The 288,358-nt window shown below is 44.1% G+C and overlaps 1 protein-coding gene across 12 annotated transcripts; it reads right to left on the reverse strand.

Annotated features, from left to right (window-relative positions):
* Window positions 1–88,384: 88,384 nt before the first annotated feature.
* Window positions 88,385–228,894, reverse strand: MARK3 (microtubule affinity regulating kinase 3). Of its 12 annotated transcripts, none has more exons than XM_073610498.1 (19): window positions 228,380–228,894; window positions 186,852–187,043; window positions 179,934–179,987; window positions 157,510–157,558; window positions 156,458–156,523; window positions 148,247–148,317; window positions 142,412–142,468; window positions 141,386–141,622; window positions 132,322–132,441; window positions 127,698–127,797; window positions 124,260–124,372; window positions 119,450–119,603; window positions 117,533–117,750; window positions 116,195–116,298; window positions 114,448–114,609; window positions 109,414–109,671; window positions 96,912–96,938; window positions 95,681–95,725; window positions 88,385–89,856 (listed from the first exon to the last, which is right to left on the reverse strand). In XM_073610498.1, exons 1-19 carry the CDS (start codon window positions 228,428–228,430, stop codon window positions 89,511–89,513), a joined length of 2,424 nt encoding a protein of 807 aa, XP_073466599.1. In that variant the 5' UTR covers window positions 228,431–228,894; the 3' UTR covers window positions 88,385–89,510. The 12 variants fall into 12 exon arrangements, with proteins under 12 accessions (XP_073466599.1, XP_073466598.1, XP_073466601.1 ...); XM_073610497.1 differs by having other exon boundaries at window positions 117,521–117,750; XM_073610500.1 differs by lacking the exon at window positions 96,912–96,938.
* Between the last annotated feature and the right edge of the window lie 59,464 nt (window positions 228,895–288,358).

Raw genomic sequence — 288,358 nt, forward strand, 5'->3', positions numbered from 1 at the left:
TCACAATTGCACTAATACGGCTACAATCAAATCAAGCTTCTAGTTACAGAGGGAAGCATGCTCCCTTGCCGGGCACGGTGGCGTGTGTCTGTAATCCCAGCTACTTGGGAGGCTGAGGCTGTTGGATTGCTTGAGTCCAGGAGTTCTGGTCTACCCTGTGCTATGTCGATCGGGTGTCCACGCTAAGTTCGGTATCAATATGGTGGCCCTAGGGGAGCCTGGGGCCACCAGGTTGCCCTAAGGAGGGGTGAACCGGTCCAGGTCGGAAACGGAGCAGGTCAAAACCCCCGTGCTGATCAGTAGTGGGATCGCGCCTGTGAATAGCCAGTGTAGAGCAGCCTGGACAATATAGTGAAACACAGTCTCCCTTTTATAAAAAACAGTCATCAATTTCATTGTTACGTGTTTTTTTTTTTTTTTTTTTTTTTTTACTTTACAGTCTAGTTATCCAAATACATTGTATCAATACTCTGATTAGTGTAAAGGGATCCAAATTCATTTTTCAATTGTATCACTGTATATAGTCATATCCACAGAATACATACAGCATTGTGATCTATGCTTTATTAGTGATAAATTACATTTTATAATTAATTTCCTGATATTACACTACCCTTGTTGTATTACTGTATTTATGTACACTCGTTCAGATTTACCTACATCTGTGAGAGATTTTTTTTTTTTTTTTTTTGTACAAAACTGTATATGGTTTTTGTAATCACTCCCAATGCATCTTAGACACTAAATATTATAATTAGCAAAAAGAAAATTGCATACTAGAGGTGGGTGAATAAAAAGATTCTTGGTTATAGGTTGACATCACAAAAATATTTTTATTCATTTAGAAACAAAATAAATTGTGTAGGCAGCACTGACCCCTGCTGGTGAAAGACAAATAAAGCATTTCCAGCTGACTGCAATTTTGCTTGATTACCACTGGAGGTCGCCCAGCTCAGATTAAGTATTCAAGAGGGTTGAATTTTTCTGCATGTAAGCGAGAAGATAGAAGCTGGGAGCAGCAACAATAGAAGGTTCTGTGACAGTACAGCAGGATGATGGATGGATAGAACACCATAGATATACAGGCGGTCATAACAGAGCTCAGTGACTGTGACATGGTCACTATGTCATGTGTGGCAGATAGCTCTAGAAATGTGTATTGGTATCCCTGCACTAAAGGCGGCCAACCTTTCTTTACAGATGCTGTGCAGGTCCTTGTGTAATGTAGTTTGCAAGCCTGTTGCTGGCAGTGCATGCTGATACTAATAGTTCTGCACCTGGAGACTTGTAGGAACCTTGTTGGTGCCGATAACTACAATGCTATATATATATATATATATATATATATATATATATATATATATATATATATATATATATATATATATATATATATATATATATATATATATCACTAACTCACTGTGGAGCTGCTGGTTTAAGCGGGTCTGTTACCTTTACTCTGCTTCCCTCTGTTTCACCGGCACCGGGTCTAGGGTTCAGTTGAGTTTACTTCTGGACGACACACGCACCAACACTGGAGTACGTTTTCAATGCTTTATTAAACAAACGACTTAGGAAGTAGCAGGAAAGAGGTAGAAAGGAAACTTGCAGAAGAAACTCAAATATTCTCTAAAAGGGTTCTCTTGGCAAAAGGTCTTGGTATAATTCAAATACTATATGGAATGCGCTCCCCTCGTGGGACACACTCCTTGCTCGTCTGGATAGGCCTCTCTCACCGGTCTAGCAGCCAGTACGCAGCACGAATCAAAGTCTCTGCCACAGACTTGTTTGGAAATAAAATCCGTACGATCCTCTGCCACAGGATATATAGATTTACTATAGTGAAAGTCAGTCACAGTGCCTGAACCTTTAAGCCGAGCCGGCAACACTATGCTGTATAGTTACTTTTGGATACGTCCTCCAACCGAGTCACCAGGCCCCTCTATAGACCAGCATGCGGCGTGATCTCTCCAAGACGGGTCCTCCCCTGGGATCTCCTCGGCCGCCCAGCTTCGTCACACAGGACCGACAGCTCAGGACCATTCCTCGGCTGCGGTGGTAGGCCCCAGACAAGCCTCTGGACCCACCCCTGCGCCGCAGTAACGTGGGCCTCCAGGACGGAAGACCACGAGGTAGCTCCTTAACGCATACCTGTCGGCCAGGAAGGCCAGCAGGTGGCTGTAAAACGAACCCCAAAAAATGGCGTCTGTCCCATAAATACCCTCGCCCAGAATGCAACTCGGAGGACCACCTCCACCGAGTTGTCTCCGGGACAGAGGAGCATCCATACGCTTCAACACGTTGCCTTTCCAACACTAACCAGTGGTAACAGCGACACCCACCGGTCAGCACGGAAACACACACGTCAGCCAAGCTGGAACAGAGGCAAACTTTTAACCTTCCTAACACACAATTTACTAAATTTACCTAAAATGCGGTAGATTGCAAATCTACCAGCGCTACATATTATATATATATTTTTTAAAAATAAATATTCTTTATTGCATTTACATTAAAACAAAACAGGTGACATGTGGCACTGACATAGTAGACAGAAATGTTGTAATTGTGCACCTAAATGAAAATTCTGGACCGAAACCAAAACTTCAGGATGCACTTGACCAAAAACCAAACCGAAATGGACAGTATATATATATATATATATATATAAATAAAAAGAAAAATATATAATTTGTATTCTATTCCAACCTTTTGTTAATATCATGAATATGAATTTATTTTCAGCCATTATCGGCACCTTTTTTTGTTTTTAGCCGATAATTTTCAGGGGGCCATTATTGGCACCTTTTTATCTATTGGCAAAACGCTGATCACCCTATTTTCAGCCAACGATTTTTAACAGCTGATATAATCTGTGTGTCCCTAAAATATACAGTACTGGTGATGGGGCACTACTCCTCCCAACGACACTGGTGATGGGGCACTACTCCTCCCACCGACACTGGTGATGGGGCACTACTCCTCCCAACGACACTGGCGATGGGGCACTACTCCTCCCACCGACACTGGCGATGGGGCACTACTCCCCCAACCGACACTGGCGATGGGGCACTACTTCTTCCACCGACACTGGCGATGGGGCACTACTCCTCCCACCGACACTGGTGATGGGGCACTACTCCTCCCACAGACAGCAGCGATGGAGCAGTATTCCTCCCACCAACACTACAACATTTTCTACTCCCACTGGCCACAGTCTGGCCCTATAAAGTCTAAAGGACAGTTACTGGCCCATTGTTTTGAAAGTTTGGAGACCTCCAGTATACATAAAAAGAAGAGAAAAGGAGGGGGCAGAGGAGGGAGTGGGAGGAAAAGGAACAGAAGATTCTACCACAAATTCAACCATTGTTGTGGGCCAGAAATAGTGTGCAACACAGAGTGACTTAGCAATGCATGGGCAAAGAGAAATGTTACATTAACAGTATTATCTAATCACATTGGTAAGCCCCTGGCTTCCACCCAGGCTTCCCATAACTTAATTGTTCATTTTTGTAAAGCAGTTCCTACAGTAGCAGACAGTGCATTAAGGGAGCACGGGCACTGCCCCCTCTCTTGTGGCAGCCCTCTATCATCAATAGATTCATGCATTACATGAATCTATCTATGGCCACCGCTGCCACCCCCTATTCGGGCGCAGGACGCCTAAATTACAGCGGGGGGGGGGGGTGTTTTTGAAGCACCTGATTAGAGCCATAGGCTCTAACAGGCGCCAAAAAAGGTGACCTGCGAGCGCCAGTCACTCAGCTGTGTTAGAAAAGTGAATGACTATTCGCTTTCCTAACACTAAACCGCCTCTCCGCCAATCAGGAACTCGGGTCTGTTACCTGTCACCCGACTGGCTGAAACGACAAGGCATCGCTTTTGGATGCCTATCAGGAGAGGACGGGAGATGAGGACGGACAGCAGGAGACGCATGAAGGACCCCGCTAGTCGCCGTCACCCACTGCCCCACCAAGAAAGGGTAAATGCCAGACAGACCGCGAGCAGGCGGGGGTCACACTGGGGGCATTCAAGGGCACACTGGCAGCATTGGATAGCACAGTCGCAGCGCTTGATGGCACAGTGGCACTGTTTGATGGGCACAGTGGCAGCGTGTGATGGCACAGTGGCAACGTTTGAGGGCACAGGGGCTGCAATTGATGGCACAGTGGCTGCATTTAATGGCACAGTGGCAGCGTTTGATGGGCACAGTGGCTGCAATTGATAGCACAGTAGCAGCGTTTGTGTTTTTGTGAAAAAAAAAAATCATCAAACAAAAAAAGTAAACAAAAACAAAGCAAAAAAACAAAAATGCTCCAACGTCAATAAAGGCAGACCGCCTACTGCAGGCTCTGCCATTTGACAGTTCTTAATAAAGCAAAGGGGCGGAGCCACCTGGCAATGTCAGGTGCACATTGCTGGATTGAGAATGGGCTCAGGTAAGCATTTAGAGCAGGGGTCCCAAAGTACCAGTCCGAGGGCGGTAAATGGCCTGTGAACCAGTTACAAGTAGCCTGCAGGCAGGGCCGATCCTGGGCGCAGCGGCTGGGAGCTTTCTCTCACTGTCTCCTGTGTCCTCTCCCCCACATGCTGCTGCAGCCCAGTGCTCACAGCAAAGGAAACACAGACACAGCACAGGAGAGCAGAGAGGGAGGGAGGATCTGCCCACCCAGGCACTAATGATCGACCAGAGCTGTGCTCCCTCGGAGGCTGTGCCCGGCCTCCCGGATCCAGTGTCCTTCTGCCACCCAAGGGCGGGAGATCGTGGCGTTCTCGGTATGCCCTGCCACTAGGCCTGTGTTGAAGCCAGACCTGACTGGTGGAGAGGCCTCGGGAGACAGAAGATCAGGTCACCAGGTAACTGCCAGGAGGAGAGGTAAGTGAGCCATCACACCGAGGCTGAGCAAAGTCCTTGAAATTTGTGAAGTGGGGGGTATTTGTGGAGTGTGAGGGGGGAGTTATTTGTAGAGTGTAGGGGGTAATGCTGGGGGTTAATAATGCGTCCGCTGACACCAGTGCTGGGGGGTTAATACGTCCGCTGACACCAGAGCTGGTGGTTAATAATGCATCCACTGACATCAGTGCTGGGATTTAATAATGCATCCACTGACATCAGTGCTGGGATTTAATAATGCATCCAGTGACATCAGTGCTGGGGCTTAATAATGCGTCCGCTGACACCAGTGCTGAGGCTTAATGTGTCCGCTGACACAGTGCTGAGGTTTAATAATGCATCTGCTGACACCAGTGCTGGGGCTTAATGCGTCCGCTGACACCAGTGCTGGGTTTTAACAATGCATCCACTGACACCAGTGCTGGGGGTTAATGCGTCTGCTGACACTAGTGCTGGGGGTTAATAGTGCGTCTGCTGACACTAGTGCTGGGGGTTAATAGTGCGTCTGCTGACACTAGTGCTGGGGGTTAATAGTGCGTCTGCTGACACTAGTGCTGGGGGTTAATAGTGCGTCTGCCGACACCAGTGCTGTTTTTGAAGTTTGAAAGTTTGCATGTGGCCCCATGGGATATGAAAACTTGTCTTGTGGGCCTCACGTAATTTGAGTTTGAGACCCCCTATTTAGGGGAAGGATGTGGAGGGAGCTGCATGAGTTCTTATGGGTAGTTGGATTATTCTCACCTTTTTTTTTTATGGCTCCTTTAACAATCATTTCCTGTAATGTCTGGGGACTTCTGTCTTTACAACCACTTTAAGTATGTAAATACCAAGGATCGCTTCACTTTGGAATCAAGTCCCCAGACATTACAGGAAATGATTGTTAAAGGAGCCATAAAAAAAAAAAAAAAAAAAAAAAAAAAAAGTGAGAATAATCCAACTACCCATAAGAACTCATCTAGACCCAGGGAAGACCTGAAAAGTTTGCAAAACTATCCTTCACTCTCCCACCCTGCACTACCAAAAGAAACAGAAACATGGCATGCTTGGATACCTTCTTATCATTACTAAGAAGATTCAAGTGAGGAAAAAAAACGTATGCCATGCCGGATCTAGGGGGGTGCTGGGTCTACTTTTTGATGGCCATAAACACTACAAGACATTCATATTGAGGACTATGGAGTGGGGTGCAATGTAGACACCTTTGGTGTAGGCTTATCAGCAAGTGCTCCATAGCTAGTAAAGGTTTTTGCCAGTCAGATCAGGAGGCTGTCAACTGAGGTCTAGAAGCACCTTTAGCTAAATCACCTAGCAGGATGTGGGAAGATTAGCCAGACATTTTTGGTTTCTCCAGTGGAGAATGGGTTTCCAGGTCCAAGGCAAGATACTGAGTACCTAACTTGAGTTCAGTAAAGAACTTCTCTGAAAATTATGAAAATGTTGACAAGAATGTCCAGGTGGAGATGAGAAAAGTTGAAATGGACTTTCCTACTCGTATTTGTCTATACCAGATTACTGACAACTTCCCTCTGTGTAAAGAAAAAAAAAAATTGTGAATCTGTGCAGTGTGTATGTACAGTCCATGATTTGGTTAGAGCGTGCTCTTCTCTCAGTAGTAAGTACTAATTTGCCAGGAACGACATTGGCATTGAAAAACAGACTATAGGTGACCCAATCTAAGTGATCCAATGTGGAATCATTTTGATTTACCATCTGCTAAGATTCATTTCACTAGCTAGACGATATTTTTTTTCAGTAATAAAAATCACTGCGGGACACACAAGGCTGATGGCGTCAGTGAGGAGAAGTGGGCGGTAACGCGTTTCAGAGCATGCGCGTCTCCTTCGTCAGACCTCATCTTTTTTTACCAGATCTCAATCCAATAGAGCGCCTTGGGATGTTGTGAACAGGATATTCGCATCAAGGATGTGCAGCCAATAAATCTGCAGCAACCATGTGATGTTATGATGTCAATATGGATCAAAATCTCGGAGGAATGTTTCCAACACCTTGTTGAATCTATGCCATGAAGAATTAAGGCAGTTCTGAGGGCAAAAGGAGGTCCAACCCATTACTAGCAAGGTGTACCTAATAAAGTGGTAGGTGAGTGTATATATCGGAAGGCAGTATATACAGGAGAGCAGTATGAATGGTATGCAGGTAGGCAGCATGTGTAGGGAGAGGAGCAGTGGCGGCTGGTGTGCAAAATTTTTTAGGGGGGCGCAAATGAACTGAAAATATCTGAAAAATACTGAAACAAAAACATCAATTGCAGCCTCACTGCCATCAAATGCAGCCACTGTGCTCATCATATGCAGCCACTGTGCTCATCATATGCAGCCACTGTGCCCATCATATGCAGCCAACTGTGCCCAGCAAATGCAGCCAACTGTGCCCAGCAAATACAGCCACTCTGCCCATCATATGCAGCCAACTGTGCCCATCATATGCAGCAAACTGTGCCAATCATATGCAGCCACTGTGCCCATCATATACAGCCAACCATACCAAGCAAATGCAGCCAACTGTGCCCATCATATGCAGCCTCTGTGCCCAGCAAATGCAGCCAACTGTGCCCATCATATGCAGCCAATAGTGCCCATTATATGCAGCCACTGTGCTCATCATATGCAGCCACTGTGCCCATAATATGCAGCCATTGTCCCTAGCAAATGCAGCCACTGTGCCCATCATATGCAGCCAACTGTGCTCATCATATGCAGCCAACTATGCCCATCATATGCAGCCAACTATGCCCATCATATGCAGCCAACTTTGCCCATAATATGCAGCCAACTGTACCCATAATATGCAGCCAACCGTCCCCATCATATGCAGCCACTGTGCCGAGCAAATGCAGCCAACTGTGCCCATCATATGCAGCCACTGTGCCCATCACATACAGCCAACTGTGCCCATCATATGCAGCCAATCGTGCCTATCATATGCAGCCTCTGTGCCCATCATATGCAGCCTCTGTGCCCAGCAAATCCAGCCAACTGTGCCCATCATATGCAGCCAATTGTGCCCATCATATGCAGCCTCTGTGCCCAGCAAATGCAGCCAACTGTGCCCAGCAAATGCAACCAACTGTGCCCATCATATGCAGCCACTGTGCCGCTCACCCGCCCGCTGTATGCCCGGCACTTACCGCATCATGGTGGCGGGTCAGGCAGCAGGTGATGGCGGCGAGCTGTGGGACGGGTAGCACGGGTCAGGTGTTTCTTCTTACTGTTCTGCTAGGCGGCCAATGGGATCGCCTCTGCCTTCAGCCAATCGGTGACCGGTATTAGATCCACGCCTCCTGATTGGCGTAGAGACGGTTCAGCGTTAGACTAGAGAATATCACTCGCTTTTCTAACACACCTGGGTGGACACGCTCGCGGTTCACCTTCTTTGAAGCCTATTAGAGCCTATTCAGGGGCCAGATGCCTGAGTAGAAAATGGCTACAGCAGCCATGGATAGATTCATGCAATGCATGAATCTATCTATTTTACATCGAGGGGGTGGCTGGAGAGAGGAGGCGGCACCTGTGCGCCCTTAATGGACGCACCTCCACTGGAGAGGAGTGCAGATGGTATTCACAATCAGATTGTATTATGTGGCCAGCTCTAGGTTTTACTCAGCAAGGATGTTAGTTGAGGGGGAGGCAGGCTGGGGGGATGTCTGCTAGTACAGGGGGTGTGATGTGGTCACGGAGGGATATCAATCGGCTCATGGGGGAAAACTAAGGAGTGATGCATGTTGGAGAGGGATGGGGGTGTGAGTAGGCTGTTGGGGGTTGTCTGTTGGCAGAGGTGAGTCAGTTGGGGAAGAATGTCTATCAGCGGAGGTTTTATGTGGGATGGGATGTGAGGAAGGTGGGGGATGGAAAGTGGTCATGGAATGTTGTCTGTCACCTAGGGAGGGGGGGTGAAAAAATAACTAGGAGTGATGCCAGTCAGTGGTCAAACAGTGATATGTGCTAGAATAGTGTGGCGGTGGGAAGTGGCAGGGAAGTGACAGGCTGGGTGGTGGTGGGTGTGAATTGGGGTATCTGTATCAGCTTTTGGAGTGGAGGGTGGAGTAGGGAAATGGCTGGGGAGAGATGTTTGTCATCTGGGGGGTTATGAGTAATTCAATGGCCCCTGATTTCCAGCACTGCAGCAGCAACAGAGGCAGCAACTGAAACCAGCTGTAGCAGCACACAGCACCAGTGCCTACCACCCTCCTGCAGGCTCATCTCATCTCACCCACACACTCCCCCACCCTCACCCTCTGGCAGTACAGATACCTTGCCTTTGGGTTCTGCAGCCAGCAGTGGAGTTCGGGGTGTGGGTTGGCATTAAACACGCTATGACAAACTCAGATGCAGAGTGGGAGGGGTAGCACAGGTAAAGCCTTTCTTCTGTCCTTCCTCTAATTTCTCTGAGCTGGAGACTGCTGGAAGAAGATTCTGGTCCTGGTGGTGTACATATTTAGCAACAAGGACATATTTAGGCAGCTGTCATGGGACTGTAATGGGCTGGACTGTCACAGCAAATCTGAGACAGTTTCCATGTATGCTGTATGCAGGGCTTTTTTTCTGAAACAATAGGTGCTGAAACTCAACCACGACCCCCCAAAAGCCCTCCCCCCACACACACCCTCCAAATCACATCAAATAGTGGGTGTGGTCATATTTCACAAACAGTAGGAGGGTCTTAAAGGGGCATTAATATCAGGATTGCATTACATACAGAGTGCAGAGTTCAGGGGGCTTACACACAGAGTGCAGAGCTGTCACTTGTAAACACAGAAACCAGACTTCTGTGTTTACAAGTGATTGTGGTGAGCAGGCACCAAAGGGTCTGAGCCAGAGGTGGCCCCCTGAAAAAAAGCCCTGGCTGTATGTACTCCAGCAATGGTTACATGTCATTCTTCAGGGTAGGTTTCCCAATAGTAACAACAGTGGACCGTGCTTGGATAATGTGTCGAAATGGACACTTTAGGCAGTATTGGAAGCCTGTGTGAAAGAGGGACAGGGCAGGTGTGCTGTTATGCTATATGAGGGTAACAGCACATAGAGAATTATTTTGTTTATATGTTGTCATAGTAATGACAAATCCCACACTTGTGCATAACAAGCAACCAACATTATTCTCATCTAGGTGGGAAACAAAGATGTGAAGTGGCCATAAGCATTAAAAAACTGTATTTATAAAAAATAATATAAAAACTCATATGTGAATGTAACAACTACTCTGTACTTTGGTGACTTGGTTGATTGCACCGGTAACAAAGCACGCACAGTTAGCAATATTGACACTAGATGGCAGTATTAATCTCCGAACATCACTTATCTTTCAGCTTCTGGTTACAGAGGAAAGCATGTTCCCTCGCCGGGCACGGTGGCGTGTGTCTGTAATCCCAGTTACTTGGGAGGCTGAGGCTGTTGGATTGCTTGAGTCCAGGAGTTCTGGTCTACCCTGTGCTATGTCGATTGGGTGTCCACACTAAGTTCAGTATCAATATGGTGGTTCTAGGGGAGCCTGGAGCCACCAGGTTGTCCTGAGGAGGGGTGAACCGGTCCAGGTCGGAAACGGAGCAGGTCAAAACCCCCGTGCTGATCAGTAGTGGGATTGCGCCTGTGAATAGCCAGTGTAGAGCAGCCTGGACAATACAGTGAGACACAGTCTCACTTTTATAGAAAATCTGCTGCCACCCTTATTCATATGTCAGGCCCCTTTCAGGGCACCAGGCACATGAATCACAGCGGCCAGAGTTTTTCTTTTTGAGCACCTGATTAGAGCCATAGGCTCTAATAGGCTTCAAATTTGCATGGGCTACGGTCGCAGAGGATGCGTCCAGAGCCCACCCAGATGTGTTGCAACAGCGAATTCATTTTTTGCATTTGCAAAACTAATCCTCCTCCCGGCCAATAGGGAAACAGGTATGAAACCAGTTTCCTGATTGACCAAAACATCAGGCGATCCTATTGAATGCCTAGCGCCGGGAGGAGCAGGGAGGAGATGCGTCTCGGAGAGGACTCCAGGAGAGGACAGCACTGGAAGATGGCCACAGAAGCTCCGACTGCTGCTCTCACCGCCCGCATCCATGGTAAGGACAGCAGGTGGTGGAGTGGGGGTGTTAGTGCCGCGCTGCAGGGGGGCATGTAGCTTGCTGTTGTGCAAGTGCCACTCCACCAGCGGCCTGGGGGGGGGGTTCCGCCCCCTCCAACAAAAAAAACACCAGCCACCACTGGAAGGGTTGAAAAATGTTGCCTGGTCTGAAGAGTCTCGATTTTGGCTGTGACATTAGATGGTAGGGTCAGAATTTGGCAAAAAAAAAAGGCCTGAAAGCATGGATCCACCCTGCCTTTTATCAACGGTTCATGCTGGTGGTGGTGGTGTAATGGTATATTTTCTTGGCACACTTTGGGCCCCTTAGTACCAATTGAGTATTGTTTGCCCATCTTCTGATTTGATCTTCCAGCAGGATAATGCACCATGTTACAAAGCTCAAATCATCTCACCACTGGTTTCTTGAACATGACAATGAGGTCACTGTACTCCAATAACCTCCACAGTCACCAGATCATAATCCGGAGAGGAGGTAAGGGCGCTCTGGTGGTGGTGGATAGCTGGTCAGGGGGATAATAATGGTGAGGTGGCATTTCTGGCAGCACTTTAGTTTGAGGAGAAGCAACTCTGAAGATATAAAACGGAAGAAAGGCGCCTCTAAGTGTGGTATGCAAAAGTTAAAAAAGTGCACAAGGGGTTAAAAGCACTTACAAGATTGTGGTGTGTTAAAAGCATAGTAAAATAAGGAGTCCTCATCTGTGGTTTAAGTCCATTGTCGGCACAGTGGTGGAGAGCAGTGTTGAGCCGTCCTTCGTCAGACATCATCTTTTTTTTACCAGATCTCAATCCAATAGAGCACCTTTGGGATGTGGTGAACAGGATATTCGCATCATGGATGTGCAGCCAACAAATCTGCAGCAACCATGTGATGTTATGATGTCAATATGGATCAAAATCTCAGAGGAATGTTTCCAACACCTTGTTAAATCTATGCCATGAAGAATTAAGGCAGTTCTGAGGGCAAAGGGAGGTCCAATCCAGTACTAGCAAGGTGTACCTAATAAAGTGGCAGGTGAGTGTATATCGGAAGGCAGTATATGCAGGAGAGCAGTATGAATGGTATGCAGGTAGGCAGCATGTGCAGGGAGAGGAGCAGTGGTGGCTGTAGCTCAAAATTTTTGGGGGGGCGCAAACGAACTGAAAAATTCTGAAAAATACTGAAACAAAAACATCAATTGCAGCCTCACTGCCATCAAATGCAGCCACTGTGCCCATCATATGCAGCCAACTGTGCCCAGCAAATGCAGCCAACTGTGCCCAGCAAATGCAGCCACTCTGCCCATCATATGCAGCCAACTGTGCCCATCATATGCAGCCAACTGTGCCCATGATATGCAGCCACTGTCCCCATCATATGCAGCCAACTGTGCCCATCATATGAAGCCAACTGTGCCCATGATATGCAGCCACTGTGCCCATCATATGCAGCCAACTGTACCAAGCAAATGCAGTTAACTGTGCCCATCTTATGCAGCCTCTGTGCCCAGCAAATGCAGCCAACTGTGCCCATCATATGCAGCCAACTGTGCCCAGCAAATGCAGCCAACAGTGCCCATCATATGCAGCCAACTGTGCCCATCATATGCAGCCACTGTGCCCAGCAAATGCAGCCAACTGTACCCAGCAAATGCAGCCACTGTGCCCATCATATGCAGCCAACTATGGCCATCATATGCAGCCAATTGTGCCCATAATATGCAGCCAACTGTCCCCATAATATGCAGCCAACTGTCCCCATCATATGCAACCACTGTGCCCATCATATGCAGCCACTGTGCTAATCAAATGCAGCCAACTGTGCCCATCATATGCAACCACTGTGCCCATCACATGCAGCCAATTGTGCCCATCATATGCAGCCTCTGTGCCCAGCAAATGCAGCCAACTGTGCCCATCATATGCAGCCAACTGTGCCCATCATATGCAGCCTCTGTGACCAGAAAATGCAGCCAACTGTGCCCAGCAAATGCAGCCACTGTGCCGCTCGCCCGCCCACCCGCTGTCTTCCCGGCACTTACCCCATCATTTCCTTTTATACCCCATCATTGTGGCGGGTCAGGCAGAAGGTGACAGCGGCGAGCTGTGGGACAGGTAGCACGGGTCAGGTGTCTCTTTTTCCTGTTCTGCTAGGCGGCCAATGGGATCGCCTCTGCCTTCAGCTAACCAGGTGACCGGTATTAGATCCACTCCTCCTGATTGGTGGAGAGACTATTCATTCGCTTTTCTAACACACCTGGGTGGACGCGCTCGCAGTTCACCTTCTTTGAAGCCTATTGCAGCCTATTCAGGGGCCAGATGCCTGAATAGGAAATGGCTACAGTGGCCATGGATAGATTCATGCAATGCAGAGGGGGTGGCTGGAGAGAGGAGGCGGCGCCTGTGCGCCCTTAATGGATGCACCTCCACTGGAGAGGAGTGCAGATGGTATTCACAATCAGATTGTATTGTGTGGCCAGCTCTAGGTTTTACTCAGCAAGGGTGTTAGTTGAGGGGGAGGCAGGCTAGGGGGTATGTCTGTTAGTACAGGGGGTGTGATGTGGTCACGGAGGGATATCAATCGGCTCATGGGGGAAAACTAAGGAGTGATGCATGTTGGAGAGGGATGGGGGTGTGAGTAGGCTGTTGGGGGTTGTCTGTTGGCAGAGGTGAGTCAGTTGGGGAAGAATGTCTATCAGCGGAGGTTTTATGTGGGATGGGATGGGATGTGGGGAAGGTGGGGGATGGAAAGTGGTAATGGAATGTTGTCTGTCACCTAGGGAGGGGGGGTTAAAATATAACTAGGAGTGATGCCAGTCAGTGGTCAAACAGTGATATGTGCTAGAATAGTGTGGCGGTGGGAAGTGGCAGGGAAGTGACAGGCTGGGTGGTGGTGGGTGTGAATTGGGGTATCTGTATCAGCTTTTGGAGTGGAGGGTGGAGTAGGGAAATGGCTGGGGAGAGATGTTTGTCATCTGGGGGGTTATGAGTAATTCAATGGCCCCTGATTTCCAGCACTGCAGCGGCCACAGAGGCAGCAACTGAAACCAGCTGTAGCAGCACACAGCACCAGTGCCTACCACCCTCCTGCAGGCTCATCTCATCTCACCCACACACTCCCCCACCCTCACCCTCTGGCAGTACAGATATCTTGCCTTTGGGTTCTGCAGCCAGCAGTGGAGTTTGGGGTTTGGGGTGCATTGAACACGCTATGACAAACTCAGATGCAGAGTGGGTGGGGAGTCACTCAGGAGGGGTAGCACAGGTAAAGCCTTTCTTCTGTCCTTCCTCTAATTTCTCTGAGCTGGAGATTCTGGTCCTGGTGGTGTACATATTTAGCAGCAAGGACATATTTAGGCAGCTGTCATGGGACTGTAATGGTTTCCATGTATGCTGTATGTACTCCAGCAATGGTTACATGCCATTCTTTAGGGTAGGTTTCCCAATAGTAACAACAATATACCATGCTTGGATAATGTGTCGAAATGGCCACTTTTAGGCAGTATTGGAAGCCTGTGTGAAAGAGGGACAGGGCAGGTGTGCTGTTATTCTATATGAGGGTAACAGCACATAGGGGATTATTTTGTTTATATGTTGTCATAGTAATGACAAATTCCACACTTGTGCATAACAAGCAACCAACATCATTCTCATCTAGGTGGGAAACAAAGATGTAAAGTGGGCATAAGCATTAAAAAACTGTATTTTTTAAAAATAATATAAAATCTCATATGTGAATGTAACAACTAGTCTGTACTTTGGTGACTTGGTTGATTGCACTGGTAACAAAGCACGCACAGTTAGCAATATTGACACTAGATGGCAGTATTAATCTCCAAACATCACTTATCTTTCAGCTTCTAGTTACAGAGGGAAGCATGTTCCCTCACTGGGCACAGTGGCGTGTGTCTGTAATCCCAGCTACTTGGGAGGCTGAGGCTGTTGGATTGCTTGAGTCCAGGAGTTCTGGTCTACCCTGTGCTATGTCGATCGGGTGTCCACGCTAAGTTCGGTATCAATATGGTGGCCCTAGGGGAGCCTGGGGCCACCAGGTTGCCCTAAGGAGGGGTGAACCGGTCCAGGTCGGAAACGGAGCAGGTCAAAACCCCCATGCTGATCAGTAGTGGGATCGCGCCTGTGAATAGCCAGTGTAGAGCAGCCTGGACAATACAGTGAAACACAGTCTCCCTTTTATAAAAAACAGTCATCAATTTCATTGTTACGTGTTTTTTTTTTTTTTTTTTTTTTTTTTACTTTACAGTCTAGTTATCCAAATACATTGTATCAATACTCTGATTAGTGTAAAGGGATCCAAATTCATTTTTCAATTGTATCACTGTATATAGTCATATCCACAGAATACATACAGCATTGTGATCTATGCTTTATTAGTGATAAATTACATTTTATAATTAATTTCCTGATATTACACTACCCTTGTTGTATTACTGTATTTATGTACACTCGTTCAGATTTACCTACATCTGTGAGAGATTTTTTTTTTTTTTTTTTTTTTTTTTTTTTGTACAAAACTGTATATGGTTTTTGTAATCACTCCCAATGCATCTTAGACACTAAATATTATAATTAGCAAAAAGAAAATTGCATACTAGAGGTGGGTGAATAAAAAGATTCTTGGTTATAGGTTGACATCACAAAAATATTTTTATTCATTTAGAAACAAAATAAATTGTGTAGGCAGCACTGACCCCTGCTGGTGAAAGACAAATAAAGCATTTCCAGCTGACTGCAATTTTGCTTGATTACCACTGGAGGTCGCCCAGCTCAGATTAAGTATTCAAGAGGGTTGAATTTTTCTGCATGTAAGCGAGAAGATAGAAGCTGGGAGCAGCAACAATAGAAGGTTCTGTGACAGTACAGCAGGATGATGGATGGATAGAACACCATAGATATACAGGCGGTCATAACAGAGCTCAGTGACTGTGACATGGTCACTATGTCATGTGTGGCAGATAGCTCTAGAAATGTGTATTGGTATCCCTGCACTAAAGGCGGCCAACCTTTCTTTACAGATGCTGTGCAGGTCCATGTGTAATGTAGTTTGCAAGCCTGTTGCTGGCAGTGCATGCTGATACTAATAGTTCTGCACCTGGAGACTTGTAGGAACCTTGTTGGTGCCGATAACTACAATGCTATATATATATATATATATATATATATATATATATATATATATATATATATATATATATATAGCACTAACTCACTGTGGAGCTGCTGGTTTAAGCGGGTCTGTTACCTTTACTCTGCTTCCCTCTGTTTCACCGGCACCGGGTCTAGGGTTCAGTTGAGTTTACTTCTGGACGACACACGCACCAACACTGGAGTACGTTTTCAATGCTTTATTAAACAAACGACTTAGGAAGTAGCAGGAAAGAGGTAGAAAGGAAACTTGCAGAAGAAACTCAAATATTCTCTAAAAGGGTTCTCTTGGCAAAAGGTCTTGGTATAATTCAAATACTATATGGAATGCGCTCCCCTCGTGGGACACACTCCTTGCTCGTCTGGATAGGCCTCTCTCACCGGTCTAGCAGCCAGTACGCAGCACGAATCAAAGTCTCTGCCACAGACTTGTTTGGAAATAAAATCCGTACGATCCTCTGCCACAGGATATATAGATTTACTATAGTGAAAGTCAGTCACAGTGCCTGAACCTTTAAGCCGAGCCGGCAACACTATGCTGTATAGTTACTTTTGGATACGTCCTCCAACCGAGTCACCAGGCCCCTCTATAGACCAGCATGCGGCGTGATCTCTCCAAGACGGGTCCTCCCCTGGGATCTCCTCGGCCGCCCAGCTTCGTCACACAGGACCGACAGCTCAGGACCATTCCTCGGCTGCGGTGGTAGGCCCCAGACAAGCCTCTGGACCCACCCCTGCGCCGCAGTAACGTGGGCCTCCAGGACGGAAGACCACGAGGTAGCTCCTTAACGCATACCTGTCGGCCAGGAAGGCCAGCAGGTGGCTGTAAAACGAACCCCAAAAAATGGCGTCTGTCCCATAAATACCCTCGCCTAGAATGCAACTCGGAGGACCACCTCCACCGAGTTGTCTCCGGGACAGAGGAGCATCCATACGCTTCAACACGTTGCCTTTCCAACACTAACCAGTGGTAACAGCGACACCCACCGGTCAGCACGGAAACACACACGTCAGCCAAGCTGGAACAGAGGCAAACTTTTAACCTTCCTAACACACAATTTACTAAATTTACCTAAAATGCGGTAGATTGCAAATCTACCAGCGCTACATATTATATATATTTTTTTTAAAAATAAATATTCTTTATTGCATTTACATTAAAACAAAACAGGTGACATGTGGCACTGACATAGTAGACAGAAATGTTGTAATTGTGCACCTAAATGAAAATTCTGGACCGAAACCAAAACTTCAGGATGCACTTGACCAAAAACCAAACCGAAATGGACAGTATATATATATATATATATAAATAAAAAGAAAAATATATAATTTGTATTCTATTCCAACCTTTTGTTAATATCATGAATATGAATTTATTTTCAGCCATTATCGGCACCTTTTTTTGTTTTTAGCCGATAATTTTCAGGGGGCCATTATTGGCACCTTTTTATCTATTGGCAAAACGCTGATCACCCTATTTTCAGCCAACGATTTTTAACAGCTGATATAATCTGTGTGTCCCTAAAATATACAGTACTGGTGATGGGGCACTACTCCTCCCAACGACACTGGCGATGGGGCACTACTCCTCCCACCGACACTGGTGATGGGGCACTACTCCTCCCAACGACACTGGCGATGGGGCACTACTCCTCCCAACGACACTGGCGATGGGGCACTACTCCTCCCAACGACACTGGCGATGGGGCACTACTCCTCCCACCGACACTGGCGATGGGGCACTACTCCTCCCACCGACATGGTGATGGGGCACTACTCCTCCCACCGACACTGGTGATGGGGCACTACTCCTCCCACCGACACTGGTGATGGGGCACTACTCCTCCCAACGACACTGGCGATGGGGCACTACTCCTCCAACCGACACTGGCGATGGGGCACTACTTCTTCCACCGACACTGGCGATGGGGCACTACTCCTCCCACCGACACTGGTGATGGGGCACTACTCCTCCCACAGACAGCAGCAATGGAGCAGTATTCCTCCCACCAACACTACAACATTTTCTACTCCCACTGGCCACAGTCTGGCCCTATAAAGTCTAAAGGACAGTTACTGGCCCATTGTTTTGAAAGTTTGGAGACCTCCAGTATACATAAAAAGAAGAGAAAAGGAGGGGGCAGAGGAGGGAGTGGGAGGAAAAGGAACAGAAGATTCTACCACAAATTCAACCATTGTTGTGGGCCAGAAATAGTGTGCAACACAGAGTGACTTAGCAATGCATGGGCAAAGAGAAATGTTACATTAACAGTATTATCTAATCACATTGGTAAGCCCCTGGCTTCCACCCAGGCTTCCCATAACTTAATTGTTCATTTTTGTAAAGCAGTTCCTACAGTAGCAGACAGTGCATTAAGGGAGCACGGGCACTGCCCCCTCTCTTGTGGCAGCCCTCTATCATCAATAGATTCATGCATTACATGAATCTATCTATGGCCACCGCTGCCACCCCCTATTCGGGCGCAGGACGCCTAAATTACAGCGGGGGGGGGGGGTGTTTTTGAAGCACCTGATTAGAGCCATAGGCTCTAACAGGCGCCAAAAAAGGTGACCTGCGAGCGCCAGTCACTCAGCTGTGTTAGAAAAGTGAATGACTATTCGCTTTCCTAACACTAAACCGCCTCTCCGCCAATCAGGAACTCGGGTCTGTTACCTGTCACCCGACTGGCTGAAACGACAAGGCATCGCTTTTGGATGCCTATCAGGAGAGGACGGGAGATGAGGACGGACAGCAGGAGACGCATGAAGGACCCCGCTAGTCGCCGTCACCCACTGCCCCACCAAGACAGGGTAAATGCCAGACAGACCGCGAGCAGGCAGGGGTCACACTGGGGGCATTCAAGGGCACACTGGCAGCATTGGATAGCACAGTCGCAGCGCTTGATGGCACAGTGGCACTGTTTGATGGGCACAGTGGCAGCGTGTGATGGCACAGTGGCAACGTTTGAGGGCACAGGGGCTGCAATTGATGGCACAGTGGCGTTTGAGGGCACAGTGGCTGCATTTAATGGCACAGTGGCAGCGTTTGATGGGCACAGTGGCTGCAATTGATAGCACAGTAGCAGCGTTTGTGTTTTTGTGAAAAAAAAAAATCATCAAACAAAAAAAGTAAACAAAAACAAAGCAAAAAAACAAAAATGCTCCAACGTCAATAAAGGCAGACCGCCTACTGCAGGCTCTGCCATTTGACAGTTCTTAATAAAGCAAAGGGGCGGAGCCACCTGGCAATGTCAGGTGCACATTGCTGGATTGAGAATGGGCTCAGGTAAGCATTTAGAGCAGGGGTCCCAAAGTACCAGTCCGAGGGCGGTAAATGGCCTGTGAACCAGTTACAAGTAGCCTGCAGGCAGGGCCGATCCTGGGCGCAGCGGCTGGGAGCTTTCTCTCACTGTCTCCTGTGTCCTCTCCCCCACATGCTGCTGCAGCCCAGTGCTCACAGCAAAGGAAACACAGACACAGCACAGGAGAGCAGAGAGGGAGGGAGGATCTGCCCACCCAGGCACTAATGATCGACCAGAGCTGTGCTCCCTCGGAGGCTGTGCCCGGCCTCCCGGATCCAGTGTCCTTCTGCCACCCAAGGGCGGGAGATCGTGGCGTTCTCGGTATGCCCTGCCACTAGGCCTGTGTTGAAGCCAGACCTGACTGGTGGAGAGGCCTCGGGAGACAGAAGATCAGGTCACCAGGTAACTGCCAGGAGGAGAGGTAAGTGAGCCATCACACCGAGGCTGAGCAAAGTCCTTGAAATTTGTGAAGTGGGGGGTATTTGTGGAGTGTGAGGGGGGAGTTATTTGTAGAGTGTAGGGGGTAATGCTGGGGGTTAATAATGCGTCCGCTGACACCAGTGCTGGGGGGTTAATACGTCCGCTGACACCAGAGCTGGTGGTTAATAATGCATCCACTGTCATCAGTGCTGGGATTTAATAATGCATCCACTGACATCAGTGCTGGGATTTAATAATGTGTCCGCTGACACTAGTGCTGGGGCTTAATAATGCGTCCGCTGACACCAGTGCTGAGGCTTAATGTGTCCGCTGACACAGTGCTGAGGTTTAATAATGCATCTGCTGACACCAGTGCTGGGGCTTAATGCGTCCGCTGACACCAGTGCTGGGTTTTAACAATGCATCCACTGACACCAGTGCTGGGGGTTAATGCGTCTGCTGACACTAGTGCTGGGGGTTAATAGTGCGTCTGCTGACACTAGTGCTGGGGGTTAATAGTGCGTCTGCCGACACCAGTGCTGTTTTTGAAGTTTGAAAGTTTGCATGTGGCCCCATGGGATATGAAAACTTGTCTTGTGGGCCTCACGTAATTTGAGTTTGAGACCCCCTATTTAGGGGAAGGATGTGGAGGGAGCTGCATGAGTTCTTATGGGTAGTTGGATTATTCTCACCTTTTTTTTTATGGCTCCTTTAACAATCATTTCCTGTAATGTCTGGGGACTTCTGTCTTTACAACCACTTTAAGTATGTAAATACCAAGGATCGCTTCACTTTGGAATCAAGTCCCCAGACATTACAGGAAATGATTGTTAAAGGAGCCATAAAAAAAAAAAAAAAAAGTGAGAATAATCCAACTACCCATAAGAACTCATCTAGACCCAGGGAAGACCTGAAAAGTTTGCAAAACTATCCTTCACTCTCCCACCCTGCACTACCAAAAGAAACAGAAACATGGCATGCTTGGATACCTTCTTATCATTACTAAGAAGATTCAAGTGAGGAAAAAAAACGTATGCCATGCCGGATCTAGGGGGGTGCTGGGTCTACTTTTTGATGGCCATAAACACTACAAGACATTCATATTGAGGACTATGGAGTGGGGTGCAATGTAGACACCTTTGGTGTAGGCTTATCAGCAAGTGCTCCATAGCTAGTAAAGGTTTTTGCCAGTCAGATCAGGAGGCTGTCAACTGAGGTCTAGAAGCACCTTTAGCTAAATCACCTAGCAGGATGTGGGAAGATTAGCCAGACATTTTTGGTTTCTCCAGTGGAGAATGGGTTTCCAGGTCCAAGGCAAGATACTGAGTACCTAACTTGAGTTCAGTAAAGAACTTCTCTGAAATTTATGAAAATGTTGACAAGAATGTCCAGGTGGAGATGAGAAAAGTTGAAATGGACTTTCCTACTCGTATTTGTATATACCAGATTACTGACAACTTCCCTCTGTGTAAAGAAAAAAAAAAATTGTGAATCTGTGCAGTGTGTATGTACAGTCCATGATTTGGTTAGAGCGTGCTCTTCTCTCAGTAGTAAGTACTAATTTGCCAGGAACGACATTGGCATTGAAAAACAGACTATAGGTGACCCAATCTAAGTGATCCAATGTGGAATCATTTTGATTTACCATCTGCTAAGATTCATTTCACTAGCTAGACGATATTTTTTTTCAGTAATAAAAATCACTGCGGGACACACAAGGCTGATGGCGTCAGTGAGGAGAAGTGGGCGGTAACGCGTTTCAGAGCATGCGCGTCTCCTTCGTCAGACCTCATCTTTTTTTACCAGATCTCAATCCAATAGAGCGCCTTGGGATGTTGTGAACAGGATATTCGCATCAAGGATGTGCAGCCAATAAATCTGCAGCAACCATGTGATGTTATGATGTCAATATGGATCAAAATCTCGGAGGAATGTTTCCAACAAGGTGTACCTAATAAAGTGGTAGGTGAGTGTATATCGGAAGGCAGTATATACAGGAGAGCAGTATGAATGGTATGCAGGTAGGCAGCATGTGTAGGGAGAGGAGCAGTGGCGGCTGGTGTGCAAAATTTTTTAGGGGGGCGCAAATGAACTGAAAATATCTGAAAAATACTGAAACAAAAACATCAATTGCAGCCTCACTGCCATCAAATGCAGCCACTGTGCTCATCATATGCAGCCACTGTGCTCATCATATGCAGCCACTGTGCCCATCATATGCAGCCAACTGTGCCCAGCAAATGCAGCCAACTGTGCCCAGCAAATACAGCCACTCTGCCCATCATATGCAGCCAACTGTGCCCATCATATGCAGCAAACTGTGCCAATCATATGCAGCCACTGTGCCCATCATATACAGCCAACCATACCAAGCAAATGCAGCCAACTGTGCCCATCATATGCAGCCTCTGTGCCCAGCAAATGCAGCCAACTGTGCCCATCATATGCAGCCAACTGTGCCCAGCAAATGCAGCCAATAGTGCCCATTATATGCAGCCACTGTGCTCATCATATGCAGCCACTGTGCCCATAATATGCAGCCATTGTCCCTAGCAAATGCAGCCACTGTGCCCATCATATGCAGCCAACTGTGCCCATCATATGCAGCCAACTATGCCCATCATATGCAGCCAACTATGCCCATCATATGCAGCCAACTTTGCCCATAATATGCAGCCAACTGTACCCATAATATGCAGCCAACCGTCCCCATCATATGCAGCCACTGTGCCGAGCAAATGCAGCCAACTGTGCCCATCATATGCAGCCACTGTGCCCATCACATACAGCCAACTGTGCCCATCATATGCAGCCAATCGTGCCTATCATATGCAGCCTCTGTGCCCATCATATGCAGCCTCTGTGCCCAGCAAATCCAGCCAACTGTGCCCATCATATGCAGCCAATTGTGCCCATCATATGCAGCCTCTGTGCCCAGCAAATGCAGCCAACTGTGCCCAGCAAATGCAACCAACTGTGCCCATCATATGCAGCCACTGTGCCGCTCACCCGCCCGCTGTATGCCCGGCACTTACCGCATCATGGTGGCGGGTCAGGCAGCAGGTGATGGCGGCGAGCTGTGGGACGGGTAGCACGGGTCAGGTGTTTCTTCTTACTGTTCTGCTAGGCGGCCAAAGGGATCGCCTCTGCCTTCAGCCAATCGGTGACCGGTATTAGATCCATGCCTCCTGATTGGCGTAGAGACGGTTCAGCGTTAGACTAGAGAATATCACTCGCTTTTCTAACACACCTGGGTGGACACGCTCGCGGTTCACCTTCTTTGAAGCCTATTAGAGCCTATTCAGGGGCCAGATGCCTGAGTAGAAAATGGCTACAGCAGCCATGGATAGATTCATGCAATGCATGAATCTATCTATTTTACATCGAGGGGGTGGCTGGAGAGAGGAGGCGGCACCTGTGCGCCCTTAATGGACGCACCTCCACTGGAGAGGAGTGCAGATGGTATTCACAATCAGATTGTATTATGTGGCCAGCTCTAGGTTTTACTCAGCAAGGATGTTAGTTGAGGGGGAGGCAGGCTGGGGGGATGTCTGCTAGTACAGGGGGTGTGATGTGGTCACGGAGGGATATCAATCGGCTCATGGGGGAAAACTAAGGAGTGATGCATGTTGGAGAGGGATGGGGGTGTGAGTAGGCTGTTGGGGGTTGTCTGTTGGCAGAGGTGAGTCAGTTGGGGAAGAATGTCTATCAGCGGAGGTTTTATGTGGGATGGGATGTGGGGAAGGTGGGGGATGGAAAGTGGTAATGGAATGTTGTCTGTCACCTAGGGAGGGGGGGTTAAAAAATAACTAGGAGTGATGCCAGTCAGTGGTCAAACAGTGATATGTGCTAGAATAGTGTGGCGGTGGGAAGTGGCAGGGAAGTGACAGGCTGGGTGGTGGTGGGTGTGAATTGGGGTATCTGTATCAGCTTTTGGAGTGGAGGGTGGAGTAGGGAAATGGCTGGGGAGAGATGTTTGTCATCTGGGGGGTTATGAGTAATTCAATGGCCCCTGATTTCCAGCACTGCAGCGGCAACAGAGGCAGCAACTGAAACCAGCTGTAGCAGCACACAGCACCAGTGCCTACCACCCTCCTGCAGGCTCATCTCATCTCACCCACACACTCCCCCACCCTCACCCTCTGGCAGTACAGATACCTTGCCTTTGGGTTCTGCAGCCAGCAGTGGAGTTCGGGGTGTGGGTTGGCATTAAACACGCTATGACAAACTCAGATGCAGAGTGGGAGGGGTAGCACAGGTAAAGCCTTTCTTCTGTCCTTCCTCTAATTTCTCTGAGCTGGAGACTGCTGGAAGAAGATTCTGGTCCTGGTGGTGTACATATTTAGCAGCAAGGATATATTTAGGCAGCTGTCATGGGACTGTAATGGGCTGGACTGTCACAGCAAATCTGAGACAGTTTCCATGTATGCTGTATGCAGGGCTTTTTTTCTGAAACAATAGGTGCTGAAACTCAACCACGACCCCCCAAAAGCCCTCCCCCCACACACACCCTCCAAATCACATCAAATAGTGGGTGTGGTCATATTTCACAAACAGTAGGAGGGTCTTAAAGGGGCATTAATATCAGGATTGCATTACATACAGAGTGCAGAGTTCAGGGGGCTTACACACAGAGTGCAGAGCTGTCACTTGTAAACACAGAAACCAGACTTCTGTGTTTACAAGTGATTGTGGTGAGCAGGCACCAAAGGGTCTGAGCCAGAGGTGGCCCCCTGAAAAAAAGCCCTGGCTGTATGTACTCCAGCAATGGTTACATGTCATTCTTCAGGGTAGATTTCCCAATAGTAACAACAGTGGACCGTGCTTGGATAATGTGTCGAAATGGACACTTTAGGCAGTATTGGAAGCCTGTGTGAAAGAGGGACAGGGCAGGTGTGCTGTTATGCTATATGAGGGTAACAGCACATAGAGAATTATTTTGTTTATATGTTGTCATAGTAATGACAAATCCCACACTTGTGCATAACAAGCAACCAACATTATTCTCATCTAGGTGGGAAACAAAGATGTAAAGTGGCCATAAGCATTAAAAAACTGTATTTATAAAAAATAATATAAAAACTCATATGTGAATGTAACAACTACTCTGTACTTTGGTGACTTGGTTGATTGCACCGGTAACAAAGCACGCACAGTTAGCAATATTGACACTAGATGGCAGTATTAATCTCCGAACATCACTTATCTTTCAGCTTCTGGTTACAGAGGAAAGCATGTTCCCTCGCCGGGCACGGTGGCGTGTGTCTGTAATCCCAGCTACTTGGGAGGCTGAGGCTGTTGGATTGCTTGAGTCCAGGAGTTCTGGTCTACCCTGTGCTATGTCGATTGGGTGTCCACACTAAGTTCAGTATCAATATGGTGGTTCTAGGGGAGCCTGGAGCCACCAGGTTGTCCCAAGGAGGGGTGAACCGGTCCAGGTCGGAAATGGAGCAGGTCAAAACCCCCGTGCTGATCAGTAGTGGGATTGTGCCTGTGAATAGCCAGTGTAGAGCAGCCTGGACAATACAGTGAGACACAGTCTCACTTTTATAGAAAATCTGCTGCCACCCTTATTCATATGTCAGGCCCCTTTCAGGGCACCAGGCACATGAATTACAGCGGCCAGAGTTTTTCTTTTTGAGCACCTGATTAGAGCCATAGGCTCTAATAGGCTTCAAATTTGCATGGGCTACGGTCGCAGAGGATGCGTCCAGAGCCCACCCAGATGTGTTGCAACAGCAAATTCATTTTTTGCATTTGCAAAACTAATCCTCCTCCCGGCCAATAGGGAAACAGGTATGAAACCAGTTTCCTGATTGACCAAAACATCAGGCGATCCTATTGAATGCCTAGCGCCGGGAGGAGCAGGGAGGAGATGCACCTCGGAGAGGACTCCAGGAGAGGACAGCACTGGAAGATGGCCACAGAAGCTCCGACTGCTGCTCTCACCGCCCGCATCCATGGTAAGGACAGCAGGTGGTGGAGTGGGGGTGTTAGTGCCGCGCTGCAGGGGGGCATGTAGCTTGCTGTTGTGCAAGTGCCACTCCACCAGCGGCCTGGGGGGGGGTTCCGCCCCCTCCAACAAAAAAAACACCAGCCACCACTGGAAGGGTTGAAAAATGTTGCCTGGTCTGAAGAGTCTCGATTTTGGCTGTGACATTAGATGGTAGGGTCAGAATTTGGCAAAAAAAAAAGGCCTGAAAGCATGGATCCACCCTGCCTTTTATCAACGGTTCATGCTGGTGGTGGTGGTGTAATGGTATATTTTCTTGGCACACTTTGGGCCCCTTAGTACCAATTGAGTATTGTTTGCCCATCTTCTGATTTGATCTTCCAGCAGGATAATGCACCATGTTACAAAGCTCAAATCATCTCACCACTGGTTTCTTGAACATGACAATGAGGTCACTGTACTCCAATAACCTCCACAGTCACCAGATCATAATCCGGAGAGGAGGTAAGGGCGCTCTGGTGGTGGTGGATAGCTGGTCAGGGGGATAATAATGGTGAGGTGGCATTTCTGGCAGCACTTTAGTTTGAGGAGAAGCAACTCTGAAGATATAAAACGGAAGAAAGGCGCCTCTAAGTGTGGTATGCAAAAGTTAAAAAAGTGCACAAGGGGTTAAAAGCACTTACAAGATTGTGGTGTGTTAAAAGCATAGTAAAATAAGGAGTCCTCATCTGTGGTTTAAGTCCATTGTCGGCACAGTGGTGGAGAGCAGTGTTGAGCCGTCCTTCGTCAGACATCATCTTTTTTTTACCAGATCTCAATCCAATAGAGCACCTTTGGGATGTGGTGAACAGGATATTCGCATCATGGATGTGCAGCCAACAAATCTGCAGCAACCATGTGATGTTATGATGTCAATATGGATCAAAATCTCAGAGGAATGTTTCCAACACCTTGTTAAATCTATGCCATGAAGAATTAAGGCAGTTCTGAGGGCAAAGGGAGGTCCAATCCAGTACTAGCAAGGTGTACCTAATAAAGTGGCAGGTGAGTGTATATCGGAAGGCAGTATATGCAGGAGAGCAGTATGAATGGTATGCAGGTAGGCAGCATGTGCAGGGAGAGGAGCAGTGGTGGCTGTAGCTCAAAATTTTTGGGGGGGCGCAAACGAACTGAAAAATTCTGAAAAATACTGAAACAAAAACATCAATTGCAGCCTCACTGCCATCAAATGCAGCCACTGTGCCCATCATATGCAGCCAACTGTGCCCAGCAAATGCAGCCAACTGTGCCCAGCAAATGCAGCCACTCTGCCCATCATATGCAGCCAACTGTGCCCATCATATGCAGCCAACTGTGCCCATGATATGCAGCCACTGTGCCCATCATATGCAGCCAACTGTGCCCATCATATGAAGCCAACTGTGCCCATGATATGCAGCCACTGTGCCCATCATATGCAGCCAACTGTACCAAGCAAATGCAGTTAACTGTGCCCATCTTATGCAGCCTCTGTGCCCAGCAAATGCAGCCAACTGTGCCCATCATATGCAGCCAACTGTGCCCAGCAAATGCAGCCAACAGTGCCCATCATATGCAGCCAACTGTGCCCATCATATGCAGCCACTGTGCCCAGCAAATGCAGCCAACTGTACCCAGCAAATGCAGCCACTGTGCCCATCATATGCAGCCAACTATGGCCATCATATGCAGCCAATTGTGCCCATAATATGCAGCCAACTGTCCCCATAATATGCAGCCAACTGTCCCCATCATATGCAACCACTGTGCCCATCATATGCAGCCACTGTGCTAATCAAATGCAGCCAACTGTGCCCATCATATGCAACCACTGTGCCCATCACATGCAGCCAATTGTGCCCATCATATGCAGCCTCTGTGCCCAGCAAATGCAGCCAACTGTGCCCATCATATGCAGCCAACTGTGCCCATCATATGCAGCCTCTGTGACCAGAAAATGCAGCCAACTGTGCCCAGCAAATGCAGCCACTGTGCCGCTCGCCCGCCCACCCGCTGTCTTCCCGGCACTTACCCCATCATTTCCTTTTATACCCCATCATTGTGGCGGGTCAGGCAGAAGGTGACAGCGGCGAGCTGTGGGACAGGTAGCACGGGTCAGGTGTCTCTTTTTCCTGTTCTGCTAGGCGGCCAATGGGATCGCCTCTGCCTTCAGCTAACCAGGTGACCGGTATTAGATCCACTCCTCCTGATTGGTGGAGAGACTATTCATTCGCTTTTCTAACACACCTGGGTGGACGCGCTCGCAGTTCACCTTCTTTGAAGCCTATTGCAGCCTATTCAGGGGCCAGATGCCTGAATAGGAAATGGCTACAGTGGCCATGGATAGATTCATGCAATGCAGAGGGGGTGGCTGGAGAGAGGAGGCGGCGCCTGTGCGCCCTTAATGGATGCACCTCCACTGGAGAGGAGTGCAGATGGTATTCACAATCAGATTGTATTGTGTGGCCAGCTCTAGGTTTTACTCAGCAAGGGTGTTAGTTGAGGGGGAGGCAGGCTAGGGGGTATGTCTGTTAGTACAGGGGGTGTGATGTGGTCACGGAGGGATATCAATCGGCTCATGGGGGAAAACTAAGGAGTGATGCATGTTGGAGAGGGATGGGGGTGTGAGTAGGCTGTTGGGGGTTGTCTGTTGGCAGAGGTGAGTCAGTTGGGGAAGAATGTCTATCAGCGGAGGTTTTATGTGGGATGGGATGGGATGTGGGGAAGGTGGGGGATGGAAAGTGGTAATGGAATCTTGTCTCTCGCCTAGGGAGGGGGGGGTTAAAATATAACTAGGAGTGATGCCAGTCAGTGGTCAAACAGTGATATGTGCTAGAATAGTGTGGCGGTGGGAAGTGGCAGGGAAGTGACAGGCTGGGTGGTGGTGGGTGTGAATTGGGGTATCTGTATCAGCTTTTGGAGTGGAGGGTGGAGTAGGGAAATGGCTGGGGAGAGATGTTTGTCATCTGGGGGGTTATGAGTAATTCAATGGCCCCTGATTTCCAGCACTGCAGCGGCCACAGAGGCAGCAACTGAAACCAGCTGTAGCAGCACACAGCACCAGTGCCTACCACCCTCCTGCAGGCTCATCTCATCTCACCCACACACTCCCCCACCCTCACCCTCTGGCAGTACAGATATCTTGCCTTTGGGTTCTGCAGCCAGCAGTGGAGTTTGGGGTTTGGGGTGCATTGAACACGCTATGACAAACTCAGATGCAGAGTGGGTGGGGAGTCACTCAGGAGGGGTAGCACAGGTAAAGCCTTTCTTCTGTCCTTCCTCTAATTTCTCTGAGCTGGAGATTCTGGTCCTGGTGGTGTACATATTTAGCAGCAAGGACATATTTAGGCAGCTGTCATGGGACTGTAATGGTTTCCATGTATGCTGTATGTACTCCAGCAATGGTTACATGCCATTCTTTAGGGTAGGTTTCCCAATAGTAACAACAATATACCATGCTTGGATAATGTGTCGAAATGGCCACTTTTAGGCAGTATTGGAAGCCTGTGTGAAAGAGGGACAGGGCAGGTGTGCTGTTATTCTATATGAGGGTAACAGCACATAGGGGATTATTTTGTTTATATGTTGTCATAGTAATGACAAATTCCACACTTGTGCATAACAAGCAACCAACATCATTCTCATCTAGGTGGGAAACAAAGATGTAAAGTGGGCATAAGCATTAAAAAACTGTATTTTTTAAAAATAATATAAAATCTCATATGTGAATGTAACAACTAGTCTGTACTTTGGTGACTTGGTTGATTGCACTGGTAACAAAGCACGCACAGTTAGCAATATTGACACTAGATGGCAGTATTAATCTCCAAACATCACTTATCTTTCAGCTTCTAGTTACAGAGGGAAGCATGTTCCCTCACTGGGCACAGTGGCGTGTGTCTGTAATCCCAGCTACTTGGGAGGCTGAGGCTGTTGGATTGCTTGAGTCCAGGAGTTCTGGTCTACCCTGTGCTATGTCGATCGGGTGTCCACGCTAAGTTCGGTATCAATATGGTGGCCCTAGGGGAGCCTGGGGCCACCAGGTTGCCCTAAGGAGGGGTGAACCGGTCCAGGTCGGAAACGGAGCAGGTCAAAACCCCCGTGCTGATCAGTAGTGGGATTGCGCCTGTGAATAGCCAGTGTAGAGCAGCCTGGACAATACAGTGAAACACAGTCTCCCTTTTATAAAAAACAGTCATCAATTTCATTGTTACGTGTTTTTTTTTTTTTTTTTTTACTTTACAGTCTAGTTATCCAAATACATTGTATCAATACTCTGATTAGTGTAAAGGGATCCAAATTCATTTTTCAATTGTATCGCTGTATATAGTCATATCCACAGAATACATACAGCATTGTGATCTATGCTTTATTAGTGATAAATTACATTTTATAATTAATTTCCTGATATTACACTACCCTTGTTGTATTACTGTATTTATGTACACTCGTTCAGATTTACCTACATCTGTGAGAGATTTTTTTTTTTTTTTTTTTTTTGTACAAAACTGTATATGGTTTTTGTAATCACTCCCAATGCATCTTAGACACTAAATATTATAATTAGCAAAAAGAAAATTGCATACTAGAGGTGGGTGAATAAAAAGATTCTTGGTTATAGGTTGACATCACAAAAATATTTTTATTCATTTAGAAACAAAATAAATTGTGTAGGCAGCACTGACCCCTGCTGGTGAAAGACAAATAAAGCATTTCCAGCTGACTGCAATTTTGCTTGATTACCACTGGAGGTCGCCCAGCTCAGATTAAGTATTCAAGAGGGTTGAATTTTTCTGCATGTAAGCGAGAAGATAGAAGCTGGGAGCAGCAACAATAGAAGGTTCTGTGACAGTACAGCAGGATGATGGATGGATAGAACACCATAGATATACAGGCGGTCATAACAGAGCTCAGTGACTGTGACATGGTCACTATGTCATGTGTGGCAGATAGCTCTAGAAATGTGTATTGGTATCCCTGCACTAAAGGCGGCCAACCTTTCTTTACAGATGCTGTGCAGGTCCTTGTGTAATGTAGTTTGCAAGCCTGTTGCTGGCAGTGCATGCTGATACTAATAGTTCTGCACCTGGAGACTTGTAGGAACCTTGTTGGTGCCGATAACTACAATGCTATATATATATATATATAGCACTAACTCACTGTGGAGCTGCTGGTTTAAGCGGGTCTGTTACCTTTACTCTGCTTCCCTCTGTTTCACCGGCACCGGGTCTAGGGTTCCGTTGAGTTTACTTCTGGACGACACACGCACCAACACTGGAGTACGTTTTCAATGCTTTATTAAACAAATGACTTAGGAAGTAGCAGGAAAGAGGTAGAAAGGAAACTTGCAGAAGAAACTCAAATATTCTCTAAAAGGGTTCTCTTGGCAAAAGGTCTTGGTATAATTCAAATACTATATGGAATGCGCTCCCCTCGTGGGACACACTCCTTGCTCGTCTGGATAGGCCTCTCTCACCGGTCTAGCAGCCAGTACGCAGCACGAATCAAAGTCTCTGCCACAGACTTGTTTGGAAATAAAATCCGTACGATCCTCTGCCACAGGATATATAGATTTACTATAGTGAAAGTCAGTCACAGTGCCTGAACCTTTAAGCCGAGCCGGCAACACTATGCTGTATAGTTACTTTTGGATACGTCCTCCAACCGAGTCACCAGGCCCCTCTATAGACCAGCATGCGGCGTGATCTCTCCAAGACGGGTCCTCCCCTGGGATCTCCTCGGCCGCCCAGCTTCGTCACACAGGACCGACAGCTCAGGACCATTCCTCGGCTGCGGTGGTAGGCCCCAGACAAGCCTCTGGACCCACCCCTGCGCCGCAGTAACGTGGGCCTCCAGGACGGAAGACCACGAGGTAGCTCCTTAACGCATACCTGTCGGCCAGGAAGGCCAGCAGGTGGCTGTAAAACGAACCCCAAAAAATGGCGTCTGTCCCATAAATACCCTCGCCCAGAATGCAACTCGGAGGACCACCTCCACCGAGTTGTCTCCGGGACAGAGGAGCATCCATACGCTTCAACACGTTGCCTTTCCAACACTAACCAGTGGTAACAGCGACACCCACCGGTCAGCATGGAAACACACACGTCAGCCAAGCTGGAACAGAGGCAAACTTTTAACCTTCCTAACACACAATTTACTAAATTTACCAAAAATGCGGTAGATTGCAAATCTACCAGCGCTACATATTATATATATATTTTTTAAAAATAAATATTCTTTATTGCATTTACATTAAAACAAAACAGGTGACATGTGGCACTGACATAGTAGACAGAAATGTTGTAATTGTGCACCTAAATGAAAATTCTGGACCGAAACCAAAACTTCAGGATGCACTTGACCGAAAACCAAACCGAAATGGACAGTATATATATATATATATAAATAAAAAGAAAAATATATCATTTGTATTCTATTCCAACCTTTTGTTAATATCATGAATATGAATTTATTTTCAGCCATTATCGGCACCTTTTTTTGTTTTTTAGCCGATAATTTTCAGGGGGCCATTATTGGCACCTTTTTATCTATTGGCAAAACGCTGATCACCCTATTTTCAGCCAACGATTTTTAACAGCTGATATAATCTGTGTGTCCCTAAAATATACAGTACTGGTGATGGGGCACTACTCCTCCCAACGACACTGGCGATGGGGCACTACTCCTCCAACCGACACTGGTGATGGGGCACTACTCCTCCCAACGACACTGGCGATGGGGCACTACTCCTCCCACCGACACTGGTGATGGGGCACTACTCCTCCCAACGACACTGGCGATGGGGCACTACTCCTCCCAACGACACTGGCGATGGGGCACTACTCCTCCCAACGACACTGGCGATGGGGCACTACTCCTCCCACCGACATGGTGATGGGGCACTACTCCTCCCACCAACACTGGTGATGGGGCACTACTCCTCCCACCGACATGGTGATGGGGCACTACTCCTCCCACCAACACTGGTGATGGGGCACTACTCCTCCCACCAACACTGGCGATGGGGCACTACTCCTCCCACCGACACTGGTGATGGGGCACTACTCCTCCCAACGACACTGGCGATGGGGCACTACTCCTCCAACCGACACTGGCGATGGGGCACTACTTCTTCCACCGACACTGGCGATGGGGCACTACTCCTCCCACCGACACTGGTGATGGGGCACTACTCCTCCCACAGACAGCAGCGATGGAGCAGTATTCCTCCCACCAACACTACAACATTTTCTACTCCCACTGGCCACAGTCTGGCCCTATAAAGTCTAAAGGACAGTTACTGGCCCATTGTTTTGAAAGTTTGGAGACCTCCAGTATACATAAAAAGAAGAGAAAAGGAGGGGGCAGAGGAGGGAGTGGGAGGAAAAGGAACAGAAGATTCTACCACAAATTCAACCATTGTTGTGGGCCAGAAATAGTGTGCAACACAGAGTGACTTAGCAATGCATGGGCAAAGAGAAATGTTACATTAACAGTATTATCTAATCACATTGGTAAGCCCCTGGCTTCCACCCAGGCTTCCCATAACTTAATTGTTCATTTTTGTAAAGCAGTTCCTACAGTAGCAGACAGTGCATTAAGGGAGCACGGGCACTGCCCCCTCTCTTGTGGCAGCCCTCTATCATCAATAGATTCATGCATTACATGAATCTATCTATGGCCACCGCTGCCACCCCCTATTCGGGCGCAGGACGCCTAAATTACAGCGGGGGGGGGGGGGTGTTTTTGAAGCACCTGATTAGAGCCATAGGCTCTAACAGGCGCCAAAAAAGGTGACCTGCGAGCGCCAGTCACTCAGCTGTGTTAGAAAAGTGAATGACTATTCGCTTTCCTAACACTAAACCGCCTCTCCGCCAATCAGGAACTCGGGTCTGTTACCTGTCACCCGACTGGCTGAAACGACAAGGCATCGCTTTTGGATGCCTATCAGGAGAGGACGGGAGATGAGGACGGACAGCAGGAGACGCATGAAGGACCCCGCTAGTCGCCGTCACCCACTGCCCCACCAAGACAGGGTAAATGCCAGACAGACCGCGAGCAGGCGGGGGTCACACTGGGGGCATTCAAGGGCACACTGGCAGCATTGGATAGCACAGTCGCAGCGCTTGATGGCACAGTGGCACTGTTTGATGGGCACAGTGGCAGCGTGTGATGGCACAGTGGCAACGTTTGAGGGCACAGGGGCTGCAATTGATGGCACAGTGGCGTTTGAGGGCACAGTGGCTGCATTTAATGGCACAGTGGCAGCGTTTGATGGGCACAGTGGCTGCAATTGATAGCACAGTAGCAGCGTTTGTGTTTTTGTGAAAAAAAAAAATCATCAAACAAAAAAAGTAAACAAAAACAAAGCAAAAAAACAAAAATGCTCCAACGTCAATAAAGGCAGACCGCCTACTGCAGGCTCTGCCATTTGACAGTTCTTAATAAAGCAAAGGGGCGGAGCCACCTGGCAATGTCAGGTGCACATTGCTGGATTGAGAATGGGCTCAGGTAAGCATTTAGAGCAGGGGTCCCAAAGTACCAGTCCGAGGGCGGTAAATGGCCTGTGAACCAGTTACAAGTAGCCTGCAGGCAGGGCCGATCCTGGGCGCAGCGGCTGGGAGCTTTCTCTCACTGTCTCCTGTGTCCTCTCCCCCACATGCTGCTGCAGCCCAGTGCTCACAGCAAAGGAAACACAGACACAGCACAGGAGAGCAGAGAGGGAGGGAGGATCTGCCCACCCAGGCACTAATGATCGACCAGAGCTGTGCTCCCTCGGAGGCTGTGCCCGGCCTCCCGGATCCAGTGTCCTTCTGCCACCCAAGGGCGGGAGATCGTGGCGTTCTCGGTATGCCCTGCCACTAGGCCTGTGTTGAAGCCAGACCTGACTGGTGGAGAGGCCTCGGGAGACAGAAGATCAGGTCACCAGGTAACTGCCAGGAGGAGAGGTAAGTGAGCCATCACACCGAGGCTGAGCAAAGTCCTTGAAATTTGTGAAGTGGGGGGTATTTGTGGAGTGTGAGGGGGGAGTTATTTGTAGAGTGTAGGGGGTAATGCTGGGGGTTAATAATGCGTCCGCTGACACCAGTGCTGGGGGGTTAATACGTCCGCTGACACCAGAGCTGGTGGTTAATAATGCATCCACTGTCATCAGTGCTGGGATTTAATAATGCATCCACTGACATCAGTGCTGGGATTTAATAATGTGTCCGCTGACACTAGTGCTGGGGCTTAATAATGCGTCCGCTGACACCAGTGCTGAGGCTTAATGTGTCCGCTGACACAGTGCTGAGGTTTAATAATGCATCTGCTGACACCAGTGCTGGGGCTTAATGCGTCCGCTGACACCAGTGCTGGGTTTTAACAATGCATCCACTGACACCAGTGCTGGGGGTTAATGCGTCTGCTGACACTAGTGCTGGGGGTTAATAGTGCGTCTGCTGACACTAGTGCTGGGGGTTAATAGTGCGTCTGCCGACACCAGTGCTGTTTTTGAAGTTTGAAAGTTTGCATGTGGCCCCATGGGATATGAAAACTTGTCTTGTGGGCCTCACGTAATTTGAGTTTGAGACCCCCTATTTAGGGGAAGGATGTGGAGGGAGCTGCATGAGTTCTTATGGGTAGTTGGATTATTCTCACCTTTTTTTTTTATGGCTCCTTTAACAATCATTTCCTGTAATGTCTGGGGACTTCTGTCTTTACAACCACTTTAAGTATGTAAATACCAAGGATCGCTTCACTTTGGAATCAAGTCCCCAGACATTACAGGAAATGATTATTAAAGGAGCCATAAAAAAAAAAAAAAAAAAGTGAGAATAATCCAACTACCCATAAGAACTCATCTAGACCCAGGGAAGACCTGAAAAGTTTGCAAAACTATCCTTCACTCTCCCACCCTGCACTACCAAAAGAAACAGAAACATGGCATGCTTGGATACCTTCTTATCATTACTAAGAAGATTCAAGTGAGGAAAAAAAAACGTATGCCATGCCGGATCTAGGGGGGTGCTGGGTCTACTTTTTGATGGCCATAAACACTACAAGACATTCATATTGAGGACTATGGAGTGGGGTGCAATGTAGACACCTTTGGTGTAGGCTTATCAGCAAGTGCTCCATAGCTAGTAAAGGTTTTTGCCAGTCAGATCAGGAGGCTGTCAACTGAGGTCTAGAAGCACCTTTAGCTAAATCACCTAGCAGGATGTGGGAAGATTAGCCAGACATTTTTGGTTTCTCCAGTGGAGAATGGGTTTCCAGGTCCAAGGCAAGATACTGAGTACCTAACTTGAGTTCAGTAAAGAACTTCTCTGAAAATTATGAAAATGTTGACAAGAATGTCCAGGTGGAGATGAGAAAAGTTGAAATGGACTTTCCTACTCGTATTTGTATATACCAGATTACTGACAACTTCCCTCTGTGTAAAGAAAAAAAAAAATTGTGAATCTGTGCAGTGTGTATGTACAGTCCATGATTTGGTTAGAGCGTGCTCTTCTCTCAGTAGTAAGTACTAATTTGCCAGGAACGACATTGGCATTGAAAAACAGACTATAGGTGACCCAATCTAAGTGATCCAATGTGGAATCATTTTGATTTACCATCTGCTAAGATTCATTTCACTAGCTAGACGATATTCTTTTTCAGTAATAAAAATCACTGCGGGACACACAAGGCTGATGGCGTCAGTGAGGAGAAGTGGGCGGTAACGCGTTTCAGAGCATGTGCGTCTCCTTCGTCAGACCTCATCTTTTTTTACCAGATCTCAATCCAATAGAGCGCCTTGGGATGTTGTGAACAGGATATTCGCATCAAGGATGTGCAGCCAATAAATCTGCAGCAACCATGTGATGTTATGATGTCAATATGGATCAAAATCTCAGAGGAATGTTTCCAACACCTTGTTGAATCTATGCCATGAAGAATTAAGGCAGTTCTGAGGGCAAAAGGAGGTCCAACCCATTACTAGCAAGGTGTACCTAATAAAGTGGTAGGTGAGTGTATATCGGAAGGCAGTATATACAGGAGAGCAGTATGAATGGTATGCAGGTAGGCAGCATGTGTAGGGAGAGGAGCAGTGGCGGCTGGTGTGCAAAATTTTTTAGGGGGGCGCAAATGAACTGAAAATATCTGAAAAATACTGAAACAAAAACATCAATTGCAGCCTCACTGCCATCAAATGCAGCCACTGTGCTCATCATATGCAGCCACTGTGCTCATCATATGCAGCCACTGTGCCCATCATATGCAGCCAACTGTGCCCAGCAAATGCAGCCAACTGTGCCCAGCAAATACAGCCACTCTGCCCATCATATGCAGCCAACTGTGCCCATCATATGCAGCAAACTGTGCCAATCATATGCAGCCACTGTGCCCATCATATACAGCCAACCATACCAAGCAAATGCAGCCAACTGTGCCCATCATATGCAGCCTCTGTGCCCAGCAAATGCAGCCAACTGTGCCCATCATATGCAGCCAACTGTGCCCAGCAAATGCAGCCAATAGTGCCCATTATATGCAGCCACTGTGCTCATCATATGCAGCCACTGTGCCCATAATATGCAGCCATTGTCCCTAGCAAATGCAGCCACTGTGCCCATCATATGCAGCCAACTGTGCCCATCATATGCAGCCAACTATGCCCATCATATGCAGCCAACTATGCCCATCATATGCAGCCAACTTTGCCCATAATATGCAGCCAACTGTACCCATAATATGCAGCCAACCGTCCCCATCATATGCAGCCACTGTGCCGAGCAAATGCAGCCAACTGTGCCCATCATATGCAGCCACTGTGCCCATCACATACAGCCAACTGTGCCCATCATATGCAGCCAATCGTGCCTATCATATGCAGCCTCTGTGCCCATCATATGCAGCCTCTGTGCCCAGCAAATCCAGCCAACTGTGCCCATCATATGCAGCCAATTGTGCCCATCATATGCAGCCTCTGTGCCCAGCAAATGCAGCCAACTGTGCCCAGCAAATGCAACCAACTGTGCCCATCATATGCAGCCACTGTGCCGCTCACCCGCCCGCTGTATGCCCGGCACTTACCGCATCATGGTGGCGGGTCAGGCAGCAGGTGATGGCGGCGAGCTGTGGGACGGGTAGCACGGGTCAGGTGTTTCTTCTTACTGTTCTGCTAGGCGGCCAAAGGGATCGCCTCTGCCTTCAGCCAATCGGTGACCGGTATTAGATCCACGCCTCCTGATTGGCGTAGAGACGGTTCAGCGTTAGACTAGAGAATATCACTCGCTTTTCTAACACACCTGGGTGGACATGCTCGCGGTTCACCTTCTTTGAAGCCTATTAGAGCCTATTCAGGGGCCAGATGCCTGAGTAGAAAATGGCTACAGCAGCCATGGATAGATTCATGCAATGCATGAATCTATCTATTTTACATCGAGGGGGTGGCTGGAGAGAGGAGGCGGCACCTGTGCGCCCTTAATGGACGCACCTCCACTGGAGAGGAGTGCAGATGGTATTCACAATCAGATTGTATTATGTGGCCAGCTCTAGGTTTTACTCAGCAAGGATGTTAGTTGAGGGGGACGCAGGCTGGGGGGATGTCTGCTAGTACAGGGGGTGTGATGTGGTCACGGAGGGATATCAATCGGCTCATGGGGGAAAACTAAGGAGTGATGCATGTTGGAGAGGGATGGGGGTGTGAGTAGGCTGTTGGGGGTTGTCTGTTGGCAGAGGTGAGTCAGTTGGGGAAGAATGTCTATCAGCGGAGGTTTTATGTGGGATGGGATGTGAGGAAGGTGGGGGATGGAAAGTGGTCATGGAATGTTGTCTGTCACCTAGGGAGGGGGGGTTAAAAAATAACTAGGAGTGATGCCTGTCAGTGGTCAAACAGTGATATGTGCTAGAATAGTGTGGCGGTGGGAAGTGGCAGGGAAGTGACAGGCTGGGTGGTGGTGGGTGTGAATTGGGGTATCTGTATCAGCTTTTGGAGTGGAGGGTGGAGTAGGGAAATGGCTGGGGAGAGATGTTTGTCATCTGGGGGGTTATGAGTAATTCAATGGCCCCTGATTTCCAGCACTGCAGCGGCAACAGAGGCAGCAACTGAAACCAGCTGTAGCAGCACACAGCACCAGTGCCTACCACCCTCCTGCAGGCTCATCTCATCTCACCCACACACTCCCCCACCCTCACCCTCTGGCAGTACAGATACCTTGCCTTTGGGTTCTGCAGCCAGCAGTGGAGTTCGGGGTGTGGGTTGGCATTAAACACGCTATGACAAACTCAGATGCAGAGTGGGTGGGGAGTCACTCAGGAGGGGTAGCACAGGTAAAGCCTTTCTTCTGTCCTTCCTCTAATTTCTCTGAGCTGGAGACTGCTGGAAGAAGATTCTGGTCCTGGTGGTGTACATATTTAGCAGCAAGGACATATTTAGGCAGCTGTCATGGGACTGTAATGGGCTGGACTGTCACAGCAAATCTGGGACAGTTTCCATGTATGCTGTATGCAGGGCTTTTTTTCTGAAACAATAGGTGCTGAAACTCAACCACGACCCCCCAAAAGCCCTCCCCCCACACACACCCTCCAAATCACATCAAATAGTGGGTGTGGTCATATTTCACAAACAGTAGGAGGGTCTTAAAGGGGCATTAATATCAGGATTGCATTACATACAGAGTGCAGAGTTCAGGGGGCTTACACACAGAGTGCAGAGCTGTCACTTGTAAACACAGAAACCAGACTTCTGTGTTTACAAGTGATTGTGGTGAGCAGGCACCAAAGGGTCTGAGCCAGAGGTGGCCCCCTGAAAAAAAGCCCTGGCTGTATGTACTCCAGCAATGGTTACATGTCATTCTTCAGGGTAGGTTTCCCAATAGTAACAACAGTGGACCGTGCTTGGATAATGTGTCGAAATGGACACTTTAGGCAGTATTGGAAGCCTGTGTGAAAGAGGGACAGGGCAGGTGTGCTGTTATGCTATATGAGGGTAACAGCACATAGAGAATTATTTTGTTTATATGTTGTCATAGTAATGACAAATCCCACACTTGTGCATAACAAGCAACCAACATTATTCTCATCTAGGTGGGAAACAAAGATGTGAAGTGGGCATAAGCATTAAAAAACTGTATTTATAAAAAATAATATAAAAACTCATATGTGAATGTAACAACTACTCTGTACTTTGGTGACTTGGTTGATTGCACCGGTAACAAAGCACGCACAGTTAGCAATATTGACACTAGATGGCAGTATTAATCTCCGAACATCACTTATCTTTCAGCTTCTGGTTACAGAGGAAAGCATGTTCCCTCGCCGGGCACGGTGGTGTGTGTCTGTAATCCCTGCTACTTGGGAGGCTGAGGCTGTTGGATTGTTTGAGTCCAGGAGTTCTGGTCTACCCTGTGCTATGTCGATTGGGTGTCCACACTAAGTTCAGTATCAATATGGTGGTTCTAGGGGAGCCTGGAGCCACCAGGTTGTCCTAAGGAGGGGTGAACCGGTCCAGGTCGGAAACGGAGCAGGTCAAAACCCCCGTGCTGATCAGTAGTGGGATTGCGCCTGTGAATAGCCAGTGTAGAGCAGCCTGGACAATACAGTGAGACACAGTCTCACTTTTATAGAAAATCTGCTGCCACCCTTATTCATATGTCAGGCCCCTTTCAGGGCACCAGGCACATGAATCACAGCGGCCAGAGTTTTTCTTTTTGAGCACCTGATTAGAGCCATAGGCTCTAATAGGCTTCAAATTTGCATGGGCTACGGTCGCAGAGGATGCGTCCAGAGCCCACCCAGATGTGTTGCAACAGCGAATTCATTTTTTGCATTTGCAAAACTAATCCTCCTCCCGGCCAATAGGGAAACAGGTATGAAACCAGTTTCCTGATTGACCAAAACATCAGGCGATCCTATTGAATGCCTAGCGCCGGGAGGAGCAGGGAGGAGATGCACCTCGGAGAGGACTCCAGGAGAGGACAGCACTGGAAGATGGCCACAGAAGCTCCGACTGCTGCTCTCACCGCCCGCATCCATGGTAAGGACAGCAGGTGGTGGAGTGGGGGTGTTAGTGCCGCGCTGCAGGGGGGCATGTAGCTTGCTGTTGTGCAAGTGCCACTCCACCAGCGGCCTGGGGGGGGGTTCCGCCCCCTCCAACAAAAAAAACACCAGCCACCACTGGAAGGGTTGAAAAATGTTGCCTGGTCTGAAGAGTCTCGATTTTGGCTGTGACATTAGATGGTAGGGTCAGAATTTGGCAAAAAAAAAAGGCCTGAAAGCATGGATCTACCCTGCCTTTTATCAACGGTTCATGCTGGTGGTGGTGGTGTAATGGTATATTTTCTTGGCACACTTTGGGCCCCTTAGTACCAATTGAGTATTGTTTGCCCATCTTCTGATTTGATCTTCCAGCAGGATAATGCACCATGTTACAAAGCTCAAATCATCTCACCACTGGTTTCTTGAACATGACAATGAGGTCACTGTACTCCAATAACCTCCACAGTCACCAGATCATAATCCGGAGAGGAGGTAAGGGCGCTCTGGTGGTGGTGGATAGCTGGTCAGGGGGATAATAATGGTGAGGTGGCATTTCTGGTAGCACTTTAGTTTGAGGAGAAGCAACTCTGAAGATATAAAACGGAAGAAAGGCGCCTCTAAGTGTGGTATGCAAAAGTTAAAAAAGTGCACAAGGGGTTAAAAGCACTTACAAGATTGTGGTGTGTTAAAAGCATAGTAAAATAAGGAGTCCTCATCTGTGGTTTAAGTCCATTGTCGGCACAGTGGTGGAGAGCAGTGTTGAGCCGTCCTTCGTCAGACATCATCTTTTTTTTACCAGATCTCAATCCAATAGAGCACCTTTGGGATGTGGTGAACAGGATATTCGCATCATGGATGTGCAGCCAACAAATCTGCAGCAACCATGTGATGTTATGATGTCAATATGGATCAAAATCTCAGAGGAATGTTTCCAACACCTTGTTAAATCTATGCCATGAAGAATTAAGGCAGTTCTGAGGGCAAAGGGAGGTCCAATCCAGTACTAGCAAGGTGTACCTAATAAAGTGGCAGGTGAGTGTATATCGGAAGGCAGTATATACAGGAGAGCAGTATGAATGGTATGCAGGTAGGCAGCATGTGCAGGGAGAGGAGCAGTGGTGGCTGTAGCTCAAAATTTTTGGGGGGGCGCAAACGAACTGAAAAATTCTAAAAAATACTGAAACAAAAACATCAATTGCAGCCTCACTGCCATCAAATGCAGCCACTGTGCCCATCATATGCAGCCAACTGTGCCCAGCAAATGCAGCCAACTGTGCCCAGCAAATGCAGCCACTCTGCCCATCATATGCAGCCAACTGTGCCCATCATATGCAGCCAACTGTGCCCATGATATGCAGCCACTGTGCCCATCATATGCAGCCAACTGTGCCCATCATATGAAGCCAACTGTGCCCATGATATGCAGCCACTGTGCCCATCATATGCAGCCAACTGTACCAAGCAAATGCAGTTAACTGTGCCCATCTTATGCAGCCTCTGTGCCCAGCAAATGCAGCCAACTGTGCCCATCATATGCAGCCAACTGTGCCCAGCAAATGCAGCCAACAGTGCCCATCATATGCAGCCAACTGTGCCCATCATATGCAGCCACTGTGCCCAGCAAATGCAGCCAACTGTACCCAGCAAATGCAGCCACTGTGCCCATCATATGCAGCCAACTATGGCCATCATATGCAGCCAATTGTGCCCATAATATGCAGCCAACTGTCCCCATAATATGCAGCCAACTGTCCCCATCATATGCAACCACTGTGCCCATCATATGCAGCCACTGTGCTAATCAAATGCAGCCAACTGTGCCCATCATATGCAACCACTGTGCCCATCACATGCAGCCAATTGTGCCCATCATATGCAGCCTCTGTGCCCAGCAAATGCAGCCAACTGTGCCCATCATATGCAGCCAACTGTGCCCATCATATGCAGCCTCTGTGACCAGAAAATGCAGCCAACTGTGCCCAGCAAATGCAGCCACTGTGCCGCTCGCCCACCCACCCGCTGTCTTCCCGGCACTTACCCCATCATTTCCTTTTATACCCCATCATTGTGGCGGGTCAGGCAGAAGGTGACAGCGGCGAGCTGTGGGACAGGTAGCACGGGTCAGGTGTCTCTTTTTCCTGTTCTGCTAGGCGGCCAATGGGATCGCCTCTGCCTTCAGCTAACCAGGTGACCGGTATTAGATCCACTCCTCCTGATTGGTGGAGAGACTATTCATTCGCTTTTCTAACACACCTGGGTGGACGCGCTCGCAGTTCACCTTCTTTGAAGCCTATTGCAGCCTATTCAGGGGCCAGATGCCTGAATAGGAAATGGCTACAGTGGCCATGGATAGATTCATGCAATGCAGAGGGGGTGGCTGGAGAGAGGAGGCGGCGCCTGTGCGCCCTTAATGGATGCACCTCCACTGGAGAGGAGTGCAGATGGTATTCACAATCAGATTGTATTGTGTGGCCAGCTCTAGGTTTTACTCAGCAAGGGTGTTAGTTGAGGGGGAGGCAGGCTAGGGGGTATGTCTGTTAGTACAGGGGGTGTGATGTGGTCACGGAGGGATATCAATCGGCTCATGGGGGAAAACTAAGGAGTGATGCATGTTGGAGAGGGATGGGGGTGTGAGTAGGCTGTTGGGGGTTGTCTGTTGGCAGAGGTGAGTCAGTTGGGGAAGAATGTCTATCAGCGGAGGTTTTATGTGGGATGGGATGGGATGTGGGGAAGGTGGGGGATGGAAAGTGGTAATGGAATCTTGTCTCTCGCCTAGGGAGGGGGGGGTTAAAATATAACTAGGAGTGATGCCAGTCAGTGGTCAAACAGTGATATGTGCTAGAATAGTGTGGCGGTGGGAAGTGGCAGGGAAGTGACAGGCTGGGTGGTGGTGGGTGTGAATTGGGGTATCTGTATCAGCTTTTGGAGTGGAGGGTGGAGTAGGGAAATGGCTGGGGAGAGATGTTTGTCATCTGGGGGGTTATGAGTAATTCAATGGCCCCTGATTTCCAGCACTGCAGCGGCCACAGAGGCAGCAACTGAAACCAGCTGTAGCAGCTCACAGCACCAGTGCCTACCACCCTCCTGCAGGCTCATCTCATCTCACCCACACACTCCCCCACCCTCACCCTCTGGCAGTACAGATATCTTGCCTTTGGGTTCTGCAGCCAGCAGTGGAGTTTGGGGTTTGGGGTGCATTGAACACGCTATGACAAACTCAGATGCAGAGTGGGTGGGGAGTCACTCAGGAGGGGTAGCACAGGTAAAGCCTTTCTTCTGTCCTTCCTCTAATTTCTCTGAGCTGGAGACTGCTGGAAGAAGATTCTGGTCCTGGTGGTGTACATATTTAGCAGCAAGGACATATTTAGGCAGCTGTCATGGGACTGTAATGGTTTCCATGTATGCTGTATGTACTCCAGCAATGGTTACATGCCATTCTTTAGGGTAGGTTTCCCAATAGTAACAACAATATACCATGCTTGGATAATGTGTCGAAATGGCCACTTTTAGGCAGTATTGGAAGCCTGTGTGAAAGAGGGACAGGGCAGGTGTGCTGTTATTCTATATGAGGGTAACAGCACATAGGGGATTATTTTGTTTATATGTTGTCATAGTAATGACAAATTCCACACTTGTGCATAACAAGCAACCAACATCATTCTCATCTAGGTGGGAAACAAAGATGTAAAGTGGGCATAAGCATTAAAAAACTGTATTTTTTAAAAATAATATAAAATCTCATATGTGAATGTAACAACTAGTCTGTACTTTGGTGACTTGGTTGATTGCACCGGTAACAAAGCACGCACAGTTAGCAATATTGACACTAGATGGCAGTATTAATCTCCGAACATCACTTATCTTTCAGCTTCTAGTTACAGAGGGAAGCATGTTCCCTCGCCGGGCACGGTGGCGTGTGTCTGTAATCCCAGCTACTTGGGAGGCTGAGGCTGTTGGATTGCTTGAGTCCAGGAGTTCTGGTCTACCCTGTGCTATGTCGATCGGGTGTCCACGCTAAGTTCGGTATCAATATGGTGGCCCTAGGGGAGCCTGGGGCCACCAGGTTGCCCTAAGGAGGGGTGAACCGGTCCAGGTCGGAAACGGAGCAGGTCAAAACCCCCGTGCTGATCAGTAGTGGGATCGCGCCTGTGAATAGCCAGTGTAGAGCAGCCTGGACAATACAGTGAAACACAGTCTCCCTTTTATAAAAAACAGTCATCAATTTCATTGTTACGTGTTTTTTTTTTTTTTTTTTACTTTACAGTCTAGTTATCCAAATACATTGTATCAATACTCTGATTAGTGTAAAGGGATCCAAATTCATTTTTCAATTGTATCGCTGTATATAGTCATATCCACAGAATACATACAGCATTGTGATCTATGCTTTATTAGTGATAAATTACATTTTAAAATTAATTTCCTGATATTACACTACCCTTGTTGTATTACTGTATTTATGTACACTCGTTCAGATTTACCTACATCTGTGAGAGATTTTTTTTTTTTTTTGTACAAAACTGTATATGGTTTTTGTAATCACTCCCAATGCATCTTAGACACTAAATATTATAATTAGCAAAAAGAAAATTGCATACTAGAGGTGGGTGAATAAAAAGATTCTTGGTTATAGGTTGACATCACAAAAATATTTTTATTCATTTAGAAACAAAATAAATTGTGTAGGCAGCACTGACCCCTGCTGGTGAAAGACAAATAAAGCATTTCCAGCTGACTGCAATTTTGCTTGATTACCACTGGAGGTCGCCCAGCTCAGATTAAGTATTCAAGAGGGTTGAATTTTTCTGCATGTAAGCGAGAAGATAGAAGCTGGGAGCAGCAACAATAGAAGGTTCTGTGACAGTACAGCAGGATGATGGATGGATAGAACACCATAGATATACAGGCGGTCATAACAGAGCTCAGTGACTGTGACATGGTCACTATGTCATGTGTGGCAGATAGCTCTAGAAATGTGTATTGGTATCCCTGCACTAAAGGCGGCCAACCTTTCTTTACAGATGCTGTGCAGGTCCTTGTGTAATGTAGTTTGCAAGCCTGTTGCTGGCAGTGCATGCTGATACTAATAGTTCTGCACCTGGAGACTTGTAGGAACCTTGTTGGTGCCGATAACTACAATGCTATATATATATATATATAGCACTAACTCACTGTGGAGCTGCTGGTTTAAGCGGGTCTGTTACCTTTACTCAACTTCCCTCTGTTTCACCGGCACCGGGTCTAGGGTTCCGTTGAGTTTACTTCTGGACGACACACGCACCAACACTGGAGTACGTTTTCAATGCTTTATTAAACAAATGACTTAGGAAGTAGCAGGAAAGAGGTAGAAAGGAAACTTGCAGAAGAAACTCAAATATTCTCTAAAAGGGTTCTCTTGGCAAAAGGTCTTGGTATAATTCAAATACTATATGGAATGCGCTCCCCTCGTGGGACACACTCCTTGCTCGTCTGGATAGGCCTCTCTCACCGGTCTAGCAGCCAGTACGCAGCACGAATCAAAGTCTCTGCCACAGACTTGTTTGGAAATAAAATCCGTACGATCCTCTGCCACAGGATATATAGATTTACTATAGTGAAAGTCAGTCACAGTGCCTGAACCTTTAAGCCGAGCCGGCAACACTATGCTGTATAGTTACTTTTGGATACGTCCTCCAACCGAGTCACCAGGCCCCTCTATAGACCAGCATGCGGCGTGATCTCTCCAAGACGGGTCCTCCCCTGGGATCTCCTCGGCCGCCCAGCTTCGTCACACAGGACCGACAGCTCAGGACCATTCCTCGGCTGCGGTGGTAGGCCCCAGACAAGCCTCTGGACCCACCCCTGCGCCGCAGTAACGTGGGCCTCCAGGACGGAAGACCACGAGGTAGCTCCTTAACGCATACCTGTCGGCCAGGAAGGCCAGCAGGTGGCTGTAAAACGAACCCCAAAAAATGGCGTCTGTCCCATAAATACCCTCGCCCAGAATGCAACTCGGAGGACCACCTCCACCGAGTTGTCTCCGGGACAGAGGAGCATCCATACGCTTCAACACGTTGCCTTTCCAACACTAACCAGTGGTAACAGCGACACCCACCGGTCAGCATGGAAACACACACGTCAGCCAAGCTGGAACAGAGGCAAACTTTTAACCTTCCTAACACACAATTTACTAAATTTACCTAAAATGCGGTAGATTGCAAATCTACCAGCGCTACATATTATATATATATTTTTTAAAAATAAATATTCTTTATTGCATTTACATTAAAACAAAACAGGTGACATGTGGCACTGACATAGTAGACAGAAATGTTGTAATTGTGCACCTAAATGAAAATTCTGGACCGAAACCAAAACTTCAGGATGCACTTGACCGAAAACCAAACCGAAATGGACAGTATATATATATATATATAAATAAAAAGAAAAATATATCATTTGTATTCTATTCCAACCTTTTGTTAATATCATGAATATGAATTTATTTTCAGCCATTATCGGCACCTTTTTTTGTTTTTTAGCCGATAATTTTCAGGGGGCCATTATTGGCACCTTTTTATCTATTGGCAAAACGCTGATCACCCTATTTTCAGCCAACGATTTTTAACAGCTGATATAATCTGTGTGTCCCTAAAATATACAGTACTGGTGATGGGGCACTACTCCTCCCAACGACACTGGCGATGGGGCACTACTCCTCCAACCGACACTGGTGATGGGGCACTACTCCTCCCAACGACACTGGCGATGGGGCACTACTCCTCCCACCGACACTGGTGATGGGGCACTACTCCTCCCAACGACACTGGCGATGGGGCACTACTCCTCCCAACGACACTGGCGATGGGGCACTACTCCTCCCAACGACACTGGCGATGGGGCACTACTCCTCCCACCGACATGGTGATGGGGCACTACTCCTCCCACCAACACTGGTGATGGGGCACTACTCCTCCCACCGACATGGTGATGGGGCACTACTCCTCCCACCAACACTGGCGATGGGGCACTACTCCTCCCACCGACACTGGTGATGGGGCACTACTCCTCCCAACGACACTGGCGATGGGGCACTACTCCTCCAACCGACACTGGCGATGGGGCACTACTTCTTCCACCGACACTGGCGATGGGGCACTACTCCTCCCACCGACACTGGTGATGGGGCACTACTCCTCCCACAGACAGCAGCGATGGAGCAGTATTCCTCCCACCAACACTACAACATTTTCTACTCCCACTGGCCACAGTCTGGCCCTATAAAGTCTAAAGGACAGTTACTGGCCCATTGTTTTGAAAGTTTGGAGACCTCCAGTATACATAAAAAGAAGAGAAAAGGAGGAGGCAGAGGAGGGAGTGGGAGGAAAAGGAACAGAAGATTCTACCACAAATTCAACCATTGTTGTGGGCCAGAAATAGTGTGCAACACAGAGTGACTTAGCAATGCATGGGCAAAGAGAAATGTTACATTAACAGTATTATCTAATCACATTGGTAAGCCCCTGGCTTCCACCCAGGCTTCCCATAACTTAATTGTTCATTTTTGTAAAGCAGTTCCTACAGTAGCAGACAGTGCATTAAGGGAGCACGGGCACTGCCCCCTCTCTTGTGGCAGCCCTCTATCATCAATAGATTCATGCATTACATGAATCTATCTATGGCCACCGCTGCCACCCCCTATTCGGGCGCAGGACGCCTAAATTACAGCGGGGGGGGGGGGGTGTTTTTGAAGCACCTGATTAGAGCCATAGGCTCTAACAGGCGCCAAAAAAGGTGACCTGCGAGCGCCAGTCACTCAGCTGTGTTAGAAAAGTGAATGACTATTCGCTTTCCTAACACTAAACCGCCTCTCCGCCAATCAGGAACTCGGGTCTGTTACCTGTCACCCGACTGGCTGAAACGACAAGGCATCGCTTTTGGATGCCTATCAGGAGAGGACGGGAGATGAGGACGGACAGCAGGAGACGCATGAAGGACCCCGCTAGTCGCCGTCACCCACTGCCCCACCAAGACAGGGTAAATGCCAGACAGACCGCGAGCAGGCGGGGGTCACACTGGGGGCATTCAAGGGCACACTGGCAGCATTGGATAGCACAGTCGCAGCGCTTGATGGCACAGTGGCACTGTTTGATGGGCACAGTGGCAGCGTGTGATGGCACAGTGGCAACGTTTGAGGGCACAGGGGCTGCAATTGATGGCACAGTGGCGTTTGAGGGCACAGTGGCTGCATTTAATGGCACAGTGGCAGCGTTTGATGGGCACAGTGGCTGCAATTGATAGCACAGTAGCAGCGTTTGTGTTTTTGTGAAAAAAAAAAATCATCAAACAAAAAAAGTAAACAAAAACAAAGCAAAAAAACAAAAATGCTCCAACGTCAATAAAGGCAGACCGCCTACTGCAGGCTCTGCCATTTGACAGTTCTTAATAAAGCAAAGGGGCGGAGCCACCTGGCAATGTCAGGTGCACATTGCTGGATTGAGAATGGGCTCAGGTAAGCATTTAGAGCAGGGGTCCCAAAGTACCAGTCCGAGGGCGGTAAATGGCCTGTGAACCAGTTACAAGTAGCCTGCAGGCAGGGCCGATCCTGGGCGCAGCGGCTGGGAGCTTTCTCTCACTGTCTCCTGTGTCCTCTCCCCCACATGCTGCTGCAGCCCAGTGCTCACAGCAAAGGAAACACAGACACAGCACAGGAGAGCAGAGAGGGAGGGAGGATCTGCCCACCCAGGCACTAATGATCGACCAGAGCTGTGCTCCCTCGGAGGCTGTGCCCGGCCTCCCGGATCCAGTGTCCTTCTGCCACCCAAGGGCGGGAGATCGTGGCGTTCTCGGTATGCCCTGCCACTAGGCCTGTGTTGAAGCCAGACCTGACTGGTGGAGAGGCCTCGGGAGACAGAAGATCAGGTCACCAGGTAACTGCCAGGAGGAGAGGTAAGTGAGCCATCACACCGAGGCTGAGCAAAGTCCTTGAAATTTGTGAAGTGGGGGGTATTTGTGGAGTGTGAGGGGGGAGTTATTTGTAGAGTGTAGGGGGTAATGCTGGGGGTTAATAATGCGTCCGCTGACACCAGTGCTGGGGGGTTAATACGTCCGCTGACACCAGAGCTGGTGGTTAATAATGCATCCACTGACATCAGTGCTGGGATTTAATAATGCATCCACTGACATCAGTGCTGGGATTTAATAATGTGTCCGCTGACACTAGTGCTGGGGCTTAATAATGCGTCCGCTGACACCAGTGCTGAGGCTTAATGTGTCCGCTGACACAGTGCTGAGGTTTAATAATGCATCTGCTGACACCAGTGCTGGGGCTTAATGCGTCCGCTGACACCAGTGCTGGGTTTTAACAATGCATCCACTGACACCAGTGCTGGGGGTTAATGCGTCTGCTGACACTAGTGCTGGGGGTTAATAGTGCGTCTGCTGACACTAGTGCTGGGGGTTAATAGTGCGTCTGCTGACACTAGTGCTGGGGGTTAATAGTGCGTCTGCCGACACCAGTGCTGTTTTTGAAGTTTGAAAGTTTGCATGTGGCCCCATGGGATATGAAAACTTGTCTTGTGGGCCTCACGTAATTTGAGTTTGAGACCCCCTATTTAGGGGAAGGATGTGGAGGGAGCTGCATGAGTTCTTATGGGTAGTTGGATTATTCTCACCTTTTTTTTTTATGGCTCCTTTAACAATCATTTCCTGTAATGTCTGGGGACTTCTGTCTTTACAACCACTTTAAGTATGTAAATACCAAGGATCGCTTCACTTTGGAATCAAGTCCCCAGACATTACAGGAAATGATTATTAAAGGAGCCATAAAAAAAAAAAAAAAAAAGTGAGAATAATCCAACTACCCATAAGAACTCATCTAGACCCAGGGAAGACCTGAAAAGTTTGCAAAACTATCCTTCACTCTCCCACCCTGCACTACCAAAAGAAACAGAAACATGGCATGCTTGGATACCTTCTTATCATTACTAAGAAGATTCAAGTGAGGAAAAAAAACGTATGCCATGCCGGATCTAGGGGGGTGCTGGGTCTACTTTTTGATGGCCATAAACACTACAAGACATTCATATTGAGGACTATGGAGTGGGGTGCAATGTAGACACCTTTGGTGTAGGCTTATCAGCAAGTGCTCCATAGCTAGTAAAGGTTTTTGCCAGTCAGATCAGGAGGCTGTCAACTGAGGTCTAGAAGCACCTTTAGCTAAATCACCTAGCAGGATGTGGGAAGATTAGCCAGACATTTTTGGTTTCTCCAGTGGAGAATGGGTTTCCAGGTCCAAGGCAAGATACTGAGTACCTAACTTGAGTTAAGTAAAGAACTTCTCTGAAAATTATGAAAATGTTGACAAGAATGTCCAGGTGGAGATGAGAAAAGTTGAAATGGACTTTCCTACTCGTATTTGTCTATACCAGATTACTGACAACTTCCCTCTGTGTAAAGAAAAAAAAAAATTGTGAATCTGTGCAGTGTGTATGTACAGTCCATGATTTGGTTAGAGCGTGCTCTTCTCTCAGTAGTAAGTACTAATTTGCCAGGAACGACATTGGCATTGAAAAACAGACTATAGGTGACCCAATCTAAGTGATCCAATGTGGAATCATTTTGATTTACCATCTGCTAAGATTCATTTCACTAGCTAGACGATATTTTTTTTCAGTAATAAAAATCACTGCGGGACACACAAGGCTGATGGCGTCAGTGAGGAGAAGTGGGCGGTAACGCGTTTCAGAGCATGCGCGTCTCCTTCGTCAGACCTCATCTTTTTTTACCAGATCTCAATCCAATAGAGCGCCTTGGGATGTTGTGAACAGGATATTCGCATCAAGGATGTGCAGCCAATAAATCTGCAGCAACCATGTGATGTTATGATGTCAATATGGATCAAAATCTCGGAGGAATGTTTCCAACACCTTGTTGAATCTATGCCATGAAGAATTAAGGCAGTTCTGAGGGCAAAAGGAGGTCCAACCCATTACTAGCAAGGTGTACCTAATAAAGTGGTAGGTGAGTGTATATCGGAAGGCAGTATATACAGGAGAGCAGTATGAATGGTATGCAGGTAGGCAGCATGTGTAGGGAGAGGAGCAGTGGCGGCTGGTGTGCAAAATTTTTTAGGGGGGCGCAAATGAACTGAAAATATCTGAAAAATACTGAAACAAAAACATCAATTGCAGCCTCACTGCCATCAAATGCAGCCACTGTGCTCATCATATGCAGCCACTGTGCTCATCATATGCAGCCACTGTGCCCATCATATGCAGCCAACTGTGCCCAGCAAATGCAGCCAACTGTGCCCAGCAAATACAGCCACTCTGCCCATCATATGCAGCCAACTGTGCCCATCATATGCAGCAAACTGTGCCAATCATATTCAGCCACTGTGCCCATCATATACAGCCAACCATACCAAGCAAATGCAGCCAACTGTGCCCATCATATGCAGCCTCTGTGCCAAGCAAATGCAGCCAACTGTGCCCATCATATGCAGCCAACTGTGCCCAGCAAATGCAGCCAATAGTGCCCATTATATGCAGCCACTGTGCTCATCATATGCAGCCACTGTGCCCATAATATGCAGCCATTGTCCCTAGCAAATGCAGCCACTGTGCCCATCATATGCAGCCAACTGTGCCCATCATATGCAGCCAACTATGCCCATCATATGCAGCCAACTATGCCCATCATATGCAGCCAACTTTGCCCATAATATGCAGCCAACTGTACCCATAATATGCAGCCAACCGTCCCCATCATATGCAGCCACTGTGCCGAGCAAATGCAGCCAACTGTGCCCATCATATGCAGCCACTGTGCCCATCACATACAGCCAACTGTGCCCATCATATGCAGCCAATCATGCCTATCATATGCAGCCTCTGTGCCCATCATATGCAGCCTCTGTGCCCAGCAAATCCAGCCAACTGTGCCCATCATATGCAGCCAATTGTGCCCATCATATGCAGCCTCTGTGCCCAGCAAATGCAGCCAACTGTGCCCAGCAAATGCAACCAACTGTGCCCATCATATGCAGCCACTGTGCCGCTCACCCGCCCGCTGTATGCCCGGCACTTACCGCATCATGGTGGCGGGTCAGGCAGCAGGTGATGGCGGCGAGCTGTGGGACGGGTAGCACGGGTCAGGTGTTTCTTCTTACTGTTCTGCTAGGCGGCCAAAGGGATCGCCTCTGCCTTCAGCCAATCGGTGACCGGTATTAGATCCACGCCTCCTGATTGGCGTAGAGACGGTTCAGCGTTAGACTAGAGAATATCACTCGCTTTTCTAACACACCTGGGTGGACACGCTCGCGGTTCACCTTCTTTGAAGCCTATTAGAGCCTATTCAGGGGCCAGATGCCTGAGTAGAAAATGGCTACAGCAGCCATGGATAGATTCATGCAATGCATGAATCTATCTATTTTACATCGAGGGGGTGGCTGGAGAGAGGAGGCGGCACCTGTGCGCCCTTAATGGACGCACCTCCACTGGAGAGGAGTGCAGATGGTATTCACAATCAGATTGTATTATGTGGCCAGCTCTAGGTTTTACTCAGCAAGGATGTTAGTTGAGGGGGAGGCAGGCTGGGGGGATGTCTGCTAGTACAGGGGGTGTGATGTGGTCACGGAGGGATATCAATCGGCTCATGGGGGAAAACTAAGGAGTGATGCATGTTGGAGAGGGATGGGGGTGTGAGTAGGCTGTTGGGGGTTGTCTGTTGGCAGAGGTGAGTCAGTTGGGGAAGAATGTCTATCAGCGGAGGTTTTATATGGGATGGGATGTGGGGAAGGTGGGGGATGGAAAGTGGTAATGGAATGTTGTCTGTCACCTAGGGAGGGGGGGTTAAAAAATAACTAGGAGTGATGCCAGTCAGTGGTCAAACAGTGATATGTGCTAGAATAGTGTGGCGGTGGGAAGTGGCAGGGAAGTGACAGGCTGGGTGGTGGTGGGTGTGAATTGGGGTATCTGTATCAGCTTTTGGAGTGGAGGGTGGAGTAGGGAAATGGCTGGGGAGAGATGTTTGTCATCTGGGGGGTTATGAGTAATTCAATGGCCCCTGATTTCCAGCACTGCAGCGGCCACAGAGGCAGCAACTGAAACCAGCTGTAGCAGCTCACAGCACCAGTGCCTACCACCCTCCTGCAGGCTCATCTCATCTCACCCACACACTCCCCCACCCTCACCCTCTGGCAGTACAGATATCTTGCCTTTGGGTTCTGCAGCCAGCAGTGGAGTTTGGGGTTTGGGGTGCATTGAACACGCTATGACAAACTCAGATGCAGAGTGGGTGGGGAGTCACTCAGGAGGGGTAGCACAGGTAAAGCCTTTCTTCTGTCCTTCCTCTAATTTCTCTGAGCTGGAGACTGCTGGAAGAAGATTCTGGTCCTGGTGGTGTACATATTTAGCAGCAAGGACATATTTAGGCAGCTGTCATGGGACTGTAATGGTTTCCATGTATGCTGTATGTACTCCAGCAATGGTTACATGCCATTCTTTAGGGTAGGTTTCCCAATAGTAACAACAATATACCATGCTTGGATAATGTGTCGAAATGGCCACTTTTAGGCAGTATTGGAAGCCTGTGTGAAAGAGGGACAGGGCAGGTGTGCTGTTATTCTATATGAGGGTAACAGCACATAGGGGATTATTTTGTTTATATGTTGTCATAGTAATGACAAATTCCACACTTGTGCATAACAAGCAACCAACATCATTCTCATCTAGGTGGGAAACAAAGATGTAAAGTGGGCATAAGCATTAAAAAACTGTATTTTTTAAAAATAATATAAAATCTCATATGTGAATGTAACAACTAGTCTGTACTTTGGTGACTTGGTTGATTGCACCGGTAACAAAGCACGCACAGTTAGCAATATTGACACTAGATGGCAGTATTAATCTCCGAACATCACTTATCTTTCAGCTTCTAGTTACAGAGGGAAGCATATTCCCTCGCCGGGCACGGTGGCGTGTGTCTGTAATCCCAGCTACTTGGGAGGCTGAGGCTGTTGGATTGCTTGAGTCCAGGAGTTCTGGTCTACCCTGTGCTATGTCGATCGGGTGTCCACGCTAAGTTCGGTATCAATATGGTGGCCCTAGGGGAGCCTGGGGCCACCAGGTTGCCCTAAGGAGGGGTGAACCGGTCCAGGTCGGAAACGGAGCAGGTCAAAACCCCCGTGCTGATCAGTAGTGGGATCGCGCCTGTGAATAGCCAGTGTAGAGCAGCCTGGACAATACAGTGAAACACAGTCTCCCTTTTATAAAAAACAGTCATCAATTTCATTGTTACGTGTTTTTTTTTTTTTTTTTTACTTTACAGTCTAGTTATCCAAATACATTGTATCAATACTCTGATTAGTGTAAAGGGATCCAAATTCATTTTTCAATTGTATCGCTGTATATAGTCATATCCACAGAATACATACAGCATTGTGATCTATGCTTTATTAGTGATAAATTACATTTTATAATTAATTTCCTGATATTACACTACCCTTGTTGTATTACTGTATTTATGTACACTCGTTCAGATTTACCTACATCTGTGAGAGATTTTTTTTTTTTTTTTTTTTTTGTACAAAACTGTATATGGTTTTTGTAATCACTCCCAATGCATCTTAGACACTAAATATTATAATTAGCAAAAAGAAAATTGCATACTAGAGGTGGGTGAATAAAAAGATTCTTGGTTATAGGTTGACATCACAAAAATATTTTTATTCATTTAGAAACAAAATAAATTGTGTAGGCAGCACTGACCCCTGCTGGTGAAAGACAAATAAAGCATTTCCAGCTGACTGCAATTTTGCTTGATTACCACTGGAGGTCGCCCAGCTCAGATTAAGTATTCAAGAGGGTTGAATTTTTCTGCATGTAAGCGAGAAGATAGAAGCTGGGAGCAGCAACAATAGAAGGTTCTGTGACAGTACAGCAGGATGATGGATGGATAGAACACCATAGATATACAGGCGGTCATAACAGAGCTCAGTGACTGTGACATGGTCACTATGTCATGTGTGGCAGATAGCTCTAGAAATGTGTATTGGTATCCCTGCACTAAAGGCGGCCAACCTTTCTTTACAGATGCTGTGCAGGTCCTTGTGTAATGTAGTTTGCAAGCCTGTTGCTGGCAGTGCATGCTGATACTAATAGTTCTGCACCTGGAGACTTGTAGGAACCTTGTTGGTGCCGATAACTACAATGCTATATATATATATATATAGCACTAACTCACTGTGGAGCTGCTGGTTTAAGCGGGTCTGTTACCTTTACTCAACTTCCCTCTGTTTCACCGGCACCGGGTCTAGGGTTCCGTTGAGTTTACTTCTGGACGACACACGCACCAACACTGGAGTACGTTTTCAATGCTTTATTAAACAAATGACTTAGGAAGTAGCAGGAAAGAGGTAGAAAGGAAACTTGCAGAAGAAACTCAAATATTCTCTAAAAGGGTTCTCTTGGCAAAAGGTCTTGGTATAATTCAAATACTATATGGAATGCGCTCCCCTCGTGGGACACACTCCTTGCTCGTCTGGATAGGCCTCTCTCACCGGTCTAGCAGCCAGTACGCAGCACGAATCAAAGTCTCTGCCACAGACTTGTTTGGAAATAAAATCCGTACGATCCTCTGCCACAGGATATATAGATTTACTATAGTGAAAGTCAGTCACAGTGCCTGAACCTTTAAGCCGAGCCGGCAACACTATGCTGTATAGTTACTTTTGGATACGTCCTCCAACCGAGTCACCAGGCCCCTCTATAGACCAGCATGCGGCGTGATCTCTCCAAGACGGGTCCTCCCCTGGGATCTCCTCGGCCGCCCAGCTTCGTCACACAGGACCGACAGCTCAGGACCATTCCTCGGCTGCGGTGGTAGGCCCCAGACAAGCCTCTGGACCCACCCCTGCGCCGCAGTAACGTGGGCCTCCAGGACGGAAGACCACGAGGTAGCTCCTTAACGCATACCTGTCGGCCAGGAAGGCCAGCAGGTGGCTGTAAAACGAACCCCAAAAAATGGCGTCTGTCCCATAAATACCCTCGCCCAGAATGCAACTCGGAGGACCACCTCCACCGAGTTGTCTCCGGGACAGAGGAGCATCCATACGCTTCAACACGTTGCCTTTCCAACACTAACCAGTGGTAACAGCGACACCCACCGGTCAGCATGGAAACACACACGTCAGCCAAGCTGGAACAGAGGCAAACTTTTAACATTCCTAACACACAATTTACTAAATTTACCTAAAATGCGGTAGATTGCAAATCTACCAGCGCTACATATTATATATATATTTTTTAAAAATAAATATTCTTTATTGCATTTACATTAAAACAAAACAGGTGACATGTGGCACTGACATAGTAGACAGAAATGTTGTAATTGTGCACCTAAATGAAAATTCTGGACCGAAACCAAAACTTCAGGATGCACTTGACCGAAAACCAAACCGAAATGGACAGTATATATATATATATATATATATAAATAAAAAGAAAAATATATCATTTGTATTCTATTCCAACCTTTTGTTAATATCATGAATATGAATTTATTTTCAGCCATTATCGGCACCTTTTTTTGTTTTTTAGCCGATAATTTTCAGGGGGCCATTATTGGCACCTTTTTATCTATTGGCAAAACGCTGATCACCCTATTTTCAGCCAACGATTTTTAACAGCTGATATAATCTGTGTGTCCCTAAAATATACAGTACTGGTGATGGGGCACTACTCCTCCCAACGACACTGGCGATGGGGCACTACTCCTCCAACCGACACTGGTGATGGGGCACTACTCCTCCCACCGACACTGGCGATGGGGCACTACTCCTCCCAACGACACTGGCGATGGGGCACTACTCCTCCCACCGACACTGGCGATGGGGCACTACTCCTCCCACCGACATGGTGATGGGGCACTACTCCTCCCACCGACACTGGTGATGGGGCACTACTCCTCCCACCGACACTGGTGATGGGGCACTACTCCTCCCAACGACACTGGCGATGGGGCACTACTCCTCCAACCGACACTGGCGATGGGGCACTACTTCTTCCACCGACACTGGCGATGGGGCACTACTCCTCCCACCGACACTGGTGATGGGGCACTACTCCTCCCACAGACAGCAGTGATGGAGCAGTATTCCTCCCACCAACACTACAACATTTTCTACTCCCACTGGCCACAGTCTGGCCCTATAAAGTCTAAAGGACAGTTACTGGCCCATTGTTTTGAAAGTTTGGAGACCTCCAGTATACATAAAAAGGAGAGAAAAGGAGGAGGCAGAGGAGGGAGTGGGAGGAAAAGGAACAGAAGATTCTACCACAAATTCAACCATTGTTGTGGGCCAGAAATAGTGTGCAACACAGAGTGACTTAGCAATGCATGGGCAAAGAGAAATGTTACATTAACAGTATTATCTAATCACATTGGTAAGCCCCTGGCTTCCACCCAGGCTTCCCATAACTTAATTGTTCATTTTTGTAAAGCAGTTCCTACAGTAGCAGACAGTGCATTAAGGGAGCACGGGCACTGCCCCCTCTCTTGTGGCAGCCCTCTATCATCAATAGATTCATGCATTACATGAATCTATCTATGGCCACCGCTGCCACCCCCTATTCGGGCGCAGGACGCCTAAATTACAGCGGGGGGGGGGGTGTTTTTGAAGCACCTGATTAGAGCCATAGGCTCTAACAGGCGCCAAAAAAGGTGACCTGCGAGCGCCAGTCACTCAGCTGTGTTAGAAAAGTGAATGACTATTCGCTTTCCTAACACTAAACCGCCTCTCCGCCAATCAGGAACTCGGGTCTGTTACCTGTCACCCGACTGGCTGAAACGACAAGGCATCGCTTTTGGATGCCTATCAGGAGAGGACGGGAGATGAGGACGGACAGCAGGAGACGCATGAAGGACCCCGCTAGTCGCCGTCACCCACTGCCCCACCAAGACAAGGTAAATGCCAGACAGACCGCGAGCAGGCGGGGGTCACACTGGGGGCATTCAAGGGCACACTGGCAGCATTGGATAGCACAGTCGCAGCGCTTGATGGCACAGTGGCACTGTTTGATGGGCACAGTGGCAGCGTGTGATGGCACAGTGGCAACGTTTGAGGGCACAGGGGCTGCAATTGATGGCACAGTGGCGTTTGAGGGCACAGTGGCTGCATTTAATGGCACAGTGGCAGCGTTTGATGGGCACAGTGGCTGCAATTGATAGCACAGTAGCAGCGTTTGTGTTTTTGTGAAAAAAAAAATCATCAAACAAAAAAAGTAAACAAAAACAAAGCAAAAAAATAAAAATGCTCCAACGTCAATAAAGGCAGACCGCCTACTGCAGGCTCTGCCATTTGACAGTTCTTAATAAAGCAAAGGGGCGGAGCCACCTGGCAATGTCAGGTGCACATTGCTGGATTGAGAATGGGCTCAGGTAAGCATTTAGAGCAGGGGTCCCAAAGTACCAGTCCGAGGGCGGTAAATGGCCTGTGAACCAGTTACAAGTAGCCTGCAGGCAGGGCCGATCCTGGGCGCAGCGGCTGGGAGCTTTCTCTCACTGTCTCCTGTGTCCTCTCCCCCACATGCTGCTGCAGCCCAGTGCTCACAGCAAAGGAAACACAGACACAGCACAGGAGAGCAGAGAGGGAGGGAGGATCTGCCCACCCAGGCACTAATGATCGACCAGAGCTGTGCTCCCTCGGAGGCTGTGCCCGGCCTCCCGGATCCAGTGTCCTTCTGCCACCCAAGGGCGGGAGATCGTGGCGTTCTCGGTATGCCCTGCCACTAGGCCTGTGTTGAAGCCAGACCTGACTGGTGGAGAGGCCTCGGGAGACAGAAGATCAGGTCACCAGGTAACTGCCAGGAGGAGAGGTAAGTGAGCCATCACACCGAGGCTGAGCAAAGTCCTTGAAATTTGTGAAGTGGGGGGTATTTGTGGAGTGTGAGGGGGGAGTTATTTGTAGAGTGTAGGGGGTAATGCTGGGGGTTAATAATGCGTCCGCTGACACCAGTGCTGGGGGGTTAATACGTCCGCTGACACCAGAGCTGGTGGTTAATAATGCATCCACTGACATCAGTGCTGGGATTTAATAATGCATCCACTGACATCAGTGCTGGGATTTAATAATGTGTCCGCTGACACTAGTGCTGGGGCTTAATAATGCGTCCGCTGACACCAGTGCTGAGGCTTAATGTGTCCGCTGACACAGTGCTGAGGTTTAATAATGCATCTGCTGACACCAGTGCTGGGGCTTAATGCGTCCGCTGACACCAGTGCTGGGTTTTAACAATGCATCCACTGACACCAGTGCTGGGGGTTAATGCGTCTGCTGACACTAGTGCTGGGGGTTAATAGTGCGTCTGCTGACACTAGTGCTGGGGGTTAATAGTGCGTCTGCTGACACTAGTGCTGGGGGTTAATAGTGCGTCTGCCGACACCAGTGCTGTTTTTGAAGTTTGAAAGTTTGCATGTGGCCCCATGGGATATGAAAACTTGTCTTGTGGGCCTCACGTAATTTGAGTTTGAGACCCCCTATTTAGGGGAAGGATGTGGAGGGAGCTGCATGAGTTCTTATGGGTAGTTGGATTATTCTCACCTTTTTTTTTTATGGCTCCTTTAACAATCATTTCCTGTAATGTCTGGGGACTTCTGTCTTTACAACCACTTTAAGTATGTAAATACCAAGGATCGCTTCACTTTGGAATCAAGTCCCCAGACATTACAGGAAATGATTATTAAAGGAGCCATAAAAAAAAAAAAAAAAAAAAAAAAAAAAAAAAAAAAAAGTGAGAATAATCCAACTACCCATAAGAACTCATCTAGACCCAGGGAAGACCTGAAAAGTTTGCAAAACTATCCTTCACTCTCCCACCCTGTACTACCAAAAGAAACAGAAACATGGCATGCTTGGATACCTTCTTATCATTACTAAGAAGATTCAAGTGAGGAAAAAAAACGTATGCCATGCCGGATCTAGGGGGGTGCTGGGTCTACTTTTTGATGGCCATAAACACTACAAGACATTCATATTGAGGACTATGGAGTGGGGTGCAATGTAGACACCTTTGGTGTAGGCTTATCAGCAAGTGCTCCATAGCTAGTAAAGGTTTTTGCCAGTCAGATCAGGAGGCTGTCAACTGAGGTCTAGAAGCACCTTTAGCTAAATCACCTAGCAGGATGTGGGAAGATTAGCCAGACATTTTTGGTTTCTCCAGTGGAGAATGGGTTTCCAGGTCCAAGGCAAGATACTGAGTACCTAACTTGAGTTCAGTAAAGAACTTCTCTGAAAATTATGAAAATGTTGACAAGAATGTCCAGGTGGAGATGAGAAAAGTTGAAATGGACTTTCCTACTCGTATTTGTATATACCAGATTACTGACAACTTCCCTCTGTGTAAAGAAAAAAAAAATTGTGAATCTGTGCAGTGTGTATGTACAGTCCATGATTTGGTTAGAGCGTGCTCTTCTCTCAGTAGTAAGTACTAATTTGCCAGGAACGACATTGGCATTGAAAAACAGACTATAGGTGACCCAATCTAAGTGATCCAATGTGGAATCATTTTGATTTACCATCTGCTAAGATTCATTTCACTAGCTAGACGATATTTTTTTTCAGTAATAAAAATCACTGCGGGACACACAAGGCTGATGGCGTCAGTGAGGAGAAGTGGGCGGTAACGCGTTTCAGAGCATGCGCGTCTCCTTCGTCAGACCTCATCTTTTTTTACCAGATCTCAATCCAATAGAGCGCCTTGGGATGTTGTGAACAGGATATTCGCATCAAGGATGTGCAGCCAATAAATCTGCAGCAACCATGTGATGTTATGATGTCAATATGGATCAAAATCTCGGAGGAATGTTTCCAACACCTTGTTGAATCTATGCCATGAAGAATTAAGGCAGTTCTGAGGGCAAAAGGAGGTCCAACCCATTACTAGCAAGGTGTACCTAATAAAGTGGTAGGTGAGTGTATATCGGAAGGCAGTATATACAGGAGAGCAGTATGAATGGTATGCAGGTAGGCAGCATGTGTAGGGAGAGGAGCAGTGGCGGCTGGTGTGCAAAATTTTTTAGGGGGGCGCAAATGAACTGAAAATATCTGAAAAATACTGAAACAAAAACATCAATTGCAGCCTCACTGCCATCAAATGCAGCCACTGTGCTCATCATATGCAGCCACTGTGCTCATCATATGCAGCCACTGTGCCCATCATATGCAGCCAACTGTGCCCAGCAAATGCAGCCAACTGTGCCCAGCAAATACAGCCACTCTGCCCATCATATGCAGCCAACTGTGCCCATCATATGCAGCAAACTGTGCCAATCATATGCAGCCACTGTGCCCATCATATACAGCCAACCATACCAAGCAAATGCAGCCAACTGTGCCCATCATATGCAGCCTCTGTGCCCAGCAAATGCAGCCAACTGTGCCCATCATATGCAGCCAACTGTGCCCAGCAAATGCAGCCAATAGTGCCCATTATATGCAGCCACTGTGCTCATCATATGCAGCCACTGTGCCCATAATATGCAGCCATTGTCCCTAGCAAATGCAGCCACTGTGCCCATCATATGCAGCCAACTGTGCTCATCATATGCAGCCAACTATGCCCATCATATGCAGCCAACTATGCCCATCATATGCAGCCAACTTTGCCCATAATATGCAGCCAACTGTACCCATAATATGCAGCCAACCGTCCCCATCATATGCAGCCACTGTGCCGAGCAAATGCAGCCAACTGTGCCCATCATATGCAGCCACTGTGCCCATCACATACAGCCAACTGTGCCCATCATATGCAGCCAATCGTGCCTATCATATGCAGCCTCTGTGCCCATCATATGCAGCCTCTGTGCCCAGCAAATCCAGCCAACTGTGCCCATCATATGCAGCCAATTGTGCCCATCATATGCAGCCTCTGTGCCCAGCAAATGCAGCCAACTGTGCCCAGCAAATGCAACCAACTGTGCCCATCATATGCAGCCACTGTGCCGCTCACCCGCCCGCTGTATGCCCGGCACTTACCGCATCATGGTGGCGGGTCAGGCAGCAGGTGATGGCGGCGAGCTGTGGGACGGGTAGCACGGGTCAGGTGTTTCTTCTTACTGTTCTGCTAGGCGGCCAAAGGGATCGCCTCTGCCTTCAGCCAATCGGTGACCGGTATTAGATCCACGCCTCCTGATTGGCGTAGAGACGGTTCAGCGTTAGACTAGAGAATATCACTCGCTTTTCTAACACACCTGGGTGGACACGCTCGCGGTTCACCTTCTTTGAAGCCTATTAGAGCCTATTCAGGGGCCAGATGCCTGAGTAGAAAATGGCTACAGCAGCCATGGATAGATTCATGCAATGCATGAATCTATCTATTTTACATCGAGGGGGTGGCTGGAGAGAGGAGGCGGCACCTGTGCGCCCTTAATGGACGCACCTCCACTGGAGAGGAGTGCAGATGGTATTCACAATCAGATTGTATTGTGTGGCCAGCTCTAGGTTTTACTCAGCAAGGGTGTTAGTTGAGGGGGAGGCAGGCTGGGGGGATGTCTGCTAGTACAGGGGGTGTGATGTGGTCACGGAGGGATATCAATCGGCTCATGGGGGAAAACTAAGGAGTGATGCATGTTGGAGAGGGATGGGGGTGTGAGTAGGCTGTTGGGGGTTGTCTGTTGGCAGAGGTGAGTCAGTTGGGGAAGAATGTCTATCAGCGGAGGTTTTATATGGGATGGGATGTGGGGAAGGTGGGGGATGGAAAGTGGTAATGGAATGTTGTCTGTCACCTAGGGAGGGGGGGTTAAAATATAACTAGGAGTGATGCCAGTCAGTGGTCAAACAGTGATATGTGCTAGAATAGTGTGGCGGTGGGAAGTGGCAGGGAAGTGACAGGCTGGGTGGTGGTGGGTGTGAATTGGGGTATCTGTATCAGCTTTTGGAGTGGAGGGTGGAGTAGGGAAATGGCTGGGGAGAGATGTTTGTCATCTGGGGGGTTATGAGTAATTCAATGGCCCCTGATTTCCAGCACTGCAGCGGCAACAGAGGCAGCAACTGAAACCAGCTGTAGCAGCTCACAGCACCAGTGCCTACCACCCTCTTGCAGGCTCATCTCATCTCACCCACACACTCCCCCACCCTCACCCTCTGGCAGTACAGATACCTTGCCTTTGGGTTCTGCAGCCAGCAGTGGAGTTCGGGGTGTGGGTTGGCATTAAACACGCTATGACAAACTCAGATGCAGAGTGGGAGGGGTAGCACAGGTAAAGCCTTTCTTCTGTCCTTCCTCTAATTTCTCTGAGCTGGAGACTGCTGGAAGAAGATTCTGGTCCTGGTGGTGTACATATTTAGCAGCAAGGACATATTTAGGCAGCTGTCATGGGACTGTAATGGGCTGGACTGTCACAGCAAATCTGGGACAGTTTCCATGTATGCTGTATGCAGGGCTTTTTTTCTGAAACAATAGGTGCTGAAACTCAACCACAACCCCCCAAAAGCCCTCCCCCCACACACACCCTCCAAATCACATCAAATAGTGGGTGTGGTCATATTTCACAAACAGTAGGAGGGTCTTAAAGGGGCATTAATATCAGGATTGCATTACATACAGAGTGCAGAGTTCAGGGGGCTTACACACAGAGTGCAGAGCTGTCACTTGTAAACACAGAAACCAGACTTCTGTGTTTACAAGTGATTGTGGTGAGCAGGCACCAAAGGGTCTGAGCCAGAGGTGGCCCCCTGAAAAAAAGCCCTGGCTGTATGTACTCCAGCAATGGTTACATGTCATTCTTCAGGGTAGGTTTCCCAATAGTAACAACAGTGGACCGTGCTTGGATAATGTGTCGAAATGGACACTTTAGGCAGTATTGGAAGCCTGTGTGAAAGAGGGACAGGGCAGGTGTGCTGTTATGCTATATGAGGGTAACAGCACATAGAGAATTATTTTGTTTATATGTTGTCATAGTAATGCCAAATTCCACACTTGTGCATAACAAGCAACCAACATTATTCTCATCTAGGTGGGAAACAAAGATGTGAAGTGGCCATAAGCATTAAAAAACTGTATTTATAAAAAATAAAAAAACTCATATGTGAATGTAACAACTACTCTGTACTTTGGTGACTTGGTTGATTGCACCGGTAACAAAGCACGCACAGTTAGCAATATTGACACTAGATGGCAGTATTAATCTCCGAACATCACTTATCTTTCAGCTTCTGGTTACAGAGGAAAGCATGTTCCCTCGCCGGGCACGGTGGCGTGTGTCTGTAATCCCAGCTACTTGGGAGGCTGAGGCTGTTGGATTGCTTGAGTCCAGGAGTTCTGGTCTACCCTGTGCTATGTCGATTGGGTGTCCACACTAAGTTCAGTATCAATATGGTGGTTCTAGGGGAGCCTGGAGCCACCAGGTTGTCCTAAGGAGGGGTGAACCGGTCCAGGTCGGAAACGGAGCAGGTCAAAACCCCCGTGCTGATCAGTAGTGGGATTGCGCCTGTGAATAGCCAGTGTAGAGCAGCCTGGACAATACAGTGAGACACAGTCTCACTTTTATAGAAAATCTGCTGCCACCCTTATTCATATGTCAGGCCCCTTTCAGGGCACCAGGCACATGAATCACAGCGGCCAGAGTTTTTCTTTTTGAGCACCTGATTAGAGCCATAGGCTCTAATAGGCTTCAAATTTGCATGGGCTACGGTCGCAGAGGATGCGTCCAGAGCCCACCCAGATGTGTTGCAACAGCGAATTCATTTTTTGCATTTGCAAAACTAATCCTCCTCCCGGCCAATAGGGAAACAGGTATGAAACCAGTTTCCTGATTGACCAAAACATCAGGCGATCCTATTGAATGCCTAGCGCCGGGAGGAGCAGGGAGGAGATGCACCTCGGAGAGGACTCCAGGAGAGGACAGCACTGGAAGATGGCCACAGAAGCTCCGACTGCTGCTCTCACCGCCCGCATCCATGGTAAGGACAGCAGGTGGTGGAGTGGGGGTGTTAGTGCCGCGCTGCAGGGGGGCATGTAGCTTGCTGTTGTGCAAGTGCCACTCCACCAGCGGCCTGGGGGGGGGTTCCGCCCCCTCCAACAAAAAAAACACCAGCCACCACTGGAGGGGTTGAAAAATGTTGCCTGGTTTGAAGAGTCTCGATTTTGGCTGTGACATTAGATGGTAGGGTCAGAATTTGGCAAAAAAAAAAGGCCTGAAAGCATGGATCCACCCTGCCTTTTATCAACGGTTCATGCTGGTGGTGGTGGTGTAATGGTATATTTTCTTGGCACACTTTGGGCCCCTTAGTACCAATTGAGTATTGTTTGCCCATCTTCTGATTTGATCTTCCAGCAGGATAATGCACCATGTTACAAAGCTCAAATCATCTCACCACTGGTTTCTTGAACATGACAATGAGGTCACTGTACTCCAATAACCTCCACAGTCACCAGATCATAATCCGGAGAGGAGGTAAGGGCGCTCTGGTGGTGGTGGATAGCTGGTCAGGGGGATAATAATGGTGAGGTGGCATTTCTGGCATCACTTTAGTTTGAGGAGAAGCAACTCTGAAGATATAAAACGGAAGAAAGGCGCCTCTAAGTGTGGTATGCAAAAGTTAAAAAAGTGCACAAGGGGTTAAAAGCACTTACAAGATTGTGGTGTGTTAAAAGCATAGTAAAATAAGGAGTCCTCATCTGTGGTTTAAGTCCATTGTCGGCACAGTGGTGGAGAGCAGTGTTGAGCCGTCCTTCGTCAGACATCATCTTTTTTTTACCAGATCTCAATCCAATAGAGCACCTTTGGGATGTGGTGAACAGGATATTCGCATCATGGATGTGCAGCCAACAAATCTGCAGCAACCATGTGATGTTATGATGTCAATATGGATCAAAATCTCAGAGGAATGTTTCCAACACCTTGTTAAATCTATGCCATGAAGAATTAAGGCAGTTCTGAGGGCAAAGGGAGGTCCAATCCAGTACTAGCAAGGTGTACCTAATAAAGTGGCAGGTGAGTGTATATCGGAAAGGCAGTATATGCAGGAGAGCAGTATGAATGGTATGCAGGTAGGCAGCATGTGCAGGGAGAGGAGCAGTGGTGGCTGTAGCTCAAAATTTTTGGGGGGGCGCAAACGAACTGAAAAATTCTGAAAAATACTGAAACAAAAACATCAATTGCAGCCTCACTGCCATCAAATGCAGCCACTGTGCCCATCATATGCAGCCAACTGTGCCCAGCAAATGCAGCCAACTGTGCCCAGCAAATGCAGCCACTCTGCCCATCATATGCAGCCAACTGTGCCCATCATATGCAGCCAACTGTGCCCATGATATGCAGCCACTGTGCCCATCATATGCAGCCAACTGTGCCCATCATATGAAGCCAACTGTGCCCATGATATGCAGCCACTGTGCCCATCATATGCAGCCAACTGTACCAAGCAAATGCAGTTAACTGTGCCCATCTTATGCAGCCTCTGTGCCCAGCAAATGCAGCCAACTGTGCCCATCATATGCAGCCAACTGTGCCCAGCAAATGCAGCCAACAGTGCCCATCATATGCAGCCAACTGTGCCCATCATATGCAGCCACTGTGCCCAGCAAATGCAGCCAACTGTACCCAGCAAATGCAGCCACTGTGCCCATCATATGCAGCCAACTATGGCCATCATATGCAGCCAATTGTGCCCATAATATGCAGCCAACTGTCCCCATAATATGCAGCCAACTGTCCCCATCATATGCAACCACTGTGCCCATCATATGCAGCCACTGTGCTAATCAAATGCAGCCAACTGTGCCCATCATATGCAACCACTGTGCCCATCACATGCAGCCAATTGTGCCCATCATATGCAGCCTCTGTGCCCAGCAAATGCAGCCAACTGTGCCCATCATATGCAGCCAACTGTGCCCATCATATGCAGCCTCTGTGACCAGAAAATGCAGCCAACTGTGCCCAGCAAATGCAGCCACTGTGCCGCTCACCCGCCCACCCGCTGTCTTCCCGGCACTTACCCCATCATTTCCTTTTATACCCCATCATTGTGGCGGGTCAGGCAGAAGGTGACAGCGGCGAGCTGTGGGACAGGTAGCACGGGTCAGGTGTCTCTTTTTCCTGTTCTGCTAGGTGGCCAATAGGATCGCCTCTGCCTTCAGCTAACCAGGTGACCGGTATTAGATCCACTCCTCCTGATTGGTGGAGAGACTATTCATTCGCTTTTCTAACACACCTGGGTGGACGCGCTCGCAGTTCACCTTCTTTGAAGCCTATTGCAGCCTATTCAGGGGCCAGATGCCTGAATAGGAAATGGCTACAGTGGCCATGGATAGATTCATGCAATGCAGAGGGGGTGGCTAGAGAGAGGAGGCAGCGCCTGTGCGCCCTTAATGGATGCACCGCCACTGGAGAGGAGTGCAGATGGTATTCACAATCAGATTGTATTGTGTGGCCAGCTCTAGGTTTTACTCAGCAAGGGTGTTAGTTGAGGGGGAGGCAGGCTAGGGGGTATGTCTGTTAGTACAGGGGGTGTGATGTGGTCACGGAGGGATATCAATCGGCTCATGGGGGAAAACTAAGGAGTGATGCATGTTGGAGAGGGATGGGGGTGTGAGTAGGCTGTTGGGGGTTGTCTGTTGGCAGAGGTGAGTCAGTTGGGGAAGAATGTCTATCAGCGGAGGTTTTATGTGGGATGGGATGGGATGTGGGGAAGGTGGGGGATGGAAAGTGGTAATGGAATCTTGTCTCTCGCCTAGGGAGGGGGGGGTTAAAATATAACTAGGAGTGATGCCAGTCAGTGGTCAAACAGTGATATGTGCTAGAATAGTGTGGCGGTGGGAAGTGGCAGGGAAGTGACAGGCTGGGTGGTGGTGGGTGTGAATTGGGGTATCTGTATCAGCTTTTGGAGTGGAGGGTGGAGTAGGGAAATGGCTGGGGAGAGATGTTTGTCATCTGGGGGGTTATGAGTAATTCAATGGCCCCTGATTTCCAGCACTGCAGCGGCCACAGAGGCAGCAACTGAAACCAGCTGTAGCAGCACACAGCACCAGTGCCTACCACCCTCCTGCAGGCTCATCTCATCTCACCCACACACTCCCCCACCCTCACCCTCTGGCAGTACAGATATCTTGCCTTTGGGTTCTGCAGCCAGCAGTGGAGTTTGGGGTTTGGGGTGCATTGAACACGCTATGACAAACTCAGATGCAGAGTGGGTGGGGAGTCACTCAGGAGGGGTAGCACAGGTAAAGCCTTTCTTCTGTCCTTCCTCTAATTTCTCTGAGCTGGAGACTGCTGGAAGAAGATTCTGGTCCTGGTGGTGTACATATTTAGCAGCAAGGACATATTTAGGCAGCTGTCATGGGACTGTAATGGTTTCCATGTATGCTGTATGTACTCCAGCAATGGTTACATGCCATTCTTTAGGGTAGGTTTCCCAATAGTAACAACAATATACCATGCTTGGATAATGTGTCGAAATGGCCACTTTTAGGCAGTATTGGAAGCCTGTGTGAAAGAGGGGCAGGGCAGGTGTGCTGTTATTCTATATGAGGGTAACAGCACATAGGGGATTATTTTGTTTATATGTTGTCATAGTAATGACAAATTCCACACTTGTGCATAACAAGCAACCAACATCATTCTCATCTAGGTGGGAAACAAAGATGTAAAGTGGGCATAAGCATTAAAAAACTGTATTTTTTAAAAATAATATAAAATCTCATATGTGAATGTAACAACTTGTCTGTACTTTGGTGACTTGGTTGATTGCACCGGTAACAAAGCACGCACAGTTAGCAATATTGACACTAGATGGCAGTATTAATCTCCGAACATCACTTATCTTTCAGCTTCTAGTTACAGAGGGAAGCATGTTCCCTCGCCGGGCACGGTGGCGTGTGTCTGTAATCCCAGCTACTTGGGAGGCTGAGGCTGTTGGATTGCTTGAGTCCAGGAGTTCTGGTCTACCCTGTGCTATGTCGATCGGGTGTCCACGCTAAGTTCGGTATCAATATGGTGGCCCTAGGGGAGCCTGGGGCCACCAGGTTGCCCTAAGGAGGGGTGAACCGGTCCAGGTCGGAAACGGAGCAGGTCAAAACCCCCGTGCTGATCAGTAGTGGGATCGCGCCTGTGAATAGCCAGTGTAGAGCAGCCTGGATAATACAGTGAAACACAGTCTCCCTTTTATAAAAAACAGTCATCAATTTCATTGTTACGTGTTTTTTTTTTTTTTTACTTTACAGTCTAGTTATCCAAATACATTGTATCAATACTCTGATTAGTGTAAAGGGATCCAAATTCATTTTTCAATTGTATCACTGTATATAGTCATATCCACAGAATACATACAGCATTGTGATCTATGCTTTATTAGTGATAAATTACATTTTATAATTAATTTCCTGATATTACACTACCCTTGTTGTATTACTGTATTTATGTACACTCGTTCAGATTTACCTACATCTGTGAGAGATTTTTTTTTTTTTTTTTTTTTTTTTTTTGTACAAAACTGTATATGGTTTTTGTAATCACTCCCAATGCATCTTAGACACTAAATATTATAATTAGCAAAAAGAAAATTGCATACTAGAGGTGGGTGAATAAAAAGATTCTTGGTTATAGGTTGACATCACAAAAATATTTTTATTCATTTAGAAACAAAATAAATTGTGTAGGCAGCACTGACCCCTGCTGGTGAAAGACAAATAAAGCATTTCCAGCTGACTGCAATTTTGCTTGATTAGCACTGGAGGTCGCCCAGCTCAGATTAAGTATTCAAGAGGGTTGAATTTTTCTGCATGTAAGCGAGAAGATAGAAGCTGGGAGCAGCAACAATAGAAGGTTCTGTGACAGTACAGCAGGATGATGGATGGATAGAACACCATAGATATACAGGCGGTCATAACAGAGCTCAGTGACTGTGACATGGTCACTATGTCATGTGTGGCAGATAGCTCTAGAAATGTGTATTGGTATCCCTGCACTAAAGGCGGCCAACCTTTCTTTACAGATGCTGTGCAGGTCTTTGTGTAATGTAGTTTGCAAGCCTGTTGCTGGCAGTGCATGCTGATACTAATAGTTCTGCACCTGGAGACTTGTAGGAACCTTGTTGGTGCCGATAACTACAATGCTATATATATATATATATATACAGGGCCGTCTTTACTATTGATTGGGCCCTGGGCAAAAAAAATTCTTGGGCCCCCCCCATGCAAATTGTCTCTCCACCCCAACATTCGAAAAAACAAAACAAACACATAAACTTATGTATTGCATTGTATTCTACTTGTACTGTCTGCCCTCATGTTGTAAAGCGCTGCACAAACTGTTGGCGCTATATAAATCCTGTATTATAATAATAATAATGATGGGGGGAAGAGATAGAGAAGTCCAGGATGATGGGGGGGGAGAGATGGGGGAGTTCAAGATAATGGGGGAAGGGGGGAGATAGGAGTCCAGGATGACACACGGGGATTGGGGGTGTGTACTTTGAGGTGTTTGTATCATACAGGGCACAGAAAAAAATCAGCACAAGGGGCAGTACTTGCATATCCTCCTCCCTCCCGCAAAGTAACTATCTATTGGTCACCTCTGCACATCACTTTGCTTACCTCTGCTTCCTCATCCACAGCTCACTTCTGTATTCCCTGTCTATCTCGGTCCCCCCCCATACACAGCTCACCTCTGTACCCCTCTATCCACAGCTCACCTCTGTACCCCTCTATCCACAGCTCACCTCTGTACTCCTCTATCCACAGCTCAACTCTGTACCCCTCTATCCACAGCTCACTTCTGTATCCCCTGTCTACCTCTGCACCCCCCCCATCCACAGCTCACTTCTGTATCCCCCATCCACCTCTGTACCCCCCCATGTCCACCTCTATATCTTTCTGTCCACCTTTGTACCCCACATCCACCTCTGTGTTCAGCTCTGTACCCCCATCCACGTTCACTTCTATATCTTTCCGTCCACCTCTGTACCCCCCCCATGTCCACCTTTGTACCCCCTATCCACCTCTGTAGTACCACCCATCCATGTTCACCTCTGTACCCCCCCACCGCCTCTGTTCACCTCCGTACCCCCATGTCCATCTCTGTACCCACCATGTCCACCTCTGTACCCCTTCCACCTCTGTACCCCTTCCACCTCTGTACCCCCCATGTCCATCTCTGTACCCCTTCCACCTCTGTACCTCTTCCACCTCTGTACCCCCCATGTCCTTCTCTGTACCCCCATGTCCATCTCTGTACCCCCCATGTCCATCTCTGTACCCCCATGTCCATCTCTGTACCCCCCATGTCCATCTCTGTACCCACCATGTCCACCTCTGTACCCCTTCCACCTCTGTACCCCCCATGTCCATCTCTGTACCCCTTCCACCTTTGTACCCCCCATGTCCATCTCTGTACCCCCATGTCCATCTCTGTACCCCCCATGTCCACCTCTGTACCCCCCCATGTCCATCTCTGTACCCCCCATGTCCACCTCTGTACCCCCATGTCCATCTCTGTACCCCTTCCACCTCGGTACCCCCCATGACCATCTCTGTACCCCCCATGTCCATCTCTGTACCCCCCATGTCCACCTCTGTACCCCATGTCCATCTCTGTACCCCCCATGTCCACCTCTGTACCCCCCATGTCCACCTCTGTACCCCCCATGTCCATCTCTGTATCCCCCATGTCCACCTCTGTACCCCCCATGTCCACCTCTGTACCCCCCATGTCCATGTCCATCTCTGTACCCCCCCATGTCCACCCCTGTACCCCCATGTCCACCTCTGTACCCCCCATGTCCACCTCTGTACCCCCCATGTCCATGTCCATCTCTGTACCCCCCCATGTCCACCCCTGTACCCCCATGTCCACCTCTGTACCCCCCATGTCCATCTCTGTATCCCCCATGTCCACCTCTGTACCCCACATGTCCACCTCTGTACCCCCCATGTCCATGTCCATCTCTGTACCCCCCCATGTCCACCCCTGTACCCCCATGTCCATCTCTGTACCCCCATGTCCACCTCTGTACTCCCCATGTCCACCTCTGTAACCCCCATGTCCACCTCTGTACCCCCCATGTCCATCTCTGTAACCCCCATGTCCACCTCTGTACCCCCCATGTCCACCTCTGTACCCCCCATGTCCATCTCTGTACCCCCATGTCCATCTCTGTACCCCCCATGTCCATCTCTGTACCCACCATGTCCATCTCTGTACCCACCATGTCCACCTCTGTACCCCTTCCACCTCTGTACCCCCCATGTCCATCTCTGTACCCCTTCCACCTCTGTACCCCTTCCACCATGTCCATCTCTGTACCCCCATGTCCATCTCTGTACCCCCCATGTCTATCTCTGTACCCCCATGTCCATCTCTGTACCCCCCATGTCCACCTCTGTACCCCCCCATGTCCACCTCTGTACCCCCCCATGTCCATCTCTGTACCCCCCATGTCCATCTCTGTACCCCCCATGTCCACCTCTGTACCCCCCATGTCCATCTCTGTACCCCTTCCACCTCGGTACCCCCCATGTCCATCTTTGTACCCCCCATGTCCATCTCTGTACCCCCCATGTCCATCTCTGTACCCCCCATGTCCATCTCTGTACCCCCCATGTCCACCTCTGTAACCCCCATGTCCACCTCTGTACCCCCCATGTCCACCTCTGTACCCCCCATGTCCATGTCCATCTCTGTACCCCCCCATGTCCACCCCTGTACCCCCATGTCCACCTCTGTAACCCCCATGTCCACCTCTGTAACCCCCATGTCCACCTCTGTAACCCCCATGTCCACCTCTGTACCCCCCATGTCCACCTCTGTACCCCCATGTCCACCTCTGTACCCCCCATGTCCACCTCTGTACACCCCCATGTCCATGTCCATCTCTGTACCCCCCCCATGTCCACCTCTGTACCCCCATGTCCATCTCTGTACCCCCATGTCCACCTCTGTACCCCCCATGTCCATCTCTGTAACCCCCATGTCCACCTCTGTAACCCCCATGTCCATCTCTGTACCCCCCATGTCCATCTCTGTACCCCCCCATGTCCACCTCTGTACCCCCATGTCCATCTCTGTACCCCCCATGTCCATCTCTGTACCCCCCATGTCCATCTCTGTACCCCCCATGTCCACCTCTGTACCCCCCCATGTCCACCTCTGTACCCCCCATGTCCACCTCTGTACCCCCCCATGTCCACCTCTGTACCCCCCCATGTCCACCTCTGTACCCCCCATGTCCACCTCTGTACCCCCCATGTCCACCTCTGTACCCCCCATGTCCACCTCTGTACCCCCCATGTCCACCTCTGTACCCCCCCATGTCCACCTCTGTACCCCCCCATGTCCACCTCTGTACCTACCATGTCTTCTCACTTCTGTACCCCCCATGTCCACCTCTGTACCAGCAATTCTCTGCAGTCTGCACAAATGAATCCTCTTCCCCTTCTCTTCACCTTGTTCTTTCTTACCTGATCACACGGCGGTGCAACGAACTCAGTCCCAGCCTATCAGACCCAGCACACAGCCAGAAAACTTCACTCGGCTGTGTGCTAAACAGGTCTGCCAGGCGGGGGTGGGGGCGGGAGGAACACAGAGCGCCGCTCTCGCTCTGTCATTGACTAGGGTCCGCAGCTCCTGACAGAGGGAGAAGCGGGACGAGCGGGCTCAAACACATGAAGCCCGCAGCTGTCCCGCTCTCCTGTATAATGAATGTAGCCGCTTGGGAGAGCAGGGGGGATCGGCTCCCCCCGCTACTCCGCAAAAACTGTGGGCAGCGCAGGGCTTAAGTGGCAGCTGCTTTGGGCCCCACAGCAATGACAGGGCCCAGGGCAGCTGCCCCTTTTGCCCTGCGTTAAAGACAGCCCTGTATATATATATATATATATATATATATATATATATATAGCACTAACTCACTGTGGAGCTGCTGGTTTAAGCGGGTCTGTTACCTTTACTCTGCTTCCCTCTGTTTCACCGGCACCGGGTCTAGGGTTCAGTTGAGTTTACTTCTGGACGACACACGCACCAACACTGGAGTACGTTTTCAATGCTTTATTAAACAAACGACTTAGGAAGTAGCAGGAAAGAGGTAGAAAGGAAACTTGCAGAAGAAACTCAAATATTCTCTAAAAGGGTTCTCTTGGCAAAAGGTCTTGGTATAATTCAAATACTATATGGAATGCGCTCCCCTCGTGGGACACACTCCTTGCTCGTCTGGATAGGCCTCTCTCACCGGTCTAGCAGCCAGTACGCAGCACGAATCAAAGTCTCTGCCACAGACTTGTTTGGAAATAAAATCCGTACGATCCTCTGCCACAGGATATATAGATTTACTATAGTGAAAGTCAGTCACAGTGCCTGAACCTTTAAGCCGAGCCGGCAACACTATGCTGTATAGTTACTTTTGGATACGTCCTCCAACCGAGTCACCAGGCCCCTCTATAGACCAGCATGCGGCGTGATCTCTCTAAGACGGGTCCTCCCCTGGGATCTCCTCGGCCGCCCAGCTTCGTCACACAGGACCGACAGCTCAGGACCATTCCTCGGCTGCGGTGGTAGGCCCCAGACAAGCCTCTGGACCCACCCCTGCGCCGCAGTAACGTGGGCCTCCAGGACGGAAGACCACGAGGTAGCTCCTTAACGCATACCTGTCGGCCAGGAAGGCCAGCAGGTGGCTGTAAAACGAACCCCAAAAAATGGCGTCTGTCCCATAAATACCCTCGCCTAGAATGCAACTCGGAGGACCACCTCCACCGAGTTGTCTCCGGGACAGAGGAGCATCCATACGCTTCAACACGTTGCCTTTCCAACACTAACCAGTGGTAACAGCGACACCCACCGGTCAGCACGGAAACACACACGTCAGCCAAGCTGGAACAGAGGCAAACTTTTAACCTTCCTAACACACAATTTACTAAATTTACCTAAAATGCGGTAGATTGCAAATCTACCAGCGCTACATATTATATATATATTTTTTAAAAATAAATATTCTTTATTGCATTTACATTAAAACAAAACAGGTGACATGTGGCACTGACATAGTAGACAGAAATGTTGTAATTGTGCACCTAAATGAAAATTCTGGACCGAAACCAAAACTTCAGGATGCACTTGACCAAAAACCAAACCGAAATGGACAGTATATATATATATATATATATATATAAATAAAAAGAAAAATATATAATTTGTATTCTATTCCAACCTTTTGTTAATATCATGAATATGAATTTATTTTCAGCCATTATCGGCACCTTTTTTTGTTTTTAGCCGATAATTTTCAGGGGGCCATTATTGGCACCTTTTTATCTATTGGCAAAACGCTGATCACCCTATTTTCAGCCAACGATTTTTAACAGCTGATATAATCTGTGTGTCCCTAAAATATACAGTACTGGTGATGGGGCACTACTCCTCCCAACGACACTGGCGATGGGGCACTACTCCTCCAACTGACACTGGTGATGGGGCACTACTCCTCCCACCGACACTGGTGATGGGGCACTACTCCTCCCACCGACACTGGTGATGGGGCACTACTCCTCCCAACGACACTGGCGATGGGGCACTACTCCTCCCAACGACACTGGCGATGGGGCACTACTCCTCCCACCGACACTGGCGATGGGGCACTACTCCTCCAACCGACACTGGCGATGGGGCACTACTTCTTCCACCGACACTGGCGATGGGGCACTACTCCTCCCACCGACACTGGTGATGGGGCACTACTCCTCCCACAGACAGCAGCGATGGAGCAGTATTCCTCCCACCAACACTACAACATTTTCTACTCCCACTGGCCACAGTCTGGCCCTATAAAGTCTAAAGGACAGTTACTGGCCCATTGTTTTGAAAGTTTGGAGACCTCCAGTATACATAAAAAGAAGAGAAAAGGAGGGGGCAGAGGAGGGAGTGGGAGGAAAAGGAACAGAAGATTCTACCACAAATTCAACCATTGTTGTGGGCCAGAAATAGTGTGCAACACAGAGTGACTTAGCAATGCATGGGCAAAGAGAAATGTTACATTAACAGTATTATCTAATCACATTGGTAAGCCCCTGGCTTCCACCCAGGCTTCCCATAACTTAATTGTTCATTTTTGTAAAGCAGTTCCTACAGTAGCAGACAGTGCATTAAGGGAGCACGGGCACTGCCCCCTCTCTTGTGGCAGCCCTCTATCATCAATAGATTCATGCATTACATGAATCTATCTATGGCCACCGCTGCCACCCCCTAATCGGGCGCAGGACGCCTAAATTACAGCGGGGGGGGGGGTGTTTTTGAAGCACCTGATTAGAGCCATAGGCTCTAACAGGCGCCAAAAAAGGTGACCTGCGAGCGCCAGTCACTCAGCTGTGTTAGAAAAGTGAATGACTATTCGCTTTCCTAACACTAAACCGCCTCTCCGCCAATCAGGAACTCGGGTCTGTTACCTGTCACCCGACTGGCTGAAACGACAAGGCATCGCTTTTGGATGCCTATCAGGAGAGGACGGGAGATGAGGACGGACAGCAGGAGACGCATGAAGGACCCCGCTAGTCGCCGTCACCCACTGCCCCACCAAGACAGGGTAAATGCCAGACAGACCGCGAGCAGGCGGGGGTCACACTGGGGGCATTCAAGGGCACACTGGCAGCATTGGATAGCACAGTCGCAGCGCTTGATGGCACAGTGGCACTGTTTGATGGGCACAGTGGCAGCGTGTGATGGCACAGTGGCAGCGTTTGAGGGCACAGGGGCTGCAATTGATGGCACAGTGGCGTTTGAGGGCACAGTGGCTGCATTTAATGGCACAGTGGCAGCGTTTGATGGGCACAGTGGCTGCAATTGATAGCACAGTAGCAGCGTTTGTGTTTTTGTGAAAAAAAAAAATCATCAAACAAAAAAAGTAAACAAAAACAAAGCAAAAAAACAAAAATGCTCCAACGTCAATAAAGGCAGACCGCCTACTGCAGGCTCTGCCATTTGACAGTTCTTAATAAAGCAAAGGGGCGGAGCCACCTGGCAATGTCAGGTGCACATTGCTGGATTGAGAATGGGCTCAGGTAAGCATTTAGAGCAGGGGTCCCAAAGTACCAGTCCGAGGGCGGTAAATGGCCTGTGAACCAGTTACAAGTAGCCTGCAGGCAGGGCCGATCCTGGGCGCAGCGGCTGGGAGCTTTCTCTCACTGTCTCCTGTGTCCTCTCCCCCACATGCTGCTGCAGCCCAGTGCTCACAGCAAAGGAAACACAGACACAGCACAGGAGAGCAGAGAGGGAGGGAGGATCTGCCCACCCAGGCACTAATGATCGACCAGAGCTGTGCTCCCTCGGAGGCTGTGCCCGGCCTCCCGGATCCAGTGTCCTTCTGCCACCCAAGGGCGGGAGATCGTGGCGTTCTCGGTATGCCCTGCCACTAGGCCTGTGTTGAAGCCAGACCTGACAGGTGGAGAGGCCTCGGGAGACAGAAGATCAGGTCACCAGGTAACTGCCAGGAGGAGAGGTAAGTGAGCCATTACACCGAGGCTGAGCAAAGTCCTTGAAATTTGTGAAGTGGGGGGTATTTGTGGAGTGTGAGGGGGGAGTTATTTGTAGAGTGTAGGGAGTAATGCTGGGGGTTAATAATGCGTCCGCTGACACCAGTGCTGGGGGGTTAATACGTCCGCTGACACCAGAGCTGGTGGTTAATAATGCATCCACTGACATCAGTGCTGGGATTTAATAATGCATCCACTGACATCAGTGCTGGGATTTAATAATGTGTCCGCTGACACCAGTGCTGAGGCTTAATGTGTCCGCTGACACAGTGCTGAGGTTTAATAATGCATCTGCTGACACCAGTGCTGGGGCTTAATGCGTCCGCTGACACCAGTGCTGGGTTTTAACAATGCATCCACTGACACCAGTGCTGGGGGTTAATGCGTCTGCTGACACTAGTGCTGGGGGTTAATAGTGCGTCTGCTGACACTAGTGCTGGGGGTTAATAGTGCGTCTGCTGACACTAGTGCTGGGGGTTAATAGTGCATCTGCTGACACTAGTGCTGGGGGTTAATAGTGCGTCTGCCGACACCAGTGCTGTTTTTGAAGTTTGAAAGTTTGCATGTGGCCCCATGGGATATGAAAACTTGTCTTGTGGGCCTCACGTAATTTGAGTTTGAGACCCCCTATTTAGGGGAAGGATGTGGAGGGAGCTGCATGAGTTCTTATGGGTAGTTGGATTATTCTCACCTTTTTTTTTTATGGCTCCTTTAACAATCATTTCCTGTAATGTCTGGGGACTTCTGTCTTTACAACCACTTTAAGTATGTAAATACCAAGGATCGCTTCACTTTGGAATCAAGTCCCCAGACATTACAGGAAATGATTGTTAAAGGAGCCATAAAAAAAAAAAAAAAAAAAAAAGTGAGAATAATCCAACTACCCATAAGAACTCATCTAGACCCAGGGAAGACCTGAAAAGTTTGCAAAACTATCCTTCACTCTCCCACCCTGCACTACCAAAAGAAACAGAAACATGGCATGCTTGGATACCTTCTTATCATTACTAAGAAGATTCAAGTGAGGAAAAAAAACGTATGCCATGCCGGATCTAGGGGGGTGCTGGGTCTACTTTTTGATGGCCATAAACACTACAAGACATTCATATTGAGGACTATGGAGTGGGGTGCAATGTAGACACCTTTGGTGTAGGCTTATCAGCAAGTGCTCCATAGCTAGTAAAGGTTTTTGCCAGTCAGATCAGGAGGCTGTCAACTGAGGTCTAGAAGCACCTTTAGCTAAATCACCTAGCAGGATGTGGGAAGATTAGCCAGACATTTTTGGTTTCTCCAGTGGAGAATGGGTTTCCAGGTCCAAGGCAAGATACTGAGTACCTAACTTGAGTTCAGTAAAGAACTTCTCTGAAAATTATGAAAATGTTGACAAGAATGTCCAGGTGGAGATGAGAAAAGTTGAAATGGACTTTCCTACTCGTATTTGTATATACCAGATTACTGACAACTTCCCTCTGTGTAAAGAAAAAAAAAATTGTGAATCTGTGCAGTGTGTATGTACAGTCCATGATTTGGTTAGAGCGTGCTCTTCTCTCAGTAGTAAGTACTAATTTGCCAGGAACGACATTGGCATTGAAAAACAGACTATAGGTGACCCAATCTAAGTGATCCAATGTGGAATCATTTTGATTTACCATCTGCTAAGATTCATTTCACTAGCTAGACGATATTTTTTTTCAGTAATAAGAATTAAAGTTCAAAAATCTCATTCAAATATATTCCTCGAGAACCATGAAGGATATATATTCACTGTCTTTGCAAACCCAGTGTAAAAGTAGCGATGACCTCATTAGTGTGCTGCACGTAGGGCTGCAACTAATGATTATTTCCATAATCAATTAGTTGGCCGATTATTGTTTCGGTTAATAACCTTAAAGTGTGGTGTATAATTTAGTTAATATGTGAAGTTTAAAAAAAAAAAAAAAAGGCAATTATTAAATATCTCTATACAGTGGTAAATATAAATAACCAACTATATGGTTAGAGAGCAAAATCTCCAATTCACTCAGAACAAACAGAAGAGATATACTTTATATACTATTAAAGGTTGAATCTAGTAAATATCAGACTCGGATCAAATTTTTTTTTATTTAAAAGAAAAAAAAAAAAAAGAGACTTTTTTTGCAGCTTTTCAAACAGAACTGTAATATAGTATATGCTGTCCATACAAAAACAATGATTTCGCTTGTTCGATTTTCCAATCATTAGTGGGGTCAAATCGACATTTGTTTACAACCACAGTGACAGGAAAATTTAGAAATAGAAAACTTCTTGGTGAAAGGAATTTTCAGACAGTGTGTTTGTCAGGAATTCATTTTAAAACAGAATGTTAAAAGCAAGTGAAAATTTCAAACAACATTCTTTCATTCAGCGAACGTACAAAAATTTTTGTATGAATATTCTGGTCTCAAAATTGATCTGTGTGGCCAGCATTTCTGCAGTGCTTTTTGCTGTGCGTTTTGAGTTTTTGCGCACGTGATTTTGCTGCGATTTACGTTTTTGCATTTTTTTAATGCTTTTTTTTGGCCAATTTGTGTTTAAAAAAAAAAAAATCTGCCCAACAACAAATTGCTGCAAAAATGCATTACATGCTTTTCTGCAGCTTCTCCGTTGAAGTATATTGAACCAAAAAAAGCACTGTTTTTGCGTTGAAAAAAGTCCCTGACCCTATCCAAATACACAGCAGCTGAAAAAAGCACAGATGTGAACGTTAAATGAACTGTAGTGCGTTTCTTCAAAAAGCACCAAAAAACACATAGATGTGAACCAGGTCTAAGCTGTTTAGTAACATAATGGGATTAAAAAATAAATAAATAGCTTCTAAAGCCCTGGAAATCACGATTCCTCCAGATCCTGCAACGGCACTCCTAAACCTTAAACCCACAATACTCACCCATACTCAATTCCAATTGTTTATCCAACTTAGCACTGCAGCTAAACAAACGATTGCCAAGGCGTGGAAGTCCCAAAATCTAATTCTTGCTGAAGCTAAACACAGAATGAACAGAGCACTTTTATACGCCAAGATGACAGCTATTGAAGAAAATAAAATAAATAAATTTCACAAAATTTGGCAACCTTGGGTTAAAAACTACCTCCCTACAGATTTTGACCAATCTCTGTTGTTACCACACTAAGATATATATCATATTATTACTGAAATATATATTATATTTGTATACCTAATGAGAGCTGGATCATCATCCCGGGAAACTTTTTTTTTTTCTCTTCTTTCCATCTTTATCTCTCCTCCCTCTCCTTTTCTTTTATTATTTCCTAAAATATTCCTATGGATACTTAGTCTAATAACTTGATTTATTTCTCTAATGTAAGATATCTCTAAAATTACTTTATTTTATTAACTTATTTATTTATCTTTTTTATCATACTGCAAAGATCTTCTGATGATTGATATGTATCCATGTATTGTATCATTTTATTTCTTCTTCTGTGAAAACTCAATAAATATATTTAACAAGAAAAAAATAAATAAATTAGCCCTTTATAGTACAAAAAGAGCAAATAATCGCTACGGTAAGGGGTTCATTTTTTTTTTATTTTTTACTGTGCAACAGTGAAAGTAATATTTACAGTAGTGATTACATGCTCTTTTTTTACTCTAAAGAGCTCATTTTTGTTTAACCCCATTATGTTACTGGCCGATCAATTATGAAAATAGTAATCGATTAATTTCATAATCGATTAGTTGTTTCGGCCATAGCTGAACATAACTCATGCACAGAGCAGAGCCCCAGCAGGCCCCATCCACTACAGCAGTGGTTCTTAACCTCAGTCCTCAAGTACCCCCAGCAGGCCATGTTTGCAGGTTTTCCCTTATCTTGCACAGGTGCTTTAAATCAGAGTCAATGGCTCGGTATTTTGGACAGCTATTTTATCTAAGCGAAATTCCCAAAACATGGCTTGTTGTGGGTACTTGAGGACCGAGGTTGAGAACCACTGCACTACAGGCTGTCTGCCGAAAACTACAGGAGGGCATGGATACAAGACCAGTCACCCTGCACAAGAAGATAAAACAGCAGTGACCGGTCTTTATTACAGAAAGCTCCTGCAGTTTTACATCAAAATTCAGGAAAGGATACACATGGCTCTTGTATTTAACCACTTGCCACCCGGCATATAGTAAAAATGATGGTAGCGGGCTGGCACTCTTGTTCTGGGATGGAATGTGATGACGCCCCAGAGTCGGCACGCATCACAGCCACGTCGTGTTCCTAGGATGCAGCGCGACCCAATCTTGGTAAAGAGCCAATGACACGGTTCTTTACCCATGTGATCGGCTGTGTCCAATCATAGCCGGTCACATGTAAACAAGGAAGTGCTGTTTATCGGCTCTCCTCACCTCACACTGACAAAGTCTGAGGCGAGGAGAGCCAATCACCTCCTTGCAGGGGAGACTGTACAGGTAATCAGGGCACTGATTATCAGGGCCTTGATTATAGTTCAGCCCCAGCAGTGCCACCAATCACCCACCAGTGCAGCATATTAGTGGTTCCTCATCAGCACACATCAGTGAAGGAGAAAAAATACGTTACAAAATTTACTGACAAAGAAAAACAATTTTTTTTCAAATTTTTTTAGTCTTTTTACATTTTTTTTTTTTTTTTAGCAAAAAAATAAAAAACCCAACAGTGATTAAATACCACCGAAAGAAAGCTCTGTGTGAAAAAAAAATGTCATTTGGGTACAGTGCTGCATGACCGCACAATTGTCATTGAAAGTGTGACATCACTGAAAGCTGAAAATTGGCCTGGGCATGAAGGGTGAAAGTGCCCAGTAGGCAATTTGCTGATCCCAGAGTTCAGCTTTAGGTCTTTGCCAAGATGCTCTCCTTAGGGACCCCTGGCTGAATCAGTGTCAATCGAGGAGTTGGCATAGCTGCAGCCAGGGGAAAGCAAGGCCAGACTCTGCAAAAGAGGAAGGTTTACTGAATCATTTAGCTTGGTGCAGTTAGAGCCTGTTAGTTGGGGGATAGTTAGCTGGCTCAGATACACCAAACCCCTCTTTTTTTTCAGCAAATACTTACAGTACTCTTATCCATCTCCAGTAACAACATGAAGAGCTTCCTCAGAGCCCTTTCACACTGGGGCGCCGGCGGTAAAACGGCACTATTTTTAGCGCTGCTCTACCGACGTTTTATCGGCGGTATTCGGCAGTTTTACCCCCCCTGCTAGCGGCCGAGAAAGGGTTAAAACCACTGCAAAGCGCTGCTGCAGCGGCGCTTTGCCGGCAGTATAGCCTCGCTGCCCCATTCATTTCAATGGGCAGGAGCGGTGAAGGAGCAGTATACACACCGCTTCTTCACTGCTCCAAAGATGCTGCTAGCAGGACTTTTTTTTACCGTCCTGTCAGCGCACCGTTACACTGTGAAAGCCCCGAGTGTGAGGAGCGGCTCTTTCAGGGCACTTTGCAGGCGCTATTTTTAGCGCTGTAGTGCCTGCAAAGCGCCCCAGTGTGAAAGGGGTCTCATTAAACATGAATGCTGATTAAGCAACTTGCAAAGAAGGTGGTTATCGGGGTTTTTTCTTTGTATCATTGTAAATAAATCCCCACATTACAAATGATATGTATTGGTCTTTATGAAATTATTGTAGCATTAAAGTCACGCTGGTACATGCGTTTCTTCAATCTATTTACTTCTACACCACACATACTGTAATAGAAATCTTTGCAAAAACCAGAACAAAGCAAGAGACAAAGCCTGCTGTAATAGCTGTAACCCTGGCATTTGGCCTCCATCAAATGGACGTTTGCAGGAACAAAATATGCCTAGCCTAAAATTCCCAGAAGTTTTCCACTCTCAAGGTGGTGCATAGCTGTACTCATGTAGACACTGATACACCTATGCATCTGTGTTTACCGGCACACGCGCGTTCAATGTACTTTCTGAATGTGAAAGTTTCATGTTTGGGGAAATACATTGCAGGCGCATGTGCAAGTTAATTCCAATGTGCAGAAGAATCATCAGGGCTTTTTTTTTTCCTTGGGAACGCAGTTCCAGGAACTCTCCCACAGAATGTATGTAAGTGTAAAGGGATGTTGGGGGGTGTACTTCAGGGTCTACTGATGCTAGCTGCTAGGGGATCTATTGTTGCTGGAGGTGATCTATTTTTTGCAGGGGTGTCTATTGTTCCTGCGTATAGATCTTATGTTGCTGGGAGGGATCTACTGTCGAGGGAGGGGTCTATTGCTGCTGGCTATTGGGAGATGCTGCTGCTGCTGCCGCCAGGGGTCTATTATTGCTGGCTGCAGGGTATTTATTTTACCACTTTTCTTGTTCACAAATTCCATACAAATTACTTAGTACCACCATTGATACTTCTGTATTCTCTAAAATAGAGCCGGGAGGCGGGTAGGGGCAGAGACAACAGGTGACTTGGAAAGGGGTAGTTCCTGCACCTATTCTTGGAGCAAAAAAAACAAAAAACAATGAGCATTGCCATGTACACACATAACCATTCACTTTTCAGGTCAGTTATATGCCCCACCTGCAGCACGTTAGGGCACAGTAAAATGCTGGAAATATATGCTTTACTTATTTATACCTAAAATTGTCTGCATGCATTAGGTCTTACTTTGAAATACAGGCACTTAGACTAATGGGGAGGATCAGGGGACAGGACAGTGAGGCCGCCTATCACATTGCTTGATCAATATGGCAGCACACAAGGCAGAGCGCTAAAGCACCAACTTCCCAGTTTTTTTTTTTTGTTTTTTTTTAATAAAAAAGGTTCCTTGGGTTTTAGGGCCCTATGAATGCTCCATAAGGGACACTAAAAAGTAAAATTAGAAATGAAAGGATCACACAAAGAATGAGGCATATAAACCTCTATTTAAAGTTGGAACAGGTTTTTAGAGCACACCTGTTTCATTTTTTTCAAACTGCAAATGAAAAGTGTATGTAAAATCCTTACAAAGATACTCTTGTTTGGTTCGCTTTAATGCCCTGTACACACGATCGGACATTCTAACAACAAAATCCATGGATTTTTTCCGACGGATGTTGGCTCGAACTTGTCTTGCATACACACGGTCACACAAAGTTGTCGGAAAATCCGATCATTCTGAACGTGGTGACGTAAAACACGTACATCGGGACTATAAACAGGGCAGTAGCCAATAGCTTTCGTTTCTTAATTTATTCTGAGCATGCGTGGCACTTTGTGTGTCGGATTTGTGTACACACGGTCGGAATTTCCGACAACAAGGTCCTATCACACATTTTCCATCGGAAAATCCTATCGTGTGTACAGGGCATTAGTCTGTTAAATACACAAATGAAAGTATTTTTCCCTTTCTAATTGATAAGTTAAAAACACCACATCTTACCATGCATTTGATTCTACTCCATTTTCTGGTGCAGCTCCTCCAAAGATCTGAGGCACTTACCAAATTTCTGGAAGATCCTGGGGCTTCCACGGCATGTACAGGTACCTCCCCAATCCATTGCTGCTGTGGGAATAACTGCCCATCTATAGATATCTTAACCATGCACATCTCATAATTTATTAACAATTTTCAGTAAAATAATGGTACTGCCAAGTCAGATCTTTTCAGTTAACAGAGTACAGTTTTTAGAAGACTGTTGAAAGCAATCCCTGCATTGCAGCCAAAAGGTGAATCCATTATATCAGGCCCCGTCCACACATTTCTACTAGAGGGGAAAAAAAAAACAAAAAACACATGCACTCATGGAAGGAGCACCAGACCAAAGAATAAGAGTCCAAATGAAATCAAAAACATATACACACACACACACATAGAGAGATAGAGATAGAGATATATATATATATATATCTCTCTATAAAAAAAAAAAACAGGATTTCAGGGGTCAGTGTTGGCTGTTTTAGTACAGCAAGACCCCACATATGAATGTTCAACTTGCGCACTTTCAAAGATGTGAACATGTGTTTGGATGTCCAATCATGTAAAAAACACCCTGACAGATCATCATTCCAACACAAGCAATGTTGGTGCGGCAAATTCCCCCCTCCAGAACACACGGATCAGCGCTTGCAGCTATTGTCAGCAGGTGCTGATCTTAGTTGGACTTGCGAACTAGCTCCCAGAATTGAACTTGTTCCCAAGTAGGCGACTTACCGTATAAAAACGAATAAGTTAATTTGGACTCTTGGTCTGGTGCTCCTTCAATTAGTGCCCTTATTTGCAGCTAACCTGCTGAGGTACCCACCATAAGGTAGCCTTGGCTGTTGTGAATAGCCTAACATGAGCCAGTGAGGTCTCCAAATGTTTTTGTTCTTTCATACTTTGTATGGACTCACATGAAAGTCCCAGCGTCTCTTGCATGCTTTTTTTCTTCATTCAAGCATTTTATCTGGTAGTCTATGAAAACTACAAGTGTACTTTGTTTTACTAAACAATGTCAGCATCAGCATGGACCTGCCTGTCTACCAGGGATGCTGGATCCACAGCAAGCAGCAGTCAAAGTCAAATGGCAGCCTTGGTTGTAACAGGTGCCCAGACAGGGTCTACTTGCGCTTCATTAAGGTAATCTCTAGAACTTATGTTAAACAAGCACCACATTGGCCTCATTTTCACCTGGTGATCCTGCAATACACTTCCTGGCCTCAGTTGACGCTTACTCACCAGTCATTTTATCTATGGAGAAAGCCATGGTTGTCACCACAACTCCCCCTCTACTTCTCCAGTGGGCGCAAAGTCCCCAGATGATAGTTTGAATAGCAGAATACATTGAGATTTCATATCACAAAAAGTGAGAACAAGCCTTTTATGTACTTGAAGAAAATGTATTTCAACATTTGTTTTCTCTTTTCCAGCTAAGATATCAAAACCATAGAGAGCTGAAACTGAACTTACAGTAAAAACTGCACGTCAGAATGGAAACACCTGACCTCAATTTCAGTCTCCATATTCTCCGAATAGCTGAGAGAACCATATACACTATTTCTGCCCCCCTTCCAAAAACTTGATACCCGGCTGTCAGTGATCCAATAGCTTCTATACTTTGAGTTACTGACCCAAAAACAAGCATGTGGGCATTTGAAGTGAGAACTTGTATGTATGCTGTGGATCCAGCTTTTGGTATGTTTGATTAGGTTTCACAATGCCCATGTTGATTTCTGAAGTGTTTTCATTTACATTCTGCCTCTGCATGTGTAGTGTATGCTACATTCGAGGCATGGGTCTGGCAATACCTGGCGCAGTTGCCAGTGTGCTTAGGTCTGCTCTCAACAGGACTTTTTAAAGCCATGCATGATCAACCTGTGGCCCTCAAGCTGTACACACCCCATGAGGCATTGCAAGTCACTAAGTTACAAGCATGACTCCCAGAGGTATGATGAGACTTGTATTTCAGCAACAGCTAGGGGGCCACAGGTTAAGCAGACATGCTTTAAGCCCTTAAATGACCTAGGTTATACCTGGTCATGTGTGCAGCACCGTGGCAACTACAGATCTAATAAGAGGCCAAGATATCATCAGTCTCAGCAGATTAGGGTGTGGGTGGGGTGTTAATTACACTTTAACTGTATCTCCTTTAAATACTTGTCTAAGTTACCTTAGGTGCTGGCCCAATAGCTTACACCTGGGCACACATATTAGTTATAAAGGAAGAATGAGCAAGCCCAAACTCTGATCTGCCCCATTAATAGAATTCAAATGACCAATGCCCCATTGCTTTATCCATGTAACCAGCACTGTTGCAGAATTTTCTCCACAGTTTTTCAGATTTTCTATTATTCCATCTATCCATCGCTGCCAGACATCAAACCCAAGTTTAGTCTACTTTAAAACATGCTTGTTATAAAACGAATAGAGTATGCCGACTTTCGAAATAACAATGCCTACGCCCAGTAAACATTGAGTCCATCTATAATGGGTCTTAACATACACAGAAGAAGCCAGAGAGAATGCACAGTGCCAAAGAAATACAAGACTTAATTTCTGTATACGACAGGGAGGGTGGCATCAAATAATTTTCATTAGGATAAAATCATACTGGCAAAGAATAATTACTTCTTCAATTAAGATCAACCCAGGTGACTTCAGTTGATGTTTTAATTTCCTAAAAAATGAAGCTCACACAGACAAAGCCATCAGTGGTTGCCACAGGCTGGCCAATATTTTTTGAACATTCAGTGACAACTGGACAAAAATGTAATGAAATATGATAGACACATGCTGCACCTTTAATAAAAGCAGAAGTCTAGTGGTTGCAGAAAAGTGACCTAAGAATTCTCAGGTTAGTTCTTTGCCTTGTGATCCCATCTACAAAGTGATCTGACTATCCTAGTGGGAATCCATCTACATTCCTTGCATTATGGAAAAGCATCAGCTGTTTTTTTTTTCTTAAGGGTTGTGGATTTCCAAATTCAAATAAAGCACACCACATTTTCATATTAATGGTTACCAGGGTTTTTTTTTTTTAAAAAATGACTCTTGAGCCACCTTCAGCAGGGACACCATTTAATTGCTGGTCATCTCACTCCTATTCAATTACAATTCTCATACCTTAGGTCACTAAACTTTTTTTTTTTTTTACCGTCTCAAATCAGACAAGGAAAATACTGTCAGAATAGAACATGTGAAAATTAACACTTAGTCTAAAAAAAATTCTTTGTAACAAAAAAGAAAAAAAAAAAAAAGAAAAAAAAAAGAAAATAACCGTTTTTTTTTTTCTGAAACATGATCATGTGAAAAAACAGAAAAGGGAGGGTGGGGGGTGGTACAATAGGTCTGTTTAATAACAGCCATTTTTTTTCTTTTTAAAACACAATACTGTGTGCTCAGTGCAAATGGAACATCCATACTTGCACACGCATACAGGATGGATATCAATAAGGAAATATATTAGATGGATAACATATCATTGCAATGAACAGAGCACAGGAAAAAAGCCAAAAGTAAATAATTTACATATTAGGCAACTTTTAATGCTGTAGTGCACTTATATATATATTTATATAAAATAAAAAAAAAAGTCCAACTCTCCCTCCCGTTCCAGCAGCTTGTTCCGTTTTTTTTTGTCATATCGTAATTTCAGGAGATGCAGGAATTATTGCCTAAATAATTCTATACATTAAACCAGTGTTCTCAGGGAAAAAAACACCTCAAATTGCTACGTATTTTACAATGATTGTTCACCTTCCTGCCTAGTTATGTTTCCTTCTTTACAGTTTTAACTCATTGGCAATTTTGGAAGCAATGTTTTTGAAAGCTATGGAGGTTCCAGATATCCGCTTAAAGCGGACTCCGTTCAGAGACAGTCTCGGCAACTTGCACACTTCCATCTCCCACTGGACGAGATTTTCGGCATGGCCATCCCCGTGGACGCAGAAAAGCAAGAAGCGCTCTCGCTGCTCGTAGTCGCAGTTGTTGGCATCTAGAACCTTGCGGATCTCACGCATCATGTCGTTGGGATCCATGGAACTGGTGGTTTTCATACTCCACGTAAAACGTAGAGACCGCGGCTTGGACTCTTTGTTCTCATCTTTCTGGTCCCCTGACACGTTACGACTAGAAGAAAAAAAAAGTGACGCTGTTTGTCATCTATCATGTCAAGGTGAAATATTAGTATATGATATTGTGATGAGCTGGACACAGTGGGGGAGATACTAAAACTGGTGCACTCAAGCTGGTGCAGCTCTGTATGATAGCCAATCAGCTTCTAATTCCAGCTTGTTCAATTACACTTTGACAATAAAACCTGGAAGATGATTGGTTTCTATGCAGAGCTGCACCAGATTTTGCACTTCCCAGTTTCATTAAATAACCCCTGATGTTTGAGGCTTTACTTCAGCGCTTTATTATTTTAACAATCTGTCCTTTTTTAAATATCTTTTTGTGACCGTTATTAGGTTTAAAACCTTTTCAAATAGACATGAAAAGTGTACATAAAGTCAAAATATTTTTTTCTTGGATAGATTAGGGAAGTATTAAACTCAATTTTTTTTTTTCAATCTGGATCCCATTATTTCCTAATGCGAAGAAATGTCACCTGCACACCAAGGAATATCTCAAACAGGTCCAAAGCTTTATTACAATGTCACATAACACCTACAAAGGCAATGTTGCACGGCCCCTTCATCAGGCTAATGGCTCAGAAACGCTGCCTTTGTATGTACCATGTAACCTTGTAATAAAACTTTGGACCCGTTTGAGGAATCCTTAGTGTTCTGGTGGCATTTCTTCACATTGTGTGTAAAACGGTTCCCAGCCTGGGGTCACTGCAGCACCCACCAATACTAAACAGCCATCTTCAGGAACGTGAGCATTGAGAATATTGTGATTGCACTGATATTTGCCATCACATCTTGTCCCAGACACACAACAGAAGTGAAAGAACTAGAAAGTGAGAAGCTGTCACTAGAGCAGGTGTCCCCATTGGAATATTTTCCCTCACTTGCCATTTCTTTGAAAAATTTAAAATTTTAGATATCATCCACTTAAAGTGGTAGTAAACTGCAGTAGTTAAGTAAAAAAAAAAAAAAAAAAATCCCCTGTAAGGTAATTGCATAATGTGCTAATACAGGGCTCTAAATTTCAAGTCTTGAGCTACTAGCCAGGCCTCAAAGGTTACTCGCCACCAGTTGACCCAACCAAGCCCTACCCTGCCCCTAAACACGCTCTCATAAATTATCTCATGAAATGACACTTAAAATGTTTTATGCAGAATTAAGTTATAAAAATAAATATTACCAACTTTATCAGTGCAACCTCACCTGTAACAATTCAGCCTACCACCTGTGGCCATCAAGGCAGCCTACCACCTGTGGCCATCAAGGCGGCCTACCACCTGTGGCCATCAAGGCGGCCTACCACCTGTGGCCATCAAGGCGGCCTACCACCTGTGGCCATCAAGGCGGCCTACCACCTGTGGCCATCAAGGCGGCCTACCACCTGTGGCCATCAAGGCAGCCTACCACCTGTGGCCATCAAGGCAGCCTACCACCTGTGGCCATCAAGGCAGCCTACCACCTGTGCAGGGGAGGAGAGGAAGAGGATTGCCGGCCGGATCATCAGAGTCCTGAGGAACATCACTGTAACAGCTTTAATTTCAATTGCCGTGTGTTCCCCGCGCTTGCCGTCACATACAGCCCCGCCTCCTGACCCGGGGACTTTGATATATGTTACACGTCCAGGGATTACACGAGTGTTCTGTCTATCAAAGTACCTGGGCCAGGAGGCGGGGCTGTATGTGACAGAGTGCGGAGAACACACGGCAATCAAAATGAAAGCTTTTACAGTGATGTTCCACGCTCTGATGATCTGACCAGCTCTCTTCCTCTGGGCGATCACTGGGAGAAGGACTCGCCCCCCTCCAGGCAGCCCACTCACAAAATGCGAATGGAAAATTTGAGGCCTGTGCTAGTATGCATCGCAAACTAGCATATTCTGAAATACTTACCTTGGAACAAAGCCCTCTAGCAGCATGCTGTCACTGCTGACAGGGCTTCCATCTTTCCCCGGTCTTCCTTCCAGGTTCGCTGTATGAGTGGCCAGAGCTGCGACTGAAGCGGTTGGAGCCCTTGGCTACGGCACAGAGCTCTGAAGGTCTGACATGGTATGCCGGACCTTCAGAGTAAATGCACCGGTGATGTCAGCAGCTGCATCCAGTGGTGTTATCTCCTAAACGGTGCACGCTTGGAGATATTCAGTTTACCTACAGGCAAGTCTCATTATAAGCTTACCTGTAAGTAAAAATCATAAAGCGGACTTTACTACCGATTTAATGACCACAGATGGCAGTAAAAGTTTGACAAGAAATTTCAACCCTTCTGTAATCTATCTAAAAAAAAAAAAAAGTTTTGGCTTTATTAGTGCTGATGAGGGAACCCAGAAAAGGAGGAGATTTGGGGCTGCTTTGTGCAAAACCACTGTACGATGCAGTAAATATAACATCTATTTTAGGGGGGAAAAAATGTTATCCTTCACAATAATTTTAAAGGAGGTGGTAAAAAAAAGAAAAAAGAAAAAGGCTAGTAGGCACTGATGGCATGTTTATTCAGTAGTGTCCCCTCAAAATACACTCAGGCTGTTTTTCATCTTCACCAAGCAGACTGAGACTAAATGTAACTTACAGCAGTAACTCAAGTCCATGAAACCTTTCGGCTTCTTATAAAAGGGCTAGGTGACTGCTGTAAATAATGGCGGACAATCTTGGAGACTTCCTGCAGGCAGTGGATGTCAAGATGTCCAACTGTGCATACACATGGCTGGCTGATCAACCATGGCTAAGCATCAAGGCTATTGCCTGACTCAGGAACATAGTAGCAGGAAGGCCAATGAGGGAAAAAAAAAAAAAAAATCTCTCTCCTAAAGTGCTTTATAACTTCCGCTGCTGCTTATAATAATTTTTCACAGTTATATGTAGAAATCATTCTGGACAATTGTGAAAAGAGGTAAAAACGAGCAATTCTTTTATTAGCATCCGAAAAAGCTAAGGCAACAAAAGGCATAACCTTCAATGGACAGACCCTCAGCTGAAAGTCAAGCCCAAAATACGGTGTGGCAAAAGAAAACCTTTTGCATAAGTACATAAGAAAATGTTAAAGCTTTCATTAAACTGATATTAAAGATATTTCAAACATGACAGATTAACTACCTGTACATGGGTCCGTTCAAGAAGGATAGCGATGTCCGCCGGTGATAGACGCGATAACTTTTGCGCAAACAAATCAATATACACTTATTGTGATTTTTTTATACCAAAAATATGTGAGAGAATACATATTGGCCTAAACTGATGAATAAATTCGTTTTTTTATATATATTTTTTTGGATATGTATTATAGCAGAAAGTAAAAAAAAAAAAGTTTGTTTCAAAATGGTCTTTTTTTGTTTATAGCGCAAAAAATAAAAACCGCAGAGGTGATCAAATACCACCAAAAGAAAGCTCTATTTGTGGGGGGGGGGGGAGAGGACGTCAATTTTGTTTGGGTACGTCGTCACACGACCGCGCAATTGTCAGTTAAACCGATGCAGTGCCGTATCGCAAAAAAAAATGGCCCGGTCATTAAGGGGACAAATCCTCCTGGGCCTGAAGTGGTTAATTAGTCTGGAGCTACATTAACGGGTGCCTTTTTATCATCCTGAAGCTCAGCTTTAAAAAAACAAATAGTTGTAATTTCCAATAAACATTCAAATTATGATCCTGTATTTTTTCTCCTTTAGGCTGGGTTCACAGTGACGCAAATTGGATGTGGATTTTCCCGCATCCAATTCGCATGACAGGAGACTGTGACCGGCTCTTAATGGAGCTGGTTCACACAGCTCTGGGATGGCCACAAAGCACACTGGAAAAGGGTCCTATGCATCTTTGGCTCCATTTCAGGTGCAAATTCAGTCCCGACTTGCACTTAAATCAGTGAACAGGGACACACCGGACCCCCTGCTGTGACCACGTGGCCGCAGCTAGTGTGAACCCAGACTTAATGGATATGACGATTTCTTTGACAAAGTTTCAATGGGGTTGAAAAAAGGAAAACTTTGTTGCCCACAGCTACCAGATACCTCCGTTTTTAACCACTCGTCACTCGAGCCAATGATGACACTTTTCTTTTCTTTTTTGATAAAAAATTACTTAAATCTCAAACATTACACCTTTTTTTTATAAGCAAAGGGCCTAGAAAAAAAAATGGTGGGTGCTGCGACTTTTTTTTTTAGGTCACACAGTATGTCTCCTCTGGCCTCCAAACCATCTGATCAAACAAAGATTGGTTTGATCAGATGCTTGTACAAGCCGGTAACAGCTTTTAAAACATTAAACCAAAACTGGAAGCAGCAAAATCCTCAATTTCTGATCTCACAGAGAGGGAAGAACAACACCAGCCAATGCCGCCATTTGGAGGGGTTCCAGGCTCCCCAATCAAAACGAGAGAGCCTGGGGAAAGGAGGAGGCAGGAGGGGTGCACCCCCTTCCGCCTGTAGAAGTGATCAAGTGGCCTCTACTGTAAAGGGAATTGCCCACTGAAAAATTGATATGGGATGATGCTTGCTCGTGCAGACATCATCCCAGAATAACCACCAAAACCCTAGGAAGTCATAGGGCAACAAGTGGTTAAACCCAATCTGAAAATAATAGAATCTGATCACTGTGGGAACACAGTTAAACCAGTAGTACAAGTCTTAAAAGTGACCTTGTGAATCAACCAGAATTAGGGGTCGACTGATTATCAGTGCAGCCGATATTCACTTTTCTTGAAGCATCGGTATTGTCACAAACACCGGTATTGCTTCAAGGGGTTGTACCGGGGTGATGCCGGTACCGTTCTTTAGAGTGGACGGTCAGCTTTCTTGTAATAACAACCAATGCAACTCGGCTGTTATTACAAGCAGCAGGAGGGGACAATTCCCCCCCCCACCCCCCCCCCCCCCCCCCCCCCCGGGTCTCTGTCCCACTGAGAGGCCTGAGCGACCAGCCGGCACGTCCGCCGACTGGCTGAAGACCTAGACAAAGCCAGATTGGCTTTGTACAGGTCACAGATTTAGTAACCCCAGAAGTGATGTCATGACACCAGATTTAAAAAAAAATAGAAAGTATTCAAAAACGCAGCTCTTGACGTTTTGAATACTTTCAAGTGCAGAGGAGGGGTTTGGCGTCTTATAGACCACAGACCCCTCCATAAAGAACACCTGTTACTGCCACAAGGGATGTTTACATTCCTTGTGACAGCAATAACAGTGATAAAAAAAAAAAACTATAATATATATATATATATATATTTTTTTTAAAAGGACAGTGAAAAAAATAGACTTTTAAAAATGTTTTTATAGTCCATTTTAAAACTAATTTAACTCTGTCACCTGAAACCTCAAGCCTTACCATATAGTACACGTCATTAAATTCAGACCCTTTTGACATGGACATTACTATAGCGGATCTACGGAATTAGGTTTCAGGAGAATTTCCTGGTTTCTCTGTATCATCATAAGAAATGTAGCCCTCACACATAGTTTCCCCATAACCTAACATTCCAAAGTTGCCATGGTGACAGTCAAGAGAACATCTCACAGCAATAGTACACATTAAACAGTTTCCAAAATACACTTTTTTAAAAAAAAAATTTGGGAGACTCGTGTCTACCTACCTTTCCCTTCATAACAGGTTTTACAAAAATCACAACAAAATGTGGCCCTTTAACAGTAAAATTATTTTCATGCACTATGAAGCAAAATGAAAATGCTATATATAGACAAAAAAAAAAAAAAAAAAAACCTTCAGGAAACTCAAGCTTTTTGCAATTATATAAAGCAGCATGCATAAACATTCTCATGGAAGGGTTAACTGGATGCTTGCGGGTGAACGTTAGAAGAGAGAAATAAATATGATTGCCCTCACCTTGAGCCCTCATACCTCCCGTTTCTCTCAGTTTCAGATGGGAGCCTCATTGAAAACATTGTGAAAAAGCAAAGACAAGCAGAAACAAATCTTACACTGGTGTACTAGGACTCAAAACGATAAGTGATCAGATCAAAACATTTTCTTTTTAACTTTCATTGGAATGCTGCAAATACTGTGATACTGCACAATTTAATTTATTACCTTTTGGCTAACAGACTAGTGCAATAAAGTGCCATTCAACTAACATTTGAACCTAAAGGGATTGTTCCTTTTCCAGAATACAGTTGAGGAAATATCCTTTCATTATTTGTGGCAAAGTGGCTAATACTGTAAAAGCACAAAGACCAATCATTTGGCTACCTTAATTTGAGTAAAATTACAGCAATTATAAAAATCAGCACTGAAAAAGGTTTGACCATAATGTTTTAGAAAAAAAAGCAACGGTTTAAAAAAAATAAAAAACAAAAAAATAAAATAAAAATAAATCAAATCATTCAAGTGGTCAATTTATAAATATCTCACACAACTTTACCCGAAGTTTAGCACATTTTTCTAATTGGATTTCGTTGAAAAAAATTGTGAGTCCAGGGTGAAAGTTATGCAACTCACGTGGAATAAAAACAGCAGTTTCCAAATTGTATGTTCTTAGCCCCCCCCCCCCCCCCATACAAAATAGTATGCAGTTAGTTATGCCCCATAAATACATTATAAGCCTTAACTATAAACTGTAGCTTTGAAACCTGCCCAAGATATAGAAATCTGTCTCCTATTCTACTCCAATGCTTGTGGACCTTTGACGAAACAAAAATGAAAAAAACTTGGTAACTTCAAAAATTACAATTGTGGAAATTTGAAATATTGGTGACCATTTCTACACTGAACATATCATTACTACAATGGAGTGTGTGTGTGAGCACGAGTATTATAAACTTTGACAAAGTAACTCATATTTCTGAAATTTCCAAGTGCTACAAATCTTTGGCTGCCAGCATGCGGAGTGTATTAGTAATCATGAAACATGAATTTTATGATGCGCAAGACTTCATGGTGCCACAGTGCACAAGACATGCACAGCTGATAAAAGTAGTTCATTATCCAGTGGACAGTAAGAAAGAAGGGCCCTACCAAATTTAGTTGTCAGCAGAAAGGTTTAGTAGTCAGAAAACTCAGATCCAGTAAGACAAGGTATACAGAAAAAACAAAAATGCATAGGCAACTTAAATCCTACCTTTTTATAAATCTGAATGACATGTTTCTAAAAAATAAAAAATTAAGTAGAAAAATTAAAATGGGCAAACTTACAAAGGAAAGTGATAAGCAGTCACACCTAAAACATGGCAATGCAACAAACACCCAGAAACAACCTCAGTGATGTCAGTTGTTGGTCCAGATATCAACTTTTTTTAATGTTAATGTAAATTGCCTGGATCAATTTTTTTTTTTTCCTTGACACCATATTGTCACAAATTTAAAGTAGCAGCCTATGCAGTTTGCAGATGTTTTAAAACTTGAATCAAAACGAATATTCAATTCCGGAAATTAGGTATTTGTCAAAGTTCTGTAACAGGTTTTGTGTAAATCCCACATTCTTTCATGAGACTCTAGCCTCAAATAAATCAAAGTAATAATGAAAGACTAAATGTTTGTTAAGTCTTGACCTTTAGGAAATAGGATTCAGTCTTTTGCTGCATGAAGGAACATACATACTCATGCAAGTCTTCTTACAAAAATGCTCATTTAGGATATGGAATGTGCTTTTTACATCATAGCTAGTAGTTGACAAAAAAAACTAAACTAACCAGCTGGAACAGGACTGCAGAAAATCAGAATAAAAAGTCACACAAGAGATACTAAAATAGGATTAATCATCAATATTTTAAGGAGAGGAGAAAATATATAATATATATATATATATATATATATATATATATATATATATATATATATATATACACACACAAACTCTTGATTTTATTTTACCAGCCTTTGAAGTTTGGCTGGTAAAATAAAGCCAAGAGTTTGGAGTTTCATCAAAAGGCATAAAAAAATATAGATTAGTGGCTGCATGCGTAAATGCTGACAATATTAATAGATTAATATATCATCTCTATTATATAAAATATGCATAAAAAAGGAAAAATTCACATTACTGCAAGTTTTTGCCAACTAAAGGAGATAGGACAAATATCTTGCCCTAACATGAAATTACAAAGAATGTGTTTCTTGTTGAATAAGGTTTGATCTACCTATAGGAGGTAGCAACTTTCAGTTGTGAGTACTGGGACGCCAGAGGTTACTCTGTTCTTGCCATTATCCCCACCCAGGGCTTAAGTTCCACCAAAACAGTTTTGTGCTTGAACTGGTGATCAGTTGTAAAATCAATGTGCATGGTTTAAAGTGATAACCTAAAAAGTGTGTCCAAGAGCTGAGTTCCCTTAAGCTGAAACACCAAACAGCCCCTTAAGCCAGCCATAGATGGAACGAATCTCAGCGGGTTCAACAGGGACTGGCCGAGATTTGATCCATCTATGGGCAGGATAATTGTACCCAAGTCGATCCATCGATTAACTTGGTGCAACCAAAATGTTGGATTTCTAGCATGTGATTCTTGCCAGCGGCTATATTTGCCATCAGTAATCATTGTGCTCCCTTGGCAAAAATGGCTCCCTGCGCTCCCCTGCCGGGAAAACACAATAGCTCTGCGGGAGGGATTCCCCCCAACAACGCTGACAGCATTGATAGGGGAATGAAGCTATATTTTTCCCCTGATACCGGTAGTTGCAGGAAAGAAAATCATAATTTATGGCCTGCCTTAGTGGAACTTAGCAAGAAAATCTCTTCACCCGAGTGCAATCAATGTCCACACACCAAGGAGTATTCCAGTTTGGTCACATCATTAGCTTTATAAGTAATCGTATACAAGCAGAAGAGCCCCCTTAGTCATGTCTTTTTTTGGGGGGGGGCTTTTGTCCGACAGAATCCATGTTTTCCAGGTTTCTAAAGTAATATAATGGGTTTCATGTTACAAACCTGAACTAAACATACAAAAAAACAAGATATCTACATGAAATGCTTTCTTCTGACCCTGTCCCTAACCTTAGATCATCAAAGTCGGGGAAAAAGAAGTCATTAAAATTGTAGTTGCAGTTTAGGCCTCAAACAGTGTGAAGTAAAAATCGCACTCAATGTATATTTTTTACTCCAGGCTCTTCACGATGTCCAGGGCAGAAATAAGTGCCATACGTCTCCACGAACCATGCAAATCGCTGGCTTCATATTGAATTGTGACAAACAAAATGAACAGACCGTCGTAAGGAGCGAGGAGATTGGCAAACGGCTTAATGAACTCTTGCACTTTTCTCTTTTGTTTGATATTAGGGATAAAGGGAGAATTTATGATTATTACTTTATTACCTACCTTTATTAATGTCTATACTAGCACTTTCCAAATTTCCTTTGTGATCATGTAGGTTCCATAACTATATAGAAAGCTGGGTCCAACGCGAGCGTCCCAATAAAAAAAAAAAAAAAAATCTTTGCAGCAGGCAAAGTCAAACCCATCCCTTATACACACTGCCAAACCTAGTACCAAGGAAAGACAACAGCAGGCCTGAAATTCACTGGCCACTAAACTACTGCTTCAAGATCTAACAGTAGCTGGTCTTGTAATCAAAAGCCTAGAACGGAGGATGTGATCTCTGGAATGATAGGATTAGTCAATCAGGAACTCTGATCCTCCTCTTCTGCAAGGATTACGTGACCAGCTGCTCAGTGAAGGTAAGTATTTCATGTGTTCTGTTATCCTTCGTGACAATAGTGGGACCAATGGTCTGCCCTAAATGCTTTTGACAGACTACCAAGACAACTGGGGAATTGTCTTAACATAGGGCACCAGGAATGAATTTTCAAAGCATGTAAAAGCATAATGGGGAAAGATTATAAATAGTATTTATAGCCAAAGCTTTGCATTCTATGGCCTTGCGTTACAGTGTCATATTTATCAGAAATGTCATGTTAAGATGGAAGTGGTCAAATAAAAAGCAGAATCCAAAATTCAGACTGTCAGTCCCATCTAGGAGTCGATGGATAATTTAATAGTCAGAGATCAGGTGTTTCCATTAAGGACAATAAAGGCTTATATTATCTATCCACTAATTTTAGCCACTTTGGCTACCTGGGCCCTGAGTTTAATCCAGCCAAACTTTAACAAGCAACCTCCAATGGTTTTCAATGATTGTAAAAATAACCTTAATGCCCAAGTGCAGGCCCCCTAAAGTGCATCTATGGCACCTTTTTTTTACTTTTGGATAGAGCAAGGAAGGATTAGGACACTTTCTGTGTGGAAAAAAAATCTCTAATGGAGCCCCTTCCCAGAGAGCAGTAAAACCTGACAAGGGGTTCCAATCTCTCTAAAATCCATTCAAAACTTAGGAAAAAGAAAAAAAAAAAGTTTAGGGGTAGAGCTATGCTTAAAGGGAGCACAGCTTTTATCATTGGAGGTAAAAATTAACACTTGACCCAGCATGCACTCCTTGGATCAAAGGAAGGATTAAAGAACCTAACACGGACACACTTGCAGGCATTTTACATTGTAATGAAAAATTTAACTTTTGTTAAAAAATAAAATCTCCAACAGGGGCTCAAACTTCAACAGGACAAGACAGAATCCAGCACTCCACTCTTAAAAAAGTTTTTGGCGATTGCACTTCAAGCAGCAGGATCCTTTTACAAATATAGCAAACCATGACAGGCTCATATAATGCACAATGAATTAGGGATGAACCAATACCAGTTTTTAAGACTAATACTTTTTCTCAAATACTCACCGATAGCAATCACTGATACCTATTTTTGTTAGACTAATGAAAAATTACTGATTCACACATATATTATAGTTTTGGATGTGTTCTGAACCGCATCTGATTCATATGACATGTGAACCAAAATCCTTTTCTATGGAGATGGTTCACATATGTGCGGTCCCGGCCGCAGCGCCGTTTAAAAAAAAAAAAAACCTGGTACAATTTTAAGCCCGGTTCAGGTCCGATTTCCAATGTCATACACCAACAATTTGCTCTGGAAATCGCATCTGAGCCACAAAATGAAACTGCATCTGACTCTTACAAATTGCACTGCTAACCAGCCCCTCACATATGTCAATCCAGGCTTAGGTCGACAGTTAAAGTCTGCAGACTTGAAGGTATCGGTTTTATTATCGGAGCATTTGCACAAATACTCGTGAAAATTCTTGGTATGAGTATAACGCTACAATAAATGACTTACAATTTTTTTTTATTAAAATGCCTAAAGTACATTGTGGAAATAAACTTTTACACTTATTTTTCTAAAAAAACACTAAGTTATTTGACACAAACATGATATTTCTGAAAGTTTTATTAAACTTTGTTACAAGCAAATCAGGATGGAAGTTATGTAAATAAGTCAAATTGTTTCTTTTTTTTTGTTTTACAAACAGCTTAAATCAATTGGTTAATTGAACTGTAGCAGATGGAAAAGACTAAGTGACAACTTCTGGACCTGCCAGTTGTCAGGCTGCACACTGGAAAAAGGGGTATTAATGAGGATTCGATTATTAGACCCTGAGAACATTTTTTTCCTGTCCGGAGACTGAGGTCATCAGTATGTAACAATGTAACATTATTGCATTGCTGTTAACAGATCAAGGTAACCCATTGTAATTAACAAACACTTAAGGTTTAGAAGAAAAAAAAATATGTCAGGTTCACAGAGTGTTTTTAAACAGACCTGTCACCTACACAGGATAGAAGCAAAGACTGTCACTTCCTGTGTACAAGACAAGTCACCTTTAAGGCAAATACTTTTTAAAATTCAGATGCACATTCAGGCTGCATTCACACCGGAGCGTTTTAAAATTGTGCGTTTTTACCGCAATTTTGTACAGGTCACCAATGTAAAAAGCAGAAAACCACCTGTAATCAGCCCCAAAGAAGCTCATGTTCTTTTCTGAGCTCAAGGCGTTTTGCTTCAGGTGACAAAAACGCTCAGCTGTGAACAGTGCCATTGAAATGAAAGGGATTTTTCTTGTTGGGCCTTTTTCAGGCGTTTTACAAGCGTAAAATGCTGAAAATGCTCCGGTGTGAATGCAGCCTTAAACAAATACAGGCAAGATTTTGTTCAAGGGCTATAAAAACACACAAAAAAAAAACAAATACATTTTTAAACTGTGTTTGAGACTTGACATTGCAAAGTATAACATTTTTCAAAAGGTTCTGTAACAAGTTTGACTTTAGGTACAGAAACATACCTGGAGTGGTCTTTATATTCCCCGGCTCTTCCCAAATGCTGAAATGATCCAATTAGGCTAAGCTATCCCTAATATTGAGTCTGGCCACCCAACACATTACTGGTCAGTAAGCAGTCCCGTCATAGTGGCAGACCAACAGAATAGGGAACAGCAAAGCTCAAATATCACCACAACCAAATGTTGCCTGATATCTCCCATCAGAACTGCCCAGCATTTGAACACAGCGGGGGCACTAAAAGCTTTGGCAGGTACATTGAGACACCTTGAAGAATCTAAATGTATACATCGGAGTAGCTTTCTGGGTGACACAGTCACTTTGAAGGCTTGTGTTCAAAACAATCAGTGAAAACTGGAGGAGACAGAATCTGGAGGGGCTGTGCATGGCAACCAGTTTGTTCAGTAGAGCTTTGAAAATGAAAGCTAGAAGTGGACTGGTTGCCATGCACAGTTGCTCCAGATTTGATAAACTCCCTTCAATGACTGTTAAAATAGATCAACCAGGAAGCCACAATCCGCATATTACGGCAATAAATGGGCCTTGGTCAGTTTATGGTTTAAAGGATTAGAAATAAAAAAGGATGTCAAAAAGGTACCAGTAACCCAAACTCTGCCTTACATTTTTGTCCCAGAGCTTCCTGAACTTTAATGTCCAAAAGAACCAAAAAATTATGAAAGGAAAGACTGAAAATACAGCAAAAATGTATAGGATAGAGCATAGCTTGGGACAATGGTGAACCAAAACCAAAGTTTTGGTCCATTACAAAAGCGACCAAATAAATGTAAAATTCATTTAGTTGTAGGTTTAAAGATCACTCCTTTTTAAAGCGGTTTTCTACTTTAAGCAAAAAATGGACTTTAACTTACTATGGGTAGCAATTCAGGGGTGCCTTGTGCCAGGCCACCCCACTATTTGCACCAGCAATGCACTTGAAAAGTGGTATTGTGTTCATCTATATGGATGGTAATACATGGTTATGGTCAAGGAAGTTAAACTAAATGGGCTGACCTAGGCCATGGTGACATCTGAAGGTTGTAAAACCATTCAATATGGATAATTTTAGCTCTTCTGGATAACCATATGATCTGTGTAGGTGTGTTCAAAGATTTGATTGCAGCATAATTAATGATTGAACAATTACAATGCCCAAATCTAGAAATGGCATGTGTGAGAAGATGGAGACAATGTCCAGATGGTCTGACAATACTATTCAAGTACATCTCATACAGATAGGGAGTACCCCATATGTTTGACACAAATATGTGCATGAGGACAATCTTGTATAGATTTCCTTAAAGCTACTGAAAATGTATGTCTTGAGTCGAGTCTTAAGCATTGAGTACACCCTTCATTAGGTAATAAGAAAATATAGTTACCCCAATGCAAATACATAATTTAATTTGTGATGGCAGTCATTTATATGCCTACAAAGAAAAAAATATTTGGACCTGTTCACACTAGTAAATTACCACAATGCACAAATCCAGATATGCCCCCAATTTTTTTTTCATAAAAGCGCAGCAAAACACAATGCACAGATGGTACACAACACAAGTACCTTGTGGTGCATTGGAGATCTACACAAAAATTATTGGCATTGCATTATATTTTTGGCGTTAGGCTTAAAAAAACAAAAAATGTTAGTTTAACATAATAGTAGATTATGATATATTAGATTAATGGTTTAAACTTGTTCCTATAAGTGTATATAACAAGTCTTACCAGTAGGTAGAGTGCATACCTCCTAAATTTACACAGTTTAGGAGATATCTACATTTAATGTACAGTGTGCTCTGTGAGCGAGAACCAGAAAGGAAGACTGGGTGAAGATGGAATCGATGACAGCTCAGTGCTGAAGACCTTTGCTTACAAAATAAGCTTGTCATAATGTGCTAGTAAACACTAGCACATTATGGCATAAACCTACCTGGGGCTCATTTAAGGAAAAAGAAAAAACGATAGTTTACTCTGGCTTTAAAAAGGGAGCTACAGGAACCATTCACACTGATTCACCACAGTAATGCTCTGAAGATTATATTTTTTGTGGTTTTAAAATGTGTTAGTGCAATGTACTGGTGTGAACACAGTTTCCTCATTATATGGGTATTTTTTAAAAGCAGCAAATAATAGAGTCATTGCTTACAAGGGAATGTCAGAGAAGGGACATGTCTATCACACAATGTGAGCCCATTTTTCATTTAAAGTGAAAACACCCTTTTGATTCTGAATTTTTGTTTGCATTATATAAAAGATGTTAGTAAACTTTTAATTAACAAAGTGTGTGCAATACCAGATTACACTTGCATGTAAAATTCAGAGGTAGCCTTAGTGTTCAAGTTGCAAATACACTTGTGCCAATATAACCCAAGCTCTAGGAGTTCTATGTTTGAAAAACGTACACTAACATGGTGAACACAATACGGAAAGGCTAGACTGGAACAAAGAGGGACAATGAGACCTTTGCGCTACTTTGCTCTCCAAGACATCGCAAAAGCTGAACCTAAATACACTGATTATACGGTCTAACATAACAGGCTTTATACTAGCAAAGCACAAAACTAAAAAATAAAAAGAATTGAGAAGAGTACATAGATACATTACAGTGCCTCAATGGTTCAGCAGGTTGTGCTTTCATCCCTGGTCCAGATTGGAAGGAAATAGAAGGCAGCTGGTTTAATATTGCACGGATACAGACCACATTCACTGCACTACGCTTAACAAGCAGTAAAATAAATGGAGAAAATACATAAAAAATGATCCCACCCACCATCAATCAAAGAGGTAAATACAAGCAGCAGAAAAGGAACTATGTAGGTACTAAAGCCAAAGTCAGGATGACAGCCCAGGGGCATTCGCATTTAAGCACATCAACTATGGCAGCTCCATGTATTTCATGTCTTAAGTGGGGACTGGGATTGCGCAGGCTATGGGGTTAAATTACCAAGCAAAAACCACTGTCCAGTTTAAATGGGAAGTTGCAGTCTGCAAAAAAAAAAAAAAAAAAACTAAAAAATTTCCCCAGAGCTTAGTAAATGAGATGAAGCTCGGCTGACCTCTGTCATGCAATCACACGTAAGCAATTTCTGTCATGCAATCATACGCAAGCCTGACTTGGCTTCAGCTGACCAGACACAAGTTGCTACCCATAATAAATAAAAAGTCCATCATCTTCTTTGCATGTGTTTGGGTATTCTTTGCAAAGTAAATTTTCACCGCATTCACTAAGCCCTGGGTTGCAAAATATAAACTTCCCTTGCAAAGCGAACAGCCTATTTGCCAATAGTAAATCAAGCCCAATGATTTCAGCCAGCTTTAAAAAAGTATTTATTTGCTGCCTAGAATCAAAAATAATGGAGGCTTCATTTTATAAATTTACACTAGAAAAGGTTTGTGAATTTTACTGGTATTAACACGTGCTCTTGTCTGTCTGTGCATGTAAATGCGTTTTCTTGCAAATGTAAGCTGTACACTACATATCTTGAACACCTGATAATCCCTACAGAACAGGGGTCTTCAAACTTTATAAACAAAAGGGCCAGTTCACTGTACTTTAAACTATAGGATGGTCAGACTGGCCAGTGGGAGAAGAACATGTTCTGGTGTCAGTGGGAGTAAAAAATACCCCATCATTGGTATTAAAGTGTTACTAAACCCACAACTATAAAATCCGTCTGTATATGCAGTAAAGCATGCTTGTTATACTCACTGTTGAACTTAAAGGGTTAACCCTGCGCATTGTGAAAAAAGGCTGTTTGATGCTGTATGCACAGATCCTCCTCTTCTTCCACTGACTCCAGAACAGGTCCCCATAAGACAGATACTGGGGTCAGGCTGCACATGCTCAGTTTGGTTTGTATTGCTAGAGTTTTTTGTTCTTGGAAGAGTGCATATGATCAGCACAGGGCAAATCAGCACTGTCCAGAGAGAGGGTCAGGGGTCCTGGATTCTGATCGGACAGCGCAGTGCAGTATGAAATCTCCTCCTCCTACAATCTTTAACCAGGATCTGATAGAAGTCACATAACTGCTATATACTGCTGATAAGAAAAGGTATTTAGCAGTTTATATTTACTAAAATAATTGCATTTCCATTTTCTGTGTATTGTGGGAGACCAGATATAATGAATGCAGGATCCTGGGTTTAGTAACACTTTAAAGGGAGTAATTCGTCCCAATCGTTGGTGTCAGCAGGAGATATAATTCTCCATCATTGGTATCAGTGGGAGGAATAGTGTCCCATCATTGGTGTCAATGGGAGGAATAATTCACTAGTGTCGGTTTCAGTGGCAGTAACTATGCCCCAGTGCTGCTGACAGTGGGGGAATACTGCCCCAACGGCCAGATAAAGCAAGCAAAGGGCAGCATCTGGCCCTGGGCCATAGTTTGGAGACCACTGCTATAGAAGATTGGACATCCCATTTAAAAAAACAAGGCAATTATGGAGTTCACTCTTCAGGGAAGACTTTCCAGGAGATTTTACAGTGTGTCTGTGGGGCATTTGTGAGGTTGGGTACTGATGTTGCAAGAGAACACCCGGGTCATAATCAGCATTCTAATTCAGTCCAAAGGTGTTCCTAAACACCAAACTTCACAAACCATGCTTTAATCAAAGCTGGCACAGATGTGCAGGAAAAAAAAGGGGGCCTTCTTTCTTCAAGCTGGTGCTACCAGATTGGAATCACCCAGTGTGGTAAAATGTAGGCTGTAGTTTTAACAGTACCCTTCACTGAAACACCTGAACTCATTTTAGTAAGGTATCCAAATACTGGCCATGCAGTAGGTGTGATGATCAGGTGTTCACATACTTTTGGTTATACAATATATCTGTGTGTATTAGAAGTTTGATGGGCACAGAAGCATGTGATTACACTGGAAGAATGGACAGGAAGTACTCTCTGAAGGAAAAAAAAACAAAAACAAATGTAAAGAATGTTTTTCTGCAGGTTGCCTTTTCTGTGCATTTGTAAAAAGGACAATACGCCAAAATGGCGGCTGGGCAGAATTGGTGTCAGTGGGAGGAATAGTGCCCCATCATTGGTGTCAGTGAGGGGGGGGGGGGTGCCCCATCATTGGTATTAGTGGAAGGAATAGTGCTCCATCATTGCTGTCAGTGAGGGGGGATGGTGCTGCATCATTGGTGTGAGTGAGAGGGATGGTGCCCCATCATTGGTGTCAGTGTGTGTGTGTGTGTGTGTGTGTGTGTGTGTGTGTGTGTGTGTGTGTGTGTGTGTGTGTGTGGGGGGGGGGGGGGGTGCCCCATCATTGGTAATAGCGGGAGGAATAGTGCTCCATCATTGGTGTGAGTGGGAGGGATGGTGCTCCATCATTGGTGTAAGTGGGAGGAATAGGGTGCCAAGGACTGGACAAAGGCAAGCAAAGGGCCACAGTTTGGAGACCACTGTTCTAGGGTGTGACTCCATTTTGCCAATAATCAAATAACTAAAGTGCTTGTGTAATATATATATACATTTATAATGGGACTGGCACTGAAGCTCATCACTGTATAGTCCATAATGACAGAACTGAAGAGGGGCAATTTAAAGTATTTACATCAACAATTAACTTCTCTTGGCTTCCAAGCATGCTATTGAAAAGGTTTTGACATATCAGATCATAAAGAGAAAAAAAAAAAAAAAAAATTACCCATTGATCCCAACAGAAATCTTTGTTAGCTGATAACTTCTGTGTTGCACTCATATCAGTTACATTGACCCCAGTTCTCTCTTGGGACTACAACACACCTTCACTAGTTAGCCTTAAAATGGTTCTAAAGCCAAAAACGTTTAACCTTCATGCATTCCCTGCATTAAGGTAAAAAACGTTTTATATCTTTCTGTCCTCCCCCTACTCTGTGTGAAGGGGAAGAGAAGGGAAGAAGAAATCAAGCGCTGTGCACGTCTGCATCTCTTCTCCCCTCTCTTCCTCTTTACACAGGGACTTGGGCAGCAGCATGAGCCAGCCAATCAAATGCAGTGAGGAGGAAGCGAGGAGCTGAGACGCGCTGTGTAAGTCTTTGGAGTGTGTGCTCCATAGACGCACACAGCTTGGGAGTGAGCATGCACCGAGAGCCCCCATAGAAAGCCACTTGCTATGGGGGCATGCGAAGAGGAGGAGCCAATATCGCTGGTGGGGGAACCTCAGAATAGGTTTGGGGCCATTCGGTGCAATACCATTTCCCAGAGGAGGTGAGTATAACATGTTTTCTTTTACATTTTTTAAAAACATATACAGCCACCACATATTCATATTAATAAGCTATAATGTGTTCCTTTTTTGGTCCTTGGGTCAAAAGCCAATTGTTTTTCCCCATTTACAGAAGGGAATGGTTAAAAGCCCCTCAAATAATGTTGCCATCTATGTCCCTATTTAGAAGATTTGCTTTTAAGTGAAGATAATACCCACTTAGAAACATTTGTCATTGAACAGGAGTCCCCATCGGAACATTTCACCTCTATTCATCACTTTACACAAAAATCTTGGCTTTAGATGGACGTTAAGCTGTGCTCAATGCAGCAAAACAGAGGCGACAGCATAACGATCAATAGTAATAAAAACCTTCTAACAGTATGGAAAGCTGGAAACACTACGTTTTACCAGTAGCAACAAAAACAGAACCAGGGAGGGGGAAGAGCAATAAGAAGAAGGAAATATTGCTGTCACGTTAGCTCAGTAAAGCACAGGACCCAACTAACCCATATTTACTGCTTGTTAAGTGTAGCTTTTTTTTAAACCCACATATACATCACATAAGGGCAAGATTTATTAAAAATCAGAGAGGAAAAAAAAGATAAAGTGCTTAAAACTATAATATAATAGCTTGATCTAGATCCTATGGGCAACATGGACCATTTACCCATGCATTTTTTTTTTGTTAGTTTAATAAATCTGCCCAGCAGAGCCCATATTCTAATAGCTGGTCACCCAACAACTACACACCAGAACTACACATATCAGAGCTCTTTAAATCTATGGGAGAGAACATCAGCCATCCACATTCTGGACCACAATAGTGTTGAAATGATTAAAAAAATAAATAAAGCTTTTCAGAGGTCTGCCAATTTCCAGCTGTCTTTTTTTTTTTTTTGCACAAGTGCGTCAACATTTCACCAAGTGTAAAAAGGAATTGTATTGCAAAAAAAAAAAAACTCGGAGACAACAGCTGACCAATTATACCATTTACAATAAAGCAGGTTTCTTTAGTTTAAGCTGGTCTTGAGCCTTTGGGATATGTTGAATTATTTACAAAACAGAAGTCGAATAAACAAAGTCAACGCAAAACACAGAAGAAAGTAACCATAAAAATATGGCACAAAAATATACATTGTTTCAAAAAAAAAAAAAAAATACAGACGTTATGACTCCACGACATGCGGATCTCTTTTGGGAGTGATGTGGCACGCAGTGAGACGAGGAAAGGAAAATTCCCCAAACCACCAAAGCAACTTACCTTCTTGTTAATTTTGAAGTTAATTTACTAAATAGATTAGTGGAGCCTCTACTTCGAGTCTGTGACAGAGGTGTGGCTTCGTGGGATAAACTAGGCGAGGCGGGTGGTCCGTTGTAGGTAGCAGTGCGTCGCTCGCGGAGCTGACCATGGAAAGTGCTTCGGCTGGCGGTTCCTCTGGGAAATCGCATGCGGTCTGGAGTAGTGGTGCTTGTTATGCTGTGCGTTGATGCTACAGATGTCCTCTGATCAGGCATTGTGCTGTGGGATCAAATATAATTCAAGTCACTGCTGCATATAGTCTGGATAAAAAGCAGCTTTGGCTCTTAAGAGCAATAAACTCGATCATATAACACAATGACATTCATAAAGGTTTATGAAAGAGATCCATGACCTTATCAGATGTGTAATCTCAAAAAAACAATATAATTATAGATATATTTATCTCTGTGTGTCTCGCTCTCTGTCTCCCCCTCGCTATATCTCTCTCGCTATATATAGAGAGCCAACGTTTAACCACTCAACCTCCAGAAGGTTTTAACACCCCCCCCCCCCTGACCATTTGGCACTGCCGCTACTTTAACTGGTAATTGCGTTGTCCTGCAATGATGTACCCAAACAAAATGTATGTCCTTTTCTTAACACAAACAGAACTTTATTTTGGTGGTATTTGAGCACCACTGGGATTCTTATTTTTGGCGATAAACGAAAAAACACCTAAATATTTGAAAATAAATATTATATTTTCTACTACTGAAAAACAGTATTTGCCTCAGGTGCATATTTTGTGGACAAGCCAAAGATGAAAAAGGCCATCCACCCAAAAAATATTTAGGTCCAAAAAGCATCGAGTACCCTAAAATTTGATATTTAATTTAGTTGGGTTGATGTCAATGAATTAAACAACCAAAAAGAGCAGCGCTATGTATTTTACATGTGATGATTAATATCCACATATAGCGCTGCACTTTTTGGTTGTCGATTTGCGTTTATGCTTTGTGCTAAGGCATTGTGCCAGCTGCTTTGTTTTAATTTTGTCCAAAGCGTTAAATTATCTTCCCTTTTATTGATGTCAATGAAGTACCCACCAGAGAAAAGATTTCTAAAGCCGACCATAGATGGCTCAAATCTCAGCCAGTTTAGCAGAGATCGGCCTAGATTCGAACCAGGTATGTGCAAGGCTGATTGTACCCAAGTTTATCAACTTGGTACAACCAGCTTGTCAGATTTTTAATGTGATTGCCAGTGGCTATAGCCGCTAGCAATAATCACTGGGTGTTCTCCCAGCCGGGATGACTCCCCCCCCCCCCCCCCCCACCCAACGGGAGAACACAATAGCTCTGCGGGAGGAATTCCCCCATCAACACGTTCAGTGTTGATGGGGAAAGTTTAGCATTTTTTTCCCTGCAATAGGTGGTTGCAGGAAAGAAAATTGCACCATCTATGGCCAGCTATAGGAGAAACAGCGAGATTCCTGTCCCAAGCCCATGCCTTCACCAAGCTGTCTGAAGGGAAGTCTATTATTGCGGAGTCCAGGTGTTATTCATTTTAATCTAGATTTCTACTGAAAGTGCTAAAGAGCCATCAATTCTCACCAACTACAAATAGGACAGACTATCAGAAGTTGGACTGTGAAAATTTCATCTCTGGTCACTGCAGGCCATAAAAGCGTTAAAGATCTACATATCTACACACTGACGCACTTCCAAAACTGAAATAAGTGGACTTTCACTTTAAAGGCCAAGGAACTCTTTTCCATATACACGTATGAATGTGATTAATAGCATTTTGGAAATGTAATGATATTTCAGGTTTATTGCTCATGGGGGTTCATTCACATCTATTTACATTGGTTTATACCCTTAGTACAAAGCTGTACTTAAATGATGAATTTACATAATTTCATCTGAAATTAACGTCACTGTAACACACCCAATCAACGTATGTATTTGGTGCTTGAATGTTACCATAGATGTGAATGTAGCCTTAACAGAGAAGGTCAGGGAGGAGTAATGAAGAGATGCATCAGATGCTTTAGAAGCAAAACAGTGAAAGCCAATGGAAGATAATGGACAACGACATCTGAACGGAGGCTGAAATTTCACAAGAACTACAAGTTATGTACACAGTCACATGTCACAGTGTCAGGAGAATTTAGTACAACGTTGTAGTGTGGAGACCTACTGCACTACAAAACAAACATAATTAACAGCAATTTAAACTGAACCTGTCATTAAAAACAGCATAATTTGTCCTATAGCCGGCCATAGACTGTTCTAATCCCAGGCGGTTCAGCAGGAACAGCCCAGATTAGAACAATGTATGGGCAAGGCTGAATGTACCCAAGTTGATCGATCAACTTGAGACACAACCAGCCTGCCAAATTGTACATGTGAATATTGCTAGCGGCTGTTATAGCTACTAGCAATAATCACTGTGTTCTCCTGGTGGGCAAGGCTTCCCCCACCGGGGGAACACAATGTCTCTGCAGGTGGGATGCCCCCTTTAACACCGATTGTATTGATGGGGGAATCTAGCGATTTTCTTTCCTGCATCCAAATTCGCTCCCTCTATGGCCGACCTAAAGGGTTCCCTACGTCAGATGTATTTGAGTTACAGATGAAATTTGGGTTGCCAAATCATTCATTGCTTAATCATTTTTTTCAGAGATTCCAAAAATGAAATTTCTCCAACATAGTATCTGCTTCTTTATTTCTCCTGCTGCGTTTTTCAGAATATGAAAAAAAAAAAAAACAGCAGCAGAATTGAACTTCCTGATAACAGCCACAGAGATTTACCCATAATGGAAAATGTTTGGTGGCTTTATCTTTATTCTTAAAAAAAAAAAAAAAAAAAAAAAAAAAAAAAAAATCACTTCTGAGGACAAATTATGCAACACATACAAACTAAGAATATTTCGTACAGTGCTTGCATTTCTCCTGCATGACAAAAACGCAAAAAACGCATCAAAAACGTGAGTCAACCACAAAACTGAAAAATGCATCAACTGCAGCCTGCATAAGTGTGAACCTAGCCTAAAGGCCAACTCTTGGCTGCTGTTAAAATTACTCATGCAGTGGGGTAACCCCAATGCACTGCATGTGTTAAATGCTTACTTGGATAGTGGGGAAAGGAAGAAGTAGAAATAATTAACTTATTCCTCACCCCTCCTGGCAGTGGAGACACTTTTCTGCTCCGGAATGAGGACGGGACCCTCGCTGTTCACACACAAGGCTCAACCAGCAGTCCTGCTTTGTATGCGAGATGTCATCAGGCAGTGAAGTGATGCCGCTGGTCATATGAAGGGAAGCATGCCAGAGGGATAAGGTATCTCTACTTACTGCTTCCCCTCTGAACAAGCAAGCATTTAACCCATGTAGTACATGGGGACCAAATGCATGGGAAAATGTAACAGCAGCTGGGCTTTAATACCTTCAATAAATGTGAATATATTTCATAAAATACATATGATGCATTTAATGACAGGTTTGCTTTAAATGCCATCCACAAACATTTTGAGGGGGTGGTTAAGACAGCAGCCTGCATTTAAATCTATATTTCTGCCTGTAGTACTGCAGTTCAGATCAAACTACATAACGATCCTTGAACATCTTCCTCTGCTCACTGCCACCTGGTTAGAACTAGGTTGCTACCCCACTTACTTCAACAGCAAGACAGGTAGCACAAGCAAAAGCTAAGAGGGGAGGAGAAAATGCCAGGAACCTTGCTATACCAGCTCACTGCAATTGCCATTTACTTTAAGTAACCGTCATTATTACCAAGTAAATCTAAAGCCTAGTACACATGGGCCGAATGTTGGGCGGCGTAGGTCAGTTCAATAGAAACCGGCCAACATTCAGCCCGTGTGTACTGGAGTTAGGCCGGCTTCTGTTGAAGGGGCATGATCAATCAGCGCTCTCAGCCATTAGTGTCCACCCTGTCAGAACACAATAAAACAGCAGGGGTGATCGCTGTACTAACATTGGATAGTTAGTACAGCGACTCCTCCTGAGCTGTCAGTTTTTTTCCCCATTCAGCCCTGCTGGGTTGCACGAAAAGAAAACTACTAGTGTGCAAGCTTTTTTTTCTTGTCTTGGGAAGAGTAGGAAGGGGCTAAAACCTTTATCAGATGTTGTGCGCTTTCTGTGCTTGGAGAGATGTCCTGTCACTTCCTGTCCAATAGATACAAGAGGAGGATATATGTCCCTTCACTTCCTGTCCAATAGATCCAAGAAGAGGAGAGATGTCCCTTCACTTCCTGTTCAATAGATCCAAGAAGAGGAGAGATGTCCCTTCGCTTCCTGTTCAATAGATACAAGGAGGAGCGATGTCCCTTCACTTCCTGTCCAATAGATACAAGAAGAGGAGAGATGTCCCCTCACTTCCTGTCCAATAGATACAAGAAGAGGAGAGATGTCCCTTCACTTCCTGTCCAAGAGATACAAGAGGAGAGATGTCTCTGGTCTTCTTGTCCAACAGATATAAGAGGAAATCTATCCAAAACCTATCTAAGCCCCTCTTATACTCCGGTCACAGGAATAGGCGTCCCCATTGAAATTTTTTCTCTCTTTCTGTTCTGGTAGAGACTGAACTTTGGATTTTCCCTTTGCCATCAATGTCTGCAACAGCAGCAACCAGGATAAAAAGTGTGAAATGGGGATGCAGACAGTAACAGGGTGTTGAACCCTTCGCTACTTTATCCAAAACAAAAAAGTTTTGGCTTTAAATATACTTAAACAGTTTTGGGAAGAGCTTGTATTTTTCACAAATTATGCTGTAATGGCAGGTATATATACATATATAATTTGAGTCCACGAATGACATTGGAGAACATTTAAGCACCTTTAGCTTAGGAAAGGAAAAGACGAAAAAATATATAATGACCCAGCAAGCAATACAATACCTGGGCTTTGTATTACAACTGGGAGACAGACCAACACCGAGGGGCAGTGAGGTACAGGTTAGTTTGACATTATTTTCTGAACGGGGAGGGGTAGATTTGGTTGATTGTGTTATACGTAGGTGTTCTTTTCTTACTCAGCCTCGAAGTTATCTGCTTCACTGGCAATTGGTGGTAACATCTCCGAATGCCTGGAGGCTGACATGGACATCGATTTCGGATGCCGCAGCCGAGCAAAGATGGAGGTTATGGCGAATACTGAGGCAGGACTAGTTGCATAAGTGAAAATTCCTGTCAGGCTGTGATGGGGAGGGGGGAGGGGAATAGGTTTGGGCAAACAGAACAGTATAATGGACCAATAAAACAGGCTCACATGATTAAGAGCAGAAAATTCTACAGATGCAAAAAAAAAAAAAAAAAAAAATTATAATAATCTTGTACTGTCACACATTTTTTATAGTAAATACTGCACAATTGTCAACACGTATTCTTCTAGCTTATCCATTCAGGGGTAAAAGTCATGTGTGGAAAACTTCCTTGGCTCCTTAAGATGCTAGCAATGAATGCCGATTGAAGGAGAGGGTGTCCTCCTTTGAACAATTTTGCCTTTCTGAAACGGAGTAGCGCTGTCTGCCCATGGCCACGGCAATGAGATGGCTTTGCCTGCTTGCATTCACTGACATCTCTGTGCTGTGTCGAGCAACATTATGTAAATTTCCGCTCCAGCACCACAACACGTACTGACCTACATAACACTACGTAAAAAGGCTGTTGCTGGGGTGGGGGGTGGCTTTAAGGAGGCTGTAGGGCTATAAAAATAAAATCTAATATCTATTTCAGCGACACAAAATTAACCACTTCTGCCCCAGCAGCAATGAGGGTGTATTTAGCTCATTTGCACACAGTATTACACTCTTTGACCTGAATCAAAGCTCCCCATTGCAGCATTAGCGGGAAACTTATTTCTGGCTATGTTTTTTTTCTATGACCCTGGGAGGGGATCTTCTCCTGTTTCTGCCATAGCACTGTTGGGCTGGCACAGCAACTCAGCTACTTGAATCAACAGCCTGTACTATATATTCATAATAAAAATACACTAGAATGTGGGAGTCATGAATTAAAAAGATCTGAAAGGAGGTCCAATTTAAAGTGACCCATGCCATTCTCCTCTTACTACCCCCCTCATCAGTATCTGTGCACAGTGGCTGTTGTAAGCTTTTTATTGCACCCACTTATGTCACATCTCTCTAGAAAATCCCTAGACACGAGCTGTGAAAACTCGGTGTAAAAATTGAGTTTACCGTTGCAAGTCTGTCAGTTGTTGTCAGTCTGCTGGAAGCAATGGTATCATACCTTCTTTACAGATTGGCTGGAATTTTCTTCTGCTGCCTAACCTTTGCCCACAGGAAAAAAAAACAAACAGCCAGCCAAACGGGACAGCGGGGATAAAGGTAATAACATTGTTTGTCGGTAAAGTCGATTTTTACACAGCGGTTATCCAGGGATTGTTACAGAGCTCTGACATGAAGATGAGCAACCATCTATTCATTGCATAGCACCTAGAAAATCTTCCTGGTCTTAAAGATTAAATCCAATCAAAATGTGGTTGTAAGTGGCCAGGTTGAACCCTGTACTTGTAATTGTATTAAAAAAATAAATAAAAATCCAGTGGGTTTTGACACAGAACGGTAAATACATATCTGAATTACTATTACAGGATTCTAAAATAAAATTAAAACAATACATTTTGCCATTATAATCAATGCTACTTTAGAATAACCAAGAGAATACCAGCATAAAAATGTAAACAATAATTTGCCATTGCAAAGCCTTGTAAAGGTAAAATTCGGGATATCACAGAACAGTCCAACCAACTTTTCATACCTGTTCTCTTTGCCGTTTTGAATGACAGAGTGCCGGTCAGTTGAAGCACGCTCGCTGCAAACGTAAGTATTCCGACGTGTCATTCCTCCGGATGTAGAATTACTCTGATGGGAAAAAAAAACATTGAATTTTTGAGTGTACAAATCCTACACTTTCATAAAATATCCTTTTTTCCTGCACTTTCATCTTGTGATGTGACCTAAATAGTGACCCTTAACATTTACACTTTCTACCATGGGGCATTTTCTGGCAGTAACACAATCTAATCCTGTTTAAATGTCAGTTCCATAACACGGCACAGTTTTCCCACAGCAAGAAGGGTCATGTAAAAAGTACAGGATTTTGGCACACTTCGTGTTTGGAGTGACAATTAATCCATTCACCAGCAACAGGGCCTAAAAAGAACCAGTAAACCTAAAAGCAAGAAAAACACTGTGTGAAAAGTTAATTTATATGAAAACAAAAAAAACTTACAACTACGTGCACAATACATAAATGTATTACACCACATACCAGCTTAGGAAATTAGAAACTGAAGATTATTTTGCAGACTGTTCTATGCAAGATTCAATTTTAATGGATAAAATTCACCTTTTGTAACAGAGCCCCCACAAAGTCCCTGTTTTGACAGCGAGCTGGGGATCTTCTGACCCCACTCGCTGCCACGTGGGGCTCCACCCAACGGGCCACATCATCCATTCACAGTGTCCTGTGGGTTGGAAAACTACAAACCTGGCTTGTAGCTCTCACTGAACTACCATGGCAGTGTTGAGCGCCGTGATAGTTCATTCTCTGTCAGTGTGTATCTGCTTGCCCATATGAGGCATTAGCAGGCAGATACACTGACAAGTCTGCAGGAGTCCTGTGTGACACCAGCGATCGCCTAATCATGGGCACAGTGCTTTACAGGCTCCAAGTAAAAAAATTGAATAAATGCAATTTTTTTTTTACCTGCAAAAAGAAAAGCATTTATTTATTTTAAAGGTGAAATTATCCTTTAATTTTAATGCAAAAAAAAAGTAAAGTATTTTGTATAGGCGTTTGTTAAAGTTATAATGTTGACCTAAAAGTATCTTTCCTTAAGATTTTTATAATATCTGGCAATTATTTTTGTTCATAAAAATATGATATGGGCCAAAATTGTGGACATAGGACCCTTATACCTAAATGAGCTCGTTAAACAATTCCTAGTGTCAACTCCATATCAATGCCCATGCATTTGGAATAGTATGTATGAGCTTTACTCGATTAAAAACGACCTTACATGCATCATATTCTACAGTTAGTTCTAATATGTTCCAGAAATATATAAAATAGGTCACGTACTTTTATACTTACACTGGGGACAACTGAACTCTTCTTTCTGTCCGGGATATCTGCTTTATTAGGATTGTTTGCGTTTCCAAGCATCGGGCTAGGAGGGGTCACACCCCTCCCGCTGACTGCGCTGCTACTTGACTTTCGAGACTGTACCGCCTCTTCTTTTAGATCGTTATCTGTGGTGCTCGTCTGGCTTCGTTTTGGGTAAACTGTAACTGCAGGGATGGCAGGGCCAGCTACAGGAACAGAGAACACACCTGTTATTTGTCTGAAAGGATTCAGGAACGCCACAATCTAGGCCCTAGGTAAAAACTGACAGCAGTAAAAACGATTCTCACACACACACACACACACACACACACACACGATTTCAAGCTCCAAGAAGGTCACGTCTAATAACTAAGGATTAACAAGTGCAACTAACAAATTGTCCATTTAATATAAATATATACTCTTTAGAAGAATTTCTAAGCCAATAAATTTGCAACTGCACATTACAATTAATACATCTAAGCGCCAACTGGCACTGGAGCTCGGTAGGGATATTTTTCACTGGCACTTTGAACTTCATGCCTGTGGAGGTGAAAGCATAACCAAACATCTATGGAGTATTTATTGCACTGCACAATACCTTCCAACATACAGCAAGTCCACTACATACGAACCTTCGAACTAACACACTTTCAAAGATACGAATATGTGTTTACACGTTTTTTTTTTTCATTTAACCCAGCGTCCGGAATAAAAAAAAAACGCAACAGATCGCCATATCAACATAAGCAATGTTGGTGCAGCGATCTCCCCAGTTGTGCTATTGTGTTCTAACAGGGAGACTCCCCCACCAGAACACACTGATCAGTATTCTCAGCATTTGCCTGCAAGCACTGATCTTTGTTGGACTTGCGAACAAACTCCCAAAAAGGAACTCGTTTTTAAGTAGGGGACTTATTGTACCATGTTTTATGCACTGGGGACAGGAGTGGAAGGTAACTGGCCAGACATACAGAAAAGGAGAACAGGAAGGATTACACTAATGTGGTCATTCAGTTGTATGGAAGGGTAGAAGAGGGCAGGTGACACAGAAAGGTGAAGGCTCTGTATAAAACATGTCACTCTTCTGATTATGCAGTATAGAAGGGATGTACGAATCACAGAAATTATAAATCTTTTGTTCAAAATAATCAATCACATACACTAAACAGACTCACATACAAGTTCACATATGTATTAAGCACTTTGCGAACACCACAGGAGATGGTTTGTCTGCTAGAAAGTGCTTCGAAATATTCTTTTTAAAGAATAAAGTAAAATATATATAATATTTTTTTTTTTACTTATATGTTAATGTTACTCACTCCTCGGTTCTTTAAAAAGAATAAAATAAAAAAAGAATCAGCCCTTATTAACTGAAATGGTGTGGTTTTCTTAGCAATACCCTGCAGCATTGAGAACCAGAACTATGTAGCTATGTATTTCGAAGCACTTCTAGCAGACAAACCATCTCCTGTGGTGTTCGCAAAGTGATATATATTATAAATATATAGATATAGATACAGATATAGATATATATTATAAATATATATCTATATCTATCTATATCTATTTATTTTTTTAATTAAATGCACTTTTTTTGCAGGTAAAAAAAAAAAAATGCATTTATTATTTTTTCTTTTGGCGCCTGTAAAGCATTGCACCAGTGATCAGATCATTAAGAACTACAAGGACACAACCACAAAGGATGTCGGGGGCTTGTAGTTCATTCACACACAGAGTTGGTCTTCCCTACTGCTGTCACAGGGAGTGTGAGCAGCGGCTACAGCATTGGGAACATAAAAATGGGGAGTAACATGTAATATGTTCCCAAAGGTGAACTTATCCTTTAATCTGCCACCCCAAAAATAATGTGAACCTGTACTGCAGTAAAAGTTTACTCACCGTGGTCACTGTACCGTCTCTGTTTCTGGCTAGAAGAGATACTTCTCTGCACCTTGTGGTGAGGGGATTGTCCAGTGCTATTATTGAGATCGCTGCTCGGTCTTACTTTAGCCAGTGACAAGTTACTACTAGAGCTGGAGTCACTGGCATCCAACTGTAAACATGGAAAATGTATCATTAGCTGGCGTGACATTACATTCTACAAGGTTACCATATGACAAAAAGACAAAAATTACACCCACAAAGTATGTCTATACTGGTGTATTATAGATCTTCGTTAAGCAAAAATATTTCATTACCAATTGGTGTGCATTCCTCAGATTCTATCAATACATACACCAGGGCTGTGTTTTGGCCTAGGCCAACAAGGCCTAGGCCTAGGGCGGCACTTTGCGGGGGGCGGCAAAATAGGCCGCCCCCCCCCCCCCCCGCATGAGAGAAAGCCCCCCCACCCGTCTGACTGATTCCCGGCTCCCGCCTCCCGCACACTTGCAGCCCACGGCGGCCGGCTTTCTGTAGCGGCACCGCTGTGTATGGGCGTGTATCTCACGCCCCCTACTCTCTGACAAGCACGCCCATACACAGCGGCGCCGCTACAGAAAGCCGGCCGCCGTGGGCTGCAAGTGTGCGGGAGGCGGCAGCGGGAGCCGGGAATCAGTCAGACGGGTGGGGGGGCTTTCTCTCATGCGGGGGGGGGCAGCGTGTGTCACTCGCGCCCCCCATAAGCAACAGGTGACAGGTGGAGCCTTAAGCTCCGCCTACCCTCCCCTGCACTGCTTTCCTGCAGTGAATCTTCTCCTCGGCCCTGGAGCTGTGACGTCAGGAGGAGAGAGAGGAGCACGAGGGAAACCCCCAGGACAGCAGGTACAATGATTTAATAAAGTATATCAGTATTATGCACAGTGGCTGCGTTTGATGGGGCACAGTGGCTGCGTTTGATGGGGCACAGTGGCTGCGTTTGATGGGGCACAGTGGCTGCGTTTGATGGGGCACAGTGGCTGCGTTTGATGGGGCACAGTGGCTGCGTTTGATGGGGCACAGTGGCTGCGTTTGATGGGGCACAGTGGCTGCGTTTGATGGGGCACAGTGGCTGCGTTTGATGGGGCACAGTGGCTGCGTTTGATGGGGCACAGTGGCTGCGTTTGATGGGGCACAGTGGCTGCGTTTGATGGGGCACAGTGGCTGCGTTTGATGGGGCACAGTGGCTGCGTTTGATGGGGCACAGTGGCTGCGTTTGATGGGGCACAGTGGCTGCGTTTGATGGGGCACAGTGGCTGCGTTTGATGGGGCACAGTGGCTGCGTTTGATGGGGCACAGTGGCTGCGTTTGATGGGGCACAGTGGCTGCGTTTGATGGGGCACAGTGGCTGCGTTTGATGGGGCACAGTGGCTGCGTTTGATGGGGCACAGTGGCTGCGTTTGATGGGGCACAGTGGCTGCGTTTGATGGGGCACAGTGGCTGCGTTTGATGGGGCACAGTGGCTGCGTTTGATGGGGCACAGTGGCTGCGTTTGATGGGGCACAGTGGCTGCGTTTGATGGGGCACAGTGGCTGCGTTTGATGGGGCACAGTGGCTGCGTTTGATGGGGCACAGTGGCTGCGTTTGATGGGGCACAGTGGCTGCGTTTGATGGGGCACAGTGGCTGCGTTTGATGGGGCACAGTGGCTGCGTTTGATGGGGCACAGTGGCTGCGTTTGATGGGGCACAGTGGCTGCGTTTGATGGGGCACAGTGGCTGCGTTTGATGGGGCACAGTGGCTGCGTTTGATGGGGCACAGTGGCTGCGTTTGATGGGGCACAGTGGCTGCGTTTGATGGGGCACAGTGGCTGCGTTTGATGGGGCACAGTGGCTGCGTTTGATGGGGCACAGTGGCTGCGTTTGATGGGGCACAGTGGCTGCGTTTGATGGGGCACAGTGGCTGCGTTTGATGGGGCACAGTGGCTGCGTTTGATGGGGCACAGTGGCTGCGTTTGATGGGGCACAGTGGCTGCGTTTGATGGGGCACAGTGGCTGCGTTTGATGGGGCACAGTGGCTGCGTTTGATGGGGCACAGTGGCTGCGTTTGATGGGGCACAGTGGCTGCGTTTGATGGGGCACAGTGGCTGCGTTTGATGGGGCACAGTGGCTGCGTTTGATGGGGCACAGTGGCTGCGTTTGATGGGGCACAGTGGCTGCGTTTGATGGGGCACAGTGGCTGCGTTTGATGGGGCACAGTGGCTGCGTTTGATGGGGCACAGTGGCTGCGTTTGATGGGGCACAGTGGCTGCGTTTGATGGGGCACAGTGGCTGCGTTTGATGGGGCACAGTGGCTGCGTTTGATGGGGCACAGTGGCTGCGTTTGATGGGGCACAGTGGCTGCGTTTGATGGGGCACAGTGGCTGCGTTTGATGGGCACAGTGACTGCGTTTGATGGGCACAGTGACTGCGTTTGATGGGCACAGTGACTGCGTTTGATGGGCACAGTGACTGCGTTTGATGGGGCACAGTGAGACACCCCCCCCCGTGATAGCATTAAAACTCAGCAGCTAAAAATACTGTAGCTGCTGACTTTTAATAGTAGGACACTTACCTGTCCAGGGATCCAGCGATGTCGACACCTCAGCCGATTTTCGGATTGGCTCTCGGGTTTTGCCACTATCATTCATGGTAAGGGAAACCGACCGGTTCCCTACTGCACATGTGCGAAGCGCGTTGCCCTTTCTGAATGGCCCAGCGGAGGAAGGAGGAGGGGGGCAAACTTCAGAGGGGACAGCGCAGTCTCCCGGAAGTGGGGAAGGGTACCTGTCAGAAACAGGTACCCGTTCCCCCCTGAAAGGTGCCAAATGAGCCTAAAGAGGAAGGGGTGTTGTTTACAGATGATAGGGTGGGTCTTAAACAGGAAGGGGTGTGGCCTCGGCAGGATGGGGTGGGTCGTATTTAAATTAGGGGGGTGCATGCGTTTAGTCAGGCCTAGGGCAGCACAAAACCTAAATACACCACTGACATACACCAAAGTTCAACTCCCTTTACTACTAGCAGTAAATTGTTGATCCTACTATTTCTATGTTTACCTCACTTGGTGCAGAGGATCACCACTTCTGTCAGCATTGTCACCATCTACCCTAAGGACTACAAGACTGCATAGGCACGCCAGAGCTACCCCATTATGTACAGGTATTATCACGGTGAAAGAAGTGCCAGCAACATCTGCAGAGCATGTACAAGGTCTCGCTCTCTCCTGACTCCAAACTCACGGGACTTGACTTTGGAGTGTAACTTTGGTGCAGCTATGGATGGGCGAGACTTAGATGTGACTTGTTGTCCCCTCTGCAAAGTTGGACCCACTTTTGCTTGTAAGATTTTCATGCAACTTTTGAGGGCTAACACCGAAGTCTATGGCCATCAAGTTGTATGAAATTCAGACCAAAGTAGTGCATGAACTACTTTGAAATTGCACATATATGAATGGTCATCATTGGAAAACATGGGGTACGACTCGTCATGCGACTTTGTTGTCCAAAGTCGCATGACAAGTTGCACAAGTGTAAATGGAGTGTAAATCTCCTAGCAAAGGCTGCCAGGCAACGTAGTTGAACAGAAAGGGGACATTTACCAGGTGCACACCCAATGCCCCTGCATGAAGGAAAAAACAAGAGGCACAGCAGTCATGGGACCACGAAAAAAAAAAAAAAAAATCCTTCACATTTTGTGGAAATGCACATATAGCAGTGCAATCAATGCACAACACTGTTACCGTGACATGTACTGTGCCAGTGTTATTGAGATGGCTGGAGTACTTGCCTTTACTGGACAAAATGGTGCTCTAAGCTGCCTTCAGTTCAGCATGCGGTCCAAGAAAGGCAAGTTTGGCAGACTATTACCATTTATCCCAGTAAGATTTAAAGTCCTCAATTATCATCTACAATAAATCTACATGTATTATCTTTCTAATTGAAAGCAACGCTTCAATATTTAAATTTTTTTATGCAAGTACAGACATTAGCGTATCTAGTTTAGTTTCATCGTACGGTTTTGTAAATCTTTTCTAAGAGCATCTGCCAAATCCTGTGTAGTCAGTATATACCTGGTTAAAACAGAACTATGCAGAAATATTTTCTAAATGGGTTTGCATCCCATAGAAAAACACATTGTGACAAAGTAACTACATTTTGAGAACCTAGTGGTTTTTTTTTTTTTTTTAATTTTAATTTTATGTAAGCAGACATAGGAAAGATACAGAAAAGAGACAATAAAATGTTTCAGGGCTCGTTCAAACCAGTGAGCCGCATTGATCACATGGCAGCCAGGAGAGACAGTCACCAATCTCGGCCCATTGCACCATTTGCCTTTTTATTGCAACGATCATTGCAATGCGGAGGTTCGCGCGTACAGGCAGTCCGAGTTACGAACGACTCCTACTCATGACGCCCTCAAATGCCAGCCACTAGTGCTCCACGCTTGTCCTGGATACCTCCGGACACATCCCATACTGCAGTACATGTACTGCAAGGTCAGAAGAGCCCCAGATAACATAACAAGCACGCGGAACATCCCACATCCATGTACAGGCGGACGTTACACTTACGAATGCAGTGTTCTGACCGGAAGTTACACTTACAAATGCAGTGTTACGACTTACGAACAAACCTACAGTCCCTATTGTGTTCGTAACTCGGGGACTTCCTGTACAGCAAAAAGTACTGACATATTTGAAAACAAGGCATTTTGATTTGTCTAAGCATTGGTGCTGTGCTGCAGTTTACAACTGCACAAAGAGCACAGATATAACCTAAATGTGCAGCTAATTGTATAGCCTGCTGGTTTGTCCTACCTCAGAGGATTTTCTTCCAAGTAACAGGTAGGTAGCCGTTATCTCGTCATATTTCATCTTGCTGAGGGATTCTTGAATTTCCTCCTTTGAATATCCCATTCCTATCATTATGTCTATTAGGGAACAAGAAGTTTTAGTGTTTCACAGTTTTATAAAATTACATATGTATATACCCAATAAAAATTATTTTATCTGCCCCACAGAAGTCAAAAGAAGTCAAGGAGACACCTTGTAGGCAGGTTGCGATTTGCACCTTTTCACCAAAAAGCCAAATGCAGTCATGTTTAACTGCTTCAGCCCCAGAAGATTTGACCCCCTTCCTGACCAGAGCACTTTTTGCGATTCGGCACTGCGTCGCTTTAACTGACAATTGTGCGGTCGTGCGATGTTTTACCCAAACAAAATTGACTTTTTTTTCCCACAAATAGAGCTTTCTTTTGGTGGTATTTGATCACCTCTGCGGTTTTTATTTTTTGCGCTATAAACAAAAAAGGGACAATTTTGAAGAAAAAAAAAAGCAATATTTTTTGCTTTTTGCTATAATATCCCCCAAAAATATATAAAATAAATATTTTTCTTCCTCCGTTTAGGCCGATATGTATTCTTCTATATTTTTTTTTTTTTACTAAAAATATCGCAATAAGCGTATATTGACTGGTTTGCACAAAACTAGGGGATAGTTTTATGGCATTTTTATTTATTTTTTTTACTAGCAATGGTGGTGATCTGCAATTTTTAATCGGGACTGTGAGATTATGGCGGACACGTCGGCCAATTTTGACACATTTTTGGGACCATTGGCATTTATACAGCGATCAGTGCTATAAAAATGCATTGATTACTGTCAAAATGTCACTGGCAGGGAAGGGGTTAACACTAGGGGCGATCAAGGGGTTGTGCTCCTTAGTGTGTGTTCTAACTGAAGGGGGAGAGGACTGTGTAGGGGAGATGACAGATCGCTGTTCATATCTCTTCTCCCCTCAGAGAACCGGAAACTGTGTGTTTACACACACAGATCCCGGTTCTCGGTGTGCCACAAGCGATCGCGGGAGCCCGGCGGTGATCACGAGCGCCGGGCACTGGTATCAGCTCCGTGGGCGAGCAGGGGGCACGTGCCTCTAGGGGCCACAGAGCAAAACGACGTTACATAATGTCGTTTCGCCCAGCCGTACCCTTGTGCCGCAGTACAACTGCGGCGGCTGGTCGGCAAATGGTTAATCTGTGACATTTACACTTCCTGGAAATCGTGAATTTCATTAGATGCATTTAATCAGCTCAACCGTGCTGATTCTTGGGGAACTCAGATGGATAATAGGAGGTCATGTCGCCATGACTGACCATCAAAATATAGGAGCCTGCAGTGTGAAATGGCTTTTTGCCAGGGGTCCCTGCTGAGCAAAGGACTAGAACAATGCAGAGACTGCTACCATCTGTAATTAAGTGAAATTTTTTTTTTTTTTTTTGCGTGTGCTGGCAGGTAAAACTATTCACCTTATTGAGTAGTAGATAGCACCCCATCAAGAGGATTAAACTTAACGTGGTTCTTAAAGCATTCTATCTATGCAGGCAAAAACCTCCAGTATGCAGCTCCTCCCTCAGCCCCCCCAATACTTACTCAAGCCCGATCACGATCCAGCGATGTGCATGAGAGCAGCTGCTCTCCTGGGTCTCTGCCATAGGCTCCTGCTGTCAATTACAACCAATAAGGAGGGAGCATGCAGTGAGGCTGAGCCCTGTTCTGTGTGTCTAATGAACACACAGAGCGGGGCTGGGAAGCGATCATGCACGAGTACCACCATATCAAACAGCTTACTATGGGGGCACTCGGAGAAGAGGGGCCAGGAGCGCCGGTGGGGGAACAGAGAAGAGGAGGATCCTGGCTGCTCTGTGCAAGACACAAAGAAGGGAAGTATGACATGTTTGTCATTTAAAAAAAGGTATATACTTTTAATATCACTTTAGCTTGCTTGGAACATTTGCTGTATTATTTAGACATAGTCAGGGTAATTATAAACCAATTATATTTTTTTGTAATGACATAAAATTGAGGGCCCAAACACACTAGGAACAGCATTTGAAATCGCACAGGAACTACACAGAGAAATTCACATGCAGTTCTGTGCGGTGTGATTTCAGCCCATTCATTTTGAATGGGCTGAAAATCACACTGCATCAAAAGTAATGCATGCACTACTTTTTGAAACACACTGCGACTGGATCGCATGGTATATTTGTACCATGCGATCCAGTGCAGGCAAACACACTGCGTTTGCGATCTGCGTTTGAGGCATTTTGAATTTATCATTGCACTGTCACCAACTGCAGATTGCAATGGCAGTGCTATTGGAAACAGCACAGGAATGTGGGTGACCTGCACTGTATTTCAGAGTGAAGGAGTCCTAAAGGAGGGAAAGTCTCAGTTGTCACCACTAGAAGGATTTCCCATCTGTTCCTATGACAATTTAAAAATTGCGATTTTTTTTCCTCACCTTTCAGTCCTGGTGACAATGGCCATCAGGGCAAATAGAGAGCAATTTCCCCAGCAAAAAAAAAAAAGAAAAAAAGTTTGGCTATAGATAAACTTTAGGGCACAGGTGTCAAACACAAGGCCCGCGGGCCGAGTCCGGCCCTCCAGGCCATTTCATGTGGTCCTCACACCTCTTGCAGCTGCAGGAGAGCTCCAGCCCTTCTCTGATCCTCCTCCAGACCCCTACTTTCTAGTAATGCATCCAGCTTCTTCCCAGCAGCAGCATAAGGAAAGGGGGTGCACTGTGATGTTAGGGAGAGTAGGGGGACTCAACTTCTGATGGTGGGGTGGCTCTTGACATCTAATGTAAGGGGAGGGGATGTGCTGGACATCTAATCTTACAGCTACAACCGGCCCTTTTGAGGACAATCAGAATGCTGATGCGGCCCACGATGAAATTGAGTTTGACACCCCTACTTTAGGGGAATGTGAACGGATTTATCCATCCGTGTCTTCATTATCCCTCCCAAAGAGTTCATTAAAATATGTATGTAAAGCTAAAACTTCCTTTTGGCTTTGGATAGAGTGGGTGGTATAAAATCCATATCTGTCTGTTCTGTTGAAAAAAATCTCACTACCTCCTCTTTCAGAGATGCATAAGAAAGTGAAAGGAAATCTCTACAAAGCTAGGGGAATTTAGACCATTATAGACCATAGATCACTGATAAATGTCCCTACTCAAAGATTTCCTCTCTATGCTTATTTTTGTGACAACTTTTAGATTTGGGATTTCCAAGCAATTTCTGTCTCGGTCACAACTTCATGGGCCATCAGAGGCATGCCATCACTGTTAACACTTGCTGAAAAAACAACATTTTGACAGACAGTAATGTCATACACAGTCATATGCAGCTGTCCCCATCAGAGCATATAGACTCTTCGCTCCATAAGCGACAAGCACAATTGATTACCTATTCGTTTCTGGTCTGCAATATCAAGCTCTGGCTCAACGAATGGTTTCAGTTCCTCCTCTTCGTGCCCTGCATTGATCCATCTGTCCTTCATTATTTGCTAAAATGGAAACACAAAGATGCAACAAGAGAAGAGGGGGGAATAAAGAAACTTAGTGAAAGCACAGCACAGGTTAAATGAGCCAGTAAGAAATCACACCGGCTGTCAAGTCTGCTTATTAAACCACACAACACCTTTTTCTAAAAAGGAGGCAGCATACAAATTAGCAAAGGAGAAAACCACTCAAGCATAAGATCTTCAAAGCTTGGCAAAGGCACAGCAATATCTGTATTTGCGTTAATACACAGGGCTCATTAACTGGCTTATGTTATGGTTCTATCAGCCTGTTCCTAGTGAGCCCCACAGAGTGAAGCCTAGATAAGTAAATGGCATTGAGAGGTCATTGAAAAGACTAAAGCTGGCCACACATTATACTGTACACATTTTTGTTACTTTTTTTTTTTAGATTTACCTTCAACTATGTAGTGCAAGGGCCTGCCTGACTGCATGCAATTTGAAAGGGTTTGGGTTTGACCCCCTATTATATGGTTTTGATAAATCTAAAGGAAAAATTGATGAGAAAATTGTATAATGTTGTAGCCAGCTTTAAAGGACCAATCATCTGAAAAACTAAAAACGCTACACCCCCTTTATTAAAACAAAATACAAAATAAAAAGCCTCATGCCCTGAAAAAATATATATAAAAAAAATAAAATAATAAAAGGCACAATGTAATTAAAGTCTACACACCCCTGTAAAAATGCCAGGTTTCTGAGATGTAAAAAAAAAAAAAAAAGACCAAGACAAATCACTTTCCACCTTTAACCATTTTACCTCCGAAAGATTTACCCCCTTCATGACCAGGTCATTTATTTTGCTATATGGAACTGCGTTACTTTAAACTGACAAATGCGTGGTCATGCAAGGCTGTACATAAATTTAATGTTCTTATCGAGTGGGGAAAATATGGCACAACAGTGACATTACCAAGAACTGGACATCCCTCCAAAATTGATGAAAAGACGAGAAGAAAACTGGTCAGGGAGGCTGCCAAGAGGCCTACAGCAGCTCTAAAGGAGCTGCAGGAATATCTGGCAAGTACTGGCTGTGTGGTACATGTGACAACAATCTCCCGTATTCTTCATATGTCTGGGCTATGGGGTGGAGTGGCAAGACTTTTCTTAAGAAAAATATCCAAGCCTGGCTAAATTTTGCAAAAACACATCTGAAGTCTCCCAAAAGCATGTGGGAAAAATGTGTTATGGTCTGATTAAACCGAGGTTGAACTTTTTGGCCATAATTCCAAAAGATATTTGGTGCTAAACAACACCGCACATCACCAAAAGAACACCATACCCACAGTGAAGCATGGTGGTGGCAGCATCATGCTTTGGGGATATTTTTCTTCAGCTGGAACTTAGTCAAGGTAGAGGAAATTATGAACAGTGGCAAATACCAATCAATATTGCACAAAACCTTCAGGCTTCTGCTGGAAAGCTGAACATGAAGAGGAACTTCATCTTTCAGCATGAAAACGACCCAAAGCATACATCCAAATCAACAAAGGAATGGCTTCACCAGAAGATTAAAGTTTTGGAATGGCCCAGCCAGAGCCCGAACCTGAATCCCATTGAAAATCTGTGGGGTGATCTGAAGAGGGCTGTGCACAGGAGATTCCCTTGCATTGACAGATTTGGAGTATTTTTGCAAAGGAGAGTGGGCAAATATTGCCAAGTCAAGATGTGCCATAAAGAGACTCCTACCCAAAAAGACCGAGTGTTGTAACAAAATCAAAAGGGTGCTCCAACAAAGTATTAGTTTAAGGGTGTGCACATTTATGCAACCATATTTTATTTTTACTTCCCTCCACTAAAAGATTTCAGTTTGTTTTTCGATTGAGTTGCACAGTTTATAGGTCACATTAAAAAGGTGGAAAAAGTTCTGAAATGATTTATCTTTGTCAATTTATTTTTTTTACACCACAGAAACCTGACATTTTAGCAGGGGTGGGTAGACTTTATATAATTATATATTTTTTTACACTCTGCTATAAAACATATCCAATGAAAAATGTTCAAAAAAAATATTAAATTTTTTCATAAATTTAGGCCAATATGTACTCGGTTACATATTTTTGGTTAAAAAAAAAAAAAAAAAAAAAAATCCCAATAAGCGTATATTGATTGATTTGCGCAACAATTAGAGTCTATAATCTATGGTATACATTCTGATTGATAGAGATATATAGATATATCTATATATATCTAGATAGATAGATAGATAGATAGATATATACACACATACACACACACATATATATATATATATATATACACACACACACACACACACACACACACAAGTGATGGCAGTGATCAGCGACTTGTAATAAGACTGCAATACTGCAGCGGACAGCCTGACACTTTGTGGGAACCAATGACACTAAGGCCCCTTTCACACTGGGGTGGTTTGCAGGCCTTATTGCGCTAAAAATACCGCTTGCAAACCGCCCCAAAACAGCCTCCGCTGTTTCTTCACTGTGAAAGCCCGAGGGCTTTCACACTGAAGCGGCAGGAGAAGAAAAAATCTCCTGTCAGCCGCATCTTTGGAGCGGTGAAAGAGCGGTGTATTCACCGCTCCTGCCCATTGAAATCAATGGGACAGCGCGGCTATACCGCGGCAATACCACGGCTATAGCCGCGCTATATGAGTGGATTTAACCCTTTTTCGGCCGCCAGCAGGGGGTTAAAACCGCACCGCTAGCGGCCGAATACCACAGTAAAACAGCGCTAAAAATAGCGCTGTTTTACCGCCCACGCCCCCTACCGCCCCAGTGTGAAAGGGGCCTAAAACAGTGATCAGTGCTAAAAATATGCACTGTCACTGTACGAATGACACTGGCTGGGAAGGGGTTAAACATCTAGGATGATCAAAGGGTTAAATGTGTGCCTAACCAGTGTTTATTTGTACACAGTGTGGTGTTTTTACTAAGGCTCCACCACCATGCGCACTAGCATTTTTTTCTGCTCCAAGAAGCTGTTTTTTGGAGCGTTTTCCAGCAGAAAAAAAAAAGCTAGACACTCCTAAAGCGCGCCTAACAGCTTTTTTTGTGCAGCTTTTTTTTTCTTTACATATTGTACAAATGCTAACACTCTTAAAAGCTACTAAAATCACTATCAGCCTTTTCATTCAGTTTTTTTAGCTTATAAAATACACTAGTGTGCATGAGGCCTAAGGTATGTGCTGGACTCTATTCACTGCTTTGCAGGAAAACAAAATCCACCACCACTGAGCTCTGCATTGGTTACATATGCAAGAGCTCAGACCTGTGTCTCTCTGGGAGCCCAGGGTGCCTGACTCACAAGAAGCCATTTTTTTTGTGCCTTTACTTACTGTTGACCCCTTTTGGGGAACTATTCAGCACAGGTGGGCCTGCCCCTACCCTCTTCAGGCACAAAAAACATGGTTCCTTGTAAGCCAGGCACCCTGGGCTCCGAGAGAGAGACAGGTCTGAGCTCTGCATATGTAACCAATGCAGAGCTCCGTGGTAGTGGAGGATTTTGTTTTCCTGCAAAGCGGTGAACAGAATCCAGCACATCCCCTAGGCCTCATGCATACCGTTCTCCGCCTTGTGAATGGTCGAGATGGCCTAGGAGGGATCTGAACTAGCAAAAGCCTTTGGTTTCAATACGGTTTCCCATCTGTTAGAGGTAACTATACCTTGTAAATCCATATAGATATTATTTGTAGACTTTGCAATATTGTGCAATTATAAAGCCTAATATATTTTTGTATCTAGACATTGCAGTCCCCCTGAAGAAGACTACGACTTATGTTTTCGAAAACACGCCAGGGGAATTGCTCAGGGCAGAAATACTTACCATAGTTGGTCCAGTATACTTGCACATTCTGCGTCATTATATATGACGGGTCAGGATTTGTAAACCAGAGCTCATATTTTAAATCTTTGTGCATTTTAATATTTGTACAATAAAATACTTTTTTCTATATATTTACTTTGACAATTTGATAGTCTGCTGCCAAAAAAAATCCCATGAGTGAATCTCTTGCTTCTCTCTTTAAACAAAAAAGTTTTGCCTTATGTTATACTTTAATTCTGAACACACCCCAATTATGAGAGGGTGTTTACTTCTCCTATAACCTAAACCTATAATGTATAATTTCATTTAAAACGTGGAAAAAATCCTGAAGTGATTTATCTTGGGCTCATTTTTTTACATCTCAAAAACCTGGAATTTTTACAGGGGTGTGTAGAATTATTATAACCATTGTATACATTGCCAAGTTAACCACAGCCTAAAGTTGGCCTTTGTTCAAAAAAAGATCACAGAAAACGCCACATTTTGCAAAAAACACACACAAGATATTAAACGTATAGCTATATATTAGGACAGGATACTGCTTGAATTATAGCTACCATGTGGGGTACTACGCGGCACATTACACCTTTACAGTGTCAAACTAAACATTCAGTTTCAAGCTGTTTAACCAATTCCCACCGGCGGGATGGAGTTAAAAATGAAAACCTTTAGCAGGATGCTTTACAGACTTTGATCCTGTACCTCTAGAGTGCCCCTTTTGGTTGGGTTTAGCACCAGGAACCGCTTGAGAAGATTTTCACAGTCTGTTGACATGTAGAAGGGAATTCGGTACTTCCCTCGTAGTACTCTTTCCCTCAATTCCTAGGAAGAGAAAAAAAGTTTTAGGATTTAAAAAACAAACAAAAAAAAATTAAAAAACTGTATTTAAGAGCGTATATCAGTAGTAAAAGTTTATAAAAAGTAGCAACACAAGTACAACGAAACAGAGGTATCCAAACAAGGCTACTAACAATGAAGGTGTGCCACATCCCAAGTAAACATGGAAATGGAGAAATCCCCTAGGGGTGAGACTTTGAAGGCACTACCATACCAAAAATTACTTTGTTATGGTAGTGCCTTCAAAGTCCCACCCCTAGGGGATTTCTCCATTTCCAACACAAGCACAACAGGCATTTTGAATTTAAGCTGGCTTGTAATGCCAGATTTCAAGCCCACAACCTTGCTACATCTTTAGGGTTTCCACAATCATCTTCTGTGGGCCCCCATTGCAGTCTGAAGATGCAAGCCATACATGATTATTATTTATTTATTTATTTCATGTACTTATATAGCGCCGTCAATTTACGCAGCGCTTTACATATACATTTTACATTCACATCAGTCCCTACCCTCAAGGAGCTTACAATCTAAGGTCCCTAACTCACATTCATACCTATACTAGGGCCAATTTAGACAGGATCCAATTAACCTACCAGCATGTCTTTGGATGAAAATAGGATTTTTGTAGTCACCACAAAATCCTTTTCGTGAAGTCCACTGAGGGACACAGGTGTCTAATTATAGTTATACTGCCCCCTACAGGAAGACTTGACAAAAAAACAAATAAAAAACAAAACTAAACTGTAGGCCAGCCAAGGATAACCCCCTCCCACTATCAGTGTGCCTCCATCTTGTGGAAAAGTGGTACAGAGAGCACAAGGCGGTAGAAGAAGCACACAATGGACTTCAAAAAATAAATAAATAATTACGACTAATACAAAAAACTGCTTTGTTTATTGAGGGGGCAAAGAAAATCTTTAAAATTTTGGGATGTTCAAAAGCAGAACTGAGAGGTGGGCAAATGCAGCAAACAAAAGCCAACTGGCCCAAAAAAAAAAAACAAAAAAAAAACCAGAAGAAACCAGTAAGCCCGTACGGGTATTGGCGCGCACCACATTTAGAAACCGCAGTTTCTAAATTTGGAAGTAATAGCAGTGGACTGCGTCTCCTCAGGTGCAAGCTAAAGGACTGGAGCAACTCAGATTCTCCATCAGATTTAGACCAGGCATGGGATTCTGAGTCATCAGCTGCTGACACTGATTCTGAGGTAGACGATCCGATGATATAATAAACGCTAGGAGCAGAGGGAAAAAACTTCAGGCTGCAGACATTGGCACCATCGTGAGGCTCAGGGTAGGAGGCAAGGCTCCAGGTACTAATGAAACTCAGACAACTGGCTGCAGGGTGAGGGTCAGATGGCTGTAGTTGACCAAATCCCTGTAGGTGGGCAGCAGTAATGGCTCTACAATCGAAGTTCCATGCCGCTCTCTGAAAGCAGGAGCAGTCATGGGGAGATGTTTCTTCGAGATTGCATGGTGGGAAAGAGTGCATAGGGCATAACACTCCACCCAACATATGATGTTCGCACTCCGTCTCACAGCGTTAGCCACAAAAAAAATTTAAAAAGTGCTAGCTAGGCTAGTCGTTCCACACAACAGAACTGAACAAAAGATGTCCATCCTCCTAGGACACTAGCAAGAAAATAAAAAAATAAGGCATGCTGAAAGTAGGAGTTCTTGCGGGCTGGCCTACATTTTTTGTTTGCCAGTGTTCAAGCCTCCTGGGGGAGCAGTATAACTGGAAGGTTAACGTAGAGTTCCACCCAAAGGTGGAAGTTCCGCTTTAAACACTCCTTACCCTCTTACATGCCACATTTGCCATGTCATTTTTGTTGGGGGGGGCGCAGGTATTTAGTTTTCACAAGTACCTACTCCCACTTACGCCTGAGCGGAAGTTCTCCTCTCCCTGCCTGCAATCTTCTGGGACACGTCACAGGTTCCAGAAGATTGCCCGGCCATTGAGGCGGTGCAGCACGACTCACGCATGCACATCCGGCTGTGAAGCCGCAAGTTGTCACAGCCAGGTGCCCACACTTGCAATGCCGGCGCCAGGGAGAAACAAGAAAGACGAGAGAGAGCCGGGGGTTCAGGTGACCGCATTGCTGGACCGTGGGTTTATTAAATGTCAGCAGCTACACTTTTTGTAGCTGCTGACTTAACACAAAAACAGCTGAAACTTCACTTTAAAGACTTCCCGTGTCCCTCAACAGAAAAGAAAGAAAGGCATTTTTAACACAAGCAGTTTAAATACCTGAATTTGGCCAGATATCTGCATTGTGAAAACCTCAAAAAAGTAGAGCTCCTACTGGGAGGGGCAGCACAAAATGCCAATACGGAAAGAAATACAAATACTGGCCACTAAAACTGTTATACTATGCATTTAAAGTAGAACTATAGGCAATTTTTTTTTTTTTTTTCATTTTGGATAGCGTAAGGGAGGGTTATAACCTCCATCTGTGCCCCATTGTGGAGATTTCCCTTTACTTCCTGCCCTACAGCCAAACAGGAAGTGAGAGGAATTCCCTGCAAATTAAATGAATTCCTTGGGGACCCCCAGGTCACCAGAATTAGTGTCCATATTTGAAAATTTCTCATTGGTTACTTTTATGGGGACAGGCCAAAATTTGGGATTTTCTTTTACTTTCAATAACTGTAAAACAGGTCAAAAGAGAGAATGTCCTTAATGGGGACACAGACAGCAATAAAAACTGACAAGCGTTCTATTCCATCTCTACCCTATTCGAGACCAAAAAAAAAAAAAAAAAGGAAGAAGTTTTGCTTCAACCACTTCTGGACTGCCCACCGTGTACGTACATTGCTACTTTGATATTATATACCGTTGTTATGGCTGTTCCACATAAAAGTGGTCCCAGCGACGGATTTCCCACGGGATCACTTTTATGGGCATCTGGAAAGGTGCCCCCTCCCGGTCGTTTTTGCCTTTTACCGGAGAGATCAGCGGCGGCGGAAGCGATCCAGTGTACTGATGGGCAGGGAGCCGAGTGACAACAAGATGGCCCCCACTCAACTATGCCCATGGAGGACCGGAGCGACGTTAAATGTCACTTCTGCCTACGTCTTTAAAGAGCCCATTTTTGTGTGTAAAAATAAAATTATATAATTTTTTTTTTTATTATCATTTAATTTTAAGTGTAAATGTGAGATCTGAGGTCTTTTTGACCCCAGATCACACATTAAAGGGGACCTGTCCTGCTTATTTCAATTACAAGGGATGTTTAAAATTCCTTGTAATAAGAATAAAAGTGATTACATTTTTTTTTTTTTAAAAAGGGACAATGTAAAAATAAAAAAAGTAAAATAAAATAAAATTTAGAGCGCCCCATCCCTCCGAGCTCGCACGCAGGAGCATACGCAAATCGCGCCCACATATGTAAACTGTGTTCAAACCACATGTGAGGTATTACCGCGATTGTTCAAGCAATAATTCTAGCACTAGATTTCCTCTAACTCTAAACAGGTATCCTGTAAAAACTTTTAAAGAGTCGCCTATAGAGATTTTTAAGTACCGTAGTTTGTCGCCATTCCAAATGTCGCCATTTTTAAAGCATGACATGTTAGGTATCAATTTACTCGGTGTAACAGCTTTCACATTATACAAACAAATTGGGCTAACGTTACTGTTTTCTTATTCATTACTATGATCTTATGCATTATTCTTAGCCCATTCCACATTTTGTACCCCCATTTAGACCAATGGTGTCAACATACAACTGGCTACAAAAAGCTACCAAATAGTAAGGGTTACACAAACCTTGGGAAAACACCTTCAAATCATTAACTTTTTAATCTTTAGGCTCTGTTCACATCTTAGTGTTTGGAAACGCCACGATTCTCCCAGAGATTCGAAACAGTGGCAAATCGCGAGATGCCCATGCGATCCCCGTCACTTCCAATGGCCCCCCCGATCGCAGCGCAATTTAGTCGCCAATCATCAGGTGACAATCTCGCAAACAGAATGGCAGGATACCTGTCGCCCAAAAGAAGCTCTTGTACTTCTTTTTGGTCTACAGGCATCCCGCGATTCTGTTTACGCGATTTTACCGCGACTATCGCCCAACGAATCATGGCAAAATCGCACTGGGATCGGGGTGCCACTGGAAGTGATGGGGATTGCACGGGCGTGCCACTATTTTCCATCACTTCGAATCGCAGGTAGACTCGCGGCGATTCCACCCACGATTTGGAACGCCACAATGTCAACGAATCCTTAGTGGCAACAATGTTGACTGATGAACATATCCATAATAATGTACTGAATGATGTACTGAATCCAGTTTGCATAAAGTAGGCCAACAATGGGAAAGGAAGTCACTTGTATGAAATTAATATATTAAACGTATGCGCTGCTCGTCATCACCGGGTGTGGTAGGTCTAGAACCTACTTGGGAAGTTATATAAAATGGAACATTTTCAAAACAGGGCAGAATCACATTAATTGTATAATTAGTCCAGTTCGGATCACACTACTGCGACTTGAAAGTCACGCAACTTACGATGCAACTTTGCCAGGCGACTTGTTAGTGACTTGAGCACTACTTTCGTTTCAATAGGTTTTTATTGAGACACATAGGGTACAGTACAAGTGAGTTGCCTAGGTAATAACAAAGAAATATCGACTCTAACAATGTGTCACATTTTTTCCAAAGTAGTAAGGGTAGTCAAGTACTATGATGTAACTTTGAAGTGACTTTCAGGGAATGCCTGGGTAATCTTCCTGTGATTTCAGATCCAAATCACCTCACTATAGATGAGGATCCGACTTGGAGGTGACTTCCATTAAAGTCTATGGGCACAAGTTGGATAGATGTCGCCTTGAAGTAGTGCAGAAACCTTTTTCTAAAGTCAGAGCAACTTCAGAAGTGCCAATTAAGACAGCTCTCACTGACCACCATAGGATTTCACATGTCATGCGACTTGGGGTCTCACAAGTCGGATCCCAAGTCGCAGCAGTGTGAACAGAGTTTAGCCAATAAACTAGAACAAAAACATCAGAAGTTCTAATTTCGCTCTTACTTGCCGAATGCAGATTCTGGGTCAGCAATTCAAAGTACCGAAGATGCATACAACCAGAAAACTGGCATTTATATAAGGAAAAAAAAAAAAAAACAGCCACGATTGTTTTTTTTGTCCTTGCCAGCAAAACAGTTTACACATTAGTCTACAATGTCTCCTATCCTCGGGCCATCAGGGCAGATCAAGCATTCAGATGTTTCCCGGGAAGAGCTGGTGAAGAAAAAAAGGTGTCTTTTCATGGACATTATTAAAGCTGATCTGTAACCAGTGTAAAGCTTTATTTATATGTTCAATGCCCAATGATGCTGTCAGATCTATTCACTGTGAATTCTAAGGCTAGTTTCACACGGGCTTCAGCTTGTACAAGAGCAGTGTGAACAGCAAGCTTTTGACAAAGAATTTGCAGAGCTTCCAGCAAGTTTTGTTGAAGTGTACCATTCAATTTTGGTTTGTAAATGTTGAATATTGATCCTAATGGGAGTGCTGATGGCCACAAAAAAAAAAAAAAAAAAAAAAAAAAAAAAAAAAAAAAAAAGCTGCTAGCAGGCAGGCTTCAGCACTTCATGAAGCTTGTTGAAAGCCTGCCAGCAGCTTGCCTAAAGTGGCAATCAACGCTCCCATCTGTGTTCAACATTACCAAACTGGAACTGAATGGTACTTTAAAAGCTTCAATATTTTATGCTGAAAGCCATGCAAATGCTTTGTTAAAGCTTGCAGTTCACACTGCTCTTATACAAGCTGAAGCCTGTGTGAAACAGGCCTATGGCTTTGCATTTGAAATCACTTACAAATTTTCCCAATGACAGCTTGTGCCGTAGCTCTGAGCCACTGACATGCCCTCATCTCCCAGCAGCAATATAACAATCACACGTAGCGTGTAAACAATTCAAGTGCATGTTTGTTTAGGTAAAATTCTTTAACTACATGCTGACCGGCCCACATACATGTACTGTGGGGCGGCAGCTTCTGTGTGCAGAATCACATACAGGTACGCAATTCTCCACTTCCGGGTATGGGGCGTGCAAATGCGCCAGCCCACTCCTGCTGTATCTAATCACACTGGGAGCGAGTGGCCGGTGGCACACGTGTACGCCCCATACCTACCAGAACCCACCAATCGTTTCCAAGAGAAACAGAAAGGCAGTTTGCCTATGTAAACAAGGCAGATCACCATTTTGTGACAAGGGAAGAGAGGGATCCTGTGTGCCTACTAAGCAGGAAAATGGATCTTTCTTCCCACAGTTAAAGCCCCCCCCCCCCACACACACACACACACACACACACACACACACACACACAGAAACCATTTAACCCTTTGATCACCCCTGATGGTAACCCCTTTCCCCTGCCAGTGTCATTAGTATAGTGACAGTGCATTTCTTTTAGCACTGATCAATGTATTGGTGTCACTGGTCCCCAAAAAAAGTGTCACTTAAGTGTCCGATTTGTCTGCCGTAATCACACTACAAGTCGTAGTCCCACTTATAAGTTGCCGATCGCTGCCATTACTATTAAAAAGAAATAAAAATTCCATAAAAATATCCCATAGTTTGTAGATGATATAACTTTTGCGCAAACCAATCAATATACGCTTGTTGGGATTTTTTTTTTTTTTTTTACCAAAAACATGTAGCAGAATATATATTGGCCATATATATTTGGGGGGGGGGGGGGGGCAAAACCTTCCGGAAGCTGAAGTGGTTAAACAAAAATTCAGTAAATCTATTACATGCACATTTCTCTATGTCTTGTCTACTCAGAATGCTGCAAGTACACAAAAAAAAAAATATACCTGGTGATTCTGCCAGAAATTCAGCAAGCTCCGAACATCCTGTGAAAAAGCTTACAGCACTGACTTTTCAGCATTAAAATCCCAAGCAGTGTTTGCACAGTCTGTGTTCTCCCCTACTGGACTACAGAACACATCCCAGTCATTATGCCTGCTCCGGGTAAGGGGCGTGCAGCATGCCCCTCCGGTGACCACCGGACACAATGGATTATAGGTTACAGCTAATCGGGTGTCATGTGATTGCTATGATTGGTCATAGCGATCACATAACAAGGTAAACAACCCATCATTAATGGCTTTCCATTCACGAACAACTTGCTTACTGGTGATTTCATTGGCCCACAGCAATTACATGGTACCTGGTTACCTGTACCATGTGATTAACTGTAGCCAATCACAGATCATAACCAAAAGCAAGCGGTTTATAAATGGTTAACCGATTCATGATAGCTAAAACTATTGCTTATACAGTGATCTTCACCTATACCCCAGAGTAGTACAGTGTCACACTACTCTGACGACAGGATGTGTAAAAAAAATAAATAAAAACAATGTCATTTTCTTTACATACTGTCACAATTTAATATACCTGTCAGCCCCACACCAGTCATAGGATGACGCTATACTGCACTGGTGACAGCATGTAAAGAACAAAAAAAAAAAAAATTGTGACAAAAAAATTACAAACTTCAAAAAACTCGCCATGCCTTTTACTAAATACCTTATACTGTCTACCTTCCAAAAGGGGTAATTTGGGGGACATTTGTACTATCCTGGCAATTTAGGGCCTCAAGAAATGTCAAGGCTGTCTACATCAGGACTGATCAATTTTTGAAATATATATACCATAGTCTGCAGACACTATGTTAAATGGTGATAGGTCTGAGGAATAAAACACCCCAGACTTCAGGAACCTAATATGTACAATCTTGAGGACAGAAGAGAAAATTGGGTAATACATGTAAGCTTTAAATTCATAAAAGGTTTGAATAAGATTCAGTGGGGCAATATTTTAATATGAATATCAAATGTTCAAGAACACAGGGACATGCCCTCACACTGACAGGAAGAAAGTTTAAAACTAACCTTAGAAAATATTCTTTTACCAAACTAGTGGATGCCTGAAACCTACCGTATATACTCGAGTATAAGTCGAATTTTCAGCCCTTTTTTTTGGGCTGAAAGTCCCCCCCCCGACTTATACTCGAGTCACCGCCGTCTGTCAGCATGATCAGCGTGTCACGCAGGCAGACGGCAGCCGGCGTGTGATAATACCGTTCGGAGGCTATTCCAGCTTTCAAAAGCCGCGCCTCCTGCTCATCTGTGATAGGCTGAACACTCCATTTCCCAGCAGTCAGTGTACAGCCTATCATGGACATTCTCTCATCCTCGTCCGTGGTGAGAATGAGAGAATGTCCGTGATAGGCAGAACACTCAGCGGTCAGCCTATCACAGATGAGGAGGAGGAGGTGCTGCTTTTGAACAGTGAAATGGCTGCCGAAGTGTATTATCGTACGCTGATCGGAGGATGGAGGTCGCCACAGGTAGGCTGCACAGGGACACATACACATGCACAGGACACAGGGAGGCATGCAGCTGCAGATGGGCATTGTTGACCCTCTTTTTCCACTTACAGTAGCTGCTGCATTTCTCACCCTAGTATAAGTTTTTCCCAGTTTTTTTGTGGTAAATTAGGGGCCTCGACTCGGATCGACTTATACTCGAGTATATATGTTACTTCCAGCAGAGAGCATGTGTCAGTCAACAGTAAATGAATTTCAAGATCCTTGAACCATTAAACCGGCAGGTCCACCCAACCTTACCCACATAGAAGTGGGGATGCACGGCACAGCAGAATGAAATATGTGGCTGTAGATCCACCTATGGGGTACCATTCAGTAGCCTGCTAAATCTGACAGAGTTGATTTTATAAACTTAAAATGATAGTAAACTAGATGGACCAGTTAAATCAAAAATATTTTAACCTGCGAACTGTACTATACCTGTACTGATAGCACCAAGACATTTCTTTTTATTTTATTTTACATACATATTTAGATATGTTGGCATCGAATAATTTCCAAATTAGCCCAAAGAATCATACCTTTAAATTTTGTCCATCAAAGGGTAAAGATCCACTGACCAAAGTGTAAAGAATAACTCCTAAGCTCCAGACATCCACCTCAGGCCCATCGTACTTCTTCCCCTGGAAGAGCTCCGGAGCAGCGTAGGGTGGGCTCCCACAAAAAGTGTCCAGTTTATTTCCAACAGTAAACTCGTTACTAAACCCAAAGTCCGCTATTTTAATGTTCATATCTGCATCCAGTAAAAGGTTTTCTGCCTGCAACATGAAGAAAATATAACTGCACAGGGGCAAATCTGACATTCAAAAAGCAGAACGTTTGTAGTTTACAGTCTTTAATGGCCAGTTTATTGACCCCTTCACGTTGACCGTACGCAGGTGGGCTTTAATTCCCAGCTGATAGAGGTGTGTGTGTACAGTTGGCATCCCTGTTCTGTGCTGGAGGTGCTTATTTAGTGCCCACTGCACTGTGATCGCACTGCCACCAACAGCCCCCAGTCACAAGGAGCTGGTGAAGCATGTTCCCGGTCATGTTTTCGCTGTGACAGCCAACCACAGTCTTTATAGGACAGGGAGGGTCATGAAAAGCTCCCAGCATTACTAACTTTTAAAACAGTCAGCTCCTGCTAACTGGAAATGGTTCAAGATTAATTTTTTTGGGATACAGTCTTCCAGCTTCCAAAAAGACTGCATTTCTAATAACTTACGTTAGCCAATAAAGGGTATAACTGAAACTAAGAAGAGGGATATAAATAAAGGGTAAAAAATGTCATGCCTTTAGGACCACTGTAAGCTATGTTTACAACATTGGAAACTAATCAGCCCTTGCTCCAGCCCATCACCTTATGAAATGTTACAGAGTTAAAATAACGCAGTCTGATCACTAGGAGGAGAGGTTACTGAGGAAATGCTTCCTCCTGCCTGCAGAACACTAACACCTCCTTGTCTCAAACTCACTTATCTGGTTAAAAAAAAAAAATTATTAAATTAGGACACAACCTTCAGCAAAGCTTATAGTATAAAAAAAAAGAGAGTTGCTTTACTTACCTTAAGATCCCTATGAACAATGTGTTTTTGATGACAGTACTGCACTGCAGACACGATCTGCAAAAGAGAAAACATGTTACTTGTAGCTTGATTATTCTCACAGAAATCTGCAAAGACTGCAAAGGGCAATTCCAGGCAAGTGATGAGGCTGCTTTATTGAACTTTGAACAAATGTACCTTTAAAATGTCCAAAAGACGTCACACAAGGATAAATGACACTTTCACAAAGGCAACATCAGAATTTTATACAATATCCTACTTACCCACAACGCGTACTTATTCTGCCCACAAATCATGGACATCCAATATACTGGAGTATACAATGGCAAAAATAATTGTTTGATCCCCTGCAGATTTTGTTTGTCCACTTACTAAGAAATTAAAGGTCTATCATTTTTTTAAATAGGCGTGTTTTAAGTGGTAGAGACAGAATATCAACCAAAAATCCAGAAAAAAGCGATACAAATGTTATAAATGGAGTTGCAGCAAAACATGACTTGGTGGAGAAACCCTTGTTGACCAGCACAGAGGTTAGACGTTTGTTCTAGTTGGTTAGCTCACATCTTAAGGAACAATTTTGGTTCACTCTTCTTTACAGATCTTCTCTAAATCCTTAAAAGGTTTCTTGGTGGTCACCTGGCAACTAGAAGTTTCAGCTCCCTCCATAAATATTCTATATGATTAAGGTCTGGCTAGGCCACTCCATGACCTTAAAGTGGATGTAAACCCTCATCTCTGTGTATCAATGAAGTGAACAGCCTCAGATAATACACAGAGATGATACACAGAGATGAAACAAATCTCCCTGCATAAGTATTACTTGTATATCTGCTGTCTTCGGCTCTGTATATTCTTTAGAAAGTTAAGATAATGTTAGATTTTCTCTTCCTGTTCAGCACTGCAGTGAAGCTTGGGCATAAAGCCAAGACAGCTAAATGGAGGATCCCATAAAAAGTTCTGGTGCAACCAATTACCTTCAGCCCGGGTTCACACCTATGCGAATTAGAGGTGCGTTTCCGCACCTCTAATTCGCATAGCAGGAGAATGTGACTGGCTCCCTATGGAGCCAGTTCACATATCTCCGGGGCGGCTGCGGTGCGCACTGCACAAAAACGCTGTGCGTCTTTGGCTGCGTTTCAGGGCCGAATTCAGGCATAGAATCGGCCCCGATTCGTCCCTGAAACGGTGAACAGGGACGCACAGCGCTCCTGTGCGATCCGCAGCCCGTTGTGGTGTGAACCCGGGCTCAGAAGTCACATAATTAGTGAAATGATGTCCACCTGTGTGCAATCTAAGTGTCACATGATCTGTCATTACATATACACACCTAGAGGCTGCAACACCTAAGCAAGAGGCACCACTAACTAAACACTACCATGAAGACCAAGGAACTCTCCAAACAAGTAAGGGACAATGTTGAGAAGTACAAGTCAGGGTTAGGTTATAAAAAAATATCCAAATCTTTGATGATCCCTAGGAGCACCATCAAATCTATCATAACCAAATGGAAAGAACATGTCAAAACATCAAACCTGCCAAAAAACGGCCGCACACCAAAACTCACAGACCGGGCTAGGAGGGCATTAATCAGAGGCAGCACAGAGACCTAAGGTAACCCTGCAGAGACTGGAGTATCTGTACATAGAACAACAATAAGCCGTACGATCCATAGAGTTGGGCTTTATGGCAGAGTGGCCAGAAGAAAGCCATTACTTTCAGCAAAAAACAAAATGGCACGTTCTGAGTTTGCGAAAAGGCATGTGGGAGACTCCCAAAATGTATGGAGGAAGGTGCTCTGGTCTGATGAGACTAAAATGTAACTTTTTGGCCAAAGAAAATGCTATGTCTGGCGCAAACCCAACACATCACATCACCCAAACACCACCATGGTGGTGGCAGCATCATGCTGTGGGGATTTTTTTCAGCAGTCGGGACTGGGAAACTGGTCAGAGATGAAGGAAAGATGGATGGTGCTAAATACAGGGATATTCTTGAGCAAAACCTGTACCACTCTGTGTGTGATTTGAGGCTAGGACAGAGGTTCACCTTCCAGCAGAACAATGACCCCAAACACACTGCTAAAGCAACACTTGAGTGGTTTAAGGGGAAACCTATAAAGGTGTTGGAATGGCCTAGTCAAAGCCCAGACCTCAATCCAATAGAAAATCTGTGGTCAAACTTAAAGATTGCTGTTCACAAGCACAAACCATCAAACTTGAAGGAGCTGGAGCAGTTTTGCAAGGAGGAATGGGCAAAAATCCCAGTGGTAAGATGTGGCAAGCTCATAGAGACTTATCCAAAGTGACTTGGAGCTGTGATAGCCACAAACGGTGGCTCTACAGTATTGACTTTGGGGGGGAATAGTTATGCACACTGACTTTTTCTGTTATTTTGTCCTATTTGTTTTTTTTGTTTTTTTATTGTGAAGCAAACATCTTCAAAGTCATGGGCATGTTCTATAAATTAAATGATGCAAATCCTCAAACAATCCACGTTAATTCCAGGTTGTGAGGCAACAAAACACTAAAAAATGACAAGGGGGGTAAATACTTTTGCAAGGCACTGTATGTATGGGTATGCCGAATTGTTATTAAATGTTTAAAGCCACTGACATGGGCTTGTGTAGATCCAAGAGAAGTCATAAAAGTTAAGTGCTCGCCTTTCAGTTTAACTGCAGTTGCATAAAACTATGGCATCAAAATCAGGTGATCAGTCAAGGTAGCAACAGTGTCACCAACACACCGATGTGGCTAAACAGAGAAGTTATTGCCATAATGTTATAGGGTGATGTCTTGGGGCCACTTCATCAACATCATGGTTTATACACAGAATGTTGGCGATGATTAGCTACTTTAAAAAAAATACTGGAAAGAAAATTATAATTAGACATGACGCAGTAGAAGCAATTGCTAAAAAAAAGTGGGACAAAAAAAAAAAAAAAAAAACCCAAAAAAAAAAAACACACAACACACACACACACTACAGTTGTTTCTGCAGTTTCCAGTAAGTAGATGTTTAAAAATGAAAGATTATTCAGGATTACAGCTACTGCTGTTTATGTAAGAAAACATGCCAAAATTTCCAGTTCCAATGGGTAAGCCTGCCATGTGGCGATTTTAAAACAGGCAATTTGCACGAATATCTGCCTGTGACGTCACTGCGCGTTACGGAAACCAGGAAGGGATTCCCAACATCCCCCTGGGGAGAGTTTGATTTGTACATGATTTTATATAATGTGGGTAGCCTTGCTTGTTTTACTAAATATTAGATACTATGGATATTACACTATGTGGCGCGCAATTATTTCTTCATGTATATTCCTTTAAATTGGTGGCGATATACTGTATACGGTGACATTACACATTTATGATTGAAATCAAGCACTATATGACATCTCATTTTGAGGGTCACATTGTTCGAGTAAACCTCTAGGTCTAGCACTGGTGTGGGAGCACCTAGGTGTGTATTCTTTACCATTATTATTCTTCACTATTTGGAGATATTTAAGAAGATTACTTCACTTATATTTCACAGTGGATTTTTTTCCGGCATGTACATTGTGATAATAAGCATGCACCTTGGACTGATTGTTTTGTTTTAGGAGAGCTGCACTTTTGGTTTTATGTGGATCATACACCTGAGAGCATTTGTAGAGGAGGGGCATTCTGCAGGCACAAAAACACATGCATTGCGTGCTTAACCTCCCTGGCGGTATGATTATTTCGGATTTTAGGTGCTGAAAGCGGTACAATTATTTTGCATGGAAATTTGGCGTTTTATATTGTAGGTCTGTAAATCTTAACAATAACACACTTAAATCAGTCCAAACCAGAGTCTAGTAGATATCCCGGGTATGATGAAGTTTGAAACACAAAAACATAAATTATAATATAATAAATAAAAATAAATAATTTAAAAAAATTTAAAAAAATAGTAATAAAATAAATTTCCCCACAATTCACTATCGCTCAATTCTGCAAGTGTTCTAATTTACTATCGCTGTTTTCTAGCTGGTCTAAAGCCACTTTTGACGTAAAGGGACACTTTTTGGTTGCTATGGACAATCTCCAGTTTCCAGGCAGAAAGAACAGTGTATATCATGTAAAACTGCATGCAGGGCATGGGCCAGAGCACTGGGGACAAAAGGGATGTGAAATCATTTCATACAGTACTGTAATCTGTAAGATTACAGTACTGTATGTGTTATGATTTTGACATTTTTTTGAATTTGCCGCCAGGCTCCGCCCCCGTGCGTCACGCCGCTCGCAGGGAACGGAGCCTGGCACGGAGAGGCTTCGGAGGAGGACGGAGCCCTCGGACACTGCGGGGGACATCGCAGGATCCCGGGGACAAGGTAAGTAACGCCGCCCCAGGATCCTGCAATGCGATCCCGAGTGTGGCTCGGGGTTACCGCTAATGGTACTGAATTTTAACCCCGAGCCACACTCGGGAAAACCGCCAGGGAGGTTAAGGGTACTTCTATTGAAGTCTATGGGGCCAAAAAGTCATGATTACGCTGCTGAGAGAAAAGAAAAAAAAAAAAAGTAGCAAAAAATAATATACTTTGAGTGTAGAGTGACTGAGCGTATGTGTGTGACCGTGGACAATTAGAAAGAGTGGGAATTTGCACATTGGACGTAGTCTTGGATAGAGAAACGACCTGAAAACACGAGTGTGGAAAGAGAAGTAAAGGATTTTTTTTTTTTTTCGGAAAAATACTTACCTTGTTGGATGCAGCATTGGTACATCTGTCCCCTGACGCCTCTGCACTGAGAATCGAGCAATCTAACATCGCTGATCGCTCAGTTTTTAGAGCTCTGTGAGCAGAAAGCTGCAGACTGTCAGACTCAGCTCTGCCCCCTCCTCGCTCACTGTAGTGCTAGGCTGCGGAGGGGTGGGGGCAGCCAGCTCAGTCTCTCAGCGACTCGATGAGAGGTTTAGCCGGGTGTCAGTCCAGACACTTGGCGGATCCAGACTTTATGGTCGTGAAGACGCGGTGCCTGGACTGACATCCGCGCTCTGCTGACGCACGGACATCAGCCCGCTCTCTGCTGAAAATGGGTTTGCACTCCTGTGATCCATAGAAGTACAAGCCAAACGAGCTCCGGCTATACTTCTCCTTTAATCCTAATGTGCAAATGGAGGTGAATAATTCCCACAAACAACAGTTAAGCCTAGTACAAACGGGCCAAATGTCAGGCGGCATCGGCTGATTCACTATAAACCGGCCGACATTCTGTCTGGCCCGTGTGTATGGCAGCCAAAAGGAAGGGTCATGAATGAAAAAGGTCTGCCGACCAGCTCTCTTTTAGCGCTCTCAGACAATGACCGAAGTGTTCTGGTGGGTGGACCTTCCCCATGTCAGAACACAATAGCACAGCAGGGGAGATCGCTGTACTAATATTGGATTGTTAGTACAGCGGCTCTGACCTTAACTGTCAGTTTTACTTCAACCCGCTGGGTTGAAAGAAAAAAAAAAACAAGAAAAAATAGTGGCGTGTACGAGGCTTTAGTGTTAAGCATACCCGAAATTAAAGTCTTTGTGAGTAAGGTGTGTCCCCTGAGGGTTTTTAATCTGCAGGGATTATAGAAAACAAGTTCTGATATTGTAAATAAAAAATGCAAGCATAGGGGAAAAAACAAACAAAAAAAAAACAAAAAAAAACTAAGAACAAAATCAGAACACAGATTGTAAATGACTCACAGTTGCTATTTAGGGAAATACACTCAAATAACACTAAAATGACTGTGCATGTCTTCTACATTGTCTGCAGACTTTTTTTTGAGGCGAGGGGAAATATATGTTTTCAAGGCAAATCTTTCCATATTACACACCTGCCGGAATTTGGATCTTGCTTCCTTTTCCTTCATTCTTCCATGTGCTACCAAATAGTCAAACACTTCCCCTGCAGAGGAAATGAAGAGGAGAAATGAGAAGATGAAACCGAGAAGTAAACTGTACCTGCTGTATCATGTACACAGCCCTCTATCTCAAAGCCTAATGCTGGCCATTCACTATACGAAAAATCGTCCAAACCCATTTTCGAAAAAAAAAAAAAAAAACGAACATTCGACCGTGAGAGCAAAATGATAGTGTCATCATGTAATGACCGATAAATCGTTCAGTGGACATAAATGAATCCATTTTTTGTTTTTTTACATATATACCTAGTGCAAAAAAACAGTCCGGCGGGGAAACACATTAACCTTTCAATTTATCGTTCGGCAGAAAATTTTCAAACTTGTCCTTCATTTTTTTTTCTTTTTGGCTCAAAAACGTCCAAACGATTATCATTATTTAGTGCTCATTAACCGGCCGAAAAACGTACGAACTGTCTAAATGACTGAATTTTGGACGATTATTCGTCTAGTGTATGGCCAGCATAAGTGTAGTTCAAAAAAAAAAAAAAAAAATTAATAAAAAAGGGGGAAATACTTTACATTCAGCGAGCGAGATGTCCCCTTTGTGCTGTCATGTTCTGTTAGCAGAATTCTTTCTCCACCAATGCCTCACCTCTCCTGATACAGAAGGGTGTTAATAGAGGTAAGGAAGCCATGACAAGCACTCACCGAGTGTGCCCGACTAGGACCACCCTTCTTGCCCAGCTCCTCCATTCATAGAAGCTGGTTCTACAGTTAATGAAAAGATCTATGAATGGAGGGGCAGAACTTTCAATTATTTGTCCATCCTCCAGTCATAGATCCCATTTCATTTATAAAAGCTATAGCACCAGCTTTGATGCATGGAGGAGGTGGGCAGAAAGGGAAGGCATAGTTGGGCACTCTTGAGGAGTGCCTATGACAGCTCCCTTAGTTCCGTTAGCCCCCACCGCACCGAAAGATTATGGCGGCATGGGTGGGGCATCAAAGGAGGAAGATTTCTGCTATAGGAGGACACAGCAGAAGGTATACATCTCACTTAGGCCCCTTTCACACTTGTCATGTGATGTCACAGGACAAGTCATAGCCCATGATTTCCAGTGAGCACTATTCATATCTGTGCAACTTCAAAGTAGTCCCTGCACTATTTTAGTGTGACTTTGATGCGACTTGAGGTCCAAAGACCTCAAGATTACACAGGTATGGCTTCAAGTCGCGTCAAAGTCGTGGCAAAAATTGCGCCACTTTCAGGTCACACAAGGGTGAAAGGGGCCTAAAAGTAATGTCCCCTGTGTTTTTTTTTTTTTTTTTTTTTTTTTTTTTATTAAACTTGGGCTATGAGACTTAAAAATGACCACTCCAGCCAAATCTAGATCTTCATTTCTGACCAAATGAAAAGTTACAATCACAAAAACTGGCACAAACATGTATAAAAAGCAGATAAAGGAGCCAGGAAAAAAAAAAAAAAAAGTTTACAAAAGTAATAAAAATATATACAGTAAAAACCAAATAAAATATAAATAACAGACTCAGAACCATTAAAGCAACATAAAAAACAAAAACAAAAAAAAACCCCAAAAAAAACAAAAAACAAAAACACAGCTAGTGTAGGTGCTTGCACGTTTGTCTATATCTGCTCCAAGAAACTGCCTCAACAGCAAGGCTGACAGTGGGAGGACTAGCACTATAGAATGATCTACTGCATTTCACGTGTGGTCACTTTAACACTGACGGGAGAGATCAAACGCAGCAGAGGGATTAGTTTATCAGTGTGGAGCTTTTTCACTGCCCAGTCAGAAGACTTTAGGAAGGTTAGAACAAACTGCATTGCTTGACCGCAGGGGAAGGGCTACACTGCCTGGATTCCAATACGGGCTAAAGGCCTGTGTTGATGGATTTTGGGTTTGTAACAATGACAGTTTGAGATACTTCTGAGCTGTGAATAAACTCAAAGACAGGTGCTATTGACCTGCAGTTCATCTCCTCTGACCTGCTTTAACTTCTTGCGGTCCATGTAACGCATATGTGCGGCGGCAAAGAACCGCACATGTGTGTCCATGGGTGATAGAGCCTTCTGTGCTGGGAGCACAGTGACTGAGCTCAGTCCATACTAATGATCGGGCATCGGAAGGATAGGTTCCCAATCATGTGCCCACTGTGACACAGCCAATCACGGCGATTACAAGATCAGCTGATCTTTCCCACATCCTGGGACGCTATATTAAAGGGGACCCCAGGGCTGAGCAGGAATGGGTTAGGCAGGTTTTGAATTCTCCATAGACTTGTATGGGAATGCAAAACCCATCTGAAGCAAAAGACTGTCAACACAGACCCTAGAACTGTCAGGCACAAGTGCTTGGCTTAACAGAATTAGAAATCTTTTGGAGGCAAAAACAATTCACATACTGTATGCATTCAGTTGTAGAGAGTTTTGTTTTAAAGCGACAGTCACCCCTATACACAGTTTAGCCTGAATAGATCCTTAAAGTGTTACTAAACCCAGGACTCTGCATTCGCTATATCTGATCTCCCACAGTACACAGAACATGGAAATGCAATCATTTTAGTAACTATAAACTGCTAAATACCTTTTCTCATCAGCAGTGTATAACAGTCTAGTGACTATCAGTGTCCAGCCGAGCACTGGTTAAAGCTTGGAGGAGTTTATTTTCCTCTGACTGTCCTGCGAGGCTGCAAGACCTCTGACCCTCTGTCTGGACAGTGCAGATTGGCCCTGTGCTGATCACATGCACCCTCCAAAAAAAAAAAAAAAAAAAAACACCACACACACACACACACACACAAACACACACACACAAACACACACACACACACACACAAACACCTCTTTAGCAATATACCTAAAACTGAGTATGTGCAGAGCTCTGTGTCATCGATGATGGTTTGGGGACAGTGGAAGGGGAGGATCAGAGCAGACAGGATCAAAACAACTTTTATACAATATGCAGGATAAACCCTTAGGCTCCACAGTAAGTATAACAAGCATGCTTTACTGCATATACAGACTCGCCGATCATTCGGTACAGTGACAGAATGGCAGTCTGCCTATGTAAACAAGGCAGATTGCCATTCTGTCAGTACGGAAGGCATGGGGATCCTGTGTTCTTGTAAAGCAGAAACATTGATCCATGTCTTCCACTACTAAAAGCACCGCCCCCACCACACTGAAACATTAGCTAGGCACACAGTTAACCCTTTGATCGCCAGTGTTAACCCCTTCCCTGTCAGTGTTATTAGTACAGTGACAGTGCATTTTTTTATGCTGATCACTGTAATATCGTCACTGGTCCCCCCAAAAAAAAGTGTCAGTCAGGTGTCTGATTTGTCCGCCGCAATATCACAGTCCTGCTATAAGTGACCATGCGCAAAGCTGCCGCCCTGTACCAGTAAAACTGCTATGGGGGGGACAGCAAAGGGTTGATAATGGCTAGCAATAAACAACACACTTTATATAAAATATGAACAAACAGGTGATAGTGAAGGGCAGAGTGAGTTAAAACACATGGCTATATGCAAAGATCAGTCTGGAACATGGACCAGAGTGGAGGTAGCAGCGCTGTGTGTTCTGTTAAAAATTCAGAAGATTGGCTTCTGCATTTTATGTTAATGAGGGGCAACTCATCATGTCCATAGGATTTGTTTGGGGACAGACTCCCTTTAGTTCATTCTGGCAAGGTAGTCTGAACAGTTTTAAACAGGAAAACGGTTACATGCCCAAACTGATATTTCGTTTTTTGGAAAGTGGTTTCATAGGAATAATAAGCATTGCTGGTCTTTAAAGCTGTGATCACTCACTTCAAACTACTAAGCCCGTCCTTAATAGGAACATTTGAGGTTACGCCTAAAAAGCAAAAAATTTCAGAACATGACCTTCTGGCTCTGGCACTTTCCTCTGTAAAATAAACTTCCTCTCCCTGTACTTCATTAACACCGCTGACCACATAGAGCACACACAGCACTGTTGCCAAGAAAACACGTTAAGCAGACATCATTTACAAGGGAAACACCATTTCACAAGAGCACGGCAGAGAACAAAATAGTTGGCCACTAAAACGATCACTTCTTTTGCACTAAGGTCTATAGAAAACTTGGCAATATTCAGTACGTCTGTTTTGGTGGAACTGCAAGTCCCAGCATTCATTTCCAGGTTCTAGCTCTACGAGAGAAGCAAGATGCAAAAAAACAGAAACCAGCACAGAGATTTTAATGTGGTTTTAGGCCCGGTTCACACTTGTGCGATGCCAGATATCGCATGTAATTTGCAGCGCACTGCTGTTCACATTACATGCGATGTCTGTGCGGTGCGATTTCAGCCAGACAGATAGTATGGCTGATATTGCACCGCATTCGGTCCAAACACGCACAGTACCCTTTTTTTTTTTTGTTCAGACCAGAATCGGATCGAATGTGTTCACACATATGATGCATCTAATCAGAAAGTGTACATGCAACAGAGTCTAAAGCTGGCCATACACCATACAATTTTCTTATTCAATTTTCTTTAGATTTACCTTCAACTATGTAGTGCAAGGGCCTGGCTGATTGCATACAAATTAAAAGTGTTTAGGTTTGACCTCATATTATATGTTTTTGGTAAATCTAAAGGAAAGTTGTACAAGAAAATTGTATAATGTATGGCCAGCCTAAGTTTATAACACAACTGCAATTAATCTTGACTTTCTATGGTATAGCAGATGATGTTGTCCATTTAAATACAACCTAACCTCCAACAGGTGCCATGCCAGCATGAATATACTGTAAGTAAGGGGGTGTCAGTGTAGTAAGTAGTGCTTTACCGAACTCTTCCATAACACAACTGCCCCCCCCAAAAAATCTAATGTAGCTTACCAGTCCTTAGATGCAGTCATTTAAAGTGTTTGTAAAGGTTCATTTTTTTTTTTATTTTTAAAAACCCAAACATGTCATACCTGCTCTGTGCATGGGTTTTGCACAGAGCGGCCCCGATCCTCATTTTCTGGGGTCCCCCAGCTGCACTCCTGGCGGCTGTTGCTCCTCCTCCTCATTGAGTGCCCCCAGGGAGAGCCGCATTCCCTGAAGGGACCCGTGCGGACACGCTCAAGTCCTGGTCACTGGATTTGATTGATAGCAGAGGGAGCCTATGACTCCTGCTGCTATCAATCCATCCAATGAGAACCTGAGACAACTGCTGGACTCATGCTTGCTGCTGGAACGTTCGGGTTCAGGTTCAGCTGGAAAAACACTTCTAGAAACTAAAAAAAAAAAAAAATCTGCTCCTAGACACTGAAGCTCAAAAAATGCCAGTAGCCCAACATAGTGTGCATGTACACATAGGATCACACTATTTACCTTTTAGGAGCAAGAAATGCCAATAGCTTCTAGGAACTTAACAAAAACACACTAGTGTGCATGGAGCCTAAAAAGTTTTTATTTCACTTTTGAATCCTGTGAATCCCTCCACTGTATATGTGAAAGGAGTCACGGTAGTCACCTGGGTTGGATTTCAAACACTGGCCATAGATTAGTCTTTTTTTTCAGCCAGCGGACCAAAGAAAAAGGGAAAAAAAAAATTAAAAATTCCTTCAAACCACACAAGCGAAGTGGATAGAGGAATCCTCCAACTGGGACTTTGAACAGCGGCTGCAGCCAGCTAATCTACACACATTTTCCAACAAGCCCATTCAACAAAAGTCAACCCAACAATCAAATTTCTGTTGAACAGGCATGAACACACATGGATCAAAATTCCCTGCTGAATCGGAAGGATTTTGACTCGTTATGGCCAGCTAAACATGTCTGCCTTTGTTCATCTCCATAATAAGGGGGATTGGGAGATTACATGTTTACATAAGGAAGATCACATGGTTTCACACTTTCAGGAAGTGACAAGGATCAGCATTTTCTGTACTTTCTGAGAAAAAGAAACAGAAAACAACGGCAGACACCACATTAAGGATTGGTAAGCTGCAATACAGTACAATTCATTTTTTGTTCTTTAGTTTAGTTATCCTTTAAAGCAGCATTAAACTCCACCGACCATCAACAAATGAACTCAAAACCCCCATAACAAAAGTTGTCCAAACCATTATGAAATGTTCAACAGGAAATAAATATGATTGCCACGCTCTTTGCTTTAGGCTGCACTACCCTGAAGCCCGCGCCATCCTGGATGTAACCCGTCTTCCTCTTTTTTACATATCTTCTGCCCATCATAGAAGTCATCTCCAAATCCTGCATATGTTCAATACAATGGAACCAAGCCAAGCTTTCAATCCACATTTGCTAATCACATGGAGGAATTGCGAGTGCCTATTTGGGAGAAAGGTCCTGATGCCATTCAGGCAATGAATTCTACAGATCTTGACACAGCCAGGATGCTGGGAATTAATGTTAAACTTGCATTAGTGATGCAACAAGAACAAATTAAGGCTGGGTTCACACTGATGCGAATTGGATGCAGGTTTTCCACATCCAATTTGCATGACAGGAGGGTGTGTATAACTGGCTCTCAATGGTTCTCAACTCCGGGGCGTGCGTGTTCTGGAAAAGGGTCCCGTGCGTCTTTGGCTTTGTTTCAGGTGGGAATTCAGGCAGAAATTCAGACCTGAGGACTCACATCTGTGTACAGGGATGCACATGTGTGAACCCAGCCTAAAGCAGTAGTAACCCGCAGGTGGTTAAAATAAAAATAAAAATTCCCTGCAAGGCAATGTCATAATGTGCTAGTATGCATTGCATACTAGCACATTATGAGAAACTTTAGAATGAATCCCTACAGCACTGTGCTGTCACGGCTGAGATCTTCCCCTGGTCTTCCTTCGGGGTTCGCAGCCTCCAGCTACATGAGTGGTGGTGGTGGTGGGGGGGCGCGCAATGACATCACTCCCACAGGTGTGCGCGGGAGCCGCCATTTACGGCACGGCTCTGAAGATCTGGCGCTGTAAGCCGGACCTTCAGAGCGCATGCGCCAGTGAGATCATCGGCTGCATGCACTCTGAATATCTCCTAAACTGTGCAAGTTTAGAAGATAGTCACAGTACCTACAGGTAAGCCTATAATAAGCGATGTGACAGCGTTTACTACCACTTTAAAGAGATATCTTAGCAAGGGGGCTTTGGAGAATTTTGCTCCTATGTACATTTTTTTTTTTAAACTATGACCTTGCTGATGGGGGAAAAGTTGAATTTGATTGTACTTTAAAGAGGAAGTAAAGCCTCTGAAAAAAGCATTAGCATACTAGCTCATTATGAACTACTTACCTGAGATCGAAGCCCCCGCATCCGCCATCTATCCCAGAGTGACTTCCGGGTATTGCAGCTATGGCGCTGTGACTGGCCGGAGCCGCAATGATGTCACTCCAGCATATGCGTGCTGGTGCCGCCACTAACGGCATGATCGCCGTTAGAAACGACACGCTCAGTGCGCCTGCTCATGCGCCGTAGACATCGGTGCCGCTATTTCTGCAAATATCTCCTAAACCTTTTAGGTTTGGGAGATATTTCTTGCATCTACAGGTAAGCCTTAATCTAGGCTTACCTGTAGGTTAAAGTGGTTGTAATGGGTTTACAACCACTTTAAAAGTGGAGTTCCACCCACTTTTACAACTCTTCAGCATCCCTCACTAAACTGTGCACTGTAAACGAATTGGATATTTAAAAAAAATTTTTTATCAGCACCTACTGTATATCTGCTGTATTCATTTTTCACTTCCTCCTCCCTGGCCGTGGCCCATTGCAGCATTTTCTGTTTGCAATGCCTTCTGGGAAGGGGCGGCAACTTCCTCAGATACTGCCGTTGCTATGGAAACCTGACCTGAAACCTATTACACTGCTTGTGCTGCACTGAACATATGCGAGATTTGCAAGGATGAGATCCAGGAAGAAATACAGTCTGGCTTCAGATGCCCACACTTAAGATGGCCACGGCCTGCTGTAAGTTCATAAAATAACAAACTACTGCTATAAACTAACAAAACAGACCTTAGTTTACAGATTAACTTTACTAGAATACATTAAGCTTGTGTATTATAGGGGTATTTTTATTTAAAAAGTATCATTTCGGCCGGAACACCACTTTAAACTGCAATGCCTACACACTGAAATCCATCCATACAAAGCATGTTGTCAGCAACAAAAGCCCAGGCTCATATTAGGTTAATGTACTCACCGCCACTCGCATATTCCATTATCAAGTAGAGAGTTTTCTCAGTTTCAATAACTTCAAATAACTTAACTGCACAAAAGAGAGAAAGAAATAAACCTCATTACTTTTTTTTTTTTTTTTTTGTTACTACTGGTCTGCAAAGACAGTTCAGATAAATAAAGTATTGCACAACACAAGATGAAGCGTTTCCAGCTGTTCAGGGGACTAAAATATAGGAAACAAGCAATTTTTTTCTCCTTGGTCTCCAGGAGAGTACAAAATACAACAATACATAATCCACGCAGAGAGGTGGGGAAATTAGCTTTTTTTTAACCAGCAGCAATACAGAAGACAAAAGCAAAGATATGCAGCATCCAGGGACTTAACTAAAACTAAAGGGAAATTATGAGTAAGGGGTTTTAATTAATCCCCTATGTTTCCAGAAGGGGATTTCCAGGAAACACTGAACACATACTGTATGTAAGGCCATAAAATTATGCTCACCACATTAGCATTTAAAAATAATGGAGACAGCTGTATACTGAACACATATAGAAGGGAACTGTCAGGATACAACAGAATAATCCTGGTGACTACATTCAAGAAAAGAACATTTGTGGCCAGGAATCTTGTTTTCTTTCCACAGCTCATATGCATTTCTTTTTCAATTATATTTCTTGCATGATTCTCCCATCATTGATTAGAAATTCTTTTGTTTTTCCAAAAATTTCCAGCATGCCCGATCAACCAAATCTGATTTCCACACGAAAATCGGCTCTTGCCCTACTAATCGTCGAAAATCAAACGATTATTCAAAGGTACGATTTTCGAATGAAAAATTGATCGGAATTTGACACGTGTATGGCTGGCCTTATGCCTTACCCCCTTGACAAAATGACAATTTTTAACCCTTGCAGTTGGGGGATTTGGTTCAACTGAACCTCCCCATGACACTCAATGTGTTCTAATGTGTGCTCTAGGTTATTGATCTCCAATTGCAAAATGTTATTTTTAATACTGGGACGGCAGCTTCCACCAGAGGCTCCTCACAAAGGAACTGTGCTATGAACACTCACCTATATTAGGATGATTTAAAATCTTCATTATTCGTACTTCCCTGAATAGCTGAAAAGAAAAAAGAAAAACAAATTCAGCACCAATTAATTCGGAAATATACTCACCATCACAAAATTATATGTATAAAAGATATGAAGCTCCCATAAAGTAATTCCCCAAATAATAGAGATGCACCGAAATTTCAGCTGCTGAAACATATCGACCAAAAATGGTCGACGATAAGACAGTTGCCTATAATTTTTGACGATAAGACAGTTGCCTATAATGGCACCGAAAACGCACACGATTTTGCCAATTTTACTGTGTTTATGGTGTTTTTCATAGGTCACGTGACCTATGAAAAACCACTTTAAAAAAAACATAACATGGGTATGTTATTGATGTTTTCTTGCTGCATTTTCAGTGCATTTTTGTTGCGTTTTTTTTTTTTTTTTTTTAAACTGACCAAAAATGCAAGCAAGATTTTTAACACCATAACAGAAGCACAACGTACCAGTGAAGATACAGACTTTAAAGGGATACATTGTTCTTGAGCTTTTCCTGTGCTAAAGGTGCCAATAATGGCCGACAAATTCATATTCATTTAAAAATTCATATATATTTTTTTTTTTTAAATAAAAAATTTCCATTTGGTGCATCTCTACCATATAGTACAGCTATAATACTTTTTGCTCTTCTTAGATGTTTGTTTCTTTGTATAAATTGCTCATTTTAACCTGTAGCGCTTTGAGATCTTTTGATGTAAAGCACATTATAAATAAAATGTATTATTATTATAATATTCAATGTGGAAAAAAAGTGCAAAAGAGATAAGATAGAACATATGTATACAGTACCTAAACCAAACTGGGGGGGGGCAGTAAACAATAGGTAAATATCTTTACACTCAAAAGGTGTTTATATAAAAATAACAGATACAGTACATTACATTTTAGGTATAGCAGCTGGTGATCATTTCTTTCATGGTTACGTGGCTAAATCCATGAACGCCTTATAATTTCACTGCACTGTGGAGGGGGCTGTGTATTATTACAAAAAAAGTTAAGACTGTCAGAAAGCCACTGTTAATTGTTAAAGTATGAGGGACAGAAAAGATGTTGCTGTCCGATTAAAACACTGGCCGTGTAGAAATTTGGTCAAGATTTTTGACAAAGGTTTCCCTCATACATGCTACAACCCTCGCTGTACACCCCCTAGGGCTTCCTTCCTTCACCCGATACATGCTACAACCCTCACTGTACACCGCCAGGGGTTCCTTCCTGCTCCTCATACATGCCACAACCCTCACTGTACACCCAAGGCTTCCTCCCTACTCTTCATACCTACAACCCTCACTGTACACCCAAGGCTTCCTTCCTTCACCACATACATTCTACAACCCTCACTGTACATCCCCAGGACTTCCTTCATGCTCCTCATACATGCTACAACCCTCATTTACTCCCAAGGCTTCTGTCCTGCTGCTCATATGCTACAACCCTCACTGTACACCCCCCAGGCTTCCTTTCTGCTCCCCATACATGCTACAACCCTCACTGTACACCCCCCAGGTTTCCTTTCTGCTCCCCATACATGCTACAACCCTCACTGTACACCCCTAGGACTTCCTTCCTGCTCCTCATACATGCTACAACCCTCACGGCTTCTGTCCTGCTCCCCATACATGCTACAACCCTCACAGTACTCCCAAGGCTTTTGTCCTGATCCTCATATGCTACAACCCTCACTGTACACCCCCAGGGCTTGCTTCCTACAATCCTCACTGTACACCCCTAGGGCTTCCTTCCCGTCTTCATACATGCTACAACCCTCACTGTACACCCCCAAATCTTCCTTCCTGCTCCTCATACATGCTACAACCCTCACTGTACACCCAAGGCTTCCTTCCTTCACCACATATATTCTACAACCCTCACTGTACACCCCTAGGACTTCCTTCCTGCTCCTCATACATGCTACAACCCTCATTTACTCCCAAGGCTTCTGTCCTGCTCCTCATATGCTACAACCCTCACTGTACTACCCCCAGGCTTCCTTTCTGCTCCCCATACATGCTACAACCCTCACTGTACACCCTCCAGGCTTCCTTCCTGCTCCTCATACATGCTACAACCCTCACGGCTTCTGTCCTGCTCCCCATACATGCTACAACCCTCACTGTACTCCCAAGGCTTCTGTCCTGATCCTCATATGCTACAACCCTCACTGTACACCCCTAGGGCTTCCTTCCCGTCTTCATACATGCTACAACCCTCACTGTACAACACCAAATCTTCCTTCCTGCTCCCCATACATGCTACAACCCTCACTGTACACCCCCAAATCTTCCTTCCTGCTCCCCATACATGCTACAACCCTCACTGTACACCCCCAAATCTTCCTTCCTGCTCCCCATACATGCTACAACCCTCACTGTACACCCAAGGCTTCCTTCCTTCACCACATATATTCTACAACCCTCACTGTACATCCCCAGGGCTTCCTTCCTGCTCCTCATACATGCTACAACCTTCACTGTACACCCCTAGGACTTCCTTCCTGCTCCTCATACATGCTACAACCCTCATGCACTCCCAAGGCTTCTGTCATGCTCCTCATATGCTACAACCCTCACTGTTCACCCCCAGGGCTTCTTTCCTGCTCCCCATACATGCTACAACCCTCACTTAGTACGCAAAAATTAGATGTGGACCTCTACAGGAAGAACATTTTAAGACCCCCGCTCTATAGTATTGTCCTTTCCTCCTCCACCTGGCAGCTACATAAAAAGGTCACGTAGGAAGGTGAGGGCAGGGGTAGAGGAGCTGGGCCACAACAGATGGTAATTAGACATTCCCAGAAGATAAGGCATATTTAGTAAAAGTAGGGAGGGGGCTGTGCTTGGCAATGGACTTTCCCTGCAGCAGGCAAATTTGCTAGCAAGTCAATAAAAAACATTTATGTAAAGAAAGAAAAAAAAAAAAAAAAAAAACAAAAAAAAAAAAAAACACTGCAAGTATACCATTTAACATTTGTGATTTTTCTGTGTTTTTACCTGCAATTTAGGTTGATAACAGGTAGTCTTTATGAATGACGTGTGGGCATCACAGAATTCTCAATCAACTTCAGAAAACTCTGCACACTTGCCAAAGTTCAAAAGAGGGCTATGTAACAAGGTGGCAGAAAGAACGAGGTCTTTAGTAAAGGTGGCCATAGACCAAGGGTCTTCAAACTATGGTCCTCCAGTTGTTCAAGAACTACAATTCCCATCATGCCTAGCCATGTCTGTGAATGTCAGAGTTTTACAATGTCTCATGGGATGTGTAGTTCTGCAACAGCTGGAGGGCCGTAGTTTGAGGTTTGTTATAGCCGCTAGCAATCACTGTATTCTCCTGGCAGGGGGAGCCGTCCCCGAGGGGAGAATACAATTGCCCCGCGGGAGAGATTCCCCCAACACTGAAAGAAAATCACTGTCTATGGCTGGCTTAACACATAGCAGCCATTTAGGATTTCATTTTCATCAACCCAAGCCGGTCAGTACAATGAAAGACTTGATGACAGCATGTTGTGCTTTACAGCACTTTGCCTTATTTAATACGGTCATGTTTTCGGTTTAGTTTCCTTCTACATCAGACAAGAACTCTTGTCACACAAGCCATAAAATTCCTAGCAACGCATTCCCTCACACTGGAAGGAAACAAGTCTTACAGCTTATATGGGATCAGCATTCTTCTCAGTAATTATAAAAGGACAAATGACATTCACATTGTGAAAGAACTGCACAACCAGGCTGAATTAGGCACTAAATTTAGAACAAAAATTATCATCTCCATTAACTGTCAGCTGATTGATGCAAGATTTAAATTATAAATGAGATGCCTGACTTCCTACCCCGCCCAGCAGCCTGAGAGCCAGCGCAGCTACAACCTGGGATTCTGCAGACCAAGCCACGCTAACTGGGCCCTATTCTGTATACATGTAAATAAAAGGAAATACTGACTCAAGGAGTACTCTACATTTAAATGCATCTCCAAGCAGATAATAAACAAAACTACTACTCAATCTGTTATAGTATTTTCTTAAAAAAAAAAAAAAAAAAAAAAAAAAAACACCCACACATTTTTCATAGTTTGTTATAAAATTTTGCAAAGAGGTAATTTTTCTCCTTCACAGATGTGCACTGGTGTGGTTGCACTGGTGGGCACTGGTGTGGATCCACTGGTGGGCACTGATTAGCAGCACTGAGAATCAGTGTTCTGATCAGTGCCGATGTCCCTTTAACCTAAGCCAGTTATAGGCTCTCCTATTCTCTCCTCACGCTGTCAGCGCAAGGAAAGAAAAGCTGATAACCGGCTAAGCATGTTTACATCCCATGATCAGCCGTCAATGGCTCATAGCGGATCATACGATAAAGGGCCGCTGCGATTGGCCCTTTACCCTGATCTGTGATCAGCTGAGTCCAAAAGACTTGGCGATCACGGGAGGACATCCATGTACGCCCCTCCGGCAACGTAAGCCCACGCTGTAGCCGTCTTTCGGCTATAGCGCGGGCGTGAAGTGGTTAAAGTACAAAACACACACAAAATAAACTATATATATATATATATATATATATATATATATATATATATATATATATATATATATATATATATATATATATATATATATATATATATAATAAAAGTATGTGACAGTGAGTGAAGACTACAGGAATTGCTAATGATAACCTGCATCATGTGTATTCTTGCGATTTTCCATTGATCTACTTTAATGAAAAAGGCAATATTTTTTTTTTTAATTACACTGTTATATAGAGATGCACCCAAATTTTAGTGGCTGAAAAGGGTGTTTTCGGCATTTTGCTGATCGAGAAAACGGTGCACCATTTTGCTGCGCCTTTTTCATTAGGTCATGTGATTCAAAAACTGCATAAAAAAAAAAGTAAGACGGGTGTGTAATTGATGCGTTCTTGCTGCGTTTTTAATGCATTTCAGCGAGGAGGTGTGATTTTGGTGCAGTTTTTTTTAACTGACTAAAAACGCAGTAAGCAAGATTTTTAACACCACAATGGAAGCGCACAGACGGTGTGAAGAGACAGAGAATTTAAAGGAATGCATTTTTCTTGAGCTTTTCTTGTGCTAAAATGTGCTGATAACGGCCGACACTAAATTCATATTCATTGAAATTCATGATATTAAACCACTTCAGCTTCGGAAGGTTTTACCCACTTCCTGACCAGGCCATTTTTTGCGATACGGCACTACATCACTTTAACTGACGCTGTACCCAAATAAAATTGATGTCCTTTTCCCACAAATAGAGCTTTCTTTTGGTGGCATTTGATCACCTCTGTGCTTTTTATTTTTTGCGCTATTAAAAAAAAAAAAAACAATATTTTTTACTTTCTGCTATAAAACATTACCAATAATTTTTTTTTTTATCTAATTTATAAATTTAGGCCAATATGTATTCTGCTACATATTTTTTGTTAAAAAAAAATCCCAATAAGTGTATATTGATTGGTTTCCGCGAAAGTTATAGCTTCTACAAAATAGGGGAAAGATTTAGGGACTTTTTTTGTTATTGTTTTTACTAGTGATGGCGGCGATCTATAATTTTTTTTAGCGGGACTGCGACATTGCGGCGGACAAATCTGACACTAAGTGACACTTTTTGGGGACCAGTGACACCAATACAGTGATCAGTGCTCTAAAAATGCACCAATTACTGTATAAATTACACTGGCAGGGAAAACACCAGGGGCGATCAAAGGGTTAAATGTTCCCTAGGGAGGTGCTTACTGTGTGGGGCAGTGTCACACTGAAGGAAAAGAGATCTGTGATACAGCTTAGCTGAATCATAAGATCTCTTTACCTTCCTGACAGATCCTCCGTTTGCCTTGTATACACAAGCAGACGGCTGATCCGTCTCTCCTGTGAACGATTGGCAGCCACCGCACCTGCTGACTGGCTCCTGCTGTGTCCAATCAGAGCTGGAGCAGCGCTCTGGCAGCGTGCGCACTTAAATTCACGTGCCTGTACATGATTTTGCACAGCCGGGTCGCCCTGCCACGGTATATATGTGGTGGGCGGTCCGGAATGGGTTAAATTAAAAAGATAGAGATATTAGATAGATAGATAGATAGATAGATAGATAGATCTAGATCTATAGATATAGATATAGATAGATATATATGGCAGGATTTCTCACAATTTCTACCATCAAGGAGTTTTTTTTTTTTTTTTTCATGTGACACAATGATCTAGTGTCTGCTTGAATGAATGGCTTCTGCCTGCCAGACCTTTACCAGTGAATCATCCCATCCTGCCCACACTGGTAGTTCCCAAAAACCCTTCTGTTTCCTCACTTCAGCTTAAGAGGATGATTACCAGCTGAGAGAGAGAAAAGAACAGCTCATCACAATCCCTTCTTACCACATATAACAAACCTATTAAAGAATAAGTGAATAAGTGCCGGAACAATTCTGAATCATATCAACTGGTAGGTAGATAAAACAGAAGATAAAGCAGTGCTGAACTGCTCAACCCTTCTATCAAAAGTTCCAACAAAGGCCACAGACATAAAATAGTGGCACAAATTTCCTGCACATTTTAGAAAGATATGTACACAGACCAACAAGTTGCGTCACCTGTACAGGTCTAAGCAAGCCTGGACACCTCTGTGCAAGCCCCTATCTGGAGGGTTCTCAGTATAGAGAAGCTCTGAAATTATACAAAATTTCTTTTCTTCAACCAAGGAAAGAAAATCGATTACCCCATCGCCACAGGGGCGCCCTAGCCCACCCCCCCACTCCCCAGCGGAGCTAATGTGTTCTACCGGCAGGGAGCCTTATCTGCCAGCAAAACACCACAATCAATGCTGGCTGCTATAACCACCAGCAGTGATCGCATTCAAGAAATCCAACAGGCTGGTTGTACTAAAGTCAATCGATGGATTGACTTCAGTACAACCAGTCAGTGTATAGATGGATCAAGTTTCAGCTGGTCCCTGCTAAACCGGCCGAGATTCTATCCATCTTGGGCTGGCTTAGGGCTCCATTCACACTTGAGACCTGTCATGCAACTTTGGACATCAAAGTCGCATGACAAGTCATTTTCTAATGATAGCCATTTATATATGTGCGACTTAAAGTTGCAGCGACTTCAACAGGACATTGTAAAGGCAGGTCAAAGAATTCAAGGGAGTGCCATAGCCAAACAGGTAGTTCGAGGAAATCTCTGCAAATGAAGGGAATCCCTTGGCTACGCCCAGGTCACAAGAACTAACATCCCCATGGGAAGATTTCCCCTCTATCACTTTTCTGGGGGCAAGCCAAAATATGGGACTTTTTTACTTCCAAGGATGATGGTAAACAGAACAAATAGAGAGGGTGAATCTCCTTAACGGGGGACACAGTAATAAAAATCTGACAGGTGTTCTAATCCCTCTCCAGTTTATCCAAAACTAAAAAAAAAAAAGTGTTATACTTTGAAGGAGAAGTCCAGCCTGAGCTTTTTAGGCTGGGCTTCCCCTATGGGCCGCAGGAGTGCAATTAGATTTGCACTCCTGTGACCCGTTTTCAGCCGAGACCGGTCTGAAGTCCACTCTCCGCTGAGTTGAGGCAGCGCGTCATCACAACTTCAGAAGTCAGGATCCGCCAGCTGCCTTGACTGATGGCGGTCTCTGCGAGCCGCTGAGACGGCTGCCCCCACCCCTCCACAGGTCAGCGCTCCAGTGAGCATGGAGGAACAGAGAAGGAGAGATGCTGATTGACAGTCAGCAGCTCTCTGCTCAGGGAGGAGAGAACCGAGCCTTTGGCGGTGTTCGGTGGCTCAGTTCTCAGTGAAGAGGTGGCGGGGGACCGCTGCAGCATCGGTCTGATGCTCCATCCACCTAAGTAAGTATGAATCTCAAAAAAAATATATAAAAACACACACACACACTTCTCTTTTAAGCCCTGGTCCCAACAATATTGTCTGTCAATCTGGACAACATTTGCATTCACTGTGCAAGCTTCAAATGACCTTGTGTGTGAATACAACGTCACATATGCCATTTTTTATTAACTGCAAACAAGCTGTTGTTGTGCATTTGCCAACCTGACTCAAGATTATTTTAATATTATGTTTACTATGTTAAAGTGGAAGTCCATGCAAAAACTAAAATCCCTGCATCTATAGCCACCAGCATTATAACACTAACCTCTCTAGCCCTGCAAAGAAAAAAAAAAAAAAAAAAAGCGAGCATACATACCTTTTTTTAAAGCTGCTCCGATCCAACTGGAGCTGTCAGCCGTGGTTTCGCTGTGGAGGTGGGTGCAGAGGACACGGATGACAACGGAAGCCCCCTAATAAGTCTATGGGTAACATCACTTCCCATTCAATTTACAGGCGTTGTCTGCTGTGTCCTCTGCAGAGCTTCTGTCACTGGAGATCGGGTTAAAAAAAAAAAAAAGGTATGTATACTCATTTTTTCTTTACAGGGATAGATAGGTTAGCTTTAGATCGGTGGGGTCTATAGATGCCGGGATTATAGTTTTTTGCATGGACTTCCACTTTAATTTAAGCAAACTGGTACTGCACCTGTTAATTTGTCACAATTTAGCATCTAAAAAGGGAATAAGGCTCTGCTAAAATAAAATGCTTAGGTTCATTTTGAGCTTTAGCATTCTGTTCCATAAAAGTCACACTAATGCGATATCATTTTTCACATCACTAATTTGGTGGTAATAATATGAAGCTATGAAAATGTAAAGTTTGTGCTATGAAAATTTGTAGGAAAATGCATTTCCCACTTTTTGAATTTAAAGCGGAGTTCCACACAAAAATGGAACTTCCGCTTTTCGGAACCCTCTCCCCCTCCGGTGTCACATTTGGCACCTTTCAGGGGGGAGGGGGGTGCAGATACCTGTCTAAGACAGGTATTTGCACCCACTTCCGGCATAGACTCCCATGGGAGTCTATGCCTCTTCCCGTCCGCGCTGTCTGCTGGGAACACACAGCTCCCCGGAGAGAGCGGGGACCACTAGGGACGCGCAGCGCGACTCGCACATGCGCAGTAGGGAACCGGGAAGTGAAGCCGCAACGCTTCACTTCCTGATTCCCTCACCTAGGATGGCGGCAGCAGCTGCCGAGAACCGAGCGGGTTCTCGGCGTCCCCTGCCGACATCGCTGGACCCTGGGACAGGCGAGTGGGCATGTATTAAAAGTCAGCAGCTGCTGTATTTGTAGCTGCTGGCTTTTAATTTTTTTTTTGGCGGTGTGGGTGGACCCCCGCTTTAATATTTAATTTACACTTAATTTAATGAACACTGTATGATATCCAAGAGCAGACTACAAAAACAAAACCTAAAAGATATACCTTACATATCTGGGGCATCACCGGAAAAAACAAACAATTTAGGACTTTAAGGAGAAAAAACGCCTGGGAACTTGGATGGTTCGAGGCTCAAGCAATGCATCCTGGCATAAGACGAGAAGGTCAGATGCACCCACATACCCAGGAGTGCCGGTGTTTTCAACAAGCTCAGACAGGAATGGAGCAGAAAGAAAACAAACATTTAAAAAAAACAGAATCCTTTAAATACGGATAAGATGAAGTGGACTTATACTCCGATGTTAATATACAGCGACGTTAACAGGCAAGGTGGGTTGAATAATAAACTAAGGGCTCGTTCACACCATGTGCAGTGACCTACAACAATCTGCACAGATCAACACAGGCCTAAAACAAGGGCCCTGTTCACATCAGAAAACCACGTACAGATGAATAGCGGTGTCTTGCCTAAAAATGCAGCCATGCTTCTCACATCAGCACATCCTGCTGCAGTGCAGAGAGATGAATGAAGTGTCATTTTGTCACAAAAAAAAAAATAATAATAAAACTTGTGCCTTGCACTGCAACAAAGCAAGGCACCACCCCTCACTGCTGCTACACAACAGACACGGGCCGCATGGAAAATCAAGTTTTTGCGCACAGGCTGGTATGAATGACCTCTAAGGCCCCTTACACATTGGTGGAGTTCACCAGCTCAGCAGGCGATCTCTCTGCTGATCCCCAATGAGCAGGTGGAAAACAGGTCCGTGTCCTGTTTATGCAGAATAGACACGGACAAAGCCTGCTCTCCTCTATGGGCTGTCCATCTGTCTGTTGTAATCCGACTTATCCGAACCGCCAGACGGATGGGGAACAGATCCCCATCTGTTGATTTTTAGCGGACAGGATCGGAGTCTGATGTCAGCAGCTGTCAGACATGTCTGTGGACATCCGCCACTCCATAGAGAGCAATGGATGGTCCGACTGACAGGCAAACCTGATGGGTCCATCCGTGTGAAAGGGGCCTAAGGCTTCAATCACATTGGCATCGTCAAACCTGCGTAGGACACTGGACATTTCTACATGCATACAAAACCATGTGATGTATTATCAATGGTGCCTTTTATACCATTTACTTGCGTTTAGGTGCAGTCAGTTTTGCTGCGTTTAGAGAAAATAGAATTTTAAAATACCAAGATTAATCTATCTAGCCTTGTAAAGCAAGAATTGCTATACTTACCTGTTCTGTAGCCACTCCAGTCAAGTCCTATGCTGGGCTGTCAGTGGCAGCCTCAATGTGTGGGAGTGTGCAGGAGAAGCAGCTGACAACAGAAGCCCCATCCATAGTGACTCTATGGGTGATGTCACTTCCCAGCCATTGTCGGTTCTCTCCTGCACTCAGCATCTGCTGATGGGAGACCGGATCAGCTGTATAAGAGGCAAGTATAGCAATTTTTGCTGTACAAGGCTATATAGATTAGTCTTAGAATTTGGCATAGAGTAGGATTAGAAAGTTAGATTTGCCTACACTTCCATTTTAAGTGCATTTTCCCTGAAAGCATGTGTTTGATAAAGGGCTGCACAAGTATCGCGTGACGACAAAAAATAAAAAATTAAATAAAAATTGCAACAACCATTTTACTGTCCAGGGCATTTGGTCTAAAGTAATTTTCTAGCAAAAAAAAATGCTAATTTTAACATGTCAGTAAGGTCACAATTGGTCTGAAGAACCGTGTTAATTTCGTAATTTCATTAACACTATTTTATTCGACTAAAACACAACTAAAACGAAACTGGCATTTTAGTCAAGACTATGACTGGGATCCATTATTGCTCTTCAGAGAAACATTGTAGTGTGAATATTCAATTATCTCACTAGTGTCTATAAAATTCAATGATGTCCTCTCATCCATACCTCTCCTGAACACATCAGTCTCATCAAGAGATTGCACAAACTGCTGGCGTCACTAAAATATATACAAAGAATCTCTCTTCATACACAGTAGGACTCAATTGCTGAAGAATCTTCAAATCTAATAACTGATCTAAACCCAGCTCTTCCACATTGCCTCACTTCCTGCAGTACCTTATGTTCTAGAAATTTGCTCGGTCAGGCAATACGAGATGAACAGCTTATAAAATATTAAAGAGACAATAAAGGAAGGCTGAAGACTAGAACTGATTGCCTGCACGTTTATTCCCAAATGCAACCTTTGAAAACTTGAGCATATGAGATTTTCCATCGGTATGAAGCCGCCAAAAAGGGTTTTTCACAGCAGCACTACAATGGTATCAGCACAGTGCTGTTCATCTACGAAAACATTTGGCTGGCTGTTAAAGGGGACTTGTCAAATATTACTAAATGTACACAACACAGCCTAGAGCTAGAAATACATTGTATGAATCTCGGAAGGTACCGACTGAAATTCGCTCAGTGGGTGGCCCCGTCGGTCACCTCTCGTCAGACATTCAAGTTAAAAATCGAAGCAGTCAGGCAGAAAATGGGCAGCTGAAAAGGGGCTGCCAGTGGGGCCGGCTGTTAAAAACACAAAAGGCATAGATCAATAGGAGTTGTATATGTATTAGTATGGATGGGAGAATGTTAGTTTTGTTTTTTGCTTTAGCAAAGAAAAAAAAAAAAAAAAACAAACCACATCAACATACTGGTGAACTTGCTTAAAGTGGTTCTCTGCCCCATTTGAAAAATGAAGTCAGCAGCTACAAATACTAGATAATAAAAAGGACACTTATGCAGGGGTCCAGCACCATCCTCACCTGAACTTCGCCAGTCTTCGGGTCCCCAGCATGTTTACTGTGGCCAGCTGCCCGCTACACTTTGTGAATAACCTATGATGTATTGCTGATTTTGGGGGGGGGTCGTTTTGGTGAGAAGGCAAAACTTCGGGTGGATCGCCGGTGGTGATCCGACCAGGAATGGGAGTAAGTACCTTTCAAAACCAGGTCCCCGTTCTCCCACCGGTAAACAAAAGCTAGCTCAGTCATTCATAATTACTGGGGATTGCTCAGCCTCCAATATCACAACACTAAAGCCAGCCATAGACACTGCAAATTTCTTTCCTGCAACCATGGGTTGCAGAAAAGAAATCTGAACAATCCCCCCCCCCCCCACCCCCCAATCAACACAGACAGTGCTGACAGGGGAATCCCTTCTGCTGAGACATTGTATTCTCCCGGCAGAGGTGGGGTGCCACACCCATGGGAGACAACAGTGATTATTGCTAGCCGATATAGCAGCCACTAGCGATAATTGCAAGTAAATCCGGCAGGCTGGTTGTCCCCAAGTTGACTGACCAATTTGGTACATTCAGCCTGCCCATACACGGTAAGATCCTTCCCCTGGATTGAAAACTGTACCAGATTAGCAGGTATAGTAAAACTTCCCAAACAAATGTAATTTTAACATTTTAAAGTCTGAGCATTGTTTTGGTCCTCACCAAGGTCATGACTCTGAAGGAGGGGAAGATCAAAATCGTAGTCTGGCCGTAATGTTTTTGTTGTCTTTCCCACAGTGTTCAAGCCAGAGGAAGGATATTCAACTTGATGTAGAGCGGAAACTGAGGGCTTCCTCCTCTAAGGAGAAACATGTTCCCTTTCTTGAACGAGGGCTGCAAAACGTATAAGTGCTATGAAAATCTAAGGTGTATTTGTTCTCTTGATCTAGCAGTGCAGAGGCCGTCATATTCCCAAAAGTTCTGTTGGAGGGGGTGAGAAAACCAGGCCGTACAAGGACTGAAATTTGGACGGCTCAGCAGGGATCGGACAAATTTCAATCCATGTATGGGCAGGCTGGTTGCACTCAAGCCAATTCATCAACTGACTCGTATACAACCAGGCTGATGGAATATTTTCTCCAGATCACTGCCGGTGGAGCCAATCAGTGTATTCTCCCCACTGTCAGAATAAAATAGCACAGCTGGAGGGATTCCCCCATCCACATTAAGAGTGTAGATGGAGCCGCCGCTGGTGCAGATCTTGGTGGTAGTAGCAAATATTCAAACGAGAACCTTGAAGGCCGAAGTGGAGAAGGGTTCCATGTGAACAATCTTTTCGTTCAACTCACTGATCGAAAAAAATTTAATAAAGGATGGCTAGCCGAAGGGTTGTAGAACCCTTTACAGAAGTTTTGTATGTAAATTACCCTAGGAGGTCTTATTGATCTACTAGGATGACACAGACTGTCCTTTTCAAGACCTTTTGCGTTCCCATGGCCGAGGCAAATGGTGTCCATTTAGGAGCCTTTATTTCCTAGTGTAACCGATCAATGAATGGTTTAGAGCAGCAAAGAGAGCAGATAAAAAGGAGCATAACAATACCTCCTTTAGCCAAGCATGCGTTTACCCGGCAGCCTTTGAATATATTGTCATGACACATAATGGCCATTGATTCGCAGCTAAAAAACTTGCTCTAAAACGCTCTCTATTGAAACCCCTAATAGATCTTGTGTGAAGAGCTCATGCAGCATCAGGCTTGTAACTTCCAACCAATCTAACAGGAAAGAGTTTTGCTCTCTTCCACCACCACAGAAACACAGGATTAATCCAGGGCACTGCTGACTTGGCAAAACATGGACGCACTCATTAACAGCAATCATTCTTAAACGAGTCATGGGGGTGTGCAGATTGATTAGACACCACATGGCACTCTACACAACTCATACAATACGTGACATCAGGCAACAGCTGAGAAAACAGCCAGCCGTCGGTTATATCTAACGGCAAGCTAAAAGGTTACTTTGTTCCCGTGCAGAGCTGCCCTGGTGACAACTCATACGGTTACAAAACGTGGTTTATTTTTGGCTTCAATATTCTTACTAAAGTTTGAGATTGCAAAACATCAGATACAATAGGGATTATTTTCAATGTATGTCCAACCATTCTGAAAAATCTGTCAAGTCGTTTCTCAAGTAAAATTAACATTAACGGTGTGTTCACTGCTGAACATTCAAGAGAATTTAGAACACAACTGAGACTTAAACCAAAGAACTTTACATACAACCATTATTATAGTTTTTAACCTTTAATCTAATGGACAATGTATATCCACAGTAATGGCCATTTAAAACAGACCATTAAAGCGTAACGCCACTTTTGTTTAGAAAGAAAACACATTCCCCTCTGGGTGATGTACACTGCAAGAATCATAAACTTTGTTGCAGATTCCTACCTTTTGTTATTCCTACCTGTGTGTCTATCTGTGCCCATGTGGGAAAATAATCTAATGGGAGTGGTTTCATAATTATCAATCAGCTGTGGCACCTGCAGGGCACTGAGGAAATATGCTGGGCCTGCATCCCTTTAGACGTGTTCCTATTGGGAGTATCTCACCAAAAATTACATTTTTGTTGCAGGGGACGCCTGAAATCTGACTTGTATCTTAGTGCAAACTTCTGGGGGAGAAAAAAAAAAAAAAATTGCAAATAATGCAATATTATATTGCATTTTCAGAAAATTACAGCGGCTGTAAGCGAAAAGGAAAGGTAATTTTTAATACTATTCAATTACAATATATGACTTGTGTCGCAATTGTATACACTATATTATTATTTCTTTATTTGCTACCCCCCCACGAAAGTGGAGTTACCCTTTAAAGTGCTAATAAACTCCGCTTTTGAACTTGCACCTACAGGTAAGCCTATAATAAGGCTTACCTGTAGGTACAGTGAATATCTCCTAAACTTGCACTGTTTAGGAGATGTTCACCCTGGATACAGCCGGTGACATCACCAGCGCATGAAGGGACGGCATACCCGTGCCATCCATTAAGAGCTCTGTGCCATAAACCTTGACTCTCGTACGCATGTGTGGTAGTCAGGTCATTGCGGCCCAGCCAAAGGACCGGACCTGGGGAAGATGGAAGACGTTGAAGACTAAAGGCTAAACATTTTTGTTTTTACAACAGTGGAGAGGGATTAGAACCTCTGCCAGTTTTTATTGAGGTCTGTGCCCCTGTTATGGAGACCCATCCCCTCTATTTGTCCTGTTTACCATCACTGAAAAAGTTGGGTTGTCTTTAGAAAAAAGTAAGAGTCAAAATCTTCCAATGGGGACACTAGTTCTGGTGACCTGGGGGGGGGGGGGCGCCAAGGGATTCCCTTAATTTTCAGCGATTTCCCCTCAATTCCTGTTTTGGCTATGGCACAGGAAGTGAAGGAAATTCTCAGGAATGGGACACAGACAAACCCCCCCCCCATCCATAAAAAACAGCAGGTGTCAGTGCCATGGATTTCTGTCTGTTGCTTTCCTATGTAATTAATAAAGGACTCCGGAATCTCAAGACGTTCTGTCGCGCTTATTGATTCTATTACATTTGAAACAGACAACCTGTTCAGCCAGTCTTGATCAACACCGGTCAAATGATTAGCCATCCAGACATAAGAGGCAACTATAGCACAACTTTAAAACTGTACACTTTGATAATCTCGTTCAATTAGAAAAGGGATTCAAATGAATGACCCCTGCCGATTCTGAACTTTTTGCCCCAACACGGCTATTCAGTCTACATAGAAGATGAATGTCCCTGGGTCTGTAACACTGTGGCATGAACAGGACTTTTGTATGAGAATGGCATTCCTGTGTCCTCCCCCACCTCATGTTGCAGATTCTGTGCTGGATCTGACAGCAGGATAACGGAGTAGGGAGGAAACTGCCTCTTATGGGAAATGTTCTTCCTACCTTCCTTTAAAAGGATGGGAAAGACAGCTGACCCCCCACAACTGACTAATGCAATAATGCACCTCTAGGCAATAGTTACAGGAATGGAAAAATGCAAAATGTTAATGAGTCTTACGCTACACTCAACACTGCAAGGAACAAACAACGATCAGGTTACAAAACTGAAAATACTGCTGAAAAAAAAAAAAAGTCACCATCTGGTGCAAGGCTGCATTTGAAAATTGCACAATTTTCTGAAATGTTGAACCTCCTCAATTTCTCAAAACACAGCAGTATAAATTGTCTCACCAAGCCCAATGAAAGCAAGCAATGTGCCCCTTACAAATAGGATGGTTACAGGTACAATACCGGCACTCGGCACTCTCAAGCATTGGCAGTACTCGTTATAACACCAAACTTTAAATTTAACATACTAAACAATCTTTGTGACTGATAATTCCCTTTATTAGGATGCAAATTTCTCGCCCAATTTGCACTGTGTATTCCACTTGGATAATCTTGGAAGACAACTGTAGCATGTTAATAGGTGTAGCAGACTGATGTCGGTCTTTCTCAGACATCTACTAGCCTTAGGAAATGAGGAACCCCAGAAGATGGTCTTCAAATAACAGAACTGGGAAGTAATCACAGAAGTCAGGACCTTTAAGATATCCCCTGAACAAGTGTCCACCTCTATGATCAGCTGACGGAAGCGTTGATTGGGTGTCCCAGGAGGGGGTGGTTTAGCCACTGATTTTACAAGAGAGCCGACCATCGGCTCTAAACCATGGCGCTTGCCTGCAGCAGAGCTAAATGGAAAAAAAAAAACTTCTTGCCCGGAACTGCATGTCCTGGGCGTCGGGCGAAAGGAATTCACTATCCCCAAATCGGTTTGATTTTTTGCATTCGGCTTGCAGGCTGAACAAAAGCAATCTATTAGTATATGACCAGCTTAGATCTGATAACAGAACAAAGGTTGGCAATCAGCGGTACACATTCCTACAGTAGCGTTCTATGCTAAAGCAATTTGAGCTACTCAGATATGAAGAATACAGGCAGTCCACGGGTTACAAACAAGATCGGGTCTGTAGGTTTGTTTGCAAGTCGGAACAGGTAAATTTTTTAAGTGTAGCTCCAGCCAAAAAATGGTTTACGTTTCTTGGATAGCATTGGGAGGGGTTAAGCCTCCTGTAACATTTCTTTTGCTGTCTGTGCCGCTGTTCAGAAGGTTTTATCCAACTTTCTGTCCCTATGAAAATTGGATTTTGAAAATTTTGGGTTGTTGTGGAAACAAAGATTGGTGATAAAGCTTCAGTTGAGGAGCGAATTTCCCTTCCTAGGGGTAGATTTCCTCTCTGTTGACTCCCTTCGTTGCCAAGTAGAAGTCATTTGTAAGTGGGATGTTTGTAATCCTGGGACCGCCTGTACCTGGTTCCCACTCAAATCTCACCCTAGTATGCAACACTGTAGGAGGAACATTTGATTAACTGATTCTTTACATCAAGGTATCTTGCTATGGCTAGCAATACATTCTTAGATTTCACTCAGCCTCTTGGCTGAACAAGAGAAATAAATGAATTCCACGCTGAACAACTTGGAGGGAGGAATCTCCCCTACGGACTATGGTAAGCACCTGTGGCTGTCGAAATGCCTGAAGAGTGCCTGCATCTGATTGGGTGCAAGCTATTTTTTTTTCAATTTTCCAAATTTTCCAAACTTCTTTTCAACTGCGTTTTGTGGTGCAGACAAGACCATCCACCCTCAAATTTTGGCCGATTCCTGCTAAATCGGATAAATGAAAAGTATGGTCTGTCCAAGGAAAAAAGCCCCCAAAACTGCTAGGTAACAGAAGCACAGAAGGCCTGATTACAGAAATGTTATGCAAATTGGTAAAGATCTCTGCTGTACATCTAGAAGGGTAGGGTGGCGTTGGGTGAAGGCTGGGGGATCAGGTGTTGCTACAAGAGTGAAGTGAACATTACATTTTCCTTTAGAAAGCCCCATGTTTCATGGTAAACCAATACCCGGGACTTTTATTTATACGCCCATATCAAGTAGTTCTTGGGTTGATGGACCAGAACAGTATGTAGATCAGGAAAGTACGAATGAAAGTCAGAAGTCATTATCTACATACCGTATATACTCGAGTATAAGTCGTTCCGAGTATAAGTCGAGGCCCTAATTTACCACAAAAAAAAAAAAAGGGAAAAACTTATTGACCCGAGTATAAGACGAGGGTGAGAAATGCACAGCCACTGTAAGTGGAAAAGAGGGTCAACAATGCCCATTTGCAGCATCACTGTGCCCATTTGCAGCCATAGGTCCCCCGAACTTCAAACTCGGTAGTTAAGGGTTCCTAGATGCCCCCTAGCTGCAGCAAAAATTTGGGGTCTCTGAACCCAAAGGGTCCCAAAATGACACTGCAGATGGACACAGTTGACCGAATTTGGGGCCCCGTATCTCGGGGCCACTTAGTGCTAAGAACCCCAAATTTGGTGTGCAAACCCAGTGGAACTAGCAGCATAACATTTCCAAAGCTGGGGTTTCTAGCACCAGGTGGCCCCGAGAAACAGGGCCCCAAAAATCAGTTCAGAAAATGTCAAGCACTTTTCTGCAGCAAAGAATGACATTTTCCAAACCAGTTTTGGGGCCCCGTATCTCAGGGCCACTTGGTGCTAGGAACGCCAGCTTTGTATATGTTGTGGTACCAGTTCCACTGGGTTTGCACACCAAATTTGGGGTTCCTTGCACCAAGTGGCCCTGAGATATGGGGCCCCAAAATCGGTTCGGAAAATGAAATTTTTTGCTGCAGAAAAGTGCTTGACTCAAGTATAAGTCGAGGGGGACACTTTCAGCACAAAAAAATGTGCTGAAAAATTCGACTTATACTCGAGTATATACGGTACTTATCCTGGGTCAACTCAAATTAAGGGGGTCCGCATGACAAGTAACATTTTTAGAAGGAAGGATCAGCAGTGAAAGCCTTCATATACCTTTCTAGACTGGCTTTACATGCGCTCTTAAAAAGAGAGCCAAACAATAAATACCTTTCATTCACTCCCTTTTGGTCTGTTGAAACTGAACTCCAGGCAATCAGCTAAATACACAGATGAAATACATAAAAGGGACGCAGTCTTACATGCCAAAGTATTTGCATTTCTGTCCATTCAGTTCAGAGAGTTACACAGCTTTGCCAAAAAAACACAGCTCTGTCTAGCAGAGCACAAAATCTGATCTTTCTCTTCTGCGATTCAATTCTTACAGGTCACCTCACCACACCCAGCCTTTGACTGGACAGTGATAGGAGAAGCAGCACTGATGAACTCATCTGTCACTCTGCTCTCTCCACCTATGAGCATGTTCCTTGCCCTGCACCACAAACTGCTCTTTGTGACAATCTGCCTTTCCCCAGTCTGAGTTCTGTTATACACGAGTCGAATTCAGGTGGTTTCACTGCATGCAAGTAAAACATTTATGGATGCAAAAATGAAAACCAGAGCTGCATTAATTTGTGCGTCATATCTGCCTGGAGATCAGCTTAAAAATACAATTAAAAGAATTTTGTTATATCTGTCCTACAAGTGCAACAGAAAAATAAAAATACCCGTGGATCCTGCCAGAAATCCAGTGCTGCAGTTTTATTAGCCTTGCCCAGATCACTCCAAAACTATAGAACTGCCCTTTGCCACGCTATGACGATAAAGAAAGGAGGTGGGGTTCAGAAGTCTGAATACACGTATTGCTGGGTTTAAATACACTGACTATTTCTACACAAGACTGACTACATAGCTCATATTTTTCCACAGCCAACATTGTACAACTCACACGATGCCTGCAAACATTTAGTTTAGGCAAAAAAAAAAAAAAAAAGCCTGTAAGGATTAGTACATAAACCTGGAGTGAGGTCTATGGCAATGACAATTACAAGTATGTGAGCAGTTGCTATAGGTAACTCCCGCACACTTCCTTTCCTACAAACTTTGTACAAAAGGCTCTTTGTTTAGCTCAACTTTCAGTTTCGGCACCCAGAACAACAAAGCAGAACCAGACTCCAGAGGAAGTACAAAACTTCCTCTAGAGTGCGGAAAAGGGAAACATTAAAATCTTCCTATATGATCGCCAAACAGTTTACGTCACCACAGGGCCTCACAAGCAAAGTTTCAGTAGCTTTAAAGCCGAAACTTTGTGTAATTTCGAAAATTTGCTAGAAGGAAGGGTTCTTGTATCGCAAATGAGACATTCTAGGTCTATTCTGCCATAAAGGAATCGTCTCTTCCTCCTCGCAAACTTTGTTACATGTACACTCATCTATGCTTTAAAACGTGGAAGTAAAAACTTTCCAATTTTATAAAAAAGCTTACCTGTAGGTTAAATGAATATCTCCTAAACGAGCACATTTAAGAGATATTCTAGTAAGCAGCAGCCGGTGACGTCACCAGCTCATGCGCTCTGAAGGAACAGCATTACCCGTACTATTCCTTCAGACCTCTGTACCGTGCAAGTGACGTCATCGTGGCTCGGCTATTCAATCGTCTGCAGTCTGCGAACCCAGAATGAAGATTTGGTGAAGGTGGAAGCCTCTGCAGCACTGACAGCATGCCGCGGGAGGGCTTTGTTTCAAGGTAAGTCTTTACTAGCACATTATGCCTTTACCTTGCATGGAGAGTTTTTTTTGCTCAACCTTTACTACCGCTTTTTTTTTTTTTGCTCAACCTTTACTACCGCTTTAACCTGGCCATTGTCCTGTTCAGCAGGGATCGGCTGAATTTTGATCCATATTTGGCCACTTACACTCAAACAGGCTCACCGGGAAATATATTTCCCAATGAGCAATGTAATCTGACAGCAGAGAGTCCCTGCTGTCAAAATACGTCTAAGCGAGGAGGTTTCCTCCATCCACATTGCGATTGTGTAGATGGAGGATTCTTTTTTTCATTTAAATTAAAAAAAGATCCATGGCCAGCCTTATGCCCCGTACACACGATCGGACTTTCCGACAAGAAAACCGTGGAATTTTGTTCGAAGGTTGTTGGCTCCAACTTGTCTTGCATTCACACGGTCACACAAATGTTGGCCAACAATTACGAACGTAGTGACGTACAAGACGTGTGGCGAGCCAATAAAGAGTAAGTTCAATAGTCATGCGCCACCCTTTGGGCTCCTTCTGCTAATGTTGTGTTTGGTGAGCATTGATTCCGAGCATGCGTGGGCATTTTGTGCGACGGACTTGTGTACACACGATTGGAAAGTCAGACAACAAAAATTTGTTGGTGGAAAATTTGAGAACCTGCCAGCCAACATTTGTTGGCGGAAAGTCTGACAACAAATGTTCGATGGAGCATACAGACGGTCAGACTTTCTGCCAACAAGCTCACATCCAACATTTGTTGTCGGAAAATCCGATCGTGTGTATGTGGCATTAGACAATCAGGTAAGATAACGGGCACTTACTGTATATCCCCATCTCTATCCTTAAAACTACTCCAGGTGGTATAGTGGGGGCACCAAAGACTGACGCTAAAGCGGGAGGGGGATGGAGGGGGCATTGACACCTATCAAAACCCTTGTTCCATCCAATAATTAACCTCCCTTCACCCACTCTTACCAAAACTGGCTCCTCCCCCTTATCCATTTCACTTTATTCTTATTCTACCTCTGCTAAATTGTTAAAGTAATTCACCTTACTCCTAAATCTAGTATCGTTTATGATCGACTCCTGGATTATTTGGTATAACTGCTCACCCTCATATGCAGTATACTACTATATAAGAAACTGTTGAAATATTTAAACCGGTATCCAATCATCCCATACACTATGACATTTACAAATTTTCTCTGTAGTCATGCATCAGTTCCCCATAAAGATAAAATTGGTCCACTTTCCAAGGCCACTCTACCACAGTTGGTGATTTACCTGTCCTCCAGATAGGCATCAATACCTTTGCTGCATTTAACAGGTGCCGTATTATAATGAGTCCTTGTATTTTAGATCTCTTGGGAGTTCCAGTAGCATGAAAAAGGCTTTGCCAAGCATCTCTTGATATGTCAACTCCAGATTAACTGGAACACTTGTGGGATTTTCCTCCAAACAAATCTGTATGATCGAACACTGCCACAATACTGTATACAAGCAAGGCACACAGTAGTGGATTTATATCATTTTTGGCTTTTATGGAATATATTTAAATGAAAAAATTTGTGTGTATAAAGTTCAGCTTTAAAACACACAGATGCCTTTCCTGGTAAAAGCAGAGCAGAGCCTACCTCCCCTAGACTCCTCAGAGGAATGACATCTTTTACCAGATGACAGGTGCAGTTTAACTAGCAGACACAGATCACGCTGTAAATGTGATCTTGCTCTGCTGCTCCCTATCTCTACTATACAAGCACTGGAAAGTGGCTGTATAAAATCAACACGTCATTTTCCACATCATGTAAATTAAATCATAACTTACCTTTTGCAGACTAGTTGGATTTAACTGTGTTTTATCAATTATTTTTATTGCCACCTGCAAAAAAAGGAGAAAGTAAAATTTTAAAAATTAGTAGGGCACATGCCAATTATTACTAAACCACAACTCTGAGCTCTGGCTACCCACGGGAAAAAACCCACACAAAGCCACATAACTCACGCAGCTTAATGAAAAAATATTGTGGTGCCCGGATCTACCGCACTATTAGTATACAACTATTTAGAGAATATAGTAATTACTTCAGCCTTTCACCATGTAGTATCGATATGGCGCACTTATACTCAGACCATTATTTTTGGTATTTTGTCATATTTGAGATTATGGTGTGTTAAAATTTAAATTAAATTCAACCGTAGTGTTCAGTTACTGCGACCCCTTTGGAAGGCCTTGTCCTTTTATTTTTCTCCCAGGCATCTTAGCTTAGGCCTAGATTACATGCCCTCCACCCCCACCCCTGGCTACCAGACCATTATGAGAGCTTCAGTTGAGATTTTGGAGATTTTGTAGTTTCCCGCAGGCAGCCTGTAGTAGGTAGGACCTACTTAGGCCCCTTTCACACTAGTGCAACTTGGGACTTCAAAGCCGCATGACAAGTCGTACCCCATTTATGCAATTTTTTTATTCATGCAACTTTTTTTTTTTTTTTCACTTTTATGCACTTTATGAGGTTTATTGGATTCATTGAATGTTATTTCTACACGTTAGCCACCTTGATGTCACATTGAAGAATTGTCATTAGCTACACAATTTAGTCACATTTTTGTGATATTTGATTTACTTTTACATTCTAGTTAGCGCCACATTTCTTTTATCTTAAAGTCGTACCCCATGATTTCCTATGAGCACCATTCATAGCTGTGCGACTTAAAGTCGCAGTGACTTCAAAGTAGTCCCTGCACTACTTTGGTACAACTGATGCGACTTGAGGTCCATAGACATTGCTTCAAGTCACGGCAAAAAAACTGCAGTAAAAATTACGCGGCTTTCAGATTGCACAAATGTGAAAGGAGCCTTAATGGGCCTCATCCACAGCTTTTCTCTCTGTACAGACTATATGTGGCACAGCAACCTTTATATCCTTTGTGGCTATAGGGGAATATATACTATATTATCAAAAGTATTGTGTCGCCTGCCTTTACACACACATATTAACTTGAATGGCATCCCAGTCTTAGTCCGTAGGGTTTAATATTGAGTTGGCCCACCCTTTGCAGCTATAACAGCTTCAACTCTTCTGGGAAGGCTGTCCACAAGGTTTAGGAGTGTGTCTATGGAAATGTTTGATCATTCTTCCAGAAGCGCATTTGTGAGGTCAGGCACTGATGCTGGACGAGAATACATGGCTTGCAGTCTCCGCTCTAATTCATCCCAAAGGTGTTCTGTCGGGTTGAGGTGCAGGCCAGTCAAGTTCCTCCACCCCAAACTCGCTCATCCATGTCTTAATGGACCTTGTTTTGTGCACTCGTCTAAATCATTTGGTGGAGGGGGATTATGGTGTGGGTGTTGCTTTTTTTTTTTAGCGGTTGGGCTTGGCCCCTTAGTTCCAGCGAAGGGAACTCTTAACATGATTGTAAAGTCTTTTTTTTCTATTAAAATAACAAACATGTTCTACTTATCTGCTCTGTGCAGTGGTTTTGCAGAGGGCAACTCAGATCCTCCTCTTCTCGGGTCCCTGGCTGGAGCTCCTCGCCCCTCCCTCCTGTTGAGTGTCCCCACAGCAAGCAGCGTGCTATGGGGGCACCCAAGCCGAGCTGCAGCTCTGTTGATCCATACAGACAAGGACCCACGGTTTTGTCCCGCTCCTCTCTCAGAGTTTGATTGACAGCAGCGGGATCCAATGGCGCTGCTGTCTCAGCCAATCAGGAGAGGGTCCTGGATGGACGAGACGCTCATGGACATTGCTGGATAGAGATGGGGCTCAGGTGAGTATTAGGGGGGCTGCAGAAGGATTTTTATTTTAATGCATAGAATGTATTAAGATAAAAAAAACCTTCTGCCTTTACAACCACTTTAAGGCGTCAGCATACCAAGACATTTTGGACAATTTCATGCTCCCAACTTTGTGGTAACAGTTTGGGGATGGCGCCTTCCTGTTCCAACATGACTGCACACCACTGCAAAAAGCAAGGTCTATAAAAGAAATAGATGAGTGATTTTGTGTTGGCGGAACTTGACTGGCCTGCACAGTTGAAGCTGTTATAGCTGTAAATCAACACTATATTGAACCTTATTGACCAAGGCTGGGATGTCATTAAAGTTCATGTGCGTGTGAAGGCAGGCGTCCCAATACTTTTGATAATATAGGGTATGCAAGCCAAAGTTAGTGTCTGGAGTTCTATTTTAATAACTATTAGGGATGGGCTCAGGCGTGTTCGCACACTCCACGTGCAGAGCCTGCCAGGAAGTCAGCACTGCGCTGATCACAGGCAGTGAGACATTTCCCGATCTCTGCAGCCGCACATCGGGAAAATGTCTCACTGCCTGCGATTAGGCAGCGCCGTGCCGACTTCCTGGTGGACTCTGCACGTGGAGTGTGCGAACACGCCCGAGCCCATCCCTAATAACTATGCATATAAGAATTTGCTCAAATTACCAACAAACTTTCTTCTGGCTCTGGATTACATGGATTATAATTTTTATTATTTTTATGTTTTTTTCGACAATATGTGCACATGACAGGTGTATATTCCCTATATTCAATTTATTCTAGATTATGCTATAAGTTTTTAATAGACAATCATTTAGGGTAATTTTTAGAAAGTCCGCGCTGTTACTTTTTGTCCCACGGCGCGGACTTATATAAAGCACTATGCAGCCTATCCCACCCCAGGCCAACAGAAGGAGCAGAAGCTCCGAGCACATAGCCTGTGATCATTCATTCCCTCCTGTGAACAGCTCCCCCGGATGTGGTCCCGTGACCTATGACGTCACCTCCGTGCACTCCACGCTGGTCCCGGCTCTTCCTCTGTGGCCACAGGACGCGCCGAGGATCTGCAGCAGCAACTCGCACCAGGACACATCATCAGAACCGAGGAGATTCCAGGACAGTATACACAGATGATCCCTAACCTTATCTACCTCTTGTGAGTGTTTCCTGTACATTGTGCCATTAAATATCAATTTTAATACTGCACTTAGGTGGCGCTTCCTGTGTTCTCTCACCTTTATCCTTCTGGATTACATGGCAGCTAGGGCTAGTTTACACTTCCTTCAAAACATGGCTTCGGACAGGCTTTGTTAAAGATCCCTAAACGTCAAAGCCCCTGTCACTAAATAAAATGGTTAGCTTACAGTCCTGTTTACACCTTGCTTTTGCTTGGTGCTTCGATGAGGCTTTGAGCGAGCTTTGCCATAGACTTCAATGAAGGCTTTGAAGCACCACTAAAGCTACATGGGGTAAAATTTTTGAAGCAAAGCCGAAGCAAAGCAAAAGCAAGGTGTAAACAGGACTGTAAGTTAACCATTTTATTTAGTGACAGGGGCTTTGACTAGCGTTCAGAGAGCTCTAACAAAGCCTGCCTGAAGCCTTGCTTTGAAGTGTAAACTAGCCCTTAAAGCGGAGGTCCACCCTAAAAGGAAAAAAAAAAAAAAAAAAAAAAAAAAAAAAATTTTTTTTTTTACTTACCAGAAATGGCTGTTGCAAGGCAGATCGTCCCAATCTGCCACTTCCTACTGCGTGGTGATCTTCATTTTTCTCCTCCTCGCGTTGTCTTCTTGGGAATGGGGCGCACAGTGTTCTGGGAACTGTGTGTCCCAAAACACAGCCGGCCATTCACAAAGTGCCGCGAGGCACGCGTATGCGCAGTAGGAAACGGGCAGTGACGCCGCAAGGCTCCACTGCTTGTTTCCCTTAGTTTGAATGGCGGCACCAGGACTCGATCCGATGGACGGGTCGGCCTCGGGCGGACGACATCGTGGGCACCCTGGACAGGTAAGTGTGCTTATTAAAAGTCAGCAGCTACAGTGTTTGTAGCTGCTGACTTTTAACTTTTTTTTTTTTTTTTTTTTCAGCTGGACCTCCTCTTTAATGTGTGTTGAAGTCGAAGCAAGTGTAAATGAGCCCTTGAGTCCATTTTTTATTGCCGTCTTTGATTTCCTGCTACTTCTGTCTCAATGAAACAAAGGGAATCTCTTCAGACAGGTTCTACATTTTCCACACACTAAAGTGTTTTTGGTTCCTGTTGGAGTAATTTCCCCTTATTGCCTGCCCTGTTGACACAGCAGTAAAGGGAAATCTCTCAAACTATGACAGAGATGGCAAACGAAGCCTGAAAGATCTTCTAAAAAACACAATCCAAAAATTTTACTAGTTTTCATTATTCTCGTTCATTTGCATATAATAATAAAAACAAAAAAAACAACAAAAAAATGTACACGCACACACCAGTTCTATTTCATTTGATCATCAAAACAGGCAAACCTGTAATACAATCGTCAGGCAGAGATTTCTGTAAACAAGGAGCTCCTAAAAGCCAGCAATGTTTCCTGGGAATGTAACTAGATATCAGAACAATTAGCAGGGCACACAATGGCATTTCCCAGAACAGAGTGTTATTGAGGTGTTATTAAAGGCAAAGGAGAACCAAAGTCCAGGGAATGAGAGGGCAAATACTGCTATGTGTTCAGTGCATTCATGTTTTGAACGATCATTCTAAAGTGAGAGTAATTCTAGATGGGATTTATACTTGCCGTGTCCTTAAGAATATAGATGGGTACTTATCAACTCCAGTGATAATACCTAAGATGTTCAATTGAAGTTTAAAGTGGTACTCTAGTGGGCTAGAAAATTACTTTTAACCCCCAAACATTTTATAGATTTATTTTTAGCAGAGACCATAGGGAATAAAAATGGCGATCATTGCAATTTTTTGTGCATTTGCGCAGCAGTTTTTCAAGCGCAATTTGGAGGGAAAAAATACTTTCATTTAAAAGAAAAAAAAAAAAAGTTTTTATGGACCAGGCAGTATATTCACTAGACTGATTTTTTTTTTCACTATTTTAGTACAGTTTTTACTGAAGAAAGTTTTATAGATCAAACCAAGCACACACTTGTGAGATGTGCTAGAGATCAAGTATCTTGGCAGAAATAAATGGTTCTCAAAATGTACTTGGGGGGGGGGGGGGACCACACACAATATAAACTCAATTCTTTGTAAAATAATGTTACGCCAAGTAAAAATATGCTTAACTAGTCATACTTCAAAATTTGACATGCTGGTGGAATGGCAACAAACTACAGTTACAAAGGCGGTCTAGAGCTAGAATTATTGCTTTCGCTCTAAGGTTTGCAGCGATACTTCACATATGTGGTGCGAACTTCGTTTACATATGCGTGTGCGACTTTTGTATAAATTTGCTTCTGCACTCAAGGGATGGGGGTGTGGTGTGCCCAAGACCAGGACCTGAGGGATCACAGACCGCTGATCGCTCAGTCTTCACTAAACAGAGAGCCGGTGACTGTCAGTCACCAGTTCTCTGCCCCTCCCTTGTGCTGGGCTGTGAAGGGGGTGGGAGCAGCTGGCTGAGGCTCTCAGCGGTTCGCTGAAAGGCTGAGCCAGCTGCCTGGTGGATCCCAACCATATGGTCGTGAATTTTTTTTACAGCCTGGACTGGCTCAGTGTAGTCAGCCGACGCAGCGGAAACGCATCAAAAATGCAGTGCTTGCACAACTTTTGCTGCATTTCTGCTGTGTTTTTTGCAGATTTCTCCTGCAAGACAAGAGAACTCCCAAAAGCGCAAAACACAAACGTATAAAAAAAAAAAAAGGTGTCAAAAAAGCACGTGTGAAAAAACAAACTGCACCTGGAAAACCATCAACCACAACCTGCATAGGTGTGAACCAAGCCAGACAGTAAAAATAAACTGGGGTTGTGTTCTATCCAGCCGGACAAAACACACAGAATGGGGCTAGGTCAGTTTTTTGTGTAGAAGTGGATCATGTGTTTCGGGATGGGAGTAACCTCTATGTTTCTCATGTAAGCTGTCCTGGAAAATGACTTGGGAAATTCAAATAACTAAGCCTTATGTATTACATATTCTACTCATGTAGCACCAAACAATTCTACAGCACCTTACATAATACATAAATTCCCATTAGCCACTGCCCCAAATCCATCTACAGCCTAATGATCATACCCAAGTCCTACAGACACACCTTGAGTTGTGACAAGTACCCTTAAATGCCACCCAGAAATAGCAAACTTGCTTACATTTTATTTAAACATAGCACTCAAAACACACATTATCTGCTGCCGGGACCTTTTATACACCACCCTATTGGAAGCACCTGATTTAAAAGGATAAGTTCACTTTTTTTAATATAATATAATAGAACTGTCAGTGTATCTGAGTGCCGTACATCCCACACGGGTAAGCAGATACAATCTGACATGAAGAGAATGAACTACCACAGTGCTCCACTACTGGTGATCTGAAGATACCTGGTAGCTGTCAGATCGGGGATGTGTGGGGGGCCTGTCCGTTCGCAACTTCTTACACTCTGAATATGAGTAATATGTTATGAAAGGTGAACTTATCCTTTAATAGCAGAAATGCAGTAACATGCATCCTATTGAGTCACATTCTCAAGAAGCAGGCCAAGAATCTCGGATCCAACAGATTCTAGCCCTGACCTTTTACTGCAGACAAGCTCATTGTGTACTGGAGCGAGCGCCACATGGGGATCTCAAATGGATTGCTGTAGTGAATGCACAATGAGGTCTTCTAACAATATGCATGCTTTAGTAACATTCCAGCACACAGTGACATTGAAATATGCATGCACTCTACTCCTAGTTACATAACACTCTGCGTACTGGGGATGAACGTGAATGAAACGAGCACAGCCCATGTACAGCTCTGCCAAAGCAGCAAAAACACAAAGACTAGAAGCCGATTTACCTCTCTGCCAGTGAGGATATGCCGCGCCAATTTCACTTTAGCAAAGTTGCCTTTGCCGATGGTTTTAAGCAGCCTGTAGTTCCCAATGTGGGGCTGCTCGTCCGCACAGGAGGCGATGGAATTCCTGTTTCGAGCTCCAGAACGGCTAGGACGGGTAGGGACATCTTGTCGTCCATCTCCATGAGAAGTATGCTGCAAAAACAGGAAAGAAGCTTGTTTAGTAACAAGAAAATAAGACTAAGTTACATGATTTGCTGAAAAAAAAAAAAAAAAAAAAAGATTCTATGGTGGTATATTAAAGTACATGCAAACGCTTTTGCACATGCTTACACTTAATGGTAATGCCTAACAGCGTTAAATAATGTTCAATATATTGTAGCTATGGAACTGCTGGAAACACCTTTTCTTAGATATTCTGCACCTTGGTCACTTGATAGATATGCTTTTCCTCCACAACTCACAAACAAATATGTGGGCAGAAGTTTCCAGAGTGCCCGAGGCTGTAGAGCCCAATGAAGACACTTCTGCACACCTTGTAGGATATCTCCATCGTTGTGTTTGACAGCAGAGCACTTTCTTCTCCCCTGCTATCAGATGAAATTCAGGTACAAGTCTGCACGTTCACGAGTGTCATGTGAGCTGGATAAAAGGGAAGAAAAGAGGATGAGCTCCGCTGCCAATCACGATGATGGAGCTGCCCCGACAAGACATGCAGGAGTGTCATGTGTTGAGGCTTGCCAGGAAGCCAAGAGGAAATGCATGGCTTCCCAACACGAAATTTAGAGCATACGTAGAGTGGCAACGCAGAAGACTGATCAACCAGCACAGCATTGCCACTCTGAAGGAGGTATTATGAACTGACAGGGTCACTAGGTAGTTACTATATAAAATATTTTTTTTTACAGAAGCCACACACATAGTTAGGGAAATAGTTTTTGGAGCCAATGAGGCACAATGCATACAAAAAGGTAGCTGGTGCTGGGGGGGGGGGGGGGGGACAAACCACATCGCCACCACCCCACCCCTGATCGGTAGGTCCGTCAAAGCACCCCGCGTCGTTGGGTGAACCTCGCACCTACCCCACCTAGGTCACGGGCTGCGTCTCCTCCTCGGTGTCCAATATGAACGCTTCTCCTCTCGGCCAAATCGGGTCTCTGGACCTGCTTTCTGATTGACTAGGAGGAGAATCAGGGAGACAGTAGCGAATATTAATTCGCTATCATCACACAACTGGGTGGGCTCACTCTTTTAAGCAAATTAGGAGGCTCAGGCTTTAATCATGTGCTTCAAAAATATAAATAAATCCATGTGTCCGGCGCCCTGCATGTAGATTAGGGGCCTGGCGCATGAATTGGGGGGGCTCTCGTGCACATTGCTGGATCGTGATGGGGAGCTCACGTAGGTATTAGGGGGGCTGCTAAACAGTTTTTAGTACCTTCATGCATAGACTGCATGAAGGTAAAAAAACCTTGCGCCTATTACTTTAAAGAGACACCACCATTAGTAGTTACTGATGCTACCCTTGCTGTAGCAATTCATTATGGCTTTTGTCAGCGATAGCCCTGTAGTTTTCTTCAACCCCTGACACTTCCAGGTATGTCCAAGGCTCTCTTTACTAGGCACAAAACATCACATAGGTATACTCCAGCTGCCTGCAGTCGTGTGCAAGAGACTGACTGCACCAGATCAATGACCCCACTGAGTATCCGCAGAGTAAGAGAACTCAGCCTGTTCCCTGTTGTCACTCACAATGCAGGAGGCTTTACAGGCACCAGCAGGACATCCTGGTGGTGTAGGAGTGGGAAGAGAGGGAGCAGTGTAGGCTGTTCTGAAGTGTAGAGTTGAAAAAAAATGACATTGTTATATTGCAAAAAAGTATAATTAACTGCTTTGCATGGGAAGCATCAGTAAGACTGAGACCCCAAAGTCTGCGATTTAGCATTAGTCTATAGCACTCAAGTCACAGAAAGCTAATGCATGAAACTTTTTGGAATTGCATGGATTAAGATTGTACCCATTGAAATTAATGTGTCACAAGTCCCATGATAAATTCCATCAGTATGACTGGGGCTAAATACCAACTGTAAACTTTTTTTTTTTTTTTTCCCTTAGGTAAGCAGCCCAAAAAGTGTTTGAGGACAGTCTTTTAAAAGAAGTTTCACCATACCACAGATTCTAGCTGAATCCCCAATGATAAAGTGCACGGTACCATTCTAACCTGTGCTGTGGTTGCCAAGCAGCATGGTGGTCAGACAGCTTGCCCATATGTGAGAGGCTGCAGCCCCAGCATGGAGACTCCCAAGACGGTCTCCAGATTGCAGTAACGTGTGACAGACTCATGTGTGGAGCAGCCAATTTAGAACCTTGACATGGAGCCATTCCATCAACCTCCGAGCGTCTTATACAAGCTATACTTCCACATTCAGTGCTGACAGGGCTGTGTGATCAGGCACTGCTTGTAAACATTTGGCAGCCTTATTGTCTGGATGCACATTGGGGACCTTATTGTGCCAGTCAGTGCAGCCTACGTTTACAAGCAGCGGCTGATCACACAGCCCTGTCAGCACTCACTGGGGCAGTATAGTTTGGCAAACTCTCTCCTCATCAGAGTTTGTCCTGACGCACTTTGGGAAGTTACACAAACTATTCTGCACCAGCCATTTTTGTGCATTGAACGCAAGCTATAACACGGCACAAAAAACATTTCCTGTCACATCATGGCAGCACTCCATGTGACTCCGCCCCCAAAGTGTATGCTGCCATGAAGATGCGACAGGAAAGGAAAATTACGGAAAGGAGAGTATACAATTTTCCGTTTTTTAGGCTTCAAATACTGCTGTCCAGGGCTTTACACCACTCAAATCAATTTAAATCTGCGGCAAGTATGGCCAGGTGTTTGCAATGAGCTGCGGCCACTCAGCCAGTACAAATCAAGTACAGGTTCCACAGAGGTTTACATGGAGAACAACATTTCCTGGGCTTTACATACACTGAGCCCCTGTTCACAGCGGGGCGATTTGACATGTCAAATCGTCGCCTATTGCAGGCAACGCCTGAATCAGTGCGACGCCACACCGATTCCTAAAAGTAGTTCCTGCACTACTTTTGGTGAATTCGGGGGCAATTTCAATAGACATCTGTGCAGCAACCCACACAGATGTCTCGGAAATTGCTCCTGAAGTCAAACTGAAATGCGGGTTTGAACTCGCACGATTTCAAACCCGCATTCAGTATTGAACCTAGGCTAAAAGGTCAGCTCACACCACATGCAGTCCAGTGTGTTTTTTTTCTGCATCAAAAACACATGGAAAATAGGTTATATGGTTTCCAATGGCATAGTTCATGCCAGTGCGGTCAGTTCCAGAAAAAAAAAAAAAAAAAAAAAAAAAAAAAAAAAAGCAGAACATGCTGCATTTTTCCTGCACTGGAACATGGTAAAACGCATAAAAAAAAAAAAAAAAAAAAAAAAGGCACCGGACCTCAGTACAGTGGAAAAAAAACCCACCAGGAATGCATCTGAAAAAACACCAAAAATGCACATGCAGAAATGCATCCGGAATGGATCTGGAGTGTTTTTCTGGTGTGAACCAGCCCTTAAAGTGGAGTTCCACCCACTTTTACAACTCTTCAGCATCCCTCACTAAACTGTGCTCTGTAAACAAATTGGATATTTTTAAATTTATTTTCTCAGCACCTACTGTATATCTGCTGTATTCATTTTTCACTTCCTCCTCCCTGGCCCATCGCTTCATTTCCTGTTTGCAATGCCTTCTGGGAAGGGGCGGCAACTTCCTCTGACACTGCCGTTGCTATGGAAACCTGACCTGAAACCTATTACACTGCTTGTGCTGCACTGAGCATGTGCGAGATCTGCAAGGATGAGATCCAGGAAGAAACAGTCTGGCTTCAGATGCCCACACTTAAGATGGCCACGGCCTGCTGTAAGTTTATAAAATAACAAACTACTGCTATAAACCAACAAAACAGACCTTAGCTTACAGACTAATTTTACTAGAATACATTAAGCTTTGTGTATTATAGGGGTATTTTTATTTAAAAAGTATAATTTCGGCCGGAACACCACTTTAAGCTGGGTACACATACAAATTTCTGTAGACTTTTTCCATCAGATTTACCAAAACCATATAACATGGGGGCAAACCTTAAGAGTTTAAATTTGTATGCAATCAGGCAGGCCCTTGCACTACATAGTTTTGGTAAATCTAAAGGAAATCAGACAAAAGTTGTATATTGTGTATGGGGTCTTAGTCCTGTCTCCAAATGGTGCCGAGCCCCATCACCTAATTAAAATGCCAGAGCCTGGGATTTGTTAATCATTACCTTGAAAACATTTTAGGCCACGGCACATTTACTCATTTAGACATTTAGCGTAGCACAGTGCCAGTTGCTGCAGAGTGTTTAGTAGCTTTTTTTTGTTTTGTTTTTTTAGTGGAATTTTTGGAGCAGCACCGTTCACTTGAATTGGCCTCCCTCCAAAGAAGCTCATGAACCAAATCCTGGCACAGAGCCAGGAGCGTTTGCAATTTTTGCAGATTGTAGCACCTTTTGTCGATCGACAATAGTGGCAAAAATTGCACCATATTTGGGGTGCCCTTAAGAAATAATGGCATCTCAAAACGCATGTTTTACCACGATTCTGGAATCACGGGCTGAAACATGGGAGAAAGAAAAAAAAAAAAAAAAAAAAGAAACAGAGGGCACACATCTCACTATATCAAGGATTGTGCTAAATTATATACGCACAAGACAGAGCCCCCTCATTAGGCTAATTCTGGGGTGGATACATTTTTGCAAAGATAACAGGGTAAGATGCATACAATTATATAAAAAGATATACAAAAATATAATTAAAAAAATAAAAAAAAGGGGAAGAAGAAAGAGGACTCAAAAGTTTCAGCTCTTTCCACTGCCAAAGGCACTTCTGTGTTATTGGCACACCTTAAAATCATTTTAGGCCTGAAGATTAGTTGACACTCACAATCCTCACCTAATCCTATCGTTTTGCCTCTAACCACCATTGCTGCGTTTTACATACTCTGTACCAATGCCCAAAAACCCAATAAAAATGTTTGTGAAATAAAAAAGAAAATCTAAAATATTAGCAAAACGGCGTATCAAGTTCAACTTTTCAGTAAGCAAATACTATAATGTTAAAAATGTAATGCACACAAGTGCAATCTATATTACTCGATTTAGTGCAATACAAAAATTGAGGCTGTGAGACACAAACAGATACCAAACATATCAAGCCTTGAAATTGCACATGCCTGCAAACAGATAGAAAAACTTCGGTACCCAAAATTGTCCATAGGCAACACTTTAAAAGTTCTTACAGGTCATCAGTTTAGAGTTTAAAATGATAAGTTCACTTTTTAGGGGAAAAAAAATAAATAAAATTTAAATGAATTAAATGCAAATTTTTTTGCAGAAAAAAAAAAAAAAAAAAAAAAAAGTGCATTTATTATTTTTTTTTTTTTTTGGAGCCTGTAAAGCATTGCACCAGCGATCAGCAGGTCTCCAGCAGATCTGTCATTGTATCTGTGTGCCCGTAGATCCCGTACCAGCAAGCAGATACAGTCTGACAGGAAGAGAATGAACTACCACGGCGCTTCACAGCATTGCGCTAGTTCATTGAGAACTACAAGCCAAGAAGATCCCCGCTAGCTGTCAGATCAGGCAATCAGAGGTGCAGGGACCGGTCCAAATATAGGTGTAATATGTAGGGCTGCAACTAATGATTATTTTCATAATCGATTAGTTGGCCGATTATTCTTTTGATTAACCTTAAAAAAAAGTGCGGTGTATAATTTAGTTAATATGTAAAGTTTAAAAAAAAAGGCAATTTATTCTTAAATATTTCTATACAGTGGTAAATATAAGTAACCAACTATATTGTTAGGGAGCAAAATATCTAATCCACTCTGAGAATAACAGACAGAAGAGATATACCATTAGAGGAGATATACTGTATATACTATTAGAGGATATATACTTTTAGAAGATATACTGTATATACCATTAGAAGAGATACTGTATACACTATTAGAAGAGATGTACCGTATATAATATTAGAGGTTGAATCTGGCGATCAGATCAAAAAATTTAAAGACTGTTTTGCAGATTTTCAAACAGAACTGTAATATATTATATGCTGACCATACAAAAACAATGTCTTCCTTCAAACAAAAAAAAAAAAAAAAAAAAAAAAAAATGTAATTTTAAGAACGTTCGTTCAATTTTTGAATGAATCATTAGTGGGGTCAAATCGACGTTGCTTTTCAACCGCAGTGACAGGAAAACTCAGAAATAGAAAACTTCTTAGTCAAAAGGAATTTTCAGACCGTGTTTGTGGTTTTCGTTCAGAAATTACATTCATTTTAAAAAACAGAATGTTAAAAGAAAATGAAAATTTCAAAACAACATTCTTCCATTTAGCGAATGTACTAAGATTTTTACTATGAATATTCTCATCTGAAAACTGAGCCATGTGGCCAGCATAAGGCTCGGTACACACCTATGCAGTTTGCTTTTGATCTGTTTCTACACTGATTTTTGCTGTGCCTTAAGTACAGTATAGAGTGCCCCAATAGCAAGGTAAAGAAAACTTCTGCCTTTAGAACCACTCACTTCCTGTCCAGGACTACACGTCCCATGAGGCATTGCTCCTCACACATTCACAAGTTCTCAGGCACTTACTGACATGTATGGATGATGTACTGAGCTGTATGTGTGCTGCATTGTATTTCCCGATATGTAAACAAATAATGCATACTGTATGCAGGCCAACTAATCAGCTGGCCAATTAATCGATTATGAAAATAGTAATTGACTAATTACATTGTCGATTAGTTGTTTCAGCCCTAGTAATATGTAACATGTTACAAAAGGTGAACTTATCCTTTAAAAAGGAGAAGTAGGGCCAAAGCTTTTTTGGCTGTACTTCTATGGATCACAGGAGTGCAGTTTATGCTACACTGCTGTGATCTGTTGTCAGCCAAAGGGCTAAAGGTCTCCAAAGACATTGCTTTATCTTTCTATGGTGTCTTGAAAAAGTATTCACACCCCTTGACAGTTTCCACATTTTGTCATGTTACAACCAAAAACGTAAAAAATGTATTTTATTGGGATTTTATGTGATAGACCACAAAAAAGTGGCACATAATTGTGAAGTGGAAGGAAAATGATAAATGGATTTCAATTTTTTTTTTTTTATAAATAAATATGTGAAAAGTGTGGGGTACATTTGTATTCAGCCCCCTTTACTCTTATCCCCCTAACTAAAATCTAGTGGAACAAATTACTTTCATAAATCACCTAATTAGTAAATAAAGTCCACCTGTGTGTAATTTAATCTCAGTATAAATACAGCTGTTCTGTGAAGCCCTCAGAGATTTGTTAGAGAACCTTAGTGAACAAACAGCATCATGAAGGCCAATGAACACACCAGACACGTCAGAGTGTCAAGCTGTGACGTTTAAAGCAGGGTTAGGTTATGAAAAAAGAAAAAAAAAAATCCCAAGCTTTGAACACCTCATGGAGCATGGGTCAATCAGTCATACGAAAATGGAAAGAGTATGGCACAACTGCAAACCTACCAAGACATGGTCGTCCACCTAAACTGACAGGCTGGGCAAGGAGAACATTAATCAGAGAAGCAGCCAAGAGACTCATGGTAACTCTGGAGGAGCTGCAGAGATCCACAGCTCAGGTGGGACAATCTTTATGGAAGAGTGGCAAGAAGAAAGCAATTGTTGAAACAAAGCCATAAGTCATCCTGTTTGCAAGAAGCCATGTGGGGGACAAATCAAACATGTGGAAGAAGGTGCTCTGGTCAGATCAGACCAAAATTCAATTTTTTGCCCTAAAAGCAAAACGCAATGTATGGCGGAAAACTAACACTGCACATCACCCTAAACACACCATCCCCACTGTGAACCATGGTGGTGGCATCATCATGTTGTGGAGATGCTTTTTCTTCAACAGGGAAGCTGGTCAGAGTTGATGGGAAGATGGATGGAGCCAAATACAGGACAATCTTAGAAGAAAACCTGTTAAGAGTCTGCAAAAGACTTGAGACTGGGGTGGAGGTTTACCTTCCAGCAGGACAATGACCCTAAACATACAGCCAGAGCTACAATGAATAAATACAATACAATGAATAAAATTAGATAAAAACATATTCATGTGTTAGATAGGGCTGGGGAAAAAAAAAAAAAAAAAAAAAAATCGATTTAAATCTTGAAATTGAGTTGAGAGGTCAAATTGATTCAAAATTTAAGCAAATCGATTTTTTTAGATTTTTTTTGTTTTCACCGTGCCGGTCCTTAGGCGCTGCGGGCATGAGTGTTTAGGTGAGGCTGCGGCTTCGGCCGGACTAAAAAAAAACTCGATTCGAATCGTGAATTGAGGTTTTTTTTAAGAGAATCGAAGATTTTTTTTTTTTTAATTTTTTTTTTTAAGAAAATCTCCCAGCCCTAGTGTTAGAAAGGTCTGTAACGTTTTTACAACCTTTCCTGAACAATTTAAACTTGACAGATAGTAACACACATTTAAAACATCTGTTTTGCCGCGTTTGAAGAAAATAAATAAAAACATTTTTTTTTTTTCTTCAAAATAGCCAAGAATGAAAAAAGCCTGTAAACGAAATGTGGCTAACCACGAGTTACCACGTTTAGAAGCATTTGGCGCTTGAAATGCCTTTAAACTCAGCGTCTGAACCCATTTTTTTGCTTTCCAAAAAAGGCCTCTAAACTCAACTGCCTAGAACTGACTATAAATGACCCTGTGTACATGTACTGATAAGATAACAGAGGAGAGTTCAGGAGCAGCTGAAATAAAATGCCCAATTGTTCCTACAAATGTCTGTTTACCAGCAGTGTACATGAGGCCTTATCCAACTGAGAATCTGGGGCAAGACTTGATAATTGCTGGTCACAGACCTCTCCATCCAATCTGACAGAGCTTGAGATATTTTGCAAAGAAGAATGGGCAAAAGTGTCATTCTCTGGATGTGCAAAGCTGTTAGAGACATCCCCAAAAGGGACTTTCAGCTGCAATGATAGGGAAAGGAGGTTCTACAAAGTAATGACTCAGGGGGGTGAATACAAAATGTACCCCACACTTTTCACATATTTGTAAAACATTTTTGAAAACCAGATTGGTTGCCATTTTAGAATGCATAATTTACCCTTTTTTTTTTTCTTTTTTTAAATCCTTTGTTTTGACTTATCCCATATCCTGTCTACATACAGCGATGGGTACATGGCATTTCTCAGGATGGGTTTCCTGCAGAATGTTTTAAGTCAGTTGTGGTCTCCATTGAGACACCATGTGATAAGCAGAAGTACAACTTTCATTGTAATAAATCAAAGTTACACCCAAGCACAAAATCCCCCCAAAAATGTTTTTTGAGGCCTACACCCACATATCCACACGTACAAATGCAAGTGCGAATGTTAGGGCGCCTACGCATGAACATTACATATCGCCGCGCACAAACTGGCTCCTAACTTTTTAGCTGCCTTCTAGATTCAAAGCAAATTTGTCAAGCCCTGCTTTAACCCCTTCACTGCAGAAGGACTTGAAACCATTTCAATGCTTTTAAAGCACAATGTAACGTTTACATCTGACCACTGAAATTATGTCCAAACTGATTATGAATTATGTCATACCGGGATTTGAGAGCGATACCATGGCAACACTTCCTGTATACCCCATTCAAATTTAATACAGAATACTTTAGCCTTGTTGGACTTGGCATCTATTCTATAAAACAAGGCATGTATAGAGCAGATACCTAGACAGGCTACAGCTGCCAAGATAAAAAGGTGTCTAGTATGTTACTGCTAAAGAGTTGTGTGCACAGCCAAGACACTCAGACAGAGCAACAGAAAACTTGACAGGGGTTTTAACCCCTTCCCATCTAAGGATAAAACAAATCTAAATGCCCAAGCCCAATTTTGTGACTGACACGTTAGTAAAACTGTACACATCACAACTACTTTGTGCATCCAGGTTGAATTAAATTATCCTGCTCCTGACCATCGCGGCGATACCACATATGTGTATGTTAGTAGTTGTGTGTACAGCCCAAAACAAATAGTGCACCAAGGCTCGGTTCACACAGGGGCAACCCGACTTACAGCGCGACTTTGCAAGGTGATTTGGAGGCGACTTCAACGTGACTTTGCGCAACTTACAATGCGACTACAAGTTGCCTCCAGGAGAGGCGACTTTAGCTGTGGCCAATCACAGAATAATCAGCTCTGTGGGAGGGAGGGGGTTGCCTGGGTAAATGTTTGAAGTACCTGGGTAAATTATTTTCTTTTTCCTGTAAAGTTGCTTCAATATAGATGGAGATCCGACTTGGAGGCAACTTCCATTGAAATCTATGGGTACAAGTTGCCTAGAAGTCGCCTTGAAGTAGTACAGGAACCTTTTCTGAAGTCGGAGCGACTTCAGTAGTGTACATTAAGACGGCTCTCATTCACTTCAATGGAATTTCTTATGTCAAGCAACTTGGGGCAACTTGAGGTCTTGTAAGTCAGATCCCAAGTTGCTGTAGTGTGAACCGGTACTAAAACACAAAAAAAATATAATAATAATAATAAATAATAATAAGCAAAGCATTTCTCTCCTCCATTCACAGAAAAAGAAAAAACACGGGGGTGGGCTTCACAGTGACTGATAGCCAATAAGAGGCTATCACAGCGATCAGGTGACCCGGAATCTCGAGTCCTGGACTACAATCGTTAGTAAAGGGTCACCCCGGTCTATGTGCTGGGAGCGCGCCACGCGGTGCGCAAATATGCGGCCCCGTGGGAAAAATGTAGCCCCACTGCACTGGGCTGTGTGTGTGACAATGGTGTGAAGGGGTCAATTAGTTGCCTTATCCAAAAAAAAAAAAAAAAACACATCCCAGGGCAATACATAGCATTATGATCATAAGGCTTCATGCACACTGGACGTTAAAATAACATTATAGAAACACTAGTAGCTTTGCAGTGAGTTTTTCAATGTTTTTGCAATAGCGTTTGGCATTTTTACACATTAGCGTTTATGATACATCAACACCACTCCCATCACAATGCACTCCAGTAGCTGCTGGTGAGAATGAGCCCTAAAACTGGCCCCATGAACTGCACATACTTGCTTTCCCTCTGTCCCCTGTATGGGTAAAGCACAGGTCCGCTTGAAAGATCAATGCCAGGATATTTAAAGTCAACAAAAGCAGTAATGCTGCAACTGTAGATAAACCTTATTTTCACCTTTCCTATGGTATAATAATATCAAAACTAATCAATTAGGCATGGGACTCCTGGGTGAAGAAGCTTTCAGTAACAGTGAAATGTAGGATGTCCTATAGGGACTATGGGGTCCAGCAGGAGAAACCATTGAACACAGCGGGGGAACCAAGAAATTGACATTCCTGAAACTTCAAGTGATTCTTATTCAATGGAGTGGCATTCAATGGCTGAGGCAGCAGGAGACATATCTACGTAGTGCTTGTACAGCTTTTTTTTAATAGAACAAAAAACATGTTATACTTACCTGTTCTGTGCAATGGTTTTGCACAGAGCAGCCGCGATCCTCCTTTTCTGGGGTCCCCCGCGGCTCCTCCTCTCTCCCATGTCGCAGACTTTGATTGACAACAGCGGGAGCCAATGGCCAGTGAGGAGGGAGAGAGCTGCTGCTCTCATGCACAGGGCAGAATTGAAATCAAGCTCAGGAAAGTATAAGGAGGGTGGAGCTGAACACAGAAGGTTTTATACGTTAATATATTGAATACATTAAGCTAAAAATCGAGGGATGCACCGATACATCAGCCAAAAATAGGGTTTTGCTGCAGTTTTACCACGTTTACGGTGTGTTTAGGTCACGTGAAACCGCATCGAACACACAGCACGGGTGGTTTTTGTTTTCTTTTACTGCTCAAATGCGGCGAGGAGGATTTTTAACACTGCAACAGAAGCACAACGAACCAGTGTGAAGACATTCATAGAATTTAAAGCGGATGCATTTTAAAAACTGCTCAGTGTGAAAGCAGTCCTATCGAGCAAAAAGGTGCTGATAATGGCCAAAAATTAAATTCTAATTCATGATATTAAATTAAAAAGTTTAATACAATTATATATTAAAAAATATATATGTTAAAAAAAAAAAAAAAAAAAAAACTGTCCATTTCAGTTTCGGTTTTCAGCCAAGTGCATCCTGAACTTTTGGTTTCGGTCCAGAATTTTCATTTCGGTGCACCACTAGTAAAAACCATTAGGCTTTAGAACCACTTTAATAGGCACATTTTGAAATTGGGACATGAAGTTGGATTATTATTGACTGGGTCACTTTAAAATGACCAAGAACAGGGACTTCTTCAGTGCCTCTGCTTAGATGTACTTACCTAAACATCGTGGCTCTGCTAATCGTCACTGCACAGCCTCCCTGTGCACTTATCCCTTGTCCCTAAACCTGAACCTAATTTTCACAGCGAGAAGAATTACTACCAAGAAAAAAATAAAATCTTAATGCTGTTGGGCAATGCTCCAAATGCTCTGTGTTGGGAAGTCCATCGCACTGCAAACTACTCAACTGTTTTAATAGAGCTTTTTGTAATCCATAGATTTCAGGAAGGTCCCACATGGGCTTCCAGACAGATGTGCAGTTGAAAAGCTGCTGTAAAAATTGCCATCTCTGTGAGACACAGAACTGAGCTTACAATGGGCAGAGAACTGAGAATACCAGACATGTATATTTACTTGTCTCGGGAGCTGCTGTTCCCACGGAGCTAAATTACCGTCAACAAGGCAATTAATGGAGTGACCTGGGGCAATACAAACTGTGGGTAGAAAGACGGTGTTCCATATAAGAATTTGAAGGCTTCACTTTGAGTCAAGACAGATTTTCACGTTGGATTCCTACAATACACAATATACCTTACCATCATCCCTACTCACAGTATAATTCAGCACTGGAAATCTATTTGCCCCTTTAAGGGCCAGTTCATACCACATGAAGTCCAGTGTGTTTTTTCTTTATCAAAAACACATGGAAAGTCGATTATATGGTTTCCAATTGCATTGTTCACGACAGTGCAGTCAGTTCCAGAAAAAAAAAAAGAGAAGTAGAACATACTGCATTTTTCCTGCACTGGAATGTGGTAAAACACATCAAAAACGCACCGGAATGCACTGAAACACACACACACACACACACACACACACACCAAACCCCTATCAGTACAATGGGAGAAAAAAAAAAAATATAAAAATAAAAACGCAAAGGGAATGCATCCAGAAAGGCATCAGAACGCGTCAAAAAAGCGTTAAAAACTTGCATGCAGAAACCCTTTCGGGACGGATCTGGAGTGCGTTTTTGTGGTGTGAACTAGTCCTTAAAGTAACATTAAAACAATGGTTTTCAATTTAGTGTTTTCTCACCGAAACACAGTTGCTGCCTTTGTTTTACAGGTATTAAAGGGAATATAAACCTAATTTTTCTTTTTCAATTAAGACCTTTATACTTAGGCCATGGAGCAAATGTCTTTCCTGCAACCACACACCGTGTTGATGCGGGAATCCCTCCTGCCGGGCCATTGTCTTCTCCTGGCGGGGCGGGGGGGGGCAGTGGAAGCCGTCCCCGCTGGAAGGACAGCGATTATCACTAGCGGTTAGAGAAACCGGCAGGCTGGTTGTACCCAAGTTGAGCAATCAACTTGGTACATTCAGCCTGCCCATTAAAAGATTTGAATTTCGTCCGATACCTGCAAAACCAGCCAAAATACAAACAGTGTATGGCTGGGCCTTATCTGTTCTGTGCAATGGTATTGCACAGAGAGGTTGCTTACTTCCTCTTCTGTACATGCCCCATAGTAAGCACACATGTGGGTTTGCTCATCCACAGATACACAGTGCGGCTCAGTCCCACCCCCCTCCAGGCTGCTCCTCTTCTGCTTTCTATGGTGGCAAACGTATGAGCGCGATCCCAAGCTGTGTGCGTCCATTGACGCAGTGTGGCTCGGCCCTTGCCCCCCCCCACTTACTAGACTGACAACATGAGCCAATGGCTCCCACTGCTCTAAGCCTTTGAGAACGGAGAGAAAAGACCTGCAGACAAGCACAGCACTGGTGGGGGAAAACACTCACCAAAAGGTTTAACTTAATGCTTAGAATGCATTAAAGGGTTGTAAAGGCAGAAGGTTTCTCTTAATGCATTCTATGCATCATGATATAAAGTCTTCTGTGTGCAGCAGCCCCCCTCCCACTTACCTTAGCGATGTCCACAAGTGCCATCCGAGATTCTCCCTCCCGATTGGCTGAGACACAGCAGTGGCACCATTGGCTGCCGCCAATCAAAGTCAGCTAGCCAATCAGGAGAGAGAGAGAGGGGGCGGGGCTCCGTGTGATTGGACACAGGGAGCTGTGACTCGGCTCGGGTGCCCCCATAGCAAGCCGCTTGCTGTGGGGGCACTGAACAGGAAGGGGCCAGGAGCCGAGAAGAGGAGGATCTGTGCTGCTCTGTGCAATTCCACAGCAACGGAACAGGCAAGTATAACACTTTTTTTTTTTCCTATAAAATTAACAAAGGAGAATCACTTTAAAGGTTAAAAGGATACATTTACAATTTAACATATTACACCCATATTCAGGTTGTAACATGTAACAATTGCGCCGTACCCTGCACCCCGCGAGAGATACACTGACAAGTATGTAAGAGCCCTGCATGACATCCTTGATCTGCCGATCATGGGTGCAATTCTTTACAGGTTCGAAGTTAAAAAAAAAAAATAAGAAATGCACATTTACCTGTAAAAAGTGCGTTTATACATTAGGTGAACTTATCCATTAAAAAAACCTTAGGACTAAAATCTACTTTAACTATTTTTAAATTCTTATGCTGCTAGCATTACTAAATAGATAGGAAAGATTATCATCGTTACAGGTTTAAAATGTTTTCTTTACATTCCTCCAGTTGCTTCCTGGTTTCAGTCCTAGGCCAAAACGATCTCAGATTCTAGGAGTCTTCATGGGCTTCCTCAGCTTAGCCCACCCGCCTGCAGGCATGCATGAGCCACCGGCAGATGGATTCCAGGATTAAATGCTACATGAATAACCTGCCCTTACGAAAGATGGCCGCTGCTAGAAATGGTAGAGGGGTGTTTTTAAAAAGTGATTTGGTCGGTGATCGGTCGGTGCCGTCCATGTGACGGTGCAGACCAATTAGAATGCTCCTAAACGTAAGTTTTGGAGATGAAAGCGGATGTTCACACAATTTTTTAAGTTTAGCTCATTCGTATTACTCTAATGCATACAATGTTAAACGAAACTTTTTTTTTTTTTATATCGGGTGTACCTGTGTATTTGTGCTTTTCTCTTTGTTTCCTGCATATTATCCCTGCGGCTGTGGGCGGGTATTTTGAGGGTATCGTCGTAATTTCCGGTGCGCCGCACTGTTTCCTGGGAGCTTGTGTCATTGTTCCCAGGAGTCAGTGCGGAGGCCCGCCGCAAATTCTCGCGAGATTTGAAGTTTACGACGCTCCGCGCAGTTACAACTGAGCATGTGCGGGAACGAGCAAGGAATGCTGGTAGCTCAGCATCACTGGAACCAGGCAGTGAATGCTTGTGGGCTTCAAATGCGGGGGGAGGGGACAATGACGACGTGGTGATGGGGGTGCGAGGAGGGCGTGCTGTAGGTTCATCTTACAGATTTTTCTGTAAAGGTGAACTTACCCTTTAAAGAGACTTGCCTTAAAACAAAGCCCTCCAGTGTGACGCTGTTACCGCCAAGAGGGCTTCCATCTTCACCCGGTCTTCCTTCCGGATTTGTGGCCGGGGGTGCAATGACATCACTCCCTTGCATGCACACGGGAGCCGCCGTTTACAGCACGGGCTCTTAAGGTCCGGTATGCCAGACCTTCAGAGCACATGCGACTGACATCAAGTTTAGGAGATATTCACAGTACCTACAGGTAAGCCTCATTACAGGTTTACCTGTAGGTAAAAGATGGAAATGTGGGTTTACTACCACTTTAAGGTTGACAGTAGTGCAGCAGAGGGAGCATTGTCAGAAGTGAGACCAACAGAAATTGCAGATGTGTACTACATAGATTCTTTTCTGCCCAGGCACACTTTAAAATAGAACTTCACTCTCCTAATCAACACGGATTTTTAATCCCTATGCTGCTAGCATTAGTAAATGGATAAAGAAATATGATATATTTTCCCGTTTTAAATTATCTTTTTACATGTCTTCGGTTATTTCCTGCCTAGGCAAAGGATGTTCTACATCTCAGAAGTCTTCAAGAGTCGGGGGGGGGGTTCTTAGCTAAGCAGCACATACACACACCCCGCCCCCCCGCCGCCTGTATTCTTGACTTGAGCTAAGGGCAAATGGATTCCAGGAAGTAAATGCTACACGAATCATTTGCCCTTACTCAAGATGGCCACAGCCAGAAATGCTAGGGGTTTTTTTTTTGTTTTTTTTTTTTTTGTTTTTTTAAGTGATTTCCTTACAAAATAAAGCATGAAGACATGACAGGGGAATTTGGTTTGTATAATAAAATGAATTTGTGTTTTTGGTGCTCAGATGTAGTGAAGATCCACTTTAAGGCTCCTTCCTACTCTGAATATGTAGCATTTTTTATGATACAGCACACCGCAACATGGTAGTGCATTACTATGTGTTGTTAAGGGTGTCGGAGGTGCATTACCTTCACGTGTTGAGGCACCACTAAAGTGACTAGAGCCGCAATGCATTAACAACTCCATGGTGTAAGTGAGCAAACATCCATAGTGCTAATTGTAGGGGTAATGTGCATTTACAAACCTGTGTGATTACTTAGTAGTTGCTGCTACTCTTAAGCTGCCCTCAACCTGTACCTACTCCATTACCAGTGACTCCAGCAAAAATCAGTGCCATTTCCTGGCCTTCTAGTTTAGCCCAACGGACTAGAAAACCCTGAACTAGAGAACATGGTGAGATCATGGCATTGTACACCAACAAATGTAATTACACTCCCATTCACCCCGTCCACTGGCTTCTTCATTTCCACATGTGTGAAGAGAGACTGGTAACTGGTGAGAACTTACCCATCACCCACATCCTCGAGGTCACATCAGGAAGCCGGGTTTAAGTACTGGTGTTACACTGCAGAATTAGAACACTCCTATACTTACTTGAAGGATCCAACCTTTACAACATGTGCAATGCATCAAGGAGGATGGAACAGTATTTACTAAGCTTTTCAAATCTCCAGCAACATGGCAGTACACGAGAGAACGCAATAATGTGGACTTTATTTGGAGCATGGCATTACATTTTAATGCTCTAACTTTGTCTCTCAATGGCATCTTTAACTTACATCCATCCCCGAATAACACTGTTCATGTATCTGTATTGCAACCTTGGTGAACAAAGCAAGGGACAAACATTATCAAAGCAGTGCCTAAAGTCTGTGGGATGCATAACTGACACTGTCATCTGCAAGGCTCTCCCCACAAAGCATTGACGCATTTCCTGACAGCTCAGAAGACAGGCTTTGTAACCAGAGACTCTACAACAGACCCTACAGAAAGCCCTCCAACAGGTAATGATATGGAGAGACTCTCATGCATTTTCATACAAGAAGAAATTACAAGATCAAAAACACACTGCCAATGACAACATACCCTGCAAATGTCTGACAAATATATTATGCAGAGATAATTAATTGTTGCAAGAATTTTCACACCAATAGAAAAAAACTACACAGTGCATGCCTAATTGCCATCAAGACTAGAAATGTTTATTTTGATCATAAGCTATGCTTCACAATTTTACTTGTACGTCTCACACCGAGGTATTGATCCTAAAACAAGGAACAAAGCAGATTTGGCTGTATGACACTTCTTGGTTATCCCATGTAAAACAGGCAATCAACAGTGACAGGAAAACGTGCGGTCACATTCTATATACTGACCGTTTGGGAACTATGGAGATCTCGATCAGCCCAAAAGTCATAAATGGTCCAACCACAGAGAAGGCTAAACTACACCTGCATACTTAAAGCGGAACTCCACCCAAAAAAGGGAAGCTCCGCTTGTTTGCTTCCTCCCTTGATTCCACCTCTGCCGGGCCATTCACAAAGTGCATCTCGCTTTGTTCATGCGCAGAAGTTAACCGGTTGTGAAGTCGCAAGGCTTCACTGCCAGTTTCCCTTACAAGAAATAGCGTCAGCAGCATCTGAGAGCCAATTGAAAAAAAAAAAATGGGGTGAAGACACCGCTGGATTCCAGGACAGGCAAGTGTCCTAATAAAAGTCATTTGTATGAAAAGCAACTACAAATACTGAATAAACAGTATTTGTAGCTGCTGACTTTATTTTTTTTCTGAAGGAGCCCAGAGCCCTGCTTGAAGCCCCATACACACAATAAGAAGATTGGAAGAAAAATTTCATACAACAAACAACTGCGCTATTATCTGATCGTTAGTAGAATGCTTTTCACAGACAATTCCAACTTTTTGGCCAACAAAAACTGAAGGTGCATGCTAGAAAATGTAATGTACGTGAAAACATCCAATTAGTACAATTTTCGCAAAAAATAAATAAAATGAAAATCAGAGGAGCAAGACCATGCATGCTCGGAAACAAAAGAATACATTACCGCCTGTCTGTTTACATCAGACTGTCATCCAATACGGATAGGCAGAAAGGATCAAATGTCGGCAGGTGACTTTTTTTACCCTTATACAGAGAATGTATAAGGTAAAAAACCTTTAGCTTTTTCAAGCACTGTAAGCCAGGACTGTCTGCTCATGGTTAGTGTCAGCCTGGGCTAAATTACATTCAGGACATCCCTGCAAGACACAAACCTTTTCCCATTCTCTTATGCTACAAAATACAGAAAGTACAGAAAACTAACTGGTGATCTGCTGAGTCAGATCAAAATGGATACATATGTGTGACATATGGCTCTATTCTGGCTTTATCTCCATCCTTTGATGGAAGAAAAAAGTACCTAAATAATAGGTTTATGGGTGGCTGGATGTGAGGCTAGGTTTACACATGAGCTTGAGAATCTTCAAATGTCTTTGGAGCATTTTTTTTCTTTTAAACTTTAGGTTTGCACATTTGTTTTTTGGGTGTTTAGCATTTTTGTTTTAGTCAATGGAAGGCTAGTCACTAGGGGAAGGAGAGAAGAAATGGTTACACGTGTTTTCGATTGCTTCCATGAAAGTCTAGAGAGACCAAACACGCAAAACTTCCTCAAAAAAAGCCAATTTCTTTTGACTGGCAAGTTTCAAGCAACACAGTTACTCAGGTTTTAAACGGACATCAGTGACTATAATGGAACTCAAAGTGCAGATCTGAAGCGTTTTGGGAAATGCAATTTAAATCGCTCAGTTAAGACCTGTACCTAAGCAGACGTACATCCGCCTATACACACTCACGTCCAATCGGGTCAGTAACAGCGAACCTAGTTGCAAACGACTTGTGCTCAGTCCGACATACCCGCATATGGGCTGGATACTGGAAACATCAAGTGTACATATTCGCCAGCACACAAAGGATCCTCGATCACCATCCAAAGGTTTTTAATTGCAGAAAGTTCATATCACCAAGACAAGTGCAAGGATTTGGAGCCACGCAGGGCCCTTTCGTCAGGCAAGTGATGAGGATTACAATGCCTGGCGAAGGGGTCCTGCGTGGCTCTAAAACGTTGCACTTGTCTTGGTGATGTGATCTTTCTGCAATAAAAACCTTTGGATGGCGACTGAAGATGCTTGGTGTGCTGGCGAATATGTAACACTTATATGTGGATGTATATCTGTTTACATCTGACCACCCATAGGAATACACTGAAGTCAGATTTTGATTTGTGTAATCAGACCGGTCAAAAAACAGACCACCAGAATGCCTGTGTGAAAGAGGCCTTGATATCTGACAATAGCTTCTCTTGTATGGGCACTAACAAAACTGCAAGACAATAAAATAAAATTCTGCAAAAGAGGCTACATTCTTTGAAAACTTAAAGTAGATCTATTAGGCAAACTTTTTTTTTTCCCCATTTTGAAAAGAGCAAGGGAGGGTTATAGCCCCTGTAAGGTTTTTTTTTTTTTTTGCCTTTCGTGCCCCACTGCAGAAAATTCCCCTTCATTTCCTGTCCCTTAGCCAAAACAGGAAGTGTGCGAAAATCCCTGCAAAGGGGATCCCTTGGGTCACCAGAACTAGTGTCCCCATTGGAAGATTTCCCCCTTATTACTTTTCTGGAGACAACCCAAAATGGGGGATTTTCTTTTACTTTCAACGAGAATGGTAGGCAAATTGAGAGGATAAATCTTTTAAATAGGGGGACAGACAGCAAGAAAAACTGACAAGCGTTCTAATCAATCTCCACTCTGTCCAAAACTAGAAAAAAAAAAAAAAAAAAAAAAAAAAAAAAGTTTGGTTATACTTTAATATAAAAATACACAAAAAAAAGGAAAGGCAGAAAAACTGACTAAACAACCACCATTTCTATCTCAGGAATTTTTTACACCCACCGGGGTCATTAGAAGGGAGCCAACACTCCTCTTGTTGAGCTTTCAATTATTGAGAATACAAGAATAACAGCACACCCTTCACACCAAGGTTTGCAGGAACATAGCCAGGAATGATGGTGGGGGATTTGGACTCCGGAGTCACTGGAAGCCATTGGGTGACTCACTGCACCGGACTCCACCTCTAAGTGAATAATGGCTATCCATATCTAAAATATCACTTTTGGGTTGCATAGACTCAAACCACAGTATTTTGAAAAACGGAGTCTAAAAACATCCTAGAAAAATTATCCATAAATAATTATTTTCAAAGCCAAAAAGGGATCAGAGAAAGGCCTCAAGATCACAGGGGCTAGTCCTATTTTGTAAAGTGAAATAAATCATAAAATTACAAAATTATGCCATAAAAAAAAAAAAAAAAAAAAACACACACACGAGCATGCAAGACTGATGAAAATCAGAATGTTTTGCAAGCCGACTCTAGTTATATGTGTGTAAGCCTGAAAAGGACATCTGGAAATAACTGCTGAAATCTGCTTACTATGGGACAATTCTAACTAACCTCCACTTTATACAAATCTACCTCATAAGGATAAAAAAAAACATGAGCCAAAATGGGATCAAAGCATACCGATTTAGCCAGAATGCTAAACGAGGAAGAAGTAAAAAAATAAAATAAATAAAATGAAAAAAAAAAAAAAAAAAAGCAGTTGCCCATAGCAACCAGACATGCATGTTCTCCGGACAAATTGAAATGAAAGATGAGACCAATAGGCCGATACCCTAACTGCACTAAACCTGACAGCGTAACTGCACCATTTCTCTATTCATCCGAACTTCAGTGCATCTTGCCATGTGCAGGGCGTGTGCAGACGCATGTGGTGTTGCACTTGTGTTTAGTGAACAGATCACAATCACGTTTGGGGTCATTCACACCATTTCCTGGGTTCTACACTCAGGAAGTCACTCCTCGTCGCCCACAATGTAGATGTTCACACTTCCGAGTAAGTTCTACTGCCAGAGAGACCTCCAAACTCTAAATTCAGCTTCTATACAAAAAGGGAAGCCATGCCCTGCACAAACTGGAGACTTTCGGGCCTTCACAGTCAACCTATCAAAGTTGCAGAGGACCCTGAAGCCCAGTACACACGGGCCAAACGTCAGGTGGCAACAGAAACTGTCCGACATTCGGGACGTGTGTGTACTGCAGTGGGTCTGACCGAAGTCAGCCGCTCGGCCTTCTGACTGAAAAGGGTCTGCCGATCAGCGCTCTCAGCTGGTGGTTGAGAGTAGTGACTGGAGTGTTCTGGCGGGGAGGCCGTACCCCTGTCAAAACAAAATAGAACAGCGGGGGAGATCGCTGTACCAATGTCAGATAGTTAGTACAGCGGCACTTCCTAAGCTTTCAGCTTCCCCCCCCCTTTCGGCCCTGTTGGGTTGAACATTAAAAAAACTGCTAAGGTGTACGAGGCTTTAGTGAAGACCCGCAACATGTTTACATTCTTAAGGGGTAACTCCACTTTCATGGGGAAAAAAAACCCAAAAAACTAGCAAATAAAAAATACAGCATATACAACTGCGACACAGGTCATATGGCAACTGAATGTCATTTAAAATGACCTTTACTTTTCAATCTGCAGTGCTGTAATTTTCAGTAAAATGCAATAGGGCTACCTGAAGTATTCTGTACACAAGAACACCGCCCAGATATGTTTCCTGCTTGTGTGATTGGCTCACCGATTTTCCCAGAAGTCTGCACGAAGATACAAGTAAGATTTAGAGCATCCCCTGCAACAAAAAATATTTTTGGCGGGATACGCCCAAAAAGGAAAATGATATCTAAAGGAATGCAGACCCTGCCAATTTCCTAATTAGAGCCCTGTAGGTGCAGCAGCTGATTGATAAATATAAAGTCATTACCATTCACATTTATTTTGCACACGGACATAAACAGCTATTTCTTCTGAATCACAAAAAAGGTAGGAATCTGCAACTTTTGCTAAAATCCCTTTAACCATCTACAGGGCACTTACATCCCCTTCCTGCCCAGGCCATTTTTCAGCTTTCAGTGCTGTCACATTTTGAATGACAATTGCGCGGTCATGCTACACAGTAACCATGTGAAATTTTTATCATTTTCTTCACACAAATAGAGCTTTCTTTTGGTGGTATTTAATCACTGCTGGGATTCACTTTTTTTTCTTTTGGAAAAGAAGTTTCAATTTTGTAAATAAGGAATTTTTCTCCTTCACTGATGTGCGCTGATGGGCACTCATCAGGCGGCACTGATGGACATTAATGGGTGGCACTGATAAGCATCACTGATAGGCGGCACTGAAAGCCAGCACTGACTGGCATCACTAATGAACACTGATTTCTGGCACTGTAATGAAACCAGGGCACTGATTACATCTCTCACTGTCCCCTGCAAGGAAATGCAGCTGATAAGCTCTCCTCGCCACACACTCTGTCAGTGTGTGGCGAGGAGAGCCAATTAACCAGCACTTCCTTGTTTACACATGACCAGCTGTGATTGGACACAGCCGATCACATGATTAAAGAGCCGCGTCAGCGGCTCTTTACAGAGATCAGGGGTCGCACCATGTCCTAGCAACAGGACGAGAGAACGAGAGCCGCACTGTCCCACTGTCATTTGACGGTGGGCAGGCGGCAACCAGTTAATGTACACAGACCTCCCAGAGGGAAGAGTTTTTTTCAACAAAAGTGGAGTTACAGCGGAGTTCCACAAAAAAGTACCCCCGCTAGCGGCCAAGAAAGGGTTAAAAACCATCGCAAAGCACCTCTGCAGAGGCACTTTGCTGGCGGTATAGCCACGCCGTCCCATTGATTTCAATGGGCAGGAGCGGTGAAGGAACGGTGTATACTCTGCTCCTTCACTGCTCCGAAGATACTGCTAGCAGGACTTTTTTTTCCCGTCCTACTAGCGCACCGCTCCAGTGTGAAAGCCCTCGGGGCTTTCACACTGGAGACACAGCAGCGGCTGTTTCGGGTTGGTTTGCAGGCGCTATTATTAGCGCAATAGCGCCTGCAAACCGCCCCAGTGTGAAAGGGCCTTAAAGTGATACTAAAGTCTCTTTTTTTAAGATAGAGTAGTTGTTTTGCACAAAGCAGCCGGGATCCTCCTTCTTGGGTCCCTATTCAATGCTCCTGGGCCCCCCTCCTGTTAAGTGCCTCCACAGCAAGCAGCTTGCTATAGGGGCACCCGAGGCAAGCCACAGCTCACCATACCCTTGCCCGCCCCCTTTCTCTCCTCAATGGCCGACTGTCTGAAGCCAAATGTGCCACGCTGCTGCTGTCTCAGACAATGAGGAGGGGAGTCCTGGGCAGCCGAACCTCTCTTGCAACATCGCTGGATCGACATAGGGCTCAGGGGGGAGCCAAGTTACCCTTTTACTTTTCCCCGCATAGGCAAGTTCACAATAAGGGCCCAGTTAAACCACATGCTTTTTCATTCATTGATGCATCGAATGGGTTGCAATATATCTCAATGCACACAAAAAAAAAAAAAAGTAAGACACTATGCATTGTGGAGTGCTGCAGAGTACGGGCATTTTGGAGGCACCGATAATGAATGGTGCCGCAGAGTGTTAATGTCTGTTACTGCAACACAATTAGTGTGAATGGGCTCTAAGGCTACACAGACACTTGACAGATTTCAAGGTCATACAGCAAAAGATCATTCATAACACTATCCCTCCAACCAAAAAAAAAAAATTAAAAAACAAAATAAAACCAAACCACAACACACACATCTCTCTCATGAATTGTTTTCGACACACTGTGTCTAGGAACATAAAAAGCTGTACAAGTCACAACATCCATTTCCTTATATCAGAGAAATAGACAAATATTTACACAAGGGAAAAATAATAGACATTTCTAAACCATAAATATATTTGTGTTTCGAAGATTGCTTTGCTGAACATTCTCAGCTTTTATGAAGAGATCAATTAAAAATTGCCGCTTCTAAACCTGAAACTTTCAGGAGAGAAAATACAGGGGTTGCCATTGTCAAACTGATTCTGTTGCTTAAAAAAAAAAAAAAAAATTCTGATAAAAAAAAAGAAGGTCCTACCTGTAAAGAAAATATTAAACACTTCCCTCTTTTGCTGTTCCATGCCACCAAACTTCCATTGTCCCGCTCAGTGCTTCCTCCTGCCAAGCCTTACATTACTTCTGTGTCCTGTATTAAGGTCAGTGGGAGCAACCACAAAGCACATCGGGGGGACCAGGGCATCGACACACTCACGCCTAGTACACACAGCAACCTAGCGGGCGAAGGCCCGGTTCACACTGATGGGAGAACCCCATCAGTGTGGGGATTTATTTGGACTGGAATTGCACCGCATTCCTGTTCAAATTACATGCGATTCTGCAGCAGTGCGATTTGAGCAATTCTGTAGGGCTCAAATCGCGCCGCATCAAAATCGGATTGCATGGGTGTGTTTACAACCATGTAACCTGATTCTGCAATTTGCACTGCGTTTTGCAAACTGATTTCCGGGTGCATTAACATACACACCTGCAGCGGTTCGCATGAACAGGGTGCGATTTTGATGCAAAAAAAACTCTATTTCTCTATTTGAGGTTAGTACAGAGATCTCCCTACTGTGCTATTGTGTTCTGACAGGGGGACCGCCTCCCTTCACCCCTGCCTTTGGCAGCCATTGGCTGAGAGCACTGATCGGCTGCCGGGTTTCCAGCATGTTTGTTTGACAGAAGCCAATTGTGAGATTGACTTCTGTTGGACAAGGACCTGTACACACGGGCCGAATGTCGGCTGATTTCGGCCAATATTTGGCCCGTGGCCAAAGGGCTTTAGAGTTACTAAAACCTGTGGTTTTTTTTACGTTTGCACCTGGGGGAAATGTCAGTTCACTTCTTGTCTTGGAGACAACAGAGTCAGGAGAAATTCCCTCTTACAGTAGAACTATAGGCAAAACTCCCCCCCCCCCCATTTTGGATAGAGTAGGGCTATAACTTCTGACAGATTTTTCTTCGCAATCTGTATCCCATTGTGGTGATTTACCTTCACTTCCTGTCCCATAGCCAAACAGGAAGTGATAGGAAATCTCTTCCAAAGTAAGGGAATCCCTTGGGGACCCCTAAGTCACCAGAACTAAAGCCCCTATAGGAAGATTTCCCCCTCTCTTACTTTTCTGGGGACAGCGCAAAATTTGGGTTCTTTTTCACTTTCAATAATGGTAAACAGGATTATTATTATACAGGATTTATACATCGGCAACAGTTTGCGCATCACTTTACACCTTGAGGGCAGACAGTACAGTTACAATGCAATACAGGAGGAATCAGAAGACCCTACACGTACAAATAGAGCTTTGCCTTTAGTTACACTCTAAAACGCTAGTAAACCGCTGGTGGTCAAAAAAAAAAAAAAAATCCCTGCAAGGCATTCTCATAATGTGCTAGTATTCATCGCATACTAGCGCTTAAGGGGAAAAAAAAAAAAACCTACATTAAAAACAAAGCATTCCAGTGCTGCAATGTCACCGCCGAGACGGCTGACATCTTCCCCTGGTCTTCGTTCCGGGTTTGCGGCCAATGGCTACACGAGTGGCTGGCGGTGCAACGTCACTGCCGCGCATGCGCGCAGGAGCTGCTGTTTTCCAACTTGGGCTCTGAAGGTTCGGCACTGTAATCCGGACCTTCAGTGTGCACACATAAGGTCATCGGCTGCATGCACTCTGAATATCTCCTTAACTGTGCAAGTACCTACAGGTAAGCAATATTATAGGTTTACCTGTAGGTACAAGTGGTAGTACCGAGTTTACCACTTTAAAAGGTGGGTACAACTAGAATATAAAAAAAAAAAAAAAAAAAAAGAAGAAATAAAAAAAATATCAGGTGAACGATCATCTGGGTTTCCTCAATGTTTCACAGCAAGTCAAAACCAAGGATGGTACTAACTGCATGAAAATTCTCAGTCAAAGGTGTTTTTGTTTGACAACTGTTTATTGTTTCTGATCATGCGCAGGTCTTTCGTATCAGATTTTTCTCACACGAAAACAGTACAAAATAAATTTGGGAGTTTGTTCCTATGGAAATTTGCGTTTGGAAGGTCTGAAAAGGATGTTGAAGGTAGTGTACGCACTACACGAAAATCTAACGATTGTTCCTCGTACTGAATTTATCTTCCAAACTTTCTTATATGTGTACCCCACTTTAGACATGTTAGAAAAAGTTTTAAATGTTTATTGTGTGAATATTAAAACTGGAGACCGATTTTTAAGATGGCTTCTGAGCGCATGTTTCATTAACTTGCTGTGTCTTTTGTTTTAACTAACCCCATAGTAAAAACAGTTATTCAGTCAGCAAAGCTTCTGCTTTAGTGATGCCTATAAAAAAAAGTGACATTTTCTACCACTTCCTATCCTAAAACTGCAAGAAAAGTCACTATATTAGGGATCGACCATCGTGCCGATATGATACTGATATTTCAGCCATCTCTCAGGCTGATATTATGTGCCGATGTTCTGTACATTTTACATTTTTTTTTTAATCACTGTTGTTACTGTCACAAGGATAGTAAAACATCCCTTGTGACAGTAATAGGCAATGACAGATACTCTTTATGGAGGGATCGGGGGTCCCCTCCTTCCTCTACACTTGAAAGTATTCAAAACATCAAGATCAGCGTTTATGAATACTTTTTTTTTTTTTTTTTTTTTTTTATTAACTGGCGCCTTTAAGATGCCAGTAATCTGGATAGTGATGCCATGACATTGCTTCCAGGTTACTAGATTCGAGACCCGAACAAAGCATCGGCTTTGTTCTGGTCTTTGACTAGCAGGCGGACGTACCAGCTGGTTGCTCGGGCCTCCCGGTGGGACGGGAGAGCCTGGGTGAGGGGCGGGATGTCCCTTCCCACTGCTTGTAACAGGCGAGTGGCTGCTGAGCCGCATTGTTATTATAATGAAGCCGACCGTCCGCTCTAAAGAACAGTACTGGGGTGATGACTGCAGCTGCAGACAACACCCCGGTAAAACCCCTTGAAGCAACGTCGGTCTAGTTTATTATTATTATTATTATACAGGATTTATATAGCGCCGACAGTTTACGCAGCGCTTAGTTTACGACCAATACCGATTTTTCGGAAAATGCTGATATCGGCCTGCAATAAATCGGTCGATCCCTACACTACAAAAAAATTAAAAAAAAACAAACAAACACTTTACCTGGTGACAGCCAAGGCCTTGTTTACACTTGAGTATTTTCATGCAACTTTGGGGTGTTTATTTTCACATGCATTTTTTTTTGGGCTTGAGGGGTTTTGTTTTAGCCAACAGAAAGCTAGGAAGAGAAGCAAAGAATCCTGAGAAAACACATTTTAACTGTATTTTCAAGCATTTATGGAGCAAAAAAAAAAAAAAAAAAACACACACCACATAAAAATGTCCCATAAGAAGCTCATGTATATGTTCTAGCTTCATCAAGCTTCTTCCGTCAAGTTTCAAGCAACACGACTCTCAGGTGTGAAAGGAAACTACTGAATATAATGGGAACCATGATGTTGAACAACTCAAAGTGACTGTCCTTAAACAAATTGCTTTGTTAGGTGAAGTTTCCTCTGAAACCAACACTTCCAGGCATGTCAATCTCATGAGTCCCCTGCTGTGCTCGTGGTTTCTCCTGTGAACCTCACATCACAGGATACAAAATAGTGATATAGGATTAAAGTGCTCCTGCCTACCCCAAGAAATCACCGCTAGTTAGGTTTCTGAATAAAAATTCTGGAAAAATACCAGCTCTTTGAAAAACTCATCCAGGAATACGTTTCAAATAAATCCACGTTAAAAAATAAATAAAATAATGCTTAGTGTATCCAATCCAACCACTGTGCAAATAACGTTCAGCCAAAATGTCGACAAGATCCGAAATTTGCAAGCAAAAAGACAAAAAAAAAAAAAAAAAAAAAAAAAAACGCCAGGCCATTGGAAAAAGGTCACTACTGTCTGTATTGGACTGCAATACTTGGGTTAAAGGTCAAACCATGCAGCCTCTCTAATGATTCAAAGAGCAATAGTAATGCAGACCTTACATAGGCAGAAAGACACAGGACCATCTAGTTCAAAAAAATAATTTTTTTTTTTTTTTTTTTAAATATATCATACAATCCTTCCTATAACCACAGTTGATCCAGAGGAAGGAGAAAAACCCCAGCAAAACATGATCCAATTTGCTACAGCAGGGAAAAAAAAATTCCTGCCTGATCCCACAAGAGGCAATCTGATTTTCCCTGGATCAACTTTACCTATTAAATGTTAGTACCCAGATATATTATGTACATTTATGAAAGAATCCAGGCCTTTTTAAAGCAACCTACTGAGCTGGCCAGAACCACCTCTGGAGGGAGTCTACTCCACATTGTCACAGCTCTTACTGTGAAGAAACCTTTCCATATTTGGAGATTAAATCTTTTTCCTCTAGTTCTCCCTTGTTCTCTGTGATGACCTTAAAGTAAATAACTCAACACCAAGTTCACTATATAAGAGAGAATAAATTCAGTTCCTCTAATCTTTCCTCATAGCTGAGCTCCTCCATTCCTCCTATCAGTTTGGTTGCCCTTCTCTGCACTTTCTCCAGTTCCCTGATATCCTTTGTGAACTGGCGCCCAAAACGGAACTGCATATTCCAGATGAGGTCTTACTAATGATTTGTACAGGGGCAAAATGATCTCTCTCTCTGGAGTCTATATCTCTCTTAACCACTGAAAGACCGCCCACTGCATATACATACTGCGGCAGGGCGGCTGCATTGCGTGAAACGACCTAGCTGTACATCATTTCACGCAATAGATAGCGTGGGATTGCCTACAGGGGACCAGATGACCGCCTGCCACCCGCGATCATGGTACAGAGAGGCAGAACGGGGATCTATGTAAACAAGGCAGATCCCCGTTCTGATAGGGGACAACAAGGAGATCTGTTTTTTCTAGTGATTAGGAACAGCGATCTCTGTTGTTCCTGTCAGCACTTCCCTCACGCAGCAAGAAAATCTCCCTGATAACCCCTTCCCTGCCAGTGTCATTTATACAGTAATCAGTGCATTTGCTTAGCAATGATCACTGTATTGGTGTCACTGGTACCCAAAAAGTGTCACTTAGGGTCAGATTTGTCTGCTGCAATCCAGAAAAAAAAAAAAATAATAATCGCCGCCATTACTAGTAATAAATTAAAGAAAAAAAGTCCATAAATCTATCCTGTAGTCTGTAGACGCGCAAATAGCTTTTGTGCAAACCAACCAATATAATTGTGATTTTTTTTTTTTTTTACCCAAAATATGTAGAAGAATACATATTGGTTTAAATTGATAAAGAAATTAGTGTTTTTTAGCATTTTTTTGGATATGTATTATAGCAGAAAGTAAAAAATATTGTTGTTTTTAGTGCAAAAAATAAAAACCCCAGAAGTGATGAAATACCGACAGAGACCTCGTGCACATCGCTGGATCGAGATGGGACTATGGTAAGTGTGGGGCTGCACCCAGGAGTTATTTTTTACCTTAAATTATAGAATCACTTTAAGCCTGCCATATATGGATTGGAATTCGGATGATTCAGCAGGGACAGGCCAAATTCTGATCCATGTACGAGTAGGGTGATTGTATAGAAGTCTAACTACTTCTGTAAAACCGCCCTGTTGGATTTTTGCTGCTTGAACAGCACTGATCAGTGTTTTCTGAGGAAAACGTTAATTGAATACGCTGCGCTAAAAATTATATAGATTGTAGTGTGTACTAAAACTAAGTAAAATTAATATAACTTATAAATGGATATGATATACACACAACACCAATTTAAAGTGCCTCATGCATAACTGTTTAAAACCATAAACAAATAACATATAGAAAAAAAGTGCTCCTGTGCAATATATAGTGTCCAAATAGATCGTCAATGACCGTGCTGAATATAAACACTGCAGGGGATATGTGATTCAGATTATAAGACAAAGTGCTCATGTGCATATAAATTGCATCCAACTGTGTCTTTAGTAACATGATAAAAGTTTGTGTAATTCAAGAACAATAAAAAGTGTGACCCAAGACATGCTGGGGTGTCTTCACTTAGGTAGTAAATGCTCACCTTGGAGCGTGTGACTTTGCGATTAGGCGATTAAGTCAAAGCACGAATGTGAACCACCTTTGGGCTCTTTAGAATGTCAGGCTCCTGGGTTCCTCAGCATGGTTATCCGGGATAGCGAAATAAATTGTTTAAAACGTCATCGCACTAAAGCAAAGATCCCTCCATCTGGGGTGCTCACATTCATCAGGTGCGTCAGTGCACCATTCTATGATGAACATGTAGCAGATTATACCAGGGTGGTATTGGGAAGATATGAGCGTCCTCCTTAGCTTACAAGATGTCTTGTTGTGCTGTCCTGACCCCTCCCCAACTAGTGTCAATACAGGGATATCGTATCGGCTTCAGAGGACCTATTTAGACACTATATATATTGTACAGGAGAACTTTTTTCTATATGTTATTTGTTTATGGTTTTAAACACAGTTATGCATGAGGCACTTTAAATTGGTTTTGTGTGTATATCATATCCATGTATAAGTTATATAAATCTGATTAATTTTACATAGTTTTAGTATACACTACAATCTATATAATTTTTAGCACAGTGTATTCAATTAATGTATTTATTTTTGCACAATATATGGGACGTGTTCAACCCTAGCAGCTTTTAGATAATTTATTGATCTTTCACGATACATGTGACAGGCCTAATACCATTAGTCTTTGGGCTATTTAAACCACTTTAAGCATCTAGACAGTGGTGGCTCACAGGATTTCTATAATGCCGCGTACACACGGTCGGACTTTTCGTCTACAAAAGTCCAACGGACGCCGACGGACTAAAGCTGGCTGGTAATCCGATCGTGTGTGGGCTTCTCCGGACTTTCAGCAGACTTTTTCAGCCTCAAATCCGACGGACTTTAGATTTGAAACATGCTTCAAATCTTTACGTCGTAACTACGACGGACCACCCCGAAATCCGCTCGTCTGTGTGCTAGTCCGACGGACAAAAACCCATGCTAGGGCAGCTATTGGCTACTGGCTATGAACTTCCTTATTTTAGTCCGGTGTACGTCATCACGTACGAATCCGTCGGACTTTTGTGTGGTCGTATGTAGGCAAGTCCGTTCGTTAGAAAGTCTGCTGCAAGTCCGCCGAAAGTCCGCCGGAAGTCTGTCGGACAGGCTGTCGGACTTTTGTAGACGAAAAGTCCGACCGTGTGTACGCGGCATTAGTGTTTTCTGAGAGTTGGGAAGTCTCCCCTCATCCACCTCAAATGTGTGAAGGGGGAAACTGCGTTGTCTTTTTTGTTCAACCGGTTGAACAGAAAAAAAAAAAGGGAAGGACTTATCTATAGGCTGCTTAAGGCAAGCAAATGTATAGATTTCTCTATTTCAACCCAGGGACTGAACAAGAAAAACATAAAAACATAAACAGAGGAAGTCTCCCCTGCCAGCTACTCTGTTCTGAAGGCTGCCAACCATCGCTGAATACCCAAACAGTGACCACATATGACTGGAAGCAGTCAGGGCTAGGGCCTGCAATTTTCCTTAAAAAAAAAAAAAAAAAAAACTAACGATTCTAATCGAGTCTTTTTTGGACACCGCGCCGGTCCTGAGGAGCTGCGGGCAGGAGTTTTTAGGCGAGGCCGCGGTTTCGGCCTTGCGGACTAGGCAGAAGCCGCGGCCTCGCCTAAAAACTCCTGCCCGCAGCTCCTCAGGACCGGCGCGGTGAAAAGAAAAAAAAAAAAAAAAAAAATCGATTTGCTTAAATTTTGAATCAATTTGACCTCTCAACTCGATTCAAGATTTAAAATTGATTTTTTCCCCAGCCCTAATCAGGGCTTGTTCACACCGGCAGCTGCGCTGAACATGTATTGCTGGAGGGACAGTGTGAATACTCCGATTATCTTTATTATAAATACAGGATTTATATAGCACCAACAGTTTATGCGGTGCTTTACAACATAAGGGTAGACAGTACAATACAATTCAATATTCAATGGCTAGCTGACGTTGATTGACAGAAGCCAATGGCGCCGTTGCTGTGTTTCAGTCAATCAGGAGGGAGAATATCGGAGGGCTGAGACAGTCGTGGACATTGCTGGACAGAGAGAGACCTCATATAAGTGTTGGGGGGGGGCGGTGCACACAGAAGGCTTCTTATCATAATGCACAACGATAAAAAACCTTCTTAAAACCACTTTAAGTGCTATTGGCTGCAGCACAGAATGATGAAGCTGACTGCATCATACCACACTGCGCGGAAAAAGAAAAGAAAGAGAAAAAGAAAAAAGGAAGAGTACAGCAAGCCGTACTTTTTTCCAGTGCACGCTGCTGAGACAGTGCTAGGCATTGTTACCCAGTACAGGCTCAATATACATGGTTTGAAGGGGCCTTCACTTTTAATCAGTTTTCTACCCGGCTCCTTCGATTTTTCAGTTGAAGTTTGTGGACAGGGCCACATGGCTCAAATTTTGATGCAATCAACCAAACTTTGAGCAGCGTATAACAGGCTTAAATCATGCTTGCATGAAATTTAGTTGCATCTTTCATAACAAAAAAAATATAATAAAAAAAAAAAAAAAAAAAAAAAAGTTTATGAATATCTCCCAATTCCCAGCCATCCACTACAGGAGTTCTACTAGTGAGGTCATATAAAATGTCACTTCAGCTGAAATATATCATAGCCAAAGCTTTTTTTCCTATGGCTGCCTGTGCAGTCAAAAATAAAGTCCTGCAATTTAACCCTCTCTATTTGTCCTGGTGATTATTGCCACAGAGAAACTTCAAATGGGACACCTGTTCCAATGACAAGAGGGAAATTCCACTCACTTTGCACAGACATCCTCTGACTTCCTGCTGTGTCTTCAGGACAGGAAGTGAAGAGAAATCTTGCGCATGCAGACAGCAAAAAAAAAAAAAAAACCCGACATTAATAAACTGATATTTTACCCATTCCCTACAATATCCCAAGCAATTAGTTTGGTTTTACATGCAGTGTACACAAACTGACAGGAGCACTTTGACAGCTCCAGCATGGCATTCACTCCATGGTTCCCTTTATAGGTGTAATGGGGCATGCAGAATGCCAAGATATAGCTGCTCAAACCATGATTGTGTCACCACTTGCTTTACCGTCACAAGAAAGTCCTGGTCGTAAGCTTGAGATGGTGTTTGCCACACACAAACATGTCCGATGGTTGGGAACAATGTGAAGCTCGATTCCTTGGACCATATTACAGCTCTCCATTGATCAATAGTCCACAATTTATGGACTCTGCACCACTCTCTCCTCTTCCGAGTAGAGCTGCACAATTCTGCCCAAAATAAGAATCACGATTCTCGCAGCGTAACATCTTTCACATTATACAAATATATATAAAAATATATAAAAAAAAAAAAATTGTGCTAACTTTATGGTTTAGTTTTTTTTTTTTTTTTTTTAAATTCGTTAAAGTGTTTTTTTTCCCCCCAAAAAAATTGCATTTGAAAGACCGCTGTGCAAATAGTGTGACATAAAATATTGCAACAACCACCATTTTATTCTCTAGGGTCTCTGCTAAGAAAATATATATAATGTTTTGGGGTTCCAAGTAATTTTCTAGCAAAAAAATAAGGATTTTAATTTGAAACCAACAAGTGTCAGAAAAAGGTTTAGTCTTTAAGTGGCTAAACTTCCCTCATTTACAGGCTGAAGTTCATTCCTTTGATCTAAAGAACAAAATGTTACAATGTTTATAGTTCGCTCAGGGCTGAGGAATGTTGCCGTACACACGGTCGGATTTTCCGACGGAAAACGTGTGATAGGACCTTGTTGTCGGAAATTCCGACCGTGTGTGGGCTCCATCACACATTTTCCATCGGATTTTCCGACACACAAAGTTTGAGAGCTTGCTATAAAATTTTCCGACCACAAAATCCGTTGTCGGAATTTTCGATCGTGTGTACACAAATCCGACGCACGAAGTGCCACGCATGCTCAGAATAAATAAAGAGATGAAAGCTATTGGCTACTGCCCCGTTTATAGTCCCGACGTACGTGTTTTACGTCACCGCGTTCAGAATGATCGGATTTTCCAACAACTTTGTGTGACCGTGTGTATGCAAGACAAGTTTCAGCCAACATCCGTCGGAAAAAATCCTAGGATTTTGTTGTCGGAATGTCCAATGTCCGACCGTGTGTACGGGGCGTTAGATGATTCTCTGCATAGAAAGAATTGGAAAATGCTTTGTTAAGATCACAAGGGAAAAAAAAAATAAAATAAAATTTTTTTTTTAAAAATTGCAATCTCTATTCTTAACGATTAATCATGCAGCTCTACTTCTGTGCATTAATATTGGTCACTAGTGGTTTGGCAATTGCTCGCCCATGAATGTTTTCCTTATAGAGTTCCCTCCACACAGTTTTTGGGGACACAAACTTTGGAAGACTGAGATTGAGCGCTGAAGTCACTTTTGAAGCCATTATTACTCCGGGTCACAGTCCTGCACAATGTCCTTTTATCCCCTTTGGTCAGGTGACCATGTCGACCGCTCTTATGTGACGATGTTGTTTTCTCGTAAACTGTATATGCCGTCATAACCTTCGATACTGTACCTCACGACACCGCAAATAAATTGGCAACTTCAGTCACATAGGCACCAGCTAAGCGGGTACCAACAATTTTCCTTCTTTGAAACTGAGTTCTGACATGACTCCGTATTACTAGCAGCACATGCAGTGAATGACGGAAGTGAGGCTTCCCACCTGTTAGCTAGGTGTCTCATCACAGCAGAAACAAGAGAAGGTTACATCACAATTATAAGAAAGACTCTTTGAATAATAGGCCCCCAAAAATGAATCCCAGGACCCAAACATGGGCTTCAACTCCTCCACACACCTCGCAACAAGTGACAGGTTTGACATCCTCCATGTCAATGCTCATCTTTCTTTGTTACTGGACCCCAAAACTCAAACTGAATGGTGAGACCATTTAGATCAAAATGTAGTTCTAGATTCCTCGGCACACCCCTAGTACCAACATACATCTGGAGATCTCAAAAATCAACTCCGGCATTTTATACAGGGTCTAGACCTCCGGACAAACCCCAAAATAAATCTAAAAAGATAGATTTTTTATTGCTTCGGAACCCAAAAATTACAAGAAAGGGTCTTTAAAAAAAATCAGGCCAGTCAAAATTAAACATGGGCTTCAGCCCCTCCACACACCATCACGGTCAAGTGGCAGAAGACGTCAAACCTATGTCAATGTCATTCTTGTTGTACCGGACCCCAAAATACAATGATACTCCCCAAAAACACAACAGTGTGACCATTAAGAAATGTCATTCCATATCCCCCAATGCACCCCCAAGTACAAATAGATGTTACAGAACCCCAAAATACAATGATCCCCCAAATCCCAACAAAGCAAACCATTGACCATTAAGGGTCCCCAAATTTCATTTTAGAGCCCTCAAACTCCACCGGGTACAAATAGAACTCATAGCACCCCAAAACCCAATAAAGTGAGTGGTGCAACCATATAGAGCCTTGTAATGTAATTCTAGATCGCTTAACGCACCCTAGGTAAAAACAGATCATGTAAACTCCAAAATAAAGGGATCCCCAAATCCCCAATAAAGTACATGGTGTGACCATTATGAAACCCCAGAATTTAATTTTGGAAATCTCAAAGCACCGCCTGGTACAAATAGATGATGTTACAGCTCTCAGAACATAGAATGGCTCTTTGTATAATCAGGCCCCCCAAGAATGCATCCAAGAACTCAAAAATCAGTTTCAGCCCGGCTACACACCCCACAACAAGTGACAGAAGATGTCAAACCCAAGTCAACATTCACCTTCCTTTGGCTATCAAGATGGCTGGCACAAAAAACTGAATTCCCCCAAAATGCAACAAAGTGAACAGTGTGACCAGAAAGTGCCCCAGAATTTAATTCTAGATCCCCAACGCTCCAGTGGGTACAAATAGTTCACGTTACAGGACCCCAAAATAAAGGGATTCACCCAAAAAGTGAATGTGTGCCCATTAAAAGAACCCCAGAATTGAATTCTAGATCCCTCAATGCACCCATGGGTACAAAAAGGTCATGTTACAGGACCCAAAACATAAGAAAGGCTCTTCGTATAAGTCAGCACCCCCCCCAAAAAAAAAATAAATCCCAGAACCCAACATGGGTTTCACCCCCGCTACACACCAAGTGACAGAAGATGTCAAACCTAAATCAATCTTCCTTTGGCGGTCCAGATGGCTGGACACCAAAAGACAGAACACTTCCAAAGCACAAAGTGAACAGTGTGATCATTAAGAGCCCCAAAATTTCATTCTAGATCCCTCACGCTCCACTGGGTACAAATAGATCACCTTACAGGACCCCAAAAATAAAGGGCTCCTCCAAAACCCTAAGAAAGTAAATGTGTAATGATTAAAAGGACCGCAGTATTTAAAGGGGTTGTAAATCCTTAAGGTTTTTAAAAACAATGCATTCTATGCATTAGGGTGAAAAACCTTCTGTAGTGCAGTAACCCCCCCAGAGCACCCCACCCCAGGCTACCACTGCTGTCAATCAAATCCAGTGACAAGGGGCCGAGTCCTGCTGTCTGTCTGTGTCAATGGCAGGACTCGGGAGCGCACCCACACGAGTGCCCCCATGGAATGGGGGTACTTGAGAAGAGGAGCCAGGAGCGCTGCCGGGGGACGCCAGAAGAGGAGGATCAGGGGCCGCTGTGCAAAACCCTTACATAGAGCAGGCAAGTATAATGTGTGTGTGTTTTTTTTTTTTTTAATTAACAAACAAACCTTTAGAACCCCTTTGATCATAGATTCCTCAATGCACCCCTGGGTACAAATAGGTCATGTTATAGGACCCAAAAATTATAAGAAAGTCTCTTTGTATAAATAAGGCACTCCAAAAAATAAATCTCAGAACTCAGAGTTGGGTTTTAGCCCTGTCACACACCGCAACAAGTGACAGAAGACATCAAACCTATGTCGGTGTTCATCTTCCTTTGTAATGGAAACCCCAAAACATAGTGATCCTCATAATCCAACAAAGCAAACAGAATGACCATTAAGGGATGAAAATTTTAATTTTGGGGCCCTCACACTCCACCGGGTACACAAAAAAACATTACAGCACCCCAAAATAAGGAGTTCCCCAAAACACGACAAAGTGAGTGGCGTGACCATTTAGAGCCCTAAAATGTCATTTCAGGTCCCTCAACGCACCGTAGATACAAATAGATCATGTTACAGAACCCCAACAAAATCAATGGTGTGACCATTAAGAGTCTCAAAACTTTATTCTAGATCCCTCACACTCCACCGGGTACAAATAGATCATGTTGTAGGACCCCAAAACCCAAAAAAGTGAAAGGTGTGATCATTAAGGAACCCCAAAATGTAATTGTAGAACCCTCAATGCACCCTGGGTACAAACAGATCATACTGCAGCACCCAATATAGGAAAGGCTCCTCATAAAAAATTTTGTTGGGGGTGGGGGGGGGGTGGGAGGCGGGTACCTAGTTTTCACAGATACCCAGCTCCCACTTCCTCTCCTGGCACTGGAAGGAAGTTCATCCCCCCCCCCCCCAATCTTCTGGGACACGTCACAGATCCCAGAAGATTGCCTGGCCATTCATAACGCGCAGGGTGGCTCGAGCATGCGCAGTGCACTCCCACACTTGCAATGCCCATGCCGCAGACAGGAGAGGGAAACGAGGCTTCAGGCAGCCGCATCGCTGAACCGTGGGACAGATGAGTGTCTGTTTATTAAAAGTCAGCAGCTACACTTTTTGTAGCTGCTGCCTTTTAAATGGGTGGAACTCCGCTTTAATGTTAATCCTCCTTTGGCGGTCTTTTGGCTGTCTGTCTTTCAAAAGACAGAATTCCCCCAAAACACAACGTGAACAGTGTGACCACTAAGAGCCCCAAAATTTCATTCTAGAACCATCAATATACCCTGGGTGAAAACAGATCATATAGCAGCACACAAAATATAAGAAAGGCTCTCCGTATAAATCAGGGTCCCCCCCAAAAATAATTAACAGAACCCAACATGGGTTTCAGCCCCGCTACGCACCAAGTGACAGAAGGTATCAAACCTAAGTCAATGTTAATCTTCCTTTGGCGGTGCAGATGGCTGGACCCCAAAAGACAGAACTCACCCAAAAACTCAAAGTGAAAAGTCTGACTATCAAGAGCCCCAAAATCTCAGTCTAGATCCCTCAGGCTTCACTGGGTACAAATAGATCACATTAAAAGGACCCAAAGTGAATGTGTGAGCATTACAGGACCTCAGAATTTAATTGTAGATCCCTTAATGCACCCCTGGATACAAACAGGTCACGTTAAAGGACCCACAAATTATAAGAAAGGCTCTTTGTATAAATAAGGCGCCGCAATAAATGAATCTCAGCATTGGGTTTCAGCCCTGTCACACACACCGCAACAAGTGACAGAAGACGTCAAACCTACGTTGGCGTTCATCTTCCTTTGTTACGGAAGCCCAAAACCCAACAAAGCAAACAGTGACCATTGAGGGCGCCGAAATTTTATTCTAGATCCCTCAAGCTCCACGGAGTAAAAAAAATAAATAAATAAGTTACAGCAACCCAAAATAAAGGGATCCCCAAAACCCAGCAGAGTGAGTGGTGTGACCATTTAGCCCCCCCGAAATGTAGATCTCTCAATGTACCCTAGGTACAAATAGATCATGATACAGAACCCCAACAAAATCAATGGTGTGACCATTAAGAGTCTCAAAACTTCATTCTAGATCCCTCACACTCCATCGGGTACAAATAGATCATGTTATAGGACCCCAAAATAGAGAGTTTCCCACCAAACCCCAAAAAAGTGCATGGTGTTACCATTACAAAACCCCAGAAATGTTATTGAAGAACTCCCAACGCACCCCCCCCCAGTGCAAAACAGATGATGTTATAGCTCCCAAATAAGAATGGCTTCTTGTTTAACCTCTTCCCGCCGAGCGTACGCAGATTTCGGGGGTTATACTGGAATGATGCCCGCAGCTGCAGTCATCATCCTTGTACCGGTTTTTACTGCGGGCGATCGGCTTTCCGGGTGTAACAACCGATGAGGCTAAAAGCCGCTTGGCTGTTATAACGCAGCAGCGGGAGGGGACATCCTCCCCTCCCGCCGCTGTTACCGAGCCTCCCGTTCGATCGGGAGGTCCGATGGCCAATCGGCTGTCTCCGGCAGCTGGGGGCAGGCTGGAGCGAAGCTGTGGGCGGCTTAGTTCCAGCCTTCTAAATGTAAACGCGGAAGTGACGTCATGACGTCACTTCCCGTTTACTCGGCTGCCAATGGCGCCGATTTTAAAAAGATAAACAGTATTCAGAATCGCCGTTTTTTTAGACCTCCGATCTCTCCATAAAGAGTACCTGTCACCACCTATTACTGTCACAAGGGATGTTTACATTCCTTCTGACAGCAATATAAGTCATCAATTTTTTTTTTTAACACAATTTTTAAATATAAAAATTAATAAAATAAATAAGTAAAAAAAAAAAAAATTTAAAGCGCCCCTATCCCCGCGAGCTCGTGCAGCAAAGAAAACGCATACGGAAGTCGCGCCCGCATATGTAAACGGTGTTCAAATCACACATGTGAGGTATCGCCGCGATCGTCGGAGCGAGAGCAATAATTCTAGCCTGGACCTCCTCTGTAACTCTAACCTGGTAACCGTAAAAAAAAAAAATTAAAGCGTCGCCTATGGAAATTCTTAGGTACCGTAGTTTGTCGCCATTCCACGAGTGCGTGCAATTATAAAGCGTGACATGTTTGGTATCTATTTACTCGGCGTAACATCATCTTTCACATTATACAAAAAAATTGGGGTAACTTTACTGTTTGGTTTTTTAAAATTCATGAAAGTGTCCCTTTTCCCAAAAATTCGCGTTTAAAACACCGCTGCACAAATACCGTGTGATATAAAATATTGCAACAATCGCCATTTTAACTCCCCCGAATGGCAACAAAGTGAACCGTGAAAGGCTCTTCGTATAAATCGGGGTCCCCCCACAAAAGCCCTGCTACAAGTGACAGAAGATGTCAAACCTAAGTCAATGCTCCAGGTGGCTGGACCCCAAAAGGCAACAAAGTGAACAGTGTGACCATTAAGAGCCCCAACATTTCATTCTAGATCCTTCATACTCCACTGGGTACAAATAGATCACGTTACAGGACCCCGAGATAAAAGAGAACCCCCAAAACCCAAGTAAATGTGTGATCATTAAAAGGACCCCGGAATGTAAATTCTAGACCCCTTAACGCACCCCTGGGTACAAATAGGACATGTTACAGCACCCAAAAAAAAAATATAAGAAAGGCTCTTCGTATAAATCGGGGTCCCCCCACAAAAGCCCTGCTACAAGTGACAGAAGATGTCAAACCTAAGTCAATGCTCCAGGTGGCTGGACCCCAAAAGGCATCAAAGTGAACAGTGTGACCATTAAGAGCCCCAAAATGTAATTCTAGAACCCTCATACTCCACTGGGTACAAATAGATCACGTTACGGGACCCTGAGATAAAAGGGAACCCCCAAAACCCAAGTAAATATGTGACCATTAAAGGACCCCAGAATTTAATTCTAGACCCCTTAAGGCACCCCTGGGAAGAAAGAAGTCATGTTACAGCACCCAAAAAATATAATTAAGGCTCTTCGTAATAAGTCAGGCCCCCCCCCAAAATGAATCTCAGCACTCGGTATTGGGTTTCAGCCCCACAACAAGTGACAGAAGACGTGAATCCTACGTCATTGTTCATCTTCCTTTATTACGGGACCCCAAAACATAGTGATCCCCAAAACCCAAGTATGTGGTGCCACCATTGAGACCCCCTGAATGTAACGCTCCCCTGGGGGGGGCACAGAGGGAAGTGGCGTTGCGGGGAGGAGACTTACGTTTTCGGTGTCGCGCTCGTTGACGGTGGGCAGTGGGGTTCTGGTGGACATGGTGGTCCCTTGTGGTGGCCGGTGATGGAGGAAGGATAGTGGTTACAGATCAGATCCCCCCCGGTGATTGGCTGGAAGGACGGGGCTCTCACCGACACCCTGTGGCCTCCAGGGGGCTCATTCTCTACACACAGCGGTGAGGACGGAGCTCACATCATCCTCTATGGACACAGCGCAGCCAATCACACAGGCCCCGGTGTGAGGTTCCAGGGGCGAGGCTCGCACACTCTCCCGGGGCGGGAGGCAAGCCTAGGCCGCTGTCGCTGTATTCCGAGCCCCGGTGGCTCCTCGGGCTCCCCTGAACATCTGGGGGCGGTCGCCGGTTTCTCTTCCCCCCCCGGATGGACCGCTCTGCCCCCTCCGTGCTGCTAATACACCATCCAAGATGGCCGAACCGCTTCCTCCGGACGGATCCGATCAGCCTAGCCCTACAGCCGCCGGAAATGACGCCGTCTCCGTCGGCGGCGCTGATTGGGGGCGGGTTAGAGTACGGGTTAAATGTTGTTGCTAGGAGCGACTGGAGCAGCTGAAGGTGGGGGGCGTGGGGGCGTTGCCCGGAGCAACCAATCGCGTTGCAGCTGGGTTTGGTGCTGCAGAGGCTAGAAATAAAAGGGCGCAGCTGATTGGTTGCTATAGGCAACACAGGGTACACAGGAGGCGTTAAAGCTGAGATGTAAACACAAACACTAAAATTCCATATATGTTGATGTTCCAAAAGTCGTTCTCAGTATTTTTAATTCATTAACCACTTGCTTCCCAAGCCTGACATTTTTTGTTTTTTGCTAGAAAATTACTTGGAACTCCCAAACATTATAGATTTTTTTTTTAAGCAGAGGCACTAGATAATAAAATAGCGATCGTTTGCAATTTTATATGTCAAATCTTTTTTTGCGCAACTTTTTTTTTAAATGCAATTTTTTGGAAAAAAAAAACACTTTAACCACTTCAGCCCCGGACCATTTGGCTGGCCGAAGACCAAAGCACTTTTAGCGATTCGGCACTGCGTCGCTTTAACTGACAATTGTGCAGTCGTGTGACGTTGCACCCAAATAAAACTGATATCCTTTTTTTTCCCACAAATAGAGCTTTCTTTTGGTGGTATTTGATCACCTCTGCGGTTTTTATCTTTTGCGCTATAGACAAAAAAACAGCAACAATTTTGGGGAAAAAAAACAATATTTTTTACTTTTTGCTATAATAAATATCCAACAAAAATATATAAAAAAAACATTTTTTTCCCTCAGTTTAGGCCGATATGTATTCTTCTACGTATTTTTGGTAAGAAAAAATCGCAATAAGCGTTTATTGATTGGTTTGCGCAAAAGTTATATCATCTACAAAATAGGTGATAGATTCATGGCACTTTTATTATTATTATTTTTTTTTACTATAATTATTATAACAAAACACAATTTTTTTTATAATATGAAATATCATGTTACGCCGATTAACCATTTTAGCCCCGGAAGATTTGGCTGCTCAATGACCAGGCCATTTTTTGCGAATCGGCACTGCGTCACACTGACAATTGCGCGGTCATGCAACGCTACACGCTGAAAAAATAAATGGTGTCCTTTTCGATGCTGTACCCAAACAAAATTGACGTCCTTTTTTTCCCACAAATAGAACTTTCTTTTGGTTGCATTTGATCACCTCTGCGGTTTTTATTTTTTGCGCTATAAACAAAAAAAGAGTGACAGTTTTGAAAAAAACACAATTTTTTGTACTTTTTGCTATAATAAATATCCCATTTTTTTTTTTTAAAAAAAGCTCATTTTTTCTCAGTTTAGGCCGATATGTGTTCTTCTACATATTTTTGGTAATAAAAATCACAATAAGAGTATACTGATTGGTTTGTGCAAAGGTTATAGCATCTTCAAAATAGGGGATAGATTTATAGCATTTTTATTATTTATTTATTTATTTTTTTTTTACTAGTAATGGCGGCGATCTGCGATTTTTATCGTGACTGCGACATTATGGGGGACACATCGGACACTTTTGACACATTTTTGGGACCATTGGCATTTATACAGCGATCAGTGCTATAAAAATGCACTGATTACTGTGTAAATGTCACTGGCGGTGAAGGGGTTAACACCAGGGGGCGATCAAGAGGTTAACTGTGTTCCCTGACTGTGTGTTCTAACTGTAGGGGGAGGGGACTGACTATAGGAAATGACAGATCGTGGTTCCTAGCTATTAGGAACTCACGATCTGCATCTCCTCTCAGAACAGGGATTTGTGTTTACACACACACACACACACATTCCTGTTCTGCCTCTCGTGGCCACGATCGCTCGTGGCAGGCGGTCATTGCATTGGCATTGGCACCCTCGCAGTGCAGCGTGCACGTGCTCACGCCTCCGGCGGCACGAACGCGCCTGCTATCCCTTTAAAGGAGCCGACGTACAGCTACGACGGCTCGCGGGATCGTGCCGACCTGCCACAGTATAATGATGGCAGCTGGTTGGCAAGTGCTTCAATAGATACCTAACATGTCATACTTAAAAACCTCCATAGGTAACACGTTAAATATTTCGACAGGTTACCTGTTTAGAGTTACAGGTGTTAGAATTATTGCTCTCGTTCTGAACATTCGCAGCAATACCTCACATGTGTGGTGCGAGCACCATTTACATATGTGGGCGTGACCTACGTATGCGTTCACCACTGGGGGACGGGGGCGCATTAAATAAAAATTGGAATTATTTATGTAGCGGGCACCTACTTTCATGTAGGTGACCTTTCCTGTGTTTAAATTACAAAGTACAGTTCCAGGCAAAATTTAGTCAGGCTTGTACTATTATAACAGGCCTGTTTGTTTATCATAAAAACTGGGAGTGTCAGTATAGTATAGGGTGTGGCCACCTATGCTTGGACCCAGAGATGCCGCCTCTTGCTTTAAGACCCCTTTCACACTGAGGCGGTTTGCAGGCGTTATTGCGCTAAAAATAGCGCCTGCAAACCGCCCCAAAACAGCCTCCGCTGTTTGTTCAGTGTGAAAGCCCGAGGGCTTTCACACTGAAGCGGTGCGCTGGCAGGAGAAGAAAAAATCTCCTGCAAGCCGCATCTTTGGAGCGGTGAAGGAGCGGTGTATTCACCGCTCCTTCACCGCTCCTGCCCATTGAAATCAATGGGACAGCGCGGCTATACCGCGGCAATACCGCGGCTATACGAGTGGTTTTAACCCTTTTTCGGCCGCCAGCGGGGGGTTAGAACCGCACCGCTAGCGGCCAAATACCGCGGTAAAACAGCGCTAAAAATAGCGCTGTTTTACCGCCGACGCCCCCTACCGCCCCAGTGTGAAAGCAGCCTTAGTGACATGGTTCTGGAAGAGAGGTTGGACTCGGGATCTGAATGACAGGCAGCTTGTGTGTGAGTTCTGGCCAATCATTAATTTGTTTGGCAGGAGGCGGGACTCTCATGAAAGCTGGGGTCACATGGTCAGCCAGGAGTTCGTAGTCCAGTCTGGTGCCCAGAGAGGGGAGAGGTTCCCCTGCGGGGAGCCAACCGGAGCCCCCACGGGGAGGGAGGGGGAACCGGGACCCGCAGAAAAGCTGATGACACTGGATAGCATGTAGTCGCTGGTGTTTCTGGACGCCCCTGCGGGGAAGGGAGCGTGCCAGACCAGAGAGAAGGGATAGAGAAGCCATTTCGGAAGAAGTAGCAACTAAGCGGAAGAAAATTGGGCGATCGATCGTTTGTGAGTGGCACATAGACTGTTGATCAAGTGAGTGAAAGCCCAGGGGAGCAATACTACCAGAGGCTGAGGGATGTTGGTACGCAAGTCAGTGAGACAGGCGGTGATGGCCTATGACTTTGGGTTCAACAATGCCCCTGGATTCCAGTCAGTCAGGCGGGAGGAATTATTCAGAGTAATCTCTTCTTTAGCTCAACTTACGTACCATACAGACGGGAAGTAGTGGTAAAAAGGCAGCAGTAAAGCTCCCAGCACAAGTAGAGATACAAATTGTTCTTAAAAGTTCTGCAGGTGAAGAAGTTATTCAGTGAATGTACCCATTCACATGGTGGGGCAGGATCTGGGGTCCCCAAACACTTTTTATGACAATAATTTGCAAATAAGCCTAAAAAAAGAACACTTTGGATTTTTCACATTCGTGTCCCATAGACTTTATCGGTGCTCGCATGTTTGCACAAATTTTTCGTCTGGGGGTGTTTCGGATCATCCCTACTGACCACTCACTGGTCCCCAAAAAAATGTCAGTTAGGTTCTCAGATTGTCCGCCGCAATGTTGCAGTCCCACTAAAAAACGCTTATCGCTGCCATTACTAGTGAAAAAAAAAAAAAAAATGCCATAAAAATATCCCATAGTTTGTAGACACGATTTTGTTTACCAAAAATATGTAGCAGAATACATATTGGCCTAAATTGATGAAGAAATTCGATTTTTTTTTTTTTGGATGTGTTTTATACCAGAAAGTAAAAAAATATTTTTTTTTCAAAATTGTCTCTCTTTTTCTGTTTATAGAGCAAAAAATAAAAACCGCAGAGGTGATCAAATACCACCTAAAGAAATCTCTATTTGTGGGAAAAGAAGGACATCAATTTTATTTGGGTACAGCATCGCACGACCACACAATTGTCAGTTAAAGTAAGCAGTCCTGTATCCCCCAAACTGGCCTGGTCATTAAGGGGGTAAAACCTTCCGGGGCTGAAGTGGTTAAAAAAAAAATGGTGTACATGAGGCCAGAATCAGAAGTGACGTCATGCCATCGCCCTGGTCCTCCTAGGCCATAGAGATGAATGGAGGCCATCTTTCCTTCGCTTTAACAACATTTTTCTTATTACATTTTTTTTTATTTTTACCCTGTCCCTTTAAAAAAAATATTTTTTTAATCACTTTTATTGCTATCGCAAAAAATGTAGACATCCCTTGCAATAACAATACAGCATGACAGGTCCTCTTTATGGAGAGATCTGAAGTCTAAAAGACCCCAAATCTCTCTTCTACCCGCAAAAGATCAAAAAACTTTTTTTTTTTTTTTTGATCTTTTTGCTAAAAATAAAAAATGTTTACATGGGATTGGAATCAGAAGTGACGTCATGGTGTCACTCCAGTCCTCCTAGGGCATAGAGATGAGTGGAGGCAGTCTTTCCTTCGCTCATCTCTGTGCCCACCCAGCCACTGCCAATGCTGGATCAGTTCCCGGAGCTACTGATCCCCCAGATAAGCCAGAGAAACACTAGAAAGCTGTGGGGGGGGGATTTGAACCCTCCCACTGCTTCTAAAACTGATCCAGTGGCGAATGCGCCACTCGGATTAATTTTATCAGAAAGAGGGAAAACATTAGACCGGGTTATGCCATCTAGCTGCAGTTATAACCACCAGTTGGGCGGTTGGCAAATGGATATCTTAATGTTATTCCAAAGTTCGTTTTCAGTATTTTATAATTCATTTAGGCTCCGTTCACATCTTGGCGTTCCAAATAGCGGGCGGAATTGTCATGATTCTCTCCGCCATTCGAAATAGCAACAAATTGCAGGACGACCGTGCGATCCCCGTCACTTCCAATGGCACTGCAAGGCGTGATTTTACTGGGCGGCAATCACGGTAAAATTGCACAAACAGAATCGTGGGACACCTGTCGACCAAAAGAAGTGTCTCAAAATCGCACCGCGGTCGGGGTGCCACTGGAAGTGACGGGGATGGCACGGGCGTCCCGCCATTTGCCTCTATTTTTTCGCAATTCGGAATGCCAAGATGTGAACGGAGCCTTAGGCACCTTTCACACGCGACCTGAAATTCGTGTGACTTTTTTTTTTTTTTTTTGACGCGACTTGCCTGTGTAATCTTGAGGTCTTTGGACCTCAAGTCGCATCAAAGTCGGACCAAAGTAGTGCAGGGACTACTTTGAAGTCACTGCAGCTTGAAGTTGCACAGATATGAATGGTACTCATTGGAAATCATGTGGTACAACTTGTCATGAGACTTTGCAGCCCCAAGTCGCAGTACAAGTCGCACAGGTGTGAAAGGAGCCTTAAATAATATCTTGTGATCCTGCCAATGAACGTGCTTGTTCAGCTCTTCCTGTTATGGTGTGACAACGCTCTGTCCCTGTCTGCCAATTGCGCTTCTGCGTGCGCAACGTACAGCTGTGCCGTGGCATGAGTGATGTGTCACATTGTGCACTTCAAATAAAGTTGACAACAAAAGGGAACTGCATGATGCGCTAAAACTCACATCACGCAACCCCCAAACAGCGTCTCATCGCAGCCGAAACTGACAGCTGCCTGTACATTAACCACTTCAGCTCCAGAAGATATTCATGACCAGGCCATCTTTTGCTATTCAACACTGTGCTACTTTAACTGGTCATTGCGCCACCATGCAACGCTGTACCCAAATAGAATTTACATCATTTTTTGCACACCTATAGAGCTTTCTTTTGGTGGTATTTGATCAGTGATCACCACTGGGTTTTTTATTTTTTGCAATATAAACAGAGAAAAACCAAAAATTGTGAAAAAAAAAAAAAAAAAACAATATTGTTTTCTTTTCTGCTATAAAACGGAAAATTCTTATCAAAATACTTACCGTAATTTTCCTTTCCTGATGGACTCCATGGCAGCAACGTGTGGGTTTAGTCCCGCCTCTACTACCCTATAGGACACTACTCCTATAAATCTTTGCTCCCTGCCCCCGGCCGTGTTCGGTAACTAGCCTACTTCAGCCATTCGGGAGGGAACTCTGGCTGCTATGGAGTCTATCAGGAAAGGAAATTTACGGTAAGTATTTTGATAGGAATTTTCCGTTTTCCTGACAGACTCCATGGCAACAACGCGTGGGAAGTAACTCGCCGTACACACCCAGGTGGGCCAAATGCTGAACAAAAGATTTATTTAACACTGTCGACTGACAGCACTTTCAAACCAAAATTAACAGAAGATAAAGTTGCTGGTTCCACACAGTAATGTGACATGAAAGTATGAATTGACGACCAGGAAGCTGCTCTGCAGATCACTTCAGGTGCAACATGACGTGAGGCCACCCAGGAGGTTGAAAGACTTCTAGTAGAGTGCGCTGTAACTGCCTCCGGAGGAGCCAAGCCCTTCTCTCTAAGTCCATTGGATGGCTTGGACCACCCAAGCCGCGATGGATCTGACAGAAGCCTTGGAGCCTCTATTTTTCCCATGGAACAGAACAAAGAGAGAGTCATATTTACGAAAAGAGGCCGTAATTTCCAGGTATTGTTTGAGAGTACAGTGGGGCAAAAAAGTATTTAGTCAGCCACCAATTGTGCAAGTTCTCCCACCTAAAAAGATGAGAGAGGCCTGTAATTGTCATCATAGGTATACCTCGACCATGAGAGACAAAATGTGGAAACAAATCCAGACAATCACATTGTCTGATTTTTGATAGAATTTATTTGCAAATTATGGTGGAAAATAAGTATTTGGTCTCCTACAAACAAGCAAGATTTCTGGCTCTCACAGACCTGTATCTTCTTCTTTAAAAGGCTCCTCTGTCCTTCAACTTGTTATCAGTATAAAAGACACCTATCCACAACCTCAAACAGTCACACTCCAAACTCCACTATGGTGAAGACCAAAGAGCTGTCGAAGGACACCAGAAACAAAATTGTAGACCTGCACCAGGCTGGGAAGACTGAATCTGCAATAGGCAAGCAGCTTGGTGTGAAGAAATCAACTGTGGGAGCAATAATTAGAAAATGGAAGACATACAAGACCACTGATAATCTCCCTCGATCTGGGGCTCCACGCAAGATCTCACCCCGTGGGGTCAAAATGATCACAAGAACGGTGAGCAAAAAATCCCAGAACCACATGGGGGGACCTAGTGAATGACCTGCAGAGAGCTGGGACCAGCGTAACAAAGGCTACCATCAGTAACACACTACACCGCCAGGGACTCAGATCCTGCAGTGCCAGACGTGTCCCAGTGCTTAAGACAGTACATGTCCGGGCCCGTCTGAGGTTTGCTAGAGAACATTTGGATGATCCAGAAGAGGATTGGGATAATGTTTTATGGCCAGATGAAACCAAAGTAGAACTGTTTGGTAGAAACACAACTCATCATGTTTGGAGGAGAGAGAATGCTGAGTTGCAACCAAAAAACACCATACCTACTGTGAAGTATGGGGTTGGCAATATCATGTTTTGGGACTGTTTCTCTGCAAAGGGAACAGGACGACTGATCCGTGTACATGAAAGAATGAATGGGGCCATGTATCGTGAGATTTTGAGTGCAAACCTCCTCCCATCAGCAAGGGCATTGAAGATGAAACGTGGTTGGGTCTTTCAGCATGAAAAGGATCCCAAACACACTGCCCGGGCAACGAAGGAGTGGCTTCGTAAGAAGCATTTAATGGTCCTGGAGTGGCCTAGCCAGTCTCCAGATCTCAACCCCATAGAAAACTTTTGGAGGGAGTTGAAAGTCCGTGTTGCCCAGCGACAGCCCCAAAACATCACTGCTCTAGAGGAGATCTGCATGGAGGAATGGGCCAACATTCCAGCAACAGTGTGTGACAACCTTGTGAAGACTTACAGAAAACATTTGACCTCTGTCATTGCCAACAAAGGATATATAACAAAGTATTGAGATGAACTTTTGATATTGACCAAATACTTATTTTCCACCATCATTTGCAAATAAATTCTTTCAAAAATCAGACAATGTGATTGTCTGGTTTTGTTTCCACATTTTATCTCTCATAGTTGAGGTATACCTATGATGACAATGACAGGCCTCTCTCATCTTTTTAAGTGGGAGAACTTGCACAATTGGTGGCTGACTAAATACTTTTTTGCCCCACTGTAGCTCCCATATCAAGATGGTGTGGATCCAGACTCCCAGCAGAATTGAAGGTAGGAAGTGTGATTTCCTGGTTCTCGTGAAAGACTGAGGTAACTTTGGCATTCGTCCCTAGCATTGGAAGTGGGACCACTCTTTCAGGGAAAAAGGTGATGAAAGGTTCCTTTGACCCCAGAGATTGAATTTCCGAGACCCTCTTCGCCTAGGTTATGGCTGTCAGAAACGAAGTCTTGAGGGTTAATTCTCTGACTGAATGATTTATCAAGTTGTGAAAAGAAATCCAGAACTAACGGAAGATCCCCTTTGGGGAATCTGGGTCTCCTCTGTGGCCTAAGCCTGACTGCCCCTTTAAAAAACTTTTGGACCAGAGAATGCTTGGCCCATGCGACTCCAGAGAAGGCTGAAATTGCAGAAACCTGGACACGAAGAGAACTGACAGAAAGTGAGATATCCAGACCTGTTTGCAGAAAACGTACAATGTCCTGAACCGCCAGATTATTACAGGAGTTGGACCTGGAAGACATATGGCTGGTAAACTTTGACCAAATCCCCTCATATACCTGATAGGTACTGTTCCTTCTTGCACTAAGGAGGGTGGGAATGACCTTATCAGGGCAGCCTAGCGCTTCCAAACTTCCCCTTTCAAAAGCCAAGCCCTTAAGCACAGGTGATCCGGGCAAGGATGTAGTCTCGATCCTTGAGACAGAAGGTCTGGTCTGGATGGTAAAGGAATCGCATCCCGGACACTGAGGAGTGTTAGGAGAGGAAACCAAGGCCTGTTGGGCCAGTAGGGAATTATAGCTATCACCTCTGCTGTCTCCGACCTGAGTCTTTTCAGGAATTGAAGAATGATAGGAGTTGCAGGAAGGCATAGGCACTGTTGAACCACCATTTCTCCATCAGGGCGTCCACCCCGTAAGCTTGAGGGTCCCTGTACCTCGAATAGTATTTCGCCATTTTCTTGTTGCAAGGGGAGGCGAAAAGATCGACTTCCGGGGAGAACCCCAACGTTAGAATCCATTTGAACACCTCTTCATGGAGAGACCACTCGTTGTTGTCTAAGAGTGTTCGGGAAAGGAAGTCTGCCTGAACGTTCTGAACCCCCGGGACATATGCCGCTGTTAAATCCTTCAGGTTTTTATGAGCCCAAGACATAATTGGCTCTACCTTCTGTAATAGGGGTATACTTCGAGTACCCCCTTGCCTCCTTATGTATGCCACTGCTGTGGTATTGTCTAACCTGAGAAGAACCGAGGTTCCCAGAATGAGATGACGAAACGCCAGCAGAGCCTGGAAGGCTGCTCTCAACTCCAAGATGTTTGACACTATTCTTCTGGAGGGAAAGTCCCAGGTGCCCCGAACTACTTCCGAGAGGCAGTGGGCACCGCAGCCCCTGTTGCTGGCATCTGTTGTTATAGTTACCCATGAAATGGGAAGGATGGAATGGCAGTTGGAAAGGTTCTCCCGCTGGAGCCACCACAGGAGAGAGTTCCTCATGGACGCAGTAATTCGAATCAGCTGGGCCTTGTTGCCCATCCACTGATGAAGGAAACCCTTCTGAAAGGGCCTCATCCTCCGTTGGGCCCACTTCACCATCGGAATTGTTGCCACCATGGTGCTGATGGTCCTCAGGCACTGGAGGGCATGGAGATGGGAAACAGAGCCGGATGGATTCTGTCTCTGACTGTTGAGATCTTCTCTTCTGGTAACGAGATGGTGCCTCTGACTGTATTGAACAGGGCTCCTAAAAACACCAGGGACTGAGATGGATCTAACTGACTCTTCTCCAGGTTCAGGATCCACCCGAATTCCTATAGTGTGGAGATCACCTGAGCGCTGTGTGCTAAGAGTTGATCCTGTGTGCTAAGAGTTGACTACCCTATGGAATATAAATGCTTGCGGGAATGTGGTTCACACTAGGCTCACATGTGAATGGGGCCTAATGGTTTACAGCAGTGGTTATCAACCTTGTCCTCAGGGCCCACTAACAGTCCAGGTTTGCAGGATAACTGAAATACATCACAGGTGATATCATTTGTTGCTCAGTGATTGCAGTATTCTAGTCTGCATCTCCCCAAGATAATACAGAAAACCTGGCCTGTTAGTGGGCCCTGAGGACAGGGTTGATGACCACTGGTTTACAGTATGCGCGTCGAACTGGTGTACCGCAAACCGCCGTATATGAGCACTTTTGATTTTTCATGCTCGTGTCCCATAGACTTTAACAGTGTTTGCATGTTCGCCTGTATGCAAGTTCTGGTGCGAACCGAACCAAACCGGTGGAGTACAAGGCGTACTCCATCAAGCGGATCCGCCTGCTCAGCGGGGAACCTCTCCGCTGAGCAGGCGAATGACAGGTCCATGTCTTCTCTGCTATGCAGAGCAGACACGTAAACAGCCCGCTGTTCTCTAGGGGGTGGTCGGATAACAACAGACCGCCTGTCCGTTTCCATCCGACTATCATCCAATCCGCTGGATGGATGGCGGTCATATCCCCATCCGTCTATTTTTAGCAGACTGGATCGGATGCCGACGGGTGTCATCGTTCATCCACCACTCTATAGAGAACAGTGGGTGGTCCGATCGAGTCTGCCTGAAAAACGAACAGACGACCTGATTGGGTTCGTTGGTGTGAAAGAGGTCTAAGATGTCACCATCCCACCGCTCCACCTCCTCCACCTCGTCCTCGTCAGAGAATGGTTTGTATTTACTGAGTAAATGCAATGTGTTTACTATGTGCTTGTGCTGAATGATCGATCTCCCATGTTCAGTAAGCAGTAGGACAGCCATTCGGAACAGGACCTGGAAGAAAGTGGAGATCACTGTAGTAGCAGTGCCTATTATATGGATTTCCAGCTTCTACGGGGATCCTACAAGTATGACACATGACGACTTACAGTACATTGGGCCAAGCTGTACCAATGAAACAATATAAAATTTGCCATACCTTTTAGGCTCCTTTCACAGTTGTGTGATTTATCATGCGACTTTGGTCCTCAAAGTCTGCACAGTCTCACCCCATTCTTTTCAATGGCACTTAAAGTGACTTTGAAAAAGTGCCTGCCTACTGCACTACTTTTGTGCGACTTTTGATGCGACTTAGATCCATTGAGTGTAAAGTCAGATCAACATTGCATCAAAGTCGCTCTCCTCCAAAGTTGCACTGGAAATCCTGCAACTTTGGAGATGCGCTAATGTGAATGGAGCCTTAACATCGACTTTGAAATCAATCAAACAGTTACAAAAGGGATGGATAATATATTTAACAAATACAATCCTTTGTTTTGTTTTGCATCCCCCAGGTACACTGTAGCTTTTACTTGTTATGCTCAGGAAGCATTGTTTTTCCTTTTTTGAAGTGCAGGTTTCAGTGGAGTATCCCTTTAATTAAGCTCAGTTATGTGATTACAGATCATTATGACGGTATTGTGTTTTTTATATTGTTGTATGACTGTAAGGTGAAACTAGTCTCATTGAAGGTGATTTCATTGGTTTCTTCCTGAGCTGGCAATGTGTGAGATTGTCTTACTGGAGTAATAAGATTACCACATTGTCTCTCCAGCCCGGGCCGTTTCTCCGCACAATTTGTGTCACTGATCCAATTAGGGATGTCATGTATAGTATAAATATCTATTGTAAAGAAAAGGGGAAAAAAAACATTTTTGAATTTTTTTAGGACGATCACACATGGATTGATTTTTATCAGTATCATGTACTAGGTATAGCAGGCACAATGTTTATGTCTATTGTAAGTCTTCTGATACGCAGTAAGTGTAAGTTATGATCGATAATGGCAGTTTTTGCCTTAACCACTTGACCCCCAGGCCTTTTCTGGCACTTTTTCTTTACATGTAACAATCAATATTTTTTGCTAGGAAATTTCTTAGAACCTCCAAATATTATATATTTTTTAAAGCAGAAGGCCCTAAAGAATAAATTGGCAGGTTTTGCAATTTTTTATGTCACACGGAATTTGCGCAGCGGTTTTTCAAACGTACTTTTTTAAGAAAAAAATACTTTTTTTTTTTAATTCTAATGTAAAAAAAAAAAGCACAATACATAACCCAATTTTTTGGTAAAATATAAAAGATGATGTTACGCCGAGTAAATAGATACCAAACATGTAGCGCTTTAAAATTGTAACGGCAACAAATGACGAAAATTTTAATATCCATAGGCGATACTTTTAGCCACTTCAGCCCCAGAAGGATTTATCCCCTTAATGACCAGTCCATTTTTTTTTTTTTTGCGATACGGCATTGCGTCGATTTAACTGACAATTGCGCGGTCCTGCGATGCTGTACCCAAACAAAATTTATGTCCTTTTTGTCCCACAAATAGAGCTTTCTTTTGGTGGTATTTCATCACCTCTGCGGTTTTTATTTTTTTGCGCTATAAACAAAAAAAGAGCAACAATTTTGAGAAAAAAAAATTTTTTTACTGTTTGCTATAATAAATATCCAAAAAAAAGTAAAAAAACAAATTTCTTCATCAGTTTAGGCCAATATGTATTCTACATAATTTTGGTTAAAAAAAATCGTAATAAGCATATATTGATTGGTTTGCGCAAAAGTTATAGCTTCTACAAAATAGGGGAAAGATTTATGGCATTTTTTATTTTATTTTTTACTAGTAATGGCGGTGATTAGCGATTTTTAGCAGGACTGCGACATTGCGGTGGACAGATCGGACACTTTTGACACTTTTTTTGGGGACCAGTGACTTTTATACAGCCATCAGTGCTATAAAAATGCACTGATTACTGTATAAATGTCACTGGCAGGGACGAGTTAACACTAGGGGGCGATGAAGGGGTTAAGTGTGTCCTAGGGAGGTGCTTCTAACTGTGGGGGGATGGGACTGACTGGGAGAAGAGAGAGATCACTGTTCCTAATCACTAGGAATAGATGATCTCTCTGTACTCCCCTGACAGAATGGGGATCTTTTTTTTTTTACATTGACAGATTCCTGTTCTGCCTCTCTGTGGAGCAATCGCAGGTGGCCAGCGGACATCGTGGCCGCTGGCCACACACATCAGCTCCAGCGCTGTGCGCGTGCTTACTGTATCTATTATACGAACCGACGTACTGGTATGGCGATTTGCGCAATAGAGCCGACTTGCCGCCGTATATCGCTGGTCGGCAAGTGGTTAAAAGCCTTTTACATATTACCACTTTAGATTTACACAGGAGGTCTAGTGCTGGAATTACTGCCCATGATCTGACGTTCGCTGTGATACCGCACATGTGGGAAGAATGCTGTTTGCGTGCATTCGCCTTTGCGAACTTTCATTATAATTTTTTTTATTGCAGTCACAAGGAATGTAAGCATCCTTTGTGAAAGCTATAGGCATGTAACAGATACTCTTTATGGAGAGATCTTGGGTCTATAAAAACCCCTATACATGATGAGAATATCGGACAAACGATCGTCTGTTTTTTTTGCATACTAGTCTCCTATCCAAAATGAAGAGGTTACTCAACTTACAAAAATTCAACTTCGGAAGTGATGTAATTGTATTGTATTGTAATGTATTATTTAGTTTCCGAGCATGCGTAGTCTTGTTCTTCCAATTTTTTTTTTGTTGGACGAAAACTGTACTGATTAAACGAAAATAGTATGATCTGGTATCGTACGAGAAAAAAAATTGCGTTTGTCCCTTTTGAATAATTTCAGATGAACTGTCGTGATCGGCTCTCGAAAGCTGTGTACTAACGATCAGATTATTGTACGATCGCTCCGAAAGCAATATTCTTTATCTGATATTCTGATCGTGTGTACTAGGCTTAAAGTGCAAGCTCCCCTTTACAGAAAAAAAGGTGAACTTACACTGGACCCCTCCCCATCCCCCCTCAGTCCCGCTAACCTGGAGTCCGGCGATCCCCCGCACTGACAGCTTGTATCACCGCTGTACCAGTCTGGGGATTTGAAATCCCCCACTGCTTTCTCTCCTCTGTGCCCATGGTGACAGGACGGGCTACGCAGGTTCTTATTGGTCAGTGCTGCCCATGTGATGGTGCCGACCAATTAGGATGCTTCTAAACGTACCTCCTGAAGACGTACGTTTTGGAGATTAAGCTGCAGTGAGGCGGCGACCTGATATCCCCTAGCGGGTTATCGCCGCGCTCCAGGTCAGCGGGACTGAGGGGGAGTGGGTGAGGAGGGCGTCCTGTGTAAATTCACCTTACAGATCTTTCTGTAAAGGTGAACTTACCCTTTAAGACCCCAGATCCCTCCCTCCTCTGCCCTTAAAAGCATTTGATCGACGCAATGAAGGCCTTTGACAATGTAGTCTTTCCTTGGTTGTCATCAGTACTACAACGTTTTGGCTTCTCTGGACACTTCCTTCACCTAATTACCTCCATGTATGCCGCACCTACAGCTAACATTGTAGCAGCTGGCCTCATTTCCAAAACTGTTAATCTTCACAAGGGCACCAGGCAAGGCTGTCCCCTCTTCCCACTCCTCTTCAATCTGGCCCTAGAACCTCTATCTCGCTATCTTCTTTCCCACCCCTCCCTACACGGAGTGCAAATAGGACACCAGGAACTCCGCCTAGCTCTATTCGGGAATGACATCCTTATTTTCACATCCAATCCCGCATCCGACATGCCCCTCATCCAAGACATATTCACTAGGTTCAAGGGACATTCAGGCCTATGCATTAGCTTTGCTAAAAGAGAGATCCTTCCTTTATTCCATCATAAAACCCCCCCTTTGGGTCCACTCCTCCATTTTCTCCATAGCAAAAAACACATCTCCTATCTAGGTATAAAAATCAGTAAGACAACCTCCTCCCTCTGCAATCTCAACTTCACCCCTGTAATATCAAGGATACTTCGTGAGCTGGAGACATAGATGGACCTCCCCATCTCGCTCTTCGGGAGATGTCATATTTTCAAAATGGTTAGTTTCGCCAGACTTTTATACCCCTTACAAACTATTCCCCTAGTATTACGCCACAAAGACGTACAAAACTTACACGGAGCCCTATCCAAATTTCTCTGGCGGAGACGACACCCCCCGCATTTCACTGCAAAAACTCTTTCTCCCGAGGAGCGAGGGGGGAGCTCCCCAATATAAGAGTGTACAACTTGTCTTGCCTCGTACAAATATATGTCTAGACTGGATTTCGCAAACCTCCAGATACTCCAACTTTGATCTAGAAACCCAAATGACAACCCCCCCACTGCTTACCGGCCCTTGTACAGTGTAAACTGCACTCCATCCTCTCACATCTTCAACAAAACCCGCTAATTTGAGATATGCTAATTGCATGGTGTGAGGTCAGACGGAAACTGAACCTATCCTCCTGGATCTCTCGACACCTACCAATCTGCGGGAACCCCTCATTTACCCCCACTACGCCTCACCTGGGCTTCAAGATCTGGACTCAACAGAAACTACTACATTTCGCTCAACTCTTTGAATCAGCCACGGGCAAGACCAGACAAATCTTTCAAACTCTAGCCCTCTTCAGTCTGCCGCAACATCATTTCTTGCTAGTCCATCAAGCGGTCCAACATGTTGCCAGCTTGTGCCCAAACAAAATCCAACCCCTCTCCATCCTGGACACCCTTCTGGAACAGCAACGCTTCAGGATCATGGACATTTACCCACTTTTGAATACACGCCTCAGCAAACCCCTGCAAACAACTTCTGTGGCATCATGGAACTCTGACCTCCATTCCCCGGATGCTGTAGACCGTATCATTACTGTATATAATTCAACCTGTCTTTTTGTCACCAATGAATTTTGGCGTGAACAGTTCAAAATAATGCATTGTGTCTATATTCCCTTCATATCCTCAACTCAACAAATCTCCAAACAACATTGCCCTCTGTGTGGCCAGAGAAGATCCACATTGCTCCACAAACTCTGGCACTGTCCCCACATCACCTCCTTTTGGAACCAAATCAAGAAATTTGCTCTAAAAGTCACGGGGCGTACCCCCTACAAAAGACATCTTCTCTTTGCTCTTTGGGAAACTCGAAATCCCCTCCACGAATCATGCGGCCCCACAACGCAACAAACCACGGCTATCTACGTGCTTTATGTCAGCCAGACGTGCTAAACTGAAAAAGTGGACCTCCTCCAGCCCACTTACAGTTCAGGATGTTAAACTAGACCTTACATCTCTGCTGGACAAAGAAAAGCTTGATGCAAGCTTATCCAGACGTGGCCCGTCACCTCGATTTTAACTCAAATTGTCACCCTACACCGCCACAGCACTACCATTTACAGACCACCCTGGATGCCTTCCATCTCCCTCTGCTACCAACAGAGCCCTCCTTCTACCTACAGGACTCTATTCTCCTTAAGACCACCCTATGGATCTTCCCAACTTTCGCTGGAGCCCGGTGGCACCCCCAACCTCATCCAACAATATTTAACACGGAGTGCCACCCCCACATACTGCAACGTCTCATAGCAATGGATATACCTCAGGTCACCCCTACCCCCTCTCCCAGGAGCCCATCTGTATACACAGGCTCACCTCTATCCCCTCCGTTCCTCATCCCACCCCTATCCCCAGGATTGAATTTCTATGCTGTGGTTATGTTGTCCTTTCTGCCAATGTTGTATCATCTTGAACCTACCGTTCCATCCATAGTCTCCAATTTAGGGATACTACTTGACATACACAGCTGCTACACCTTTCCTTGAAGACTATATCTCTCAACCAGCTTCACGGGGGTGGGGTCCAGGGGTTGCACTCTCTTCTTAGGAAGGTAATACCGGACCCCCCACCCACCCATCCACTTAGCTCCCATCCCTCTCCTGTTATGAGAGACAAGGAGGGGCGTTGCCACAGGGACTGGAGAGAAGTTTCTCCACCTTCCATACCACACCAGCTCTCACAGTTGGAAAACTCCCTTTCCCTTGTAGCCTCATTTCTGTACTCTGTTCAGTGTTCGCCTGCGTGCAAACCAAATTTGTATGCTATCAGGCCTACTCCCTACTCAGGGAAAGCCTCAGCAAGTTCACTTTGATATGTATTGTTCTCTCTCCAGTTGTAAAATCTCAAAGTATTTTGAAAAAAAAAAGCATTTGATCGCGCCAAGATGGGTGTGATCAAATGCTTTTAATTTTTAAAAATGGCGCAGTTTACATCCGGGAAGTGATGTAAGATCATTGCTTCTGGGTTACTATATCATAGAGCTGATCCATATGAATGGGCCCAAATATTGTTCCCCCCCCCCCCTCCCCCCGGGTTTCCTCGCTCTTTCAGAGATTTCCAGACTTCCGCCAGCCTCCCTGGACTCGTTAGCCACCTCAACTTTCCCAGCCTCCCAGACCCTCTCTTGGTCTCCCAGGCCTGCGTAGCCAAACTGAACTCCCCAGTCCTTCGGGCAAGACGCCCCCCTCAGCAGTCTCTGACCTACCAGGTCTCCTCCCAGGGGTCTGTCCCTAAATGGCATCAAATCCCCTGAGCTATGCTCAGATCTGGCTGTAGATAACTAGCAAAAACCGGACACAGGACTGAAGGCTCTGTCCCATCCAATACTCTTAGGAACCTTGAGCCCAGGTTCACACTGATGCGGTGCGGGTCACCACATTATTATTATTATTATTATTATTATTCAGGTTTTATATAGCGGCAACAGGTTACACAGCGCTTAACAAAATAAAAGTTGTAGAGTTGTGTCTCCCTACACTGTGTGCACACACAGCCCCATAACCCAGGATGGCAAGGTGCTTCCCTGTGCCTCCCTCCCTTCTCCCAGTTAACAGAGTGTCCACGGTTAACATTTTCCTGTAAGGACCGGAAATTCAGAGAAGCAGCACTGAGAGAGCAGAAGCAGCATTGAATGTTGTGAGCTGCAAGTGCTGGGGTAAGAATTTTGACAAATAGTTTACTGGGGAATGTTTATTTTATTATGCTTAACCACTTCCCGCCCGCCCTATAGCGGATTGACGTCCGGGAAGTGGTTCTGTTATCCTGACTGGACGTCATATGACGTCCAGCAGGATAACATGCCGCAGCGCGCCCCCGGGGGCGCGCATCGCGGCGATCGGTGGAGCGGTGTGTCAGTCTGACACACCGCTACACTGATCTTGGTAAAAAGCCTCCGGCGGAGGCTCTTTACCACGTGATCAGCCGTGTCCAATCACGGCTGATCACGCTGTCAATAGGAAGAGCCGTTGATCGGCTCTTCCTCACTCGCATCTGACAGACGCAAGTAGAGGAGAGCCGATTGGCGGCTCTCCTGGCAGGGGGGGTCTGCGCTGATTGTTTATCAGCGCAGCCCCCCCGCAGATCACCACACTGGACCACCAGGGATCGCCACTAGGACCACCAGGGAAGGGGCAACATGTGGATGGCCAGGTATGTACCCCATGGCCATCCACATGTGCCCAGTGTGCCAAATCTGTGCCAATCAGTGCCCACAAATGGGCACTGATTGGCACAATTATGTTGCAGTGATGCCCAGCAATGCCACCCTTTAGGGGCATCACTGCAAATAAGCAATGCCATCAGTGCCACCCATCAGTGTCCATTCATGCCACCTGTCAGTGCCCATCCGTGCCCATCAGTGCCCATCTATCAGTGCCCATCCGTGCCCGTCTGTGCCAACTATCAGTGCCACCCATAAGTAACCATCAATGCCACCTACGAGTGCCCATCAATGCCACCTATGAGTGCCCATCAGTGCCGCCTATAAGTGCCCATCCGTGCCACCTATGAGTGCCCATCAGTGCCACATACCAGTGCCACCTATCAGTGCCCATCAGTGCCACCTATCAGTGCCCATCAGTGCCGCCTATCAGTGCCCATCATCAGTGCCCGTCAGTGCCACCTCATCAGTGCCACCTCATCGGTGCCACCTCATCTGTGCCCATCAGTGCCGCCGTATCAGTGCCCGTCAGTGCAGCCATATCAGTGCCCGTCATTGAAGAAGAAAACGTATTTATTTACAAAAAGTTTTAACAGAAACAAAGAAAAACGTGTTTTTTTTCAAAATGTTCGGTCTTTTTTTATTTGTTGCGCAAAAAATAAAAACCACAGAGGTGATCAAATACCACGAAAAGAAAGCTCTATTTGTGGGAACAAAATGATAAAAAATTTGTTTGGGTACAGTGTAGCATGACCGCGCAATTGTCATTCAAATTGCGACAGCACTGAAAGCTGAAAATTGGTCTGGGCGGGAAGGTGTCTAAGTGCCTGGTATTGAAGTGGTTAATGTGTTAAGCTAAAAAAAAGCTGCTTAATACTGTTTATTACTGCTTTACTGCTTTAATCGCTTGATGACCATGTTATAACTGAAAAACAACTACAACATGCTGGCTCTCTCGCTCTGGGAGGGCGTCCATGGATGTCATCCCAGAACCACACCCCCCATGTGCCCCCAGACACAGATTGTAGTAAAGGGCCGATCACAGCAACCCTTTACCATGTGATCAGCTGTGTCCAATCACAGCTGATCGCATGTAAACCAACTTGCCGGCTATCGGCATCCCTGTCACATCATGAGGAGGGCTGGTAACCGGTAAGTGTGATAGGCGACATTTACACAGATAGACATCAGTATAATGTAATATCACCACCAATCAGTGCTGCCTATTAGTGCTCATTAGGGCCGCCTTCACCGTGGGGCAAAAGGGCAGCTGCCCAGGGCCCAGTTATTGTTGTGGGTCCTGAAGCAGCTGCCCCTTGAGCCCGCGCCAGTGTTGCCATAGATCTGACATTCTGCCTGCCAGATTGACACAGCTGAAGGCCCACCTCCTGGCTCCTGCTGCTGCCGGTATTAGTGGTTAGTTGCTAGGACTGACCAGCATCTAGCAACCAAACGCATGGTTAGATCGAAACTTTCTCCTGCAGTCCTGGCTACTGCCACACCTCCCGGGTCCCTCCTGCAGCTGACAGTAGTGGTTGATTCAAATATATATGATAAACAGCGCTCGTAGGATATGGTGTAACAAAACCCACCAGGGGAATTAAAGAATAAAAAACAGTAAAGTGAAATTAAAAGGATTTTTTGCAGTAGCTATCGCAAAGGTACTAAACCCTGAAGTGTAGAAAAATCAATAAGAACAGCGCTTGCAAGTAAGTGAATAGATACATCTAATTAACCATAATAAACATGATTTGCATGAATGATAACTCTAAAATAAAGTGATAGGTGCTCAAAAAAAAGTGCTTTGAAAGTGCATTAGTGCTCCAATATTATTGCTGGTGCTGCACCCTTAAGAACAGCCACATTCCCCTGTTGTGACCCACTCACCAGATGGCAAGGACCCACAGCTTTGCAATCTGGGGTCAGGATTAGTTGAGAGACACAAGGTTTTCTCTGGAGCCTCTTACAGTGGTGATTTCCATAAATATTCAAAGGTACTCGGTCATATTCATGTAGAAGACAAAGAAGGAACCAATAGTGAAGTACTGTATGGATAAAGGAAATTTGCGCTGGCTAGGCGCTACTTACAAGGAACCAAAACACAACAGGCATCAGCATGGAGCTCCGGGTGCGCCGCTGGTCGGCATGCGTTCCATGGAGGGCGAAAGTGATATCAGTAAAAAAAAAAAAAAAAAAGAAAAAATGAAAACAATGAAAAAATGGAAAGAAATGAAATAAAAAGAAAAAGAAAAGTAATAAAAGTAAAGCTGAAAATTGGAAATAAAATAAAAATAAAAAAAATAAATATAAACATAAACAAATATAAATATAAAAATAAAATGAAATAAAAATAAAATAAAACTGAAATGAATAAACGTAAATAAAAATGGGATAAAAGTTGGCAATAGAATTGTTTGAATGAATACCAGTGCAACAAGCAGATATTACCAGTTGGACAAGAAACAATTGAGATCCAATTCAATGTTAAGGCCCAACGGACTCATAGTACCAAGCCTATGAGTACTAATGCACTTTTCAAGCACTTTTTTGAGCACCTATCACTTTATTTTAGAGTTATCATTCATGCAAATCATGTTTATTATGGTTAATTAGTTGTATCTATTAACTTACTTGTAAGCGCTGTTCTTATTGATTTTTCTAGTAGTGGTTGATTGCCAGGACCACCCAGCGTCTAGCAACCAACCACATGGTTTGTCTGACTGCACCCCCGACCCCTGGTGTTTATTGGAGGCGCACGGGACTTCATACATTAGACAGGGCTGCTGTGGCTCTTGCCAGTGCCACATGGCTTGTCTGACTCTGCTCTTCAACCCCCCTGTGTTCAGTGGAGGAGCACAGGGGGGTCCTCCTCCAGACCTGGCTGCTGCAGCTGCTGCCAGTGCCAGCTCAGTGAACTCAAGTAGGGTAAGGAAATGCTCTGATTTATTGTTAGAGGAAGAGCAGCTCTGGGGTCCCTGATATAAGAAGGAGGTGACCCTGATGAAGGGGGGGAAATGTGTGGACCCTGATGTAAGTATGGGGAAACTCTGGGGACCCTGATGTAAGGGGGGGGGGCTCTCTGGCAATCCTGATGTAAGGAGGGGGGGGGCTCTGAGGATCCTGATGTAAGGAGGGGGGCTCTGAGGATCCTGATGTAAGGAGGGGGGCTCTGGGGACCCTGATGTAAGGAAGGGGCTCTGGGGACCCTGATGTAAAGAGGGGGGGGCTCTCTGGTGACCCTGATGTAAGAAGGGGGCTCTGGAGACCCTGATGTAAAAAGGGCAGCTCTGGGGACCCTGATGTACAGGGGGCCCTGGTGACCCTGAAGTAAGAAGGGGGGCACTGGGGACCCTGATATATAGAGGGGATAACTCTGGGGATCCTGACTTAAGTTTGGGGGCTCTGGAGACCGTAATATAAGAAAGGTGACTCTGGGACCATGATATAGGGTGGGGAAACTCTGGGGACTCTGCTGTAAGGAGGGGGGCTCTCTGGAGACCCTGATTGTAAGGAGGGGGGATTTGGGGACCCTGATATAAGGAGGGGGCTCTCTGGGGACCCTGCTGTAAGGGAGGGCTCTGAGGACCCTGATGTAAGAAGGGGGGCTTTGGGGACCCTGATGTAAGGAGGGGGGCTCTGGTGACCCTGAAGTAAGGAGAGGGGCATTGGGGATCCAATATATAGAGGGGAGAACTCTGGGGATCCTCTTTCAAGTTTGGCGCCTCTGGAGAACTTAATACAAGAAAGGTGACTCTGGGGACCATGATACAATGTGGGGAAACTCTGGGGACACAGCCACTCATCCCATCCCTCCACTAGCACTGCCACTCATTCCATCCCCCCCAGCGCTGCCACTAATCACACCCCCCAACACTGCTACTCATCCCATTCCCCCAGCACTGCCACTTATCCCCCCCACAGCTCCAGCAACCAATGGGTGATTAGTAATGATGTGCAGTAGCCTCTAGCAAACAACCAGTGAGCGTAAGGATGTGCAGTAACCTCTAGCAACCAATCGGCAAGCAGAAATTATGTGCTGTAACCTCTAGCAACTAATCAGTGAGTGGTATTGTTATGCTGTAACTTTTGGCAACCAATTGCAATCGCTGCCTGATCTGCTGCAGTAAACTAATTTTGAGTCTACTTGCTACTTATTTTATATCTCAGAGCAGGTGGAGAGCGAATTTGCATGGTGGGGGCCCAAAAAAATGTTTGCCCGGGGCCCAATCAATATTAAAGACGGCCCTGGTGCTCATCAGTGCTGCCTATCAATGCCCATCAGTGACGCATATCAACACAGCCTATCGGTACCAATGAGTGCCAACTATCAGTGCCCATGAGTCCTGCTTCATCAGTGCCCATCAGTGCAGCCTCATCTGCGCACATCAGTGAGGGAGAAAAATTACTTCTATGCAAAATTTTATAACAGAAACTAGGAAAAAATATTTATATTTCACATTTTCTGTCTTTTTTCATTTGTTTAGTGAAAAATAAAAAAAACCCAGTGGTGATTAAATACCACCAAAAGAAAGCTGTCTCAAAATAATGATAAAAATGTCATATGGGTACAGTGTTGCATGACCACACAATTGGCATTTAAAGTGCGACAGCGTTGAAAATTGGCCTGGGCAGGAAGTGGGTGAAAGTGCCCTGTACTGAAGTGGTTAAAAGAATTACCAAAATGTATTTATATTTTTATTTTATTTATTTTCTGTCAGGTTGAAATTAGTAAAATCACACAAACTATCAAACATACTGTATGATGAAGAGAGTAGGAGTAATCAGAACAATGCTATTTATTTATTTTCATCTCAAAAGAATTCATTAAAAGTACCCTGTGAAAGTCACGCACAGACAAATTATGAATCGACCACATTCTAATAATTCAAAGCAGAATGGAAAATCATAATCGTGAGACTACAATACGTCTAAATTTAGCACAATGTTCTTCCACAAGACCAAAAGAAGAACAAAAGGCACAAGAAGAATATTCAATTCCTAAGACAGAACTCTGAAAGGAAGCTTTTGTAGAGAGAAAAGGAGAGGATGCCTTGCGGATCCCCTTCTGAAAATGCTAGCTGCCTGGCAGTCATGCTGATCCTTTGACTTCGGTACATTCTGTGCAGCCAGTGAAATCAAAACTCCTTATTGTCAAACTTCCTCCAGATCTATGGTTAAAGTAATAGATCAGCATAACAGCAGCACCTAGAAATTATAGGAGATTTTAGCAATGGTAACAATCACATTTTCTTCTTTAAGAAAGTTTTACATTTCTGATACAGTAGATTTATCTAGTCTTCTTTCACCTAAATAAAAAATTAAATGATGAAGGCTCAAAAGGCATACAGGTTGTAGTTTAATACCATTCACTTTTAAAGTAAACCTCTCATGTGTTAAACCTTCCAAAGTGTATAAACTGACACTTCTAGTAAAATGAAAACTCCTTGTGGTGCCTTTACAAGCTCAAAGGAACTGAACCAAAGAAAAGCTCAAGCACTAATGCCGTGTACACACGGGCGGACTTTTCGGCATCAAAGGTCCGACGGACTTTCGACAGACTTTTGACGGACTTCCAAAGGACTTTCGAACGAACGGACTTGCCTACACACGATCACACCAAAGTCCGACGGATTCGTACGACCAGACTAAAATAAGAAAGTTGATAGCCAGTAGCCAATAGCTGCCCTAGGGTCGGTTTCCGCCAGTCGGACTAACATACAGACGGGCGGACTTTTAGACCGGACTCGAGTCCGTCAGAAAGATTTGAAACATCCTTAAAATCTAAAGTCCATCTGATTTTCGACCGAAAAAGTCCGCTGCAGGTCCGATGAAGCCCACACATGGTCGGATTGCCCGACGGATTCGTCCCGTCGGACCAGTCCGGTCGAAAAGTCTGCCCGTGTGTACACGGCATTAGAGGCACCAAAGGGTACCGACTCTTGTAATGTTAGCCTATTGTATACACTTTGATGGATATGGAAGTTTCAGTATAATAGTTCCCAACTTCCCACCTACCTCTTGTTGTTTGGAAAGATAGTGGTAGAATCATCTTGAGACCCTTATAAGCTATGGCTGATCAGAGAGACACATCTTCCTTTGCTGAGAGCATAGAGAACTAAAAACTATGAAAAAATCTATTACTGGTTGTGAACTCTCATAGACCAATAATTGATCAATATATAATTTTTTTTTTTTTTCTACTTGAACTCCAGAATTATTCTTATTGCATATTTACATAGGTCCAGCTTTTTACAATGTATGTATGTATGCATAGCTCATACCTGAGGTATGTAGTAGTTGGAACTACTACAGTGATAGTCACGATCTTCTGGTGTTGTGTGCGGGTGGCTTCCCCTCTGCACACTGACTACAGGGGTCACTCGATCAGCACCACCGCCATTTATAGAACTCTTGAACTTGAGACACATGCTGCAAATTTTGAGGGGTGCCCTGGGTCCTGAGGCCAACATTTTTTTTAATTGGGCTGCACTGCAGTGCTCATAGGGATGGTCTGTACTGCAGAGAAAATTTAGGGCTGAGCTGTGGGGGGGAAATCTGTACTGGGGGGGACTTGTACTTGGAGAAGAGGGTCATTTTTAGTTCTGCTCTGTACACTGGTCCGTGCATCACTCTTTCCTGACCCTCTGAACGTCACATTCCCAACAACTGCACTCTCTGTATTGCGCAGACATAACCCATACACTCTCTGCTTTATGAACCCCAGATTCCTACAATCTCTATTTCACACTCCGGATCCTAGTTCTGACTCCTGCACTCTGTGTATTACACAGTCCTGGGCCCTGCACTCTCTACATTATACTTTCATGAACCCTGTACTCTGGCCATGAACTCTGTGTAATACGCAGTCCGGACCCCTGCACTCTGCGAGATACACACTCCTGACACCTGATCTCTTTGTGTTGCACAATTCTGATCTCCGCACTATCTGCATTATGTATTCCTGATCTCTACACACTGTTCAATATGCAGTTCTGCACCCAGTACTGGCCCCTGTTGAATACATATTACTGGCCTCTGTACTCTGTGTGATACGCACTTCTGACCCCTAAACTCTATTTATTAACCAATCCTAACAACATTCTCTATGTTATGCACTTTTGATTTCTGCACTCTGTGTGCTATGCACTTCTAAGCCATGCACTCTCTGCTGTAAGTACTTGCACTAAAATGCAATAAAAAAAAAAAAAAAAATTGTCATTTAAAAAAATAAATTGGCCCGTTAAAATCTATGGGCGGAAGTGACGTTTTGACGTCGCTTCCGCCCTGCAGTTTCATGGAGACGGGTGGGGGCCATCTTACCCTCACTCGTCTCCATGTCAGCCCAGAGGACAGATGCAACGGCTCCAGTAAGCGGTGAAGGGCACTGGATCGCGGTGGGAGGGGGGCCCCCTCTCCCGCCGCCGATAAAAATGATCTCGCGGCAGTTTTATCTTGTACCGGACCGCTGGCCGAACACGGGGATACTGGGATTATGGCAGCTAGCTGCTGCCATAACAACGATATCCATCCCCAAAGTAGGGACGTACATCGGCGTGCGGCGGTCCGGATTTGGTTAACCACTTCCGGACTGCCGCACGCCGATATACGTCCTAACTTTGAAGAGGGATATCGTTGTTATGGCAGCAGCTAGCTGCCATAACCCCGGTATCCTCTTCTTCGGCCGGCGGTCCGTTTTCCAATAATAGTGGTCTCTGCGCCGGATGCGCCGCAAGATCACTTTTATTGGCGGCAGGAGGGGCCCTCCGCCACTTACCGGAGCCTTCGGTACCGGCGGAGGCGATTGGATCCTTCTTGGTGTTAGGTATGGAGACGAGTGAGGGGAAGATGGCTCCCACCCGTCTCCATATTATTGCAGGGCGGAAGCAAAGTCAAAACGTCACTTCCGCCCATAACTCTTAAAGGGCCTTTTTTTTTTTTTTTTTTAAATGACAAAATCTTTTTTTTTTTAATTGCATTTTAGTGTAGCTATGAGATTTGAGGTATTTTTGACCCAAGATCTCATATTTAAGAGGTCCTGTCATACTTTTTTTTCTATTACAAGGGATTACATTCCTTGTAATAGGAATAAAAGTGACACAATTTTTTTTAAAAGAACAGTGTAAAAATAAAAAATAAAAGGTAAAATAAATAAGAAAAAAAAAAACGCGAGTAGCTCCCGCATATGAAAACGGTGTTCAAACCACACATGTGAGGTATCGCCGCGATCGGTAGAGCAAGAGCAATAATTCTAGCCTTAGACCTCCTCTGTAACTCAAAACATGCAACCTGTACAATTTTTTAAACTTTGCCTATGGAGATTTTTAAGGGTAAAAGTTTGTCGCCATTCCACGAGCGGGCGCAATTTTAAAGCGTGACATGTTGGGTATCAATTTACTTGGCGTAAAATTATCTTTCACAATATAAAAAAAAAATTGGGCTAACTTTACTGTTGTCTTATTTTTTAATTCAAAAAAAGTGTATTTTTTCCCAAAAAAGTGCACTTGTAAGACCGCTGCGCAAATAAGGTGTGACAGAAAGTATTGCAACGACCGCCATTTTATTCAATAGGGTGTTAGAAAAAAAATGTATAATGTTTGGGGGTTCTAAGTGATTTTCTAGCAAAAAAAAAAAAGTTTTTAACTTGTAAACAACAAATCTCAAAAAGAGGCTTGGTCCTGAAGTGGTTAATGCATACTGTTAGACAGGATAATTTAGTTGTTTGCAGGCTGAAAGTTGAGCAAGGAATTTCTCTGGTTTTGTTTTGCATGTGTTGCCCTTCCATGTACTCCTTGCTGCAAAGGCCAGTTATAGGTGAGGGCAGTGGCCATTTGTTTGTACTGTTGAAATATTGGTGAGGGGAGGGACTGGACACCTTTACTGCCATATTGCTATGTGCTGGGTGTCCAGTGCGCCTCCTGTGCCTTAAAGGTGGGGTGGGCTCCCTCCAGGCTCACTTGCCCTCTGCCTATCCATTATAATGCATGTGCTTTCACTGTGGAGCCTCTCAAAATTTAGAATTAGGGCTACAGAAAATACTGGGGTGCCTTTTAGGGGGCTCTGTAGATTACACATGTATTTGCGGATGTGTGCAAATGAAACCCCTGTATTTAACGCATACTGTTAGACAGGATCATTCGGTTGTTTGCAGGCTGGTCGGTAAATTGAGCTGGGAATTTCTCTGGTTTTGTTTTGGGACAGCGCTGGATCGATAGAGGAGTCAGGTAAATATTTAGGGGAGGAACAAGTAGTGAAACATTATTTACTTTAATGCTGGGAATGCTTAAAGTGTTACTAAACCCACAACAGTAAAATCAGTCTGTAGATAAAAGCATTTTGTTACACTGTGGAACCTAAGGCATCATTCCCACGAGGCGGATCCGCTGCCTCGGAGTCCGCCTCTGTCTGCCAGCTCATCTGCGCTGAGCCGGCGGATGACAGGTCCCTCTCTGCTCACTGAGCAGGGAGGGGCCTGTCGAGTGCCGCTGGTTTCTATGGAGAGATCAGACGAAAGGGAACAGCATGTCTGTTTTCATCAGATCTCACCCAATCCGCCAGGGACGGATGCGAATGTAGGGGGGCATCCGTCTGCTTTTAGCGGATCAGAACGGGTCAGGTGTCAGCGGACATGTCACCGCTGACATCCATCGCTCCATAGACTAGCAAAACTGACAGGCGGGCCTGAACGGTCCGACAGTGTGAAAGGGGCCTAAGGGGTTAATCCTCTGCATTGTGTAAAAAGGCTGTTTGATCCTGTCTTCTCTGATCATCCCCTTCTTTTACTGTCCCAAATCCATCTCCTGATAGTACAGAATGCTCAGCTTGGTGTGTATTGCTAGAGAGGTTTTTTTTTTGGGAGGGTGCATGTGATCTACACAGGGCCAATCAGCACTGTCCAGACAGACAGAGGGCCAGGGGTCCTGCAATCTCATAGGACAGTCAGAGGAGAATGAAAACTCATCCTGCAAACTTTAACCAGACACTGATATAAGTCACAAGACTGCTCTAACTGCTGATGAGAAAAGGTATTTAGCAATTTATATTTACTAAAATAATTGCATGTCCATGTTCTGTGTACTGTGGGAGACCAGATATAGTGAATGCAGGATGCTGGGTTTGATAACACTTTAAGATAAAAAAATTTTGACTTTAGAACCATTTTAATGCACAGTACAATACTGTGGGGTTGATTTACTAAAGGAAAATAGACCGTGCACTTTGCTTTTTGTGCAGTTGCATTCTGCGAGAGCAGTTGCTCCAGAGCTTAGTAAATAAGGAAAAGCTCTGCTGAATTCCATCATCCAATCGTATGCAAGCGAAAAGGCGGTTTTTAAATTTTCCTTGCGCGTGATTGGGTATTCTTTGCAAAGTGAAGCTTTACCTCATTTACTAAGCTCTGGAGCAACTGCACTTTGCAGAGTGCAATTGCACTTTGCAAAGTGCACAGTCTATTTGCCTTTAGTAAATCAACCCCAGTGTTTATTGCCTTTTGGAGTGCGTGCCCACTAATTTTAATGGTTTTCTAACACACATACAAATAAAAGCATCTGACCTTCAGTGTCACCACAGTGTATGCAATAACAGACATGTGCGTTGCCTTGCAAGGTGCTATAAGAAAAAGTCAGGTTTCTTTTTATGATCCATGGATAAATATTGAGTGCAGACCAATAAAAAGAAGATCCAGTTCCTCTGTTCACTAGGCATTGCAGTGTTTACTCCTCACTGTTCCTGCATCTGACGACCCGCCCTACTACTTCAACTTTGGACCTCAGATCAGCCACTCGTATAGTTATCAAATGAAGAAAGATCGCAATGGAGTGAATCAACCCCAGGAGTAGGAGTTCTGCCACCATCACTCCATTAAATAGGCGTAAAATCATTAACTTGCTAAAAAAGAACCCAGCCCAAAATCCAGGAAACTGCAGGCCTTTCTGACCACAACCCAAGTAAATTTTCATGATTTTGCAAAATATTCTGTAAAAACATGCGATACACAAGAAAATGGCAAGTGGAATCCATTGTTCACTGAAAATGAACATCTGGATTACACTTTATAACTAAAAACATAATGGCTTGGAAACACCTCCGGAGCTTTTCATTTACAATGTGAATTTAATTTACAACACAGTAATGAGACCACCCAGTGCTATTTATGCCACAGAATTTGGTTACAGTTAAACTTTGCTTTGTCTATGCAGGGCAATATAACAGGTTCTCTTTAGTGCACATCTCCACAGATGCATATACTTACCTCTCATTCCCTATGTTCAGGAGTGTTAGGTACACCCTATGTAATCTACAAGTTTCGGGAGCATACACATAGCTCTGTGTGACATTGCTGACTGGCAAAGACTGACCACAGAGAATCCATGGAAGTGGAACTTCAATCAGAAAATTATGTCCTGCTAGATCACTTCAGGCTGGCCCCTTTTGCAAGTAAAGCAAACATTAAAGCGTAACTCCATTTTTGTTGAGAAAAAAACATTCCCCTCTGGGTGATCTATGTACATTGCAAGGATTATAACAACCTTTGTTGCAGATTCCTAGCTTTTGTTATTCTGAAGAAATCCATGTGTGTTTGTCTGTGTCTCTGTACTGAGTGGGTCTAATTAACTGTCAGGTGTGCAGCTGCAGGGCACAAATGAGGAAATCTGCTGGGCCTGCATCCCTTTAGACATGCTCCTATTGAAAGTATCTCTCTAAAAATGAAATTTTTGTTGCATGGGATGCCTGAAATCTGACTTGTATCTTAGGTAGACTTCTGGGAAAATTGGTGAGCCAATCACACAAGCAGGAAATGGTGTTTTTGGGGAGTGGTCAGTACACACTCTGTGTACAGAACAACTCCAGGTAGCCATATTGCAATGCATTCTCAGAAAATTACAGTGGCTGCAGATTGAAAAGAAAAGGTACTTTTTAATAACACTCAATTACGATATGATTAGTGTCACAATTATATGTGCTATATTATTGTTTCTTTATTTGCTATTTTTTTCCCCCACAAAAGTGGAGTTACCCTTTAAAAAAATGTGTCTTTACGGTTTAAAATTCAGTAATACACTGTCTCACCCTGCTCTGCACATGCTCCATTTTTGCCATTGTTTCAAAAATCAGAGCCACTAGAGATTTACTGCTGCTCAGAGGCTCTGGGCTTCAGCAAAATGGCAGCCTTTAGCAAGAAGAAACAGGGGCAATACTGGAGGCAATTTACAGCACACACTAATTTTGGCAGATATTTTTTATCAAGTTGTTATGGGTAAAGTTCCACTTTAAGAAATAAAACATTTTGAGTTTAGAACAATTTTAAAGCAAAACTGTTGCTTTGTACTGAAAAGGCAAAGCACAGGTTTCCTTTAACCTCCCTGGCAGTTTTCCCGAGTGTGGCTCGGGGTTAAAATTCAGTACCATTAGCGGTAACCCCGAGCCACACTCGGGATCGCATTGCAGGATCCTGGGGCGGCGTTACTTACCTTGTCCCCGGGATCCTGCGATGTCCCCCGCAGTGTCCGAGGGCTCCGTCCTCCTCCGAAGCCTCTCCGTGCCAGGCTCCGTTCCCTGCGAGCGGCGCGACGCACGGGGGCGGAGCCTGGCGGCAAATTCAAAAAAAGTCAAAATCATAACACATACAGTACTGTAATCTTACAGATTACAGTACTGTATGAAATGATTTCACATCCCTTTTGTCCCCAGTGCTCTGGCCCATGCCCTGCATGCAGTTTTACATGATATACACTGTTCTTTCTGCCTGGAAACTGGAGATTGTCCATAGCAACCAAAAAGTGTCCCTTTACGTCAAAAGTGGCTTTAGACCAGCTAGAAAACAGCGATAGTAAATTAGAACACTTGCAGAATTGAGCGATAGTGAATTGTGGGGAAATTTATTTTATTACTATTTTTTTTAATTTTTTTTAATTATTTATTTTTATTTATTATATTATAATTTATGTTTTTGTGTTTCAAACTTTATCATACCCGGGATATCTACTAGACTCTTGTTTGGACAGATTTAAGTGTGTTATTGTTAAGATTTACAGACCTACAATATAAAACGCCAAATTTCCATGCAAAATAATTGTACCGCTTTCAGCACCTAAAATCCGAAATAATCATACCGCCAGGGAGGTTAAAGGGAATGTCTGCCCAAAAGTGAAATTTAAGTCATAATAGGAATGTGGTGGTCCGGGTGAGACCCTGGCTTTTTATATAGCTTTGATATGTTTCATAATTCCTAAATTTGTTTCTGTTCTTTTGGGAGTTTAGCATGTTCCATCACCTTCGGTTGCATTCCACATTAAAAAAAAAAAAAAACGGAGTCCCGGAGTCCCGGAGAGCCATAAGAACTTGACAGGTGGGTTAAAACATAAGCTTACCTTTTGTAACATGTTACCTGTGACACCCATATAAGTTTTGCACCAGGTGACGGCGTTCCGCCGCCATCTTTTCTTATCACCGCCCCACACTGTATCCACAGTGTGGATGTTTTTATTCACTGCTTGGAAATTCTTTTCTTTTGATTAAATAAATTTAAAAAAAAACAAACTACACCATTGGGAGCCCCCTTGTTCTTTTGTCTTGCTTGGTTGACCTGGAGCCCAGGATCCAGAATCGCCCCTAACAAGAAGCGGCCAAAGTATCCATTCACCAGGAACCAACAACCAATGGACACCACCAAATTACTTCTAGACCATCACACTACATCCATACTAAGGCTTTATCTTAAGCCCTTTAAGGTAAGGGCAATGGGAGACCTGATATAGAGGGAAGGAGTTTATTTGACCATTATGTATTTTTGGAAGTCTATCACACAGCTGATTGAATACTTCATTGTCTAACTGGAAGCTAGAGGCCATCACCTATCACTTTATCACCAATGGACACTTTTTATTGTTTCTAATGATTGTACACAATTCACGTGACATATCAGTTAACACTTATTAATTATTATTCATTTATGTGTTTGCACGAAATCCTACCTACAATATTTACTTCATGGTGATACAGTGAGCACTATTGATTTTGCAGCATCACTTTCATGATTGTGCACACATTTGATTTTTTAGCACGTTTATATAATAGCGCAGAGGTCCTATCACCTATTATGTTGTGAGGATTCTTTTCTTCAGCAGGGACAGGGAAGCTGGTCAGAGTTGCTGGGAAGATGGATGGAGCCAAATACAGGGCAATCTTAGAAGAAAACCTGTTATGCCCCATACACACGATCGGACATTCCGACAACAAAATCCATGGATTTTTTTCTGACGGATGTTGGCTCAAACTTGTCTTGCATACACACGGTCACACAAATCTTGTCGGAAATTCCGAACGTCAAGAACGCGGTGACGTACAACGCGTACGACGAGCCGAAAAAAGTTCAATAGCCAGTGCGTCTCCTCTGCTTGATTCTGAGCATGCGTGGAACTTTGTGCATCGGAATTGTGTACATGCGATCGGAATTTACGACAACATATTTTGTTGTCGTAAAATTTGAGATCTAGATCTCAAATTTTGTGTGACGGAAATTCCGATGAAAAAATGTCCGATGGAGCCTACACATGGTCGGAATTTCCAACAACAAGCTCTCATCGAAAGACTTGAGACTGGGAGGGGGAGGTTCAACTTTCAGCAGGACAACAACACTAAACATACAGCCAGAGGTACAATGGAATGGTTTAGATCAAAAGCATATTGATGTGTTAGAATGGCCCAGTCCAGTTCCTGACCTAAATCCAATTGAGAATCTGTGACAAGACTTGAAAATTGCTGTTCACAGACTCTCTCCATCCAATCTGACAGAGCTCGAGCTATTTTGCAAAGAAGAATGGGCAAAAGTGTCACTCTCTAGATGTGCAAAGCTGGTAGAGACATCCCCTAAAAAGACTTGCAGCTATAATTGCAGCAAAAGGTGGTTCTACAAAGTATTGACTCAAGGGGGCTGAATACAAATGCACACCACACTTTACACATATTTTATTTGTAACAAAATGTTGAAAACAATTTATCATTTTCCTTCCATGTGTCGGTCTATCACATAAAATCCCAATAAAATACATTGGGATTTACATTTACGTTTTTGGTTGTAACATGACAAAATGTGGAACATTTCAAGGGGTATGAATACTTTTTCAAGGCATTGTAAATGAACTGTTCCTTTAAAACAATTATAGAGCAGCTTTGTAGTGCTTCTTAAAGCCCAACTTTTAGGGTATAGTTTAAAGTGAATGAAATGAATTGGATTAGTACATACTTGGAGATGTGTCAACGTCACGCTGTGCTTTCTTACAATAACAGTTGAACAAGTTGCTCACTTCACTCATTAGCACCATGTACCGGGAAGAACAGCAAGATATTTACACTTTGAAGATCCTGTGACAGTTTTGGTCGCCCTTTCTCAAATGTAGTGGTGTGGGGAGACAATGTGGAACAAGAAATATTTTCAAGTATTTTACAAGGAAACAAACAGCTCACTTATTAAGGTAGTGCAAAACAATAATTGAACTTATATAATCTGCAGTAGAGTGCATTTTATATCAGAGAAGTAAAAGCAATGTGTTTGGTTGACATACAGAACTATTGCTCTTTTCTGTATTGTATTAACCAATTTAGTAATGTGTACTGCCACCTATAGGAAAAACATAATTATGCTGGTCTCTTCTTCATGGATAAACATTTGGCTGTTGAAGGAATTTAATTGAATGCTACAACATTCTCATGAACATGCGTTCCACAAAAACACCAGGCTTTTGTTCTCTAATAGATCAAAACCCAACTTTATGAAAAAGGAAAGAGAGATACCTTTTAGCACACTTTTTTTGTTCATATATTAGGCAAATCATGTGCCTTTACCATCCCCCTAGTAATAACACATCTCAGATTGGCAACACCAACCAGGCTTTTTTCATAGAATAGAAGGATTTTTTTATTCACTGTAATATGTTTTTGGAGTCCATTGAGGTACACAGGAACTCCTAAACCTTCAGGTCATGCCACTATAGCTCCCAACTGTCCCTGATTTCGAGAGACTGTCCCTGATTCGGAACAAAGTCCTCAGTCCCTCTGTCCTCCTCATTTGTCCCTCATTTTGGTCTGATCTATATAGTTGTATATAAAATGCACTTCTCATCTTTCAAAAAGTGTTTCCCAATGCTAAACTTTTCACCCAATTTCTAAATTGCTGCATTTGTAAATTCCAAAAGCCAATATAAAGGAAAAGTAGTAACTAGTAACCTTCTAGGCTACCCGCTTGGATGGTTTATGCCTATGTAATAGGAGTCTACCACCTTGGTCTATAATTATGTAATATTTTCCATGCATGTACATATGTTTTTCTTGTTGCTTGTTTCCATAAGAATTGTGTTTTTATGACTCATATTTTGTATCAATAAATTATACTTTTTTTATATATATAATTTTCTTTTCTTATTATACATTTTTTCTTTTTTTTCATAATTGCGTTTAAAATCCCATTTTTGAAGTTTGTTACTTTTCAAAGGAAAAGTAGTGGTAAAAAAAAAAGCACTTGTGGGTTTAACTAATTTTTTTTGTAGTATTCTCCTTTAAGGGGGTGTGGCAGGGGTGAGTCGTATTCCTACATACGTCCTCTAATAGGTATCCCTCGCTCCCATCTCAAAAAGTTGGGAGGTATGCACCACTAGGGATGAGCTCAGGCATGTTCGGATCCTAGTGCCAACTCACCTGAGCAATCCTGCCAGGAAACCATCACTACACATCGCTAATCATGAGCAGCCTAGTCATTCCTTGGCCTGCAGCCACACATATACAAGGGGGGGGGGGGGTGTATGTGCAACTGTGGGCCGGAAAATGCCTCAGTCGCTTATGATTGGCGGTGTGCAGTGATGGCTTCCTGGCGGGATTGCTCAGGTGAATTGGAACTCGGATCTGGACACGCCTGTGCTCATCCCTAGCCGCCACCACCTGCAGGGGGATTGGACACCGCAAACAATTGCTAACATGCCCAATAGGAAAAGCCTGAGCCTGGTACACACAATGAGATTATCAGACAAATGATCGTCTGTTTTTTTTGCATGCTAGTCTCATATCGAAAATGAAGAGTTTACTAAAGTTAGGAAAATTCTCGTACAACAGGATAAAAATTTGAAAGTGATGTAATTTTGTAGTGGTGTATTTATATTGTATTTTCCAATGACAACGGTACTGATTAAACGAAAATCGTACGATCTGGTATCGTACAAGAAAAATTTTGTGCTTGTCCCATTGGATAATTTTGCATGATTTGTTGTGATCAGCTCTCGAAAGCTGTGTACTAACGATTAGATTATCGTACGATCTATTCAAAAGTGGTATTTTTCATATGATTTTTTGATCATGTGCATGGGCCATTAAGGACCTTAGCTAGCACTAAATTAAACCACAAGATCCACCTTGTAAAACTTGGAGAACATGATCAGATGCCCGAAGCCCAGGCATGTACTGGCCATCGGGACTACCGGGAGATTCCCGGTGGGCCGATGGCTCAGTGGGCCAGTCAGGTGCGGTCCTGGAGCTGCTCCTCTCTGACAGTGAGTGATCGCAATTTCACTCCTGTCAGGAGGAGCAGCTTCCGTTATATGCTGGAGAGAGCATTAGGCTTTCTGCTCCCTCCAGCCTGCAAGGGGAGATAGACCAACGGTAGACTTTCCTTCCTCTCTCCCCTTATCTCTTGTTATCACATGACTGGAGAGAGAAACGAGAAGCTGCCTTCAAAACTGTGAGTATATGTGGGAGGGGGAGGGGAGGGAGGACACACTGATGTGAAGTGGGCTGCTGGTGGGGGCTCTCTGATATGAAGGGCTTCTGATGGGGACACACTGCACTGATGTGAAGGGAGCTGCTGGTGGGGACTCTCTGATGGGGACTCTGATGTGAAGTGGGCTGCTGGTGGGGACTCTCTGATGGGGACTCGGATGTAAAGGGCTGCTGGTGGGGACTCTGATGTGAAGGGCTGCTGGTGGGGACTCTGATGTGAAGGGCTTCTGATGGGGACACACTGATGTGAAGTGGGCTGCTGGTGGGGACTCTCTGTGAAGGGAGCTGCTGATTGGGACTCTCTGATGTAAGGGGGATTCTGTTGGGGACACTATGTTGTAAGGGGGACGCTGTTGGGGACACTCTGATGTAAGGGGGATTCTGTTGGGGACACTATGTTGTAAGGGGGATTCTGTTGGGGACACTATGTTGTAAGGGGGACGCTGTTGGGGACACTCTGATTTAAGGGGGCGCTGTTGGAGACACTCTGATGTAAGGGGGGTGCTGTTGGGGACACTCTGATGTAAGGGGGGGCGCTGTTGGGGACACTCAAAATTAAAGTGGGCCGGTCATGAGGAAGTCCAGGGCCAAATTTTTGTCCCAGTCCAGCCCTGCCGAAGCCTGGTACATCTGGGAAACAAATGTTTGATACTGACATTACTAAAGCTGGCCATAGACAGAGCTGATTTCTTTTGAACAACCAAAGACAGACAGAAAAGCATTCAGTTTGCCAATTGGCCTAGTTTTGCAAACAGATTCACTCATCGCTAGTCAACAACTCATGTTGTTTAGACAGAGTGTGCCCCGGCAGACTGCAAAACCAATGCAAGCAGGGACCAGGTCAGCAGCGACCTGGCCTAGGAGGACTCAATACTCTTGTAACAAGGCATACACTATTTGCGCAGACGTACAGGGGACCTCTGGGATTTATGTGCCCATTAACATAAGACATGGGTAGCACAGCTTCTAGGACCTCCGCCAGCTGTCACTCAGCCCTGAACACTGCTTACTTCTAGGCATAGACGTCGCCAGGGGATTGCTATCGAGGCTGGAGCCCTGAATCTGGAGCCCATAGCCCAGAGTCTCTTGCCGCAGGGTCGTGGCTGCGGCGGGCGGGCGGACTGCATTAGAGGTGGAGGAGAGAGACAAGCGGGCGGGCGAGCGAGATGAAATCATCTCTCCACGCTGGATTCACCACTCTTCCGCCCTCACAGCTGGGCCACTTCATTGTGGGAGCGATGTGCAGCGGGGAGCAGAGAGATGACATCATCTCTCACTGCCCGTCACACATTAGCGCTCTTCTGCCCTCACAGAGCGGGCCTCTTCAATGTTGGGGAAGCAGAGAGATTACATCATCTCTCACTGCCCGCCCTGCATCTCCACTCTCCTGCCCTCACTAAATGGACCGTGCTGCCAGCCTGCCACCAGTGCAGCAACAATGCACATTTGGTGGCACTGGCTGGCATGGCAAGTGACAACCCACATCTAGTGGCAGGTGACGTGGCAAGTGACAATCTGCTAATGGTGGCAGGTGACGTGGCAAGTGACAATCCGCATCAGGTGGCAGGTGACGTGGCAAGTGACGTGGCAAGTAACAATCTGCAAATGGTGGCAAGTGACATGGCAAGTGACAATCTGCAAATGGTGGCAGGTGACGTGACAAGTGACAATCTGCAAATGGTGGCAGGTGATGTGGCAATCTGCAAATGATGGCAGGTGATGTGGCAAGTGACAATCCACATCTGGTGGAAGGCGACAATGCACGTGAAAATCTGAAAAAGGTTGCAAGTGACATGGCAAGTGACAATCTACAAATGGTGGCAAGTGACAATCTGCAAATGGTGGCAGGTGACGTGACAAGTGACGTGGCAAGTGACAATCTGCAAATGGTGGCAGGTGACGTGGCAAGTGACAATCTGCAAATGGTGGCAGGTGACGTGGCAAGTGACAATCTGCTAATGGTGGCAGGTGACGTGGCAAGTGACAATCTGCTAATGGTGGCAGGTGACGTGGCAAGTGACAGTCTGCAAATGGTGGCAGGCAACGTGGCAATATGCAAATGGTGGCAGGTGATGTGGCAAGTGACAATCCACATCTGGTGGCAGGCGACATGGCAAGTGACAAACTACAAATGGTGGCAAGTGACGTGGCAAGTGACAATCTGCAAATGGTGGCAGGTGACGTGACAAATGACAATCTGCAAATGGTGGCAGGTGACGTGGAAAGTGACAATCTGCAAATGGTGGCAGGTTATGTGGCAAGCGACAATCCACATCTGGTGGCAGGCGACATGGCAAGTGATAATCTGCAAATGGTGGCAAGTAACATGGCAAGTGATAATCTGCAAATGGTGGCAAGTAACATGGCAAGTGACAATCTGCAAATGGTGGCAGGTGACCTGACAAGTGACATGGCAAGTGACAATCTGCAAATGGTGGCAGGTGACGTGGCCAGTGACAATCTGAAAATGGTGGCAGGTGACGTGGCAATCTGCAAATGGTGGCAGGTGATGTGGCAAGTGACAATCCACATCTGGTGGCAGGTGACGGTGGCAAGTTAAAAAGCTGCATCTGGTGACAGGCAACGGTGGCGAGTGACATGATGCATCTGGTAGCAGGAGATGTAGCAAGTGACACGCCCAGGGCTCCCACGGATTCTGCATTATGGTGAGTTGAACCACTTCATTATATATTAGAATGTAACAATAGAAACAATGCGCTTCAATCCATCTGTTCTACGTTAGGTAGAACAGATGATCATTGATATTCCACTTGCTGGTCTTCCCTGGCTCCTAAATGAGCTTCCCAAATTGATCTTTAGCCACCCAGCACCTGGAAATATGCTAGAAAAAGAAATATCTTAGCCAAGATGGCGTCATGTATGTATGCAATTTGGTCAGTGTGTATCCAGCTTTTTAGATTATGACACTTTGTACCTGTCCACTGGGCTGCCAATAGTGTAAGTAAGGAGGGGCTGGCCAAAGTATCACTGATTATTTATGCAAACAGCTCTCATGGAAGTGGAGAGGGTTACCTGTCCAAAACATCTACCCATAAAATGTGTCTAATGGGCCACCAGAGGGGGGGAGGAATCAAATAAGTTGACCTTCCACTTTTGTCTTTAACCACTTCAGCCCCGGAGGATTTGGCAGCTCAATGACCGGAGGACTTTTTACAATTTGACACTGCGTTGTTTTAACTAGTAATTGCGCGGTCATGCAATGTTGTACCCAAACAAAAATTGCGTCCTTTTTTTTCCCACAAATAGAGCTTTCTTTTGATGGTATTTGATTGCCTCTGTAATTTTTTTTTTTTTTTTTTGCGATATAAATGGAAAAAGACTGAAAACTTTGAAAAAAAATTATTTCCTATTTTTTGTTATAAAAAAATGTTATAAACTCAATTTTAGTCATACATTTAGGCCAAAATGTATTCAGCCACATGTCTTTGGAAAAAAATGTCAATAAGCGTATATTCATTGGTTTGTGCAAAAGTTATAGCGTCTACAAACTAGGGAACATTTTCTGGAATTCACACAGCTTTTAGTTTATGACTACCTATCTCATTTCTTGAGGTGCTAAAATGGCAGGGCAGTACAACCCCCCCCCCAAATGACCCCATTTTGGAAAGTAGACACTCCAAGGAAATTGCTGAGAGGCATGTTGAGCCCATTGAATATTTTATTTTTTGTCACAAGTGATTGAAAAATGACAAAAAAAAAATTACACAAAGTTGTCACTAAATGATATATTGCTCACACATGCCATGGTTATATGTGGAATTACAACCCAAAATGCATTCTTCTGCTTCTCCTGAGTATGGGGATACCACATGTGTGAGACTTTTTGGGAGCCTAGCCGCGTACAGTACCCCAAAAACTAAGCACCACCCTCAGGCTTTCTAAGGGCGTCATTTTTTATTTCACTCCTCACTACCCATCACAGTTTCGAAGGTCATAAAATACCAAGATAGCACAACCCCCCCCGATGACCCCATTGTGGAAAGTAGACACCCCAAGCTATTTGCTGAGAGGCATGTTGAGACCATGGAATATTTTATATTTTGCCACAAGTTTCGGGAAAATTACAATTTATTTATTTTTTTTTTTTAATTGTCACTAAATGATATATTGTTCAAACATGGCATGGTTAATGGTTATATGTGGAATTACACCCCAAAATACATTCTGCTGCTTCTCCTGAGTATGGGGATACTACATGTGTGGAACTTTTTGGCAGTCTAACTGCGTATAGGACCCCCCCCGAAAACCAATTACTGCCTTCAGGCTTTCTAAGGGCGTAAATTTTTGATTTCACTCCTCACTGCCTATCACAGTTTCGGAGGCCATGAAATGCCCAGATAGCACAACCCCCCCCCCCCCAAATGACCCCATTTTGGAAAGTAGACACCCCAAGCTATCTGCTGAGAGGCATGTTGAGTATTTTGCAGATCTCGCTTTTTGTCACAAAGTTTTGAAAATTGAAAAAAAAAAAAATTTCTTTACTATCTCCATTTTCAAAAATAAATGAGATCTGCAAAATACTCACCATGCCTCTTAGCAAATACCTTGGGGTGTCTGCTTTCCAAAATGGGGTCATTTGGGGGGGTTTGTGCTATCTTTTCATTTCATTTTTCATTCATTTTCCCGCAACTTGTGGCAAAATATAAAATATTCCATGGATTCAACATGTCTCTCATCAAATAGCTTGGGGTGTCTACTTTCCAAAATGGGGTCATTTGGGGGTGTTTGTGCTATCTTGGCATTTTATGGCCTTCAAAACTGTGATAGGTAGTGAGGAGTGAAATCAAAAATTTACACCCTTAGAAATCCTGAAGGCGGTGATTGGTTTTCGGGGTCCTGTACACGGCTAGGCTCCCAAAAAGTCTCACACATGAGGTATCCCCATACTCAGGAGAAGCAGCAGAATGCATTTTGGGGTGCAAAAAAGTGTAATTTTCCCAAAACTTGGGGTGTCTACTTTCCAAAAAGGGGTCATTTGGGGGGGGTTTTGAACTGTCCTGGCATTTTATGCACAACATTTAGAAGCTTATGTCGCACATCACCCACTCTTCTAACCACTTGAAGACAAAGCCCTTTCTGACACTTTTTGCTTACATGAAAAAAAAAATTTTTTTGCAAGAAAATTACTTTGAACCCCCAAACACTATATATTTTTTTAAAGCAAAGGCCCTACAGATTAAAATGGTTGGTGTTTAATTTTTTTTTTTCACACAGTATTTGCGCAGCGATTTTTCAAACGCAATTTTTTTGGAAAAAACATACTTTTTAAAATTTTAATGCACTAAAACACACTATATTGCCCAAATGTTTGATGAAATAAAAAAGATGATCTTATGCGGAGTACATGGATACCAAAAAATTGTGCAAAAACGTGCAACGGCGACAAACTACATACATTTTTAAAAGCCTTTACAGGTTACCATTTTAGATTTACAGAGGGGATCTACTGCTAAAATTACTGCCCTCGATCTGACCTTCGCAGTGATACCTCACATGCATGGTGTAATTGCTGTGAGCACGGGGGGACAGAGGTGCTTTTTCCTTTTTTTTTTTTTTTTAATTAGTGGAAATGCTTTAGAAGTCACACTATTGTTATTCGATTTTATTTATTTTTATTTATTCCGTACGTTTTTTGGCTCTGCGTAAGTTCTGCATACTTTCAGCTATTAAAACCATTCAACTATTAAAATGTTCAGCTCTTTCAGTTGATGATGGGACTTTTTCAACTTTTTTCTACTATTTATACTTTTTAAAATATTAAGCTTTTTATCACTTTTTTTTAACATTGATGTCAATAAGAGCATGCTTCAGATCCTTAAAATCTTCTTCCGCTCCCAAAAGTTTCAGCTCCTTCATACTTTCACCTCCATACGCCAAACAAACTTTAAAATGTTCACAAAATATTCAGCTATCTGGCTATATCTTTTCAGTTTGATATCTTTTACAGTTTTTGTGAAAAAGCTGTTTAGTGGTCATTTCAGGAAATTTTAGCTATTAAACAGAGTGTACTGTGCTGCTTTTGTTGCCATGGTTACCAAAGCTTCTGTTATACACAGTGATGGGCGGTGGGGGAGGTGGCTGGAGCATCTCAGCTCTGATTAGAGCCCGGGGGAGGGGACAGACACACCATGTACTGATTTATAATATAGGAATATGATGGGGCAGTTTTGATGGGGCAGTTCTGATGGGGCAGTTTTGATGGTGGCAATATGATGGGCCAGTTTTGATGGGGACAATTTTGATGGAGCAGTTTTGATGGAGCAGTTTTGATGGGGGCAGTTTTGATGGGGGCAGTTTTGATGGGGGCAGTATGACGGGGGCAATATGATGGGGGCAATATGATGGGGCAGTTATGATGGGGCAGTTATGATGGGGCAGTTATGATGGGGCAATTCTGATGGGGCAGTTATGATGGGGCAGTTTTGATGGGGCAATTCTGATGGGGCAGTTTTGATGGCAATATGATGGGGGCAGTTTTGATGGGGGCCGTTTTAGCAATTCGGCTATTCAGCATTCCCCAGGAAATGCATTTTCTAGTTATTTATTATGCTTTTTTATTATATTTTTAAACTGTTCCTTTCATTTTTTTTAAATCATTTTTATTGTTATCTCCGGGAATGTAAATATCCCCTATGATAGCAATAGGTAGTGACAGATACTCTTTTTTGAAAAAATTGGGGTCTATTAGACCCTAGATCTCTCCTCTGCCCTCAAAGCATCTGATCACACCAAGATCGGTGTGATAAAATGCTTCGCCAATTTCCCAATGGCGCTGTTTATATCCGGCGAAGCCGAAGCCATGAAATGCTCGTAGCTTCCGGTTTCTTAGGCCATAGAGATGATTGGAGCCATTCTGGTCTCTGATCAGCTCTATGGTCAGTTGGCGGAACCACCGGCTGCATTCTCGGGTTCCCTGTTGGGACAGGAGAGCCAGAGAAAACCATGGAAGACGGAGGGAGGGGGGGACAATCCCTCCCACTGCTTATAAAAGCAGTCTAGAGGCTAATTAGCCGCTAGGATTGCTTTTACATAAAAGCTGACCGCTGGCTGAAAAGAATGATACCAAGATGATACCTAAACCTGCAGGCATCATTCTGGTATAACCAATGAAGGTCCAGCAACATACCAGTACATTGATGGTCCTTGTTGCGCATACATTGTAATGTTCTTTTTTTCATGCAGCCTGTGGGCTGAACAAAAAAAAGAGACTGATCAGTGGGTATGCCCACCATTAGAATACCTCCCTTCATCCACCCACTTCTAATGATGGGCATACATTCACCATTTTCTTTTAACTGTGGTGGTGAAATCACCTCCTACAGCGCTGGAGTCGCTGATTTACGTATAGTGGGAGCAAACGCTGTTGCTGTCAAGATAAATAAATCAGTGCTGCAGGTGAATGGCGTACCTGCTAAGCAAATGATGGTTAACAATAAAACAAAGTAACATTACAGTATAGCAGTTATGCCCCATACACACGGTCGGATTTTCCGACGGAAAATGTGTGATAGGACTTTGTTGTCGGAAGTTCCGACCGTGTGTGGGCTCCATCACACATTTTCCATCGGAATTTCCGACACACAAAGTTTGAGAGCAGGCTATAACATTTTCCGACAACAAAATCCGATCGTGTGTATACAAATCCAACGCACAAAGTGCCACGCATGCTCAGAATAAATTAAGAGACGAAAGCTATTGGCTACTGCCCCGTTTATAGTCCCGACGTACGTGTTTTACGTCACCGCGTTCAGAACAATCGGATTTTCTGACAACTTTGTGTGACCGTGTGTATGCAAGATAAGTTTGAGCCACACATCCGTCGGAAAAAATCCATGGATTTTGTTGTCGGAATGTCCGAACAATGTCCGACCGTGTGTACAGGGCATAAGACTTACCATACCTACAAAGCAAATACAATAAAACATAGTAAAAATAAAACATTTTTTAATGCAATCTGTGCCTAAAAAATATATGCCGAAGCATGTGTGCATCCGCCCCTAATGTTAGGAGCAAATCGCTCCTCCACCCCTGCCCCCATGCTTTGGCATATATGTTCTTATTTTAACTGTGGTGGTGAAAACACCTCCAACAGCGCTGGAGTCACGGCTTTATGTATCGAGGGAGCAAACGCTGTTGCTGTCAAGATAAATAAACCCGTGCTGCAGCTGAATGGCGTACCTGCTAAGCAAATGATGGTTAAAAATAAAACAAACATTACAGTATAACATACCATACCTGCAAAGCAAATACAATAAAACATAGTAAAAATAAAACAGAGAGAACGATAGATATAGAACAATAGTGAGCGAACATAAGAGAGAGAACAATAGAGAGAGAGAAAAAAAAAAATACAACCACAACAATTGTTGGCTTTTTTTTTTTTTGTGTTTTTTTTTTTTTTTTTTCACTTTTTTCACTTTTATAAAAACTGTAAAAAAAAAAACTATAAACTGAACGTTGCAGATTAGGGTCTCTCAAAATGTGATGGCCATCACATCTTTCGAGACCCTGTGTAGGTGTTCCTACAGACACAACATGTTCTTTGGGGGTTTCTTTAGGTAGGGGTACCAGAGAGGATATGCGGAAAATGCCTCTCATGCAGCTGGCTTACTGCATTTGCATTGGGAAGTTGGGCCAGAGCACCATCTGGAAACAGAAGGGCTCTGATGATCTCTTCCTGGAATTTAAGGAAGGATCCAGTCCATCCTGAAGCTTTGTATAACACAAGCATTCAGCAAAGCCAATTGAAATAAATAAAGACACTTTTTTTGTACCAGCGTCTGGCCTTACGGGCAATTAGGCACGGCGCCAACAACTAGTCGTTGAGGTCCACCCCACCCATATTAAGCTTATATTCGTGGACACAGAGGGGTTTCTCCACAACTGCAGTCGCTGTAGGAATTTGGACAGTCGTGTCTGCATGAAGGGAGGACAGAATGAAAACACTCTTATTATCCCTCCACTTCACAGCGAGCAAATTATTACATCTCAAGCAGGCTCTCTCCCCCAGCCTAAGACGGGAATCTACAAGCCGCTGGGGAAAGCCCCGGCGATTAGATCGCACGGTGCCACATGCGCCAATTTTATGATCAAACAAGTGATTAAAAAGTGGCACGCTTGTGTAACAATTGTCCACATACAAGTGGTACCCCTTTCCGAATAGGGGTGACACCAAGTCCCACACAATCTTACCAGCGCTCCCTATGTAGTCAGGGCAGTTCTCCGGCTTTATGTAACTATCTCTTCCTTCGTAAACCATAAAACTATATGTATAGCCTGTGCCCCTGTCACAGACCTTATACATCTTAACCCCGTATCTGGCACGCTTGCTGGGAAGATACTGTTTGAATGATAAGTGGCCAGAAAACTTAATCAGGGACTCATAAATGCAGACAACTTGATGGGGAGTAAACAAGGCTGCAAAACGTTGGTTGAAGTGGTCTGCGAGGGGCCAAGTTTTGTAGAGCCGATCAAATTCAGGGTCACCCCGAGGACGACAGAGTTCATTATGAAATGCATGAACCGCAAGATCTGCTTGTATTGTGTCCTGGTCACGGAGGCAGAGAACACGGGCGTATGATGAATTGGGTCAGTGGACCAATATGACCGCAACTCACTCTTTTTAGTTACGCCCATGAGGAGGGATAGGCCCAGGAAGGTCTTAAATTCGGAGACCGTAATTGGTCTCCAGTCTCTGGCAAGGGTAAGCTGGGGATTAGCGGCGATGAATTGACCAGCATATAAAGTGATGTAAAATCAACTGTTTCCACCTAAATTCTGGGTTGGTGATCAAGGGGTTAAACCTTTATTGGGTAAAATACGGCGGGTGCCCTGACACTATAGAAAAAAAAATCTAGCTAAACTGCATCACCCGTGACACTTATACTGTGATCACAGGTGACAGGGGGTTATCAAGGATTTAAACCTTTATTAGGGGTCCCTAGAACTATCTGAGCCTAATACTAATTACCCTAACACTGATTAGTGTCAATAATGACACCAGTACAGCGATCAAAAAAAATCTGAACGCTGCACTGGATGACACAGTGACAGGTGGTGAAGGGGTTAACTGGGGGGGGTGATCGGGGGGTGAATTGTGTGCCTATGTGACCTGGTGTCAGTGGTCAGATGGATCTCATTCGTCAGGACTGATCACCAGGTCCAGGCCAGATTTCATTGCCCTGGGGATTGATCAGTTCCTGATCGAATCCGATTGTCGTGGCTTGCAGGGGGCACGCGAGTGCCCCCCCCCCAGCCGGCCGCGCACCCGACGTTACATGACGGCGATTCGCCTGCCTGTGCCATTCTGCCACAGTACAACTGCGGCGGAGGGTTGGCAAGCGGTTAAATACTCATTTAAGTGTAGCCTTATGTTGGCTAAGCATGTTTGTGTCAAATCTGATTGCAATGTTATGTGCAGAAGTAGTAATTTATTTATTTAATCCACAGTTTCCTTCCAACCCAGGACGTTGCAGCCCAGTTCCAACAGCAGTGGGATTTTCCCAATTGTGGTGGTGCTATTGATGGCAAGCATGTCCAGATTGTACCACCAGCCAACTCTGGCTCCTATTATTTTAACTATAAGGGCTTTTGCAGCATAGTCATGCTAGCTGTAGTGTCTGCCAACTACGAGTTCTTGTATTTGGATGTTGGGAAGAATGGCCACAACTCTGACGGAGGAGTGATTATGCAGAGTTCTACAAGCGGCTACAGAATGGCACCTTAAACTTGCCACCTGCTGAGGAGAATGTTGAGGGCCTCAATTTTGTTTTCTTGGCAGATGAGGCCTTTGCTCTGGGGGAACATCTGATGAAGCTGTTTCCTATGAGGAACCTCACCCCAGAGCAGAGAATATTCAATTACAGGCTCTCTCGTGCCAGAAGGATGGTCAAAACCGCCTTTGGCATCCTATCGAGTCGTTTCAGGCTGTTTTTGACTCCAATCAACCTGGCACTCTGCAAGATAAACCATGTGGTCCTGTGCTGCTGTATCCTACATAATTTTTTTAAGGAGGAATGCTACCAGCTACCTAGCCTCACTGCCAAGTGACGTGGACCCTGAAGTGGCAGGCCCAGCTGAAGAGGCTGCAGCTTGTCTGTCTGGGCGTGCTGACAGCTATTGAAAATGCCCATGCTGGACTGCCCTCACAAATTGCCAAAGATTTACGTCAGAAATACCTTGAATATTTTGTGGATAGAGGGGCAGTTGCTTGGCAGCAAATTATTATGGTGTGCTGTGGGTCTGCTACACACACACACACACACAATGTTTTTGTTCTTAATGGATACATGAAGTTCAAAAACATTATGCCTTTAAAACCACTTTAATTTTTTGCAGGCCTAAAAATTGCAGGAGTTGTCCACATTTAAGAGCACATTGTCACTGTAACAACAACTTACAAAATACACTGGTATTGAGCAATGTAATAATAAGCCGCACATTGTTTAGTAAAAAAAATTTTTACTGAAAGCACATTCACATGCGCGTTTTAATATTTTAAAACAAATCAACATCTTGGTGTATAACAGGAATGTTTTGCATCATTTCTCCTTTTTTGTGGCTAAACAGGCATGTTCTAATCTAAACCATTAGATACACAGCCAAAACTCAGTAACTTACAAAGTTCGAGTTTGGTAAAGTGAAGGGCAAACGAGACATTAGTATCCCAAGACTGTGTGGATGTTGCCTTCCTCAGATGGGGTGATCTCACCTCTCTAAAAGCCAAAATTTTAGGCCACATACATGTAGAGGCCTAACAATTAAATGCCCCTTATGATCCCATGCCTAAAATGTGTGTAGTTACAAACATCTATTTTTCTAAACCCCCAAAACACACAGTGTGTCAACATGTGCTATCTCCCATCATGGGGTATCGATGGACACGTTTTGGGGGTGCAACCCCTTCCTCAGAGCTACTTTAATTATGAGGAAGGGGTTGCACCCCCAAAACGCGTCCATTGATACCCTGTGATGGGAGATACCACATGTTGACACACTGTGTGTTTTGGGGCTTTTGAAAAATAGATGTATGGAACTACACACATTTTAGGCATGGGATCATGGGGGAAATAAGAACGTTAAGGACCAATTTGTGGGCACCTTCAAATTTTGGGTTTTAGATTCTAAAAAACACATAAACATTACAATTCACATTAGTTAGGGCAGTGTTTCCCAACTCTAGATGCACTAAGATACAAGTCATATTTTTTGCATTCCCTGCAACAAAAGTTTCAGTTTTGGTGAGATACTCCTAAAGGGTTAAAGTGTAACTGTGGAACCTAAGGGGTTAATCCTCTGCATTGTGTAAAAAGGCTGTTTGATCCTGACTTCTCGGATCCTCCCTTTCTTTTACTGTCCCCAATCCATCTGCTGATAGAACAGAGCCCTAGGAGGCACTCCGCACATGCTCAGTTTGGTGTGTATTGCTAGAGAGCATTTTTTTTTTTTCTTGGGAGGTTGCATGGGATCAGCACATGGCCAATCGGCCTTGTCCAGACAGAAGGTCAGGGGTCCTGCAGCCTCATAGAGCAGTTAGAGTAGGATGAAAACTCATCCTACAAGCTTTAACCAGACACTGATAGAAGTCACAAGATTGCTATATACTGCTGATGAGAAAGGTATTTAGCAGTTTATATTTACTAAAATAATTGCATTTCCATGTTCTGTGTACTGTCAGAGACTCAGGCTCAGTTCACACCTAAACCGACCGCGGATCGCACAGCAATGCTGCCCGTCCCTGTTCTCCGTTTCAGGGAGGAATCAGTGCAGAATCTTTGCCTGAATTCGGCCCTGAAACGGAGGCAAAGACACACAGCGTTTCTGTGCAGTGCGCTCCGCAGCCGCCCCGGAGACATGTGAACCGGCTCCATAGAGAGCCAGTCATATTATCTTGTTATGCGACTTGGATGCGGGGAAACCCGCATCCAATTCGCATAGGTGTGAACCCAACCGTAGTGAATGCAGGGTTCTGGGTTTAGTAACACTTTAATGGAATGCAGAACCTGCCAATGAAGCCTCCCATTCAGAACCAGTCCTACACAAAACATTGAGCTATTCTTTCAGAGCAGAGACAGGAAGGACGCTGCAACAAAGTTTGTTAAAACCCTTGCATTTTACATTGATCACCCAGAAGGGATTTTTTTTTCTCAACAAAAATGGAGTTACTATTAAGGTAGAACTATAGGCAAAAATTTTTATTTTTTTTTTGCTTTTCATTTTGGACAGAGCAATGGAAGGTTATAACCCCTGTCAGATTTTTTTTCTCCCAACTGTTTCCCATTGCGGTGATAACAATTGTGCCTTTAGTTATACGTTAAGTCAGGGGTCTTACACTGGTGGCCCTCCAGCTGTTGCGAAACTACAAGTCCCATGAGGCATTGCAAGGCTGACAGTTACAAGCATGACTCCCTCAGGCAGAGGCATGATGAAACTTGTAATTCCGTGACAGCTGGAGGGCCACCAATTTGAGAACCCTACTTTAAGTCCTTAGGGAAGAAATGTAAGTGCAATTATCAAATAATATTGCTTAATAAGGCACTTGCCTTATAGTCATTACATATTGCTGCTTGAATCAGGGTTGCTTTTTGCAGTTTTGATAGATGTACCTACATTCTGGAGCAGTGTTTCAACCTTTTTTCAGTCAAGGTGCCCTTTAAAATTCTGCACAATCTAGTAGCACCCATTCTAAAGAACTCAGAAGACACCCTAGTTGAAAAAGGCTGTTCTAGAGAACCAATTTATATCTGAGCAGCAGTTGCAGTGTCAGAAACAGCAAGCCAATCTTGCTCTAGTGCAAAAGAAGTTTCCTTCTTCCAGGGAAACTAAAGAAACTGCTTACAGTGGGGCAAAAAAGTATTTAGTCAGCCATCAATTGTGCAAGTTCTCCCACTTAAAAGGATGAGAAAGGCCTGTAATTGTCATCATAATTATACCTCAACTATGAGAGACAAAATGTGAAAACAAATCCAGACAATCACATTGTCTGATTTTTGAAAGAATTTATTTGCAAATTATGATGGAAAATAAGTAATTGGTCACCTACAAACAAGCAAGATTTCTGGCTCTCACAGACCCGTATCTTCTTCTTTAAGAGGCTCCTCTGTCCTCCACTCTTTACCTGTATTAATGGCACCTGTTTGAACTTGTTATCAGTATAAAAGACACCTGTCCACAACCTCAAACAGTCACACTCCTAATTCCACTATGGGAAGACCAAAGAGCTGTCGAAGGACACCAGAAACAAAATTGTAGACCTGCACCAGGCTGGGAAGACTGAATCTGCAATAGGCAAGCAGCTTGGTGTGAAGAAATCAACTGTGGGAGCAATAATTGGAAAATGGAAGACATACAAGACCACCGATAATCTCCCTAGATCTGGGGCTCCACGCAAGATCTCACCCCGTGGGGTCAAAATGATCACAAGAACGGTGAGCAAAAATCCCAGGAACGACACGGGGGTAAATAGTGAATGACCTGCAGAGAGCTGGGACCAACGTAACAAAGGCTACCATCAGTAACACACTACGCCGCCAGGGACTCAGATCCTGCAGTGCCAGACGTGTCCCCCTGCTTAAGGCAGTACATGTTCTTGCCTGTCTGAGGTTTACTAGAGAGCATTTGGATGATCCAGAAGAGGATTGGGAGAATGTCATATGGTCAGATGAAACCAAAGTAGAACTGTTTGGTTGAAACACAACTCGTCGTGTTTGGAGGAGAGCGAATGCTGAGTTGCAACCAAACAACACCATACCTACTGTGAAGCACGGGGTGGCAACATCATGCTTTGGGGCTGTTTCTCTGCAAAGGGAACAGGACGACTGATCCGCGTACATGAAAGAATGAATGGAGCCATGTATCGTGAGATTTTGAGTGCAAACCCCCTCCCATCAGCAAGGGCATTGAAGATGAAACGTGGCTGGGTCTTTCAGTATGACAATGATCCCAAACACACTGCCCGGGCAACGAAGGAGTGGCTTCGTAAGAAGTATTTCAAGGTCCTGGAGTGGCCTAGCCAGTCTCCAGATCTCAACCCCATAGAAAACCTTTGGAGGGAGTTGAAAGTCCATGTTGCCCAGCGACAGCCCCAAAATATCACTGCTCTAGAGGAGATCTGCATGGAGGAATGGGCCAACATACCAGCAAGTGTGTGACAACCTTGTGAAGACTTACAGAAAATGTTTGACCTCTGTCATTGCCAACAAAGGCTATATAAAGTATTGAGATTAATTTTTGATATTGACCAAATACTTATTTTCCACCATAATTTGCAAATAAATTCTTTCAAAACTCAGTGATTGTCTGGATTTGTTTCCACATTTTGTCTCTCATAGTTGAGGTATACCTATGATGACAATTACAGGCCTCTCTCATCTTTTTAAGCGGGAGAACTTGCACAATTGGTGGCTGACTAAATACTTTTTTGCCCCACTGTATGTGAGAAAAAAAAATGTTTTGTTTTACCTGTAAAATCTATTTCTTGGAGAACATGACCGAACACAGAGCAGCTTCAAGAAATCCTTACATTAGGGATGTCCCATAGCAATCAAATGAGCGTGTGAACCGAAGACCAAATAGCTGCCTTACAATCTTGAGAAACAGAAGTTTGGTGATAGACCAACATGACTGGTAGAAGAAACCATAAGCTTGAGCAATTAGTTGAGAAATGCATCTGGAGATCATAGATTTAGAGGCTGAGTGACCATTATTTGGCCCCTTAGGTAGAATGAACATGGGATCCGATTGCAGGACAATCACCGTGGCTTTTAAAGAAATTGACTGCACAGACCCACATCCAAAGCATAGCGAGTCTTTTCCCCAGGTGACCAAGGACTAGGATAAAAAGACAGGCAAAACAATATCTGATTGATATAAAAATTCCAAAAACCCTTCAGTAAGACATGTGGTTGAGGGTGAAGTACCACCTTGACGTGGTGAAAAAACAAAAATGGTTCTTTACACAAAGGAACCCTCAAGGGTATGGCAATTACGAATACAACATTTACAATAACTAGAGGTGCCACAGAGGTAACAAGAGTATCAAGAAAGTTAAGGAACCAGAGTTGAGAGGTGCTGAATGACCACCACAAGGGAACGTGTGCAGGGAGGCTACACCCAGCTTCCTCTCTACCTGATGGTGGTATTTGGGACTCACGCCCTTCCGTGTCCCCACCTTGTTTGGCATGTGGCCTGCTGACTGCGATAAACAAAAAGGACCTGTGCTGTATTAGCAACTTCTAGTCAGCTGAGAGAGCACTGTGTAGTGACACCAGTGTGCTGGTTGCCTAGAATAGCACCCCAATAGCCTGCCAGTGCACCCCCACATCCCAGGAATGCACTCACTTGACCTCCTGGCCACCTTCGAATGTAACCCCGAGGAAAAATAGAAAGTCTCTGCCTGGAGCCTGCTGCTGTGTCCTGCACTCTCCATGCTCTGCCACCACCTAGCTGCGCTACTCTTGCCCGCACTTACCACAAGGAAGCAAGAAGGTCAATGGCAGCCCCCCCAAGCCACCCCCCCAATCAACAGAATCCCATGCAGCAAGTTCAGATGACAGGGAAGGAAATGCCCCCCTGCTACCTTAGTCATGGCATCCTGACAGGAAGGAATAAAAGACAACACAGACCTGCCACCAGCAGGGCTACCCAGGGGCAAGCACCCGTCTCGCTGCAGGAACCCTAGGTGGGTCCAAACTTTACCCATCACTGCAGGCTGTGCCAAAAGGGCCTCATCCGACTGGGTGTGGTATACTGCCCTGGACCTTTGTAGCACCTTACTCGAAGTGCCAGGCAATATATCACTGCTTAGGATTCCTTATGATAGGTTCCAGTGTCAAATAGCAACATTACTGGCTGTCCCTCCATGTGTGGGGTCTGAGCATTATCCTTTTTAGCATATAGCTGTAGGTACAAACCCCCACATACACACCTACACTTCAAGAAATGGGGGGGGGGGCTTCTATTAAAGCATGGAAGGAAAAATCCCAAACTGATGGTCCACAAGTACATCCTGTGTTACCACCACTGCGCTCCTGGATAAGTGTCAAGAAATTCCTACAGCTGCCACTTAAATCAAATATATGCACAGTATCTACCTCTATTTACATAAAAAATAATAGAATAAATAGTGGCGCTCAACTAAATATCAAAAATGTGAAAAATAAATGTAAGTGTGATGTAACTCAAAAAATAAGATAAATGTGATAAAGATGAATGCTACCTTGTGTTCAGTGAACACTCAAGTAATAAAAATCAATTGATGTATTACTATACAGCATAATATACTAATATCACCCTGTGACAAGTGCAGACCTATTAAGGTCTATCCTAAATAAACAGTGGGTGTGTGTGTAAAAAAGTCCATGATCATAATAAAACAATTGATGAGTGACAATTCTCCAAATGTTCAATGTGCACTTCTTCAAGTAATCCACCACACCACCGTGCTCGTGATTCCACTCCCCTCAAAGAAACGCACTCCCCAGCTGCATTAGCCTCACACTCTCGTGTTTGGCCAAACTCGCCTCAACCCACACATATAGGGGGTTTGTAAATGGGGATCTCCACACTCCAATCCTGTGCCTCAAAAGACTTCTCATATGGTGACTCCTCCACATGTGAATGACAAAAACACTCCAATAGTGTGATACCGTTCAAACGATTTATTTAAAAAGTTCAAAAATCCATCACCATTGTACTCACATTTGTCAAATACAAAACAAGCAAAAAGCAACCACAGCAAGGCAAATCACAGCAAGGAATTCCATGCACTAGTTGAGCGATAAATTGCGGTCGCGGCGGACCCAAGGTAAGGTGGCTGATGGTATTCTCACCCGCTCCTCAACACAAGCCTCCACTTCCCGATGCAGCATGTCGCTTCACAATGTTTTACGTCACAAGTAGATGATTGCCGTATAGCCACACCCCGACATGTTTCGTCACAAGTACTTAATCATGGGATTGGCTGTACGGCACGGCAATCTCACCTTTATTCTTTTGAGTGCCCAGGATGGGCGGTAACGAAACCCTTTGCATCTGTGCACTCCCTGTGTCCCTGTACCCGCAATATATCGACATTACGTCTTCAAGTCACGGGTACACTCATACAATGTGAAAACAACAGTGAGTGAATGAACATAAACATTACTATTCATCCGATTGTTATTCACATGCTAATTAAAAACCACTATCAATAAAAGCATGCCTAATGTTCTCCTCAAGCAGCACAGTATTGCTTCTATTCATAAAATATAGCAAATGCTGCCTGAGAAAGGTGATAAACATTCTATTTAAAATTGAATTCACATACACTATAAAATAGCTTGGTAGAAAACTAGAGCTTCATTGTCTTATCTTTTTGTAAGGGTGGATACGGTTAATGGGTTAAAGTGATGTTACTGAACATTAATCACTGAATAACTGGTATAACAAATCTACATCCTACTCCCCCTTAACCATATATACTATATTATTTGAAATGCACTGAATGATGATAAAGAAAAGAGAATTGCTGTTTAATGGTCCAAATCTATTTGTGGCACACCTAAATGGTGTAGTTATAGCCTCTAGATCTATAGCACTAAACCCATATGTGGGTAAATGAACGCATCACCATTGTATTAGCGTCTAATCAGAAATTATCAATGAAGCAATCGAGGTCTACTTCAATATTCATCCCCCTAGGAGAGAGATTTTTCAACAAAAAGATCCATCGGGTTTCTCTCTGGGATAAATCTCTTACCCGATTGGAACCTCTCCACGACTGTTAAACATAATCTATTCCACAAAATTGAAGTAAAACTAGGGTCCTGATTGTGTTTATCTTTGAAATGGAGGGACACGATGCAGGGACGGATCCAGGGGGGGGGCAACGGGGCAATTGCCCCCTCCGAGAATGTGGCATTAAATGTGCTGGCAGGCGTGGGTGAGAGAGCCAGCGGGCGGCTCCGCGGCTGAAAGACAGCGGTGAGGAGAGACAGCGGGTCTCGGGCGGCACCGGTGGGGAATGGGGAGACCGGGAGAGACAGCACAGCAGGCGGCTCCGGTGGGGACTGGGGAGAGACAGCACAGCAGGCGGCTCCGGTGGGGATTGGGGAGAGACAGCAGGCGGCTCTGGTGGGGACTGGAGAGAGACAGCGGGCTGCACTGTTGGCTAGCAGCTGTGCGGCTCGGTGACAGCGTGATCGGCTGCTGGCCAATCAGGGAGCCGGCGGGCGGAGGAGCAGAAAGATAACCTCATCTCTCACCGACCAGCGCCCGCCCTGCATCCCTGCAGTTCCGCCCTCCTCAATGTGTGGCATGGGACACAGCAAGAGATGATTATAACAGGCAAGTAAGAATCCGCAATGTGTGGCATGGGACGTGGCAAGTAACAATCCGCAACGTGTGGCATGGGACGTGGCAAGTGACAATCTGCAACATGTGGCATGGGACGTGGCAAGTGACAATCTGCAACGTGTGCCATGTGACAATCTGCAACGTGTGGCATGGGACGTGGCAAGTGACAATCTGCAACGTGTGGCAAGTGGCAATCTGCATCTAGTAACAGGCGACATGGCAAGTAGCAATCCGCAACGTGTGGCAGGTGACACGCTCGGGGCTCCCACTGATTCTGCATTATGGTGAGTTGAACTATTTCTTTTTTTATAACAATGTAATAATAGTAATAATGCGCTTCAATCATCCTGACACCATAACAACCATGGTGCCGTGATGATTGAAGCGATAACACCAACCATTTCCCTATTAAATTTACCCCAAAAAAAGTATTTTCTGGCAGTGCCTCTCCCGAGACTAGGCTCTGGATCCGCCCCTGACACGCTGTGATGTTTAAAACCCTTTTTTATATTTGTTATGTGTTCTGTGATTCGAACCTTTAACAGCCTTTTGGAGCGTCCCACATAGAATCCACAAGGGCACCACAGGAGTTACACTACAAACGAGGAGTTGTATGTAATGAATTCCCTTATTTCAAAGGATTCTTTATCATTATTTGTGATTTTAGTCATGCCCCTGTTGCTCACTTTCACCGTTCTGCAGCAGATGCATTTCCTACATGCATAAAAACCTTTTAGATCTATTCTGATTGTTGGCTAGGTGGATTTAATATCTTTCTCACCACCCTATCCCCACAATTAGGAGCTCGTCTGTAGATAAACTTAGGTTGATTTGGTAAGACTGCCCCCAAATGCCTATCTCTACAAAGAATGTACCAATATTTTTTTAAAAATCATTTCAATGTCCCTATATTGACAATGGAAATGCGATATAAATCCCCATTGATGTTGATCATTTGGTATTAAATCATCCTTTTCTTTTAAACATTGTTCTCTTGGGGTATTCGCTACTTCTTGAATGATTTCATTTAAAGAGTGTTCCTTATACCCTTGTTGGAGAAATCTTTCCTTAAGTACATGTGCTTGTGAGACATAATCTTTTTGTTCTGTACAGTTTCGGCGGACTCTGAGCATCTGTCCCTTAGGGATATTTTTAATCCAAGCCGGATGATGGCCACTCCTGATGGATAAAAAACTATTTTGATCCATTGACTTGAAGTATACTTTAGTACTCAACATATTTCTATTCTTTTCTATAGTTAAGTCCAAAAAATTAACAGATTTATCGCTGATCACAAAATCCAACCTGATGTTGTTTGTATTGGCATTCAGATACCCCAAAAATTCCAGCACAGACTCCTCAGACCCCTCCCAAATGAACAGGAGGTCGTCTATAAATCTGCGGTAGAATCTCAGCTGGGGTCTCTGCATGCCAAACACATGCCTATCCTCTCATTCCGCCATGAACAGGTTGGCAAAGCTGGAAGCATATTTCGCTCCCATAGCCACGCCAACCTGCTGGGAGAGAAAATGGCCATGCGGCATTGGCACTAAATTGGGCACTCAGTAAGAGGGATGATATCCCGCACATGCAAAAAGTTTTTTTAGGTCATGCATTAGATTTTTGCATGACACACAACTACTTTTGGTATAATGGCCATTTAGGAGGGGTCTGAGGAGTCTGTGCTGGAATTTTTGGGGTATCTGAATGCCAATACAAAGAACATCAGGTTGGATTTTGTGATCAGCGATAAATCTGTTAATTTTTTGGACTTAACTATAGAAAAGAATAGAAATATGTTGAGTACTAAAGTATATTTCAAGTCAACGGATCAAAATAGTTTTTTATCCATCAGGAGAGGCCATCATCTGGCTTGAATTAAAAATATCCCTAAGAGACAGATGCTCAGAGTCCGCCGAAACTGTACAGAACAAAAAGATTATGTCTCACAAGCACATGTACTTAAGGAAAGTTTTCTCCAAAAAGGGTATAAGGAACACTCTTTAGATTAAATCATTCAAGAAGTAGTGAATACCCCAAGGGTACAATGTTTAAAAGAAAAGGATGATTTAATACCAAATGATCTACATCAATGGGGATTTATATCGCATTTCCATTGTCAATATAGGGACATCGAAATGATTTTTAAAAAATATTGGTATATTCTTTGTAGAGATAGACATTTGGGGACAGCCTTACCAAATCAACATAAGTTTATCTACAGACGAGCTCCTAATTTTGGTGATAGGGTAGTGAGAAAGATATTAAATCCACCTAGCCAAGAAACAATCAGAATAGATCTAAAAGGTTTTTATGCTTGTAGGAAATGCATCTGCTGCAGAACGGTGAAAGTGAACAACAGGGGCATGACTAAAATTACAAATAATAATAAAGAATCCTTTGAAATAAGGGAATTAATTACATGCAACTCCTCGTTTGTAGTGTACCTCCTGTGGTGCCCTTGTGGATTCTATGTGGGACGCACCAAAAATCTGTTAAAGGTTCGACATAGCAAATATAAAAAAGGGTTTTAAACATCACAGCGTGTCCCTCCATTTCAAAGATAAACACAATCAGGACCCTAGTTTACTTCAATTTTGTGGAATAGATTGTGTTTACCAGTCGTGGAGAGGTTCCAATCAGGTAAGAGATTTATCCCAGAGAGAAACCCGATGGATCTTTTGTTGAAAATCTCTCGCCTAGGGGGATGAATATTGAAGTAGACCTCAATTGCTTCATTAATAATTTCTGATTAGACGCTAATACAATGGCGATGCGTTCATTTACCAACATATGGGTTTAGTGATATAGATCTAGAGGTTATAACTACACCATTTAGGTGTGCCACAAATAGATTTGGACCATTAGGCAGCAATGCTCTTCTCTTTATCACCATTCAGTGCATTTCAAATAATATAGTATACATGGTTAAGGGGGAGTAGGATGTAGATTGTGTTATACCAGTTATTCAGTGATGAATGTTCAGTAACATCACTTTAACCCATTAACCTTATCCACCCTTACAAAAAGATAAGACAATGAAGCTCTAGTTTTCTACCAAGCTATTTTATAGTGTATGTGAATTCAATTTTAAATAGAATGTGTATCACTTTTCTCAGGCAGCATTTGCTATATTTTATCAATAGAAGCAATACTGTGCTGTTTGAGGAGAACATGCTTTTATTGATAATGGTTTTTAATTAGCATGTGAATAACAATCGGATGAATAGTAATGTTCATGTTCATTCACTCACTGTTGTTTTCACATTGTATGAGCGTACCCATGACTTGAAGATGTAATGTCGATATATTGCGGGTACGGGGACACAGGGAGCGCGCAGATGCAAAGGGTTTCGTTACCGCCCATCCTGGGCACTCAAAAGAATAAAGGTGAGATTGCCGTGCCGTACAGCCAATCCCATGATTAAGTCCTTGTGACGAAACATGTTGGGGCGTGGCTATATGCAATCATCTATGCGTGATGTAAGACATTGTGAAGCGACGCGCTGCATCGGGAAGTGAAGGCTCGTGTTGAGGAGCGGGTGAGAATACCATCAGCCACCTTACCTTGGGTCCGCCGCAACTGCAATATATCGCTCAACTAGTGCATGGGATTCCTTGCTGTGATTTGCCTTGCTGTGGTTGCTTTTTGCTTGTTTTGTATTTGACAAATGTG

This window comes from Aquarana catesbeiana, linkage group LG13 (assembly GCF_042186555.1).
Source record: "Aquarana catesbeiana isolate 2022-GZ linkage group LG13, ASM4218655v1, whole genome shotgun sequence".
In the NCBI taxonomy this organism is placed as follows: Eukaryota; Metazoa; Chordata; class Amphibia; order Anura; family Ranidae; genus Aquarana; species Aquarana catesbeiana.

Coding starts and splice junctions, on each gene's coding strand:
- MARK3 (XM_073610497.1), bottom strand. CDS start 228,430: ATGTCCACCAGAACCCCACTGCCCACCGTCAACGAGCGCGACACCGAA. Junction 148,318..156,457: donor AATGGAATATGCGAGTGGCG/GTGAGTACATTA, acceptor TTTCCTCTGCAG/GGGAAGTGTTTGACTATTTG. Junction 89,857..95,680: donor GGGAGGTATGAGGGCTCAAG/GTGAGGGCAATC, acceptor TTTTTCTTCTAG/TCGTAACGTGTCAGGGGACC.